At 32.3% G+C, this 288,358-nt stretch overlaps 22 protein-coding genes and 2 long non-coding RNA genes across 32 annotated transcripts in view; 12 read left to right on the top strand and 12 right to left on the bottom strand.

Annotated features, from left to right (window-relative positions):
* The window catches only part of LOC124530081 (protein yellow-like), a 33,407-nt gene extending 21,226 nt beyond the window's left edge, over window positions 1-12,181 (bottom strand). The window contains exons 1-2 of the mRNA XM_047104076.1: window positions 12,023-12,181; window positions 1,410-1,679 (exon numbers count right to left, since the gene is read on the bottom strand). Of these exons, the coding sequence (XP_046960032.1) occupies window positions 1,410-1,679 (270 nt within the window). The 5' untranslated portion in view covers window positions 12,023-12,181. The remainder of the gene's footprint in view (window positions 1-1,409; window positions 1,680-12,022) is intronic.
* Window positions 12,182-25,785: 13,604 nt separating this feature from the next.
* On the top strand, window positions 25,786-28,611 carry LOC124530092. Its single transcript, XR_006966448.1, has 2 exons — window positions 25,786-28,185; window positions 28,319-28,611. It is a non-coding gene; the product is annotated as an uncharacterized LOC124530092 (long non-coding RNA).
* Window positions 28,612-31,728: 3,117 nt separating this feature from the next.
* Window positions 31,729-43,025, bottom strand: LOC124529630 (ubiquitin carboxyl-terminal hydrolase 31). The gene is made up of 14 exons (XM_047103446.1): window positions 42,555-43,025; window positions 42,293-42,484; window positions 42,035-42,169; window positions 41,792-41,926; window positions 41,530-41,633; window positions 41,271-41,391; window positions 40,966-41,113; window positions 40,267-40,413; window positions 39,385-39,569; window positions 38,619-38,725; window positions 35,812-35,943; window positions 34,662-34,757; window positions 33,230-34,281; window positions 31,729-33,157 (listed from the first exon to the last, which is right to left on the bottom strand). Exons 1-14 carry the CDS (start codon window positions 42,888-42,890, stop codon window positions 33,117-33,119), a joined length of 2,931 nt encoding a protein of 976 aa, XP_046959402.1. The 5' UTR covers window positions 42,891-43,025; the 3' UTR covers window positions 31,729-33,116.
* Window positions 43,026-43,590: 565 nt separating this feature from the next.
* On the top strand, window positions 43,591-78,833 carry LOC124529988 (phospholipid-transporting ATPase ABCA3). The gene is made up of 31 exons (XM_047103958.1): window positions 43,591-43,750; window positions 43,986-44,208; window positions 44,640-44,899; window positions 45,084-45,257; window positions 45,987-46,231; window positions 49,565-49,675; window positions 52,818-52,959; window positions 54,554-54,733; window positions 61,234-61,446; window positions 62,060-62,163; window positions 63,454-63,586; window positions 66,179-66,408; window positions 68,424-68,589; window positions 68,871-69,104; window positions 69,209-69,350; window positions 69,440-69,546; window positions 69,630-70,018; window positions 70,087-70,296; window positions 70,651-70,755; window positions 70,834-71,005; window positions 71,428-71,553; window positions 71,630-71,753; window positions 72,265-72,386; window positions 72,718-72,842; window positions 72,929-73,106; window positions 73,793-73,954; window positions 74,545-74,702; window positions 74,777-74,873; window positions 75,550-75,741; window positions 76,363-76,465; window positions 76,832-78,833. The coding sequence occupies exons 2-31, from the start codon at window positions 43,997-43,999 to the stop codon at window positions 77,010-77,012; spliced, it is 5,097 nt and encodes a 1,698-aa protein (XP_046959914.1). The 5' UTR covers window positions 43,591-43,750; window positions 43,986-43,996; the 3' UTR covers window positions 77,013-78,833.
* Window positions 78,834-80,583: 1,750 nt separating this feature from the next.
* LOC124529987 (phospholipid-transporting ATPase ABCA3-like) lies at window positions 80,584-96,515 on the bottom strand. The gene is made up of 31 exons (XM_047103957.1): window positions 96,235-96,515; window positions 93,343-93,584; window positions 92,936-93,270; window positions 92,683-92,856; window positions 92,358-92,605; window positions 92,168-92,278; window positions 91,908-92,052; window positions 91,475-91,648; window positions 91,186-91,401; window positions 90,972-91,057; window positions 90,755-90,884; window positions 90,442-90,671; window positions 89,759-89,924; window positions 89,228-89,461; window positions 88,256-88,397; window positions 87,933-88,039; window positions 87,442-87,661; window positions 87,003-87,168; window positions 86,340-86,555; window positions 86,163-86,267; window positions 85,550-85,721; window positions 85,104-85,229; window positions 84,603-84,720; window positions 84,263-84,390; window positions 83,841-83,965; window positions 83,578-83,755; window positions 83,316-83,477; window positions 82,997-83,154; window positions 82,535-82,823; window positions 81,760-81,874; window positions 80,584-81,327 (listed from the first exon to the last, which is right to left on the bottom strand). Exons 2-31 carry the CDS (start codon window positions 93,579-93,581, stop codon window positions 81,147-81,149), a joined length of 5,196 nt encoding a protein of 1,731 aa, XP_046959913.1. The 5' UTR covers window positions 93,582-93,584; window positions 96,235-96,515; the 3' UTR covers window positions 80,584-81,146.
* A 14,034-nt stretch (window positions 96,516-110,549) lies between these two features.
* LOC124529718 (28S ribosomal protein S7, mitochondrial) lies at window positions 110,550-112,013 on the bottom strand. Of its 2 annotated transcripts, none has more exons than XM_047103600.1 (4): window positions 111,790-112,013; window positions 111,498-111,711; window positions 110,946-111,180; window positions 110,550-110,834 (listed from the first exon to the last, which is right to left on the bottom strand). In XM_047103600.1, exons 2-4 carry the CDS (start codon window positions 111,677-111,679, stop codon window positions 110,616-110,618), a joined length of 636 nt encoding a protein of 211 aa, XP_046959556.1. In that variant the 5' UTR covers window positions 111,680-111,711; window positions 111,790-112,013; the 3' UTR covers window positions 110,550-110,615. The 2 variants fall into 2 exon arrangements, with proteins under 2 accessions (XP_046959556.1, XP_046959555.1); XM_047103599.1 differs by having other exon boundaries at window positions 111,498-111,692; window positions 111,790-112,011.
* Window positions 112,014-112,486: 473 nt separating this feature from the next.
* LOC124530030 (DNA-directed RNA polymerase I subunit RPA43) lies at window positions 112,487-114,360 on the top strand. Its single transcript, XM_047104003.1, has 4 exons — window positions 112,487-112,779; window positions 113,033-113,224; window positions 113,468-113,620; window positions 113,914-114,360. The coding sequence occupies exons 1-4, from the start codon at window positions 112,601-112,603 to the stop codon at window positions 114,215-114,217; spliced, it is 828 nt and encodes a 275-aa protein (XP_046959959.1). The 5' UTR covers window positions 112,487-112,600; the 3' UTR covers window positions 114,218-114,360.
* Window positions 114,361-117,823: 3,463 nt separating this feature from the next.
* Window positions 117,824-121,979, top strand: LOC124529810 (dual specificity mitogen-activated protein kinase kinase 4-like). The gene is made up of 8 exons (XM_047103726.1): window positions 117,824-118,105; window positions 118,184-118,376; window positions 118,806-118,958; window positions 119,539-119,683; window positions 119,803-119,972; window positions 120,048-120,177; window positions 120,265-120,485; window positions 120,891-121,979. The coding sequence occupies exons 1-8, from the start codon at window positions 118,072-118,074 to the stop codon at window positions 121,072-121,074; spliced, it is 1,230 nt and encodes a 409-aa protein (XP_046959682.1). The 5' UTR covers window positions 117,824-118,071; the 3' UTR covers window positions 121,075-121,979.
* A 4-nt stretch (window positions 121,980-121,983) lies between these two features.
* LOC124529811 lies at window positions 121,984-127,928 on the bottom strand. The gene is made up of 2 exons (XM_047103728.1): window positions 127,555-127,928; window positions 121,984-122,352 (listed from the first exon to the last, which is right to left on the bottom strand). Exons 1-2 carry the CDS (start codon window positions 127,832-127,834, stop codon window positions 122,057-122,059), a joined length of 576 nt encoding a protein of 191 aa, XP_046959684.1. The 5' UTR covers window positions 127,835-127,928; the 3' UTR covers window positions 121,984-122,056.
* Window positions 122,521-125,392, top strand: LOC124529812. The gene is made up of 2 exons (XR_006966439.1): window positions 122,521-124,308; window positions 125,070-125,392. It is a non-coding gene; the product is annotated as an uncharacterized LOC124529812 (long non-coding RNA).
* A 351-nt stretch (window positions 127,929-128,279) lies between the features above and the next one.
* LOC124529808 (transducin beta-like protein 3) lies at window positions 128,280-131,093 on the top strand. Its single transcript, XM_047103723.1, has 2 exons — window positions 128,280-128,438; window positions 128,720-131,093. The coding sequence occupies exons 1-2, from the start codon at window positions 128,416-128,418 to the stop codon at window positions 131,082-131,084; spliced, it is 2,388 nt and encodes a 795-aa protein (XP_046959679.1). The 5' UTR covers window positions 128,280-128,415; the 3' UTR covers window positions 131,085-131,093.
* A 166-nt stretch (window positions 131,094-131,259) lies between these two features.
* LOC124529809 (pH-sensitive chloride channel 2-like) lies at window positions 131,260-147,160 on the top strand. Of its 2 annotated transcripts, none has more exons than XM_047103724.1 (8): window positions 131,260-131,483; window positions 142,767-142,959; window positions 143,506-143,818; window positions 143,921-144,079; window positions 144,164-144,319; window positions 144,804-144,969; window positions 145,694-145,895; window positions 146,376-147,160. In XM_047103724.1, exons 1-8 carry the CDS (start codon window positions 131,413-131,415, stop codon window positions 146,622-146,624), a joined length of 1,509 nt encoding a protein of 502 aa, XP_046959680.1. In that variant the 5' UTR covers window positions 131,260-131,412; the 3' UTR covers window positions 146,625-147,160. The 2 variants fall into 2 exon arrangements, with proteins under 2 accessions (XP_046959680.1, XP_046959681.1); XM_047103725.1 differs by having other exon boundaries at window positions 131,261-131,483; window positions 143,921-144,073; window positions 146,376-147,159.
* Window positions 147,161-147,865: 705 nt separating this feature from the next.
* Window positions 147,866-172,042, bottom strand: LOC124529623 (kinesin-like protein KIF19). The gene is made up of 15 exons (XM_047103435.1): window positions 171,569-172,042; window positions 170,568-170,636; window positions 169,580-169,690; window positions 168,872-169,057; window positions 156,288-156,413; window positions 155,041-155,156; window positions 154,606-154,779; window positions 153,911-154,076; window positions 152,583-152,698; window positions 152,218-152,499; window positions 151,709-151,901; window positions 151,028-151,241; window positions 150,301-150,430; window positions 149,085-149,207; window positions 147,866-148,243 (listed from the first exon to the last, which is right to left on the bottom strand). Exons 1-15 carry the CDS (start codon window positions 171,638-171,640, stop codon window positions 148,153-148,155), a joined length of 2,169 nt encoding a protein of 722 aa, XP_046959391.1. The 5' UTR covers window positions 171,641-172,042; the 3' UTR covers window positions 147,866-148,152.
* A 2,712-nt stretch (window positions 172,043-174,754) lies between these two features.
* On the bottom strand, window positions 174,755-176,417 carry LOC124529815. Its single transcript, XM_047103731.1, has 3 exons — window positions 176,409-176,417; window positions 175,907-175,932; window positions 174,755-175,576 (listed from the first exon to the last, which is right to left on the bottom strand). Exons 1-3 carry the CDS (start codon window positions 176,415-176,417, stop codon window positions 174,829-174,831), a joined length of 783 nt encoding a protein of 260 aa, XP_046959687.1. The 3' UTR covers window positions 174,755-174,828.
* On the top strand, window positions 175,679-180,486 carry LOC124529622 (mitochondrial dicarboxylate carrier). 2 transcript variants are annotated; one of them, XM_047103434.1, is made up of 6 exons: window positions 175,679-175,898; window positions 176,713-176,885; window positions 176,981-177,093; window positions 177,506-177,645; window positions 178,332-178,539; window positions 178,635-180,486. In XM_047103434.1, the coding sequence occupies exons 2-6, from the start codon at window positions 176,714-176,716 to the stop codon at window positions 178,878-178,880; spliced, it is 879 nt and encodes a 292-aa protein (XP_046959390.1). In that variant the 5' UTR covers window positions 175,679-175,898; window position 176,713; the 3' UTR covers window positions 178,881-180,486. The 2 variants fall into 2 exon arrangements, with proteins under 2 accessions (XP_046959390.1, XP_046959389.1); XM_047103433.1 differs by having other exon boundaries at window positions 175,679-175,902.
* A 1,512-nt stretch (window positions 180,487-181,998) lies between these two features.
* On the bottom strand, window positions 181,999-188,553 carry LOC124530016 (diacylglycerol kinase epsilon). The gene is made up of 12 exons (XM_047103989.1): window positions 188,210-188,553; window positions 187,970-188,132; window positions 187,774-187,895; window positions 187,523-187,646; window positions 187,371-187,444; window positions 186,803-186,937; window positions 186,541-186,677; window positions 185,791-185,962; window positions 184,483-184,660; window positions 183,599-183,654; window positions 182,963-183,052; window positions 181,999-182,470 (listed from the first exon to the last, which is right to left on the bottom strand). Exons 1-12 carry the CDS (start codon window positions 188,405-188,407, stop codon window positions 182,345-182,347), a joined length of 1,575 nt encoding a protein of 524 aa, XP_046959945.1. The 5' UTR covers window positions 188,408-188,553; the 3' UTR covers window positions 181,999-182,344.
* Window positions 188,554-189,418: 865 nt separating this feature from the next.
* On the top strand, window positions 189,419-190,661 carry LOC124529739 (26S proteasome non-ATPase regulatory subunit 10-like). Its single transcript, XM_047103639.1, has 4 exons — window positions 189,419-189,690; window positions 189,759-190,004; window positions 190,095-190,264; window positions 190,427-190,661. The coding sequence occupies exons 1-4, from the start codon at window positions 189,589-189,591 to the stop codon at window positions 190,575-190,577; spliced, it is 669 nt and encodes a 222-aa protein (XP_046959595.1). The 5' UTR covers window positions 189,419-189,588; the 3' UTR covers window positions 190,578-190,661.
* A 1,179-nt stretch (window positions 190,662-191,840) lies between these two features.
* LOC124529689 (lysophospholipid acyltransferase 6-like) lies at window positions 191,841-205,459 on the top strand. 2 transcript variants are annotated; one of them, XM_047103553.1, is made up of 10 exons: window positions 191,841-192,532; window positions 193,957-194,096; window positions 194,389-194,466; window positions 194,622-194,713; window positions 196,823-197,061; window positions 197,165-197,297; window positions 199,414-199,634; window positions 200,372-200,572; window positions 202,491-202,642; window positions 202,883-205,459. In XM_047103553.1, the coding sequence occupies exons 1-10, from the start codon at window positions 192,449-192,451 to the stop codon at window positions 203,055-203,057; spliced, it is 1,515 nt and encodes a 504-aa protein (XP_046959509.1). In that variant the 5' UTR covers window positions 191,841-192,448; the 3' UTR covers window positions 203,058-205,459. The 2 variants fall into 2 exon arrangements, with proteins under 2 accessions (XP_046959509.1, XP_046959510.1); XM_047103554.1 differs by lacking the exon at window positions 193,957-194,096 and having other exon boundaries at window positions 191,842-192,532.
* On the bottom strand, window positions 205,449-206,579 carry LOC124529690. Its single transcript, XM_047103555.1, has 3 exons — window positions 206,105-206,579; window positions 205,699-205,914; window positions 205,449-205,614 (listed from the first exon to the last, which is right to left on the bottom strand). Exons 1-3 carry the CDS (start codon window positions 206,391-206,393, stop codon window positions 205,481-205,483), a joined length of 639 nt encoding a protein of 212 aa, XP_046959511.1. The 5' UTR covers window positions 206,394-206,579; the 3' UTR covers window positions 205,449-205,480.
* A 1,322-nt stretch (window positions 206,580-207,901) lies between these two features.
* Window positions 207,902-210,870, top strand: LOC124529788 (DCN1-like protein 3). Of its 3 annotated transcripts, none has more exons than XM_047103698.1 (4): window positions 207,902-207,963; window positions 208,059-208,145; window positions 208,244-208,462; window positions 208,582-210,870. In XM_047103698.1, exons 3-4 carry the CDS (start codon window positions 208,390-208,392, stop codon window positions 209,490-209,492), a joined length of 984 nt encoding a protein of 327 aa, XP_046959654.1. In that variant the 5' UTR covers window positions 207,902-207,963; window positions 208,059-208,145; window positions 208,244-208,389; the 3' UTR covers window positions 209,493-210,870. The 3 variants fall into 3 exon arrangements, with proteins under 3 accessions (XP_046959654.1, XP_046959656.1, XP_046959655.1); XM_047103700.1 differs by having other exon boundaries at window positions 208,059-208,155; XM_047103699.1 differs by having other exon boundaries at window positions 207,941-207,959.
* A 1,398-nt stretch (window positions 210,871-212,268) lies between these two features.
* On the bottom strand, window positions 212,269-220,936 carry LOC124529787 (eukaryotic peptide chain release factor GTP-binding subunit ERF3A). Of its 2 annotated transcripts, none has more exons than XM_047103696.1 (12): window positions 220,576-220,936; window positions 219,781-220,061; window positions 219,272-219,377; window positions 219,041-219,187; window positions 218,171-218,316; window positions 217,534-217,688; window positions 216,908-217,025; window positions 216,595-216,798; window positions 216,341-216,499; window positions 215,420-215,524; window positions 214,967-215,135; window positions 212,269-214,639 (listed from the first exon to the last, which is right to left on the bottom strand). In XM_047103696.1, the coding sequence occupies exons 1-12, from the start codon at window positions 220,805-220,807 to the stop codon at window positions 214,596-214,598; spliced, it is 1,866 nt and encodes a 621-aa protein (XP_046959652.1). In that variant the 5' UTR covers window positions 220,808-220,936; the 3' UTR covers window positions 212,269-214,595. The 2 variants fall into 2 exon arrangements, with proteins under 2 accessions (XP_046959652.1, XP_046959653.1); XM_047103697.1 differs by lacking the exon at window positions 220,576-220,936 and adding an exon at window positions 220,246-220,367.
* Window positions 220,937-221,483: 547 nt separating this feature from the next.
* On the top strand, window positions 221,484-247,451 carry LOC124530120 (E3 ubiquitin-protein ligase RBBP6). Of its 2 annotated transcripts, XM_047104122.1 has the most exons (18): window positions 221,484-221,955; window positions 222,186-222,420; window positions 223,848-223,959; window positions 224,372-224,499; window positions 224,584-224,750; window positions 225,025-225,115; window positions 225,679-225,770; window positions 225,982-226,047; window positions 226,328-226,612; window positions 226,999-227,048; window positions 227,171-227,242; window positions 227,788-227,852; window positions 228,308-228,397; window positions 228,515-228,802; window positions 228,961-229,050; window positions 229,442-229,642; window positions 230,195-230,263; window positions 244,470-247,451. In XM_047104122.1, the coding sequence occupies exons 1-18, from the start codon at window positions 221,790-221,792 to the stop codon at window positions 247,258-247,260; spliced, it is 5,058 nt and encodes a 1,685-aa protein (XP_046960078.1). In that variant the 5' UTR covers window positions 221,484-221,789; the 3' UTR covers window positions 247,261-247,451. The 2 variants fall into 2 exon arrangements, with proteins under 2 accessions (XP_046960078.1, XP_046960079.1); XM_047104123.1 differs by lacking the exon at window positions 226,328-226,612 and having other exon boundaries at window positions 221,485-221,955.
* Window positions 247,452-250,842: 3,391 nt separating this feature from the next.
* LOC124530073 (sodium-dependent nutrient amino acid transporter 1-like) lies at window positions 250,843-258,373 on the bottom strand. The gene is made up of 14 exons (XM_047104061.1): window positions 258,271-258,373; window positions 258,081-258,191; window positions 255,541-255,802; window positions 255,122-255,338; window positions 254,916-254,959; window positions 254,675-254,822; window positions 254,071-254,149; window positions 253,215-253,318; window positions 252,793-252,985; window positions 252,212-252,388; window positions 251,929-252,028; window positions 251,386-251,565; window positions 251,152-251,246; window positions 250,843-251,076 (listed from the first exon to the last, which is right to left on the bottom strand). Exons 1-14 carry the CDS (start codon window positions 258,271-258,273, stop codon window positions 250,909-250,911), a joined length of 1,881 nt encoding a protein of 626 aa, XP_046960017.1. The 5' UTR covers window positions 258,274-258,373; the 3' UTR covers window positions 250,843-250,908.
* Window positions 258,374-275,435: 17,062 nt separating this feature from the next.
* LOC124529938 (sodium-dependent nutrient amino acid transporter 1-like) lies at window positions 275,436-284,291 on the bottom strand. The gene is made up of 14 exons (XM_047103888.1): window positions 284,184-284,291; window positions 281,538-281,720; window positions 281,154-281,421; window positions 280,748-280,961; window positions 280,625-280,668; window positions 280,155-280,302; window positions 279,023-279,101; window positions 278,354-278,457; window positions 277,691-277,877; window positions 277,430-277,606; window positions 277,036-277,135; window positions 276,550-276,729; window positions 276,376-276,473; window positions 275,436-276,010 (listed from the first exon to the last, which is right to left on the bottom strand). Exons 1-14 carry the CDS (start codon window positions 284,184-284,186, stop codon window positions 275,837-275,839), a joined length of 1,959 nt encoding a protein of 652 aa, XP_046959844.1. The 5' UTR covers window positions 284,187-284,291; the 3' UTR covers window positions 275,436-275,836.
* Window positions 284,292-288,358: the final 4,067 nt, after the last annotated feature.

The raw sequence follows: 288,358 nt of genomic DNA, 5'->3' as shown, positions 1-288,358 counted from the left end.
TACGAAGAGCGTTTGTAACATATCGGCCTCATTAACACCGTAAGAGTTTTATCAATTTCAACTCAAAACAATTTATTTCAACGTAAAATAATGATAATAACTTAAATCACTAACAATGTAAATGCCTCCGAGTGGCCGCATTATTGAAAGTAAAGTGGTGCAATATTGATCCTGTTTACTTCTAGCTATAGACATTTTACTTAAGGATTATTTTCACAGCTTATACCTAAACGCTGCCACGAAGTTCGTGTTTTCGCTGTTCGTTCAATGATTGTTGTGATAAAAGATTAGAAACCAGTCATATTTGTCACGTCAATAACGTTCTACATTCCTCATTTTAGGCGTGCATTACAAAAACTAGAATCTTGATGAAATAAATATAACAAAAAATATAAATATAATATTATCATTATTACATGTATATAACAATATTGCTTTCCTACGCACGTTTTCTGATCATATATATACATAAATAACGAAACTTCGGTGACATAACGCAATCCTCAATGAGAAGCAACTTTCGAATCTTTCTCAATTTACATAATCCTTACGACTTAATAAAATTACTTTTAAAAGGCCAAAGGAACAAAATCCGTACAAGTTTTGTGAGTAAGAAACGAAACATCGATAATTATTAAACCTTGTTCTAGAACAATAATTTAGTGCGCTGAGTATTCGGTATAGGTGTTTATCTAGAAACTAAACAATTATCGTTTTTAAGACAATACTTTATGTAATAAGCTCCTCGGCTGGATAAACTTTACCATTACAGTACTTTTGTTATTATTTTTTCATAATATTACAATTCTTATATAATTATGTTTTATTGGTAAATATAATGTGATACTTGTACCAAGTTACATTATACCGACAAATGTCAAATTCTTAAATAATTGTATGAAATACTAGCTGTGTCCGCGACCTAGTACGCGGTTTAATTTAACAAAAAATATATATTATTGTAGTCTAAGTAACTCCCTATTATATCAGTTATCTGCCAGTGAATGTCCCGTCAAAATCAGTCCAGCCGTTCCAGAGACTAACCGGAACAAACAGACAGACAGACAGACCGACAATAATTGTAAAAAATGTTATTTTAGTATATGTACTATGTATACATACATATGTATTGAATAAAAAAGAGCTATTTTCATATTAAAAACAGACACACAAATTTTATTATATGTTATCATCATCATCATCATCATCTACGACGTAATTTAAGTATATTTTAAAATTGTATTTTAAGAGCATTTAAATACTTTTTTTAATAGTGCATGTATAATAGTAATCTCCTATAATTTAAGGAGCCCACACAACCCTTATATTGTTTTATTTTTACGAATATTCATTTAACGTGTTATCTTTTGTTAGTAATTTTTTTTTTTTTTTTTAAATACTAAATTTACCTGAAGAACCGGACTGACACCGGGTGGTAGAGAACGGGGCACCCAAGCCAGTGTCGCCGGTACTCCTGCACGAAGACGTGGTATTCCCAAGTATATCCTGTCCCATCCAACTTCTAATCCCGTCGGGACAGTGTTTTCAGGTTGGAATTTTTCAAGCAAGACCGGATCTGGTGGAAAGTCGAACTGCAGCAAACTCCATTGATTCACCACTTCTAAAGACGCACTTGCCGCTGCGAGGCAGCTGCACAGTATGAGTGTTCTTAGCCCCATCTAAAGAAAAGAGTCTCATTATTACATTTGTAGTTACCACTTACATATTTATATATAATTTAAATATTGTTGCAAACTTTTACAAAAACCGGTTATTTATATGTAAAGTTTTCAAAGAATAGAATGTAGAAACTATATATACTAGTTATGTTTAAAATAATTATATACAATTTTTAATACATTTTCCAGAAGTTATGTATTTATATATTTAGTTATATGATAATGTTATATTACTATCGAACACTTGCCGTACAACTTTATATACAATTTAAATAATGTAATTATCGTTTAATTCCTCTGTCATTTCTCAGAACAGTTTCATTAACTATCGTTAAAACGTGACAATTTTCCCCTATCATAAACAGATATAAGTACGAAAATACAAAAATAATATATTCAAGAGAGATGTTTAACTTTATAAGGATTCAATGTTGGCATTTTAACTTCGAAGTTATTCTATAAAACATTTCGCCACCCTGAAAATATAATGGAGGTCAGATAGCAATCGCTTCGTAATAACTATAAAAACCGTTCTACAATAATAAGCAGATTGCTAGTTCCATAACATGAGTGGAATATATTTAATGATATCTCAAAAAAAATATCTAAATTAGTTACTTAGAAACAACTGATAACTATTAATCAAAGTCAAACAAATCTATCTTTAGTATTTTTATACTGCTTTATTTAGCGATCCGTTTTTAATTTTATGGCTGTATAGTTTTAAATTTAATTAACAATGACAATGACCAAATTATGACAATAATTTGATTGATACGAGGTCGGTTACCAAGTGCCATTATTCATTTTATGACATGTGAGGGTATGTTACTCGAATCACACTGACCTACAAGGGGCCTTTGAAATACCAAAAAAAAAAAACAAACAAAATCTCTAAAATCTACTCAACCGATATATATTTATTGTTGTTTGCATACAACTTAGCGTTAAATATTATAAAGAGATATATACAAAATTTAATCAACGTCGTTATTTCCTTAAAATTACGACACCAGACGCCGATAAAAAAACAATTGAAAGTGCTTTTGCAAATTTCTTATTAAATTTATATTTCAATACACATATGCGCCGTACTTAGCAACCAAATTATATTACATTGTCAAATAATTTATCCAAAATGCACATTATTTATGAATTGTTCTATACTGCTGCAATTTACCTGACTGTAATTTCATTATAAACAATGCCGCTGCTGTAGTTGAGAACAATTTGAACGATTTATATGTCACCAAGCCATTCAAGCCGTCAGTCATCTTGAGCAACTTCCAGTTGCGGACTCGTTTTAATATAACCTCTAAATAATTTACGAAGATCGTTTCAAGAAGGACCGAAAACAAATTCTTTCACAGTTATAGTTTAGATAATTGGTTTCATGTAAGTGTTGGTTGGAATGAATAAATTAATAGAGAATTTTAATCGTTATACTGCATTGCGCTGCGCTAGAATATTGATATGGATATGGATAAGCTGTTTCACGGTTCATTTGTAACGTTATGAGCTGATTACTTTCGCATTACGCGTTAATAACGTTTCAATTAAAATTTTAAATCTTTCGTACCAACTTTAGGTTATAATTCAAGCCGGATATATATGTTTTAATGAGTGTTATTATTACGTTTCCTTTTTTCGTATGTTTCGTCTGTATGATTTTTAAAATATTATACGAATTGTCTTGTTACACTTTTATTATAATAGGATTAAATTATCTTATGCCCCTTTAATAAATGATTTTTGTACACCAAATATTATGAATCGATGTTTTCAAAAAAGATGTTAAATTGATGGTTGTAATTTATTTTTAAGTAATAAGTCTTATTCTATTGTTCTTATATAGAAAGCTGTAAAATTATATAAGGAATTATAAATTGATGTGCTTATTTAAATATAATTTATTGAATAATAGAAGGTATAGCAAAGACAGTGGGCTCAGATACAAGGCCAAGTACCAATCACCGATTGCTTCGGGAACTTGATTAAGCAAAATTTAATTTAAACATTATCTAGTCGTAAATTTTCAGATTATAATTTTATTTAAATATATTAACACAAATACATAAAAAGGTACATTCAAAATGAACTAATAGGAAATGAAAAAGTTACTTATATTCAATACATACATAATAAATTTGTTTAATTAAAATGGAACATTTTATTTTTGCTATATTAAAATAACATTTTAATTACCTTCATTAATATACCATGTCCATATTTTCTTTCTAAAACGTATTCACATTCCATTATTTGTGTATTACCTAAACTAATGTCCTTAGTGAAATAATTACTCGTAGAGGATACGTTAAATCTAGGTTACCAAGATAAGAATGCTTAAAAAAAAATTATACTCTTTTATGCATAATTGTATACAAATATTATGCATCTTATATGTAAACATCTCACATTATCCTCTATTTTCCGAATTGATTTAATAATAATAACAACACAAACCGGAAAACGAAAATATATGCTAGGTAGCTGTAGCTATATAGGGCATTAGTGTATTTGGTTTCAGTGGTACCTACCCACTACTCAGACGGGCGTGCAAAAAACTATACCACCCATTGCAGAAACAAAAACAGTTATTTAAAACACTATTTAATATAATAAATTGTTAATTTATCTAAATAAAAACAGTTATTTAAAAAAACACTATTTAATATAATACATTGTTAATTTATCTCAAGTGACAATATTGCGTGCGTCTCTGTATTAAAGAAACTCCATTTAATAACAATTGTAGTTTGTATCAAAATATATTAAAAGCAGATTTCAATCTATATATGTGTGACAGTGTTCTTAATAATAATTTAAGCGTTAACACTGTAATGCTCATTTACAAAACTGTAATCTATTTTATAATAATACGTACCAAAACAAACAGGTAACAATTAAAAAAGAACAACGATGCATAAACATCACATCCTATTAACTCTGTAAAATGCTGTACAACTCACGCTACCGCTATTAGATATTCTTGAAATACAAACAAAATTACCGAATATTTAATGGGTTCTTATTAGGAAATGTTCTAAATGCAATTCTTAAGTTCGAACGGGAAATCTATATCAGTATAAAAACGTTACGCAAAGAGAAAAGTGCAACACGACAGGTTTTCCTGACCCAGGCAAAGGCAGAATAAATGAATGCGTTGACGCTGGTTTCATAATATGTGGAATTTCTTAAAGCATGTCTTTAATTACGGTGATATATACATGAAATGAAACTTTCCTCTAACCTAAAAATTATAAAAATGATGTTTAATTTTCTTGGCGAACTGTACAGTATAAATTGAAGATTCTGATGAAGACAAGTAACCTAGATGATATATGTATACTTTTTTAATGAACAATTTCTCCGAAATATTCTAATTAAATTAAATGATAACTTATATGCGCTACATCATTCTTAAAAATAATACCAATGATAAATGCCTTTTGATCCAATATTTATTTTAGTACTAGACATATTAGTTTACTAAACAATATTTATTACAAGTAAACAAACTTTAAAGAGAAATCAAAGACGTAAAATATAAATAAAAATTTATATTCATTATTTATCAGTTAATACTAGAGTACACTAAAGTGTCAACAGCACCAAAATTACTTGGATTTTTTTAAAATATTACGAGAACGTATAATTATCGCATTACGAAACACACGTCGTTTTGATACATAACAGTATTAAAATATTTATTGCATGTAATTTTTGTAAATAGTTGTTAATGTCATGCATTTTTCGAAGTCAGTTTAATTTAATGTCATGTAAATGTCTGTCACAGGAGGTAAGTGATTATATCTTAAGACCTATGTAGTTGTTGAAATTTTTCTGTATCTAGGCTGTACAAAGTGTTTCGATTTGTTGAATAAAAATATAATCAGTTACGTTTAACGAGAGGTTTGTTTATTATTTGGTTTAATACAGAAGATGTTTAAAGTTATTAATTACACATTTATACCAATATTTGACGTCCACGGTCGAGTAGTGTGTACACCGGTTTTCATTGGTACGCCACTTCGAAATCCCGGGTTCGATTCCCGGCCGAGTCGATGAAGAAACAATTTCATTAGTTTTCTATGATGCCTTCGGTCTGGGTGTTTGTGGTACCGTCGTTACTTCTGATTTTCCATAACACAAGTGCTTTAGCTACTTACATTGGGATCAGAGTAATGTATGTGATATTGTCCAATATTTATTTACAAAAAGAAATAATTTGGAAATCACTTTATTTACCGCGGTATCTCAATTTCTATTTCAATATTGTTACTGTTAATAAGCTTTCGTCAGAGGTGATATTCGAAGAACTGTCAGTCGCAATTATCCACAACAGACGATTGAGGGGTGCATGTCACTAATAATCTACTCAACTATGACCATGTCTCCTGGATTTAATAGCACGAGTGTTAAACCTAAGCGAACGATGTGTCACAAGATTAATTATAATGGAGCAGGTACAAATTTACCTTTAAAATATTTAATATAAACTGCTTTCTATTCCAGAATCTAGATAGCCTGTCGCAGAATTAATGACTTTGTTTTTCATTTTATTAAGTCTAGTTTTAACAGTCTAATGATAGTATTTCAAAATCATATTACGACTTATAATCCAGATAGCATCGTACTATTAGACAGATACAAATAGCTTGATTACGAACAAAAAGGTAAAAAAAACTAAATATTTCAATATTTAGATTATGTCATTTCATTAACATTCAAATACTTTTAAATATGATATTAAGTAATAGTTTTTATGTACGGGTATATATGAGATTATAGGTTTTGTAACAATAAAAAATAATATATGTACAGTCAGAGTAAAAAAACCTTCGTCAATTTTCATATTCATTCCTTTATCAAGTCTTTAACTCTTAGTACCTTTTGAATCTAAACATCAAATCAATGCAATGCAATATGTCATTCTCAGTCGGTAAAACAGATTATTGCTCAAACTGAGTACAAGAAAATAGATCTTAAGGTGACGAACCTTTTCTTACCCCCTACATCAAATTGGTCGTCATAGTCTCAATTTAAGGGTTATATCTATGTCATTTAAGGCTCCGTAATATCATTTGCAAGCGACGTGCTACAAAAATACTTAAATACCTAGAAACATCTCAAGCAATGTCATGTACACGTGTTTATGCGTATATATAAATTAATTTGTTGTTGTGTTAATAATTCGCGTGTAGTTAATGCACGAAACCATTATCCTGACTGAAAACATTTTAAGTAATTATTTGGTGCTAAGTAATTATGTTATGAAACGCGATCAATTTTGATATAGATATATGTATTATTATTTAATATTATATATGTCAAAGTAACTCTGTCTGTCTGTATGTTATTATTTCACAACCAAACCAATGAACCGAATTTGATGAAATTAGGTGTGAAGTAAACTTGAACTTCAAGAAAGGATATACGCTATATTTTTGCCTATTTTTTTTTTTTTTTTTTTTTTTTTTTTTTTTTTTTTTTTTTTTTTTTTTTTTTTTTTTTTTTTTTTTTTTTTTTTTTTTTTTTTTGTAATAATACTGAAAAACAACACCGTACACGAGTACGCGAGCGAAGCTGCAGGCGACAACTAGAATTCAATAAAACAATGCAAGATTCATTAAAATAAAATTTACGAGAAATCATCTATTTATTTTTATGTAATAATATATTTATTATCGATTCCGGGAACTCGGAGTGGCTTATCCATGAAAACCGGTGCACACACTACTCGACCATGGACGTCAAATATTGATATAAATGTGTACTTAATAAGTTTAAACATCTTCTGTATTAAACCGATTAATAAACAAAGCTCTTGTTAAACGTCACTGATTATATTTTTATTGAACAAATCGAAACACATTGTACAGTCTGGATACAGAAAAATGTCAACAACTACATAGGTCTTGATAATCACTTACGTCCTGTGACAGACATTTACATGACATTAAATTAAACTGACTTCGAAAAATGCATGATATTAACAACTATTTAAAAAAATTACATGCAATAAATATTTTAAATAAACACTTGTATATATAATATAAAGGATATTATTCATATTACCAACATAGCACAGTATTTCAAACTCTCCTATGTAAATTCAAAACAATAGATATCTAACGTTAGTATTCAGTATGTTGCTAATAGGCCATTCCAAACAATAGACAATAAGTCAACACAATGTGTTGAGACTATCGATCACGGTAAACTACAACAACGATTTGTCTTCATTAAAGCCTTGTTGTAACCATTTATTATGATAAGACATGCATGCTACATGTATAACATCATAATCGATGTCAAAATTATACCCAAGACTATAAATAACTATTACATTAAATGTACGAAAAAAAAACTACGATGTAATTTAATTTTTCATTTAAAACTCCAATGGAATTTTCATTTATTGCGCGCTTAAGAAAATTTGACAAAAAAACAGCACAGATATTGTTAGTTTGGGCGTTATTGTCGTGGTATCATCATATGGTATATTATGCCTTGCTGCCTTATTAAGTGGCTGTGTCAGAGAAATGTTATTCTCTTTTAAAATCAGGAACAATATATTTGCAATAAAGCATATTCATAACATCGATGATTCTGATTGAAATAGACATTGTAAAAAAACGAGAATTATAGAAAAAATTAACAAATTGTTATTAAAAAAAAATGTTAAATTAACACAAGTTTTCGATTTCACTAAGGTTCGATTCAATTTCATAATAAAAATATGCATATCTTATACTAAATACTATAACTACTAATACCATATATTCTAATGTTAATTAAATTATTAATATTCCCGTTTAATAAATTTATGAAATTTAATTAGACTATGCTAATTTATTGCACATAGATTTTTTTTTAAATTGCAACGATCATTTCCTCTTTTTTTTGTAGTGATAATGGTTGACTGTGCTCATGCAACAGTAACTCGTTTACGGGTAGTTTGTATGAAACTGAAAGTGATTCCGTTCCGCGGTAATAGTGTTATACTTGAACTACACCATAACACATAAGTCAATCGTGAAAAGACCGATATATGTATAGACTCGTATTGTCTTCGTATTAAAGTTTACAATGCAAAATCTGTGACGCAATTGACGAATACGAATATTTTAACACGACTAGATATACATATTCGTAAGCATGTCACTTGCAACTTTCAACTTTTCACCGTAAACATTCTAGAAAATTTGTTTTTTATTATTTTACATTTGATACGAAAACTAACTGTATGATTTAAAAAAAAGTAGGTTGTAATTTCAAATGTTATTTTTTCATCAAAAATTCGTAATTTATGTTACCTACTAATTTAGAAAATATTTTATTGTTTGAAATTCAAATGAAACCAAACGCGAGATATACCTTCCTCGTAGATCTCATTAAATTTGGAGATAAACATTTCAAGCAAATTATTGCCTTTTTTTAATTTTATTATATTAGGCGTTCACGCATCGACTACCCGATTGAATTTATATATGCACTTGTTGTTAGTACTTGCGTGTCTGTCATTGTACCAGTAGCGAACAATAGGTGGCGCGGGAGTGTTATCGGATAATTGTTTACAAACTTTAGAGGCATTGCAACATAGTATATTATGAAATAATTAGGTCATATAAAGTAATAAGCTGAGTGTAAAGAGCATAATGTCCTTCATATCATGTATATTCATGTACATGTAGGTAAATAAAACTTCCGACACAGCTATATCTCTTAATAACTAATACGACATATAATCTGTTCTAAACATAACAGGAGAATAGCTAAATGAATAACATTTGACAGCAAATTGCTGCTATATGCGGTAGAGAACCTGATTATTCTATGATCACACTGAATCTATCATATCATATATTTACTGGCGAAAAAGGGCATTTTAAATGTCAACGAAAACATTATCAGAATTTTGGAAGTCTAATTTAAATAGAATTAAAAAGTTAATTGTAATAGTGTTGTGTTATACCTGAATAAAGATATTAATCATGAACTGTAGAGCACGATATAGCCGAATTATTAGCAAATCGTAAATACGTAAATCTAAGGCTTGTTAATCTTTATTCCTATTTCTATTGGAGGATGTTATATATAAGAAATTGCTATGTAAGACCAAGCAAAGCCCTGCAAATATATAATTTCGGGTCTCTTCCATCCTTATGCGGGTCTTTATTTAGACACATACATATAGAGTTCAAGTTTATAGCCTTTTTAATTCTAAAGAATTACCCAAGAAACAAGTATTCATTTTTCTTAATCAACGACTAATAATTCGGCGCTTTTTTATCATCTTTGCAATCAAATTTTGTTCTTGTAGGATGTACATGCGGAGTCGGAAACGTATTATTATTAGTTAATTTATTAAGGTTTTTAATAAATATACCTAATTAATATATTTTTTAAATATATGAGTTTATTGTGACGCAATTGCGAACTCGAGTATTGCTACTTTCTTGTAAACAGTTTAAGAAACTTCAACTCACGACATCTAATTTGGGAAATGCAATTAGTAATAACTAAATTCATCAAGCAATATCACAATCAACTGATACAACAATCTACTTCAATAACCTATCTAAGCGTATGCTACAGACCTAATTATTGCCTGTCTGAATCAGTTAATACCGCAGTATCGGTAACATTAAGATCAATATTAATTAAGATAATGCAGAAATTGCGATTCTATTAAATAAGGTTGTCACTGTCGCTGGCAAAGTCTTGCCTTTTTGCGTTCAACCCATATTCATCAAAATATTCATTATTTAGGTACAAAATAGTCTTAAATTTAAACCTAACTCTGGATCGGAATGTAGATTCTACTACGACCGGCAAGAAACTTTTGTCAGTTATGTAACAGTGCAAAAATTACTTAATGTACGTATACAAGTGCATTATATTTATCCTGCATGGAAATCAACCAATACGAGCTACTTACTTTTTTATCATGTGTATAATCATATAATAATTTATCAAGTTTATTAATTACGATTTCTCAACGTAATATTTATATTTTCGTTTATAAATTGGCAAAGCTTAAATTCGGTATAATTTTATTATGATTGCCGCGCGGTAATAATTTAAATTATTGCGTCCTAATCGTATCGTTTATCGCTGTCACTTTTTTTAATTTCATTTAATAACTGATAATTATTTAGCAATTTTAAAATAAAATATATAAAAAATACATCAAGAATTAAAAATTGTTACAGAAAGATTATATGCATTACTAAAGACCGCCTTATCGCTTACTGGAGTTCGTTTTTTTTTTTCAAAAACTCTTATTTTTGTGTTTTAATTTTTTATGCTCGTCGTAAATAGAGCCTCATACTAAAAAAAAATTAATTTATTTTAAATATTTTATATAGTGTTCCATTGTTATAGAGATCAAACAAATTTATTTACAGTTTCCGTTTACAATCATCAATCATCTGTGTATTTGTGTAATAATATAAAATTATTCCAGATACATAACTACTATCTTTAATAAGTATTTATAAGAAATTCTAGCAAATTATATACTTGTTTATTTTTACGTATTAGAATATATTTGATTCCGCTTTTCTCGACACTTACAAAAATAAAAGTAAAAACCGGGACGGACGTGGTCAACAATCTCTTTGTTTAAAATACTATGCCTGTCCGCCGCATTATTATTCCGTAACAGCAACACTAAAACTATCTAGCCGACTATTTTACGATCTCGAACAAGAATTAAAATCTTATCGATGTCTTTTATTTACTTAAGAAATGTTGGAGAGTTTTTTTACATGACAATATGTTTGATTTTTAATGCCATGCAAATTGTTCACTACAAAATAAATTTTCCTTATAGAAATTATCTCACAAATTTATCATTAAATTTTGTAAATAAAATTGAGCTTTGAAATTACTTCCTCCCGTATGATTATTTGTTGTTATATATATGTAAATATAGAGCTGAAAATTCCACTAGGTAATGCTTAACTAGCTGCTAATAATTGTATTTTTACTAGTAAATAATCGTTGTTTTTGTCTTATTTAAGTCAAAAAAATAAAATAAAAGAAATTGTTATTATAACATTTCCGATAAATATTATATGAGGACTGTTTATTATTATTTTTTTATTTAAATAGTAAGCCTCATTTATCCATATCAATAAACACGTAGCTATATACTCTTTAGACCTTTGTATATTGGTTAAATTATTTCTAATTTACAATTTCGTGACGAATTTTAGATTAGTACATTTTCACAATAGCTATAATAAAATATACATAGAGAAATATTAATGTAAGTATATATAGTATGTAAGTATAAAAACAAACATAAAACTTATATTATAAATATTTACCTCTATAAAACAATATCCAAGCCGATCGACGAGCCGGGCGCACTTCAAATCGACGCACGTGTTAACCGAGAAAATGCTCAAAGAGGCGCGAGTTTGCGTTGCGCCCGAACACAACACTAAAGAAACAGCACTATACGCACACTGAATTCATTCGCCCCTCTACGAAAAAATTAAAAAGTAAAAGTGGTCCTGAAGGCGCGGCCGACAGCCCTGACTCGCTGCCTCCGATACCAACGACATCTTATCATTATATCATTGTTCTTACATGAAGTGTGACACGTTTATTTCGTTACGGTCTCATAAAATCAAGGTCATCATAATAAGTATGGTAAAAATTTCTTAACACCCATTTTAAACCTATTATTTGATCTGTTTAGTTTTTATAAACAATTACATCATATGGGCACCTAATTTTATAATAATTATGATTTCCTGTAAAGATTTTAAGTAAAGCAGCTGTTTTTTTAATTACAATTTATAGTTCATACAGTAATTTGTATCCATATCAATTTATTAGTATAAAATAAAACTTTAGTTTCAACTTTACATATAAAAAGTTATTTATTTAGGGTGGCTTAAAATACAAACTTTTATCGAAATAATATAGTAGGTATTATTATGAATTGGTTAATTATATATAATTAATAATTATATATAATTAACATTAAAAAAATTAAATAAAAAATTGAACTTAAATATACAATATTAATTTTGTAATATAAATAGCCTTTTTACTTTTACTTTCCGAACGTACTCATGAAATATGCAAATAAAGAGATAATACATTTAAATAAGGAGTTGTGAATTTATCAGCAACTAAAAACCTCAATCACTTGACAGTTATGAATTTTAAAAAAAACTAGATGCTTTAAATCAATATAGTAGCAATATCGAAAAACGATAAGGTAATCCTTCTTTAATTTAGTCTTGCTTACTTCCGTGCGTACAAAAAAATACAGACTGTGAAACTTATGATTAGCATGAAACAAAATTACTTTTCAGTCTAATAAAAAAGAGCAAGGTATCCCTGTTAATGTCTCCCTAGTGGGTAAAGGTATCTCGTCTTGACCTAAGTATTCCATGATATGGTTTGTATATAAATTAATTACCTTTTTGTCGACATCTCCCTATAGTCTTAAGTGAACACGGAACAAATGTAAATACTTAAACATTGCAAGAACAGATAACTCTGCACAAATAAAACGCTGTAACTTTGATCAGCGTTCCCAGGCTCTGAATTGTGATTTTTTGTCCTCAATTGATATAATAGCTTGGTAATGTGTCTGTGAGAGCAACAGGAAATATAAGCCCTACCCTGATGTCGGAAGAGGCTAAAGTTTCTATTACATCAATTAGAGCAAAACGTATTTCGGCTGATATCAGCTTACAAATCTGATCCAAAGCGGTATTTTTATTAACGTTTCGTAATTAATATATTAATCTAGGCAATCTATTTTTGGAATAACATGTTACACGTTAGAATAATTTCGTTACGTGTTTAGCATCCTTGACGGCTATTTTTAAAATGAAAGGCAAGTTTCATAATTAGAATAATATGTTAACAATATTATTTGTTTCCTGTTAATTTAATGATTAGATTATACATGAAACTTTGGTGAGCTGTATAATATATTCTCACTTTTTTAACAACTTTGTAGGTAATAATTTTAATATTTATTGCACTAAGTTTCCGCCTTTTTGGAGCAGTTGCCTTTGTGTCGTATATGTAAGCGTATCCTAGGTATCAGGTAATAGTTACAATTATAATTAATCATAAAAAGAGTTGAATATAAATTAAATCGGACTTATATGACATACATATATTACAATAAAAATATTAAATAAATTAAAAAAACGTGAATAGAAAATCCAGTACGAGAAAGATACTAATAAAATACATATATGATCAATGTGTTTGTTTATATTCCACGCTAGAGAAATATTCCCATGATATCCAAAGTATCCTGGGCGAGTCGAATTATGCCAGATTTTTATAATTAAATACCTAATTTAGTGTGGTCGTCTTCGAAACGAAAGGAAGAATCTGCGGATTCGACTCAAAATCTCTCATTCACTGTCCTCTCGTACCGTCCTCTGCTCGTGTCTCGGTGTTCATCTGTTCTAGGGGAAAAAATGATCTCGCTCCTCTCACTCTTCGCTTGTGGCAGGGCAACGCGATCCTTTACCAGCTATCGTCTCGATCAAAGCCTCCTGAAACATGAGATGCGAATCCTCCACCTCATGTATCTACGTTTTTTTATTATGTTATAGGTTGGCGGACGAGCATATGGGCCACCTGATGGTAAGTGGTCACCATCACCCATAGACAATGAAATATTAACTATTACTTACATCGTCAATGTGCCACCAACCTTGGGAACTAAGATGTTATGTCCCTTGTGCCTGTAGTTACACTGGCTCACTCACCCTTCAAACCGGAACACAACAATACTGAGTACTGTTATTTGGCGGTAGAATAACTGATAAGTGGGTGGTACCTACCCAGATGAGCTTGCACAAAGCCCTACCACCAAGAAACTACGTACCTCAGGATCTTAGGCGTCTTTATTGCAAAAGGCCTGAGACAATACCTTCGTCGTATCTTATAAGCGAGATACTAGTCCCTCTCCGCCGTTTCATTAGAAACATTAATGGTGTCACAGAAGGAGATTACGGCTACTAAAAACTATCAACCCTATCAACCTTTACGTGTTATAAAACATTAAAAGAAACAAAACAACATCTTTAAACTTCACATCTGTAATTTCAAAAATCGGTGGGTAATCAAACTAGTAGCAAAATTTCCATTGCTATAATGTAATATTATTCTTAATACGAGTATTTTATAGTGTATTACTTTATATCTTATTATAAATAAAAAGTAAAAGTAGTGTCAGCGATGCAAGAGGTTAAATATTTATGTTCGATTATTAAGTAGATGTTCGATGTTTATTATGTTCATATTATTGGATGCATAATTTAAATATAAGGTAAAACGGTCAACAATTTGGTAAAAGCGATTAACTTAGACCTTATGTTACCAGGTTGACTCCGGTTTATGCAATCTCGAAACTTGATCATGAATTTACATAAAGTGGAATTCAATAGTGACGTATATGATCAGGGATGGATTTAAGTAATCCGAAGAAGGCTTATCTTAAACAAAAAAGCAACCCAATTCCAATAAGTAAGTAGATATTGAACGTAGTAGGGATATATCTATATAAATAAAATACAAGTTTAATTCTTATAATTAATGCTATTAAAGGGAATAATAAAATATATAAGATTTTAGACTTATTAATTAAGAAATAATATTTATTCGCATTTATTATTCAAACATCTAATATATTTAAGGAACACATGTATCCATGTAATGGTCAAAGATGTGTAATAAGTCTTAAATTTTCGCGATTACACATTGAAATAAGACTAGTTACAACGGATTTGAATCGCATATATTAGTATTTTTTGGCATCCCGACGTTTCGAGCACTTTACAGCTATAATATAATATACGCGATTCAAATCCGTTATAACTAAGCCTTTGATAATCATATCAAATATAGAGTTTGTATGTTGTTGGTGGACTTATGTGTTTTCAGAATAGATTTTTGTTGTTCCAAGTGTTAGCTGGACTTCATGTCAAATGAACGATTTAAATGGAACTGCTTAAGAATACTTTCATTAACTTCGTAAGAATACTTTCATTAAATGTGCATAACCTTCCCAATAAAAACAACTCAGTAACTTTTAAGGATTTCAGATGTTATGATGGAAAATTACATTTTTACTTGACCTCAACGGCCTGTTTTACTTTCTTACTCCGGTGGATATAAAAAATTAAAAGACAAGCAATCTTAATTGTACTATTGGGTCGTTAAATATATCTTACTGATAGCAAAACGATAATATATGATTAAATATTTTACATAATATCTACAAGGCTTTTACATTTTATTAAAGATAACTAGAACGTTTTATAATGTTATTGTTACGAAAACTTTGTTACGTATTTCATGTGTTTTAGTGAAATGTGCTTTACATTATATATTAAAAAGACGCGTTAAGGGGACTACAGGAGCTAATTGCCCTTGAGAATCACGCGCACACACTTACACTAACGACAAAAACGGCATGCCCCCCCGCGCACTACGCTTAGCGAGGCGGCGAGGTTACGCCTGAATATTCCAATAGATGGCGCCGAACCGCCGCGCGCCGCGCCGAGCGAAAGCGAAGCGAAGTCAATTCTATCAATTCTATCAATCATAGATTTCATAAAAATAGACAGGACAACAGAATTATTTTAATTTCTTTGTGTCATTTAAAAAATTATGATAAAATTAAACTGAATTAATTAAACTTAAATTATTATTATTTTATGTACAAAAAATAGTTAATTTAAACATTTTTTTCTTTAATTTTTACTGTATCAATTCAATTAGTTGTAATACTAAATATTAAATCGTACCTATTTTTAAATTTTGTAAGTTTGTTAAGCGATTTATTAAATAAAATTGGAACTGTTCGTAATTTGTACACTGACAAAAAGCGTAGAGTTTGTTCGTTTTACTAATATCGGTACACAAAGAAAAAAAATTAAGTTAAAAAAGTCAGCATCAAAAAGTTACTATAAAAATAATATCGTCAAGTCGGTTTAGTAGAATTATTGGTTAACTCGGTCAATCACAGTGGGTTTAGTCATAAATCTCATAAAAATAGTTTGGATATTAGAATTATTTGTATTGTTTTTGACTGATATTTGAAATAAAACTGATTCAATTAAATTCAAATATTTTTATTTATTTTTGGTTTAACAAAAAAACAAATAAATTTCGTTTCAATTTTTTTATTAAAATATTTTTTTTAATTATTCGTTCGTCGTCGTTCGTTATTAAAATATCTTGGATACTTGCAATCAATATTTCACCCACTTTCACTGAAGCTACGAGCTAAAATTTTTCAATTGATACTATTTCCAATCTTTAAAAAATATTTAATTACGTATATGACACTTCTAAATATTTTAGTTCTTTGGTTCACAACAATTACATATTTCAAGATGGCCCAGTGGGTAGAACGCGGGCATCTTATTGCGGGTTCAAACCCAGGCAAGCACCACTAAATATTCATGTGATGTGCTAATTTGTATTTATTTATTTTTTTTATTATTAAATTTCATCCATACATAACTATATTTCCTATTATAAACAAAAGTGATAAAATTAAACTCTAACGTAATAGAAATAGCTTCCGTGTTATTTTTTTTCGATTTTCTTAATTCTGAAAAAATAAATGCATAGTTGTTAGGAATTAAATTTTAATAATTAAAATATATATATATATATATATATATATATAAATATATATATATATATATATATATATAAATATATATATATATATATATATATATATATATATATATATATATATATATATATATATATATATATATATATATATATATATTTAAATATAGTCCTTTAAAAATAATAAAACTTTAGTTCAGAGTGCGGGGATCGAACCCGCACATTCTTCTTGGGCTTGCAAATGCAATCAAGTCCAAGTTTGGTCAATACCAAATACTCCATGGTGACTGTAAGAAATCTGTCGAAAAATCTGATTCTATGCGAACTAATTGCATTGTTTTTAATAAATGTTTCCAATAATCATTATTTATAAAATATATATATATATGTTTACTAATTAAATACTCTTACCTTTTCATATTATCTTTCATATGTTCGGCTTTTTAATTTATATGAACGTTTTTTAGTTTTCTTCACAGATTGTACTTTATTTCCCATGTTTACAAAATTAAACTTTATAAAAAATAACTTAACAAAAAAATAAATGGCTAACTACAACTAGACTATTTTAACTTAATATATTTATTTACATAAAAGAATAATATTCGACAATTAATTTACAATTAAAATTACACAAAAATAAAATCTACGAGATTTTATTCGCAACGATGCGGTGAAAAGAGCGACACGTCTGTATAGCAAAAGGCCTCGGCCGGCAGTGTCTGTACGAGGCGCTCACGCACACATGCTTACGCATTTTGGTCGAAAATAAGAAAATCTGATTTAAAAAAAATCTATTGATTTTACTAAATAATTAGGATAATAAATTTTTAGTATATTGTTTGTAGAATAATCTGATAAAAGACCAAAATTATTGAAGGTATATAAGTGTAGTTAAAAAACAAAAAAAGACTTTTTTAGAGGTAACTTTGCGATTTTTTTCTATCGTACCAAATTAATTACATCATGTTTTCAACACAATGTATAACTAGCATCTATCCTGAAGATTAACATATATTTTTTTCATTTGGTTTATTGCATTGGATTATATACTTTTTGGCATTTTAAAACTTGCATTTAGCTCATGTAGTCCCCTTAACAAATGTTTGTTAAAGCTTGAATGATTATGCATGTGCATGGTGCATGCTCAGGACAATCTCAATACCTATAATCATAATCATTTCTAAGTATATATATTCACAATTTTTTTAGATTATTCCACTACTTTTTTTAAATAGGTACATGGTTATGCGTGTTCTTTCATTCGTATTTCTGAAGTCGTTTACAAAAACTTGTTTCACTTAATACAAAAATGTATTAAAAATCATATCGGAAAATTTAAAAGCCAAAAATATTTTTTTAAAAATAACAGACTTATGAAATATTACTTTTACTTTTTCTGCTCAGTATGATCCAATTACATTTAGCACCATATGAATCAAAATATACAAAGCCTATTTAATTGTAAGTGTTGACTAAGGCAATATTTTATTAGGCGTATCCATCAATCAAGCAACAACATCGTTAGCGGGGAACCAATTTACCAGCAAATCTAAAAAAAAGATTGCTATCAGTCTACTCCGCCGTCTTCGAGTACATTTTGTATGGACGATTTTTTTAGGATTTTTGTTTACGGATGAACAAATGAGCCACCTGATAGTAACTGTTGTCTGGTGGTAGAATATCTGATGAGTGGGCGGTACTTACTCAAAATCAGGGGATGCACTAAGCTTACCCACCAACAATTATCTACAAATAGATATATATCTATTGACTCTTCAGCTTATAATATTATAAGCTGAAGAGTTTCCCTGTACGTATGACCGAACATATTAAATTTATTTTTTTAAAATTATACTACGCATTTCAATTACAAATTAAGAAGGATTATAATTTTGATACGTATCAAAATTTTATTAAAATTAATTAAAATTCCTAATTTAAACTAGGAAAATAAACAAAACCAATTACTGCTTACATTACTTCTTTAATATAAAACTTAAATAAAAAAATGAGACTCCGCTGCTGGAGGTTACGAAATTGAATTACTTCAAAATTTTATATAATTCGTATATTGTGTATTACAGAATACATACTGGCTTACAAGCTTTAAATTTTTGAGCATTCAAAATTTTATCCTTTCAAGAGCATTCGAAAGAGTGAATGTTATTTGGTAAAGGCACATTAATTAAAATTCAGGTACTAATAAACGTAATTATATTCTTACCTTTAAAATATCGAAGATAAGTTTTATCTGTATATCAAAACTACCCTTGATGTATTTTGGAATTTCTTCGATAAGTTATAATTACTTGCGACGATTAAGAAAAAGTCCAGGGTAATTATGAAAATCCATAATAACTGTCCATGATTTGTTTGTGCCTTAATAACAATTTTATTTCTCTACAATTCAACAACGCTTGTCATAAAAACATGTACACTAAAATGAGTAGATTGCGAAATTGTATGAAATTTGTCCAGATTCCCTTAGACGAGGAACAGAGTAAGACTCTCGTTTGACGAACTTACTTAGTATATTTGTTGTACACATGTACATTTGCCATCTATTGGAACAGCATTCTTATATTTTAAAAGATATATATACATCGTTGACCTTGCTCGGAAACAACGCATAAACTGTATTTCGCAGCGAATTGTATCAATGATCTTTTCAGTACAACTCCTCGTCACGCTCCAATTTATTAGGTGACATAGAGATATACCGCAAAAATAGTTTGAAAGTAGTTAAACTGATCATTTTCAAGATAACTTGGTGGTAGGGCTTTGAAATCTGTCCGTCTGGGTAGGTACCACCCACTTATCAGTTACTCTACCGCCAAATAACAGTACTCAGTATTGTTGTGTTCCGGTTTGAAGGGTGAGTGAGCCAGTGTAACTACAGGCACAAGGGACATAACATCTTAGTTCCCAAGGTTGGTGGCACATTGACGATGTAAGGAATAGTTAATATTTCTTACAGCGTCATTGTCTATAGGTGATAGTGACTTACCATTAGGTGGCCCATATGCTCGTCCGCCAACTTATACCATAAAGAAAACAAAAGCTTATTAAAAAATTCAAAAGTAACAAATTTAGAGGTTACTTTACATCCATTATATTTAAATCTATTTCTTCTTATTGATTTTATTATTATTATTTTTTAATCAAGTATTATCTAAGTTATCCACGGCAATTCTGATTAACATTTTTTTTAAATATAAAATAATATATGATACTTTGTTGCATGAAAATTTCACTCGGGTTCATTTCTGGTAAACATCTTTTGTTCTCTTGCCGGTTGCCGGCTCGGCTCATCTATTGTATTCGTCTTCACTGTTTCAACGTAAACAAATCTTTTATAATTCCTCTCTGTTTTTCAATCATATCGCAAGTGATTTGTACGATCACGATTTATAAGGATTTCAAATGAACGATAACGTGTTCACTGAATAATTATTTAATCGCAAATAATTTGTTGGATTTTTATAGTAATTACTCACACAGTAACTGCACACATAAATTCACACATTATACAGATCTATTATCTAGTATTATATAGTAAACAACAATAAACTTTTTTTTGGGTTTATCAGGATTTCGGTTGTTCACACTTAGTTTAATAAAAAAAATGAAATATATTTTTTAATAAAAAAAATTTACTGTTGAAAATCGGGAAGTACTTATCGTTAACAATTTCCTCACTTTATTAAGCTTTAGAAAAGCAATAACAAATAAAACCACTATATTATTGCAAAAAAATAGTATAACATTGTTTACAGTCAAAGTACCTATATAGTCAGTATTAAAATTATATTTTAAGCATTTAACATTTCTATTAACATAAGACATTACAAGACACTCGTACAGTTTAAATTTTACATGTTTGTTCAGTAACGATGTATTACAGATTCGTATCTTTTTGGTGATCATGACCCGATTTACGCAGGATTGGCTCAACAGTATAGAAATAAAATTTTCAGAAGAGATTGAATAAATTAATACTAATCATGCTTTTTTACTGTTCATTTATCATATCTAGACTTCAATCAGTTTTGTGCAATTCTATAAATATCGCTAAACTTACCAATGTTGCAATGACCTTAAGTTTGTCGCTTAATAATCTAAATTCTAAGATAAATTAATTTTGTCATTTACGATGTTAACGTGTCTTGTTCAATTAATGTAAATTAGGTAAATTAAATTAAAAATAACTACCAATTAGGGAAATTCTTCTGTTACCATAAACCGATTTATCGATAGTTCACCTGCTAATAAAATAATACTAAATAGGAAACTCAAAATAAGCTGAAAATGTGTTTCTGAAACATGGGCTTTCCTAATTTAAGGGTTTTTATTTTTATATATATAATAGTTTACTATTTTTGTTGGACCAAATTCGATTTTCTTTTTACTTTGCTGCAAAGGTAAGTTTGTAATCTTTTTGGGTCCCTTTTTCAATATTTACGGGTACCTCGTATGGGTGAAACATTATGGAAATTGTTAAGTATTTTGTCAACTCAAGGTATGTTGACAACAATCGAAATGTTGGATTTTAGATATTTTTTGGCCAATGTGCAATGCGTCTTCGATATTGGTAAATAACGTAAGGACCATGTCCTTGTGCCTGAGTCACAGTCACTCTTCAAATTCAAATATACGCATTCATACCTTTAAGGCGATACAAAATTTTATATTTTGGTTTATTATTGTTATCGAAAAAAAATTGCATGCTGCATTCTACATAGTATTTTAAACAATACACAATGGTATTTAGATTATTGAGCTTATTTTCGTTTTATTTTACCTCTAAATAACGTTCTAGTTTTATGCGAAATGTCATGGCTTCAAAGGTATCGGAAGTGACCCTATTGAGTTCATAACATCTGAATAAGATCGAAATACTGCTTTTGCTATTTTATGAAGACACGTGTAATGTCAGAGAATTTTGTTTTAAGTGTGGTTAGTATTTCAGGTACTATATACAATAGCTATTATGTTTGCGAAATCTTTTGCCCCTTGTATTGTTAAAATGAGAGGGGGTCTCTAAGAAGAGGGGGCCACTCAAGAATAACTTTAACATTTTCAAGAAGTTATTTTTAAACTATTACCGAACAAAATAGTAATGTAACACAGTCTCAAATGATTTAATCGATGAGATTGTTATAATTAATCTATAATTTAATTTTCATCACTAGCAAATTTTATATTGTAGGTACGTATGCCAGCTGGACTACGAAAACACACGTAGCAACTGTAATAAAGTATTCGCATAAATATTACATTCAATTTTTAAATTTATTCATGTTTATGTAATGTTAACTTCTTTTTTAAAAACAGCTCAAAATGTATATTAATAATCATTAACGTTGACTCGTTTATTAATATGGCTACTGCAGGTACCAAAGTAGCGTTTATATTTACCCTCTTGAATAAAAAAAATGGCGGAAAAATATTTTTAGTCAAACGTTGTATATCAATAGCAATAAACCAAGTTCTATGTGAGAACACTGAAGTTTCATTTTCTATGTTGAATTATTATTTATATTCCAACGTAAAATTATTCATAGCATCTCATTCTAGGCTGAATTTATGACCAGGCTCGCCGACCATGAAACTATTAAATTTAGATAAGTTTATAATAAAACACCATTCCTTGTCATAGCAAACTGATGCAAAACGTAAAGTATATCCATATTATACCTAATATGGATATACTTTACTCTTTAAAATTGATATATTTTTTTAATTAGTGAGTTGTTCCAGACGCACTGAGCGATAAAAACTCGGTATTGGGATCGATCGGGAACATACCCTATATGTATTAATAAACAAAACTGTTACTGTAAACAAACTAAACAATATGGTTATTTTAGTGTCAAAAGTGATTGAATTATTTATTGTGGGTTAAATTTTGTAACAACAATAACAAGGTTTCAAAATTAAATCCGTATAAGGATTTAAGCCTTCAACAGCTATGCCAAAATGAAAGCAAAGCATATGCGAAATCTACTTGTGTAATTAATTATAAAAATTAAATTACAAAAAAGTAAACGGTTACAACGTTACTTAACAATAACTTTTTTCATTATGTAATTTCGAGTTATTTATCTCTTATACAAAATAATTGCACAGTCAGTACAAGGTCTATAATATTTCGACTATCAATGACAAAAATATATTATTACCTACTTACTTACGATATCATTTTGTTTTTGGCTTTTTCCGTCAAGCTACCTAAATATACCTATTATGTTGTAGAGAAAGGCCTCGTAATAAATATCCTGAGAATAAGTTTTGAAGAATAATATATATATGAGACAACATCAAATACATCACTCTGATCCCAAAGTAAGTAGCCAAAGCACTTGTGTTATGGAAATCGAAGTAACGACGGTACCACAAATACCCAGACCCAAGACAGCATAGAAAATTAATGATAATCTACATCGACTAGGCCGGGAATCGAACCCGGGACCTCGGAGTGGGGTACGCATTAAAACCGGTGTACACGCCACTCGACCACGGAGGTCGTCAAAAGAATAATTCGTGTTGCAACACATGAAGCTGATTTTCATCGAAGCCCCTTTGTAATTAAAAACTTTGGTTTAGAGTAACCTGTTCTAGCCATTGGCCCATCTAGGCTGTTATACTTACATAAAATTCTTCATTGAAATAGGCTCTAAAAACAACTATTGAATAGTCATGCTCCAGTGCTGAATTAAATATAAAGCTACCATATAATCTAATCGGAAAGTAAGTTCTGCCAAAAATAACCAGCAAGAAAATCAGTAGCTAGTTTTTTTTCACTATTTTAGTGCCTAGAAAACAACAAACGGCAAGTCCACGCTTTTTGCATCTAGTATTGAATAATGTACCTTGTTTAACAATATATTTTATATAAGCTTAAGTTTTTTCACTAGACCAACATAATAGCTGTGGAATCTTATTATAAAAACGAACACCGTGCCCCCAAAAGTTTGTATTAAATTTGAGAAATCGGAAATTAGGTGTTATTAAGTAGTTTATTTTTCATAAATACATGCACGGCCCCAATGAGAATTTCGGAATGTATCCTTAGCTTTCCCTCGACCCTTTGTCTATTCCCAAAGTCTTCCTCGACGGAACTCGACAGTGGCATCTCCCTCCTGCTTCTGCTCCATAGCACCAAGCATGGCATATTGGCAATATACCTAATATTTGTAAAAGAATACCACATACCTTAGGTCTCGTATTACTATATTCGGTAACGAAGGTCTCTGAAATTTATGGCCGCTGGTGCACGAATACTCGAACCATTAAAATCAGTTCACTGTGAGCGTTATTCCGACTTCGGATAGGCAGTCTGCTTTCCGGAAGTAACTGTGTTGGTGTAAATTTATTTTTGTTATAATCTTTTTTCAGTACGTATAATTTAATGTAATGTAAAACACATTATACATAATAAGTAAATGCAGAAAAGTGTTAGTTATTAATGTAGTTCGAAGGTGTGGTAGCACAAACAGTACCTTATATTGAAAATATTTGTGAGTAATAAGCATTTCTGTTTTTGATGCATAAATATTAACGTATTTATTATTATCGGACAGATGTTATGATTTTTATTGAAAATTCGTCATGTCAAAAATCATAAATTAAATATCTACTCTCCCATGTAGGCTTTAGTATTTTAGAATAACTATTGTTTACAGAAACTTAATCAAATTTAATTAACAAATGTTCACACCGTTTATTGAAACATCTTAAAGTAAATCCAATTGAAAACTAATTAAGAATATTACACCTTAACATTTCTTAATTTTACTTGGTGGTAGCGCTTTGTGCAAGCTCGCCTGGGTAGGTATGAATGAATGAATGAAATATACTTTATTGTACACCAAGCAAAGTACATAAAATTTTAAAACAGAAAAAAAAAAACAATGTTATAGAGTATACAATCGGCGGCCTTATCGCTAGAAGAGCGATCTCTTCCAGGCAACCGGTTGGCATAGGACATTATAATAAATAAATAAATTTAGGGTGGAGGTGTACTATAATACAAACATAATAAAGTAGTAAAAATAATACATACATATATAATGAGAAAATACACACATAACTAGTAAGAAAAACATACACACAATTTTAAAATAAATGAGGATTGGAGGAGGAGAAAGGTAAGGGATGAAAATACGATTTCAAGTATCAATATAATATTCGAAAATGCGGCGTTTAAATATTTCAAGGGATTTAGCTCGACGTACCGCTAAGGGCAAGGAGTTCCATAAGCGTGCTGCGTTAATTGTAAAAGATTTTGAGTAACAAGTTGAAGAGTGAGAAGGGATACTCAAAATTAAATTATCCTCGGAGCGCAGAGAGCGACAATGAGAAGCGCCAAGGAACTTAAATCTCTCTTTTAAATAAAGAGGAACTTTTGGATTGAATAGGATACAGTAAAGAAATGATAGAATACGAGTATTCCTGCGAAGGCGGACTGGAAGCCACTTGAGCTTTTTGCGAAATTCAGAAACATGGTCATATTTGCGAAGCCCAAATATGAACCGTATACAGAGATTTTGAATGCGCTCAAGTTTATTTAGTTGCTCCTCGTTTAAATCGAGATAACATACGTCGGCATAGTCTAAGATTGGTAATAGGAGAGTTTGTGCTAACGTAATTTTGGTAGGTATGGGCAAAAAGTTTTGTAACCTACGCAGAGAACCAATCGCCGAAAACATCTTTCTACTCACTTCGGTAACCTGCGGAATCCATGATAACGTTTTATCAAAGATTATGCCCAAGTTTTTGACCTTGTCTTCAAAAGGAATAAGAACTCCATCAAATTTCACAGGCGGTAGATTAGTCCAATCAATTTTCGGTAATAACTTTTGACTACCAATTATAATGGCCTGCGACTTAGTTGGATTAACTGTTAGACCATGGGTTTTACTCCAATGAGAAATGTGTGCTAAGTCATTGTTGATTATGCTTATTGAGTTTGGTAAGTCATTTACATGCGACGTTAGGTATAGCTGAAGATCATCAGCATACAGGTGGTAGAGAGAAGATAGATGTTTAGTTATGGAGTTAATAAATATTGAAAATAAAAGAGGGGACAACACGCCACCTTGGGGGACGCCAGCATTTAGTACACACCAGTTGGAATAATTATCGTTAACACGTATACGTTGCCGACGCCCGTCCAAGTAACAATGAAACCAGTCAATTACTTTAGGAGATATGTTAAGAGACCTTAAGAAAGCCAGCAGAATATCATAGTCAACACTGTTAAACGCATTGCTGAAGTCCAACAATGTCAACACAGTCACCCGCTGCTTATCCATACCAAAACGAATGTCATCGGTAATTTTGACTAATGCAGTAGTCGTGCTGTGACCATGACGAAAGCCGGATTGGAAAGGATTTAAAAGATTATTTTTGGAAAGGTATAAGCTTAACTGTTGATGTACCAGTCGCTCCAGGACTTTAGAGAGGAAAGGGAGAATAGATATTGGACGATAATCAGTAACACAGGAAGGGTTGGGTTTTTTAGGTATAGGAATCACTTGAGCATCTTTCCATGCAGAGGGAAATTTACCCGTGGTTATAGAGTGATTAAGAATGGACGTGATTATAGGTGTCAAAAGGTCGAGGATAGGAATGATCATCTTGCGACTAATGCAGTCAGAACCAACAGCATTAGAGTTGATACTTAAGATGTTTCTCTTAACATCACTTTCAGTAATTAGACTAAAAACAAAAGGAGAGAAATCTGGAGTGGATGAAGCAAGAATTTGATTTATTGTACTTAATTTCGTGGCTCCATCTATAACAGCCGAGGATGAGAAATGCTGATTAAGCTGATCGAGGTCACAGTATTGAGAGTAATTTTCTTGACTAGCTTTCCCAACTCCAAGTGATTTAAGGAATTTCCAGACTTTACTTGAGTCATCTTCCTCTAAAATAGATTTATGAATGTGGCGTCGTTGTTCGTCTCTACAAATCCTGTTGCAATGATTTCTAGCTTTCTTATATTTTTCCAGATTTACGTCGCTCGCATTACACTTATATTTAGCTTTAGCGGCGTTCTTTTTATTTTGCAAGGATTTTACGTCATCTGTAAGCCAAGGAGCAGGAAGATGCTTAATTCGGACTGGTCTAATAGGCGCGTGTACGTCGTACAATTGGTTCAAAAAGGAATTGAAAATTGCAACCCGATCATCAAGAGATGGTGCAAGCAAAACTTCTTGCCAGTCAATTTTAGCTGCATCCTCTTTCAGACGCTCTAAGTCCATACCAGCAAAATTACGTTGCAGAAGAATTTTAGGTTTCATTTTAGGAGGTTTAATCTTGTAAGATAGGAAAATAAGGTCGTGATAAGAGAAAGCTGCAGCAGTGCATTGACCATGCTTTTGAACATAATCAAGAGAAGAAACAAGAATAATATCTAGAAGGGAAGGAGTACAATTTGGAAAGAAGTGAGTCGCGGAGAGTGGGAGAATATTTAAATTAGATGCTTCAACCATGGAGCTAAAACGAGTAGAGCGGACGTCATTTCTTAATAAACACGTGTTAAAGTCGCCCATAATAATTGCGTGCTTATATAGGGGTACGTATTTATGTAAAAGATCATCGAGAGAAGAGAAATACTCGATCGATGAACTAGGATTGTAGTATACCCCTAGCAAAACTTTAGTATGAGCGAAAACTACTTCTATCAAAAGGTGCTCAGCATGGGGATTAGCTTGACACAGCGACTGGTCAATAATATTAAATGGTAGGTGCGAGCGGAGATATATTGCTACACCACCTCCAGTGCGTCCAATACGATCGTTTCGTACGAGGTGAAAACCTGGAAGGGCGTATGAGGTAGAAGGTAAGCAAGGCTTCAACCATGATTCTGACACTAAGATTGCATGTATGTTCTTATTTTCAAAGGACGATACTAAGTCGGGATAATGTGCAGGAATACTCTGGGTGTTAATATGTACGATATTAAAATTTTTCAGTACGTCTGAGAAGTGAGAATCGAGGGTTTCGCTTAAAGTAGGAATACTAAGAAGACTGTCGTCACTATTCAATCCATGGGAAGAAGAAGACATAGAAAAAAATGTGTCGTCGTTGTCATCATTAATCATAATATTAAAAATACTATCAATTATGTATGTATACAGATATATTAAAATTTATGTATATGTAAATATTTAAGTTAATAAATAAAATAAATATAGATATATATATACAATTACAATACTAAGTCCATAAGCCCACCAGCTACTTGAAGAATCAATTTACAGTATAATATAATTTTTTTTTAAAAACACTTAAAACAATAATTAAGACTAAAGTAAAAAAAAAAAAAAAAAAAAAAACTAAATTAACAAGACATAAATGGAACATTACTATAATTAAAATTATTCTACAGTTATACAAAAAAAAGTAAAAAAGTAAAGTTCTATAATTATCTATCTTTATATCTACTACGAAGTGTGCAAAATTACTTGCATCCAAATCATAACTGTCATTGTCATTGTAGTGCAGGTTGTCATAATCTACATTTGACTTGCGTGAATAATAAAAAAGATAATACATAATAAAAAATAAAAAAAAGGGTACTTTACGCTAAAAATAGTTGAAAAAAGGGTATTACGAAAACTAGTCCTGTTTATTTACATCGAAAACTATTTCTTGATTACCCTTTTCGTTCGAGCAACAGGAATTTTAGCCACAGGACTTTTACTCGTTTCTACTGTCGCCGGTGATTTCGGTGTTTGTTGAGAAATAGCGTCAAGTTCCGCCAAAGACTCCACACGATGCTGAGACTCATCAGATGCAATAATATGTATCCAGCCATCCCGGGTCCAGCACTTACCAATGCCAAAACGCTGTCTGGCCGCAAGGAAAACCTCGTGACGGGACTTGGTTAAGAACTCAGATTGAGTAATTCCAGAGCCCTTGAGCTTCGTTTTGGCATACCAAACCTGGTTACGTATAGATTGTTCCGCGAATTTCACAACAATAGGTCTGGGCTTCTTAACAGATGAGCGACCTAGGCGATACGATGTTGTGATACTTGAGCTGGCAAAGTTAGTTAAGTCCAAATGCTCAGCAACCAGACTAGTAATTCGCGCTTTCAAGTCTTCAGACTTCACTTCAGGAACCCCATGGAAAAGAAGCATCTTACGCCTTCTCCTCATCTCCTGGCGCTCTATTTCCTTACCGAGATACTCAACCTGCCTTTGTAAGGTGGTCAAAGCAGAGAGTATAAAACTTTGGAATACATTGAAGTCCGCAGCCAGAGAAGCAGTTGTCAATGGAGTGGATGTTTTTTGCAGATCATTTTGAAACGCTGCCATCTTAGTGTTAAACATCTCTGCCATCGATGCAAGTGAATCTTTGATAGCCTCCATAGTGTACTTGTGTCAAGTGTTTAATAAGTGGTACTAAGTGATTAATTGTAGGAATTAAGTCTGCTGGTAGGTTATATTAATCACATACACATAATATTACACTAGAGTATGAAAAAAATGTAAGTTTTTATATTTTATTTTAATATTATATTAGCACTATTGCAAAACACGTAGTTACGTTTTTTTGTCTCCTACCCGAATCAGTAGGTACCACCCACTCATCAGTTATTCTACCGCCAAATAACAGTACTCAGTATTGTTATGTTCCGGTTGAAAGCGTGAGTGAGCCAGTGTAACTACAGGCACAAGGGACATACCATCTTAGTTCCCAAGGTTGGCGGCACATTTACGATGTAAGGAATAGTTAATATTTCTTACAGCGTCATTGTTTATGGGTGATGGTGACCACTTACCGTCAGGTGGCCCATAAGATAGTCCGCCAACCTATATAAAATAAAAATATCGTCTTAGAAAAAGGGAATACGGGTCTTATATAATTATAGCCTATGTAAGTTACAAGAGAACAAAGGCCAAATAAACAATATTCGACATCAAATTGACGCAATATTGTTCGGACCTTGAGTAGGCTGTGATATTTATTATGGATTTGCGAAAATATTACGTTTTGCACTTCGAAGCTGTTATTGATTCGTTTTGGTTATGTTATTTATATCCAATTTAATTTTACTTTTAAAGTAAAATTAAAGTGGATATAAGTAGTTAAGTGGAACAGTGCTGTATCTTTATTAATAAAATAAAGATATATTAATTAAGAACTGTTAATAGCGCATATTATACCCACATACTTATACATAGCATGGAATACGTATATGTAATGTTTGTTTTTCTTCATTAGTTTTGGATTGGAACACCCTATAGGAAGTTTCTATGTGGGAACGCATATAATGAATTTATAACGACAGGCATATCGCAATTTGTGCGTATCGATTACGTTAAAAATATTGAAAAAGCTATTGTGAAAAAATACTCTAGAGGATCCCTTTGTATTGTGTTACTTAATGTTCCAATGTAAATCATAAGATTGTCTAACTGCCTTCTGATACGTTAAAAAGGTAAAAACAACAAATTCAAAGGATACTTGTTATATTTATTTCTGTTACCTGCAATAGGCTATTTGACAATGCGAAAAATAAATTGTGAATTATTGTAATCAGTGTATATTATGAGTTTAAAAATGGTTATTTACGAACGAAAGTTGAAAATAATACTTAATTTATTCAAAAATCCATCAATAAAAATGCATTTTTTCAAACGCAACGTTCTTGATTGGCCGGGCTTATGATGAATTCACTTTCTTGTAAACTTTGCTTTTCTACTATATGTACAACAGATTAAAATAAAAGTGTGAAGTGACGTCACCGAACCCATTGCAGCGCCATATTGTCCAAGTAGCGTTTTTGCGCGGTATTTAAATATGGAATTTTTAATATGATATTTTTCGGCAAATATGTACTAGAAATAAAAAAATCTACTTTTACTGGATTCCTTAACATCTACTAAATAATATAAAATGGATTTTAAAAACCAGTCAAATAGCCTATACAAACAAATGTTAAACTTTGGGAATGTCTCTTTTGCGATGAGTTCGACAAACTTTTTTTATGCGAAAAGTTTCAGCGCTGCTTTTCGAATGATCGATTCCTGGAATTGTCGATAAGTACTATGTAGATACGTCACTATGACTCTCCGTAAATAAAACTTCGCATCTAACTAAAAAGGGGATAAATAAAATAATCAAACATCAGGTGCACATAACACTTATATTTTAACATAACGTGATTAAGTAAAATAAAATAAACATTTTTAAATTAAAACAACGAATGTAATACAATATAATAATTAAAGGATAAAAAAACGACCAATTATATACTCCGTAGCAATTAACATTAATAAATGTAGAAAACAAACTATTTTCGAGATCTTATATTATTATCGCAATGGAGGTACTTTTGTGTTACCAATAAAGACTTCATGGTAGCCTGGTTTTATTTATTCATTGGCCGCTTATATCCACTAAAACAAATGAGAGCCAGTCACTTAAACCTAAATTAAGACTTCTTTCGATTGCCAGTGTTGTAGACACGATATTCCTTTAACGATTCAAGTTATAAGTATCGAAAATAAGAAGTTTAAAGTTGCCTTTAATAAATTATAAAAAAATAATTATACATCATTAATGCTGCAAACCTACTTATTATTAATAAAAAATAAGATACATATTATTAACATTTTTCTGAACTTCATTTATACACTAAAGTATATCTACAACATAAGTTTAGCAATTCGCGTTGTTTTTACACTTTTATCTTTTAAATATTTTCTTAGTTAATAATGAAATAACATTATTACACTTACTATAATTGTCTTTTACAAAAATTAATTTATAAAATCACATTGTGGCATTGTGCATTAAAATGTCACGAATATTTACATAAATTTATGTTTTACTCGAGAAACAATATCATTTGGTATAAAAAGTTTTTATATGTCTATATAATTTAATCAATTTAAATTACATAGTCAGATACAGTAACATATATACAATATTTCACAAACGATTCTATAATCCTATGTAGTTTGCATAATAATTTATGGTTAGCATTTGTCTATGGTCATCTATTTGTCTCTAGACGTTGAGAGGTCGTAAGACGCTGCAGATAATACCATAGAGAAATATATTATTTTCTTTTTGTCGATACAAGTATAAAATTAATCGTATCTGGTATAATAAACATACCTTTATAATCTCAGTGACATAATTTAACTTACAAATATTACACACTTTATTTGCATACGTCGGAAAATCGTATCGTACAATGTAAAAGTCGTAATAAATTAACACCCTAGAGCCAAGGCACAAGTGTGATATTGTAATGACAAAATCCTTCATTTAAGCATTTAACTACAGACTATTAATGCTACAATATACACAACAAGGTACTCACATGCTAAAACTAGCTTTACAACTAAATTTCGAGTAAAGTGTACGCCAACTACGGGGTTGTTCTAAATTAGGAGTCTCTAGCACTTTGAAAAAATAATATTCGCCGTAATATATAAAATTAAAACTTTCCTTATCGACGACTGAACAGACAAAAATCTCGATACGCCGTAAAAAGATCGTATCGCAATAATTTTTTTTACAAATTCGTTTCGAAGAGCGCTTTTCTTAATTAATAACATTTATAAAAATTCTTGTTTCGAATTTTTATATGAATTAATATTTTCTATTATTTTCAACGAAATATTCGTAGCTATAAATATATAGATATTTAAAACATAACGGTCAACTACAGGGAATCCTCAGATCTAGGAATACATTTAAAATAAATAAGGGAAAGGGCTCTTTATACATTATAAGGAATCTAAGCTGCTCTCATGTGGATATTCGAGTTTTCCATACGGAAGACTTCTCACCTGTAACATTGAAACTTTTAATGTCTGCGGTTCCAGACGCTTTATACTTTTGTTAATTATGAAGGCACAAACCTGTCCTATGAGGTTCCCCGGCGATGTGATGCCTGGGCACTATAAACTTAGACTCTTGGAACATCGACAACATCAAGTCTTCTGTAGTAGGGTGATATTCGACTCCATTAATACTGGCGACCAAAGGTGAACTTTCATAATTTCTGTTGGAATCCCTTGAAGCCGGCGACGTGCTAGGCCTGGTCGGGTAATCGACTGATCGCGGTCTCCTCGTATCGACGGGGGTCATCTTTGGATTGACATGAACATCTTTGTGGATATAAGGCTCAATCGGCATGCTAGATTCGTTTTCATAGTCGCTTAAATCGTCGTTGGCAGTATCGGCGCTCACTTCAACTATAAGCGGCCGCTGGAGGGTGGGCGACTGGACAATTGAGGTTGTACTATGGATGACGTTCACTTGCTTTGACGGACTAGTTTCTACTTTATCTTCTGGGAGACTCGAAATACTCCTAGAGGGCGATGCATTAGGTTTCGGTGCGTTATCAACTTGAGACTTACTATCATTATTCGATTTCTCTTTCGTATCCTCAACTACCTCCTCAATGAGTTCGGTTAACTCATTTAAATTATCAGAGAGTTTAACGAACTTTGGCATCCTCAGGGCCCAGTGGCCGCCCTCCTCGGTAGAGCACGAATGGATGACGTTTGGTTTTTTGCGTTTATAAAATAACATGTAGGCCGAATTGTTAACGAGCTCGCTGTAAACGTTCTCATCGTCGACAGGAGTGACTCTCGAATCGTCGAATTTGTACCAGCGACCGTCGTAGGGGTTCTTGCAGGCTGCCGTGTAGTGGCCCGTCTCCAGGTCGTCGCCGTGGTGGTAGCACACGGCGTACAGGTCGTACACGTGGTCGTACACGTGGTCGTGCACGTGGTCGTACACGTGGTCGTGCGCGGCCCGTGAGGCGCGACGGCGCGGCGACCGCGAATGGCTCGGCGACTCCACGTTCGCTGGACTTCTCCTCACGAGGTGAGGACTCATGTCGAAGTCGTCGACTGGGAACTCTACCATCGTCGTCAGTTTTGTACTCGTCCGGCCTTTCGCTTGTCTGAAAAGTGCATTGTTCGATTAGAATAATCTTGTAATCCGACCTCCCATTCCACCAAAGAAGACTAAAGAGGAGGCATCGGCGTTACCTTCTCGTATACCGTGAATCTTCTAATGGTGAAAGCTGTATTAAAATCTGTTAAATAGTTTAAATGAATTTTTGAAATAACAACTTTGATTTTTACTTCTATCTGTTTCTACAGTTTAAGCATGGAGTTAATATCTGTCCAAGCAGGATATATTAATTTAAATAATTGTATTTAACTAACATGACTTTGTATTTTATAAATGTGAATAGAGTTTATTTTGATTTCATTTGATACAGATGGAGGTAAAAAGCGACGTTGTTCATATTTATAGATATAAAAAAACGATACTTACTGTCGGAATCTCTTTAGATGTATCACTAAGATGTCTGGAAGAGACCATAAACCAAGAGTTTTCACAACAGGCATATATCTCTGACACTGCGGACACCTATAACAATATATTTGCATTAGTATCATATCGTGACTATATCTATTCCAAGTTAATACGATATACATTCTTAAATATTATGGCAAGCAAAAACGATGTTGAAAGACGAGAGTTGTATTTGTATGAAGCAATCAAACTCTGGTAAATTGGTAAGCACTATGTAGGAAAGGCCAAGAGTGGTAGAAACAATTTATTATTGTAGTAAATATTATCATTACCTCGAGGCCTCTGGTACGTGGTCGTGAAACATAATTATAGCAATCGTAGGTTATGACTACATTAAAGCTCAGCTATGTCTAGCATACGGTAGCAACATCGTACAGAGTAGAAATAAATAAACCGTCGCAAAAAGGAGAATCAGTGTTATTTTCAAAACCAAATCATCGATACTATCATGTATGTATATCATGTATATTGTGAATTGTGATAATCGATGTTTTCGACCTATCTCATCGCCAATAGCAATAAGATATAACAATATCAGCATGCTGCTGCTAGACTTTCATGTAAACCACCCAGTCAAATGAAAAATTTAACATATTGAAATAAAACTAGTTATAACGGATTTGAATCGCGTATTCTTACATAGCACTTTACAACGTTCGTGGTCACCGGTAGACTGTAAAGTGCTCGAAACAACAACAACAACAACAGCCTGTAAATTCCCACTGCTGGGCTAAAGGCCTCCTCTCCCTTTGAGGAGAAGGTTTTGGAACATATTCCACCACGCTTTTCCAATGCGGGTTGGTGGAATGCACATGTGGCAGAATTTCTATGAAATTTGTCACATGCAGGTTTCCTCACGATGTTTTCCTTCGCCGCTGAGCACGAGATGAATTATAAAGACAAATTAAGCGTATGAAACAGCGGTGCTTGCCTGGGTTTGAACCCGCAATCATCGGTTAAGATGCACGCGTTCTAACCACTGGGCCATCTCGACTCATCCGTTATAACTAGTTTTATTTCAATGTGTAATAATCGCGATAATTTAAGACACCATTGTAATTTAACATATTTATATTCGAGAAGGCTTTTGTGACGTCACTAGTGTTACCTCCAGGCGTCTTCTTGCGCGAGGTGCTCGGCGCGCGTGTAGTGCGCGAGGCACGCGTGCAGAGTGAGAGGCGCCGCCGCGCCCGCCGCCGACACATGCACCTCGCACGCCTCGCCCGACTCGCGGATGATACTGCGACACACACACACACACACACACATATAGAAGCTCTTTCTTGGTGCTAGGGCTATGTGCAAGCCCGTCTGGGTACGTACCACCCACTCATCAATTATTCTACCGCCAAATAACAGCACACACTGTACATAGTATATTATAATTTTTGATAAAAATATTTTTTTAGGACATTTTTGACATTTTTTTCTGTAATTTTTTCTCTAATATTTTTTGGTAACTCATTTATAAACATAGGTAGGACATAGTTAAGAGATTTTTTCCCGTATAGATTTTTGGTTCTTGGAAAGGTTAAGTTTTTATAAGTAACTATAAATAAGTAAGTATAAATAACAGTACTCAGTATTGTTGTGTTGCGGTCTGAAGGGTGAGTGAGCCAGTGTAACTACAGGCACAAGGGACATAACATCTTAGTTCCTAAGGTTGGTACATTGACGATATAAGGAATAGTTATATTTCTTACAGCGTCATTGTCTATGGGCGATGGTGACCACTTACCATCAGGTGGCCCATATGCTCGTCCGCCAACCTATACCATAAAAAAAAAGCTGGGACTGACGAGGCGCCCGTGCGACGCTGCTTTATAGATAAATTGCAGTATCGCTTTTTGATTTTATTCTAAAATTAAAAATGCTCCGACCGGATTCGGTTGATGACTGGGAAACAAATATATCAATGAAAGACTCATCATCATCCTCCTGCCTTTATATCGATTTTATTTGAGGTCGGCGCAGCATTTCTTCTTCCATACTTCTCTGTCGGACGTCATCTCACAAGCATCCTTCTTTCTAACCATATCTTCTTTCACACAATCAATTTATCGTTTTTTCAGTCGTCCTCTATCTCTATATTCAAACCGTCAAGAGAGATCTTATATTATTTACTGAGATTAATTTTCGTTTATCTATTTATTGAATTTAGAATAGGAAAATTGCGATATTTTTATTTTTGTGTTTATTTTAAAGTACTAAAGAATATAGAATAGGCTAGAATAGACAAGTATATTAAAAATCTGAAACAATCTAATTTACTGCAAAAATGCAGTTTCAAAATATCAATTTAAATTTCGCGCGAAAACGAATCTATATTTTATATGACGTCACTCCTGTCTATCACTGGTCCATTGATCGTACTTTTTTTCATACTTATGAATTTATTCTCAACCTTTGAGAGACTTTTTTTTAAAAATCAAAAAAACGAACTATCGATGGTCCGAAAAAAAGCTTTGTTGACGCATGTTTTGTGCCAATGTTTTGATCTACTTCAAGAAAGTTCTTATATCAAATAAATGATTTTTGAGTAGGTCTGACACAAAACTTAAAAAAAAGTGGTTTCAAGTTGAGAAGAGAATTCTGGAGTCTTTGAAAAACACAACTTAAATTTTTATTCGAAGTACGCAATTAATAATCATAATAGTCAAAACAGGAGTTACGTCACTGGTCGCTAATTACCGTTTTGAAATACGTTTTAATTCCTAATTGTTGTTAAAAAGCAACACTATATCAACTATAAACCTTGCAGGGACCCTTATTTTCTTTTTTTAACATTTTAATAGCAAAATTTTCATAAATGTTATATTTGCATGCTCCTATTAAAGTCAATAATTTTTAATTTAATTTACAAACTACTACAAACGATAAGTAACGTTATTATTATCAGAACCGACCCATGAAATATATGTTTAACAAAAAATATTGATTATGACTTGTTGCAGTTGAGCACATTATTATAAATAAATGTATAAATCATAATGTAAATACTGCCTATATATACACGCGGAAACATTTCAGAATGCATGTGCCGCAGCGATTACTGCACATTATGGGCTTCACCTACACACCACACACTAACAATCTTCAATGACAAATTTTACAATTTATACTCCCAATGGCGTATAGTCTTTAAAAATAAATTCAAAAAGGTACAAGTAGATTTAAATATATAATACAAACAAAGAACGGCCTACATTTATTTCCACATTCGAGGAAACTCCTTGAAATTAAGGCTTGGAGTTTATCCCATACCAAAAAAAAATGGTTTCATATTAAAATATAAGTCTCCATACCATATGGATAATCAATATCAACCACAACTATATTTAACACTGGTATTTTTTTCACACTGTAAAACACAAAACTCTGTATATTGTACTTTCCAACATTTTTGGGTTTTCACTTATCATCCGTCGCACTCTTCACGCATATCACGATGACTGTGTAATTATTAACCGCCACAATAAAAACAACTGCTAGTTAGTCGTTACTCATCAGTCATCTTATATGCAAGTCACGCAGATCCATATTAGAGTATGTAATTTACATTTTCGCGCAAAAAATACTTCCATTCTTAATACAAAAATAAACTTTACTTGGTGGTAGGGCTTTGTGCAAGCCCGTCTGGGTAGGTACCACCCACTCATCAATTATTCTACCGCCAAATAACAGTACTCAGTATTGTTGTGTTCCGGTTTGAAGGGTGAGTGAGCCAGTGTAACTCCTGTAGTTACAAGGGACATAACATCTTAGTTCCCGATGTTGGTGGCACATTGACGATGTAAGGAATAGTTAATATTTCTTACAGCGTCATTGTCTATGGGTGATAGTGACCACTCACTATCAGGTGGCCCATATGATCGTCCGACAACCTATACCATAAAAAACAAAAAAAAAACCAACCTGTCCCGATGAGCTGGATCCCAGAGTAATTCGAGACGTAGGTGGGGATACTTGTCGTGGGCACACAATGCTTGCTCTACATCCAGAGCGAACAAAGGGTGCGGTAACTGCAACATATGTTTCATAATGAGCAACAAACATCCATACATTTTTAAATATTTAATATTTCATAATCAATCAACAAGCAGCGATGAATGCAAAAAAACATGTCTCTTTGGAACCTTATAAAAAAATTTGATTATTTAAATGCAATATTGTCAACAGTGTCTTGGTTACATTTTAGGGGTTCCAGCTGATAGGCATAAAAATAGTGCGTTCTAGCTTGGAGTTCCGTGGTAACATTCGCATTTATAATAGATAACTTAAGAAGTAATTGAACATTAACGCTATATATTATTAAGTCGAGATGGCCCAGTGGTTAGAACGCGTGCATCTTAACCGATGATAGCGGGTTCAAACCCAGGCAAGCACCGCTGTTTCATGTGCCTAATTTGTCTTTATAATTCATCTCTTGCTCAGCGGTGAAGGAAAACATCGTGAGGAAACCTGCATGTGACAAATTTCATAGAAATTCTGCCACATGTGTATTCCACAAACCCGCATTGGAACAGCGTGGTGGATTATGTTCCAAACCTTCTCCTCAAAGGGAGAGGAGGCCTTTAGCCCAGCAGTGGGAAATTTACAGGCTGTTACTTTTATTATTATTTTTTACCGTATAAGTTACAGTACATAGTAGATGTTGTAATAATTAATATGAGTTGCGTACCTCGGGTTGCAAGTATGCGGGGTCGCGGGGTCGATGCGCTTCGGCGATTCTCGCTTTGAATATATCCGCTCCCTGCGCGTTCTCGAGCACTCGCTCCGCTACCACTTGGCACATTTCCTTCAGCATCAGTTTCTGTAGATCTTCGTATGAAATCTCTCGAGGCACTTGCATTGCGTATGGAGAGCCTGGCGTACAATATAAAAAACATAATTACATATCATTTCACTGAAGCTAGCGTGATGATTGAGCTAAGATGGCCCAGTGGTTAGAACGCGTGCATCTTGATCGATGATTGCGGGTTCAAACCCAGGCAAGCACCACTATATATATGTGCTTAATTTGTGTTTATAATTCATCTCGTGCTAGGCGGTGAAGGAAAACATCGTGAAGAAACCTGCATGTGTCTAATTTCAACGAAATTCTGCCACATGTGCATTCCACCAACCCGCATTGGAACAGCGTGGTGGAATATGTTCCAAACCCTCTCCTTAATGGAAGAGGAGGCCTTATCTCAGCAGTGGTAAATGTACAGGCTGTTACTTTACTTTACTTAACTTTACTAGCGTGATTATTGATAAGAAAAAACGCATACATTCATCATAATAAAACATTTCACAAATTTTTTGAACATTCGTTTACAATTCTTTGGAGTGCAGTTGCTCACGGTCAAGGTCACCTAAAAAGCGTTATGACTTATGCCTCCTTCATGCAAAGTTATATACTTTTTTCTATTGTATATGGTTTAATATAAGATTTTTAATAACAATTTCTTTATTGTTCATTTATGTCCTTGTATCTATATAATATGTAACTCTTTTTTAAACATATAATTGCAAATGTTAATGCAATCTTTACTCTTTCAGAATAAAAAAAGAAGTATACCGAATCTCTCTCCGTCGAGCATGTTAACCCACAGTAGCAGGAGGTAGGGCGTGGTGGGGGGCTGCAGTATGGGCGGCGCCTCCACGCAGTACAGCGAGCCCAACTCGATGCCGGCCGGCTCCCAGCCCGCGCGACCCGTGCTCCAGCCTGCGTCAGAATAACATGTCATATATTATGATATCTTACAAGAACTGTTTATACAATTATTACTTGAGTTTAATATTAAATTACAATTATCATACTAAATACAAAGAATCTATTACATACTAAACTTCTATTGAAAAAGTATAATATATTTATATGATACGCCCCACATAAACAATGGAGCTGAGATGGTCCAGTGGTTAGAACGCGTGCATCTTAACCGATGATTGCGGGTTCAAACCCAGGCAAGCACCACTATATATATGTGCTTAATTGTGTTTATAATTCATCTCGTGCTCGGCGGTGAAGGAAAACATCGTGAGGAAACCTGCATGTGTCTAATTTCATCGAAATTCTGCCACATGTGCATTCCACCAACCCGCATTGGAACAGCGTGGTGGAATATGTTCCAATCTCTCTCCTTAATGGAAGAGGAGGCCTTATCTCAGCAGTGGGAAATTTACAGGCTGTTACTTTACTTTTTACACATAAACAAAGTAAATTCATAGAATTAAATGCAACTATTCAATAAAATTGATATTGTGATTGACAAACCATTTTCATTGATCTCAGCTAGTATAATATGGTCTCTATCAATGCCAGTATCTGTGTGCAATGCTGTTCGAAGGTCATCCATTGTTGAGTTTGGAGGTAACTCCACACCAATACGCACTTGTCGAGGTTGCTGATTTACATACACTACCTAAAAATAATCAATACCTTGATATCACATTTAAATTTAGTTAGTTAATATAAAGACATACTCATTGATTTTAGTGATATAAAAGTTATGTTTAAAATTTTAAAAATGCTAGTTTAAAAAAATAATTGGCTTTGAAAAAAGTAATCATAAAACTTACATTAACAGGCAGAGGAGATGGCTGGGCCGCTACCGGCCTAGTAGGCAATTGTACGCTTACACAGTGAAATGGATCAAATGTGCAGGATGTTCGCTCACACTTTGCACATGTTAGCGCCGACCTTGAATAATTAAAAGACATAATAATTCATAACTTTGCTATGAATTGTGGTATTTAAGCAAATGAATACTATTTTCAATTCAAATTTTGAAACTTTATTACTTTTTTAGAAACATACAGATTATATATTCAAACATACCTGTACTGAGCTTGAAACACTGCTTGCACAAAAGAACTGTTTCTTCGAGCATGATTTGCCAAAGTTTCTGCGGCAACAACTTCATCTGATTTGCCCACGGTATTCTTAAATAAACAAATATTGATTTGAATGCAGCTTCATTTTAAGCAAGTTGTATTGTTTAGAGTTCATAATTTGGGATATAGATAGTATTGATAATGTAACATTTCTCTATCAAGTAATAGGAAAAGGTAAAATATATAACTATTGTAGTAATATTTACTTTAATTGTTTTATATTTCTTCTTTGTAGCTGTATTGAGATCTTCATGAACTTTATCGAGTAACCAAAACAAAAATTCCTGTGCATCATGTTGACTATTTCCTCTATACTGAGTTCCATGCCTTTCAACTGCTGCCTGCAATGTTACAAGCAATTTTTAAAACAAAAGACTTCATATTACGCAAAATTGATTAGATTTACTTCATACATTACACAAATTTTATGATGTAACAATATGACAAACCTTAAAAGCTGTACTCATGTCTGGTGTATAGCGACAAGACCATAATGCTTTTAACAAAGCTGCCAACTGCTCTGTAACTTCACCTTTAGTACCATACTTTTTTGAATTTATTTTATTCCTCTTCTGTAAATCAATCTGAAAATTTGTGCATAATTCATACAATTGACATTGTAAAATGAAAGTAATGGACAAAACTAAAAAGGATTATATTTTTAAAGTTAAAGTTAAATAAATATAAAAACTATATTTTAGACTCACCTTATAATGTTCTAAAACAAAATATTCAGCAATAACATCTGTATGTGAAAGACACTGCAGTACAGCATTCATATAGCAAGTGTTTCCATGATTTTTGATGCCAGTAGCTGCGGGAATGGTGCCCGGAGGCCATGGTGGCTCGCCACTACATGGTACTCTATCACTGTTGATAGCAACTGGCCCAGATTTAACCTGCAAAGTACTTTAAACATTACTTATTACTCATTATTTTTTTTTAATAATAGTTCAAAGTAATACCTACACCAGAAACATTCACTGTGCTCATATGTTGAGCGATTTTGTTGAGGAATATCTTCCATGACGGCCTTCTAAACAATTTCCTTTCCAAGCCACCCTCATCCTTTTGCGTAATGCTAATCACAGAATTTGCACTCGTTGGCTTGTTATCATTATCGGTAGTCTTATTTTTACTTGAACTAGGTTTGGATGTCCCAAAGGGATTACGAGGCAAGGTAAAAGTCCGCTTTAATCGTGATCCTTCTACCTGTTTTGGTGTCATATTCGCTTCCGCTACTTCACTTATTAGCTCACTTTCTGAACATGATTTTAAAACTGACGATAAATTATTTGTAGACATAATAAATAAAAGTTGATACTATCTTTTAAATAATAAATTTCTAAAATCTAAGAAAAACCAATTAGAAAACATTGATATGTTAAGCTACCAGCTACTGACATAAGCGCCATATTGATGTCTATGAGTATTTGCTCTATTAACTTTATATAATTGAATTAGATTCTTGTCTTTATCAAAATATTCAATGAAAACTTATAATTTACTCCTTAGTGTTGGAAATGCGGTATAAATGTAATTGATAAATTATTGAAGTCAAATTTGTAACAAAATTAATAAAAATAATTTATGAAATAGGACAAGTGTATAGTTAGAAATTATACAGTATATAAATAAAATTTTTACGAAGATATCGTAGTATTTTCTTTATACTAAACTAAAATTTGTCGTGTCATAAAATTTTCATTATAGAGGCAAAGTACATTCAATTGTATTTCAAATAAATAGAAAAATATTTTTTTTAATTTATAGACATATAATAAAAAAAATTACTGATTGCAACGTTACTAAAAAAAGTCCAATCTATTTCACTCTCTTACTGAAACTCGAATAATTGTTCCCTTTTTAAAATGATTTTAGTAGTTTTTAAATGTTATTATAAATTTTATGCATTAAGACAAAACAATTATATTTTGAAGAATGTAATAAACAATAAAAAGTTATAGAGTATTGGCAGTCAAATATGACATTTGACAATGACATATGCATATCATTAAAATAATTAAATGCTAACATTGAGCTATTGGCTCATTACTTAATAAATGTTAATCTATGATTACGACAAATATATTTGAATTGTGTGTGGCTAGTGTTTACTAAAACCGAATGCTGAATTAAAAGTGTGTTAAATCTGCAATGTTTGGGTAAGCTATTTTTGTTCTTTATTAAAAGCCTTATTAAATTTGCTATTTTTAATTTTTCTGCGAAAGCGATATATCGATATTATTTTGAGTTTTGTATGCTACCGAAATAGATTTCGTCGTACTAAAAAACGGAAAGCTATTATTGTATTGGTTTTATTGTAATTTGAAATTGTGCTTTGTTTGTCGATTTCGTTAGGTTCGTAATTATAATAGTAAAATTATTATTTTATTTCAGCGACATAGAAAATGTCTTCTTTTGAAAAATTAAAGCTCTTGATTTGGAAAAATTTTCTTTTGCAAAGAAGGCACAAGTGGCAAACACTCTTTGAAATAGCATCTCCTGTGATATTTTCTTTATTTTTAATATTAATAAGATGCCTCGTCGATCCACAATCCAAGCCAGATGTTTCGTACTCACCTTTTCTCCCAACATATTTCAATATCAGTGGAAGACAGCTGTGAGTATTTTTATTTAAGTTAGGATTTTATTAGATTTAAAAAATTATGTATACACCTTAGAAAATAATTTATTATTTATGGTATTTAAACTCATCTAAACTATTAATAATAATGTACCTTTAATACATAATAGAATGCCTAGAAATTTTATAAGCTTAAATAGATTCCAAGCAGCTTTCTGATATAGTGATGCCTTAGATTCAGTTAACTTCCTCACAACTATTATCATAGAAATAAAAATTGGTTTACAAAATTGCACCTTTTTTAACTATTAATTTTTAAAGTAAAGTTTATTTTTAAATTAGCAAAATAATATTTATTTTTTTATAATTAATAATGTGGACTATAGTATCAGATTAACTTATTTTTTAAAAGCTTAAAAAGCTTTTATTACAATTTATTATTTTAATATATCCAAAATTTTATTCAGTGGAAATCTCACATCAGCAAAACGAGAAGGAACAATAGCATTTTCTCCAGAAAATCCACTTACAAGGAAAGTGACAGAGGATGCCATGGCCATGGTAGCTTTAGATAATCTGAATGGATTCATTGCACTATTCTTTGACACTAAAATGCTCCCTCAACCTAAGGGGTACAATGACTCATTAGCACTGGAAGCTGCACTCACACAACCAAATGTTATGAATCACATCCTTGTTGGCATTCAATTTGACGATAGTATGACTAGTGAGTAACTAACAATATTGTTTTCAACCAAATTGCATAACTAAACAACTGATTTAACTAAATTACCTTAGTTGTTTACAATGTTTCATTCATTTCATTCAATCTTCATTAAACAGAACATACATTCTGATTAAAAAATAATATTTTTCTTAATGTATTTCTTCCAACTTCTTATCACTTTTAGATGCTACCGAGTGGCCAGATGATATAAAAGTGACATTAAGATTTCCAGCGGTCATGAGAACTCCAATGTTAGAACATCCCCTACGAATAAGTTGGAGAACAAATCTGCTTTTCCCTTTGTTCCCTCAACCTGGTCCTCGTGAGCCAGATGACATGTATGGAGGCAAAATGCCAGGTTTGAAATAATATTTACTTATAAATTTATTCAACAAATAATAAGGACTGCAATTTATCATATTTTTTTTTTTTAATTAATCTTAATTCAAATGATGATTTGGTCTTTAATTTTTTTTAATAATAAGTTACCAAAATATCCAGTTTTTAAATTAATTTTCTAATATTTTAAGGCATTGCGTAGGGATAAGTGCAATACGGTAGGAACAATACTTTCCACCTTAGAGAAATTCTGGCTTGCCGAGACCGGAACGCGGCAAGGCAGGGCCGACCTATGTTAAAACGCTCTAGCGGCCACTCCTTCCGGTTTCGTGAATTCGGGTATAATAAATGTTTTTCGTGCAGTATACCACGGCCCAATTACATTTCGAAGATTTTTCTATTCGCGAGTTAAAATCTAGATTCAGGACGAGCCCTACTAAATTATGACGAAACTAATACAAAATTCGTGTTAATAAAATTTATCTCGCATGGTGGAGCAAAACATTGTTTGATTTGGGATGTTTCGCCTATGAATTCATTTTATGAAATAAATCCGTCTTTCCGCGCACACTTATGGACTATAATGGACTATATATATCCTGCTCAAATCAGTTCTTGCTATGAGACTGTCTGTTAAGTTGCGTAGTTTTGAATCCTGCGTCCATCAAAAATAGAAAAGCATAATATTAGTACCGTAAAAATAATTAATAGATTGTGTACAAAAACTGACGCAATAAATTCTTTTTAGGATATTCACCGGAAATGTTTCTTGCTGTCCAACATGCCGTGTCCCAAGAGATTATAAAGCAAAAAACAGGCAAGCCCATAAATACGAAGATATATCTCCAGCGTCTACCTCAGCTGTCGTACAGGCGAGACGATCTACTCGTTGCTATGGAGAGATTTATATCGATGATAATAATGATGTGTTTCGCTTACACCTTCGTGAATACCGTACGAGTTGTCACCGCTGAAAAGGAAATGCAATTAAAAGTAAGTTTTAATAATTAATTAATTTAGAAAACATTATCTTGGTTCACGGTTGTACGCACAAGCGATCTCATAGCGCTCTCTCTCTCTAGCGCTCGAAGGAACCGCGTAAATGTTTTTTTCCAGCGAATAAAAAAAAGAAGGAAGCAATTATTTTTTAATTATGAAAAATATACGCCTTATGCTTTCACTACTCACTAATACTATTATTAAAACACGTAAAAAGACACTAATCATTATTAAATGATTTGTGAGAGTTTTTCCTTTTATGACTACGGAAGTTTTTTTTTTATATCTAAATTTTAATTAACGTTTAACTAATATGTAGGTAGTTCTTTAGAACGTGGACGCATACATTTTAATGTATGCGTCCACGATATCAACTACTATAAATTTCTTATGTACTATATAGATATGGTCTATATTTACGCTTAGATTAGTCCTCTGTATTTTGAATAATCTAGATTTTGTAATAATAGTTTCCGTCGAGAGTTTTGCCCGCATTTGAGGTGTTAACTATCCTATGTATCCTTTTCTGTTCCCCTGAAAACGTGTATGCGAAATTTCATGTCGATTGTCGTTAAATAGATAGACGTAAAATCGTAACAAACAAACAAATAAATAAATTCACTTTCGGGTACATTGTATGTATGTCCTCAAATTTTACTCTCCAAGACTCAGTACTCCAATTTTATTATATGTGTCTGTTTGTAACAATTAAAATAGCAATTTTTTACTCAATGCATTTGTATTTATACACGGTACATATTCCAAAATATTATTTTATACAATTTTTGTCTGTCTGTCTGACTCTCTGTCTGTTTGTTCCGGCTAATCTCTGTAACGGCTGGACCGATTTTGACGGGACTTTCACTGGCAGATGACTGATATAATAGGGAGTAACTTAGGCTACAATATTTTTTTCATGTTAAATTAAGGTCGCGGGAACAGCTAGTCCTACATATAGCCCGTATGATAACGGCGTTAGTAGGTAGTTATTATAAATTCTTATTATTGTTTTTTTTTGATATTATGATACATAGAAATGTCACCAATATTCGTTATTGGTATATATTATTGTATTTGGTGCACGTGATTAATAGTACGCAGTAAACTTATTGCTTAAAATACGCGCAAATAACTGAAATTGCGTCAGTTTCTATGACAAATCATGATGAATTTTATGAGTATGTAGTGAATGAAAACAAGTCTATGAGCATCGTGCTTCTTCTATTCTCATAAACGTTATATTTAAAATTAATGCAGTCATAAGCATCATGATTAGCAATTTTTATGTATGTAAATTGTGAATTTATATTGTACATATTTACATTTCTAATATTTGTATGGTGCATACATTAGAACATATTATATCTTTCGCCAGAATTTACAATATATCTTACAATACCGCGCCTTGATCATGAGCGCGGTCGAATAATACAAAAACACACACACAGACACAGTCATTCGTGTCATCGCTTTTATTGTCCTTAATATTTCTTTTATGAATGACAACATGATATATCGTTTTGTCAAAAATTGAAAACAGCTATGTATGTTTTAAATTTTTGACAAAACGATAGATAGAGTCGAGATGGCCCAGTGGTTAGAACGCGTGCATCTTAACCGATGATTGCGGGTTCAAACCCAGGCAAGCACCGCTGATTCATGTGCTTAATTTGTCTTTATAATTCAACTCGTGCTCAGCGGTGAAGGAAAACATCGTGAGGAAACCTGCATGTGACAAATTTCATAGAAAATCTGCCACATGTGTATACCACCAACCCGCATTGGAACAGCGTGGTGGAGTAAGTTCCAAACCTTCTCCTCAAAAGGAGAGGAGGCCTTTAGCCCAGCAGTGTATGTTTTTGTCTATTTGGACATTATAACGCTGATATAATAAATTATAATTTCATTACGTATTAACAATACCGTGAAAACTCGATATTATCGGATATTTTATTTATTTCATCCAGCCGAGGCTTCTAGTAACGCCATAAGGGATCATACGTTTCTCAGAATCATCGAATAGATATCGTGGTTTTCGAGGAAACTGAATGTTGTGTTACTATATAGCCGAAGGCTGTCAATACATAGACGCAAAATCTTCCTAGTACATTAAACAATCTAACTTATGTTAGAAATGTGGACGATTGGATTGATGTTTGTTACGTAATCATGCTTGAGCGGCTGAATTGATTCGATTGAAAATTGGCAAAGATAGATTGTAGCCTAGGCGAGCATTTAGGCTTTTAACCTGCAACCCCCCCCCCCACCTCTCCCCCGCAAAGCGAAAGCTACTATAGTTGTATATAAAAATGTATGTATTTTTGCTGGCTAACAAAGATTTATCTTTAAGAATTCAGTTATCCGTTATCTTTAAAGAAAAATCTACGTCTTGATGTATCATATCTTGAACCACTCGATAACTTATAAGGTCGTTTCCGGCATTAAATAACGTTTTAATCTTATTAAATAGATTCGAAAGAGATTCAAATTTTAGTTACACAAACTTTACTTTCTTGACTTTCTAGAAAGGCCAAAATGTTTTTCGCAAAATAGTTATAAAAATCATTGATATCAATGTAAAAAGTAAAGTAACAGCCTGTAAATTTCCCACTGCTGGGTTGAGCCCTCCTCTTCCATTAAGAAGAGGGTTTGGAACATATTCTACCACGCTGTTCCAATGCGGGTTGGTGGAATGCACATGTGGCCAAATTTGGATGAAATTAGACACATGCAGGTTTCCTCACGATGTTTTCCTTCACCGCCGAGCACGAGATGAATTATAAACACAAATTAAGCACATATATATAGTGGCGCTTCCCTGGATTTGAACCCGCAATCATCGATTAAGATGCACGCATTCTTACCACTGGGCCATCTCAGCTCATGCATAATATCAATGACTTTTTTTTTATAGTTAATCTAATATGTCTTAAACAATATTATAATTTTTTGTTACGCAAAATACTGTGTGAGAAACAATAAAAATTTCCTAAACAATTTTTACTTTGACTTGTCTATTATAGATAAATTGTCTTGAAGTTTTCTGTAAATATTATACTTGTTAATTGGTTCAAAATTTTCTTAACGTGACTAAAAATATAATTAATAATATTTATCATACACTTTTATTAAAAATGTATGTACGTCTATTGTATAACTGTTACTGAAATAAATTGTTCTAAATTGTCTACTTAGGAAATACTTAAAAAATATTTCTGAAGTATAGGATAGGTTTCATTTCAAACATTTTAATTTTGTTTAGAAATGTATATAATTATATTTACATTTACATAAAGTTTGTGTGTACAAGAGTCGTTTTTTCCACAGGAAACTATGACAATAATGGGACTGCCGTCGTGGTTGCATTGGCTGGCTTGGTTCATTAAGCAATTCTCGTTTCTTCTTATATCCGTAACACTCATGGTGATACTGTTTAAGGTAAGGATATACTTAATTCACTTACGTTTTTAATTATATTAAAATTTACTGATATCAAAAGAAACGTCTTCTACTTCTATTGCATGGAGATCACCAGGGTGCTTCAGTGTGGTTTGATGTCTACATGTAGCAGAATTATCGTTTTAAGATTTTTCCTGTACGTCGATCATAATCTGAAAGATCAGAATTGGCAAAATCAGTAATCTTATTCGTAATCCGAGACCTATTAAATTTACAATAATGGTGAAGTTTTCTGATAGCCAGTCTGGGTAGATCCCACCCACACATCATATATTCTACAATGAACAATATTCAGTATTGTAGTGTGTCTTGAAGGCTCGGTAGGCGTTTTACAAGCACACGGTTCATGCATCTTAGTTTTCAAGGTTGATGGCGTTTTGGCTATGTAAGGGATGGTTAATATTTCCCATATTGCCAATATTTACGGGCGATGTTATGGGCTTGTGCAGTCGGGCTTATTTAAAAAAAAAGTTTTCATTTCACATAGTATGAGTATACAGTTATTAATTAGAAAATAAATTGTCAATACTTATTTACGTTCTTACGTATTTCATATGATATTGTACAGCGACCTGAAACAACCGTGCATTGAATATTTCTTATCGACAAATAAATGAAGGTCCAAGGAGAACATAGATTATTTATGTCAGGGCATATCAATTTTAAAATATAACCTACATTATACATCAGCTAAAGCTGAAGGTCTTGCTAGCAATAATTGTAATTGATCGCAAATTGGTGGTAATTATATTCGAAAGGCGAGGTACATACTTTTTAAATTTAATCCAATTTATATTTTTTTCAATCTTTTGGAAATTTCACGATCACGACCTTATACTCATCTATTAAATGTACAAAATAAAAAAAAAACGCAATCATTTTTTGGGAACTGTTGCGACAAAGATCAATAACTTGACATAGCCTCTACACGTGTACGAGGTGACTGTAAGTTATTTGTTTAGGTACCTACTTACGTTTCTCTGAATCGTATATCAGATATTTGTCAATATGTTACCAAAACTTTGACTATCAAATTTCGTTTCATTATCATAACTCGCAAATGTTAAGATGTTGCATTTAGTATGTTTTTACCAAGCGGGATGTATTGTTTTGAAACAAGTGAACTCAATTATAATAACTATTTTTTTTTTTACAACGGTTATCTTATCTGACTAGACAAATATAAATCAAGCGAGTCGTCACTTGTTTTTCATTAATGTACGAAGTAAGATTGTTGGTATTCTCCTAAATGATTTTGGTGATGGCGACCATTCAGAAGCATATTTTCCAATATCGCAAAAGAACTTCTTTCTATAAAAGACGATATTCAAAAGCGTGTATTGACACCAATGCAATCTATATTATCATAAATCATCATCGTGACCAAATTAGAAGATAATCCAAATCGACGGGAAAGACCTAAGGACCAAGTGTTACGCGCTTTACGTACCATGGGAATATAGGACTATGTTAGAAACTGTAAGTTTACAAACGTGCGCGTATTGAACAGGTATCCTAATACTTTTTCTTACGCACCTGATTCTTAATCCGATGGGACAGAAATCTGCGTCGACTTGAAACGTTTCCAAGCTCAGAAAAAACATGACCAATTTAAAAGACTGCTACTGAGGATTTATTTACGAAAGCCATTTTTCTTAATTGACCAGGAAATTATATCTAGTAATTAATTTACAGCTTTATATGATAATATAGTTTCAACTACAAACGTAAGCGTCAACACTGCAAAAATTTCGGGTTTTGCGATTTATAAAGTAGCAGGATCGATCCTGACTCCTTGGGCTTTTTTCGTCCCCATTCCCAATGCAAGTGATAAGCTTAAAAGTAGGCGTAAATAGTTATTTCTTAAATAATTTGGAGCATTGTTACTATTCTTGTTTTAAGATATACACGACAGTAATAAAAAATACCTAATTTACATACATATAACAAAATTATATGTTAAATTATATGCATTATGAAAATTAGATTAATATTTAAGTTTCATTACTGTGTCGAAGTCGGCTTATAAAATATATTGATAATGAATCGACTGATATTGGCAGAACAAAAATGTCTAATATGCATAGCAACATCTAGTTTCTAGAAATTTATAATTATTACGCAACCATTCGCATACCAGATTTTCTATATTGCATTGAGAATGAGATTTTTTGATCCGACAGCTCTTAAAAACAATAACGCCTTCAGTGACGATATCCGGGTTATTTAATAATAAATTGTAAACTAATAAATTACACGTAAAAAATAATTAATATGCAAAGCCGTTGTATAGTTACGTACCTATAAAATATTACGATTATTATTTAATAGGTTGAGGAAAATCGTGGAGCTGACAATTTGATGGAGAATATTTTATGTTCGTTTTATTGATTGATGTTATTGATTCATTATTATTCTTTAAAATAAACCTTTTTGTCAATTTTTCTCGCTCATAAAATGACTTATATTAAAATTAGGTTAGAAATAAATAAAATAATAAAACAATGATATAAGAATCATTGGTAATGGTTAAATCTATCACAAAGAAACAGCGGTTGTACTTCGACGTATCACTAGATAGACCGTGACCCTATTTGTAAGGTCATGGTGAGAACTCGTGACGGTTTCATGGTGCGTTTCCACTGAAATATTTGACAATTTATCTATGTACTCTTCGGAATTACAAACAATTACATATTTATTTAACAGTCTTTACTGTCTTTATTACTATTTTTCGCCTGAGGTTGGGACGTGTATTCGATATTATGCACTCTATGTCTCGTACCTGTAATCTTAACAAAGAGTTACATATATACTAGCGACATGACCCGGCTTCGCACGGATGCAATACTGATGTACGATAAATATAATACAGAATTTGTTTATTTACGACCACATTGGAAACTTCTAAAATAGTCTGTGTTTCTTTATTTTATTGTGCATGTATTATAAAAACAAAAATACCTCTCGAATCACTCTATCTTTTAAGTAAAAACCGCATCTAAATCCGTTGCATAATTTTAAAGATCTAAGCATACATAGGAACAGACAACTTAAGCGACTTTTTTATACTATGTAACGGTGATTAAGATATCGTCTCATAATGGCTAAATTATTTTAGATTCCTTTCAACTCGACGGAAGACGGAGAAGGATATGCTGTGCTGACTTTCACGCCGTGGTCCGTTCTATTTTTCTTTCTAACGCTCTTCGTCATAGCATCCCTGTCGTTCTGTTTCATGGTCAGCGTGTTCTTCACTAGAGGTGAGAATTATTCATAAGCAACACTTATTGAACTAACTTAAATATTTATACTCAGTAATATTTTATTCGATTGTAAGCGACGAATGAAAATAAAATGCTACAAATGCAACAACAGCCTGTAAATTCCCACTGCTGGGCTAAAGGCCTCCTCTCCTTTAGTGGAGAAGATTTGGAACATATTCCACCAATCTGTTCCAATGCCGGTTGGTGGAATACACATGTGGCAGAATTTCTATGAAATTTGTCACATGCAGGTTTCCTCACGATGTTTTCCGTCACCGCCGAGTACGAGATGAATTATAAAGACAAATTAAGCACATGAATCAGCGCTGCTTGCCTGGGTTTGAACCCGCAATCATCGGTTAAGATGCACGCGTTCTAACCACTGGGCCATCTCGACTCAAATGCTACAAATGATGACCTATTATTGGTTATGCTTTATTTGCTAGTGATGTTAAAAACGGGGGTACAATTCTACTTATTAATAACACTAACACATTACAATTCGATTCTAAACCGATCCAGTTTCGGCGATACTGCAACTATTTCGTTTTGTTAGTAGGTTTAACTGCAACGATTACGTTTCAATTGGTTTGCGATAAATTACGAGTTGTAGTAGAATTACCCCCTAGATGGTGTAACATATAGTTACATGTGTAACCTCGGCTGGAATTGCCAATGTGTCGATACAACTATCTCGTTTAGATTTCATATATTTTATTGACATTGAAAGATTAGGTATTACTAGTTTTGTTTTTATAGATAAACGTAACACCGAAATATGTTTCCTACATATTAATCTAATAGGAACAAAAAAAAGATATTTCTTAAGCTGATCGTTTACTAACTTGTCACAGACAATTTGTCATTTTTTTTCATGTGTATTATTGTACCCATTATGTACGTTCACGTTAATGATAAACATATTTATTTCATAATATATTTTAATACTTATTATAAATAATCTAAAAAAATGTACATAATATAAAGTACTATTTAATTATTCAACTGAGTTTTTTATATAAACAAAAAGCAAATATATATTTATAATTCTACTGCTTTGTGTATATATGTACTTTTCAAGTGTGCGTGATGGCTAAATCCGAGGCTTAAAAGTAAAACGGTGTTATTAGGTTATTTGAAAAATCGATTAAGTACTGAGGCCAGGAATCGCACCCGTTGTTTTGAACGGTTTGTGACAAAATGACACGCTACATATTATGAAAATGGAATAAAGACAAAAATGAACATACAGTTTCTTAATAATAAATATAGAAATATTAGACATGTCGCAATTCTACTTTATTAAACATTAATCGAAATAGGTACTAATAATTACTTTGAAACAAATATAGACCTGCTGTACCCATTTTTTCAGCATCGCAATATCAATCCATATTATTAATGTATTGGCTATAGTTATGATATATATTAGGTACAGTAATAATTGTAATAAAAATTAATAAAAGTTGATTTATAAGTACACTAATTTAAAAATCGAATTAATTTAAAAGCTTAGAAGTTTTTATTTGTGAATCCAATAGTCAAGGATGTTAGGGTTTGAAACGAGAATAACGTAATAATGGTTTTCCAGCAAATACTGCGGCGTCATTCATGGGCCTCGCGTGGTTTTCTACGTACGCCGCGTTCATGCTGACTCAAATGTTATACGAGGACATCAGCCTGACTACTAAATTGTTGCTAAGCTTGATATCGAACACGGCCGTGGGATACGCTCTGCAAATGCTTATCATTTGCGAAGGTACATCTAGAGGTAAGTTATATATTACTGTATGAGTACAAACTGCCTTCTTATATTGTTACAAAGATTGATGTTTTCAGGGTAGTCATTTATGTTTCTTGATTATACAACTAGCTGTGCCCGCGATCTATTAGACGTTTGAATTTAACAAAAAATATATTAATATTGTAGCCTAAGTTACTCCTTATTATATCAGTTATCTGCCAGTGAAAGTCCCTTCAAAATCGGTCCAGCCATTCCAGAGATTAAGCGAACAAACAGTCAGACAGACAAAATTTGTAAAAAATGTCATTTTAGTATATGTACTGTGTATATATACATATGCATTGAGTAAAAAGGGCGATTTTAATATTATAAACAGATACTCCAATTTTATAATATGTATAGATAACCTTTAAAAACCCGAATAGATTTGGATGTACAAATATCGACAGATTCCTTACACCATATCGAGTTACTCACCTACAAATATTTTGAAGAATTAAAGTAACATTATTGCAGTGCATTCGTGATTATTTTTAATTATGATTGCCTGCGGTGATAAAATTAATCTCATGGAATTTAGTCGTTTGGTCTGCTCATATAATTTAATGCTTACGAGACAATTATTATTCTTTAAGAATCTTGTCTGCAGATGTTTTAATGCACTGAATTTTATTCTATGATTATATGTACACAATCTTTGATTTGGAGTCAATAATTTATGCTTGAGATAATCGAAACAAAGAATAATATATTATACCCTTGCATAATATATTATTACGCACGCACACATACACATATCTCCTAATAGTTAAAAATTGAACTACACTATACCTTATGAGTAATATAAAGAGGATACTTGTTAATTGTTTCTTATAACGGGACACACGCAAAAACTATATATAATAAAAATCTAAATTTATCTCAGCAAAACAGAGTCAACAACGATCTCACGCGTCTAGAATGTTTTTGTATTAACTGTATATGCTTGGATGAGCAAGGACGAGTGCTAATCTCAAATGTTCAACTGTGCCGTGCTCTGCATAAACGTAGAAGTCTTAATAAAAACTGATAAGATTTCAAGAGAAAACCAATTTTATGAAATAGCAAAAAACATATTATGCAATAAACATCATTAAAATAATATACATAACATTATGATTATAGTTATATAATTAAATATCTAATTAATTTAAAAGATTTACTTTCACTATAAAAATAGAATTCTTTTTTTAAATCTTAATAGCACAATACGATCAAATTTATATTCACATTTGGTTTGATTATTTTAAAATATTATGAAATATCTTATATAACAAAGCGTTCGTTGTAATTAATCAAGAACTCGGTATATTATAGTGAATCAATTAGGATATCAATTCATCATTCCAGATTCAGATAGCGATGTTCAATAAATGAACCAATTGAAGTGCGTGTATACAACAAAGTTGTAGCCTTACTACAATGTTGCACGACATTAATAACTACCAGATATCATTGCCGATAGCCGATAAAAATATGTGTATCACAATATTTAGTGAAATATTTAAGTAGACGCTAATTGTGCCCTGCGGTTATACCCTCGTTAAATTTTAATTTTAAAAATGATTGTTAGTGATTATTATTATTAACTTATATGTCTGAACTAAAATGTAGATTTTATGTTCTTATTGCACTTGATAGCTTTCGACGAAATGGTGAAATGATGCTTAGTAATAACTATTTACTAATATACTAGTATGCTGAGGCAATTATTTAAATTTGTAATTTTTAATACTTTTGAAACATGGACATACAGACAGACAGAGGTAAAATAAACATTGAAATAATATAGTTATCGTGACATGACATACAGACACGAGTTTGCACTCCTTTGTTCATTCAATATCAACGTTTATTATTTATTAAATAGATTAATAATGCAATGGTCGGAACCATTGCATTATCCTACATAGACACAGCATCCGGTGACCTAAATAGAAACTAGTTTCAGATTACTTTAATTAATTAGCCAACGAATACAAGTTGGAAAACTTAAAATTACAAACAAACGTGTGCTATTTAAGATAAAGTACCTATCAGCGTGGCTTTCACTCGCGTTCAATGTATGTATCTGCTTCGGTGGTGGTATGCTTATACAATATATAAATATAATCTGTCACAATAAATGAGATATCTAACGCAAAAACCTTTTCGATGAAGTTGGATTGGTAGATCTTGAGATTTGTGTAGTAAATTTGATCATTGTTAAGTGTAATTATTTTTAGGCAGTATTGGGTCAAACTACGAATGTTTTTACTTTTCTTTTGGTAGCATCGCTTTCTCTTCGTACAAAAAATTTGATTGCTCAATTCCATCACGCTCCAATTGCAAGTTCAATTATTTGTAATCACATATATACTAAATATGATACCCCAGTTTTGTTATTTTCAAAATCTTTAAAAATATTCCGATTATATCTACTGGTCGGGAATAGTGTCAGATCTCAATAAACAATTACTCACGAGCTACTAACTAATTACTATCGAGAATATTAAAATAAATTTTATGTTTAAAAGTAGTCAGGGCGAAAAATATAGAAGTCTTAATATGCTCCCCAACATTATGATTATTATGCTTATGACGGTTTTTGAATAATCAACACCTAATCTACTTAAATCCATCACGAAATTTGATACACCTACTTATCACAGAATCGAGTTATCGATAACTTTATATGTCTTGGAACATATATCTACTTTGTTGTTAAGTAAAACTTACGGTTTATAAAATGTATATTTATTTATCAGTAGTAGTCGCCCACCGCCTGTGTCCTTTCTCAGAGTGTAAGTTTGCTTCAGCACACGTGTTCCCCTCCTTTTATAATCTGGGTGCTTTCGGACGAGGCGTGAAAAGGTATCTTGCGGGCCGGCATGGCAAAGGTGACTAGTGCATAATACTAGTCGTCTTCGCGCTTGGACTCCACTTCCACTTGCCATCAGGTGGAGTGGAGTCATGTGCCTAACCGGATAATATATAAAAAAATACCAAATTTCATCAAATTTGGTTCAGCAGTTTGTTCGTGTACCACTAAGACAGACAGACGGATAGACAGACAGATTTACTTTCACATTTATAATATTAAAATATAGGTCACTTATATGTTGTTTTGCTATGACGTTTTACTTAGAAGTATAAAAAAAGATAGATATATGTTTGCATAGAGTAAGTGTACTAGTTAAATTGAAAATACGCGAGATGTATGGGAAGTTTATATTACCGCTTGGATATTCCAATTGATGTTTAGGTAACCATACAGTCATTTTCGTATCTTCATAAAATCATATCACACATGTTTCTCTGAAATTTAAAATATCTGTGAGATAATGTAAATCTGATGATATTTTGATATAAAAACAATAAATATATTTTCAATTTTTGAATTTGAATCTCCAACCTAGGTGAATAAAAAACAACGATCCAAAACATTAGTGTGCCTAAAGTCCAGTTGTAACAGTCAAATGATGATGAATTATTTCGAAACACATTTTTTAGTATATTCTCTTTCAAGTGTGATTACTTCTGTTCTAAGTCAATCGACATCTGTCGTAACGCATGCCATTATAATCGACAAATACGTATTGCCTAACTTTTGTTTCTATGGCTCAATAGCGATCCTTAAAGGTTTGCAAACAATGTCGCACTGAACTAGACATGAGTCTACTTACTGATGTGGTCTGCATGATAATACACAGTAAGTAATTATATCTTCGAAAATGATTTCTTCAGTGTAATCTTTTCTTCAATCAGCTTTAATTATAAAATAAAAAACAGTGTTTCTTTTTTAAATTTAAAATTATATATATTGCGTCTGGACCAGTAATTGCGTCAGACCAAGTTACTTTTTACGTTATTTAAATAAACGCAAAAAATACCTGACCTGACAGGTAAATATATTACCATAAATGCTGTATGAATATAGATAACTTAGCTCAATCCAAAAAAAACATTGGTTTTATAATAATAATTTCGTACAGGTCTACGATAGTCTATTATAGACCGTTTAATAATGTTTTTTAATCGATTAAATAATATATCCGCTAAAATCGTACACTCGAGATATATCGATATTAAATCGATAAAATTATATGACACTAAGTTTTACGGTCATGTGCATTCCGAAAGTGTTTAAAATGATAATTTTGAGCATTTATTAAATATGAATAAAGGTTATATGAAAAGTAAATGATAAACCGTATTTGTTGAGTTTTACTTATTTTACCCGATTTATGCGGGTTTTTTACGAAGTATATCAACAATTTTATCCGTGTATAGTCATCATGTTATAAAAAGCCTTGTAATTTATTTGAAAAGAATCCCAATTTAATTTATCATCTCTTTCTTTTGAATGAACTGATCTATGCTACTTTATTCATATATTATCTTAATGTATGTAGGTACAGTTCGATACAACGACGTTTATTTGAAATCATCCTTGAGTTAATTGCCTAAATTGTTATTAATTACAGAATTTACAATTTCGTTCCAACAGAGCTCGCAAGTTCTAATCAATGTGTTCATAGCAACTGACACGCGACCAAATCACTCATTTTTATTTATGTCATCCGCGTATGGATAACATGAAGGCTATTCGTACTTTACAAAAGGGTCAATTGAATATGTTTTCGTTGCATTTTGATCTTTACAATAATATAATAAGCAATAAATTTGCTTGATAAATATTTCGTGACGCAACTATTGACTGAGTTCATGTAAATCTGTTATGTTTGAATACTTTAAAGTATTTTAAAATACCGACGTAATGTATGTATTAATAAAAAATTCTTAGTCTAGTCTAGTCTTACTCATCTAAAGTAAACTCTATACTAAAAACTAGCGACCCGCACCGACTTCGCACGGGTGCAGTTAATTAATAAAGAGAATGAAAATTGCACTCAGCAAAAAAGTACCTAATAATTTATGCTTTAGGTTTCGAGTCGTAATTTTATTGTAAGAGTAATTGATTAAATTTGTCCACGGTTTCGGAATTCCAATTTGGGTTAATTTAACTGACAAGGTATTTTTTTTTCTTGCTAGAGCCGGTTATCCGACGAGCGAAAACAGTTTTTTTTGGATAAAACGTTGTCATAGTTCAGTTTTTTTTTTATACAAATATATACATGATGTATTTATTTGTATAAAAACAAGAGATATTTTTTATAAGCTAGCTGTCTGCCTGTTACTTATATATAAGACAATAGAAAAAAATGAGTCGGCAGCTGCATTCTTAGGAGGTATAATATACTCACAAATAGTTGTCGCCTACGGCTTCGCTTGCATTTTATGAGTTGATTGTCAGATGTCTTTTCTTGGGTTCAATCTTATTTTTACTTATAAAATTTTATTGAATTCGGTTCAGTGGTTTCGCTGAGAAAGAACAAATGAGTTATAATATAGAAATGTATGAATCGAAATGGACGCCTCTTTTGGATACTACGTGATGTCATCGTAGTTTTTTTTATGTAAAACTTTGTTTATATGTCTGCTTTATTATATTTATGAATATAGTATTTGAGTAATTTGCATAATTATGACGAAATAATTGTACAGATCCAATCATATATCATATGCTAGACAATGTTGGCTCTTTGTTTATACGCTTTATAATTTATGTTTAACATAACGAAAGAGTTTTTATGTAGTGTTAATTGAAGTACATAAAAACTCTCAATGGAAATGAACAAATTATTAATGGTGCTGATTAAATAAACGTTGTATTTTTATAACTTACGTATCTTTTAAATTGTAAATCTTAAACTAATCGTATTTTCGGCGAATACCTATATCTAATAGTTCTGCGTAACACACGCCGTAATATAGCATTCCAAATGAATTTGTTATAGCGTTTAAAATCAATATCCTAAGTTATAATAACACTGTCGATACTTAATAGTTACAATGATTGTATACTTTTGAATATACTATAGAAACATGTAAGTTTTTAGAAAATATTGGCCCAAAATCAATAAATACGGTTAAAAAAATTAAATCTCTGCAAATGTCTAGACTTTTCTTAATATGTTGTTAATCTGTGAGAGATCGCTATAACCGATTAGACCGTATTTCCGGTCTAATCGATTAAAAGTGCTATTTACCTAATATTTTATAGTTCTCTTATGTTTTGTGCATTAAAATATCTTCAATAAATATGTTTACAATTAGGCAGCAAGGTCGCAAATTATAGCAGAAAAACGCCAGTAAAATGGACCAAATAAAATTAGTCTTATCAGCCCTTTAGCCATTGGCAGTGTACTTACAAAGTTATTAAATTAAAGAAAAACGTTAAAGTTTTTAGTAATACCTTACAACGTCAATGCGCCATTGGCATTGGGGTCTAAGAATAACGTTTTACTCACCCTTCAAACCGGAACACATTACATTGTATAGATGTTTAGCTATAGAATAATTGATGTGTGGGCACCACCTACCGTGCACAACGATCTTCAGAGAATGTTAATTTTTTTTTCTTATTAATTTTTGTTTTATTTCAGGCTTACAATGGAACGAATTCTTTACCCCGGTGTCCTATCATGACCAATTTCAGCCGGGTCATGTGGCTTTAATGCTAATTTTAGATTCAATATTATACATGTTAGTTGCTATGTACGTGGAAAAAATACGTCCAGGATTGTACGGCGTACCTTTGCCTTGGTACTTTCCTTTTACCAAAAGTTTTTGGTGCCCCAACAGCAAGAAAGTTGCAGGTGATTTTTATTAACTATTTATTTATTTATAAGAACATAGCCTGGTGCTAAATGGTACCTAAACTAATGTGAGTAGTATTACCTTTTTGCGTAATATTGTTAGGAGTATTGTTAAGCTTATGACGTTTAAGGATAAATGTTTTTTATATTTTTTTATAAGTGTTAGTTTTGCTTAAGGTGACGGAACGTTAGCAATCAGCCGAAGAATCGTACGTCAGTAGTTACGTCAATACCTTCGTAGTTTATTGATTCGTTTTAATTTTATCATTTGAAAGTCCTTCTACTTGAAGGTTCAAGGTCGCGTTTTAAATTTGTAGTTCCTTTGTTATGTTTGATAAAAAAGAGTATGAAGGTTTGTTTTGTTTTTAAAATGTTTCCTTTGTGATATTATTTTATGCTTCTAATAAGAGTTTTATAAAATCAATTCAATAGGAATGTATAGTTATGTTTAATCTTTAATTGTTAAGATTTTGAAATTAACATTTGAACTTGTCCATAAATGCTCATTAATAGTATTCTGTATTTGAAATCGATAAAGTTATAAATAATGATACGATAAATAATGTTGATGTGATAAAACCTCATTCATATTTTAAGGACGCATTTTTTTCAGCTTTAACGAATAAAGACGGCGTTGACCAGGAATATAAAAACGCTTTGCTGAAGGTCATACATGATGAAGAACCTAAAGGAGTGCCCATGGGCATCAATATTGAAGTGAGTATAGCTACATCATTATAATTTAGAATTTGTATTGGAAACATCTAAAGAGAGTACACACACACACCTTTAACTAGATTTGTACTCTATTGTCAACAGAAAAAAAGCATTACACTCAGCTTAAAATAATATATTTTTGATGTAATAACAGAACATATTTCCGGACAGTGTAATGATACGAAATTATCTTTAGTAATAAGAATAACAAACCCATAATTATACTTAAATTGATGTTTAAAAAAATGTACAAAGGAAAATTTGAATTTGATTGAAGCGTTTTAAAGTTTGAATCATGCTTCTCGTGTGTCGTTAATTTGTTTTTTATTACGTAATACTCCTGCTGTGATTATCTAAGACTGTATTAGTACGTTTTCACTTGAACACGCTGTAAAATAAGTAGTCGTATAGCTTAACTTGAGTCATAGATTATCGTATTTAGCTATCGTTAGGTAGTAAGTAAATGGGATTAAAGAAAAACAGAATATTTATATACGACGAAGACGGTTTTCCGTGTCACGAGTCCGTTTTTATACGTTATATGGTGCCGGGTATGGTATATCTGCGGCGTCAATGTTAACAACACCAATCACAATTAAATACTCATGATATATTTTGGATAGTACCTAATAATAATACTTCTTTTTTTTTCAATGCAATTGAGACTACAATTATTCATAGACTTGTAAAGTTTTTGATTGTGTTTTATGTGAGCAAAGACTACTTAGTGTGTTGTGGTACTTCTTGGTTCCTTACCGACTACGTTCTGAGCCGAGGTGCGATCTCATGGGAGACTACCTCCAGTCGAACGTCACTCTTGACTCCGAAAGGGCACAAACTTCAAGACTCTAGTACACACCCCAACGCCCGGAAAAGCCAGTAGGGACAACAGCACAAATACACACATACACAAAAAAAAGTCTCGGTACAATGTATATTATGTATTGGAAGTGGCTACTTTCAATCGCAACCTGTAAAATGATTCTTGATAATTAAAAAATTGATTTCAAAACTAACATCTATTTTTTGTTTCGAAATCCATTTTTTTTTAATTAAACAAACATCTTTCCACAAACCCGCATTGGAACAGCGTGGTGGAATATGTTCCAAGCCCTCTTCTTAATGGAAGAGGAGGCCTTAGCTCAGCAGTGGTAATTTACAGGCTTTTACTAAAACAAACATCTCATTAAAAAGTATTAACATTAGTTCCAGGAGATACACAAAACGTAGTTCTTCCTCTCGATTAAACAGAGGTTTATTTTTGTAACACAAAACATTTATTAATTTCAGAACCTCACCAAAGTTTATCGAGGTCGCAAGAGAGCCGTTGATAATTTAAATCTTAGGATGTACGAAAACGAAATAACAGTGTTACTGGGTCACAACGGTGCCGGGAAAACGACTACGATATCTATGCTGACGGGTGAGAATCGATTAATTACATTTCTTTATATTGATTTTTGATTTAATCTATCTATTTTTATATGAATGTTGACTGAAGTATCGCCTTCGAGCCAAAACAGCTACATCTAGGAACATTATGTTATTAAGAGAGGAGATTTTTATTCATATATTGTACATTAGGTAAGAATATACTTTTAGACATCTGATCTTTGAGAAGGGAAATTGTATTAGTAAACCTAAACGATTTGTATGGTAATGTTTTCAACCGCCTTCAAAAAGGAGGAGGTTATCAATTCGTCTGTATTTTTTGTATGTCATATTTTGGAAGCTAGCAAAATAAAAGTTATATTAAAAAAACTCAATTTTTCAGATTGTATAGACATCCGTTGTATAAATTATTATAACTACGAAGGTTCTTATTTGTCTTAAAAATAAAAACTTAGTAATATTAAAATACAAATTCATAAATCTAAAATTTGCTACTTGTAATTTTGAAGTAATTAATTTCGTAATTTTATTTTACTGGTACATCTCTTTATAACACGGACCAATTAGAAACAACTAAACAAAAGAAAATTCAGTATTGCATCGGCGTAAACCTGCAACTTTTGACGCCTCGGCTCACGACAAGCTAGTTTGGTACAAATTACATCATGACGTACGAACAAGGCCGTATTTAGGGGAGGGCAACCGGGGCAACTGCCCTCGGGCCTCCACATGAGAGGGGGCCACAGTTTTCAGCAAGTTAACAAATACTGAGATATAGTCAAATTATAATAATGCTACTATTTAATATTTTAAAAGTTACCGATACAAATACAAAACAAATCATAGCTTACTGATTGAAATAAAAAAAAAACTATTTAATTCAAAATAGGTTTGTCTAGGGCCCTCACTGCTTTGTGGCCCCGCGGCCTCCAGACCTTTAAATCCAACTCTGCGTACGAACTGAATAAAAAAACTCTCGTTCAAAATAATTTATACTTACCTAAGATGTATTTACATATAAGGGAACTAGTTTTTAATGCAATTAAGTCGAATAATCACAAACAAAGTTGCAATAAAGACTTAATATGAACTAATGAATAGTGATTACTTTATACGTAATGTCACGCAATTCGATTTCTTAGAAATATTGAAACGGTTACAATTATTTAAATATAATGATCCGTATAGCACGTTGACAGTTGATTAATTACATTTCATGCAAATTTTGTGTCGAATTAATTGAAAATTACTATACCGCAGGGCCGTATTTAACCTATTGGAGGCCTTGATCATATTAGGGTAATGAGGCCCCTATGACTTTAACAGAACACTATTTTTTTAGAATAGACTAGGAAACTGTCATTGTTCTCCAATTTTCCAATAATTAAGGCTCTTTTGAAATACCTAGTTACTGATATATATTGGTAGGTTCTGGATTTATCGAAAGAGTCAGTATCTTTATTTTGAAAATACGCTGATCTTTTTATATATGGGGGTGGTAGTGGGGTATTTTATATATCGATGGTGGGGCCCTGGGCATTTGATCAAAGTGCCCACTACGATTTAGGGGTCTGTATCGCAGCGTGGTTAAATAATATCCAAACCGTCTCAAGAGAAGAGACGTTATCCCAGCAATAGGATATTAACAAACTGTCACTTTATTAACTTAATTTTCTTAGAAAATACATAAAACAAGCTAGTAATTATGTATACACGAAAATTTGAATAAGATTTGCATTTAAAATTGACTTTTTTCATCGAATTTATCAACGTATTCACACGGTTATTTTGAAGAGTCTGACACAATGAAATAACTTTGTTATTTGTTATAAACAATAAATAATGTTAGTAAAAATAATTACTTATAATTATTTTTACTCCTGGATCAATCATTGTTTTTGGACTGTAAATGTTTATAATAACCTGATTTTCTTTCTTTGAATGGTGTTCTTAAATTCTTAGTCACTTGCTACTTCACATTTAAATAGATAACAATACGAAAATTTAATGAAACGTAATATATATTATTTCTCATTTGAATAAAGGGGTCAATTCTACTAGTTTATGAAGGAAACGATATATTTTCTATTCTAATACGATATTTCAATCATTAGCGTTTGGATGATTATGTTTGTAGAATAATAGAATGCTTAAACGATACGATTCTATCGCGATGAAGTGATAATTTGTTAGTCGAATTGGCACCCTGGCTATAAATAATACGTAATGTTTTTTATAAATAACTCCAAATTATTGAGACAAAAATTGAATTTCCTCAATGTTATTTTCGATTACTTCTTATTTTATATTGTAATTTATATCTTGAGCTGTTTTATAAATAATGTTTGTTTTTTTTTTCTATATATATTAAAGCAAAAAGCTCACTGACGAAATCTCAGACACTATAACGTCCACAAACTTAAATTTGGAAAGTAGGTTCCTTGTGGTTTGGAGACATCCACATCCTCTAAGAACGGATTTTCCAAAACTCAACTAGATGGATAAAACGAAAGTTGAAAGTTTTGTTTTATAAATTTCGCGCGGGTAAAGCCGCAGGTCCAGTTGTATGAAATTTGATTATGAAAATTTACTGTTACTTTAAGTATTAAATTTTTCAATACAGGTATGGTTCCACCATCGTCCGGCTCGGCGACGATAAACGGATACGACATTGTGACCGAGACGGAGCAAGCTCGCAAGTCAATTGGCATCTGTCCGCAGCACAACGTGCTCTTCCCCGATCTCACGGTCGCTGAACACATCATCTTCTATTCGAGATTAAAGGGTGTCCACAAATCAAAGATTAACGAGGAAGTCGACCATTTCGTTAAACTATTAGAGCTGGAAGAAAAGGTACGTATTCATTAAAATAATCATCTCCTACTAAATAAACAATCTCAAAGGAGTAATTAAAACTAATGCATTAAGTCCGTCAAGACTGTCTCTTGAGTGACTTTACTGTTTTGACTGTAGCTTGTATGTATATAATCAATTAGAATATCCTCTACTCTGAAAAATCATTCAAATAAAAGAGTAATCATTTCAATAAGGTCAAAATCGATTTCATATATAATGTGTCATATGACCAAATGTTTATAATATATTATCGTTATGTATCCTCCAATCTTATTACAGTTTTGGTACTCGTTTAGTGATGCTAGGTAGTGATGATAAACGTCCAGTAATTGTCTATAATGGAGAATGTTCACAAATTTTGATTATTAGCAATCTATATTGTGTGTCAAAAATAATAAATAATAGTGAAATAATTAATTCGATACGTCAATTAGTTTCCGAGTTATAAGTAAAACAAGTTGTATCGTACGACGCGGGCTGCCGGTGACGGTGTGACGTCATTGTACAACACGCTCAGTCTGGCTCACTCGGTCCGCCCGCGATTGCGCGCCCGCGCCGTCGAAATTATACCTAAATACTTTTAACAATGTCCAATCCAAATACTAGGAAATCACGTGTTGTGCCTAAATGTAAAAGTACAACTACCTATTCGCAATAAAAGTTGTTTTTTATAGTTCCAAAAGATTTAAAAAAAACTGAAAAAAGCTATGAAGCGATTAGATCGATTACAATAGAGCTCGATACCATCGAAGATCTCATCTATATGCACTGCCTGATGCATGCACTACCTGACTAGGGGAATAAGAAATGACGTTGAAAAACATTTGCAAGAGAAGTGTGGAGACGACATTCTCATAATAGAAAATAAAGGGCGTAATTGCATAGTGTGCTTTCGAAAAACCGGTTTCAAAATACTCTTTGCGAAATGGTACGAAGAAAAAAAAAAGGATATTCACGAAGAAAAATTAAGAGTTATTCGCGAAGGTGCTGCGATAATCTGTGAAAAAGAAGAAAAATGTTTGACAAAAATGACCACGTGTAATTATTATTTTTTGTAATTATTACGAATTTGTAGGTCGGAACAAACTCTATATGTTTCATTACAGTAATTTTATATATCTTTCACGAGAAAAAACGAAACTTTGCCGTTTCGTAAATTCAAATCGTTTATAAAAAATACATATTATTCGATACAAGATTTTGTACATGATAAAAATACTTGAAATTAATACCTGTTGACTTCCAGGCAGGAAACATTACATACATATATAATTGTATTTAACTAATATGATTGTTTTTTTTAACTGTTGAAAAAGAGTAACTACTGAGTTTCTTGCCGGTTCTTCCCGGTAGAATCTACTTTCCGAACCGGTGGTAGCTTCAATTAATTGTTAAATGACGATTCAAAAGTGCTTGTAAAAGCCCACTTGAATAAAGTTTATTTTGAATTTGATTTTAATAGCGAAAAAATATTTTTTCTCCCAAAATTCGTGTATTTTTTATCGAAATCTCGATAACGATGATCGATACATGAAAAATGTAAAGGACCTTAATTGTAGATAGTACAAAAAGCAAAAAAAAGTATTCCATAAAAAAAATCGTATCTCGATAGGGAACCGAGTTATGATAAAAAGTGATACTAAGCGGTACGCTTCCCGCGCGGCGTGTTGTGAAATGACGTCACGGCACTCGCGCGGCTGTTAGCGGGACTCGATATTTTTCGAAACTTTGAATGCCTATAAAATCAAAACTACTAGGAATTTTTGACTAAAACAAAAACTAGTGTATTTGTATACATACAGGCTTTACTAAGAAAAATAATCAAGTGATTTGGCATACTTAGTAACATTCTCCATTGTAACAAGTTTTGCACTTGCGTGCGACGGGAGGTCTTGGTCTTATGTACCCCACGTCCTTCTTTTCTGTATCCCTGACAAGCAACATTTGAATAATCGGTCGTGTAGTTATAGCATGTATAATTGAGCAAACATGTTGGTGTTGGGTGTGTCCAGCGGGACGTGATATCGAAGCACCTGTCGGGCGGTCAGAAGCGTCGGCTGTCGGTGGGCGCGGCCATGTGCGGCTCGTCGCGCGTGGTGCTGCTGGACGAGCCCACGTCCGGCCTCGACCCCGCCGCGCGACGCTCGCTCTGGGACTTGCTGCAGAAGGAAAAGAAAGGTAGATTTCTTTTTAAGAACTCATATACAGGGTTATTGGTAACTCGACGTATATCCGTTAGGAGGTGATAGGGGTGACTATTTGCAATAATTTAAACCCCCATATGCATAATCCAAAAGTGAACCATTTTTGAGTACCTTATTGACTAAAATAAAATATTCATATTAATTCATAATATAATTATTAGAGGCTCCACTCCTTTGTGGCTCCAGATCTTCTAGACTCCCAAATCCGACCCTGCGAACGGAACCTCTGATTTGATTTATTTTCACGCCTCACAGGCAGGACAATGATACTCACAACCCACTTTATGGATGAAGCAGACGTGCTGGGAGATCGAATAGCGATAATGTCAGGAGGCCGACTGCAGTGCGTTGGGACTCCATATTTCTTAAAGAAACACTACGGTATCGGCTACAAAATGACCATTGTCAAATCGGATCACTGCGTTGTAGAAGACGTTACTCGGTTCTTCAAATCATACGTTCCGGATGTTAAAGAGAATACTAACATTGGTAAGCAAATGCTACTTGATCTTGTAATTGTTAGTTTTGTTTTAATTAGCTTATTAATATTTTTTATATGTGATACTCTTATAAAAGAAATACTACCGTTTCAGGCTCGGAACTAACTTACATCTTACCAAATGATCAAGTCAGTAAATTCCCGGATATGCTTAAAAAGTTCGAAGAGGAAAAAGAAAACCTGAAAGTAGCGAGTTACGGTTTATCTGTAACGAGTCTAGAAGAGGTATTCATGAAGTAAGTCAAGATTATCAAAATTCGGTTTTTGAAATGTATCGTTATATATTCTGAAAATAAATATTAATATTGTATCACTTTCTCCAAAGAGCTGGCGCAGAAGACAATGGATTGACATCAACGAAGAAACACATTTACAACAATTCATACAGCGACGCTGCCGTCGTCCCCATGGATATGCCCCGCAACAACATACGTATATTCCGTTTTAAAAACAATCTTTTGCGTTAACTTTTCTTTCGATTATATTTATATTAATGTAAATATCTCACCTTTCAGTGGACAACGAGCCTATACAAAAAGTGCGAGGCTGGAAATTACAGAGAAACCACATAAAAGCAATGTTCCTAAAGCTAGCATACAATACGATAAGAAATAAACTCGGCGCGTTCATACAAATAATAACGCCGATCATAAATATATCGATATCGGTGTGGATCGCTAGATCCTGGAAGTTCATGTCACATCTACCGCCCCTGGAGCTAAGTCTGGCGAGCGGCTTCAGGAAAACGCAAACCCTCCTATCCGAGGGGGCGAATTTGACCGAAAACAGCATAGAGAGGAGAGCGATGATCGCGTTCAAGGACTACTTCAAAAACTCGTCGGACCCGACGATGACGTTGACGGACGTGGGGAGGATGGACCTGGCTAAGTTTTACTTAAAGTTGGTACGTTAGCGCTTCGAATCCGTGGCCAGGGGTTCGTCCGCTCGCGCTGACCGTGCGTCCGTCCGCAGAGCGCGGGCGAGCCGGCGCGCGCGCGCTACGAGGCGCTGGCGGGCGCCACGTTCGCGCCGCAGCGCGTCACGGCGTGGTTCAGCAACTACGGCTACCACGACTCCGCCATCTCGCTGGCGCTGGCCAACAACGCGCTGCTGGGCGCGCTGGCGCCCGGCGCCTCGCTGCGCGTCGTCAACCACCCGCTGCCCTACTCCATCGAGAACCTGGTGATTCTGATGTCCTTTACCTTTCACTCGGTGCCTCTCCGACCGCGATCGAGGAGTCATTTTACAACATTCCGTTTTAGAGAAGCCAAATCTATGTTTTACATTTTAAATTCAATCCATCCGTCTTATTTATATTTTTCGAATATACGGTCGGGTTAAGAAAACGTTCGCCACCTTAAGATCTATTTTCGTGTGCTCAGTATCAGAGATAATCTACTTTACCGATCGAGAATGACATATTGCGTCGCAATGATTTGATGTTTAGTTTCAAACGAATGAATTTGAAAAGTGACGAAGGTTTTCTTACTCTGACTGTACAAGGGAATATGAGTTTTAATTGGCATTGTATTATAGGTAAAAGTAATGGCGAGCGGTAGCAGTATGGGCTTTCAATTCGCATTCAATATCGGATTCTGCATGGCGTTTGTTACATCCTTTCTCGTACTCTTTGTTATTAAGGTAACAAAATATTTTTGTAGTGTAAATTGATACACCGTGCTCGAATATCAAATAAGTGACATGTACCTCGTGTACCAGGAGCGCACAAGCGGCGCGAAGCTCTTGCAACGCGTGTCGGGCGTTCGTCCGGCGGTACTTTGGACCACGGCGCTCATATGGGACTGGCTCTGGCTGTTACTGGTGTTCTTTGCAATTATCTCAACACTTGCCTTTTTCCAAGAGAACACATTGGCGACGCCTCAGGAATTAGGTGAACTATCACATCACTTTGTGAAATGTAACATATTGATCGACAATAGACTATTTGACAATGCGAAAAATAAATTGTGAATTATTGTAGTCAGTGTATATTATGAGTTTAAAAATGGTTATTTACTAACGAAACTTGAAAATAATACTTAATTTATTCAAAAATCAATAAATAAAAATGCAAATTTTCAAACGTTTGTCACGTGACATAAAACGCTCCTGATTGGCCGGGCTTATGATGAAGTCACTTTCTTGTAAACCTTGCTTTTCTACTATATGTACCACAGATTAAAATACAGCAAAGTGACGTCACCGACCCCATTGCAGCGCCATATTGTCAAAATAATATAAAATGGATTTTAAAAACCAGTCAAATAGCCTATAATTATTATTAATCGAACACAATACGTTCTCGTTTTACAGGGAGAGTTCTGCTAGTGCTGATTATTTTCGCTTTCGCTATGATACCTCTACACTATTTGGCTTCGTTCTATTTCGAAGCTGCCGCTACTGGTTTCTCGAAGATGTGCTTTATAAATATATTTTCTGGTAAGATTATAAAATACATAAATTTGTTTGTTACAGTAGCTTATGTTTACTAAACTGTAAAACTCTGTGTTTATAGGTTGCATGCCGTTTTTAATAACAGAAGTTCTGAGATTACCTGAAGTTGGCAACCCCTATTATGCACACATCTTTGATTGGCTGTTCTCGCCGTTACCCATCTACTGTATCAGCAGAAGTTTTAGGTATGAAAAAGTATTGTGCAATTAGATTATTTGAGTAATGTTATAAACATGGAATACATTTAAGGTTATGCTAAGAGGTTTTTTTTTATCTAATAACTTTACGTGACCGTCTCACGCGTCATAGAAAGTGTTCAGTTTCAATAATACTTTTAAAAATATTTTCCAAAATCTACGTGTATTCTACACTTATAGACGAATTTGTACTGTGATTCTGGTCTTTTCCCTCGTGTGCTTATTTCATACAAATAACTTTTAATATTTTGAAAAACACTGAATCACTGAATTTAGCTACATTGCGGAAATGAAGAACATCATTTTTTTCCGAACTCGGTATATCCTTAACTCTCATATATAGTTTTAACTGTAATTATAATAATAATGAGATTTAAATATTTTGTGGTAGCCCATGTCATTGTAATTTCACAATTTTAGCAGGCCGAACCACTTCCTAGATAGTAATCTAGGAAGTGGTTCTTAAATATTTTAATAATACAAAGCGTGTCCCCACCAGGGACATGAGCGTGTCCGCGTTCTCGCTGCTGGCGTGCGACGCGCTGTGCGCGCAGTTCGAGACCATCGACAACTGCACGCGCCACACCGTCTGCAACAAGCTCAACGTGTCTGTTTGCTGTCGTAAGTGAGTTTTGTATCTTTCAATCATTACACTTACATATATATTGTATATCGATCTTTTAAAGGTGCTAAAAGGACTGCCCTGATTTCAGTTAATAATTGTATTTTTCAAAAATCGAATTTTGTAATCGAGTATAATTTGTATGAATCTTTATTATGAGTTGATTCTGAAATCAAATTTACCAGATCATAAATATCACGTTGATCGGTAATTCTAAAAATGAACTAACGGACAGTTTTTGTAATATTAATATGAGATTAAGCTTTTGCTACCGATGTTTATGTTAAAGTATGTCATATAAAAGATTTTATTTTTTGTTTTTTTTTTTAGTCGACGACGACCCGTTTTTGAGATGGAGTGAACCCGGGATCGGTCGATATTTGTTCACGATGAGCCTCGTGGGTGTGATCGGGTTTGCTGTTTTATTAATAAAGGAGTACGAAGTCTTGAATAAGGTGAGTGCGTGGCGATAGGGCGGTGGGGAGCGCGCGGGGAGTGTGCGGGGAGTGCGCGGGCGAGTCTGAGCGCGGCGCGTGCGCAGGTGCGGTACGCGGGGCGGGCGGCGCGCGCGGCGGGCGCGGACGAGGACGCGGACGTGGCGGCGGAGCGGCGCCGCGTGCAGGAGCTGCCGCGCGAGCGCCTGGCCGCGCACAGCCTCGTGTGCCGCGACCTCACCAAGTACTACGGCGACTTCTGCGCCGTCGACAACCTCACCTTCGGTAAGTTTTCTATGTCGTATTTTGAATCGTAGTAGTGAAAAATTATTTTTGAGTGCCGTACTTCTTAATTACGTTTTTCATATTCTTGTCTCGCTTTAAAATTTATTTTTAAAATTATTTTTACTTAGATCGAAGACAAAATGTGATTGTTAGGATGTTTTAAATTTTAGCAATTGTGAATTTTGTCTTAAAGTATATGGCACTCGCCGGAGCCTAACTCTAGTACATTAGAGTACCGACAAAATCAACGGTACATTTTCCGTCTCTTCGGCGGGTGCCACGGAATCGCTATAGTATGCTACCATATGCCCTACAGGTCTAGTCCCTAGGGTCTAGGGCCTAGACCATCGAGGCAGTTACAATATAATTGAGTTCAGTATAATAAGTAATGAAAGTGTTGCTGGGCTTGTGTTGAGGATTGAAAATCACTAACTGGTTCACGATTTATTAACGAGACGGTACAATTATACGGATTGTGACGCACTTGATACACACTCTGTTTTACATATTCAATGCTTCGACTTTTATACATGATATATGCCAAAGAATATGAGATACACAGATGGGAAATATTTTAGTCATAGAATATGTAACTTTACTGTTTACTTTAATACCTATATGCATATACGGCACAAAAGAATAAGTGACATTAAATGTCAATGAACACGTGCGCTCGGTGCCGGCAGCGGTGCGTAAGGGCGAGTGTTTCGGGCTGCTGGGCATCAACGGCGCCGGCAAGACGAGCACGTTCCGCATGCTGACGGGCGACGCGCGCATCAGCTGCGGCGACGCCTACGTGCACGGCCTCTCCATCAAGACGCACATCCAGGACGTGCATCGACACATCGGTAAGCACCTATAACCAACCAACTATATATACTGCGTTTTTCTGAGACGAATCGGCCGGGAATCGAACCCGGGACGGGTTCGATTCCCGGCCGAGCCCATGTAGATTACCATTAGTTTTCTATGTTGTCTTTGGTCTGGGTGTTTGTGGTACCGTCGTTACTTCTGATTCCCATAACACAAGTGCATCAGCTACTTACATTGGGACCAGAGTAATGTATGTGATGTTGTCTCATATTATATTATTATATTATACTGTCTTAAACAAACTTCTTGGTTGGGTTGGTACATAAAATTGTCTGGAATTTGTTAGGCTTTTGAAAAGGTCATCTGACTGTTCGCATTTTCCATTGTATAGCACTTTTAACGACTTTATAGAAAGAATGTTGGTGTATCATAATATTTATTTTTAGTTATCCATATATACGATACTCGCTACTGATATTTGAGAATCCGAAGATAGAGCAATAACTCGTTGCGCTATCGACGTTCACGTATACAAATGTTTTCTTACTTACGACTGCATGGATTTTTGTTTAGCGGAAACACATCATTCATTTTAGCTGTATACTAAATGTCATTTTATTTTTAGGGTACTGTCCACAATTCGATGCGCTAATAGAAAATTTAACCGCCCGAGAGACACTAAAAATCTTTTGTCTACTACGCGGAATCCCCGTGCGAGTTGGATCAGCGCGGGCCATACAATTAGCTGAAATACTTGGATTTATAAAACACTACGATAAAAAGGTAAACGAAATAGACATAAACATTATTGTTTGCTCATATTATATCGTTATTATAATAATTTTTTTTATTTAAAGGTACACGAATGTAGTGGAGGAACTAAGAGGAAAATAAGTACAGCACTTGCGCTTCTAGGGGATTCGCCCTTAGTATTTCTCGATGAACCAACGACAGGTAACTATGGTGAAATTTTTTTTTTTTATGTTATAGGTTGGCGGACGAGCATATGGGCCATCTGATGGTAAGTGGTCACTATAACCCATAGACAATGACGCTGTAAGAAATATTAACTATTCCTTACATCGTCAATGTGCCACCAAGCTTGGGAACTAAGATGTTATGTCCCTTGAGCCTGTAGTTACTGTTATTTGGCGGTAGAATAACTGATGAGTGGGTGGTATCTATTCAGACGGGCTTGCACAAAGCTCTACCACCAAGTAAAGTAGTTTGATTGTGTTTTTCGTCCGTATTTCAATCTTTTAAACGTGTCAGAGGGTATCGTAATTTACTTAGAATTTGAAACGTGCTCGATTGTAAAGAGACACCATTATCCAGCATGCATCAATACTTTGTATAGCTACATTTCGAAGAGTGTTTGAACCAGTGATATCACTAACAAACAGAATAAAATGTCTATTTCTATCAGAATAAAATCCTAAGCATAACAAAATGAACAACATTTGACACCGAATTGACGCGATATCATTGGTCCTAAGATTTCGTTAAATTTATGTTTGTTTTATGGTGTACAATGAAGTATATTAAAATTGCCAATAATATATGATATAGTAGTATAATGAATACGAATCAAGGAGTATGAGTGTGTGTAGTGTGAATGTGGCGTTCGCAGGCATGGACCCGGCGTCGAAGCGTCTGGTGTGGCGCAGCGTGAGCGAGGCGGCGGCGGGCGGGCGCAGCGTGGTGCTGACGTCACACAGCATGGAGGAGTGCGAGGCGCTGTGCTCGCGCCTCACCGTCATGGTCAACGGCCGCCTCTACTGCCTCGGCCCGCTGCAGCACCTCAAGAACAAGTTCTCGCAAGGTGCCGCCTCGCTACCGCTTTATATTCGACTTCGATTTTCGAAATTGTGCCTTTAGTGTGCTAAGTAACATATGTGTTTTTTACATTTCATATTTTTGAATTGCATAGGTTTTGGTTGTGCATCAAATTTAATGAGCTGAGATGGCCCAGTGGTTAGAACGCTTGCATCTTAACCGATGGTAGCGGGTTCAAACTCAGGCAAGCACCACTGAATATTCATGTGCTTTCATGTGTTTATAATTCATCTCGTGCTCGGCGGTGAAGGAAAACATCGTGAGGAAACCTGCATGTGTCTAATTTCATCGAGATTCTGCCACATGTGCATTCCACCAACACGCATTGGAACAGCGTGGTAGAATATATTCCAAACCCTCTCCAAACCCTCTCTGTAATGGAAGAGGAGGCCTTATCTCAGCAGTGGGAAATGTACAGGCTGTTACTTTACTTTACTTTACTTTAATATCAAATTTAATTTTTTTATATAAATTTAAAAATATTCAATAATAATAATATATATGTCAAATCACAAGGGCTAGATTACCGGGATTCCACTGTATATTTTATAAACACAAACATAACTGACATTGACAAAAATAATATTTTTATTTTAATTCGTTTCAGGTTATACTTTAATAATTAAATGTAAAGCGGGACCAGATAGAGATTCAAATGTTGCAAGAATAAACCAGTACGTCCTCGATAACTTTAGAGACGCTAAGCTCATGTGAGTGTTACGCCATTTTAAACATATCTAAATAGATTACTGATAGAAAAACATTTAAATTTCATTTAAATAAAACTAATTATAACGGATGAATCGCGTATATTAATTATTTTAATAATTTTTAAACATCCCGACGTTTCGAGCACTTTGCAGTGTTCGTGGTCACGGGTAGACTAAGATGACATTTGTCTATTTGAAGAACGAACGTGACCACGAACACTGCAAAGTGCTCGAAACGTCGGGATGTTTAAAAATTATTAAAATAATTAATATACGCGATTCATCCGTTATAATTAGTTTTATTTAAATGTGTAATAATCGCGAAAATTTAAGACAACATTATTTAAATTTCATTTCGCCTTGCAGAGAATCTTACTTGGGTATAAGTACATACTACCTCGACGATCGGGACCTTCCGTGGTGGAGTGTATTCCATCTAATGGAGGCGGCCCGCAGTCTGTACTCTATGGAAGATTATTCGGTATCGCAGACCACACTCGAGCAAGTGTTCCTGCGCTTCACCAGGATTCAAGGTCAAGTTGATTAAAACTGCCACCACTGACCAACTCTCAGACTTGCTATGTCACCTGTATAAGCAGTAAGTTCTCAACATGTAACCGAGACAGTATTCCTATACTTGCCTTTCAAACTTCAATATTGAAACTCAAAAGTAATCCGTGTGACGTATTTGTACTTAGCGATTGATAAAATGAATTGGAATGTTCAGTATTTTATACGTGTATTAAATTTTTAGATGTGTATACGTAAGTGTTAACGTGTTGTTTATACCGTGTACTGTAATGTATTGTAACGTAACATTGTAAGTGCGTGGACTAGCGTCGTTGCCAGCTAGTATATTTTTATCATATTTTAGTACTTAAAGCATTTCACTCAAGTATAAAAACAATATAAACAAATGTCTAGAAGACAATTCATAGAATACTCATGGTGTTCAAAGTATTGCAGCTTATACGAACGTTTCGAAATAGCGAGCTGCTTACTTTCTAAGACTGAAAGTGTAGAGTACCAATAGATCGATATGGATATGAACGAACTCTATTTTATTCAAATATGTACATATATTTAATTCAAATATTTATTCTATGTCTGTAACTTCTCGCTAAGCTAGCTTATTATTGCGTATTTATAAACAGTGACAACCCTTTAAGTTGTGAAGGTCAATGACCTCGTGACTAGAAGATAGGATAATTTACCCCCCACTACTCTACTGCCTGTTGTATTGCCGTATTTATACAATCGCTACAATTAAATCATACATTGATATAGTACGATACAACTTAGATGTAGCATCGGAATATGCAATGAAACCGATTACTGCCGATTCACACAACCAATAGAAACAGCTTCCTAACGCGCCATTCGACGCTATTCGTCGCTATAGATTCTCGCGTCAGTTTAACCCGACAAAGCAAGTGCATATAAATGGACGTGTCAAATTGACGAATGTATTAGGTGATATGATATTACAAGTTATTACGTTTGTGCAAAGATCATATTCGCGTAAGAAATAAATATTGATAATTTGTGATAGCGTTCTTAATTCGGACGTGACCGGTTTTACGAATTTTGCCGATGCTACATCTAAGTTGTGTCGTACTGTACTTGACAACGTTTTTCGGCCGGTGTTAAGGACGGTTTAAAGTAATGTAAAATATATTTTTTTTATTTCTACCTGATTTTCTTGATCACTTTTTATTGTTATGCGTTACCTTCAAATACCCTTATAATGCTTAAAGCGATTGGAGTTAGTTGATTAAAAAGAAGTGTGTAAGGACAAAAATTTAGTCTACTTAAATGAATTACTTATATTTTTTGAAATCATTAATAGTATTCTATAAATTAATGCAAAATAGCTTTGATAATTATATATGTAACAAAAAAATATTTGTCCAATGTTAAAAAAAAATTCTGCCTAAAAGTTGCCAGGAGAGAAAACCTTCAGATATTTAGACCGTCTGTTGCTCTAACTGTATAATTTTGAAAATGAAAACACGATGTATCTTGAATAATATTTTTTTGTTAAATGAAATAAAATATGAAAATGTAATACTTCATGTTTAACTAGGTATGTAAGTTTTAAGTAAAACTGAGTTGTGACCTTTCTTTAAATAATATCGTCTGCTTTTACTTTCGATATGTCTAAATTATTTAGTTCGATTGTTAATTTATTTATTCGTTATTTAATATGCATCTCTTCACTCAAGAATACTTGCCCGCATTCACGTTAAATTTTATGGGCGTGGCTTAGACGAGTGACGTTCGTGCCTCAAATATGTCTTGATGATGATTTCTGAGTTATGTACGTCAAATAATAAATACAGAAAAAGAAACAAATTAGATTATATTGGATAAAACACGCAGATATTTTAACGTGAAAGGCGCACTTTCGTGAGTGAAGTGACATATACCTTTTAGCGTTAGACACGTTAAGTGCAAAACGAACGAAAAATGACATTGTTCGTAATATATCTGCATAATATTTTTTGTCATATAAGAGAGAGAAAAAGAAGAAGAAAGAGACCAATTATTATGTATGTATTTTGTAGGTCCACATATGAAAGCGAGTGTATTGCCTATATTATAGTAGGAAACAAATTAGATGTAGTATCGGAAAATGCAATGGAATGAAAATAAAACCGATCACTGCCGGTTTACACGACCAATATAAATAGCTCCCTATCGCGCCATTCGACGCTATTCGTCGCTATAGATTCACGCGTCAGAGAAAGCAAGTGCATGTAAATCGACGCGTCAAATTGACGAATTTATTAGGTCATATGATATTACAAGTTATTACGTTTGTGTAAAGATCATATTCGCATCAGAAATAAATTTTGATAATTTGGGATAGCGTATTCAATTCGGATGTGATCGGTTTTACGAAATTTGCCGATGCGACATCTAAGTTGTGTCGTACTATACGTGTCTAATGGTAAAAGAAGTGGCATTGATTAAAATACTAAAATTGAGTTGTTCTTGTTCTCGTTACTACTGTCAAGCTTTTAATTAATATTTATTTTTTTACTCCTCATTTTTCTACTATTTTTTGCTTTGAGCAATATTTTCCTTACCAAAGTTATGCGTAAACTATTCAAAATTTTTACGAACTTTTTATTGTTAATATATGTCGCTATAATATTAAATTGTAAAATATGTATGTTGTTTAGACGTATTTACATAAATGTACAAAACAAAACACGGCGTTCTGTAGTCATTGTAACTGTGTAAGCATTGAAGATGCTGTTTGTGATATCGTTTTGTGATCCACTATTTACATTTATACCGATAAAATAATTTTGAAAAATACACTCCTATTATAAGCTGAAATTTATGTTCCTACGACTATCAGTTCGGTCGAATATGTTGTTTTCAACAGCCATATAATTTATTAGACAATTATTTACATAAATTCATTTTCTCAAAATTTTAATTCATATTTGTATCAAATTTACTAAAAAGCTATTTATTGATAATAATAAGAAAAACTTTATTAAGGCTTTGAATGTGTCGTCTAATCTGTCACGTTCTGTCGCGATATTTTGTAATGAGTGTTCGCATGTATTACTTACGTAGGTTTACAAATTTATTTAAATAAATTTAATATCTTTTATCAAAAGTGGTGTTTTTATTTCATAAATGTAATTCAACAATTGTATATTTCATTTAATTTATATTTATCTATTTATATAAAAAGAGCTTATACATTTCGTACAAGTTTCTTTTTTCGTTCGTGTAAAAAATCTTAATATTATTTTCTTAACTAGTATCTAATCCAGCCCCAATATTGTCATGTTTAACAGTAAGAACTCTTGATACTTATACAATTATTTAACTAACTAAGACTAAATTTAAGTTTTAATATGACCTAAGTAAATTAACTATTTAATGAACTTAGGCCACATTAAAGTTGATATTTACATTTTGCTCATTTTATAACTGTAACGCTGTATAGTAAAATAATTCATACGTCATCAGAGTCGAGTTAATATTTATAGAGTTAATGGACATTTACATGAAACAGCACATTTACAAAGATAGAGAATATTGATAAAAAGTAGCTAATTGCCCGGCATCCGTTACAATAACTCTTTTTTTTATTTGCAACTATCCAATACTAACGGTAAGTATACATTAATTCAGCCAAATCGGATTAAATGCCTTTAACACAATATGAACACAAATAGCAACTTATATAATTATATTACAATTATTTATTACTTTATTAATATTAAAAAATATAATTATTAAATAAATAAGATTTAAACATATTTTGTCATATGAATTGAATTATATATTAGGTAACAAAGTTACTCATATTCTAAACCTACTTAGATTAATGCTCTCTTTTTATCGTTATCAAAAACGCGACGTATTTGTTTAACAAAGGACAGTCATGCATGTCTAAATCAATTCAAATATTGTTATCTAGAACAAATATACCGCGCGTTACAAATACAATTTTGTGTTATGATTCTGCTTATTGAATTTTCGTGCCAAGTTATATTTATAATTCTTAACATATATTTTTTTATAATAATATGTGTGCAACACTGATTTAATAAATCACATGCCATGCGTTTTTTTTAATAAATTAAGATCAATATGATAGCACTTGACCATAATAGCTTTATACATAAAAAATTTAGTCATATTATAAATACTATTGTTCTTCACGTTGATATTTGGTAAATTGAAGGAAAATTTGTTCTAAAGTTGTTTGTAATATGCTGTAATCTTCGACGTCTAATTCTCTCTTTGCTTGCTCCATGATGCCAAACATTCTAGACCAAGGCATGCTGCGGTCTGGCAAGTAATATGTAATGATACCCTGGTATTCCTCCCTGAAAAATGAATAATTATTTAGTTTACGAGCCGAGATGGCCCAGTGGTTAGAACTCGTGCATCTTAACCGATGATTGCAGATTCAAACCCAGGCAAGCACCGCTGATTCATGTGCTTAATTTGTCTTTATAATTCATCTCGTGTATGTGTATTCCGCCAACCCACATTGGAACATCGTGGTGGAATATGTTCCAAACCTTCTCCTCAAAGGGAGAGGAGGCCTTTAGCCCAGCAGTGGGAATTTACAGGCTTTTGTTGTTGTTGTTATTTAGTTTACAAACAAGGACTAATTATAACGATAAGGATACTACATTTCCATCTTTTGTAGAGTGTAATATTTAAAGAATTATTTACTTATTGTACGGTCAAACAAATAGTAGTGTACAGGGCTGATATTTTTTAAGCTTATTAATGATCATAAAATGTCTTACATCAGTTTGACATTATTATACTGAGCGCTGACATAATTCTTTACAGCTTCAGTTCTCTCAGCTGCAGTACGTCTTGAATCACTATCCATTTTTATTTTTATCGTCAAAGTAAAACCTGTAACAAAACAGTTTAGTTATTAAATAAAATAGGTAATTACTATTTCAGTAATCGTTTTGTATATTTTTCCTGGTTTTTATTCAGATTTTCCTTTAATAATGTTATAATACATTTAGTATTGTGGTAGGCATAATTTACTGTTTGTGTTAAGAATGATGATGATTAACACCTCATATCATGCAAATCTTTTTATAACAAGTTATATAAACAATATTATATATGATAATGAAATAAGTATAATAATCTTAATTCTTTACCATATCACATAAATAAATATAAATAATAAATAAATATGAGACAACATCACATACATTACTCTGATCCCATTGTAAGTAGCTGAAGCACTTGTGTTATGGAAAATCAGAAGTAACGACGGTACCACAAACACCCAGACCCAAGACAACATAGAAAACTAATAGTAATCTACATCGACTCGGCCGGGAATTGAACCCGGGACCTCAGACTGGCGTAGCCATGAAAACCGGTGTACACACCACTCGACCACGGAGGTCGTCGTATATAAGATATAAGTATTACTTTCATTATTATTTTCACCATAAAATAAAAAGAAGATATGGGCACAATTTTCCGTTGCCCTCGACTTATTATGTCGAGAGAGGCACATCGAAGAACAAGAGTAGTAAAGATAATAAATACCTTCAGAGTATTTATTCTTAAGATGCTGCGGCGAGCCGAGGCACTGGAAGCGTCCGTTGACCATGATGGTGAGCCTGGAGCAGAGCGCCTCGCACTCCTCCATGCTGTGTGACGTCAGCACGAACGCGCGTCCGGCGCGGCGGGCGGCCCTAATGGCGCGCCACACCTGGCGCTTGGCGGCCGGGTCCACGCCCGTCGTCGGCTCGTCCACGAAAATGAGCCGCGTCCGACCGAGCATCGACACCGCTGTGCTCAGTTTGCGTTTGTTTCCTCCCGAGTATTGATAAACCTTAACATTGTGGCAAAATACTCCTGGTTAATTAACAATAGTGACCGAAATAATAGAATACTCTATAGTCTATAGCAACAAGCACCCTGGTGCATGCTCTGTGTTAATGACATAGTTCTTATCGATTGAAGCAATTCGTAATTTGTGTGCAATTAAATGAATGCTTTTTTTACCTGTTTGTCAAGATGTTTGGTAAATCCTAAAGCGTGGGCGAGTGTCTCTATGTATAGTATCGAGTTGCAATCTTTTAGCCCACGAAACCGTGAGAACAATTTTAAGGTTTCTCGACCCGTCAATTCGCCGAATACTGCATCAAATTGTGGACAGTAACCTATAAAGAGCACATCATTTTACAGTCTTTCAATTTATAGACAAATTTGCGAAATATTTGCATATGAAAAATAAAATACATATATTTTATAATGATAAAATGACATTCGATAAAAAATATATAGTATTGCGTTTAACTTATGATTAATTTAAAATAATTACCTATATTTTCGTAAACTTTCGTAATATTCTGTTTAACGGAGTAACCACTGACAAAAGCGTCTCCATTAGAAATGGTTTCGTCTCCCATAAGCATCTTGAAAGTTGTAGTTTTTCCGGCACCGTTAACTCCTAATAGACCAAAGCATTCAGCTTCGCTGACGGCTGCAAAAATTTTTTTTATGAATGACAGACTACCCGATTTTCATCTAAAACAAGATAAAAGACGGTGATCGATTTAATATATAAATGAATACACTCTTACTGAAAGAAATTTGATCCACAGCGAGATTGTCCTTATAATATTTAGTTAAACCGCGAGCGACGAGCGCAATATCTGAAGATTTGTGGTCAACGAGCTGTGCGTGTTTCATTTCTTCCACAACGTCTGCATCTATTGAAGACTCTTCCATTGGCGGTGACTTCTTTGTACGTTGCATTAACTAAAAAGAGTTTATAATAAATAAACGTTTCCTTTTTGTTACATTATACATAGACACGCGATGTTTATAGTAGTTTTAAACTTACCCTTTGAATCCAATTATATTCAAAAATCATTAATATCAACCATAAGACAGCACCGGATATTAGCGAGCAGATGATATAGCGTAGTATGCCCGGACTCTCCCATTGAAAGTATGGATTTTCAGGAACTGAAAACATATTTAATTTACATGAATATTGTAATTTGTAACTAACTTCGTCGCTATTTTAACTCGGTGTTAAACAACTGTTTCGCGATTTCTGTATAAAAAAACAGACGAATATATACTTCAGATTTACATAACAATACTTATATAACATATTTTACTAATTTGGTATTTTTTTATTATCTATGAAATAAAAATTTTGTCTAATCTATGCGACTGTGATAAATAATTCAGCTCATATAATAGTAGCAATACCTAAATAATATAATCTTGTACGTATATATATAATATCTAACTTACTGCAACATATCTTTGAAAAGTTTTCACACAATGTCTCCAAGGTACACTCGCTGTCCGGCGCAATTAAACTCAAGTAATCACAGGATTGCAGGCAGGTGTGCTTCGTAAGTCCTACTTTATTTAACAACCTACCAAGAAAATAATTAAATTAATGTATAGTTTCCCTTTTTAATTACAGAATAAATTTTATTATTTGATAAATATGAATGAATGCTTTTTCCGAATTTGCAAATGTGAAATATTTCTGATGGCAAATAAAACTGCATTGGATTTGCAATAACGAAGCAATCATAAGTATATAATAATTATGCGTTAACGGAGTGAAAGCTGATCGAAATACCTTGCAGATGATACTACACTGTAAAGTGGGAAGAAGGGTAGAATGATGTCTAGTACATCTGCTGCAATCCCATTGTTTAGCATAGACAGTGATTCAACTATTTGACTACCAATTAAACCTGAAAAAAAACAGTCATTTTGGTTAAATAATCACAATTTATAACATTTTTATTCAAAAAATGCATGATCGTGAAATGATACATAAAATGGTAGATTTGTAATATTTATTATTTAATAAAATTTATAAAAAAAATGATATTTTCCTAAGACAAATTTACAGTTGTTGTGGAGAAAGGGTGCTGTTTCACAACAGAAGACACTGTTATCACAATTAAATGGAGATATTTTTATCTAAAGCATAATCGTAGAAGGAAACCAACAGTTGGTAGGTAAACACTTTTTTATATAAACTTTCTTATAGTAAGTTGGGAGGTTGTGAATGGTGAGAAGGTAATCAATTGAATTTTATTAATTATTAAGCTAATTAAATTTGACAACATACCAAATATAACATTGATGAAAAATGTTATAACAAATCCAAGAGCAGGTCCGTTGAAAGAAAGTGAAAACAAATATTGCAGTGGCAACATCGCTGCTCCGTAAATCATCAAACACAAAAACAGACGCCCTGCAAATTAAAAAGTATACATTCAATCGAAAATTAAATATCCGTACTTATACAGTTAAAGAGATGTTCATTTTAAAAGGCTAATTTGCTAATTCTGTATTCTGAAATGTAATGTTAAATCTCACTGAATAGGCTATTTTTTGTGATTTTATTATTTATTCGGTCAACAAGATTCTCCTTAATAATTGTAGCGGATAACAACGAAAGATTATTATGCTAAAATCGTAAAACGCCAAATCGTGTAAATTAAATGTAACCCAACCTAACAATTACGATTACATTTAAATTGAAAGCAAAATTGATAAAACCTTATTAAGTACCTAGTTCGATGACATTAGATAATCCTATGACGTTGAAAGCTGCGCAGGAGATGATGATGGTCACAGAAACTATTTGGAACCAGAACCAGTCGAAGATGAATGCCGACGCCCACATAACCGCCGGCTGTATACCCGCCGCTCGCTGTAGCAATTTTGCACGCGAAACTCGCTCCTAAGAAACAAAGATCATATTTTATGAATACTTTTTAAAAATAATATTTGTTTTATATAAAACAACTAGTGTATATATGTAGGTAGATAATAAGGTTCAATACTGATGGTAATGGGTCGTCCTCACCCACAGTTTTTAGTATCGTAGGTAAGCATCAGTGCGTCGCAAGCCTTTAGAACTAAGATATTAAGATTCTTGGAGTTCTACTGGTTCACTCACCCTTCAAACCTCAAAGGAACGTCGCATATCATACACCTTCATATTGCTTTAAGCGATACTTACACCTATATCGATTGGGGAAATTTTTGTTTCTTTATCATATAAATATAACGTATCGTCCACTTTAAGGTATTTTTTTTTCATCAATTTCTCAAGAAAAAGAATTGTACTTTTAGCAGATTTAAAACTTTTGTGATCATTTAATGAGAAGTATTTAATTACCTTTATATAAAACATGACGTAAACTGCACTGATGATAGCAAGACTATTACCAATACTAACAGCAATTTGCATGGACACCAAAGACATCATTAATTGCATATTGCTCTGAAAAAAGATAATATCTTAGGAATGCGTCGTTTCGTGGAAAATAACAGTTCTACTGATAAAAAATATTACATTATCACTGTAAGTAGCTTCTAGTGGGTAATTGGAAACATTCAGATTGGCTTCGGGGTCGAGACCTTTAAGTAATGCTGAATGCAAGGTAGCCAAAGAGGTAGCCACGTCGTGAAAACCGAAGTTACTAAACCAAGCTACGGCCTTATCTTCATCAATTGTGGCGCCAATTAAAAGTTGGTTACGTAGCGTGCCCAATTCATCTGTATCTGTCGTCTGTAAAATAAAATACTTATATGCAGTGCCGTTTGCATGAAGAGCTGCAATAATGAACATCATCACTTATCGTATTAGTATAAGGTCTTGTGACATTAAAAGTTTCCTCTTATTTATTTATTTTTTTTCAAAGTCATTCGTTGGTCTAGTGGCTAGCTCATTACATTGAGTTGTCGTTTGAGCCAATAAATACTAAGAAGGGTTTTCCTCGAGAACTCAATAGCTTGAAATCCACTATTGGCTATCCTGGGTTTCGGAAAGCATGAAAGTTGGATTACCAACTCATCTGGTTACAAGAGTGAACCTTTGTGTGTGAGACCGATCAAATAAAAGTACATTATCATTGAATGTTATTATTATATATTTGTAATAAAAAAAGTTGGAAAACTAATAATAATCAATAATTAAAAAAAATATTCATTAGAAAAATGTATTAAAATCACCAACCCTTTCCAGATAGTAGTCATCAATGCTCGTGTCATTCACTATGTTAAGAGCCATAGAATCCATATTAAAACTATTAAACAATTGCTCATATCCTGCTTTTGCTATGGCACCTATTGAGGACCAGCTACTTCCATTAAAACTTAATAAAGTTTCCGTCGCAAAAAATCTGAAGAATTAATATTTACAAAAATTAAAAAAAATATTTATTGCTAAGTTGCTTAGTAATTATTATCATATATGTATAATGTTTCTAAAAACAAAACTAATTTAAGTTTAAATACCTTGACATTAATAGGTTTAATAAATATAATAAATTAGTTTATTTATATGTTATATTTCATATAAACTTTTTCTTTGATATAAGTGACAGTGAAACAATACTTAATTTGATTAACTTTTAAACATTAGAATCATATAAGAAATAGGAAAATATGCTTACCCCTGTGAAAGAGTCAGCGGCCTTTTGATCACTGATCCCTGAAGTGACACTAAATATTCTAATATGCCCAAACTTATGTTTATTTGAATCACGGGTACGAGAATTTGTAACAACAGAATTCCCCATGAACGAGTCCATACCAAGAACAACTTGAACCATACAGCACTGACATGCATCCACAGCAACAGAAAGCCGGTTGCATTATCATCACTTTTGTCTACTGCAATACAATTCAACTATAAATTAATAAGTTTATCATAAAAGAAGGCTGCTATTGTATTCTTATCTATAATCTTCTTTTTAATTTAAGTCGGATTACGGGAAAAAAAAACGTGGTGAAAATTTGCATAATATGTCCTTAATATGTTGATAAAAATTACAGTATCAATAGTCTATACCCGTCGAAATATAGAGTTGGCCACGTACAATAAAGTTGCATTGTAATAAGTATTTACTAAATATTATAGTATTATAATACAAGTACAACTTACAATGGTGTAGGGATAAGTCATCTGCACTGCTAGCTCTCCCGTCAGATGCATCTGCAGTTATAGTCGTGTCTTCGGATATCGAGTGAGTTTCTACGTCAGAGCCAACGCTGTTAACATAATCGAAACAAATACGATAAGTATTTAAGTATCATAAAGAAAACTTATCCGTTATCAGTAACGTCATTGAACTTGATTTAAAAAATAATTATTGAAAAAAAATTAACAGAAATATAATAATTATAGCATATATAAGTAGTATACATATGTTCCCAATTCAATAGAATTTCATAAAAACACGTTTGTTAGGTAAACATTTTACTTACGACATGAAAACATCTTCCAATGTCGTAGCAACTAAGCCGTAATCCTGGAAATTTATGATATCTGCTTTCCTTTCAAGATCATTGAGCATGTCTTCAAACACATGCGAATAATCATTTGGTAAATTATAAGTGACCTCAATGCCTAAAAAATATTATAATATAAGTTAATTATGGATATTTTTATTTATTTCACATAAATAGACAGCTTGGAAAATAGTACATCTGAGTACAGGTTTTACTGCCCATCGACATTTACGAAGAAGACATAAGAAATTTTATCTGTATTATAATTTGCATCGTCAATGCAGTACCAATTTTGGGGACTAAAATGGTATGTCCTTGTACCTATAATTACCCTGACAAAAACAAAACAAATTGAAAATGATTGAATGAAACAAATTGATCTAATATCAATACTAAGACTACTCAGTTCAAGTACTATGAGTATTCAGAGTAGAATTTTCAAATTCAAATCTAAATGATGATTCATTCTCACTTGATTGTGTTATGTTTGAAGTGCTTGATTTTGATTACAACGTTATCACACTTTGTCATATCTAAAAAATAGGATTAGTGATTCAGATCAATGATGATGACTAATTATTATATTATTAGAATATCTTTAGGCTGGGATAAATTTTATGGGCTTAATTATATCTACAAATACACGACGACCTCCGTGGTCGAGTGGGGTGTATACCGGTTTTCATGCGTACGCCACTCTGAGGTCCCGGGTTCGATTCCCGGCCGAGTTGATGTAGAAGGTTTATTTGCTTTCTATGTCGCCTTGGGTCTGGGTGTTGGTTACCACCAACACCCAGACCCAAGGCGACCTTCGTTACTTCTGATTTTCCATAACACAAGTGCTTTAGCTACTTACATTGGGATCATCAAAGTAATGTATGTGATGTTGTCCAATATTTATTTTTATATTTATTTATTATTATACTAAGCTATAGAAAAGAAACATACCGCGATCTTCTTTTATCACCGTCCCTGGTATGTATTTGCTAATGAGAGCAGTACAATGTTCAATTTGGAATTGTTCTTTCTTAATAATCACAAGAGTATAACCGACACCATAATGTTGCTTCAGGAAGTAAGGAGAGCCAACGCATTGCAGACTACCACTGGACATTATCGCTACTCGGTCACCGAGGAAGTCAGCCTCGTCCATGAAATGTGTTGTGAGAATCAAAGAACGACCTTAAAATATATAATTTCATAAAGACAAAAGTACATACAATCGTACGAGTATATGTTATTATATGCAGTAACCATAGAATATCATGATAGTATCAAATATATACAAGCATTATTCTATCCAATATGTCCAGGTTATCACATAGATAGTGCTTAGCCGGATTTGTTCTCGGAACTCGTTTAAGCTTTACGTTTTTGGGCTCCTAGACCGTGTTGAGTTGATTTAACTAAATGTTTTATTGTCGTAATAAATATATCCACAAAAAGAGGAACGTAATAGAGATATTTATGAATCATTACCTTTTTTTTCTTTTTGTAGCAGATCCCAAAGGGCGCGCCTAGAGGCGGGATCCATACCAGAGGTCGGTTCATCGAGAAGTACGACTCGCGCGCCACCACTTAGCGCTATTCCCACGCACAGACGTCGCTTTTGACCACCAGATAACCCTTCCGCAAGGTAATGTCTCTATATATAATAAAAAAAGTCTAAGTCGCAGTCATCAAAAAAAAGGATATCATATTCGCATGCAGCAATATATTATGTTCTTATCCCTTATCATCGCTCAGATTGCTATCTACTATTTTCCATTTGTTATTGCTCATTACAAACATACTACACGGTACGTCTTCAGTTATTTCTTATATATTTATGTTAATATATTTTATTATTAGATCTCCACAATTTGCTTTACTTTTTATATAATTTAAAATATATTTAATTCAACAAACTACCTAAGTACTATGCATATAAAAATACAAATAAGCACCAAAGTTTTGAATATATTTGTTTGCTATTAGCTTCTGATTTATATTTTATTTCAAAGAGGACGAAAAATATCAAACTTAAAATAACTATTTAACAAACCACGACAATCTATAATGGCGGCAAAGAGTCATTGTTTCCTTAATGAATTGCAATTCCAATTCTCTGAGTGAAAACCAACCAATCGTAATGTCACTGATAATCATCATCATTGACCTACCTTTTCCTGCATCTCTAATCTATCGATGAGATTATCTATTTCCTCGTCAAGTTCTTGGCCAGAATATCCTTTTAGTTTTGAGAAGAACTCTAAATGTTCTCGGACTGTAAGTTCATTGAATAGGACATTGTGTTGTGGACAAAGACCTATGTGACTGCGAGCTTGGGGCGCTTGCGTGGACATGTTGAAACCCGCCACCCATATATTCCCTCTTGTTATTTCCACGTTACCTAAAAATTGCAAGTATTATATTCATTTTTTTTATATTTTATACCAAATTTACGTATTTAGTTAAAATTTCATATATCTTTACCCGTTAACATTGCGATCGTTGTAGATTTGCCAGCCCCATTGTGTCCCAACAAGACAGTAATTTGATTATCATAAATGTTTAAACTGACATTATTGACTGCAATATTTTTTCCATAAACTTTCGTCAGATTCTAAAATAAATACTTGTGTTATTTTAGAAATTTCGTATAAGCGGCAAACAATATAGTCAAATGCATTGAAGTAAATATTGAACTTACCGACATTTTAACTCCAATTTCTAAACCTTTAGGATCCTTCTCTTTGATAGTATCAGCATCATTAGTAACGTTACCAATTTTGTACACTAAAATACAAAGATAAAATTAAAAGTTCAATGAAACAAAATTTATTACGTATCTTTATAACATTACTGCAAAACTATTACGTCATAATTATGCCGAGATTTTAGTGGATCACAATACTTAAACTAACCATCTGATTCATGCGCTGGCGAACACCAGAAGGACTTTTGAATTAGGAAATACCAAGGTTTCGGCGTTCCTAACGGGCCTGGCAGAACTTGTTCCAAATAAAGTGCTATCATCATGTACATTATTGCGTCCACCAAAAGAAATATACAAACATGACCAAATAACAATCTGTTTGAATCCACCGAATGTGTTGTAAAAAATTCTCCCCATTGCATACCTGTACCAAAAAATACATGTATCAGATTTTCATTATATTTGTACCAGTAAGCCACATATTTAAAAACACATACCTCCTGTATTTTCTTTGCTTAACATGATTTGAAAGCCGAGCGACATAGCAGAGTTTATACTAAAACACGAAAGAGCTTGGACAGCAAATGGTATTTCTATGTCCAATCCTAACAGAACAGCCGGGATAAACGACATAAACCAAATAATGCCTCCAAATAACGCTGCGGTACTACCTAAAAGTAAAAAATGTTTAGTCTCTACTAAAATTAACAAATAAACGTTGCATAGACAACGAACAATTAACATTACTTCTAGATAGAAGATAACAGGATATTTATTAGTCTTAAAATTGCATATAAAAGTTAGTAATATAAAGATTTGATTACAATGATTAAGTTATAGTTTAACGAGTTAATGTTAAAATATATATTGTATTCCTATTAATTATAAAAAGCAGCTGATATTAGTATATATTTATAGTTAGTACTATACCTTTTGAGAATAAACCACTTATCATAAAGCAAAAACATATGGTGCAAGATAAATACAAAAGAATGTAGAAATATAGGACGGTCCAGGGTGTGTTAGTAAAAACGGCATAGTCACTGAAGCCTTGCTCACTCGTGAACCAATTTACCTGAAAAAATAAAATGACTCAGTAGAATATCAAATATTTTCCCTCAACGTACAAAATTTTCGAAACAAACATAGTAAAATAAATTTTAATTTATTTATTTCATGTATCAACTAACCTTTAGTATAACCATGAGAAAGGCGGATGTTATAAACAAAAATATGAACTGTTTACAAAACCAGGCTGTCCAGTGTAACCAGGTAGGAAGGCCCATTATTTTCATAGTTTCCTAAAAAAAATTTTTATTTATTTTACAACTATGAAGGCATAGATGAGATAGTTCCATATTAAGAAATTTAGTTTGTTACCTTGAGTTGAAGTTCTTTCTCTAAGGTAATAACGCGTATAATGTTAACAGCTGTGTAGCTGAAACTCAACATGAAGAACATTGGGAATATCAAACTCAGTGCTTGCACAGCAACGTCATTGATGTAAGGCGCATGAGGATATCTTTGGATATGAACTTTGAAATTTTCCAAATTTATGCTAGTCAAACGAGAAATTAACTCCATTGATATAGCGTTCTGTATTGCAATAAACATCTCGTTGACGTAACCTAGAAAGATAGCAAAGATTCGAATAAAACACTAAATAAAGAATGTAAAACTAATATATGTATCATCAAATTTATACCTGGCTCATTGCCTCCCTCCCAAGAATAAGGAAATCTTGGTCCAGATAATTCCATATATGGAAACACGACGTCTGTGTACCAGCTTCGCGATCCCAAACGATGAAATGAATTTAAACGGGGTCTTTCTGGAAATCTAAGCGCATACGACAAGTTTTTCGGTAAAAAATTCGTGCCTAAAATATAAAATGGATTATTTTTACAACGTTATGTTAAAATTATTTACACTTAAGCATGACGGAATTTGTTACAAACCTAATAAGCTATCATCAAATTCTACCGCCGCTATGACCTCTCGAGTTACTTGTTCGGTCTTGTAAATACCTCTCAACTCTGAGGCCTTTTCGTATCCCTTTACTCTCACAAGCCTTTTTGCAATCTCATTAATAAGTGTACTATTTATATTTTCTAATATGTCAGGAGGTATATCTATAGGTATATCAGGAAAGTCAGGTGCTTGTTGAATTATTGAGATAAATTGTTTTATATTGTAAGTCAAAAGATTTGCCATTGCATTTCGAATTACGTCATCTAAAACTGGACTTTGCGGTGAATATGCTATAGACAGTTCACTAAAATTAAAACCCGACCTAAAAAAATAAAATAGAATAAAGCATAATGTTAACATTAAATTAAAAGAGAAAGAAAACTAAAAAACTTACATTACAGGCACTGAGAAATTCAACGTATAAGCGTTTAAAGGCGGATATCGGATTGTTGAGTGTTTTACTGGTTCTACTTGTTGACGTAAAATAAGTATTAGAGTCATCGTTAATACAGGTAGAAACAATTCTAGAAAAGTCTGAATTCGATGCCGCCATTGTTGTAAGAAATTCTTCCACATCAACAAACGAAACTTCGTCCAAGCCTCCGCTGTTTTAGCATTTTTTCTCACCTTCATTATCTGATGAGAAACGGAATTAAATTTCATCTAGGTTTTCTATTTAACTTTTACTAATGCTGAGAAATGAGATTTTTTAATTCTACGTTTGCTCGCTGGCTGTAATGAAACCTATGCAGATTATCTCCTTCAATATCTGCATAGGTAGATGTTTCTATATATATAAATCTTATAATGATACCCGTAAGTACTCGTATGAAGTAACAGCGGGTTACATTTAGTAGTTAAATTTCGATATATTGTTTTCTATTAGATCTATTTATATGTTAGATTACAATCTATCTCATCAGATTGTAAACTGTCGAAATATTGTGAACCGTAAAATATGATTGCAATTTAACGCATTATTTTTCGCTATATTGTAATCTATCGATGGGAAGCAGTCACATTGTGAGCTGGCATGCATCTCGCACGCTGATTGGTTGAACGTTATTTATATGTATTAATGTAGTAACATTTCACCGTGAAATTGCAACTACCATTAGATTATAAATTATAAACTGTCAATAGAGTGAACTCCTATTAAATTTGCAATAATAAATTACAAACATATTTCACGATTTACAATGTTTTAACAGCTTACAATCTGACGAGATATATTGTAATGCAACGATGTTTATAATATATATATAGTCAAGGTTTATTTAGACTATATATAATATATATATAGTCTAAATAAACCTTGATAGATCTACGATGAGGACAAATACACATATCAATTTACCATATAAAAATGTCCGACCATTTCATGATTTTGTCAGACTAAATTCAGTAATTTTAAGCATAGCAACTATTGTGTAGGTCGTCAGAAATCGCGTGGGCGACGCATCTAACAAGTAGCTCTGTTAATTTGCTTATTAACCTAGACACGGCGTCGGAAATGTTCTAGACTGACTTTGATCTACATTAAAATACAGAATGCAACCTAAACTATTTGATCCGGGAACAATGTCCTATTAATAATAATTAAAAAGAAAGTTATGAATATTGTGATGGAAATTGTTATAGATGGTCTATTACAATTTTGCCTAATAGAGTAAAATAATTATTAACAGTCAGCCTTCCGATGCCTTTTTTTTTGTTGTTAATTTTAAAATACTACAGAACTGAGAAATGTTATGCAAGAGATAAAGAAAATTTTCTTTCGATATGAGGTAGTGCGTTCCAAAGATTCTTTTTAAAAGTCTGGTCTGGACTTTCCTTCTATCTGTCCGACTTTAAAAATAAAAATCTTCTTTAGAATCTTATGCTATGCCTAACTTCTCTGTCTTAAGTCTTTAAGCCTGCCTAAGTACTTTAGGCAACAACAAGTAGTATGCGTCATTTTAGCGTACAAAAAACTCCTGTGAAATCTAAATGATGGATCGATAAAGTAGGGATTAAACTCTTTTTATCTCGTAAAATCCATAAAGCAATATCATAGTCATAATTAGATTTTTAAGGATTATAAATTAGTTTCATAAACAATCCAATCAAATAAAGGTTTTACCTAATACTGTTTTAAAGCTTATCTTTTTGGTAAATAGTTCCACCACACGTTATTTTCAACCGACTTCAAAAAGGAGGAGGTTATCAATTCGTCTGCATTTTTTTTATATAATCGATTCGAACAGTGCAAACTATGAATGATGGAATGTCTCAAGGTCCTAGTCAAGCGAATATATTGATATTATCTACACAGGTATTGACATTTGTAGGTATAAGTTATTTATGTCTTCATTATATATCTACACCAACATTTGGTGTTGACGCCATATACACGCCTGTCTGGGTACCCACCCAAGGAAAATATTTTCAAAATTATGGTTTATAATTAGCTGTAGCTGCCATGACGTCGAACAATGATACAGATATTTAAGAAATATAAGATTGTCAGGATAAATAATTAACATCTGGTGATTAAAGAAAATATAATCCACTACTATTATTGATTAAAAGTGATAATTTCAAGATAATGGAATTTAATTACGATGATTGATAGTAAAATTTCAGACTAAACACCGTTCGTGTTGTGATAAAATTTGTACTCCTTTTGTAATAATAATAATATATTTTCCTCTATTTGTTTAATATTCTTGTACTCATTCATTCAAAACTCGTAAACATAGGTACATATTGTTATGGCAAGGTGGTATTATGATAGGTACTTTTGATGTAAACGTACCTTTTTTGATGTTAATCTACTGTGTTAATAAGTCTTAAAAATTGACAAAATTCCTTATCGGACAAATAGGTATATATTGCAAATAAATATTGGTAACAGTAAATAGTAGCTACAAAAACAGTAGCTACGTACATTCCAGCTTAAAATAATTCACTTCAGTTCTCTTCAGGAGAATATTTGAAGCTCTCCATGCTGTCTCAACATGAGTAGCATTTCATCAAACACAGGGAAGTTTGTTTAGAATGTGTATCAAATTGTAAATATAGATTAAACACTTGGATAGTGATTCCTTGGGAATGAAATCAAACCGAATCCTACGTCGCTTTTTTAATAACGTATTACAAGACTACCAAGTTTTATTTATTTAATAGTTGGTATACAAAATACCTATATTACTTTATATATGCTTACTAATTGAAGCAGTATAATATTGTGTTTTTATTTGGTAATCAATTTAAAATTAAAACTTATAAAATTTTGAATACTCACCGCTGAAAAATATCACCTGGAACTGATTCGTATAGGTATTTAAGCGATAATTGATATTCGACTTTTGTTCGTAAACAATAAGTAAACAATTTTTTTTTAATGAACCATGTTCTAAATAATACTGCTATAACGCCTTGCACTTGAAAAGCAAAACTAAGCACTGTCAAACTACCACTTATATTTTAAATAGGATTCAAAACACTTCACAGTGTTACGTGGGCTTTGCACTGAAAATGTACTGTCGACTTCATGCACACTTGTCGAATAAGCGAACTCCGTAATAGCACTCAGTCTGTTATCATAGAGATATTAATTTTGTTCAGTACGTAGGCAGAATCACACACATATATTTTTTCAAATAGATAGTATTAGATAAATTACTAACAATCTAAAAATCAAAATATGAGTAACTACATATATCATAGATCCATAGCATGTAAGAAACTTATCATAAACTAAAATTATGTTATAAAAACAACCGTTCACTTAAAATTCTTTTGTTTAATAATACATAATTTCCTAAAATCTCATAATGCTCACTCTTCAAGTTAAAATCTGTAATGTATTCGGAGAACTTCAATATCTCATGAAATACACAACGAACAGGGCGTTTTAACATTACAAATTTCTATATATTATCATAATTTGTGAAACAATATTTTAGTTATTATTTCATTACATACTTTACATATATACTTTTATATAGCATGTCACAGAATTTTATCGTAGCAATATTCTTAGCATATTTCAAAACGGATTTTAAGATAGTAAAAATGGAGGTTTAAATATCAGTTAAATTTTTCTATAATAGTGTTGTAACTAGATAAATGATATTACTTTCAGAAATATTACATATTAGTAAAAAGTATAAAATTGTCTTTGTCTAAATCTCATTGTCTTTGGTTATGATTAGTACGCAAATGTAATATTTGACAGAATGCATGTTAGATTAGGGTCTATGTAAATAATAAATGAACAAGGCTAAGAACTGGATAGTGATAATTATACAATCGTAATAATTTTTCTCCTTTAATTACAATTTTATGATATTAACAACCGTGAAACATTTTTTACATGTTCAGAATCGAACACAGTTTAAAAAAAAAGCAGTCATTTTCAATAGAAAGAATTGACGCACTATGGCACTGCGATAAAGCGAAACATTTTTCGTTTATCTATCCAGTAATCATTATAAATATTGATTTATCGATACCACTTAAACATAAAACAAAAATTGAAAAGTAATAATATATTTAGCGTACAATAGTAATAATAAGGTCTTATTTTGCTATTCATTGAATACATTTCATTGACGACAACTGCTGCCACATAAAATTAGAGAAAACATAGTACCTAGTAATGTTAAATTATAATGGGGAAACGAATTTGCTTGTAAAAAAGTAACTACGCTACGTTATTAAGCTATTGTTAGTCAAATTTGTGGCCGTACTTTATGTTATGTTTTTTATAATTACAGACAATTTACTTTAAATAAATATGAAATAAAGTAATTTATCACAATAATACGTGTCCTGCTAATCGTTGATCTAGGGGCCGGCTTATGAGGCGCGAGTTCGATAAATATGAAGCGTTATTGTTTTTTTTTATCGAGGAAATCTCAGGATCAATGTGGAGTCCAAAAGTTGGTAGTGGTTGCTGTAATCTTTATCACTGTTGAATATTGAATATTATTTAACATTTTATTTACTATATACTAATGAATATTACAAATGGAATCCTTGAGAGGATTGGTTGGATGTGGGTTATGTATGATTTTACCCAAACTACTAGGACCATCTTCTGCACGGATCGAGAGTTTGCGGAATAGTTTCGACCTAAACTGTTCTCGGCAGTGATCTTTTCAGGTGGCAAAGGTAATTTTGCCAAACCCCAGAGATACCCCAGTTGCCTTCCTCAGGGCCGTTTGAAACAGACCAGGGAGACCCTGCCACATGCGTTCATAGCTCCAGAGTCACGCTGGCATCCCTCAATTATAATAGATGCTAATCCAAGACAATGAGATTTACACATGGACAATTTTGCTACATTTTACTATTTCGATGTTATATTCCTAACAGTTAAACGCCATTAAAATGTACATTGTTGTTACGAGATTTGCAATTCTTTTAGACATCTAGGATACCTAACTAGCTAGTACGTACATTGTCAAAGAGGCGATTTTAAATTAAGTTTTAAAAAAGGCCTTGACATATTGGGATATGTTGTTATATGATTCATAATATTTGTGGTCTTTGGCCTTTGAATCGAGTTCCTAGCCTAGACTACGGTCAGTTCTTAAATATATTGTTATTAAAACAAAGAACAACATATGTGGTAGTAGGTCCACGCTCTTTTTATTTGTTTTTTAATAGTCAATCGGCCTCTAACATTTTGTGCTCCATACTATTGATTATTTGTTCGTTAAATCGTTTACAATTTAGTAAATTGCAATCAAGAATCCTCTTTAATTTTCTATACGTCTACGGCTGGAGCTCTTCAAAATGAGAAAAAAAACCGACATTTTATCGATCAGCTAAATAATTTCAGTATCAAATAATCACTGTAAGAAAAATCAGCTTACGCATTAATATATAAAAATACTAGCTTTTGCCCGCGACTTCGTTCGCGTGGACTTCAGGTTCGTCCCGTCTAGTCTAGTAATCGCTTAAAATCGCTTCGTAAATAAGTCATTATTTCTCGTACAAAGTAAAGGATAAAAAATGGTTATTGTGGGTTATTCCTAAAAGATAAACATATACTATCACAGACTTTTTCAACCGACTTCCAAAAGGAGGAGGTTATCAATTCGTCTGTATTTTTTTGTTTTTTTTTTTATGTTTGTTACCTCATAACTTTTCACTGGGTGGACCGATTTTGATATTTTTTTTCTTGTTTGAAAGGTAGTGCTTCCCGTGGGGTCCCATTTTTTTTTTATTTTTTTCCGATGATGGTATCCATATGAAAACGACATAAGTCTTAAATTTGCATTATGTATATAAGCGACAAATTGGTGAATAACTGAAAATCACGTTAACCAATTTTGATAATTCTTTTTTTATTATAAAATATATACTTCAAGGGTAATTTGGTAAAAGTTTGGTAAGGTTCTGAGCACAGGATCCATGACAAAGTAACGGAACGGAAGGGAACGGAACAATTCTGAGGAGCACGTTAGCGATACTCAGTCGAATCTTTTATTTATAGGTTATTTGGATATTTGAGTCACCTTCCGTAATGTGGTTATGTTTATGTAATTATCATAGTCGAATATTATAATCAACTAGCTACCCACCCCGGCTTCGCACGGGTGCAATACTGATACTAAATATACTACAGAATTTGTTTATTTACGACATCACATCGCAAACTTCTAAAATTATCAGTGTTTCTTTACTATTTTGTTCATGTATTATATACACAAACCTTCCCCTTGAATCACACTATCTTTTAAAAAAACCCGCATCAAAATCCGTTGCGTAGATTTAAAGATATAGGGACAGAGAAAGCGACTTTGTTTTATACTATGTAGTGATGGAACTCCTATACGGCTCGCAGTTAGGGTACGATATGGGGCAGAATTTCTTACTATCTTTAATCAAATTTCGTGTATGTGATGTGATGTCATATGATGTCCGAAATATAGTTAGTCTTTTTCAAAGGTTTTTTGCTGAGTTCGATTACAGCTCTTTCGAGGGATCCTTGTAGTTTACGCCGCGTGACGTATTAAATCCGCATTTTCGAAAGTCTATTTTTGCTTTATTCGCAAGTTTCCTTTGAAATTGTCCTCGAAGTAGTTTCTGACTCATATAAACGGAAAGCTTAATCTATCCATATTAAAAAAAATAGTTAGTCAACATCAGCTTCACTTAAAATCAAAAAATAAATAAAAATTTTAACAAAAAGAAAAACCGACTTCAAACAAAACACTATTTTAAAACAAATGGATATGCACGAAAAAGTAATAAAAATAATTGCGTATTCAACATATTTTTTAGAGTCTTCCTAAGTTAAATGAAATGAAAAATATTAGACTACTTAAAAGTCGATTAACGATTATATAATGTAGTTATAATTATTGTTATATTTGGAGTCGGTGTCAGCAAATAAAACCCTACAGTATATCTATCAAAAAACAATACGAGAATACTTTAACAAATATGTTTTTTACAAATTACCTTTTATACAATAATATACTGGATCAATCAAGGGGCTCGTATCGCTTCTTTCTTTTGATTGTTGGGGCAAGGGCACCGTGGCTGACACCGGCTCCAAATATACCAATAACTATAACTACATTATATAATCGTTAATCGACTTTTAAGTAGTCTAATATTTTTCATTTCATTTAACTTAGGAAGACTCTAAAAAATATGTTGAATACGCAATTATTTTTATTACTTTTTCGTGCATATTCATTTGTTTTACAATAGTGTTTTGTTTGAAGTCGGTTTTTCTTTTTGTTAAAATTTTTATTTATTGTAGACCTTTTTAAGTTGTACAATACTGTGTACTATGTACTAACATTGTTTTGATCTATCTTGTAGGATTCAGTCAGCGTTTGCAATGTAAGCGCAAAAAATGTGTTTTTTTACGACCTCACATTAGAAACCTCAAAAATTGTAGCCTATGTGTTATTCTGATGTATAAGCGATATTGTGGTAAAGTTTCATTCAAATCCATTCAGTAGTTTTTACGTGAAAGAGTAACAAACATCCATACATCCATAGATACAAACTTTCGCCTTTATAATAGTAGTAGGATTAATATTAACAAGAACTTTACCAATTAAAACCACTTATTCTAATTGTCGCTTTTCAGTTTCTGTCATTTTTCAACTTATAGTCCGGGAGGTAGCGTTGCATTTTCGGCAGTGATTTTACGCCGACTGTTCACCTTATTTTTCTATTTATCTCGAAATATCTATAACTGAACCAAGCGTCAGCTGGCGCACCCACGGTAGGGGTCGAATTGAATTTTTCAATTGTATAGAAAAAAAAACATGACAAAAAAAATTATACCTAATAAATTAACAAAATAATTATAATATATTAGATATACACAGAGTGTATAAATATAACAAAAAAAAATCTTAAGTGATTTTACAATCAAAATATGCAAACTTTTGTGTGATACACATTTAGATCAGCAATACCATTGTCTTATCTATGGTAGTCTAATTATGAATAGATACTAAATTTTTAGTTCATATTGTCTGGTTCCGAACTTTCCAAACTGCTCATTTCTATGGGAAAATCAGTTTGTAAGATGTCACTAATGCATATTTAGGGTGCCTCAAATATATTTTATTCAAAAGAGACAAGACTTTCGTTTTAGTAACGGCTAAATAAATATTTTGCTCATAATTCCCTAAAAAAATCAAATTAAACGGCTAATCCTGCATAAATGATTTTAATGCTGTAAAGTTTGAGCTCATACAAAATGTTATGTGCTCTTCACAATCAAATACTTCGGATAAATCACAAAACACTATCAATTATATTCGTATTAGTTAAGTATTAGTCGTTGAATGACCCATAATGATAAATTGTTTACCATAAAAAATATAATTTATACCAGAGTGAACTAGAAGTTGATTTGATATACTCGTAGTTGTTTCAATTATTTTGTACAACGACAGAAGTATAGAAATAGCCTTATAATTACAAGGACGCAGTTCACTCCACTTTTAACAATTGATAATTTGTAGTAAATTATCAATTAAATTATATTAAATTTTAATAAATCAGGAAATGCCATCGTAACCAAACGTTTATTGGATACTAAATTATATACGGAGCGATATCATAAATAACGCTATTGATTAGGTGCAAAGATAGTACATTCATATAGTCATTAAATTAATACATTAGAACCAACCGTATTACATATTTTTACACACAGTTCCAACGAAAATTAAGTATGTGCGTGTTTTGAACTTATTATTATCAATTGATGTATTTCAAAACGAGACAAGGTAAGTACGATTCTGTCAATCGTAATAAATGTCGTAGTTGTCTCTTTTTATTAAGTACATCGTATTATAAAAAAAGCCACGGTTTTTATCAATAAAATTTTATCATAAAACAATTATAAAACAATTTTATCTATTTCCTTTTTTTACTAGTCTTCTTAGTGTGCGATATAATATATTATAATCCGTATAGTGAATCTTTTCTTAGTAACAGATACGTATATTATCGCACTATCTTAAATAAATAATCTGTCCCGATGTAAATGATACCTTCAGGAAGGCACCCAGAGCCTTGGGGGGGGAACGGGTTAATGTGGTCCTACCCACATAAAACAATACCAACAATAAAAATCTGATTGAAGAGCTGCGGAATTGCGTTGATATAAGATTAGTTAGCGATAATCAATATTTAAACAAGATGTTAATGCTATTTAAAAGAATTACTTTTGTAGATTCATATTTTTCGTGTAGAGGATTAATTTAAAAGTGAAAGGTTTGTTAAAAGTACCCATAATAAATATATGTAATGTGGATATTGTAAATTCTAAAGCAATTTATTATACTTAGAAAGAGGCAGTATGTGCGTTTTAGTTTTATTTATTGACGATTCATCATGACCATCAATTAATAAATAAAAATAGCCTTCTTTAGAATTGTAATCATGTTTTATCTAGTAAGTACATAAATTAATATTTTAATTGATAAAACAAGTAATCAACATGTAATTTTGATATAGGTTATTATTGACATATTGTCTCATCAAAAAACTTTTTAAAAATACAATGGAAAATTTGGTTACATATGTTCGACTATTTTAAAATAATTGTGCTTGGATTTAACCAATCCAAGAAATCCGTGTCGGTGCCACGACCAAGAATATATGTTATACATAATTAGCATTTTAGACAACTTAATATTTATCGTTTTATTAGTTTTTGTTAGTTGAAATGTAGGCGTCTTCTTTGGAAATTGTAAATATATAGAGTAATTTTATCATTGAGTAATTCTATTTTACATTTTAAAATAAATTAACTCCGATCCGACAAGCAAACGAATGTCATTTTATTACCAAGAAGAGTTACAAGTGAGCTAGGAACAATACCCCTACAATTTGAAATAAAACTAGTTTTACCCGTGACCACGAACGCTGTAAAGTGCTCGAAACGTCGGGATGATAAAAATAATTAATATACGCGATTTAAATCCGTTAAAACTAGTTTTATACCAATGTGTAATAATCGCGAAAATCTAAGAACCCTACAACTTCCTTAATCATTTATTAATTGTTTCGTTGATGGTCTATTCTCTCCACAAACCGCGTATTCTCAAACCCGAATATAAACTTCGGCTCGGCTTATATACTATCTATATAATTAAACTAAATTCATCATCACCATAAACAGCCTATATTAGACTACTGTTGGACATAGGCCTCAAGGCGCGTCACTAAGCCCGATCTTCGACCCTTCTCATTCACTTCCTAGTAGCCACCGTATATCATCGTTCCGCCATACCACATGGCGTCCTACTCTATGCTTATTGATTATCTGACCCCACTCTAGAGCCTTCTTGTCCTAACAGCTGTTTCTACCTAGTTTTGCCTGATCTATAAGTACTCTCGAACAACTTCTAAAGGTTTAGTACATAGAGATCCGGACTAACGAGATCGGTAATCATGACCTTGTTCTTATCCAATAGGGAACATGCAAATATAATATTTATGAAAATGTTGCTATTAAAATGTTAAAAAAAATATAAAAGAAGGCCCATTGCAAGGTTTATATTTGATATAATTCTGTTTTTTAACAATAATTACGAGCTAAAGTAATGTGAAATCCGTTTCATATATACGTATCTCAAATACACTATTTAGCGTTTAGTGACGTCACTCCTGTTATGACCACTTGTTTGTGGCTATAGTTGTAAAAGAGTGAACATTGAAACAAAAATTAATTGCGTTTTTCGAATTAAAAAGGAAATTGGGTTTGTCAAAGCAGACTCCAGATTGCGCTTTTCATCTTGAAACCACTTTTATTTCAGTTTTGAGTCAGAAGTCATTTATTTAAAAACTTTCTTTAAATAGATGATCGCATTAACACAAAATATATGCCAGCACGGTGTTTTTTCGGAGTATCGATAGTCCTTTTAAAATGTTTACAAAAAAGTATCTGAAAGGACGAGAAAAAATGCACAAGTATGAAAGCCAGTGAGGACAAGTACAATGAGTGGGCCAGTGACAGACAACAGTGTCGTCAGACAAGGCGTTTTCGAGCGAAAAACTAAATTGTCATTTTGAAACCTCATTTTGCAGTAACTTACAGAGTTTTTGATATTTTAATATACTTGTGGTCTAGGCTATAAGGTAAGCTATAAGTTCTTTAAAATAAATACAAAAAGAAAAATGTCGCATCTTCCCGATTGCATCCGGAGAAACGTCAATCAAGCTATGCAGCATCAGTTGTAAATTCTGCAACGATTCTGCTGTAATAACGACATCATCTGCAAAACTCAAGTGTAAGATGTCTTAGCCGTTAATATTTTAGCTTAATAATGAGGTATGCAACCCTTGTCGACACACTGGAGATTTCGACAACGTTGTTAATGAGGTTCTTATGAACCAGAAACTCTTAAACCTTAGGATTGCTGGTCTCCGTCCCTGAAGTACATATGGTGGTCAGTATGTAAGGTGATCTTGTCCTCGCCCTCCCTTTGAACTACACATAGACCTACAAGATACCATCTAATGTACTTTAGTTCCTCTTCCAGCTGCACCACGAATTCATCTCATCTAATCGTTCGTCTTCAGTACGTCACCAATGGCAGTGGGTGTATTGGACTTACCATGATAATACCCATAATAGTGACCATACTGGGCATGCGGATTGGCGAGCGCAACTTCTGGCACCAGTGACGCAGTGGCCCGTTACTACTCTGAGTCACTAAGTTGCGCCGTTTTGGATGGTTATACCGCCATTAATCGATGCATGTGAGGATGATTCGATGCACGTGCCGTGCAATAAAGACTCCCTGCACTTTGGACTGGTTTTTATCTAATCTATGTGAAAATGTTTGAAAAAATAAGCAATTAATCAGGGCTGGTTCGTTTTTTGCACAGAGGATCGGAATTGCGATTCAACGGGGAAATGCTGCTAGCATTCTTGCCACCATTCCACGTCAAGATTTAAGCATTTAATGTTGTTAATTCTTATGTTAATAAATATTTTCAAATAGTATTAATCGCACAAAAGAAATATCTCAAGAGAAATAGCGTCGTCGCCCAAAGCTCTACATCTCATCGGGTAGAAAATAATTTATCAATATTACAAGCGTAAAGACAAATTAAATGTCTTCCTGGTCATGATGGCATATTTTTTATGAGTACTTTGAGAATAGCCATTACCACCCGGGTATAAAATTTATTATTTATAAAATGTATTACAGTCAGAGCCCCATATATTACCTGAATGTATGTACCATGTGTGTATAATTATCATTACGAGTACCTGGCCTGATTAGTTATTAATTACTATTTACTGATTATTAATACTGAATCACCCGTTATATATGCTATAACATAGATTACACATTCTAAGAGTAAAATTAGTTTCAGAAATTGATTGCATTCATTATTAAGTAGTTAATAGTCTCAAGATTCATTACGATGGGATTACAAGCCTTAGTCGGTCTCTATGTTCAAAGTATTTAATTTAATACGTAAATATTTAAAACCAACCAAATAACAAACCTCTAGGAGTATTGATTGTATGTTTTGTCTTTGAGGAACTATAATACGACGAAAAAACATTCACTTTTTTAAGGCAAAGAATTTTGACCTTTTTTAGGGAAGAAATGCTCTAACGCACTTCGCTCAGTCAGAGTTATTTCTCTAAGATTGCCTTATTGAATATGATCTTTACGCAAACGTTACTTGTAATATCATAAGACTTAATATATAAGTCAACTTGACACGTCGATTTACATGAACTTGATGGCAAAATGAATGGTCACATAATTAAATAACTTTACTAATACCTATTTTTTGATTTGATAATTATCTTATTTGATTTGAGCGATTGATAATAATAAAAAAATCAATATTTAAAAATTTAAAAGAAGAAGAAATAAATTGGTAGCATTTATACAACTAATGATAATATAAAAACCAACAACTTTTTATATTATTATGAGGCTTTTTAAATTTCTATACAAACATATATATCCTCATTTTCAATAACTCCACTAAAATCGTTGAAAGATTCATCGCTATGGAGCTATTTCTATTGGTTGGGTGAATCAGCATTACTCGGTTTATTGAATTTGCAGATACATCTAAGTTGTGTCGTATTATACAGGTATTCCGTCCCTAAGATGTTAGTTAATATGTTAACTAGCGACCCGCCCCGGCTTCACACGGGTGCAATACTGATACCAAATATTCTACAAAATTTGTTTATTTACGACATCACATTAGAAACATATAAAATTGTGTTTCATTACTATACTATCCGTGTATTATAAAAAAACTTCCTCTCGAATCACTCTATCTATTAAAAAAGACCGTATCAAAATCCGTTGTGTATCTTTAAGACCTAAGCATACATAGGGAATGTCAACTATAAGCGACTTTGTTTTATACATAGTATGTACTGATGATTAATTTAATTGGAAATTAACCTTTTTCAATTATATATAAAAATAATATTTTTCTGACCACAACATATTATAACTGACTTCCAAAAAGGAGGAAATTATGTTAAATATGTCGAGTCGAGATGGCCCAGTGGTTAGAACGCGTGCATCTTAACCGATGATTGCGGGTTCAAACCTGCACTGATTACATTATACACATTATATTTCTGTGTGAAATCTAATATTTTATAATTATTTCAATGATTTCAAAATAAATCCCATGGAAAATATATATACGAATATAAAATATATTAAAATAACTTTACGATGCTTTATATCGATTAGCTTGATTATAATAGTTGTACTTATATACACATAAGCAAGCAAGCTTAAAAATTACAGAAACTAGTAAGTGTCATTTAGATGGTCCGGAAGAACTGGCACGAAACACAGTAGTTACTCTTGTCTACAATTTTAATTAGAGACTATGTCAGTAGACTACAATCAGGGCCGCCGTAAGCGGGTGTGCATCGAGTGCACCGCACGCGGGCGGTACGCCCAGGGGGCGGCAAATTGAGCAATACATCACGTACCTAATTCAAGTAATTATTATAATTCCCACAAATCCTTAAGTAGAATAAATTATTCAAAGCATCGAAAAATATCACACTGAGTAAAGACCGTTGTCTGTTATTCTATGAAAAACACTTAGTTAACACAACTACTGTCGAAGTTAGGAGAATCCCCTTTAAGCTTCCTTATCAATGGGTAGATTAGGTATCCGTTACTTGTAGTAGGGCGTAGGGCGGCTTGAAGGGTATCGCGCGCCTTAAGGTATATTGGTGGTCGCTCGAAATAGCAGGTTTACGGGCACCGTCAAACCGGGCGCGGAGGGCATACGTTCGCTGTCGCAGGCGCAACGTGCTCAACACAAACTTAAAGGAACAGCTGTAGGCCGCACATCGCCTGTTGACAAAGGACTTAGAAAAGGCGTTAAGTAAGCAGAGAGCTAAGCTCGCAAACCACCAAAGGGGCGCCTTTGGTGGTTTGCGAGGGAAGCTCCGGACACACGGCGCTCCTGTTACCGAATAACTACCGACAGATCTCTTGCGACTGGTTAGGGAGCTATTTCCGGGAAACAGGGCCAGGGATAGACGACGCCCTCATCACGGTGACGGGGCGAACCTTTCAGATGGCGGCCCTAAGGTCGGAGTGTCACTCACTGTGGATCGAATCGAGATGCTGGTCTTAAAGGTTTCTCTAACTAAGCTCGCAAACCACCAAAGGGGCGCCTTTGGTGGTTTGCGAGGGAAGCTCCGGACACACGGCGCTCCTGTTACCGAATAACTACCGACAGATCTCTTGCGACTGGTTAGGGAGCTATTTCCGGGAAACAGGGCCAGGGATAGACGACGCCCTCATCACGGTGACGGGGCGAACCTTTCAGATGGCGGCCCTAAGGTCGGAGTGTCACTCACTGTGGATCGAATCGAGATGCTGGTCTTAAAGGTTTCTCTAACTAAAACGGAGGTCCTCCTAATACACGGTCAAGGTCTCCTCGAGGAGCGTCTACCGCCCTCCAAGGGACGGTAATTAAGGCGCAGACACATATGAGGGATCAGGGCCTTATCCTGGATGGTAGATGGAGCTTCAGGAAACATTTTGTCCAACTCAACTTGAAGCTCATCAATGCCAACGTAGGTGGACCTTAAACACCTTGCCTGCGTGCGCTCTATGGCATTGTATTTTTTTATTTATTGTAAATAATTAAATCCAATCCAATCCATCAGCTCATTTCCGTCCACTGCTGGACGGACTTTACTTGGTGGTAGGGCTTTGTGCAAGCCCGTCTGGGTAGGTACCACCCACTCATCAGTTATTCTACCGCCAAACAACAGTACTCAGTATTGTTGTGTTCCGGTCTGAAGGGTGAGTGAGCCAGTGTAACTACAGGCACAAGGGACATAACATCTTAGTTCCCAAGGTTAGTGGCACATTGACGATGTAAGGAATAGTTAATAATTCTTACAGCGTTAATGTCAACATATCCATAAAGAAGAAAAAAAAGACGTAAGCTATAACTTTTTTAATAAGTTAAAAAGAACTGTGGAACTTATTACAACGAATAAGTAAACGAATACCGGATCCCAGGAAGGGTGAATTAACGTTGCAAATCTCGAAACTAGGTGTTCATCTATCCTCCTTGTTGTCTATACCATCACTGTCTTTCAAAAAGTTCATATTATTGTTAATATAAATAAAGGTTATCAATACACTGGACAGCTCTTTTTTGTAGAATGAAAACAGTTTCAATATATGTATCTGTAGTATTATCCCAAAACAAAATACCGTATGACGCAATTCCAGCTCCAGTGGTAATGAAGGCCAAACTTGATTAGTAAGTGCTTCCCAAATAGAGTTGTGCGATATAGATTCAAAAGCTTTTGAGAAGTCAATAAAAGCGACGTAAATGGGAAGATTATGTTCAGTGTATTTTTCGATGATTATTTTTATGTTGAATATATTTTCATAAAACTATCTACTATGACGACCTCCGTGGTCGAGTGGTGTATACACCGGTTTTCAAGGGTACGCCACTCCGAGGTCCCGGGTTCGATTCCCGGCCGAGTCGATATAGATTATCGTTAGTTTTCTATGTTGTCTTGGGTCTGGGTGTTTGTGGTACCTTCGTTACTTCTGATTTTCCATAACACAAGTGCTTTAGCTACTTACATTGGGATCAGAGTAATGTATGTGATGTTGTCTCAAATTTATTTATTTATTTATTTATCTTTTTCAATTGGTTGCTTTTAGTCCATAGGTTTAGTAATGCGTATTTGTAGAGTTAATGGCAATACTTTGAAAATTCAAGATATCAAACTAATGGGTCTTTAGTTGGTAACTAATTTTGGATCTCAATTTTTATATATGACTATTTTTATCATGTACTATCTCTGAAAGTATCCACGATTTCGGATCTTTTTAGCATATAGAACTAATGTAAATCATTCATTTATATTAAGCATTGTTTATATTGCCTTATATGGTTAATGAGGTATTATCGGACCCAAAATTAATCCTTGTGGGACGCCAATTTTTAGTATAGATCCAAAAGACTTAATTCTATTAATAGAAACATGTCGACCTCTTTGCTTCAAATTTGAAACAATGAAATAAAGGGCTTTACCTTTAATCGTAATGTTTAAGTTTGCACTTGCAATATATCACAAAACACGTCAATCGCATTCTGTGATTTCTCCTTAACCCAAGCCCCATGCCTTAGGCTCGCTAGAGACTTGAGTTAGTCTCAAATCAACAATGACTTGGTTTATTCTGCAAATCATGTAGATTTCCAGAAGACTGATTCGAAGTACACATCAAAAGTAGTAAATAACTGGCTAAATAAGATAGAGTTACAAAAAGAAAGAGACTTAAAAATTTGGTGTGATGCAAACTAAGGTAGATTTAAATATATAAAATTAACATAAACTACTATATAAATGATACAATGATATAGGTACAACCTTTTCTGTTAATTATAGCTTATATTTAAAAACAAATATTTTTCAAAAGTATCATACAGAATATTATGTTGACATGGCTTACTTGCATCACAGCAATTATGAAAAGGACCCACTCCTCCGGGTATCATTGTAGATTGAACTAGTATAGATACTAAATTTGCTTAATACTAAGATAATAAATTAAATTCCAATTTAATGTTTACTTAATTTATATTATTAATCTACAATTTAATTACAACACTTAACAATATCATAAATCACTGCCATCTGTAATGTGCATATGCTCTGTTAGCTTCACACTGACGATGTATGTCTTGTTTTCTCTTTACAACTTTGCCAGTGTTATTAGCAGCGTCCAGAAGTTCCCACGCAAATTGCTCAGGGAAATGTATTGTTCTCTCCTTATCATTTGTAGCTTCTAAAAGCCATTTTATTGCTAAGAAAAGTGATCTCTTTTCTGTTATGGGACCAGGCACCTACAAAATAAATATATAGTAATGCAAACAAATCAAATAAATTAATAAGTTACATTAACATAAAAGTATCTATGAAAAAGAAACATATTTTTAAGGAGTTTAATTATTTACCTGATAAGTGATACCTCCTCTTTTTATTGGTAGAAGTTGTAGTAATGGTTTTGAATTTTCAACAGCTTTGTGTAGAATATCTTTGGGATTAAGTATGACTTTTGCCTTCTCTTCGGGTGTTGTTGCTAGATGATACCTCTCTATTTGTATTCTTTTAATATTTTCAAATGCTTTTTCAACCAGATTACGGGCCAATTTTTTATTGCCCATTTTCATGACATGATTTATAAGTTTACTGAAAACACAGAATTATCTTTGTTAGTTACAATTTTTAAGTATGCATAGAAATACTTAAGAGTATACATTAATGTAAATTTAAACTATATCCATTTATACTTGGTAGAAATCCAGCCACAGAAATTTTTAACAATTCTTTATAAATAAATATATGTTATGACATTTCAAATTAAATTTAAATACGAATAATAAGTAGATATTACTATAGTAATACAGAAGAATAACTTAAGTGTAAATAAACTACATTTCATAGAAATTATCTATATATAATCTTTATTAAGAATAGTGTGCATCAAAAATAGTATATCAACTCACCTAACAAGGGGATCGTGGTAGACTGAAGAAGTCTCATAAGCCGCAGGGGGTTTAACAGGTAAAGCAGCTAGTTTCTTTAATTCATTACTCTCAATCAGTTTAGCTTGGTCCTCTTTTCTAAATATTGGATTTTGAAAGTAATCAGGAAAACTGGTCGGCCTAGGATAAAATCTGTACTGCATTAGAGTAGACCATCTGTAAAAAATTAGAAGACCTATCAGTATAAAAAAATATTAAAAGATGTAAATATTTAAATGTAATCTTTTTAGGTTACTAATTATGGAATACTTACATATTAGATCTTGTACTATGATTTTGAAAAACACATTTTGCTAATGGCCCTACTTTATATCTGAAATTACTCATCTTGCAATTTCTAAAGTGAGTGCTTTTATTTAGAAGTTATTTTGAATACGAATTAAAAACAAAACTACGGTATACAGATTATCTCATCCAATCGTGGTTAATGGTTATATTTATAAACGTCAATTTCTTTTAATCTGTTGTTTACGATACGAACAGGAACCTCGTCAATAAATTTAACATTATATAACTTTATATTTTTGTGTGCACAATTATAATTACTTATTATTGCTATATTTTAATTTGAAAGTTTTACAAGGCTCAAGGGTCCTGGAACATATGGGTATTTCCATAGGAATAAAAAAGTATATCAACATTAAAATATGAAACTAAATATTCTACCGAGCAATCATTAAATTATTTTTTAATTAATTGTGTTTTTTTGTACTTGTGATCCCCAAGGAACAAATCATAATTATTTGTTTTTTTTTTTTTGTTTAATATGTTTATCAACAATAAATAGAAAAAATATTAGCGTATATTATAATCATAGAATGTTTATTAGTCTTAAATTATATATATAGTCTTAAATTGCACGGTCACATTATTTCGCAGTTATATTTAAATTTATTTAACTCGTTAGACTATAAATGCTAGCATCCAGAGCCGTAAGATAAATTAAAAACAAAAAAAAACAAAATCACATTATTTTCGATCTGTCATATGTAATTCTAAATGTTATTTACTTTTATTGAATTTCTAAATAAAATGAAATTAAATTTGATAATGCGATTTTAAAAATGTCAACCATAATAAAGTTTGATCTAAAAGAACTTCGAAAGTTAGCCAGTGATAAAAATTCTTGTATTATTGAGAAAAAAGTGACGCAAAACCTAGCATTACAACCATGGTGTCTCGGAAATCTTACAGATTCTATTAAAAATTTATTAGATTATAAAATAGGAAAATTTGATAAAGAGTAAGTAAATATCCCTAGAGATTTTTACTTTTTAAGCATTTGCCACCACATTGGTAATGGTGTAAACATATCTATTAATTAATTATTGGTAATATAGAATCATTGCTTTAAGTTTTACTAAATATATTTTAAGAAATCTTTTCGAACGTGACCATTCATCCAGTAAGATAAATATATCGATCGGTACCATTTTCTAGTTAATACTATTATTTCTATAGTATATTGGATGTGGATTTTTGTGTTGTATTTACAGATTTGATGGGATTCTTTTGAGTTACAAGAATCTTCGAGTTTTACAAAATGTAGGTGCAATACATAATGATAATGCTGACATCCATTTTCAAGTACAGGCTGATTATTTTATATTTCGTCCGTATGTGGGTGCAACTCTAAAAGGCATTGTTAATAAAAAGAGTACAACACACCTTGGTATACTCATCCATAGGTAAAAAGTACTTCTTTTCACATCAAGAATTTCTATTCCAGCTACTCTGATTTACATTGTTATTTTATGCATGACAAATAGTCATAGTTAATATGTTATTAATTGTAATGTATTTCACTATACTTTGAGTTCCAAAAACAACTTTTCTGAAATTCAAAATGCAATGCAAAGAGTATAAATTCAAATCCTAATATGTCAATTCTTGCTTACATTCAATGTAAAAAAACGTTATCTATCTTTTAGAGTTTTTAATGTAGTTATTCCAAGACCTACAGAAGAACCTGGATACAACTGGATTGGTAATAATATTAATGAAGGGCAAGAAGTACTGTTTCAAATAGTTGTATTAGATCTCTATGGAGCTTTACCATATATTCGAGGCAAATTGGATGAAAGGTAATATTGAAATATGTAGTATGCTGTTAGAAATAACCATTGATGTCTTAAATTTTCGTGATTACACATTGAAATAAAACTAGCTATAATGTATTTGAATTGCGTAAATTAATTATTTTTAACATCCCGACATCCGTGGTAGTCTACCCGTGACCACAAACACTGTAAAGTGCTCGACACGTCGGGATGTTAAAAATAATTAATATACGCGATTCAAATCCGTTATAGCTAGTTTTATTTCAATAACCATTGAGTTCAGTGTTAATTTAATCATAATTAAAATGTTATTTTAGGTGGATCAAAGAAGTTTTGGATGGAGAGGATGAAGCGATCGAAGCGAAATCTGCCAACTCAATAAATGTTTCGTATATTAATTTTGACAAAACAAAACCAAATCAAAAACAAGATGGAGACAAAAAAAATACCTCATCATCAAAAAAGAAATCAAGAACTAGCAATATAACGAAAGACTGCAATGAACAAGTCAATGATGAAATTTTAAATCATATATCTGAAAAGAACAAAAGTAAAAGACATAAAGCACATGATACGGAAGTTAAACAATCAATTACAAAAAAAATTAAAAAGATTGGGTAGAAAATTTAATATCTTGTCACATCATTTGCCTTAAAAATATTTTATAATTGTGTTTTTTACTTATATTATCTACCATAATAGAATGTTGACTATGAATCTTAACATAGGATTTCATTTTTATAATATACACATAGCAGACTATATACAGAACTTTTTTATTTATTTTATATATCATTCATGTACATAAAATAAAAGTAGGATACATAAATACTTCACAAAACCATAACACTTTATTATAATGAAGTGTTCTTCCTTTCCTGCAGTTGGATTATTTCCCACTATTACTACTTCATTATGCCGAAAATTGGCCATAAGTGATTAAAAGGGAAGCCTTTATTGGTATACTATATATAGCCTTTGGGTTATGTAAACAATAACGTTAAAAATTGACGCTGTATTACTTCAATTGAAAAAAAAAACTTGTTAAGGCCTAAGGATAAAGATTACCATTTACCATGTTAATTATATGTTTATAATTATTATTAATTTATTCGGCGAATTGCAAAATCCGTCAACTTTGATTAGTTATATTACTAGATAGGCTGTCAAAACGGAGAGGACGTCACTTCTTTTTTGTTGTAGTTTCTCTTTCATCAGACCACAATTGTGAGAATAATTAAGATTTGTTGTTTTCCACATCTTTGACAAACGGTTGATGTTGAATACATGCCTTGAAGCTCTTAACTAACAAAAAGCAGAACTAAATTTATGTAAAACTTATGTCGTTTTTATTATAATTCATCTTGTGCTCGGCGGTGAAAGGAAACAACGTGAGAAAACCGACATTATGGATGAGCATCTGCCACGTATAACATATCGCTAAGTAACCATCTCAAAACAGAGAGGAGGCATTTGACCAGCTGTGGGAAGTAAATAGACTATATTAATTTTTAGTCCACTTTAGAAAAACGCTTTTTACTACATTTTCAGTTTAATAGATATTGAACTGATGGCAACTAACTTCAACTATCTCCAGAGACAGTATGATTAAAAGCGTCTTCGAATGATAAATCCAAATATAGAATTAGATTTTTTAGATTGAATCCCAGGATGAAATAATTCGCATGTACTATAATTTTTAAACGTTTTTGCATAAATATTTTTAAAATAAAAGTATAGTGCTAATTATTTTAAAACATATACCTAATTATCTTATAAATTCTTCATCTAGCTATTTTCTTGTTGCTAGAGCGTGTCTGGCAAAAATCATATTTTTGGTTCTACAAGCAAGATATCTTCTTTTTTATACATACAATCAGAGTCGGATTCAAAGGTGTGGAGACCCTAGGGCAGGGCCGCCGTAAGCGGGGGTGCGACGCGTGCAGCGCACGCGGGCGGCACGTCCAGGGGGCGGCAAATTGAGCAATACAATACATGTACCTAATTCAAGTCATTATAATTCCCACAAATCCTTAAGTAAAATAAATTATTCAAAGCATCGAAAAATATCGCCATCAGTAAAGTTGAAAGTCCGTCGTCTGTTATCCTATGAAAAACTACACTGTCGAAGTTAGGACAATCCCCTTTAGCTTCCTTATCAATCCGTTACTTGTAGTAGAGCGTTGTCGTAGGGCGGCTTGAAGGGTATCACGCCGTAAGTTATACTGGTGGTCGCTCGAAATAGCAGAGCTACGGGCACCGTTAAACCGGGCGCGGAGGGCATACGTTCGCTGTCGCAGGCGCAACGTGCTCAACGCAAACTTAGAGGTACACCTGTGGGCTGCACATCGTCAGTTGAAAAAACCCTGAAGACCCGGACAATGGAGGCGGTGGTCCAAGGGAACGTAGTCCTAACGGTATCACCGGACGTGGCGAACGACTTCAATAGTCTTCCTTTCTTTTTTTCTTAATTACGGCATCCACGGGGTCATGAGCCAATGCCTTTTTTATATTTTACATTTATACACTTTGGCGTTTTATACTTTATATTTTTACTTAACATCAGCAGATATTCGTTAGACTTCAAGCTCGCCGTCTTCCTTTCGAGACCATAGGACCATTTCGATATCACGAGTTGCCTTCCTATCTCAGAAGGCCGTTGGGGCATACCTCCAGGATCAGGTGATCCTTTGGGAGGGGGCGATGGACGACTTGTCCGGCGTTTGAAGTTGGTTTGACTGGCTCCTGCGGGCACCGACCTCGCCCGGGATGGGTGTGTTGTGTCACGGTGACGGGACGAACCTTTCAGATGGCGCCCCTAAAGTCGGAGTGTCGCTCACGGTGGATCAAATCGAGATGCTGGTCTTGATGGTTTCTCTAACTAAAACGGAGGGCCTCCTAATCCACGGTCCTTGCTGAGGTCTCCTCGAGGAGCGTCTACCGCCCTCCAAGAGACGGCATTTAAGGCGCACATATGAAGGATCAGGGCCTCATCCTGGATGGAGCTTCGTGCAACATTTTGTCCAACTCAGCTTAAAGCTCATCAATGCCAACGTAGGAGGACCTCCTAAAGCATAAGCAAAACATGTTCATTCAACATGACCTTGGTTTTATCCAATTTCATCCGTAGGCCGATACGCATAGAAGAATCAGCAAGCGTCTGCAAATCTTAAGTGAGAGATGTATTCGCCATTGATGTTGATGCATGTCCTTTCCAGTTCAGCGTCTTGAACATATCCTCCATTGAATTATTAAACTATTTGGGGGAAATAACGTCTCACACCTTGATGCAATGGTATGGGATTTGTTTACTGATTCTGTACTTGAACGGAAAATACACCTATTTGGTTGGACTCCCTTAATGCTCGTAACAAGGTTCTATCGGGACCGTGGGTACAGTGCTGCTGACCCGCTTCGCCGAAGAAGACCAGTAGAAGGGGTCTTCGCTATGGATGTCTTCTCCTCCCACCATAAGTGTCCCGGGGTTAAGGGTTTCTGTACCCTGAGAACTCCCTAGGAAGTGGAACTCCGCAGAGGTGAGCCTACCGTTAGGACGTCACGGTAGTATGCACAAAAGATTTCGTAACATCCTCCAAAAAGACAGAGTGGGTCGCTAACGTTGGTTTTTTAGCAGGTATACACCCCGCCCCCCACCTCATGTGGAGGAATAGTGGTATGCGTTTTTGCGAAAAAAAGGGCGGCATAATAGTTATTGCACGCGGGCGACAAAACAGCTAGCGGCGGGCCTGCCCTAGGGCCACAAAGAAGTTGTGTCCCTAGAGCAACAGAGGTTTATTTATGTGAATATTTGAAATCAAGGTTTATGAGGATTTATTTGAAAGTAGTGAGGACATTTTCGGATATGTGAGAAAAATTATAAAACCGATAGAAAGCTTTCGAATGTCCTTCTTCAGCGGAACGAATATAAAACTTCAAAGTTTTGTATCAAAATCCTTCTAGCGGTGAAACAAACATAAGCATGATACAGACAGAAACAGAAAACGACTTTGTATTATATTATGTCAAAATATAGTATAAAATGTAAAAGGATTACTAATCATTATACGAATATCAATATTTTTTATCTTCCATCTTTCTCCACTCATATAGTAATTAAAATACGAATAGTAATTCATGTGTGAACTTTCAAAATATAAGACCAAATATAATGTTAGAGCCTATCTTTTTAACGTAAAATGTATTCTATAATAATTGATAATTATTAGCCAATGGCAAATGGCAACACTGCTTGCAAATTGTCAAATCCTACCGTGTGTTGTGCTGTTGTGTACTGTGTGTGATTATGTTATTGAAAATCCTTAGCATCTACGATGCATAATTTGAACGAGACATCTTATCGTTTCTTGTTATGAAAACATATTTTTGTTGTTATTTTCTAATGGAGAATTTAGAACTAAATACTTAAATAAAAGGAGCGAATACACTTGCTGATTACTTCGCCTTAATCGTTAAAAATGTCGAAGAATGGCGAAGTGTCGTCAAATCAAGGTAAAAACCAAATGATAAAACATTGTTGATGAATACAAACGTCAAATAATTACTAAGATTTATCTAATTATGTTTCAGGTCCAAGTAGGCCAAATATGCCGAAACCTGATCTGAGCTTATTTGGTACAGAGAAACGAAAAATATTAAATCTTCAGCTCGGTGGGCCATCAAGTGATACTGCTGCATTTATGCCTTTTACTTCTAATGCGTCGACGCAAAAAGCACGTATACCATCACGAACAATTCGAGATGTGTTACCAGAAAATACCAGGTATGTGGATTTTGACTCAAATACACGAATTAAAGATACGACCTTTCTTATTAATGATAAAATAATAAAAATCTTATTATGCTTTTTATTTATGGATTGTATAGGATTTTTTTACCATTTAATAAAAATAGTTTACTTACAAGACTTAAAAATTATCTGCAGTATATTATTATCAACCTTAATCTTTTAATATTTTTATAGATTAAAAGCTTTAAAATGAAAAAAATATATTTTCATTTGGATTTAATTATATTGATTATGTATAAATCAATTTCACATAAAGATTTTGGATTAAATATGTATGAGCTGGGGGACTAAGTACTAACATTGCTAACTAAATTGAGTTAAGCTGGAGATTTATTATCTTAAATCATTAATAAAATATTTTGTAGCTTATCAGATTACTTAAATAATAATATTTTGTTTCAGAGATAGATGTAGGATTTATCCATCAATGCAATCATCAGGAAAGTTACAATTATCTGCTACTGACATATATGACTTTACATCAGATGATTTGCAAGATCTTGGTGAGATTGGCAGGGGTGCATTTGGAGCAGTCAACAAAATGGTACACAGAAAGTAAGTTATATGAAGTTAATGTATACAATTAAAACAAATAATATTGTTTAAAAACTAACAGTAGCAAAGGTAAATAAAGACTGAAAATTTTATAACATAACATCTTGAAAGAGCAAGAATAAATAAAACTTAGAATTTATCCATTAATTATTTATGTTTATTTGAGCACAACTTCTACTATAACCAACTTAAAAAGGCATATTTTTCACATTTATTTATTTAGATCTGAACATATTTGTTACTCAATTAAGATAATATAATATTAACCTATTTTATATTATTACTCTTCTGTGATTGAAATCTATACTAATTTTAGAAATGCAAAGTAACTTCTGTTTGTTACCTCTTCACACTTAAAAAGTGGAAAGGCATAGTCTCTTTTAATTTACCCTTCTAGGGAGCAAAATGTGCCTCATAATTTATGTGTTATAGGCAAAGTTTTATAAATTATAATATAATATAAGTAAAGCCTGTTCAAGTTCAAATTCAGCTACTAAGCTGCAAATTATTGGTGTATTAAAAAAACATATTTTTGGCACTGATATTTTAAGTGTTTACTATTATTGTTAAATTATTTTAGGACCAATAAAGTAATGGCTGTTAAACGCATTCGTTCAACGGTAGATGAAAAGGAACAGAAGCAATTACTAATGGATCTGGAAGTAGTGATGAAGAGTAATGAGTGTCTTTATATTGTACAGTTTTATGGAGCACTGTTTAAGGAGGTACATCAAACTATTATCATCATAAGTTTATGTTATAGTAATATTAATTTATATTACTTATTGTAATTAATATGTTCATCAACATAACAAGAATTGCTATATAACTCGTCTTATTACAGGGTGATTGCTGGATTTGTATGGAGTTAATGGATACCTCATTAGACAAATTTTATAAATTCATTTGTGAAAGGATGCAAACACGAATACCTGAAAACATAATGGCTAAAATAACTTTAGCAACTGTCAAAGCTTTAAATTATTTGAAGGAAAAATTAAAAATAATTCATAGGTATGTATTATATTAAGATACAGATGTCATTCACATAAAATTATATATAAAATATTAATATTTTTAAATGAACAGGGATGTCAAACCATCAAATATATTGTTGGACAGAAGAGGCAATATAAAGCTCTGTGACTTTGGTATATCTGGTAAGCTTGTTGATTCAATAGCGCGAACACGAGATGCAGGCTGTAGACCTTACATGGCAGTGAGTTACTAATTTTTTTCTTTTGTGATAGATGATTATCAAAAATATTTGAAACAGTATTGTAATTCTTACAATTGAACTTTTTAGCCTGAAAGAATTGATCCGGGACGTGCTAGAGGTTATGATGTCAGATCAGATGTTTGGTCACTCGGTATTACCTTGATGGAGGTGGCTACGGGGTCATTTCCCTATCCTCGATGGGGATCAGTTTTTGAACAGCTACAACAAGTGGTTCAAGGAGACCCACCTCGTCTCACTAACAAAAATAACATATTTTCAAACAATTTTGTCAACTTTGTTAATACTTGGTATGTTGAATATACCTTTATAATTATGTTAGAAACATGTTTATATAACAAAATATTACACTTTGAGCAAACTTTTACAAAAATAGGCTATTAAAGAGGAAATTGACCTTGGTTGGACTTTAAACCACATACAGAATAACAATTCTATGAAATTTATTAATTTCAAATAATCTGAGACTTAATCAGTGTAAACATTGTGTTATGTCACTAAGTTAAACACCACAATCAAATATATTTACTTTTCTTATTCCAAGTTCAATATGGATATTGGAATTCTTTCTTTAAATCTAGATTTGTTTTTTTTACTGTGGCACAGTGATTTTTGTTTGTGTGTGTGTAAAATGGCCTTTTCTCTTTAATATCACTCATCATTTTACTTTCAATTAATAATCACCTTTTTTACAGCCTCATTAAAGAAGAAACACAAAGACCGAAATACAATAGATTATTAGAGCATCCATTTATTAAAGGTATTGACCAGAGCAGAGTTGATGTTGCTGCATATGTGTGTGAAATTCTGGATGCTATGGAACGTAATGGTGTCAGTCCTTTTACTACAGACCAACCAGCTCAGGCATGGATAGACTAATATTAAGTTACACCAGTTTCATGTAGAAGTACTTGCAAGTGTAACTTATCAACACCTGGTTTTATGCACTTTCCAATTTCAATCATCACATTTATTACCCACAATTGTTTCTTTTTTAATGAAAACTTTTTCAAATTAGCTTGCCTAATAAATGGTATATAAACCATTATGATAGATGCGAAGTTCAAATTATTGTATATTTTATATAATTTTAAATAATAGTTTATAAATACTATTAGGAAAAGTAGAAAAATTCTCATAGTATCTGTCTGATAACTTAATTGCACTTATATGAAATATTTCATGTTTAAAGTTTGCAATTTATTATATGGTCTTACACTTAAAATTCTGGGTTCCCATTTTATAAAGTGATATTTATTGATTATTTTATAACAATATGAGTTTATTGCTTAGTGATTATTTATTGTGATGTAATTTTTGTTTGACTCCAAAGTGTAAAATGTGTTAATATTAGTTTACAGCAAATTTCAAGGAATGTTTTATTATAATTGTAAAAAAAAAGGGGAAAAAAATATGTAAAGAAAGTAATAACTTTTTCTGTTAAAATATATGTGTATTAATAATAAGAAGAAACTAAATTGTAAATTGCTTAAAAGGGGACCTAGCATTGTTTTGTGACTGTAAATTATTTTTAGATTGTGTTTGTGAATTGCTTGTAGCTAATAAACAAGATATGTATAGATGTAATTTTGTAATAAATTTGTATATACAGACAGATAATAATTAAACATAAGTAATTAAATTCATAGCAACCATTTTTATATGGCAGCAACACACATTAAAAATTGTTTGATAATACATGCAATTGATAATTTCAATTTTCATGTAATTTGGCTCACTATAATGAATACTGTTTGGTTAAGAAATAGAATGACTAAAAACAATATGCAGTTTTTTTAAATATATATTTGTTCAACACCTATTTTAGACTATTATATTAAATATTATAAGTATACATTAGTTACTCCAGTACTTGACCCATTCTCTTTGAATCTCTAACAATACCAAACTTGACAAATAATTTGTATTTAGTTCCATCAGTGAGTTCTGGTCTGAGATAAATAGCATCCATTGTTCTTGGTTTCAAGTCTAATATTGGGATCCAGTCATTTACATCCACAACTCTATCTATTCTCTTTCCTGAAAATCCCACTGAAGATATTTTGACGAATTTATTGTCTTCACTTAAATACAGTTGACCAATTACATTTTTAAAAGGAAGTGTACTTAATGATAACACTGCTCCTCCTGTTATACCTGAAAATTGTAATATTTCAGTTAAGTTACCACAGCACTTACATCCCAGAAAAGCCTCTTTTCTCGCTTCTGTTTTGTTTTGAGCCAGTTCTTATTGAGTAACAATCATAATCAGTTGGATTGGATATATACAATGAGTAAATTAAAATATACAGGGTTATTTGTAAAACATTAACAACCTCGCAGGGCTAGATTAAGAACATCATAAATAACAACTTTTGTTTTATGACCTTGAACAAAACTAAATATTTTTTCCAAAAAAACATTTCCAAGTTTTTGTTGCACTCTCTAACATTTCAATATCCTTCCGTGTTGCGTCATTCATATTTAATAATAATAGTAAAAACCCTCAACGTAATCACGTGACTGGCTCGCTATTGGCCAGCGGTTTTCGGAAAGCGCGTAGAAGGGTTTCGCGCCGCCCACACGCTTCGCTATACGTCTTCGTATTATCAGTTTAACTGACACAGCGACGCGCAAATGTTTGCAGGATGTAACAGATTTTGTTCCTCTCGTGGCTACGATGACGAATGTTTATCATAGTGTGAATGTTTGTATTTTATGTTTACGTCCGGAATTAGGATTCCCGGAAATTTTTACTCTGAAGTGCCGAGCAAAAAGTGATGTTCAGTCTCATGTTCCAATTTAAACACTTGACTAATTAATTTGCAAAAGATTATTTAGTTATTTGGTATTCGTATAACGTAGTAAAGTTAATTATTATTTTATACCTTTTCTTAAACTATGTACCTAATCTCCCGGATCCTATCTGATAATAGGATCCTCGACTCCTGATAATGAGACCGACTGTTAAGTATACTTTGAAATAAAAAAGAATTTTCATAATCGGTCAAACCGTCTTTGAGATTCCGTAACATACCTACCTACATAAAAAAGTCCCGACAAATTAAAAACCGCAATTTTAAGTCGTTTAAAAAAAGCTATAAAGCTAAATGAAAGTTAATTACGAACAAGAAAAAAAATATTTCTCAATTTTAACAATCTAAGTTAAAATAAGGTACCTATTTAATTATTTATGAACAAAAGACAATATGATTATTATCAATACCTAATCTTTTTTTTAGTAAAACTGCTTGTACTACTATTACTTTACTTTAATTTATCTTATTCAAGGTAAACTAATGAGTTATTTAATCGAACAATAACTAAAATCCGATAATCACAATAAATTAAAAACTTGTCAACATTTGATCTGGCCGGCCTATCCATCAAAAGCCGTAATAATATTAATCGTGACTCATTATGTAGGTACATAGGTAAACCACAACGCCTTCATACTCCTACTTATCAAAGCATAAAACTGACCGTATTAAAATGATAAAAGGTTAAATCGTTTTGTTTAGGCACACGGCATGTTTAGATGCCTAGGTACGTAATTTACGTGTATGACTAATGTATTCAACATTTAACTATTTCTATAAAGTAATATGACACACGAATCTATTAAACATTAAAAACAGGCCATCAACTTGAAATTCCGGCTACCAGAACCAAGAATTAGAAGTGCATTTTAAAATTTTTTTTTTGAGAAGAAAGGAGTCAGTGTTATTAATTTACATTCAACAATAGAATAAAAACAAATAAGTTTTATCAAAACAAATTATTTTTCAGTTTCAAAATAGTAGGTATCTTTTCTATCCATCTATCAGAATCTTACTGTAAAGACAAGGCTGTATGGTCTAGTATCATTGCCTATATCCAATCAAGATAAATTAAAATTAAACCCTGCAATGTGACATTTATGTATTTGTTTACATTTTTTTGCAACTTTTCGGTCTTGTTTTACGAGTTTGTTGTATGAATCATTAGTTTTAGATTTAACAGTTTTTGCAACTTACTTTTAGTTGGACTACTATTTTGCGACATTGCTACTGACCATTGCAAATTGAAAGTTTAGTTCTTTCCACCATAAGACAATTAAAAGGAAATTAAATAGTAAGTATGTTTATTTCTCTGCTATGTTTTACATTTTTTAATGTAATCTTTTGTTGGGATATTTTTTAATATTAAAGTGTGGAAAATTTAATTCATTCTTTATACCTAAGTTACCTATGTAAAATTTTGCGTATTTTGTGATACAAGATTAAATGTTGTCTGTTACTTTGCACCTCTGTACAGATGTGTACAAGACCTTGTTGATCTCCCTTAAACAATTTTAAATAAACCAATCTATTTAAAATTTTATAAATGTCATACAATTTCTATTCTCTTGACAAAAATATTGAAGAGAAAGCTCATCTTTGTGCTCAACAGCTTTCTTTATTGTTATTTCCTATGGTTGTTATTGGTATTCCTTTCTTTTAGTAAAATAAGTTTACATTACTAATACAAAGTAAAATTAAATTCTTAGAGGAAGCATAAATTAATAATGTTATTTTTGAATTGATAAGACAAAAAAATTAACTAAATTATTAAGCATGTAATTTAACTATTTTTATTTTCTTTTAGTTTGGAATTGAATAGCAGCAGATGTATTTGCTTAGATTTAAAATGTGAAAGTAAAGTCCTCATTTAAATAAAACTATTTTTATTTTGCATATGTAACTTTTTGGTATTGCTAATATTGCAATTAGAATTCAATCCAACGCCTCTGATGAAATGTTTGTTTTATGAATTCCACAATACATATTTCAGAATGGATTGTATTTTCTATCCAGTAAACTTCTGTTCTTTAATAAGTCTCATAATCTCTACAGGTAGACAACTTATCAAAAGTTGTATATCAACCATGCTGGCAAAGAGCTGATCAGACCAGCTGGGATTGGGTACCTCAAGCGAGCTAGACCAGGAAACTATCAACCTTCCTGCAAATTTTCAGAGGAAAATCTCAATTGAACATCAATCATAAGAATAATAAAATTATTTTATTATACACAAAAGGCCTTGTTTTTTATTAATCTTGGTATTGTATGTCCCTATGGTATTTAGTAACTGTATTAATATGACTCAATATCTTTTATTCCTTTCTTCATCTAATTTGTTATAATAATATTTTTGTATAATAAATTAAGAACTGAAATAATTTTTTTTTAAACAAAAAACAGACCTTAATTTAATAAGCTTTAATTTTTATGCTTAATATTATTACATTCTTGTTAAATTTTACATTCAATTGTTTTTTTTTACAATTTATTATGAACAAACTTTATACAAAAAAACCTAAGGGCAATATTTTTATTATTCTGACTGCCTCATTTACAAAAAAAAATGCAAATATGAATTATACAATTAACTTAAAAAATATGATCTTAACTCTGTTAAACTGATTTCACGATGGAATTAGGATCTGGGTATAAAGATTCTTCTCAAGTTAAAAGACAAACTTAAGTTTTAGCTCATTGATTTTGTTTTAACAAATTAAAAATAAAACAAAAACATAATAAAATGATAGTATGGGTTTGGAACCACACACCATTTAGAATTGATAGTTTTATGGAGACCAGCTAGTTTGTGAGTATCGCGTTTAGGTAATGAGAATGACTTGTCTGTTTGAACGCTTAATTGATACTGACTTGCTTGCTTTTATATTTGCTTAGGAATGTGAAACATACAATGAAATTATGTTAATGTATTGGTGAACCTATACAATGATGCTTATTTTAAATTAAATTTTATTCTATTGTACCTCTAAGGGTTAAATCCCGGGGATGTCTGTGTGTATTCCGCACATATTGTTCTATGTAGTCACCTTCACAACCTACACATAATCCACACCTAAAAATTAATTGTTCATTCACTCTCGATAGCACTTGTGAGTTTGACTTAACCTGGTCGAAAGCCCAAGTGATTTTCTCCACTAACATTTCACGGCTTGTGACACGTCCACTATACACCAATGTTTTGACGTGTCCCCATAAATAAAAATCTAATGGCGTGATATCCGGCGACCTAGCGGGCCAGGCACGAGGTCCGCCGCGCCCAATCCAACGACCAGGAAAATTGTTATTTAAAAAATTCCGGACTTCGCGAGCATTATGCGCTGGCGCTCCGTCATGTTGATAATACATAACACGTAAATCAGCAAGGGGTATATCTTCCTCTAAATCTGGTAGTGTTTCAGTGAGGAAACGTAGGTATGTTTCTCCATTGAGTCGCTCCAAAAAGACAGGGCCTAGTAAAGTTGAATTTACAATTCCTGCCCACACATTGACGCTAAATCGGTGTTGAAAATGATGTGGTCTAGTTTTGTGTGGATTTTCATGGCACCACAAATGCTCATTGCGAGAATTGAACAAACCGACTCTGCCAAATGTTGCTTCGTCAGTCCATAAAATAGTTGGCCTCTCGTTTAGCACCCAGTTACAAAACGCAACTCGCGCGGGTTTATCGGGTTCGTTTAATTCTTGGACGCGAAGAAGGTGAAAGGGATATTTCCCTTCATTGTGTACAACACTCCATGCGAAGTATTGCGATACATTAAACCGCCGGGCTGCATCGTTGGTGCTCGCTGCTGGATTGGCTTCGAAGAACTCCAGGATGTCTTCTTCTTCTTGAACTGTGCGCCTTGGCGGACGACCACTATCTCTTAAAGGAGAACGGAATTGGCCGTAATCGCGTAATCGCTGTGTGGCAGCTAGCATTGTCACGCGGCTTGGAGTAGGCACATTTGGAAATTTAATCGCATATTGACGACATGCTTCTGAAACGTTGTCATCGCATTTCGCTAAAATGCGAACCATTTCAGTATATTCGATATTGGAATATGGCATAGTGAACTTATTAACTGAAATCAACGGACTGTAAACTGAAATTAGCAATAAGAGCACGTTGCGCGGGCACATCAAAGCGTAAGACTGCGACGGCGCATCAAAGCGTTAATTACGTCAAGTCAAGCGTGTTAACTCCGCCCATTTTGTGGGTGGAGCTAAAATCAGACTATTTTAACTGTTTTTTTTTTCATTGCCGTATAGAGTTTTTAACATTAGAGAAATCAATTTTAATATTTTTAATTTTGTATGAAAGTAAAAATTAATGAGTTATGAAAAGTCATAAAACAAAAGTTGTTGTTTATGATGTTCTCAATCTAGCCCTGCGAGGTTGTTAATGTTTTACAAATAACCCTGTATATATATTACTGAGAAGAAAAAAATTAGTCGTTGTCACTTAGATAAACATAATTTACTTTGATACTTGATTGACTAAAAGATCGAAATTATACAACAAATTGTATAATAGTCTTACCGATATATGAAGCAATAAGAAATGTATTTTCTGAGGCAAAATTCAAAAGTTCCATTAAGCCACTGCTAGGTATAACAACACACGATCCATATAAATGATATACTTTGAGCCTACTTACTAAAGCAATATATTTTACAAAAGGAAAACTAAAAACCGGATCAAACTTTATAGGTTTTGATTCATTTTTTACTGTAGATGTAAACTTTCTGTATAAACAGGGCAATCTGGTAAGCGACATAGTGAAATTCCTCGTCGATCTGAAATGTAGTCTTCCAAACATGACTCACTTAAGGCTTTTAAAATCACAATTATTATTGTTTTATAAAATAACCTTTTATCTTAGTTATTTATGTCATAATAATACTATGTTCAGAAACAATTCTTTTCAAACGTATATTATTTTAATAAAATATTACTATGAATACTAGTGAAAGAAATATATATGTAAAATATATTTTAATATTTTTTTAATAATAATGCGATATGAAATCCAATGATCTTTAAAATTGTCTATTTATAAATCGGGACAAGCTGTTGTATTTTTTAAATAAATTTATTAAACACGTTGATAATGAATAAAAAAACGTTAAAATCGATCAGTGGAAAAAGCCTTATCAAGTTATACTTTTAAATTTTATTTTTATTTTCTTTTGTGCAACGAAGACACATTATTTTACCAATTATTCATTTAATGTTTAAATGTCAATTTCAATTGTCATTGGTAGTGCTCGAGTTCCAATTTTCGTTGTCACAATGACAGTTATAAAATACACAGGCAACATGTTATATATTTACATCTGACCCACGTGCTATTAATATTACAATATTATATTAAAATACGATAATTGAGGGGCTATAAATATGAATAGTACATTAAAAGAAATGTAAGTACTAAACCAATAATTTTATTTTCCTGTCAGTATTATACAATGTTTAGAAATACAATGTTTTGTGTGTTGTGTGATTTTAATTTCTTCGGTTTCCTATTCAGAGTTATTAAATTATGATATGCAATTATTTTCAGAGTAGATTAAATTATAATATAGAAGCACTCTCAAATATAATAACAAAGAAAATCGTATGATTATTTTACTGAGCAGGTGTACATAAAAAGGAAATAATACAATTTCTAACCTAAATGATTGAGTATTTTATTACATTGCAGATACGAGAAAACAGGCGAATATGAAGCTTTCTACACCGGCGGTGATATTCAGTGGACAACTGATGGTGGGCATTTTCTATGCCAGTGTGATGACATTATAAAAGTTATTGATGTAAACACACTCTGTAATACTCTTACAATTGGAGAAACAGCAGATGAAAAAGATGACAGTGATCAAATATATACTTTCCAAATGTCTCATGACAATAAAACTGTAGTTACTGTCCATAAAAGTGGATTGTTAAAACTCTGGGATAGAGAAACAGGACAACAACAAAAAGTGTGGCGGTCTGGTCACAAAGGAGCAGTTGCAAGGCTAGCATTTGATTCTAATGATGCTAATATTGCATCAGGTGGTACTGACGGTAATATAAGACTATGGGATATTAACTATCATACTTGTACAAGTAGTTTAAAAGGAGCAATGGGTGTATTCACTGTTCTCAAATATCACCCAGACTCTTCCAAACAACTAATTTTTGGAGCTGCTGATGATACAAAAATAAGATCATGGGACTCTAAATCTGGTAAAGATGATGTAATTTACACAGGTCATTTTAGCAAAGTAACCTCATTACAATTTACTCTAGATAATGAGTATATGATAAGTTCTGGAAGGGATAGAGTTTTGATACTTTGGAAACTTGGTGAAAGTAAGCCCATCAGAGTTTTACCTGTTTATGAAAGTATAGAAGCAACAATACTTATGCCACCATCTTTTAGAATACCTAATTTTAAAAAGAAATTAGAGACTGAAGGAATTTATGTCGCTTGTGCTGGTGAGAAAGGTATTATAAAAATATGGAATATACAAATGAGCTGCCTTATGTTCGAGCAATCCAACAGTCTTGTATCTTCATCCACTGAAGAAGGTGGACTAGCAATCACTAATTTGTTATTCAATACAGCAAAAAATATGATATCAGTGGTTACAGCTGACCATAATATCATAGTTCACGACTTGGAAACATTCACATGTATGAAACAGATAATTGGATTTACAGATGAAATATTAGACATAATATTTGTGGGGAAAGATGAATCACATATTGTTGTAGCTACTAATAGTAGAGATTTGAAGTATTATGAACTAGGAAGCATGGATTGCAAATTATTAAAAGGTCATACAGATATTGTTTTAGCCCTAGCAAACTTTCCTACTAAACCTGAGATGTTTGTGTCTTCTAGTAAAGATAATACAGTTAGAATATGGTGTCAAGTGACTAACCAAGAAATAAAATGTTTTGGTGTTGGAGCAAGGCATACTGCCTCTGTAGGCTCTGTTTTCACTTCACAATTATCTGATACATTTTTTACTTCTGTAAGCCAAGATAACTGCTTAAAGATTTGGACCGTTCCAAAAGACACAGTGGATCAAAAACTTATACCAAGTCATACTGAATTAGCTCATAGCATGGATATAAATTGTGTTGCTGTGTCACCCAATGATAAAATAATAGCTACAGGGTCACAAGATAAAACAGCTAAACTATGGAACGATGAATTGTCATTATTAGGAGTATTGAAAGGACATAGGAGAGGCATATGGTGTGTGAGATTTTCACCTGTAGATCAAGTAATTTTAACATCTTCAGCTGACAGTACATTAAAATTATGGTCAATTGCAGATTTAAGTTGTTTAAAAACTTTTGAAGGTCATGAAAGCTCTGTTCTTAAAGTAGATTTTTTGAGTAAAGGACAGCAAATTGTGTCAAGTGGAGCAGATGGTCTTCTTAAACTATGGAATATAAAATCTTCTGAATGTAAAATGTCTCTTGATAACCATGATGGGAAGGTCTGGTCAATGGTAGTTAGTAAAAGTGAGGACCAAATAATAACGGGAGGATCAGATTCAAAATTGGTCACTTTAAAAGATGTATCTGCAGAACGAAGAGAAAAGTTAGCTAAAGAAAGGGAAGAACAAATTATACAAGAACAAGAATTAATGAATTTACTACATGACAAAAAATTAGTTAAAGCTCTGAAATTAGCCTTGCGTATGGAAAGACCTTTTCATGTTTTAAAAATTGTAAATGAAGTTTTAAAATTCGGTCATGATAAATTGACAGAGACCCTGAAAGAAATTAATAATACGCAAAAAGAAATTTTGTTAAAATTTGCAGCAGAATGGAATACCAACAATAAAAACTGTCATGCAGCCCAACTTGTGTTTAATATATTAGCACCAGAAATTATTTCGGGTAATTTGAAAGTACCATCATTATCCAACTTTATTGAAGGTGCATTGCCTTACACTGAGAGACATTTTGAAAGATTAACTAATTTGTTACAAGACCTCAATTTTATTTCATACACTGTTAATTGTATGCAACCTCATCCTGTCAAAAGTATAGACCAAAATTAAAAGTTAAAATTATTACGTAGTTTTATTGAATTATAATTTATAATTTTAATCTCTATAATTAACAATGTCAATAAACCACTTATCTATGGCGCACGTTTGCTCTGACGCACAAAAAACTGTGTCATTTAACTTATACTTGCGAAATGCAAATTTACGTGGTGTGTGTAAAAGCTCATAAACGATAGATGTTTCCGTCGCCTGCGCAACCTTTATACGCTTTCCGTGAAAACTGCTTCCTAATATGCAGTAGTGGTGAATCGATAACGCGAAGCAGACGCGTCGATTTTCGTGCGCGCTGTAATTGTCGTATTATGTAAACAGATTCATCATGAGCTCAAAAACTGTATTATTTAGTGTTATAATCTTTATTATAAATAGTGCAAGAGGACAAAAATCATCGTAAGTATATTTTAATTGTAAATAATTTAATATATATTATGTGATATGTTTTAAGAAAATTATTAAGTTAAAAACATAAATAAATGGGCTATTATGAAAGAATTGAAAACATTCCAAGAAAATAACTAAAGAAGTTGTGCTTATCTCATGTATATAACAGCAATAAAAATGAACCTGTGGGTACACACTACACACATGTTTTAAACAAGTATCAAGAGGTCTTAAGTGATGTACTAAAATTTTATGAAAATCAATTTATCTGATTGTATATTTCTATTTTTTTATTTAGAATATAGTTTTTACAAAGTACATAATTTCTGGATATATAATATGAGCACGTATTTATTACTTTACGTATTTTTTACTTTCATCACAATTATTATGTTACGTAGTCGATGAAAACTTGGGCGTATTTAATTTATCTTTTATTAAAATTTGCGAACGCTATTTTAATGTCAATTATTTTGTGTACCCAATACAGATTATTTACAACACGTACTTAGGTGTTATTAAACAATAGGTTGTAGAGCGACGCAAATGTACGATTGATGGGTGTAGGACCTAACACAAGACGTAATACAAAATATTAATAGATATCACGATCACTTTTAATAATTTGATGTATCTATCCATCGGTAGCTATATAGATATATAGATTGACATTTCTTTAAGTAAAAATAAATGTAAATAACATTTACCTTACATTAAATTTTGTAACGAGATCTTAAAGAATACGAAAATGTAACAAATTTTGCTTCAAAGGCTTTACTCAATGGCGTAACTAAAATCATTATTTATCATAATTAGAGCGATAGCTACCTACTTATGCAAAATCACCATATGTTTCTCAAATGCTTTAAAGGCGAGAAGTTTCTTGTATACCTAATGTTAAATAGTATATAAAAGTATAAGTATTTTAATATAAAATACATATATTATTAATTTTATTATTAGTACTCTATCCCTATCTAGCCACTACCTTGTCTTTGGTAGAGTCGAGCATACCCACTGTACGACTATAGGTCATGTTGTGCTGAGTTGAAAAAATAGATCAATGTGAAGAAATATCAAGTAACACCCAGTAACCAGTCAGGACTGGCAGATAACACTTCTATCTTCACAATTATCCTATACCTAAGACTGTTTTTGATTTTATCCGTACAGATAAGAGTAAAATAATTTATTCCCTAGATGCACTTCAGATCTAGAACATTTCTCGAGCGCATTCGTGTTGGCTGTTTGCTATATGCCTTCGCAGTTAACTATTCTTGATTGAGAAGCCTCCCCTCTACCTAAGCCGTAATTTCGTCCCATTTGATAAAAAAAACACCTTGTTGTTATTATTTTTTTCAATCAAAAATACTTATTAATGTATACTAAAACGTAATTTATGCCTTAAGCAGTCAGATTTTTTATTAAATTATTAAAATCATGTTACAAAAATATATTAATTAAATTATTATCAAGGAATTTTTAGATATCAATTTTTTGATTGATTCAAAATTATCAAAAATCTTTAATTAACTAATTAATCCATGTCATTTCAGTTCCAATACTGTCTTCTTCATAATCTTTTGCAAAATCTTTTTTTAATAAATTTATATTTAATATTATTGACCAGCCTTCAGGCTGTTTAATTTTTTGTTTTGTTTTGCATAAAATAAAAGAGGTGCACGTCTTCCGTCACGCTGTTTTAAGTATCATTGATGCTATTGTGACAATAATGAGGTATGGTCACGAGCTAACTCATTAACAGGTTCATAATTAACGATTGTTAAAGCTAAAAATCAATATTAAGTTTCTTAAACAAACGGAATAATTGCTTTATCATGAAAACGATGTTGATATTATTTTAAACTAATAATAAGTTAGTTAGTTTTCATTTAACAATGATTAAAATTATAAGAAATAATATGTATCAATCATTCACTAGCAAAAGTATGACTTCACATGTCTTGAAATATTTAAAAACGCTTTATTTTTTTAAATAATATACTGAACAATTTTTCTATAATAAAAAAACACAGTTAAATATATGAAATTTAATTTAGATGGAAATAGAACACTAAAGTGCCCCTAAATAATATTTCGTATACTAAATTTTTACAGCAAACCCAAGGATTAAGATCATCAAATGCTTATCAGATTATCTTACGTGAGATACTAATCTGTTAATTAGGTTGATAAGGCCAGTGGCGTCTGGCATTTAAATTTATCATAAAATTATTTTCTCATGTACACTAAAATAATCAACTGCAATTAAAAATAGTAAGAACAACCAAGACCAGCTAATTTATTATTAATTATTTTATTAAGATGTAAGTGGAAGTAAGTAGGTACTTAAGATTATTTAATCAATATAGATAAACTAGGAGCTATCTAGTTCTGGCTAATATAAAGATGACACATTGATAATGGTTTAAGTAGTTTTAGGTTAAAAGCGAAATAGTTCATTAGCTACGTGAAACTTAATTGAAAATTGTCAGTTTAATTCCTGGTCAGTATCATTTGGTGCCAAGAATAGAAGTACGGTGTAATGTCATCTTTCCGCCTTCAAAACAGCAGCATTTTCGGATACGCTATAAACTTGATTTGTACAAACTATGATTACTTTACTTTCAAGCGATTTTATTATTTAGCACCTAATTTGTATTTCAAGTGAAGACAGTATAATTTATTAAAAATATTTTTTTTTTTTTAATGTTTAAGTAAATATTACAATTTGATTAAATTTTTATATTTATATCGATTAGATAATTTGTTCCTCCAAAAGCCAACTTCCGTCCGTGCATTTTCAAGTTTTCTTTTTTTTATTATACATTAATATTATATGTCAATTGTCGACCTACAATATATAACTAAATGAGTCACACACAATTGTCTGCTCAAACACTGCGGTATTTACGTTAATATGGAAATCTGCAAGTTATATATGGCTACCATCATCTCACCCCGGTGATTTAAAATATTTTGGCAGTAGTAGATATTAATATAACTTGCTGCGCGTATCACTGTTCCGGTTGAAAGTTACTTTAATATTTATCCTGTGTGTAATACCAAGATTAAGTTATGTATTTTGAATAAATAAACTTTCGGATTATCAAAAATCTGCCAATGGTTTGGGATATGCTCTTCAAAAGTGAGAAGAGCTGAAAATTTATAAGGCACTGTATCTAAACAATGGTTTAACACTTCAACTATCTACTAACTATCTCATATATGTGTTGCCTCAAACAAAATACATATTATAGCGTAATTTGTTTTTAAATGTTTGTTATTTACACTAATTATTTTATTTATTGAAAGGATATTATTGTAATGATGAACCATAAATCAAATACGTGTAGAGACGGAGTGTTTTGACGTCAGATGTACGAATACTATCCCAGTTGTAAATTATCTATGTTATGTTACATACCATAGGCGGTGTCGAAACATTAACGAAGGTAGATTTTTAAGATTTTGGTAATAGCAAGCTTCGTTGGTTCAGTGGCCGCAGATTCCGAGATCTTGGTTCCAAATCTATAAGAAGTTATTGCGCTACTCTACCAATTTTTTTTCAATAACATCCCAGAAGTCTGAACGTTGGAAGTGTGTACACTGCCGTGCTTCGTAAAGTATGTAAGACTTTTGCGCGTGTACTCTTTTCGATATTATCGGATTTACCGTTTCATCGGATTATAATAGTGAGGGAACAGAAAGTCTTTCTTGAGATTAGCTGCCGTGGCCATATTCGGTCGAGATGACATCATCGCCAGTTATTGAACATAGCGAAAAAAGATTTTCACGACGTCATTAAAACAAAAAGTAATAGAAATGGTATTTTTATGAATTTCATCTCCATTTAAGAATATTACCCTAAAATGGATACCCTATACTAACGGTTGTGAGCGCTCTTATCAAATATTTATTTCGACTTCGCTGATGTCCTTTTCTATTAACGCTACATCTATAACATGTAAAACTAATAACTTACTCTAATTTTTCTAACATGATAATTCATCATTATATTTATGTCTATAGGCCTGCCTAAAATATTATCGAAAGTAATGATTTTTTCATTTAATAAAATCACTGTAATTTATTTAAGTTTAAACAATAAAATTTTAATAAATTTTGAAATTATTTGCGATTGGAAATCAAATTACGTATATCAAAATGGACACGTAGATGGCTCTATCTACTTTTATATAACAATTCTTGTGAGTTCCAAATGCAAATTCCAATTACTATTTGTAATTTAAATTTGTAATATAATTTACCTTTTAAACTAGGATTAAAGCGAAAGCGGAAATCCTTGTAAAATACCGGAAAATGTTTGGAATTAAAAGAAGACTCTTTTTGCTATTTATAACATTATATTACCCACAACAGTGAGCTCTCATAAAGTAATGTTGGAATGAACGATAAACCATAAATCAGAATCCTAATTGTAATTATAGGACTGTTACTAAAAAGTCACAAGAACGTCTTAAGACACGGTCCGATAAATCTCTGTAATTGTTAGACACAACATTCCGTAATTTACGTCAATGTTAAGTCTCAAAAAAATTTTGAACTGTATCATACAAGGAATTATTGTTCAGTTTTATTTAAATGAATATTAAAAGAAATTATTGTCATTTACCAGATTATTTTTTAAAACTGTCGTTAACTTTTAAAACACATATCTATATCATTGGGTTCTAACATGTAAAAAGTTGTTAACTTATTAAATATAGGATCCATGTAGGTACTTTATAAAATAAACAAATAATTACTTACAAAAAATGTTCTTTTGTTAATTAAAACGTTGCAGTAAGGAAGCTTGTTTGACCTTATTGTTACTTTTTCACAAAAGACATTTCTAGGTGGTGGAATTGGTCCATGTTTATTTGTAATGAGTAGCTATTTATCTCTTTGTAGGTATAGGTTCAAGTCTCCAATAAAATTCTAATGAACGAAGAACGATCACTAACCATGAATGGAAATTTCTGATTCGATAAGGTAAATTAAATTAAATTTATAGATCATTTTTAAATGTTACAAATAATTTTCGTAAACGATAACAGGTGCGGAGGGTTAAATTAAGTATTACCAGGAAATTTGTAGAATATCGAAAACAAATTCAATCTGGTGTGAAGGTTTAAGTTATTTGTAAAACACATTATTTCGAAGGTGCAAAATCATCGATAGTCTGTCATTGTCGTTTATTTGAGATTCTCTCTCTCCGAAATTTCAGATGCATGATAAAAATCTCTTCACATATTGTATGTAAATATTTTTTTATAATTAATTTAAGTGCAAGTAATGATAGGTTATTAGGCCTAACCTCAACCCATTAATGCATTAAATGCATAATAGATTATAACGACCAAGGTGTTTTTATTGCAATTCAGTTACGTTTAGGTCACAAAATGATACCTACAGCATAAATTATGGCTAATATAAAGGCAAGGATTAAACTTAAAGACTTTTCATGTTTATATTTTTGAACAGTGTAAAACTTTTTACATAGTATGTATGTATTTGTGTCATTAACCATCATAGTTATCTACCTGACATAAACAAAAGTACAAAATAATCGAAATGTTAGTTGTTAAATAAATCAATTTATTTTATTCGATACAATACATTAAATAAAATAAAAGAAGTAGTAAAAAAAGACTAATTAAACTTTTATTCACGAAATTAGTTAAGATCAGATTGATAGTGAGGAGAAAATTGTTATTAAAGCCGTTCTTTGGCCTCTCGATTGGTTAGATTAATTGAGAATCTGCGACGTCGTCGATCACATGACTGAGGTGCGCCGTAGTCACAACACAACCAGGGTCAAGGTAGACCGACCATCGCCTCTTGCTAATAGTGTTTCGATTAGTGGTGGTAGGTAGGTAATCGAATTTTTTACAATGTAGTTGAACTTGAAATACTTATATCTAGACAGTAAGTTAATTCAAATACTTTTTTTTGTCAATTTCGTTAAAAAATTCCTTAGTATTTATGTTATAAAAATATCTTCTTTCTATTTATATTTGAATTTATAGTTATTACGTCCTCATCTATCTAGGTAGCCTCATCATCGAAACTTAATTAATGGTTATAAAATAATTTGAGTTTATTTAATAAGTAGGTAATACTCTCCAAGACTTTTATATTTAAAATGTTTAAATATAATCTGTATTTGGTTAATTTTTCATTCGTTTAATGTTTTATTTTTCCTTAGACTTATCTACTCTTGATTAGTAGTCGTTACGTTATGTGATATATGTCGTGTATCCTTGCCAAAGTATCACGAAATAAAAAGTAGCCATGAAGCTAAGTAGATGTTAAAGTACCTACTTGTATTTATCGCAGTTTAACTGTGTCGTTTTGTTCCCAGAACCAGTAACTTGATGAAAATGTGAACTAAATGGATTCCATAAAAATAAATACACTGCTATTATTATTATTATTTTAAATAACCCAAAACAAAGGTGCTTAAAAATACTAGTTATAATATTCAAAGTGAATAAATATATTTAACATAGTACATAGTTAACTAACTTGATTTTAATTTAATTCCACTTCCAAAAACATACAAAGATGCCTTTGCTACGTCTTAATTCAATGGCGTCTTTTTATTATAACGGTAGATAGGTACTATATTTATATTAATGACAAAAAGCAAGGACGATGTCTTTGTTTTAAATGCTATAAGACAATAGTTTATGCATATCAGGCAAGTCATATTACAAGTGAATAGTGTCAGCGTAACAATATCTTTTCAAAGAAAAGAGCGTTAATCTATTTTGATGCAGATGGCTGCGCGTGCTTCGTCAAGTGATCTCGACCTTATTTAACATGAAGGATGATCGATTGAAATCAAAAATCACTATACCCAAATTCGATTTCCTGAATCAATGACCTAGTGATTAAGGTAAAGGCTTCGATATTTCGCGATCGGAATACTAAACAGATAGGACCCTCGGCACAACGATGTGGGTTGGATTCTAATACCTTACGCATACTCATATGATTTTTAGGAAAAACATCTCTAATATATAAAAATCAATATTATAAATACAAATGTATGAAAAAAATATTAGTCCCAATCAGTCGGGCACGCTTCACCGACGATACAATGAAATGTGGCACTAACATTTAAATTTTTTATACAAACTACTTAAAGCAGCATGATTCGTTATTAACTTAGGTATGTATATTGTTAGGTATATTTTTAAATTAAGATGAAATCGGTATTACAATATTGAAAATTCCTTACCTACTTTATTTGAGACGTTTACTTTACAGATACAGCCTATTACAATGTGTACCTAATGAAATATATTAAACTAATAATGATCTTCAATTAGTCTCTGTTCGCAATACTTTAAGTAAGTCTTGATAATTATTTGCATTTTATAACTTTATTTACGCGAAGTTTGATTACAGAAATATAACTTAATAGTCAGGTTACACTATTTTTATGTTATTACTACTATATTAATATCGCTGAATAAAATATTGCACACATACTATTACATATTTACTGTTTTTACCCAGAAGAATCTATAGACAACCTATTCCAAAGAAATTTCTTGAAATATGTCAAACGAAAAAACCTACAAATTTTATATACAATTAATTAACTTTTTAGGTGTATGAAAAAAACTCGAAAATAGCATATACTAATAAAGTGTAATTTGCTTAATTTAAAGGTCGAAACAAAATTGTTTGAAAAATTATATTTTAACGGTTAGTTATTAATTTAACGGCTTATCATACTTTAATTATAATATGTGATGACAAAGTTTATAGTATCCTTTTTCATAAGATAAACTGAAGCAAATTTGCGTGTGCGTGTGGAATGAAGATAGATCGGCAATCATAAATATATGTCATCTATTAAAATAAACCTATCAGCGATGTTTTTTTTAACCACACATCTTAAAGTAAGGTTACCTACTTAAAACTACGTAAGAATAAAATAGATAACAAATTAAGGGTTAACTATGTTTATATAATTAAAATAGAAATTAAATTGGCTTTCGTTATTTATTATTGAGACAGAACAATTCCGTAATAGATATTTTTATAATGCAAAAAATTGGGTCTCTTTCCCCACTTTGTAAGACTAAGGGATCAGATACAGGACTAATGACTTTAACAAGTTTTTCGAAGCAGTGTGAGACAATCTCGACTTCGGACCGTAATTTCTTATTACAGTCCGAATCTGTATTCAAACCCAAAATGTTCGGTCCTGCAGTAGTACAAGCTTGCCACTAGACCGACGTAGCAGTTGCAAAATTTTTACTCAGTTCTTTAGTCACATGCACTTGAAGATAATTCATATCAGGTTCTACATTTTATGATTATCTTACTAGGTACTTTAATCGTGTTAGTAAATATAGGGTAAGTCAATAAATGCTTAACAGTAACAGAACTAACAATCAATTTATACACTACACTTAAGATATTTTATACAATTTGAAAAATAAAAAATGCAAAGCTGTTACCGCTGCGAAATATAGAATATAACGGGAAAATTCGGTATAAAAATCTTAACTCATTCGTTAAATGAACATATATATTCAATTAGAACTAATGACTACGCTTTACAACGATAAATATGTATATTAATAATATGACATTTTTATCCATATTGTAAAACGTCTTGAGTCAACATCTAAATAAACCGAAGCCCAAATCAATTCATTTTTAATTACATTTCTATTTATAGGTGCACAACATTCAGGTTTTAATTATGTATCATTATCTACATTATATCTCTACCTATTATCATTTCAGTAAAACTAATTCATAATAAAGATTGAATTGCAAAAATGTTCTTTATATAATCGAAAAGTCGTTATTAAAAACAGTCCACAATTTTAAAGTATATCTTGATAATAAAAATAGTTAAGGCTTACCTACAACAAATACTGTACAGTGATTCATTAGAACAATTTATGATAATGAGTCAACTTCATGTATTTATTTAAAAAAAGATACTATCTTCTGCAAGTTTAAATTTATACGTGTGTTTGGATTAAATATTGTGTATCTATGATTTAAATATGATACCATGTTATCAGAAACAATGAGGTAGGTAGATTCAAAGTGTTTAAATATAAACACGGTTACAGTAGTGCAGTAACGAACTCCGTTTAAACAATACCTACATTATATGTATCATATTAAACCCATAATGACAAAATCTACAATTCATATCGTCCTATATTTACAATTGTCTCGATAATATAATTTAAATTTTAATTGAAACTTCGATAATTGATCTTCATCAATGAGCAACATCATCTTAATCAATGGAAATTAATACAATCGATGCGTACCTAATGCAAACCACCAGTTAACATGATTTTCAAAGCTTAATCTCTAACTCGTAATGTTTATAAAGTGATTTTGGATAAATATGTAGATACAATTGTCTTGTTCATCCAAACATTAATGATAAAAAAGGAAAACAGCACCTATGACATTAAACCAACGATATAAAAGTTAGTTTCACTTTTCCTCACTAAAAATAATGTTTTTGTCGAAATTCTGTAGTGTGTAAAACTCTCGTAGAGAAAGTGTGTTGATCCTACAGCTGAGTCGCCAGTAATGTAGGGTTTGCTATAACATTGGATTATGAGACTGGTAGAATAGAGTATGAATGCAGCTGTGCACTATAATATCTCCTGCGTAGTTGGCTCATCTTACATGACATTGACCACCGTGAATAAAATTGTTCAAGAGGTTGACACTATTTAACTTTTGTGTACCAATGAAGATAAGTATGTTGCGTTAATCTATACATATAATAAAATTTGAGTGTCTCTTTGCAATATTAAATTAACATCTTTTTACTAAATACATATTAATTTATTCGTTAAGTTAAAATATGTCTGTCTGTATACAATTTTAAATTAACATGGTTATTTTTATAATTAAAGTTATTAATTACGGGATATTTACCAGGTTTTTTTATTTTTGTTGTCTGTCTGTTTGTTCCGGTTACGGCTGAACTGATTTAGACGGGACTTCCACTGGCATATAATGTAACTAAGGCTACAACAACAATTTTTGTTAAATTCAAACGATGTTGCGGGCACACCTAGTTGATTATAGATTCGAAATTATAATAGTTTTTTTTGCAAGAGAAATATTCGACTTTACATTCCTACTACATCTCAATTATCATACAGTTAAGGTTCATAGATCAGTAGAATCCATCTTTCCTAAGATAAACCAATAATGAAGAATTATTAAAAACTTCTCCCTACATCCGTGGCTGTTTTATTTATTTTTTAATTAATTTCAATAATTACAGTGACGTTATAGCTTGTAAGGGTTTCAATATTTACAAGTTTTGTAAACTGGTAAAAGCGGATACTGGTTAATGTCTACTTTGCGCCAACATAAATACGTAAGAAGATAGTACACATGTAGCAAGCAGCTTAACGATTAATCTTAGAGCAAATCTCGTTGATATCTCAGTTAATTCGTTCACAGTGTTATCTAGAACGACAAATATTAGCATAGTTGCCGTTAGTAGTTGGTTCCCTCGACCTTGCAGCTCCATGAATCCATATATTCACTTAGAATAACATCTTTCTCTAAACACTGAGTTATTTTATTGGAATAAGTACTTAATAACCGAATAGCTACCGAGATACAACATATTATGTCAATATTAAAATATAACGTCATAAATATTTGCTTTCTGCTCGTGAATTATGTTATTTCCGTACAGCTTATTATTACTATGCAGTAAAAATAGTTAAGGTTTGATACTGTTTAGTAGCTAATGAATCCGATACGATTTACGCGCCATCTATTCTTCGTTGAAGGCACGATGCCAGAACCCTTCTAGCATGTGTCGACAACGGTATAGAAAATATTCTCTACAAGTATTTTATGGAAAATGATATAAAACACTTATTGGAGAAGCAAAGAAATATTATTTTTTTACTTAATTATTATTCTTATAATCACAGTCATAGCAATCCTCAACCCGCTGTGGTGTTTCAATATATTGCGTAATTTGTGCTCATATAAAAACAGAATGAAAATACAATATTCTTATTGGTACTTTTAAAGGATTTTGTCAAAATCCATCTGGCTAGATATAAACCATTCATATTCGAAAGGTTAGTGAGCCAATGTCACAAGGGACATTATACCTAATTTCCCAGGGTATGTAGCACACACACCATGGGACGTATAATTAATATCTCTTGTAGTTGTAATACTTATGGGTACTGTTAGTTTTTTTATTATATATAAAATAAAAGTACTATTATTGTTATTTGTACATTTCAGACAGAATGCTTTGTTGGAATGTCCATCTCTCGACAAGGGCGATAGCTACACGCAGTCGGAGTTCCTATCACGCCTGGCCCACGAGTGTCGCTACGACCGTCTGCTCCTCCCTACTTATCAGACAGGAGAAGTGGTGTATGTACATGCCAGCGCTTATGTATACTTTATACAACCCGCTGAAGCACACGATTTGGTAAGGGAAATAATCATATGTATAATAATTAATTAAAACAAAAAATTTAATCAGTAATTAGAAAGTACTTAGTTAGTACTAGTTAATGTATAGAATTAATTTATTGATGCCGAATCAGGTTAATTTATAAAGCAAATATTTTTGTAATAAGATTTTTTTTTTATATTTAAAAAAGTAAAAGTCACAAAAACGCGTTAGATTTGTAGATCCTGTTAATATCTACGAAGAAGTTATCTTCAAATTTTTGAAGTTTTTCAAACTTCTCAAAATCGAAGAATGCAATAAGTTTTATTATTGTTTTTTGTCACACTATATTAATTCTTATCAAGAGAAATAGCATTAACTGCGAATATTCTATTAATATAAATGACCGCACCGTACCGCTTTGTAATTTTAATTAATACTGACAATATATATAAAATAAAATACTTCACTTTTTAAGCACAATCATAATAATTAAATTATTCTAATTTTCACTTTAAATATATTTGTAAACATATTTCAAAATTTCAATTTAATTTAATCCATTACGATGTATTTTTACAGAATTTCAAATTGCATTTCCTTCTACAATTAAGATGGACGGACGCGCGGCTTGCCTACACCTTATATTCACCTGAACGCACGAAAATTATCGGAGAGAGCGATCTCCGGCAGCGAATTTGGGTTCCCCATTTGTACATGTCAAACGAACAATCGTCAAGTCTCATGGGAACCGACAGTAAGGATGTGCTGATCTCAATAGCACCTGATGGAGAGGTTTTGTTCAGTCGTCGAATGCAAGCAGTTCTATACTGTTGGATGAATCTCCAGAAATTTCCGTTTGACGACCAAAAGTGTTCAATGAATCTAGAGAGTTGTGAGTTTTAATTACATACAATATTTACATTAAGAAAACTTCAAATTCAATTTTGAAATTCAATATTTTTTTTTGAAATAAATATAAATTAACTATTTTCAGGGAAGTACAACGCTTCTATTTTACGTTTAATGTGGGAAAAAGAAAATCCAGTCCGACTTTCTTCTGAGTTACATTTGACTGAATACTCTCTCCTAGACTTTTGGACGAACGAGTCCGTTGTCAGAGGCGATATAGTCAATATGCGCCTAGGAGGTAGATGTAATGTCATTTTATATGTTTGTGAATGTAATTTAATAATCTAATTTTTATTAGGGAATTCTTAAAAAATATTTTTATTTTCAGCTGGTAACTACAGTGCATTGAAATTTACCTTTAAATTGGGCCGAGAAGTTGGTTACTACCTCATGGATTATTTCATCCCTTCAATGATGATAGTTGCTATGTCATGGGTTACGTTTTGGTTACAAGCTGATGCTTCTGCACCAAGAATAACGTTAGGTAAGTCAAAACTAAATGATACGAGATGAACCTTTATTAATCTTTTTCGAAAAATAAGACTTTAAACGTCTTAAAATAAGACGAAGAAGATGATTGAAGTGAAATGTTTGTATGTAGGTGATAACTTCAGGAACTAATGAACCAGTTCCAATGTTTTTTGCACTTTTGAGGGATGTAGTGTTTGAATTACATTTAGGTATATCATATAATTTTTGTAATAATGCCGTGCATTGCCGGCGCTTCATATTCTTGTATTTTCTACATGTATGTCATTTAAAACATTATTTTAATGTTATAAAAATATCAAAAATAAATTTATCGACACTGGATTAAAATAAGGATTAATTAATAATATATAATTGAACCGAAGACATTGACTCATTTGTATCAAAATAGTGAGAAGTGTTTTATTCGGAGAACTTCATCCTGTCGGTCCCATACAATTTCCTATAATATTTTCCAATAAACAATTATTACGTTATAGGAACGAGTACGATGCTGTCATTTATCACGCTTGCGTCATCACAAGCGAAGACTTTGCCTAAAGTTTCCTACATCAAAGCCAGTGAGATCTGGTTCCTTGGTTGCATTGGCTTCATCTTCTCAGCCTTGGTGGAGTTCGCGTTCGTTAACACTATTTGGCGCAGAAAGTAAGTCGGCATTCATTTTATTAAGATGCTTCTATATGTAAAACATAAAGCAGGAATAGACCATTTAAAAATATGAACAAATACAGAAAAATATAATTGAAATACAGAAGAATATATATTCGTCATACAAGTTATATATACATAAAACTTAGCACTTAAATATTGTCAGTGTAATATCTGAAGATTATGTATTGGCCTTATATAACATATTTGCACAGATACGAAAATTGTATTTGCTATTTTGATAAAAAACATTAGTATTTGTTATAATTATTAAACAAATATATGGCATCTCATATAGCTGGCTGGTTAGTAACTTATTAACTCGAGTGCGTTAAAATTGTCAACGAAATTCGCTTTTGTATTTGTTTTTATGACATGGATGGGCGGATCTTCAAATGGGCCACTTGTTACATTAACAATGAACCATCAAGCTTGAGAACTGAAATGATATCTCTTTTTTACCTGTGGTTATGTATGTGTATGTTTTACACACCCTTTAACGCGAATCTCTAAACGTAGGTCTGGAAATTGCAAATAAGAGTTTTTTTGCGTTTCAAAGACCTAGTGCCAGAAATCATCAGGCAGGTGACTGGCTCTGCAATAACCGAGGCTAAGGGCACGGCAATGACGAGAAAATTTTGCGGTTACGTACCGAAATAAAAAAAAATTATCATAACCTTATAAAATAACGTATAGTAAATTTTATTTTTATTTCTTATAGGAAAGTTGTTAATTTGAAGAAAGTGAACAGCAAGTACATTCTTAAGAGCACGCTTACGCCCCGACTGGCGCGCAAGGAGCTGCAGAAGGAGCTGCGGGAGTCGTCTCCGCAGCTCAGCAAGTCGCGCTCGTGCTCCTCGCTGCAGCAGGAGACCAGCAGCGACCCTGCCGGGCCCGGATACAACAATTACCTTACTGTACATGTGAGTTATATGAAAAACCATATACCATTCTTCTTACTTCAAAAAAAATCAACCTGAACGAATAAGTCATCAATAAGAAATAATAAAATTCCTTAAAAGTTTAAATCAATACGCAAAATTAAAAGTTTGCACACTACTATCTAGTATTGACTGGCTATTATAATGTTTTTCTTAAGTATTTTAATGAATGACGATTAATATTCTTAAGTATTACACGGCAAACCAGAACATTGGCTATGAAACACACTTAATGTTGAAAATAGTTTTTCCGTAACATTAATAAAATACTTGTGTTTATATCAATTTTCTTGAATACTTACCTTAAACATTTTACTTGTTTATTGCATACACTGCACTGGAAGAGGTAAATAATGACAATAACTATATTTACTTATAGCTGAAAAACAAATCAAATATAAATTATTTATCACTATTTTATGACATCAGGTAATTATATATAAATTTTGTTTAATAAAACAGAGCTTCCCATCTGCCCTCAACTTGCCAACAATTACAACACAGAGCTACGACGATCTCATAGCTTCGGGCGGCAGGCAGCCTCGCAACAACGGCAGCGAGGGATCTGACGAGCCTCCCCAACACCACACTTGGACTCAGATGACCCCGCAAGAGATCGCAACTTGGATAGACAAGCGATCTCGCCTCCTGTTTCCTCTCCTTTTTATATTCTTTAACATTGTTTACTGGACTTTCGTCTATTGTCTATGATTCATTAACGATTTTGTCTTGACTAAAGTAGTAATAACGACGATGGAATTTTGTTCCTATAATGTATTTTCATTATAAATTATATTCATCTATTAGACATGTTTAATTTATTCATGTTTAAAAGATATCACTGTTGTTTTTTATGTCTAGTTTTAGTCTTATAGAATCTACTCTCGAATCTTTTAGAAAGTTTTTCGTAAATAGGCATGTTTTTTTTATTTAACTTTTTATCGTCTTCGAAGGTCTAGTAACTGGTTGAATTTAAGTAGAAAAAGTCATTTTTTTTATTTTATTTATTGCTAGCTGTTGTTTTTTTATTATCTTGTAAAGTAATCTGAGGGCTGAGTAGCTCGAGTGTAAAAAGTGTAAGTTCAAGGAGGAACAATAAAAACGGTAACATTCTCTGAACACATTTTTAACTATCCAGTTCTGATAATATAATTAGAATATATCTAGTTTTACAAATAATATTCAGAATCTTGTTTTAAATGTGGTTCAACATTATATTATTTTATACATTAAAGTTAATAATTTCGGGATATTTACCATGTATTTTATTTTTGTTCACGAGACTCGTGAACAAGACATTCATAGATAATGTCGAAATATCGAGCTGCACCGAACAAAAATAAAAAATATGGTAAATATCCCGAAATTAATAACTTTAATAATAAAATTAACCATGTTAATTAAAAATCTTATTTTATACAGTTGTTGAGTTTATTGAAACTCTTCGAGTAAAAGATAGTCATCTTACTTAGAATAGGTATTTATTATATTTATATTAAAAATATGTATATGTTGTAAAAGTTGCATTTGATAAAGAGTGTATTTAATTAAATTGTATTGAATTATTACATACAGTGCTTAGAAATATAATTTAACATTTGTTTTATGTTAGATTAGATGTTAAATATGTATATTGAAAGATTAGTTAGATTTGAAAGAGATTATTTGAAATTAAGTTACCAGTTTAGTGGTTAATAAATAATATTTATACCTAAACAATGTTACAATTACAGTAAAATAAAAGTGATCTAAATCTCAGTTTTTATTTTCCTTTTTATTTAAATATAAAATAAAACAAATACTTTTCTCGCAGTATTTTTATTAACGTAACAGAAACAAGCTTTAACACCACAACACAATCATTTATTACAATAAACTATTATTCTTCTATATAACATTTGATTTAATTTATGTAAGTTAATTTAAAGTTTCTAAAGTTTGATCAAAAGTCGCCTTTCTGTACAGCAATATGCAAACTCAAGTAGGTGAAGACTCAAAACTCTACATGCATGGTCTCTAATTGTCACAAACAACACTTTCCTAAACTAGGAAAAATACGATGCAATTTAGGGCTAATTCGGTTATATCATTTACCGGTTTATAGAAAACAATGGATTTCATCGTTCATACACAAGGATGAGAAAATCCAGCTTCAAACCGTGGCCTATTTGAACATTACAAGTCTTAGTTGCCACACCAATGATACGAGAAGCCTTAGTTAGATTTACGTGCTTGCAGTTCAAGGCGCGGCGCGGTCGCTCGCGCGCGGGGCGGTGATCACCAAACTGTCGTCGCTCGAGTAACGCTTGAGGGTGGTTGCGCTTGCTTGACTACATGTAGAAGAGATACAAGCCAGTACATAAGTTGTATACAAACACAAGGACCACTTTCTATCCCAACAACAACAACAACACAACCCCTTTTTATTATTAACATACAACATACTCTTCGAAATCAAGCGCTGGATCAATTATTTTTAATAGTACGATTTGGGATTCACTGCACCCAGAATCTAGTCAACTTCTAGTGCAGTAGTTGACAAAATTCATAAGTATAAAACTTTAGAATTAGTAGTCTTTGCATCCTAATTTTCAGTTTAACAAGTAATTGCCGATTATGCTGCATTTATTCATTAATATCATTATAACATTAGTTCCTTCCGAATACATTTTCTGTTAAGAACATTTGGAAAATGACCTACACTTATAATTTATTATTATTATTATTGTCATCATGTATTCAGAAGTATCTATGTATAGTATACAGTAGGACACAAATTAGATGTAGCATCGGAAAATGCAATGGAATGAAATTAAAACCGATTACTGCCGATTTACACAACCAATAGAAATAGTTTCCTATCGCGCCATTCGACGCTATTCGTCGCTATAGATTCAAGCGTCAGAGAAAGCAAGTGCATTTAAATCGACGCGTCAAATTGACGAATATATCAGGTCATATGATATAACAAGTTATTACGTTTGTGCAAAGATCATATTCGCATGAGAAATAAATATTGATAATTTGGTACAGTGTACTCAATTCGGATGTAATCGGTTTTACGAATTTTGCCGATGCGACATCTAAGTTGTGTCGTACTATATATATTTATTATGTTCTCTTCTCAACTAGTGTTGGATTGTAAGAGGTTTGTTTGTTAAAATAACTGACCTATATCTCGTCCGCGGGCGCGGCGTGGGCGCGAGTTGGGGCAGCCGGCGGTCGCCCCCTGAGCCCGAGCTGGAGCCGCGGCCGGACCCGCTCGAGCTCTCCGACCACGCCAACTCGGACATGCTACACGATACAACAACAGCCTGTAAATTCCCACTGCTGGGCTAAAGGCCTCCTCTCCCTTTGAGGAGAAGGTATGGAACATATTCCACCACGCTGTTCCAATGCGGGTTAGTGAAATACACATGTGGCAGAATTTCTATGAAATTTGTCACATGCAGGTTTCCTCACGATGTTTTCCTTCACCGCTGAGCACGAGATGAATTATAAAGACAAATTAAGCACATGAATCAGCGGTGCTTGCCTGGGTTTGAACCCGCAATCATCGGTTAAGATGCTCGCGTTCTAACCACTGGCCCATCTCGACTCATGATACATGATAATGTACACAATTTCGTTATTAGAAATATGCACCATCCATTCCAATGTACGCTACAAGATAATGTATGCATGCAATTGTTATATCACTACTCCTGCCTGATGAAAAAGATCTTTCTGTTACTTTTCAGTTGTTTTGTAGCTTAGCCGGATTTCTGAATTAAACACTAATAAATAACACTTATTATATAGTATGTCACTGAGCTCGCTGAATGTTAAAAATAAATGATAATATACATAGAGCCCGAGACCTGTTTGAGGTCTTACTCCATCCAAATCACTGATGTAAATTCTTTTCAGTAATTAGTATTATGTTTAAGTTTTGAAATTCTTTCAAAACAATATAAGCGCTATAATCAACCTTAAAAAATAGATATAGTCTAGAATATATAGTATACAGGATATATAGTATGTACACAATAAATATAATACCATATTATAAAGTGAAAGCTAATTACATTTTTAAAGGGGAATTTAAGTTTCCGAGAAAGACCATTCCATAAATTTATGGCCCGTACAATAACTTTTTGCATAAGGTATCGGGAAAATCTTAATATTTCTATAACCTCTCCTAATAGGAAAGGTCCCCAAGAAAATCATTTTTTTCCTTAAAAGAACTATCCCATTCTCTTCGCATGTAATCTTGCTATTTCCTTAAAAACATATTGAATTTCTTGGAAACTCAGTTGATAAACTAACGTTAAATAGATCACAACATGTTATTTGTATTGTGTTTGCGTTAAAAATATACATATTTTTTTATTTTTCATAAATTTACCTCAATGAAATAGGTGGTAAACGATATGGAGTGTAATAATCATTACTGTCGGTGTAAGTAGACGCATGAATTTCTTGTTGATATAATTCGTAGAGTTGAGCTAAGTCTTGCTGGACACCGATGCCATATTCTGTAAATAATAATAACTATGTTAATCTAATTCCAATTAAAAATATAAAGTATTAAAATATAATCAGAACGTAACGGTATCATAAAACGCCAACAAAAAGACATGAACGAGAAAATGGATGGGGAGAAATAAATAAAATAATAATAATAATCTCGACCAATATAAATGCGAAAGTAACTGTGTTGTCGGTCGGTCAAGGCTTCACTACTGGATCGATTTTGATAAAATTTGTTACGTTAAGACTATGCTACGTATTTCATCCTATGAGGAGTAATTTTGAATCAAGGATTTAAAAAACGAAGCGTTTAAGCATTCCAAACGGGAGAAACCACGTATCCAGCTTGTTTATGCTATGCATGTAATAAATGCAGAATTTTAGTTACTTGAAGTTGTAATTTACTTTATATTATTTCCATGTCAAAGATAAAGTTTTAATCCTCTGGACGTAAATGTAAACTTATTTAGATGCTTTTGAAAAAAAAACAGTATACAAATATATTTGTATATGAGATTGTTATATATTTTTTTGATTTATTTGAAATCAGTTAGTGTCACGTATATCACATCCCGATGAAGTATTAAAGCGCGTTAATAGACCTTCGAGCGCGCGTCTCTGCCTCGTGATGATTTCGTCAGTGAGTCGCCGCTGCGCGTCCCGTCGCTGCAGCGCGAGGTCGCGCCTGCGCAGTTCGTGCGCCCGCGCCGCGCGCTCGCCCTGCAGCGCCAGCTTGTCCGCCTCCAGCTCGTGCACGCGACACACCAGCGACAGCACCTCCCGCTCTGGACCGCTCTCAATGTGCGCCGGCAGCTCCTGCACCAAGATTACTGACCATCGTTATGCACGGCAGAGCAGAGATGGCCCAGTGGTTAGAACGCGTGCATCTTAACCGATGATTGCGGGTTCAAACCCAGGCAAGCACCGCTGATTCATGTGCTTAATTTGTCTTTATAATTCATCTCGTGCTCAGCGGTGAAGGAAAACATCGTGAGGAAACCTGTATGTGACAAATTTCATAGAAATTCTGCCACATGTGTATTCCACCAACCCGCATTGGAACAGCGTGGTGGAATATGTTCCAAACCTTCTCCTCAAAGGGAGAGGAGGCCTTTAGCCCAGCAGTGGGAATTTACAGGCTGCTGTTGTTGTTGTTGTTGTTGTTGAAAAAATGGAGAATAATTACTTCTTATTGGTGGTATAACAGTGATCGTGTTTTATTGCAGTATTTAAAGTTTTTTTGTACCTCGAGTAGTGTGGGAATCATTCGTCGCTCGCCTCACCTGTTCGAGCTGTGCACCGCGCAGGCGCACCTGCTCCAGCTGCCGCTCGATGCGCAGCCGCTCTGAGCGTGCGGTCTCCTGCTCGCGCTCGACGGCCGCCAGCTCGGCCCACGCCTGCTCCACGGCCACCTCCGCCTCAGCGCGCTCAGAGCCGCTTCCGCCGCTAGCGGTGCTCGAAGCGCCTGTGCCTCCTCTGGGATATTGATAACGCAAAATTATAATCGGTTAACAGATCAAAACTTTATCTATTATAGGTTATTGTACAGCTAATATATAATTGTATTACTCGACTAGTCATAATAAGTTGTAAGTAAAAAGTTACCTATATTAAATTTCCAAGGTAACTAACGAATTTATTTAAATTAATAATGATTTTTTTTATAATAAATATTCTTATGTATATGTCAACAGATGCTCTTTCGAAACTAAAGATATTTTACCCAGACAGAGTTTTCTAAAATATTTTATTTTTTTATGGTTTGATACTATATAATACAACGCATAGATACCTATAACTTTGCTGCGTACTTAGTCTTGAGCCAGTGAAACTAATGGGCTTATAGAGTCTATTGAAACGAGCCTCCCAGTGTGAGATGGCTGCGTGCTGTCTCTCCGCGTCGAGCGCGAGTCCCAACAAGTGACTGTCCAGCTCCATTAACCGCCTCCTCAATCTCATCTGCTGCTTGAACGTAGACACGATCGATTCGCGAAGAGATTTTAAATGCGCTGATTTCTCTTCGGATTCTTCTTTAGATAAAACTTCGTTGATTTTCTGTTGTTCATCTCTACTTCTATCATCAAGGATTAATTTTAAATGAATAATTAAAAAAGTAATTATTTATGAAACAACTTTAATAATTGTACCAGAACCTACTTTGAACGATCATCTTTCATCTTGGTTTTAAGTCGTGCTATTTCATCCCTCAGCTCATGAATAACATTACGATATTGTGACAAATGCATCGGAGTTTCAATAAGTTCACGTTCAACCTGAAAATCATTTGTTTACAATTTATAAAATATAACATTTCTAAAGTGAATATAAGTATAGTGTTATGACTCAAATATTTACAAAAACAAAAGAAACTGCCATTCTTGTCTTAATAGCGGTATCTTGGGACAGGAGATATATGAGCAACCAAAAACCTTGCGTATTTTGAATTTCAAAGGAGGTTTTCATTACGCTACTTCATGGATACCACATTGGCAAAACTTTATTCGAATCATGCATTTTTCCGTACGACGTTTTATTTCATCGTCGAGCACGAGTATCAACTCTTAGTTATACATTGAAATTAGCACACTGAACCTACTAAAAACCACCGGACAGGACAGGACAGGAGGCAGGAGGGCTGGTTCGTTTTTTGCCCAGAGGATCGGAATTGCGATTCAACGGGGAAATGCTGCTAGCATTCTTGCCACCATTCCACGCGGTCAAGATTTATACAGTAACTAGTTTTCGTTCATATTTGTATATATGTATATTTAAGCATTTAATGTTGTTAATTCTTATGTTAATAAATTTATAAACCTAAAAAAAAACTAAAAACCATTATATACTTGTATTTTATAAAATAAAATTTTAACAAAAAGAAAAACCGACTTCAAACAAAACACTATTTTAAAACAAATAAAAATGCACTAAAAAGTAATAAAAATAATTGCATATTTAACATATTTTTGAGAGTCCTCCTAGGTAAAATGAAATGAAAAATATTAGACTACTTATAAGTCGATTTACGATTATATAATGTAGTTATAATTATTGCTATATTTGGAGCCGGTGTCAGCCACGAGCACACGCTTCAACAATCAAAAGAAAGAAGCGATACGAGCCTCTTGATTGACCCAGTAAAATATCGTATAAAAGGTAATTTGTAAGAAACATATTTCTTAAAGTATTCTCGTATTGTTTTTTGATAGATATAGTATAGGTTGGCTGATCCTATGCTCAGAACCTTACCAAACTTTCACCAAAGTACCCTTAAAGTATATCCTTTATAATAAAAAAAGAATCATCAAAATGGTGCCAACCAATTTTGAGGTATTCACCTATTTGTCGCGCACATACATAATGCAAATTATCAAAATCGGTCCACCCAGTAAAAAGTTATGAGGTAACAAACATAAAAAAAAAAAAAAAAAAATACAGACGAATTGATAACCTCTTCCTTTTTGAAGTCGGTTGAAAAGTTAATGAACCTTGTTGGTGATCGCAGAGGCGCGCTGTGCATAGTGCAGCGTGGAGCGCGTGGTGTCGCGGTGCGTTGCTGCGGGGGACACGTGCGCCACCATAGCCGTGCGACAGCGCCCGCCCAGCACTTCGCGGAGTAACCGCGTCAGCTTTGAGTCTCGGTAATTTACGTATCTAACAATGATATTAATATAACGTCACCTTGAGCTAAAGCTGAAGTTTTATTTTAAATTTAGGATTGCACGAAGCAAGATCATAAAATATATATTAATTAATGACAATGAAAAGCTTATATCTAGTTATACTCTCATCATATCTTAAAGCGCAATGAAACACAAATCCACTCCTAAGTTAATAAATATTTAGAACTAGTGTTCTACCGCGGCGTCGATCGCGTTTTAGAATGTTGCTTGTCATATGTTAGGCAAAAATGGTAGCGTATTATGTACTTTCTTAGAATTGAAGTTTGTTTCGTAACAAATTTCATCACATTCGGTTCAACGGTTTGGTCGTGAAATAGCGACAGATAGACGAGTTACTTTCACATTTATAACATTAATGTAGATTAATAAAATATGATCCAATCTCGACCTCGATGTTAACTTTATGAGAAATTAATTTCGCTTGCCTAAATCCTAAGGTGCTTAATCAAAAAACTTACAACTATACAAACCTAAAGAGTTTTCTATTTAAGTAATATTACCTGGCACCACCAGATAGCGCCATAATACAGTTGCCAAGTGCGAGCAGTGACCGATTGATGTGAGCGCCCTCAAGACGTCGCGCTCTTAAGCCAGCACGCTCGGATCCCGCTAGATCGATGAGGAACAACCGCCCACGTTGAATACCATTTGACACGGTTTTGCTCACCGATACGCTAATAAAACAAATGAATGAGAACAATTAGAGAGGCATTTATATTTTACATCATCATCTGGCTCCTATCAGGTAGAAAATATTTAAACAAAATACATAATAAGGTTGCAGACATTGAGATCTCCAACTACAACAAGATGATGCATAACAGCGATAAAGATCAACTAGTCACCTAAAGGAATAAGCCAGAATATACATAGGTACGTGCAATAGACATTAAACATTTTTATTTGAAAAGTTAGAGCTTTACTCCGATGCCTACCTAAGTAAAGCATGTCCTCTCGACGAATGCTGATTTGCGTAAGTTGGTTCCGCTGTTCTCGAACGATCACCTCTGGCCAGTAGTTCAGCAACGTGAGATGCATCAAGAGCCCGAACCTGGGTAATTCAAAGGAATTTTTTACTTTTAGATTGTTATGTATAATGTCCAAAACTGCCTTATTTCATTTTTTTAAAGTATTTAGGTATTTGTATTAGAGCACAATCAGAGTAATTGTTTTATTTTATTTTAACGTAACACATTCGAACGAACACAATTATAAACATAATATTTATCTTGGCCACAAATCCGACACAATCTACCTGTATTATAGGCAACTTGAATCTATGCTTAAATTGAGTGACTTTAGTACGCAATTTAAATTTTTTAATTTAAAGATATATTACCTACAAAATTGGATTTAAATCGTTAATATGTAATGGTGACCCCATTGATCACACATTTTAGATCTTAAATTTATCAAATTAATTTAAAACGAAAAACTGTTGACATACTTATAATACCATACTTCAATTTCTTATGGTATGAAAGAAATCCCATTTGACGCCTTATATATGAGTTTTCTTAGACTTAATGCACTTTAAAGATTGGTTATAGTTGAGGTAGCAAAAAATACTCTCTTGATACACAGAAGCCGATTCTAGGGCAGTCGGCTAAAAAGTTGTTTATCAACACACAGTAAAATTGTTTTAGAAAATAATCCAATCACTGTGTATGACGTGATCGTAATTTACACGATGCACAAATATTCTACAACACGCTATTACTCACATCACGCTATCTATCATTTATCCAATACCCAGAATCATTAGATAGCACATTTATCTATTTTTTAACATTAGTGCTTATATATCACTTTTATTTGAATGTACAAGTATTAGATTGCTTATGTCTAGACTCAAGATATGTATAAGTGTCACACTACAAAATAACTGAAACAAACAGGCCAAGTTTATTATCACTTTACTATTACTTAGTAGTCAACTCTTCTCACTACCTGGACATTTTTCTTATTGATTAGACAGTTTCTAAAAAAAACGGAAATAAATGAAAGTTTGGTAATTTGTATAAGTATTGATAAAGATAAGGCAATCAGCCTGGAATAATTTATTACTCGATTACATTGCCAGTAAAGCGTACCTTCGTGTGTATTTTAAAAAGAGGCCTATAGAGGCCCTATTACACTCACATATTAAATGAAATCTCTCATGAATTAATTCAGCTCTTACCTCGCTTAATCCTGCAACAACAGGCGGTCCGCTGCCACCTTCGTCTCGTAACTCAAGTGGTCCCGCGCTGGGATTTAATAAATCGCGAATATTTTCATTATAGATCTCGATGTAGGATAGTTTTACCTGAAAATATAATATTCGGTAACAATATTAGAATCGCAATTGCACATCTTTAAATAGCTTCACATGTATGTTTTATACGAGTGTATTTTTATTCGTAATAGATTTATATTGATTTCACATAAAGACCAAAAAATGTTCATGGCCTTGGTTCATTAAGTTATTGTTTATTATTTCACATTTATGATAAATTCGATTAAAATTAAATGCCACCGCCATTAATTATTACATCACCCGCTCTCCCTCACCCTTCTTTTCTGAAGACGGAGGTGTGCTTGCTGTTAATTTCCATACAAGAATTCATTATTTTATTGGAATGAGTACAAGGTCAAAGTGCGGTTTTTAAAAATTACTAATCAACTTGTTACGATGGTTGAACAAAGTTCATGAGGGTTATTATTGTACATTTTTAATGTTTTTGATGAAAAAAATAAAAATTGGTACTTAAAGCATCTATAAGAAAGCAGTTAAACTATCGTGCCTCAGTTTAATTAAAGTAATGTAAAATATTTAACGTATAAAATACAATATAAAAAACTAGAAGAGTAAATGTCATCAATAACTGTGTCCTGATAAACAAAGCCCTTTCAATATAAATTACATTAAAAAACTTTAACATTAAAAATATTCTATCTCGAATGAACTCATCATGTAAAAGTTCTTTGACAAAGGGATGTATAATTTGATATCCATAGAATATTTTTAATAAAAAAGATATATGTATATTGCATAGTATATGCACACACTTATAAACATACACTTTTTATATGACATGATTGTCTCTGTGTATAAAAAAATAAAAAATAAACAGAATACGTTCAAACATATTTCCTCGTAAACAAATGTGTGAATACACTTACGACAAATGTTTATAATTCAAGGAATCCCATTTTTTCTACCTTAAATTAATGTTTGCTTCAGCTACATTAAAAAAGGTAAATCAATATGTGAATGGCTTGTATGGTGGCTCGCAGGCATAAAAATGTTGACTAAAGACCGATGACTAATGATCGCACTAGCCTTGTCTTTGAAATATCAATGGAGCATGTCTGTATTGTCAGTTCAATTTTTAGCTAGAGGTCTTAAGGTCTAAGGTTTATAATAAATTTTTATTATTTTCTTTTGAAAAATATAAGTTGAGAAGAAAAGATTTTTAATTAGATTTTATATTTCAATTACTATTTAAAACATGCACATATTCATAAAAGAATTATTTATTTAATTCCAATAAACACTGAAGCATGTTATGGTTTAAATTTCTAATTATGAAATAACATTACAAAATTACTTAATACAGTTGAAGGAATCTGCAGTTGGTTATTTAATAATGCGGTGTAGTTTTGAACTGTGGCGTAAACCTGCAAAACCTTATCAGATAGAAATTATGCCGCCCACAACCACTATAAAGTAAAGTTAGCGAGTGGTATCAGAGCACGTTGACCATTTCTTTCACTCCATTATTTCTTATAAAGATAATAGCGTAATTTTTTTTGCATTGAACATTTATAAAAACTATAAATTTATATGATAAATAATACACATATTTTAGCTTCAAGATGAGATTAGAGTCGAGATGGCCCAGTGGTTAGAACGCGTGCATCTTAACCGATGATGGCGGGTTCAAACCCAGGCAAGCACCGCTGATTCATGTGCTTAATTTGTCTTTATAATTCATCTCGTGCTCAGCGGTGAAGGAAAACATCGTGAGGAAACCCGCATGTGACAAATTTCATAGAAATTCTGCCACATGTGTATTCCACCAACCCGCATTGGAACAGCGTGGTGGAATATGTTCCAAACCTTCTCCTCAAAGGGAGAGGAGACCTTTAGCCCAGCAGTGGGAATTTACAGGCTGTTGTTGTTATAGCTTAGACTATCCACACGTAAAAGTACAAAAAACTAATATCAAATAATCTAATCAAAAGCACTTCTAATATCAAGATAACATCACAACAATCAATTACTAATAGTGCTTTCAACGTCCATGTTCCATATCAAAAACTTTGTATGAATTTTTAAGCCAAAATAAAAAAGTCAGTTTAGATACCTTTTTTCAATAATTTACAAATCATTAAAATAAAAATGTACTACGAATTTTCATTTTCTCAAAATTGGAAATAAAGATACCAAATGTTGATTTCCTGCAAGAATATCCACATACATAGTATAAATAGAGTCGCTTTCTGCCGTCTCTCTCATCAAATCTTTTTAGCTACTTAATGGATTTTAATGCAAATTTCATCAAAGAACAATGTCACACAAGAGACAAAGTTATAAGTGTAGTACGTATGTATAATAAGAAAGTAATTTCAATTTTCTTAGCCGGAAGTAGACAACAAAACCTTTTAAGTTTGTTCTACAATATTTATTTGCATGGGTCTATAATTTGTTTATAGACATATGCTGTTCGTGAAAATGGGACGGATATATATCATGAAAAACTATAAATGAATAAATTTAATGAAAAATGATAGTTATCGTATAAATTCTGCCACCTTTACTTTTTTCAAAATTATGATCCTGGTAAGTAAGTAACTGTATATCACTATATTTTAAATCATAAGGAACTGTTAATTTTATTTATTTATTTTCTTTTCCTACATTACCTACATATTTCCTTTTTTACTATGTTTCCTTTTCCCAAATGTTGTCTGGAAGAGATCGATATTTTAGCCGTCGCAAGGCTGTCGGAATGTGCATAGTTGCATTAGGTGTGTTACACCTAATGCAACTATGCACTATGCAATTATGGTGTACCTCTGTAAATATTTTATTATTTCGAGTGCAATAAAGTACATTGCTATCAAACCTATACCATAAAGAGCAATCATTAATTGATTGCCATTGCGTGCAAACCCTACGACTAATTACACTTAGGGTCAACTGAAAAGAGATGACCACAAATTCGATTACTAGACGAGGGACACTGATGATCAATCGTTAAAACTAAAGTGTGAAAAAGTATTAAGGATGAAATGATATTCGTTAACAGCGTGTAAGTAATAAGATATTAACTGTACAACATGCATTAGCATTTTTATTTCTATGAGAAATAAAATTATGCTTGAAAAAATACACCATTTTTATACAGTCAACTCTATGGGAAATGATTTTATATTCATTGACCCTGTAATAACACCAGCTCACCTTTTAAACCGCAATATATTATTACAAACTATTGACATTTGTCACTAGAATAACTGATAAGTAGGTGGTTCCAACCCATGAGGGCTTGTACAATACCAACCCTTCGTGTAAAATTTAAATAAGCGTTCTGTGTTTAGAATCTATAGCCTTTATGGCTATAGAATTTGAATTATTCTCTCAATCATGTGTGACAGGTATACCTCAAATGAATGATTACTCTACTATTATATTCTTAGCCGTTGAAATATTGAAAAGCTTATATAGCCATTAGACCTGCCAAACATGTTAGATTAAATATTAACGACTTCTAACTTATAAACTACACACAATTATCGTAAAACTATAACCTTGAAAGTAAAGTAATGGGCGGTAAATGTCCTACAGCTCGTCTCTACTCTCTTAAGGCGTGGAAAAACGTGAAATGGCTTCATTACTTTGATTTCGTTTTACAAAATAAAAAAATAAAAATGCGTCACAGAATGTCTGTATAAAAATAGAAGTAATAGAAATAAATATGTAAAATATTCTTTTTTCCATTGGAATATTAAGTGAAACAATAGCAAAGAAATCGTCGGTTTATTTATGCCAAATATATTGTTAAACATATTTATACTGTTAGAGTTATTTTTGTTATAAATTGTATAATTATAATTTATTAGAATAATTTAGTTAATAATATGTCGATTGACTATTTTTAGAATATGTTGTAATGTAATATTTTAATTGTTCACGATGAATACTGGCCGATTGTCTGATACTGGCTGGTAAGAAAGAGAATTTCAAGAAATCGAATGCGACGGCAATGTTTGGTGATATTTATATTATTGATTTGGAAATAATGAGAATGAGAAGCTAAATTTAGATATAAAATACGGGATGTATTGTAAAACATGAAATAGTGGAAAAAATGAATGTGAAAATAGTGCTAATAAATGAATCTGGAAGAATATCGTTGTTCAAACTCGTGACCATCCTAAAAATACGTTCTGAATACGCGCTATTTGGTGTGCTTATTCGAGAAAAAATGCATTTACACCATCTCCATGATGTCGCTGGGGCCAGGGGATGTTTATGTGGGACTCCCCAGCAAACGAGTTCCAGAATATCCACTAAAAATAATGGTACCGTCTCTAACCCTTCAAAAGGTGAAGGATGAGATCTGCTGGATGGATGTGATTCACTTCTCCATAAATACAGGACGAACGCAGGGCCGTAGCCAGGAATTCATTTCGGGGGGGGTTTGTGCTCCAGGAAAAAAAAACAGTTTTATTCTATAATAAGCATAAATATATTAAAATTATACCTAATTTATACACATTTATTTAAAATACAACCGACGACTTATTTTAGGTTATAGGGGGCAAACGAGCATGAGGCTCACCTGATGGAAAGTGATTACCATCGCCCATGGACATCTGTGGGGCAGGTGCTGCAGGTGCGTTACCGGCCTTTAAGGAAGGAGTACGCTCTTTTTTTTAAGGTTCCGTAGTCGTATCAGTTCGGAATAAGTTTCGACGAAAGCTGGTTCAACAGAGTGGTTGTGCAAATGTCTTAAAAATCGTGTTGCTGTGGGTTTTTGAACATTAAGGTGGTACGGGTGAAACTTTGAATTTTGACAAGATGTCCGAAGGTGAAATTCAGCAGCCGGAATTATTCCGAACAATGCGTACGAACATTTTCCGTGAAATATTCGGTATAAGATGCAGAGCGTTCTAACATCTCTACGCAAAGCAGATCAAGCAGGTCGAAAAGGGCTTGATCGTCGATAATTCGAGTCGCTCTGCGTTGGGTTCGGTCAAATGGAAGGAGCTGGTACTGGGGTGCACCCGCCAAGAGGTGAGAGCAGTACTCCATGTGTGGCCGAATTTGCACCTCGTAAAGTTTTAGGCGATGTGCCGACGTGAAATACTGTCTCGCCTTGCTGAGCACGTCGAGCTTTTTGGAAGCCAATTTGGCTTTGCCTTCCTTTGACCGCGGAACTGAACGATGTTCGAAATATCAACGCCCAGTATTCCGATACTACCTGTGGCGGCTATCGAAATTTTCTCAAATCGCGGAGATACGATAAATGGTGTTTTTTTTAGCGGCTAACGAGCAAACTTGCCTCTTTTTGGGGTTGAAGTGGACTAATTTTAGCCGGGGGATCCGAAACTACTAAGTGAGCCTAAGGGACTGCTAAGGGAGAGTACTTCCCCGCCAGCAGATATTTTAAAAGCAAAATAGCAATCATATATGAACTATGTTTCGTCGGCCCCAGTTCGAGACTTTTTTTAATGAAGACTCGATTTCAGACACAGGTTTGTTCCGCTTTTCTCCGACGTTTTCCCGAGAAATATTAGCCCGGCCGGTGTATGAGTTGTCTACAGTACTGTCGTCTGTCAGCAGTGAATGTTACAGATTTGCAAAAAGTCACCGATATGCAGAAGAAACAGAGTGGGTAATAGAACGCAGCTTTATGCAACATAGGCATTAACGAATTTTAAATCAGAGCATGCACCATATAACGACTTTAATGTTCCGATCTGCCAAAAAGCTGGTGATCCAATTGCATAATTTCCAGGGAAGCCCTTAGGAAGGAAGCTTCGAAAGAAGTGCTTTGTGCCATACGCTATCGAATGCCTTCGCTATGTCCAGAATATCCGCCAATGCTTTCCGTTTGCTCTCAACTGCTTCCGCCCATCTATAACTAAGGTACTCCAGAAGACCACTGGCTGAACGATCCCAACGGAAACAAAACAAAGAGGTGATGGCTATTGGCCTATAATTTGACGGGTCTGGGCGGTTGCTCTTTTTAGGGACAGGATGCACCAAAGTAGACTTCCAGGAGTTCGGCTGCTTCCGTAGTCAGCGAGTATTCGGTAAAGAGCGCTGACTATCCGTTTTTTAATAATATAGTATGAATATTCTCAATAAAATATTCAGGGTTATTGGTAATTCGACGTATATCCGTTACGAGGTGATAGGGGTGACTATTTGCAATAATTTTAACCCCCATATGCATGGTACAAAAATTTACCATTTTTGAGTTATCACGTTTTTTTAGCTTTTTTCAAAATTTGTCAAAAATGCAACTTCAAAAATTTATTCAATAAAAAGGTATCAATTAAAATCAATTTTTTTCTTTTTTTTAAGAAAAACGATTAAACACTGGATATTTGTCAATATTTAAACAATCATTATCGGTCCAAATTAAAAATGCGAGACGAAAAACGAAATTACTTCAATATTTTTTTGATTTTTTCAAAATTTGGCTTACAGATTATTTTTAAAACATAACCGTTTTCTTAGCTTTAAAAATATGTATAAAAAGAAGGAAATGAAATAAAATGATCAGAAAGAACGCTGGTTGAAACTCGTAGTCGAACATGAACGAATTCGTATTAAAGTAGGTAGGTAGACACGAAGAAGTCCCTGTCCAAGTCAACTTTACTTAAGTTAACTTTCCTTTCAGGGTCTTCTTAGTGGGTAAAATGATTCATTTTTTTTAGATTTATTGTCGTATCTAGACCAAACGGCTTAATTTTCTGAAGAAACCGAAAAATACTTACGTTTTGTTTATTTAATTAGCGCAAAATATTTTTTGGATTATACGATAGCGGTTATCGAAAAAATTTCGGGGGGGGGTTTGAACCCCCAAAACCCCCGCCTGCCTACGGCCATGGGACGAAGAATACAACAACAACAACAGCCTGTAAATTCCCATTCCTCTCCCTTTAAGGAGAAGGTTTAGAACATATTCCACCACGCTGTTCCAATGCGGGTTGGTGGAATACATATGTGGCAGAATTTCTATGAAATTTGACACATGCAGGTTTCCTTACGATGTTTTCCTTCACCGCACGATATGAATTATAAAGACAAATTAAACACATGAATCAGCGGTGCTTGCCCGGGTTTGAACCCGCAATCATCGGTTAAGATGCACGCTTTCTAAATACTGGGCCATCTCTGCTCACTACAGGACGAAGAATATGAGTGAGTTTTCTGCGCAGTATATTTATCGGCTACAGCCAATCGAGCAAGGTCAAGGATAATTATACCCACCACTTAAGGATAAAGTTTGATTCTTTTTTTCATTGGTCGATATGGACACATTTAATCCAACACGTGCATGTTTACCTCTCGTTGTTTTCCTTCGTCAAGGAGCACGAGATGAATTATAAACACGAATTAAGCACGTAAGACTACCGTGCTTTGTTTGCCCAAATTTACAGCCGAAATAGTTTTATGTCTTATTCGGGACAATATTGGATAAAAATGTGACTTTCTTTTTTAAATTAGACACTTATTATTTAAATTATATCTAATTTTATAGGTAATCATTGACCTTGACTTTCTATGAAACAAAATCAGAGTATAAAAACGTAAGAGAAAAACGTCTATTATTAAAAGTTTGGAACATGGTATTTTAAGTAATTAACAAACGCAACAATGAATTATGAATTAAAAGAAATGCTTAAATTAAATCACAATGAATTATCAAGTTTATAAAAGCTTTTTAAAACAAGCCTTTATTAAATTAATGTTTTAAAACGATAAAAATTTAAAAATATTGTATTTTTCCAACCCTTTGGAATTTTCGAGGAACTGGTTGAAAATATTGCGCTTAATCACACTATATACTAGACAAAGTTAAAAAAAGCTAAAGTAACATAGTCAACTAAGGGCTGGAGGGTATTATCAATAAAAAATTGTACATTTAAATAAAACTAATTATAACGGATGAATCGCGTATATTAATTATTTTTAAAAATAAAAAATTGTAATTTGAAACAAATCTAAAATCAACCTTTTTGTTATTTAATCTCAAAGAAAATGTTATTCATAGTACCTACCTACTTCATCGTTCGTGTTAAACATAAATGGACTAGCTCGTGTGAAGAAAATGGCCCTGAATATTTAACGTAGCCTCCTGACTCTGTTTAGCCTTTATGACGTCAAAAATAAATAGGTAAAAATTATAAAATAATGTTTCATAAAATAAATATAATAAGAAGCATATTGTTGTTATACAAAAATAATATATTTTGCGGGCATTACAATTACATAAGTGTTAATAGTTATTATTATAGAATTAACTATAAGCGAACCGTTTAAAAGCAATGACGTATAATTTCATGAAACAGCTTATCAAATTATTACTGGAAATAACAACTCATTACTTTCTAAATTGTGACTCTGACAAAATATGGCAACTCTAGTTTTATCAACATGATTTAGTGACTAATGCTTTTATACTAATACTAGCCGTGCCCGCGACTACGTCGTACTCCTTTGTATTTATTTAATTAAACAAAAAAGTTATTGTAGTAGTCTAAGTTACGTAAATTAAATCAGCTTTCTGTCAGTGAAAGTCCCGTCATAAACGGTCCAGCCGTTCCAGACATTAACCGTAACAGACAGGCAAACAGACAGACACCGTGTATGCATACATTGGCTTTTATAAAAAGCGGTTATTTAAATGTAATAAAATAAAAACAAACACTCCAATTTTACTATATTAATAGATTTATTTTTAAACACAACAATTTATTTTTCTGTAATTGTATGGAGGTTTATGAAGAAAACAACTAAAAGTCGCTAATTCCATTGAAGTTGCTTTATAAAATACTCAATTAAAATTAAAAACTAAATGTATCCTAAAAATGGCGATGGTGGACATGGCAATGGTTAGTAGAATAGCTAAATATAGACCACGTATCAAAATTCATTATACGAATGAGCAACTAATAAAATGATTTACCATAAATATTGCTTGCCCTTATTACTATTATTAATTTTATTCTGTTTCGAAATATCGTGATTATTGGCTGGTTCTATTCATATCTGCCAGATAGAGATTTAACACAAAAACTTATTTATCCATCATTTTTAATTTCAAATCAAATCAATGATATTCTAATAAACAGATATGTTATACCCATACTAAACAACAGAAAAGCGTGTGCCACGCCGGGGACCGTTTATTTTACATTTCGTTACAAGTAAAAAGGATAGCTTGATAAAAACAATAAGTAAAAGGGATAACTAGATGTTTACTACGTAATTATGATGTATTATAACGTATTATTGGCATAATTATGATGAAAACGACTAAAGGCAAACACCCCAATTAGGACGTTTTCTAGACTTCACTTTTTGCGCATTAATGACATATCTGTTAACTAGAACATAATTGAATCAAATACTAAATTTTAATATTAATATGCTTACGGTCGTATTAGCTTTTCAACGATATACTTATGTACTGATATATATTAATTATTTGTATCTTTAAGGTTTTAATGAATATCAGTATAAGGCGTACAAGTCACGTAACGTCACGGTGTCACGCTTTAACTTATTTATGTACTTTCATGTGTCAATCACAAGGGTAACCTGTGGCAATGACCTTGAACCTGTGGATGGAACGGCTGTTAAGAGGGTTGTTACCCGAACATAGCTAACAAAACACACTAAGCGATATGAATCAGTACATCGAAGCTTATAGTTTGTATTACATGTATCGATTAACACTTTAGATGGGTTATGGAATATATATAAAATTATAATTTTATTACATTGTTTTTTTTAACAACTGTTTAAAATTATAGAATATCGAAATTAGAAAAGAGCTTAACTAACTCAATAGTAGCATTTTCATTTGAATTTCAATCAGGAATAATGTAGCTTTGTAAATTGTTCCAGTGTAAAACAAAGTAGAATTAGGAGAATTGTTCTTGAGAATTCCCACAACATACATTCATACAATACTCGTAAAGAGAAACAAGGCAGTGTTAATTTTTTTTTAAATAAACATATTTCATGAAAGAACAACCCCAGTATTAAAAATGAGGTAATATAGGGTAATATTATATCGTAAACACTTATGAAGTAGCGATGTTAGTATTTCCGGGCGTTCAAGGCTCGGCATTTTATGATTTACATAAAACGACATTAATATTGTGTAACAGACGCTTTTACAATTGATGCTATATAAGTGGTAATAATGTATCTAATCCAATCAGAAACAATAACTGCATTTTCAATGTAATTTCTTAAGTACCTATTAGATGACCTGCAATAACTATACCCTATTTTTACCTCGGTTTCTTAAAGAGAATATTTCTAATGGAAATGAACTTGCATCCTTAATTTCTGAAAATGAGTTTTAGAATTTTGTAAGAATATTTGTATGGGTTTTCAAAAGCGCATTAAGGACCTTTTGCGACCTTCTTTATTAAAAACAACTGCCTAAACACTGATTTACAAATGTCTAAAATTTTTGTCCTCAAAACTACTATTTTTACTCATTAACGTTAAGCTAATAACCGACTTCCATATTTGTATAATTAGAAATGAATTTCCATCATGAATTTGAAAATCCGTTTCTAGTTACTTATAGTATATATATATAGTATATATATACACAACTTAGATGTCGCATCGGCAAAATTCGTAAAACCGATCAAATCCGAATTAAGTACGCTATCCCAAATTATCAATATTTATTTCTCACGCGAATATGATCTTTGCACAAACGTAATAACTTGTAATATCCCATGACCTAATATATTTGTCAATTTGACGCGTCGATTTACATGCACTTGCTTTCTCTGACGCGTGAATCTATAGCGACGAATAGCGTCGAATGGCGCGATAGGGAGCTATTTCTATTTGTTGTGTAAATCGGCAGTAATCGGCAAAAATTTAAACTATAAATAATAAAATTATGTAGGTACTGTAGCTTCACTAAACATCAAAAAACTAATGAAATTCATCAAAATTTACTTTTAATATTGCATATTTGTCCGCTCTCTACAAGGACTAGGTTATATATATTTTTTTATTTATATAATTATGCAATATTTATAAAATAGATAACAAAGAAATAATTAAAAAGAAAAATCATATGTGTAGAGTTAAAAGGCCGACTCGAGGCTACCGTAGTATTAATAACAGTGGCACGGAGTAGAACGACCTCGCTTTGCAAATAATGACAACGTGCGAAAATTACGTATATTAAAAAGTGTCTCTTATGAGTTATATATTAATCGTAAGATGTGTAACTGTAAAATGTAACACAGTTGATATTTTTCGTATAGTTTTAAACTATTGGAAATCTAGAGCCTATGAAATGTTTGAAATGAGGTAGTAAACGAAATGCCTATGTAATTATAAATATGTAAAAATAATAATAAACAAAAAAAATTGTGTTTATAAGTATGTTATGTTTGTTTTGACTACATATTATAAAACAAAGTCCCCCTCGGCAGCATCTGTCTGTATGTATGTTTGCAATAAACCCCAAACTGCTACACGGATTTTCATGCGGTTTTCAATAATGGCTGGAGGGTTTTATAAGGAAGGGTTAGGTTAGGTAAGTAGGAACATTTTAACTATTTACTACTACTATTTTTAATACAATTGGGTACAACTTTATACACAAAATAGTTAGGGATATACTTTATATTTTAAAACTAGCTAAGCCCGCGACCTTGTGCACGTTTGAATTTAACAAAAAAAAATATTATTGTAGCCTAAGTTACTCCTCATAATATCAGTTATCTGCCAGTGAAAGTCCCGTCAAAATCGGTCCAACCGTTCCAAAGATTAGCCGGAACAAACAGACAGACAGACATACGGACAATAATTGTAAAAAATGTTATTTTGGTGTGTGTACCGTGTAGACATACATATGCACTACAAACAGACACTTTTTTTATTATATGTATAGATAAGCAGTAGGTATAACCGAATGTTGTAACGGAATCAATATCCAGTCAATTAATAAACTAAATATAGCTTTAGGTTATAAATGCTAAGGTACTAAATTCCCTACTACTGTAGTCCACCCTTAAATTAATTTATAAACATAATATAAAAAATTGTCATGAATCGAATTTATAAGACTATTGGTAACAATCAGGGCCGTCTTAGGAGTTCAAACAATTTGGTCGCCACGTGTAAGGGGTACCTCACCGATGATCAACCCTTGGACCATAGATGTGGTGTCCTAGAATCTTTTTGTTATGGGAGGAGGGATCGCTAAAAATTGCTTGAACTCGGTGTTGTTGTTGCTAACGATATAGCTGGAAACTATTAAACGAACGAAACAATGGGACTTCATTCATTCGATGTTAATGAATCAAATCTTTTTCCTAATATCATTTATTAATATAAAAACTGTTTGTTCTTTAGAAAAACTTTTAAATTGCATATTTCGGTAACGATATCATGAAAAGTCGCTGTTAAAACCTGTATATCTAATCTATAACAAACAAAATTGCTATTGAAAACAATCTATGTCAAAATTAAATAATAATAAAACTCACATCGTAAGAATCGGGGTCATCGCTTTCCGAAATGGACGTAAAGAGATGATTAAGGGCTCTGGACATGAGACCGCTCATCGTGTGTGTTTTCCCAGCTCCTGTTGCTCCATAGGCAAAAATTGCTCCTGCTATGCCTTTAAGGGTATCACCAACCAGAGGTGCACATATGACTTCGTAAACATCCTCCTTTTAAAAGATAGATTTAATATTAAAACACTGTTTACATAAAATAAGATTAATATACGCTTAGTGATAGTATTATAAGCGCTTTGTGTAAGCCTGTCGGGTTAGGTCCATCATCATACATTCTACCGCTAGTCCTTAGGATTGCTTTATTCCAGTTTGAAAAGTGAATCAGTCAGTGTAACAACTTTGGCACAAGAAACATTACAACATGTATTCCAATATCGGTGGCATAGTATGGATGTAAAGAATAGATACAATTTAATTCTTAAAGTGACCATGATTTTGGGCGTTGTTACCACTTACTATCAGACGGCCTAATTGACTGTCCGCTTAAATGCCACATTAAAAAATATACAAATTTAAATATTAGCATTCAGTTTCAGCGAAAGTGTTCATACAATTTCTGCGTTTGGCTATTTTTTATTTCATACTCTAATTCAGTTATTGTGCCAATTAACTGCGCGATGGGTTTTATAAAATACTAAATATATGTATATAGTAACAAATATGATATAAACATACTTGTGTACTATCCTCTCCAAAGACTCGGTCGTAAACGTAATGTTTGTCGTTGACGCGACGCTGTCGTAGCACATCACGGCGCACATCAGCCTCTTCTTCTAGTACTAGCATCTGTGTTTATCGACGAATTAAGTAAGTGAATGGCATTGTTTAGAAGGATTTCTTTACATATTTTATTAAATGAGAAAAATAAAATGAATTTCGTGTATATATAATCCCACCAAAATATTTTCATGTATAATGTTTCCAAAATGAATCAATGCCACCTGGCTCGCATTGTCAAAAAGTTATCAGTCTCGTGTAGAATCAAATTTCTAATTCTACAGGGTCTAACTTCTCAGACTCTACAATTTAATTAAAATATGTAGCTTGGTTTATTCACTACATTCACTGCGTTAGGTGAAAAATGTATCCACTTTATTATTACTTTATTGTTATTTGTTATAGAACAGTTTTGTAAAAAATGAACGGTCATGCCCCATGTTTTGACTTTGTTGAGTTTGAGATAGGCCTTGTAGAGTAATCGCGTACGTACCACATAGCATTTTTCTAGATCATTAAAAATAGCCTAAGAATTTTGGTGCTCATCAGTGAGTCAGTGACCAAATCAGGATTTTTATTTTAATAAAATCAAAATACTTATAAGGACTATGCAACTATGGTTCGAAACCCAAGTTATAAGGGTTCAAAAAACGACAAAGTGGTTCGGGACAATATTTCCTTGGCTGGATCACTACCGTGGCCCCATTTAGATAACTTCTCCTCATAAAGATAATATTTAGAGCTTATTTCACCACGCTGCTCTACTTTGGTTAAATTGACACGCATGCATTTCACCCTACATATGCATATTTCACGATGTTTTCATCTCAACGCCGACCACAAATTAAACACGTGAAAAGTTAATGTTAAATCATGTTTTACTATAAAATAATTACTAATTGCATATTATATAAATTATAAATGTTAGTATAAATAAGACGGTCACCTTATCGCTGACCACGTGGACGATACGGGGACCTTCATCACCGCGTAGCGGTCGTACTCGCACCGCCACCTAGGCATATGAGATTACTTATTAATAAATAATACTTTAATTAAAGTGCGGAAGGAAATAATATTCATTATTTAATATCTTAGCCGTGACACTACTGTAGCTAGTGATATAAAATAATTCAAAAACACAGTCAACTTCAAATTGAAAACAAACATTATTTCTTAACCAACTCTAAAAAGTTCCTCCATTTTAGAAATTATTTTTAAACTTTTTTATGTATTTTTTACAGTTTAGTATTTGTGTTTGTATTGATTTCCTAAAATATTTGGATTTGGTGTATCTACAATAACTGAACAAGTTTGATATAAATTACATTTAAATTTTAGATGAGTATTCATAATTTAAAAATTTCAGCAATATCATGTTGTTAGCTATAGCTGGATTTATATATACCTAAACCTTACATTTAAATCGAAACCAATTAAAATTTTCAACGAAAATAAATTCTTAATACGCAAAGATAATTGAACAAAGTTTTTTTAAACAAATAATTGTAATGTCAGTTCAAAATAAGAAACGCAAGCAATTACCCTTCAAATTTTATGACTTTACTGCATTTCATAAACGTTGACTGAATGCAACAAACAATGCACCGTGCATTTAAATGTCATGAATCAAGTTGAAAAAAGGTACATAAGATTAATATCCATAATGGTCACACCGCACATATGGTCATTGCTTAGGTTTGTGGCCTCTTTTGACCGACTTCAGCCACTGACCATTCTCTATGCAGATACGTACCGTCCCGACTAGGTACTTATCCAGTATTATTTATTATATAGTAATTCAATACAAAATATTAAAGCTCAAACAATCAAATTTATTTCAAGGTAATTATTTCATAGAATTATACGTGATAGTGTAAAGTACTGGCTTAAGATACATATTGTAAATTGGTACATATCCGAAAACTATTCGAAAAAAAAAATTACCATTAGTTTCTCTTCACTAACAGATCGACCACTGCTGTGAAATTTGTCCGAGTTCAAGATGCTCTGAGTCATGATCTTTAAGTTCTATTACCTCCGCACCCCTATTTTTTACACTTTTTTAGTAATATAATTGCAATACACAACACTAACCGTTATCAGATTAATATATCAGATATCAAAATACATAAGTTATAATCACAATTAGAAAGCACCGTAATTTCCAACTTATAATCATAAATTGTGACATTACATTTACAATAAAATTCAAACGCAGTATTTACTCCAGCATGCCTCCACATGGACTGAAAGCTGGTCAAAATATAGCCTTCGCTTTGAACGGTCGCTGGGGTAACAGCTAATAACCACAAATGAAATTTTTATGCGCCATTACCCCTCGTGGATTTTGAATATGGATTCAGAAGTAGTATCCAATTCATCCAATAACTTGACATAATAATTTTAACATATTTAGTAGCTTAATTAACATTACACTAGATCAGTTTCCCTATATTTTTTTTTTATTATTTCTCAATAAATTCCGATGGTGACAAAATATGTAACTAATATACGTATCAAGTAATACCTAAAACAATATTACTGCCTAATGAAAATTTTGAAGACTTTAGTTGTAATTATGCCAAAGGCAAGAAATAATTACAATAATAAAACTTACCAAAGTAGACACACTTTTTACAAACTCTACATTACGTAGAGTCATTAAAGTTATCATAAAAGTTTCTTTTTACCTAATATTTATAGTTTGAGTTGAAGTTGAAGACATTATACTTACTTATAATTTACATAATAGCAAATTTATAATAAGGGAACAAAAAAAAATACTGAGCTGAACTAGTTCATATATATAGTATACATCGAATATCAAAGTTTTGTACTCAAATAAAAGCAAGAATTAACTGTCTTTGTGACGTCACAAAATTCAATTAAAATTAAAACTACCATGATGAAATGGTAAAAAACTTAAAAATTCGTCTTTGCGATCTACGAGAAGAGGAAGTAGTGATTCTCGAAATGGGCTAATTGTTGCTTTGTCGTCATAGGTTTACGGAGATATTTAGCCACGAGTTATACTTTATTTCATTATTTAATTGATATATTACAAGAATATTTTGTAAGATTTTAATATGGATATGTTTCTTTTGTAAAAATATTATTGTAATTTTAGTTTATTTGGAATTGGCAGTGTCGTCTACTATAACTTATCATCGCCACGGTAATGAGTCGTAGGAGGCTTTGATTTCAATACATTTTGGGCTTATCCTATAGAAGTCAGGCCCCGCTTCGACAAGGATCCCACAAATATACCTCTTTATTAATAAAATTGCTGAAGGTATATTTATACCGAAATATATTTTATATTTATATTACATAGTTATGGCACGATTTCTTAACTTATTAAAAACATCGTATATGTTTTGATTAGTTCTGTAGTACCTATTATATTTAATAATAAACCAGGATATGTGTGAGTAAGGTTTTTGCCGTTTTTATTAAATTACTAGTTTAACAGTCTTATTTGTCAATAGTGACGTATTCTATTACTATATAACAATAATAATTTGTCCCGTGGCCTAAAGCATTTCAATTTATTGATTTTTAAGGTAAGAAAATTATACGATCACTCTAAGAAACAAACGTTTAGATTCACTAAAAATTCTTCAAAAACACTATATTTCTTACTGACATTTAATTACTGTTAGTTTAATAAAGTCACATCAAATCATGAGTCGAGATGGCCCAGTGGTTAGAACGCGTCTTGATCTTAACCGATGCGCAATCAGGCAAGCACCGCTGATTCATGTGCTTAATTTGTCTTTATAATTCATCTCGTACTCTGCGGTGAAGGAAAAGATCGTGAGGAAACCTGCATATGACGCACAGAAATTCTGCCACATGTGTATTCCACTAACCCGCATTGGAACAGCGTGGTGGAATATTTTCCAAACCTTCTCCTCAAAGGGAGAGAGGGCTTTAGCCCAGCAGGGAATTTTTAGGCTGTTGTTGTTGTTGTAAATCAAATCAATAAACATTATTCAAGTAGGCTTTTACAAGCACTTTTGAATCGTCATTTTACAATTAAGTGAAGCTACCACCGGTTCGGAAAGTAGATTCTACCGAGAAGAACCGGCAAGAAACTCAGTACTCTTTTTTAACATTTAAAAAATACATACATATAAGTTATGTTAGTTAACAATTACACAACAATTATTTAAATTAATATATCATGCTTGGAAGTTTTACCATCTAAAAAATCTCATATGAAAGGTACTTTTAATAAGTTTTTGAATGTTATAGCTTTAGGAGCTGGCGTGGCCTGCCCCGCTCTTATCAAAGTTTATTTTAGAGGATCCCCAGAGCTCTCTGGTCTGCACCAACTGGCCCTACGATGGCTACACCACTGTGGTTAGCCTCTACACAGCAATTAGGTACAAGTGCATACCACATCTATACTTTTACGTTTAAAACAATGAATAGTTCTAACAAAGAACTGTTTATTTTAAATAGGCTTTGAAAACAGTTGTTTGTTTTCGTCGAAAAAATTTTTTGTAAATACATTCGTAACATTTTTGTATTAAACATTCCACGGTCGTATTCGCTACAAAGCAGAAGTTGTATTATACTACGCTACGCACCTACTAAAGTGCCAAGTCCTCCTATAATTACATATTTTAAATTGACATTTATTTGGAGGAATTAAAATGGAGCTCGATTTGATTGCGCAAGCTATAAGCTTAAAAGCCGGCGAAATCGCTTGCCGCTGCTAGTAAATTCATCAAATAAAATCATGTTGTCTGAAGAATAAGCCGATTGTAATCATAAATAGGTAGTCTTTTAACCCTGACTGATTTACATAATGTCGCTGACATATAGGCACTTATAATCATATCCTATATCTAAAACTGGCTAGCTAGTAAACTAGTTGCGTGTCATCTTCACTATCGCTATTAGTATCAATATATCTACCAGTACAATACTGATTCCTTGTCTCCCCTGCTTTTACGTTCTTTAGGACCAGGTAAGCAAGCTAAGTGTAAAAAAAGCCTTAATTTTTTTAAAAGTCAACGATTTTTTGAAAATAAGCCTGTTAAAACTCTATAATATATAAAATAAAACAAAAATACAAAATAGGATTTAGGTTTAAAAGAAAAATTGCTTATAAACTTTTTGTATAAAATTTATTTATATTTTATTCTTAGCTTAATTTTATGGATATATATTTTTTCATGCAAAGTAAACAAATTTTAAACTGTGCCTGGTGCCAGTAATTTAACTCCTCTATCAAATAATTTAAACAGGTATTGCGCTGATCTTGGTTCAAAGATGTACCTGTGTTCATTTTCATACTTATTACTTAGGTACTTGATATTTAAATGACCCGATACATCTGCACTTAAGCCTGACGATAAACTTTCTACCTCAGCTAAAGTATTTGCTTTATGTGAAAGTAAATTTGCTAAAACATACGTAATATCATCATCACATGCTACATTGCATTGCAGTATTAAGTAGGAATTGCTCAAACTTCTTATAAGATCAATTAGTTCTTTGCAAATTTCATTAACTTGTCTAATATTTAATTGTAAGTCAAATAAATGAGACACTCCATCAAAAATAACATTCACAGAATTGAATTTTTTGTGCATTTCCAATAAAATTTCTTTTATTTTCAACCAAATTTCTTGTGATGTTAAACATTTATTGTCTAATATAGAGTTTGTTATAACTTCGCCAACATCATAAAAATTAATAATACCAGAGTCCACAGATTTTTGCAAATTATAGTTCATTTTAAGACCTATGTGATGATAATGTTGTAATGAGTGATGCGCTGATATAACAAATACGGCATTTTTATTTTTTACACAGTGTCCAAGAACACAACTTGTAATAAAAGAACTATCACAGCCATTTAATTCTTTAACAACAATTATTCTGCTTGAATCAAAAGTTTTCTCCAACTGCAAACTTGTCAGTATATCTGAAGTCATTCTGAAATAAAATTATGATTATATTTAGAATCTGTACATTTAATTATAACTTTTAAAAAAGTTACGCAATTTAAACAATTTTTAGTTTACGTTTTTTAGCGTAACTGTAAGTAATCTATTAATATAACGTGTACACAAAAAAAACGTAAGTGCTGACGAAATATTGTCGCTAATAGAGGAACTAATTGAATTCTGTACCCGGTAACATTGTTATATAACTAAAGACATTAATCACATAATAAATTAAAACAAGATCATTCTTATCAATAAAGCTGTGATTACAGTGAAATATATTTAATATTGTGCGAAGACAGTGATTGAAAGTAAGTACCTCTTAATAATTATCGTTCCAAGACGCTAAATGAAAACAAACGTTTAATAAATAAAAGGTATTACTTCTTGCTTATATAGAATAATTTACATTATCGATGTTAATAAAACTTTTAATCAAAATCGTGCCATCGACTTAAATATGACAGGACAGGTTTCAATTTTTAGGTTATGTTTATTTTATTACTATGAATTTAATGATAGACCAAGAGACAACATCATGAAGTATTACACAAAAAAAAGTCAACCCCATAAATATTAAATAATTTTTATGCAATCCATACAAAATACTGTCTTGTAATTATTAAATTATTTTATAACAAAGTGTAATTTGATTATATTGAGGTCATTTAAAATAATTAAATATTTTATGTTGTTAAGGATATCTAATAATTATTTAATTGAATCATTTCTTTATAGATAATATATTATACTTAATTAAGATTTGTTATTATTGAAACTGAACGCAAATTCGCAAAACGTCTTGAGCCCAACGCGCTGACATTTATCATTACGATTTGTCATTTGACAGATGAAATTAAATGACATATGACAGTTGGACTTGAAACGAATAGGGAAAGAGTAGGCATTTATAATAATGTATTCATATTTTATATGTATTATCTATTTTGGCTTAACACAGTGCTAATGACCAGTATAATGCCTTATAAATAACTACAACTGCTGAAAATGTTACATAACAAGCGACGGAAGTTAATATAAATTACTCTTCACAAAGTTCCAGATCATGAAACATTAAATTACACTGAAAAGTAGTAATTGGTAAAATTTATAAATTGTTTCTAGAATGGCAAAGGCAAAGGAAATTCGTGTATCGCAATGGTACTTTGGCGGTCTAGCTTCTGCTGGAGCCGCTTGTATCACTCACCCTCTGGACTTATTAAAGGTTCAAATGCAGACTCAAAAAGGAAAAAACATTTCGATGTTTCAGCTTACTGGAATAGTTTTAAGAAATCAAGGTACATATTTTATAGTATTCATTTATTTTTAAAAAACTTTTCTATGCATATACTAAGTTAAATCTTGAATAAATTTAAACATATCCCGGTAACAGGTGTCATGGGACTTTACAATGGTATCTCAGCCTCTCTGTTACGTCAACTCACATATTCTACAGCCAGATTTGGAATTTATGAAGTAGCAAAACAACAACTTACACCCAAAGATGTAAGTAAATATACATAAAATAATATTTTTTTTATATAAATGTTACTGTGTTATTAAAATAATTATTGACACTTATAAACCGAAACATGCTGTAAATATTATTTTCTTATTTAAGCTGATTTAAATGACACTGCTCCAACATTTGTTGTTATCTTTTACAGATCTGCATATCAAGTTCTTAACTGTACATGATGTAATTGCCATATGACCTGTATAATCTATTTCTTTTTAAGAAAATCAATGACAAACAATATTATATATTTGTGTCTTAAATAACAATTAATGAAAAATATCACAATGATATATGTAAACACATAATTCAGATTCTCTATAATCTCATTGAATAACACACTGTCATACATGTAGGTACCATGTTCTCTATTTAATATTGCAATTATTTTTTGACTCACAGGGCTCAGCAATTCCATTCTATATGTCAGCATTTTTAGCTGGCTTAGGAGGTTTCGCTGGAGGCTTTGTTGGTAACCCAGCAGACTTAGTAAATGTCCGCATGCAAAATGATGTTAAACTTCCTCCAGAGCAAAGAAGGAAGTATGTATTTTTCTTATTTAGACTTAAGTAGGAAAGTATTGTTATATAAGTATTTCAATGCTTATCTCTAGTCAGTGTTATTTTCAAATTATTATACAATATATAAACAAACCAAAAAACCTTGTAACCAAAATCTTGTTTGCAGTGGTAATCACATTGACACATTAAACTATCTATATGTAAGATGTTGTGTGCTACTAATTACAAGAACATGATTTTTAATATAAAACTTGAGCATAATAAAACTTGGTATTGATAGATCAGAAATCAATTTTTTTTTTAACATTACTGTCTTTATATGGCTCTGGATCAAAACTTAGAGCTGATCATCCATTTTATAAGACTAATTACTGCTATTAGAAGTGGAAAAATAAATATTTAATTGCTATTATATTGATATTGTTAAGAAGAGTTTTTAAATTTTTTCACTCACATGTCAGTTGTGTAATGTAATTAAAAATGTCAGTATATAAAAATAATAATGGTGCAAAAATTTTTTTGGTCTTATCCTACCTTATGTTTTTTAGTCATGATTTGAGATTGTCATTTTTAGTCATAGAAAATTGAATGAATAAACTGTATGCTATATAGTTTTTCACAAATGCATAATGAATAACATAGATTAATTATTGAAGGTGTAACTTCAAAACGAATGTTAAAGTAAAATGTATTATAATATTTTTCAGCTATAAGAATGCGATTCATGGGATATATCGTGTAGCTGCGCAAGAAGGCGTTTTGCGATTGTGGGCTGGGGCTTCAATGACGTGCAGCAGAGCAGCCTTGATGACTATTGGCCAATTGTCATTTTACGACCAAATAAAGACAATATTGCTAGCATCGCCTTATTTTGGTGATAATGTGGCGACACATGTGATGTCAAGTTTGCTAGCTGTAAGTGTTGAAAAAATAATGAATTATATATCTTAACACAAACAGTACTTACATATAATGCAAAACAAGTTTTCTTACAATTTTATTTATTTCAGGGAGCCATTGCAACGACACTCACACAGCCAGTAGATGTCTTAAAGACAAGAGCAATGAATGCGAAACCAGGTGAGGTTAAAAGCATTTTTAAACTGATTCAGAACACTGCCACTGAGGGACCTCTAGCATTTTTCAAAGGCTACATTCCAGCATTTGTAAGACTTGCCCCACACACTATCCTAACATTTGTTTTCTTAGAACAGCTAAGAATGAACTTTGGCTATATTAAGAGCATAGATCTTTAATTAAAAGTTTTACTTTCCTATTAATAAAACTTTTAATGAGTACACTAAATGGCCTTGGTATATCATGTTCATTTTGAACTGTTAAGGGTATAACCGCAACAAAGTTTTTATTGTTATATTGTGGTGATTACGATTTTTTTATAGTTTGATTGTATACAATTTTCTGATAAAGAGATAATATTATATATCTTTTAGGAAACTATAAGTAGAATTGAGTGTTCAAACACCTAATGGGTGATGCTTTATAGATTTCACTTTTGGCTGATTTTTATATTTGTAGCTGCATTTAGATGGTTTATATCTTAGGTAAATTCTAAGAGATCTGTGTTGCACTATATTTGATAATATTTATATATTATCACATTTTTATTTTTTACATGTTTTATTTATTTTTTAAATTTTGTTACTTTTTTATACAATGTAAAAGTTACCATAAATACAGAAGTTTTAATGAAAGTAATGTATGTATCATATTTATTTGGCTGTGAGCCATAAGTGTCTCAAAGAGAAAGGCGGAATATGAAGGTTACATTAGAAATTATTTTCGGTTTATTAGTACATATTTTTAATATAAACAACTAGTGAATTAATTTTTATACTTTTATTGAATTTTGAAATTAATTTTACAAGAGAATTTACAGAATCTTTTTATTTATTAGGATTTGAAAACAAATTATGTATTTAAAATTAATATATAATGTCGTTTAAATAAACATTCTACAAGATTATCATATATTTTTTGTAAGATTTATGAGTTACACGTAAATATATATATACAAAATTATTCATAACTCAAACCTGCCAAACCATGGCCTATGAGAGTAGAATGTTGGTTTATAATTGGATATCTCATAAAGAGACATGACATGTTGGTATGAATATTAGAGAATCTAATCTATTTTTTAAACTGCCAATGTAAATATTAATAAAAATATACCAATATAATTATCATGCGTTATCTTCTGAATTTATAAGATCCAGATTATGATAAATATTGGAAATAGAATATAATGATAGAAATATAATTAAAAATACATGCACGTCAGTGCCAAATTTAATAGCAAAATATGCCTACAATTTTACCATTTTCTTTTTTCAAGTAAATTTATTATCTAATATCTTGAACATATTGTGATCTTGTATTTTTGTGACAGTCATTTTACATTCCTGCATAACTTTTATAGAACATAAAGTATTATATTCATTCTATTACTAATTAATCTAAACAAGAATCAGTACAATTATATATTTATATATATAAATTATTAATTAATGCAAACATATATGTTGTCGTGTAATGTAGTGCGTAGCATGATTTTTTTATTTATTTTTGAATGCATGTATATTTGTACAAACAACAAAATATAATTATACATTATGAAATCTATGTGAATTAGCCAATAATGTGACTATGAATCAAGTTACCTTAAAATTAATCTTCCAACTTTAAATTAGAAACAGAATATGAAGTTTTTATGTCTTTATGTAAGTATATTTACAAATGTATAAACAATCATATTTGTTTTGATAGCCGTAGTATATTGTTATAGATTTTGACAAACTGTCCTTGTTATTAGTGGTTGTGCATTAAAATGTTAAACATTGACATTATTGTTTTATTACCCCCAATACCTTCCTCTGATGACGTAGAATTTTTATATCCGCACAATAAACCTCAAATAACCTAACCCCAACACAATAATAAATTTATGCCTCTTTTGCAGTTATTTAAATAACGGTAAAGTACAGTAATGTTTCGTTTCGTTTAGTTTTTAGACAACATCACATATATTACTCTGATCCAATGATATTCTAATAAACAGATATGTTATATTCATACTAAACTACAGAAAAAAGTGTGCCGCGCCGGGGACCGTTTATTTTAGTTTATTTTTACATTTCGTTAAAATTAAAAAGGGTAGCTTGATAAAAATAATAAATAAAAGGGATAACTAGATGTTTTAATTACGCAAAACGTATTACAACGTAATTATGATGTATTATAACGTATTACTACGTAAAACGACTAAAGGCAAACGTCCCAATTAGGACGTTTTCTAATCTTCACTTTTTGCGCGTTAATAACATATCTGTTTACTACAACATCATTGCTCTGATCCCAATGTAAAAATAGCTTGTTATCTTTGAAGTGTTTAAATTATGTTTTAGACAAACGATATTATGTAAAGTTTCGTAAAAAATAATAATGTTATTGTCCTACGCCATCTCGTACCTTACTCTTAATCATGCTTTCCCTTTATTGTATGTTCAATCGAACGCAATGAATATCGATATGTAAGTAATTAAATAAATTGTTACTACAATCTTTGTACGACGTTTTTTTTAGAAGTCTAGTCTAAAAACAAATATACGTCATGACAAAAGGGTGAGTGTATAATAATCTTATATAGAAAAACCGAGATAGGTGATCAGAATGTGAAACCCAGAAAAACAATAGGTATCTGATCGAACTTTCCTGTGAAAACAACCTTCCAACACATCATGAAAAAAATGGTTTTTACTTCGACTACAGAATATAGGTTACAGTTATAAGTCTCCGATCTTTTGCAAGAAATATTTAGTAATAGTAAAAAAAAATTAAGTGAGACATTCAAATTAGTCAATCTTGTCATAAAGAACATCACTGCATCATCATTTATTTATCCTAATTGTTGTGGTGTTACATTTATTTAAATTAAAGCAAAAAACGGTTTGTAAAGTAAAACAACTATAATTTAAAACATATGCTAAAGTCAAGTGTCGATATCGAAGTCGATTTCAGTCTTAAAACTTCTATCCTTATATCTTTTGCAATATTTTTTTCCTATTTTCTATTTAGACACCAGAAGCATTATATATGTGCGCAATATATTTCTTAAATTATGTTCTAAAACCTACATTCTACGTTATCCAACAATAATGAATGCAACTGATCTTAAATTTAACTAATTATATATTGTCCATTTGATCGTAAAATTCTTAAATAAACTGTATCGACTTTTAGAAGTATTTTCGAATCTTAAATATTAATCAAATATATATCTGATTAATCTAAGATAAGCCTTAAATAAAATACGGAGTTATATCATTATGATATTTTATTTTCACAAACAGTTATTATCTTTTAACAAATATCTTTGGATATAGAGTATCTTACACCACATACACAAACACCAATACAGATAAGATATTTTAAATAGTATAACACACATTAAATATCTATTGAATTATAAATGCGTCACAGACAAATTACTGGACTTCAAATATTTAAATATAGTATTGTATATTTTATCATAATATTATAAACTTCATTTAAAAATGTATTTATCAATAAAGTATTTTTTGGCATGATTTTTTTTTTAATGTATATAATTAATATGCGAAAAAATATAATTGGAATGAGTATTCGAGTATTAGATCAATAGTGTGGAATTGATCGTTTTAAAATAATTATGTTTATTTGATTATGTATTATTGGTATGTGGTCGCAGCATGGTGCTCTGGCCAGCGGGTTCTACGAATATGGTGGCAGAACCTTGCATCCATGGTTCGCCGTCCACTTGCATAGCGCAACTGCCCTCCAACTCAATCTTTAAAAAATACATTTATTAACTATACATACTTATGAAAATATCCGTGCATTTCAAAAAAATATGGAGCATACCCAACATTTCCTCTGGGTAAGAATGTTTAAAGGGACATTTTTTATAATGGGTTAAAATGTATTTCAACAACAACAACAGCCTGTAAATTCCCACTGCTGGGCTAAAGGCCTCCTCTCCCTTTGAGGAGAAGGTTTTTGGAACATATTCCACCACGCTGTTCCAATGCAGGTTGATGGAATGCACATGTGACAGAATTTCTATGAAATTTGTTACATGCAGGTTTCCTCACGATGTTTTCCTACACCGCAGAGCACGAGATGAATTATAAAGACAAATTAAACACATGAATCAGCGGTGCTTGCCTGGGTTTGAACCCGCAATCATCGGTTAAGATGCACGCGTTCTAACCACTGGGCCATCTCGACGAAAAGGTATTTAAATTTAATTAATTAATAATTTAACAGTACAAATACGTACTTGTACATGAGATGTCTGTGTAAACCGATATGGTTCGGCTAAGCCGCACTGAAGTCGAGCTATATGGAATGACGACGATACACCTACCACCTATGAAATAATAGATTATAAGGTAACTTAAAATATAATTCACGTTCCAAACATTCTATTAAAATCTTAATTTTACGCCGTGTAGCGAAGTGGTTAGTATTCCAACTTACATTAAGTGGTCTTACATATCTATTTTCTAGAAAACTACAGACTATATGCAATTACAGTTCTGTTTGTACCAGACGACTGGCGACTACTAGTAAAGTAAAAGTAACAGCCTGTAAATTACCCACTGCTAAGCTAAGGCCTCCTCTTCCATTAAGGAGAGGGTTTGGGAACATATTCCACCACGCTGTTCCAATGGTGGAATGCACATGTTGCAGAATTTCGATAAAATTAGACACATGCAGGTTTTCTCACGATGTTTTCCTTCACCGCCGAGCACGAGATAAATTATAAACACAAATTAAGCAAATATATATAGTGGTGCTTGCCTGGATTTGAATCCGAAATCATCGATTAAGACGCACACACGCTTTCTAATCTCAGCTCCACTACTACTAGTAATTTCATATAAATTCAAAATAAAACCATTAAAGCAATTACCTCCACTTTTCCATCATCTACGTATTGCTCACCAACGTCATCTTCACTGCCCAAACCTGTGAAAATAAATGTAATATAAATTATTAAAAATGAATATTCTTCTTATCGAATTTTAACTATCGATTTTTTCAAACTCAACTCAAACTCAAATAACTTTATTCAACATAGAAGCATTACACTTTCTTATTGTTGGTCATTTGAAACACCACCACCGGTTCGGAAAAGAAAATACCCTGACCTGAGAAGAACCGGCGAAAGAAACTCAGCGGGTCTTTTTTTTGTCTCATATATTATATAAATAATTTAATATGAGATGAAATAGCCAGGAGGCGATCGTTTCATTCCTAAGGTGTGCTATCGATCATAAACTCATTAATTGTATACATTTTGCACACAAGCGTTCCTTAATAAAAAAAAATTAAATTAGCAACAGAGGCATTTTGAACGCTTTCTGGGATCATGTTGTAAAACCGTATACATTGTCCCACAAAGAAGTTACTGATTCTATGTAGTCGAGTAACAGGAGTAACAAGTTTGTGTTTGTTCCTTTCACCAATGCTATGTTATCACATTTTCTCATGAAATCATTAATATTTTTTCGTACATACATAACATTGCAGAATATATATTGAGAAGCAACAGTCAATAATTCAATATATTGATTTCTTTAAATTTATTCCTTAACGATTCTTGGGTCTCATAACCTAAAGAGACTTGAATCGCGAGAGAGATCAGGCAATCTTGAGAAGAGGCAGAGCAATGTACTGCGGTGTGTGCCGGGCAAACTCCGTATTGCTACTGATAATTGAATATTGTCCGAACTAAAAACGACTCTGAGATCTATGATTAATGAGTGAAATGTCAGTCGCATAATAACGTCTCACTCCAGAGGTCGACGCCGGCGCCCCAGGAGGGTATGTTGAGCACGACCAGCGCCTGCAGCGGCGGCAGCGCCAGCGCGCGCGCGGCGTGCGGGCCCACGCGCACGCGCATGCGCCGCTCGAGCCCGCCGCAGCCGCCGTCGTCCAGCGCGCGCCCCACGCCCAGCAGCGCGTACGCCAACTACCGCGCCCGCGTTACAACTCTCAAGTTAAGTAAAGTAAAGTAACAGCCTGTACATTACCCACTGCTTAGATAAGGCCTCCTCTCCCATTAAGGAGAGGGTTTGGAAAATATTACACCACGCTGTACCAATGCGGGTTGGTGGAATGCACATGTGGCAGAATTTCTATGAAATTTGTCACATGCAGGTTTCCTCACGATGTTTTCCTTCGCCGCTGAGCACGAGATGAATTATAAAGACAAATTAAGCACATAAAACAGCGGTGCTTGCATGGGTTTGAACCCGCAATCATCGGTTAAGATGCACGCGTTCTCACCACTGGGCCATCTCAACTACAACTTAACTCTCAAGTACAACTCTCATTCAAATGGAAACTTGCTTAAATACATTACCCATCTGCGTCAGAACTAGCGGGTTATTGAGTATTATGGTCTTATTGTGGTTTTTTTTTTTAAAACACTTGTGCCAAAGTTTTAATTTGTATTTATTTGATAATAAAATTACACGATACGTGAATGTTTTGATAGATTTTTGTGAAATTGGTTACGATGAGGATGATTAAATGAAAAAATAAAATTAAATGAATTAAATCTAACATTTCCGATAGAGGCATATTTGCAAGCGATAAATATGCTGGTGATATGTATATTCCTAGATAAAAACGAAGCACACCCGTTCGGAAGCACTCAGATCCCGCCACATACCTGTACCTCGGATAGCACATCAAAAGGCAAATAAACTTAAAAAGCGTGTTTATTACTAGTTATGTTACAGCAAAATACTTTATATCTGTAATAATAGCCATATAGGCTAACGGACATTCATTTAGATTATAATTAGATGGTTAGGTCACATATCATATATTCGGAGATAGACACTTGCTTTTCACTACTTTTCTTCGACACATTTACTCTCGAAGACTAATAACGAAAGAAAGATCCCTAACACCAAATTCGTCAAGTCTGATGAGGCTTAAAATTATAATCAAACAATGCCATCACATCTTATACTTCACCGAAGCGTCAAACAGGACAACTAAACGGCGTTGAAATAAAATGATTTACAGATGACTTATCTTGTTTTATTACAGTGTATGTGAATCTCTTTATTATTAGTCAGCAGTACTCACGTAGTTCAGATAGCGGCTCGCGTATCGGTAGAGGAACTGCGAGCGCGCGCGGTGGAAGTCGAGCGCGACCTGCGCGTCCACGCCCACGCTGGCGTAGTTGTACGCGAACAGAACGCGCTCCGGCCGCAGCCGGCCCAGGCGACCGCGCTTCGGCCTTATGGTTATCTTCCATCTAAATTTGGCCACATTTCGAAAACATACCGACTAAATGAACCAGACCCCGAGCAGAAATTATTTTATTTTATTGGAATTAATAACTATGGCTATTTGACAATGCGAAAAATAAATTGTTGAATTATTGTAATCACTGTATATTATTAGTTTAAAAATGATTATTTACCCACGAAAGTTGAAAATGATACTTAATTTATTCAGAAATCAATAAACAAAAATTCATTTTTTTAAACGTTTGTCACGTGACACAAAACGCTCCTCATTGGCCGGGCTTATGATGAATGTAAACCTTGCTTTTCATGTATGTACCACATATGTACCACAGATTAAAATACAGCAAAGTGACGTCACCGACCCCTTTGCAGCGCCATATTGCCCAAGTAGCGTTTTCGCGCGTTATTTAAATATGGATTTTTTAATAAGATATTTTTCGGCAAATATGTACTAGAAATAAAAAAAAAACAACTTTTACTGGGTTCCTTAACCTCTACTAAATAATATAAAATGGATCTTAAAACCAGTCAAATAGCCTATTATTATTGCCCTGAAATATAATAATTATTATGCCATATATACCTGTCCAATATCTGAATTTTTGCTTGTTTTAATGAACTTATTATAGAATGTGCATTTAAATTTGAGCATCCAGGACCCCATCCAAGAGCTCGTGCTAGGTCATTGCCAGTACCCATGGGTAGAATTCCAACTGATGCCTGTTATTGAGAGCAAAATTGATAAACGTATATTAATAAGATATGAACACATTACAGTCCTAATAATACTCATATAAATAAATTAGTAGGGAAAAATTAATAATATGGTCCTATAAGTTACTTACCTTAATATGTGGGGCCGAATAAAGTGTATTAAGGACCCAGGCAACAGTACCATCGCCCCCTGCCACAAGGATTTTGCAGCGCTCAGGTAACCACCTTATTACTTGCTCAGGTCCCATTAAGCTGATGTCAATTATCTATGATTAGAGAATATAGTTTTCAGAAAATGCTTTAATCAAATCAAAAACTAAACTGAACTAAACTAGGAAAACCCATATCTTAGGGGCTAGTGACTTCCCAATCAATGTTTTAGTTCAACTTTAAATTGAATGCTTAAATCAATAAAAAATTTAAATTTAATGCTAAAATAAAAAGTGTACAAATAAAAAGAGAAAAAAGGTACACAAAATAAAAAAAATATGTCAACTAATCCACATTAGTATAGTATAGTAAAGCAAATTTTACTACCACTTAAACTTCTGCATTTATCCTATATCAAATTTAATCTACCTGTATGCTAAATGCACATATAATGTTATTTGGACGTAATTATGTTAAAAAATAAAAACATGAAATTTTATGATAATAATAAATGATACACAAAAATTAATTTTATAAATAATCATTGACCTGCAGAGGATTCAGAAGACCTCGAAAAATTGAAAGTACTTCATCACTTCTATTACTTCCCGATTTTCGGTTAGCTAGAAAAATTGAAAAACCTTTAAGAATTCCTTCATATAACAATTTTGACAACAACTATTTACTAACAAGATACTAACCAAAAATTATCAATGGTTCCCAATCATTATCACTTTGTGGTTTAATACTAATAATTTTTCCCTTCTCAATGCGCACACTCGTTGGAGGAATAATGATGTCTCTATATTTTAAAAAATCACATTCCTGAAACAAAATAAAATAAAAGAATCTTACAGATTAGATTTAATAATTGCTTACAAAATCACTTCTGCTTTAATTTAAAATATATGTACTTTAATAAAACTAGTTTTATATTAGTTTAAGGCATCACCTCTGTATCGCATAATATATTTTCCTGGGTTAGTTTTGTTCTCTGACACCAGGAGCAAAAGTATTTTTTTATATTCTCTCCTTCTTCATGATGATCAGCAGTACTTCTTGAAACAGAACCCACTAAAACAATTGATAATTTTTATTTTCTTTTAAAAATATAATAAATGTATACATTGTAACAAAATGAAACTTACCATTAACCCACAGATGACAAAAAGGTTTTTCACAGGGCCATGTTATTTGTTTACATCGAAACTTTTTATCTAATTCGCGATGACATTTCTTGCAGGCACTTACTGCACAACATTCACAAAAGAGACCCACCAAAGGGAGCATAAGCTTACCACATACTGTGCACTAAAATAACAACAATAACAAAATATACGTAAACAGCACACAGTCATCGTTCTACCCATTAAATGCAAGTAACTTACGTAAATATTATATGGAATAGATTTATTGCATTCTATACTTCTCCATGTATGTCCACGCACTCGATATTTTGTTTGAATAAAGAGATTATCGCTAGAGAGCGAGCAAAATATTCGATAAACCAAGTAACTAAGAAATAAACCTCCGATCAAAAAATAATAATTAAAGTTAATATGATTTATACTTGCAATTGTATTCATCGCTAACAATTTAAATACGAATTGCCAAATGGTCAAAAAATGTTTTATGTACGTACTATATTTCAAACATTTTCAAAAATAGCACGATACATATTATATTTTAATTTTAATCATTAATAAACAATAATTCAAATGAGTTTGTGGCAATAATAATCAAAACATTTAAAAAATATATTTAAAAATTGACATACCGCAGATTAAAAATATTTAAGAATTTTATTGTTACTTATATATTATTAAGTAATATACAGGAAAATGTTATCGTCGATTAATAGCTAAAAAGTAATAGCAATGGTATATTTAATATCTATTTATTTTTTACTCATATATAGTACATTTTTAAATATAAAATAGAAAATATATTTAAAAATATAAAATACAGATGCCAACCAGTTGCGGGAAGAAGGTCCAAGCCACCGGTGATTAGGGCTCCAGAGAGAGGTACTTCCTCACAATACGCGTCGTGCCGAGGAGTACTGCCTTCTGCAACAGGCCCTTGACCCAGCTGCCTAACGAGAGCCTCTTAAGGTCGAGTTGGTCGAGGCTTTTCGCTGAAACGACTATCGGCACAATAACTGCTGTATCCACTTCCCACATGTCGCCAACCTTGTGAGCTAAGTCAAGAGATTATTATTATTAAACAGCAAGCATCATCATAAAAAAATAATTTTGCCTTTCTTACTTGTATAGTTGGTGCTAACTAGAGGTAATTTTAATCAAACAATGAAGAATAATTAAGAACGGATGAAATAGTAAAAATAATTTGATCAGCTTTAGTTCTGTGCCTTATTCGTGAAATCACATAGACATATGAACAAACGGACAGACAGACAAGCAGATATAAATTGTCGGTTGATTTGCCCCAGTCACCATACGTTAAATACATTTTTCTTCTCTTCTGGCGTGTATGTACGCAAATTGAGCTCAAAATAATGGAAAGAATAATGTGGATACTATGAACAGTAATTATAATTTTATTTCTAGCATACCTAGTGTTTTAAGGACATTGACAGTCATTGTCAATTTGCAAGTCACTGTCAAGAACTCTTCACATACTCAAATCTCAAACTCATATAACAATCAAATAAGTAATAACAACAAAGTTTGTTGGTGAACAAAACTAATATTATACTTATATGACAATTCTTATTTGAAAACATTTAAAATCCTATTACATCAAAATGTCTATTGGTACCGTTTACGAAAGAGCATATAAAGGAGATTTTAATCAAGTTAAAGTCAAAATTGATGAAGATGCATCCTTAGTAACTATTCCGGATTCGGTACGAAAAGTGGAAAACAGAATTTTGTAAGTCATCACTTTACATTCTAATGTTATTTCTTTTTACAGAATAATCGTCTCCTTATACATTGGACAGCTTTAGGTGGTAATGAAAATCTATTAGATTATTTAATTGATGTAGGAAGCCCCGTTGACTGTGTTGATGACACAAATTGTACACCATTAATATTAGCAGCTTCAGCGGGAAGATTACATGTGGTTAGGCTACTAATTGGTAAAGGAGGTAATGTAAATCATAAAACAAATCGTGGACAATCATCTTTACATTATGCTTGTTCAAAGGGACACAAAGAAGTAAGTAGTATTAGTATTATATTTCAGTTATTAAATAATTAAACTTTTTATATTGTATATCACTATATTCTGTTTTGTAAAACATTTCAGGTAGCAAAATATTTGATAGAATCTGATGCAAACATTAATGAAGCTGATATTTTAGGAGCTACACCACTTCATAGAGCTGCAGCTCAAGGCAGAACAGAAATAGTAGAAATTCTTTTAAAATCTCCAGATATTAAAGTTAATTTGTGTGACTCTACTGGTTGTACTGCATTGTAAGTTCTAATTCAATTTTTTTTATTGCAGTTTGAATTTTTCAAAAGGGATTTTTTAATAAAAACGTGTCATTTCATTTTTCAAGAATATTTTGTATATTTAAAGTAGATAACCAATTTCATGGTTTTGGCATTTAAAAAAAAAAAAATAAATTGTTGCAGGCATTTATCATGTGAAGAAGATAGAGAAGGAGCAGCCTGTATGTTAGTTAAATCAGGAGCAAGTATAGATATCAAAAATAAAGAAGGAAAAACACCTTTAGATATTTGCTCTGATAAGTTAAAAAAAACTCTTATGAACTTACTGGATTAAAGAAAATTGTAAAAAAAACGATTGAATCTTTTTTTCTAATAATTAGTGCATATTTTGTAAGTCAGTTAAAACCATGAGAACCAAAAATTGTTGATTATCCTTGACCACTACCAGATTAATTTATCCTATAGCTTCTGTTATATTTTATCACTGAGGGATATATTTAATAGCCATGAAAAATATTAGATTACAGAATAAACTAAATATCTAAATAAATAAAACATATTTACTTTGAAATAAATCTGTAATATTCCTATGAAATTGTTTTATATCGTAAACTTGGCTCTATAAAACATTGAACTATTAAATAAACTCTGATTTGCACCAGCTTCAGTTGGTCTGACTAAAGCTCATTATTGTCAACTAAAAGTTAGGATATTTTAATGCTTAAAAATTTCATGAATTTTATACCTTATTAAGCCCTCATCATCGCATCGTATGTAGTAATGGCTCATCAGGTGTTTGATAATATATATTATCAAGCACCTTATTCTATGTCTTTCTATTGGTTAGGAAGTTGATTGTATTGATATTCATGTACAAATAAGCAGAAGTAACAAAGAAAGTTATATGGCCTTTATGCTAAATTGGTAAAGCTGATTTCAGATCTTCTCTGTTGGTTAAATTAGAAAATTAAAAAATGACAACTTGAAACCAGAGAAAACCTGCAAAAAAAAAAGTCAAAAAAAGTTTTGACTCCTTTCTGAAAAAAATTTTTCTAATCAACATTTCCTTCTAAGTTTAACCTATTTTTCACTCCTTTAAAAGCTTTTACATCAATCAAACTCAAAAAAGTAGTAAACTAGAGTACGGCTTCTTTAAGGTAATTCTACTGATTCTGATTACAAAGTTATAAGTGAATTTCTGCGTCAAAATTAGTCCATTCACTTCAAATTTTGTATATTATTTATGAAGATGAATGTCTCTCCCCCGAATACTTTTTGTATTTTTTTACAAACTTCACGCACGCGCTATATTAACAAATGGTTGCTATTGCTATAAGAAATAAAAGCATTAAATCAAAATCATTAATATTTTTATTGTACACTTTTATAAGCTTCAATTGTTGTCTGTGGTAATTTTGCGACAAAACTTACCGTTTTCCTAAAAATTATAAAAACCGATTTTTTGCGGGAACGTCGACCTTTGACCTCTAATAAAAAAAGTAGGTACCGGAATAATTTAGAACTACTGAATATTATTTTTAATTTTAATTAAGTTTTAAACAAATTTATGTAACTCCTCTTTTGTAGCTTAATTTGACCGGACTATCTTTCATTTAAATAAATAATTAGTTGTTTTATTACACTTGGAACAACTTACGTGGAGTTAAAGAACTTATTTCTTAAGAATATTATCTAGGCTAATAATACTTGTAGAGAAAAGTTGAACAAATACAGCCTCATCGTTCGTGATAAAATCACCGATGAAAATGTAGGTACTCACACTCAGTACTGAACTGAACTCCTGAGTGCTGACAATGGCAATGACGTTTGACAGTATTAAATTGTCTAAATAAATAAATCGTCAATTTGTCACTTGTTGGGTTGTTGGTTGTGTTGTGTGTAATAGACTAGACTTCTAGTTGTCCAAGTCTACATTGAAGATTGATCATTGAATCAGTTTAATAAATGAAGTGATGTTACGTATTGTGTGCAATTTGCGCAACATTCAATAATTGAAACCAAGTTAATATTCCGTTTATCGATGTAATATTCGCTGAAGCACAAGTGTATTTTATGTCATGTAAAATTATTTTAGCTTACAGTTTGATTAAATTGAAAGAAAAATAATTGTGCTATAAGTTCTTAAGGATAATGGTTAAATTTCTGTGACAACTAGTTTTGTATTGTTGTTCAAATTGATTTACAATGACGGCGACTTATAATGATTATTATGATGGAAGCAAATTATTTTTGTTTCTATCCAATAGAATCGGTCTCCCAATTGATCTGGTAAGTGAAAAAAACTTATTTTCATTTTATTTTTTTTGCGTTGTCCATAAAATTAACAATATATTGGTCTAGTTCATTGATGACTCTTACACACTAAGTAAGTCATCAATTAGTAATCTCTGAAACTATTTAAAACTATGATATAGTCGTAATATCTCAAAGTGATATCATCTTAAACTATTTGTAAAAAATAATATTTTTACTTTGAAAGGTAAGTAAATAATGTTATTAGGATTGTGTAGTCATTTAATATGTGTGTTGTAATTAAAATCCCATTTAAAATGCAAATATATTATTTTTTAGTTTCAAAATGAGTTATTAAAAGTTATCTTTGAAAATGTATACAATAAAGACAAAAGGTACATTAGATTAGTAAAAAAAATTATTTTCATATTAATATATTTAAGTCCTTTATATGTTTGAAATATTAAATCTAAATTAAACTCAATCTAATATAATTTTTATTTTGCACTTCATTATGCTCTAATTCATGGTTACAGAGTTGGTGCTCATTTTGGTATATGATTTGCTTGTTAAATAATTATTTATGGATTATATCTTACATTATTTAAAAATATCCTTTAAGAGGAATAAGCACATATAACATACATGTGTATTTAAGAAACACTTTAATTCACAATTCATATACAACTTACTGCCTATTTTTATGTGGTCCTTTGCAAAATTTCAATCTAACAATTCAGGTCCATCAAATGTGCACTCAATATATATTATATATATATATATATAAATATTGTGAATCACAACAAAAACAATCATTACAATGAATAAATAACTACGGTAGCTTATGCCTGCCTCTCCATTAGTTTCTGTTTATGAAAGGATACTGAACAACCGCATCAGAGGTCGAAATTAGTAAAGAACATAGTACAGTAGAACACTGATTATCTGAATTAATTAGGGCCGCAGTTGATTAGGATATCGGACAAAGACTTGTTTATTAAGTTTAACAAACACAGTTCTACAATAATGCTTTCTTGAACATCTCGATCAGAATAAGTTGCAATCCCATCAGGCCTTAAGAAAATGACAAACTTTGAAGTTTACTTGGCTTTAATTTTTTTTTATATGGTTGGTACTAATTTGGTTAATCGGTGTTCAGATAATTGACATTCTACTGTACCCTCTTATTTGTCCCACATAGCCAATCATATACATAAAAGTTTTTGATTGCCACCTCCCTTATTACATTCATAAATATCCTCACAATAATGGAATTAGAATTAAGCTTATCTCCAAACACTCAAGTAATTATTTGAGTACACCACAGCACAGCTAAGCCCTCTATAGTATTTATGATAACTTGCAAAGTTTATCAATTAGTTTATTGTTTTATTTTCATCACTGTATTATTTCTGTATAGCACTTTTTATTTTATAATGTTATCTTTTCTTTTCCATTAGGTTAATTTTTTCATTTCACAAATAGCTGCATTATGTGTGGCCCGATTTTTTCGAAAACCATTAAAGCTAGCCTCGCCAGAATTTCGACATTCATTGTGCCTTATTATAGGGTTGCTTATGGGATATTTCTGCTTTGGAAAGTAAGTTTTATTATTTTTTAATAAGATGTATTTAGTAATTTGTATCTTTTTATTTATTACATAGGTTTGTTAATATCAGACATTAATAACAGATATAATCCAATACCGTGGTCTGGATTGAATTAATTACTTTCTATACTGACCAAAATCAATCTACTCTTTTTAAACATCAGATTGGAATTTTCTAAAAAAAAAATATTTTTGCCTAATGCTAATTTCAAGTCTTTAAAGATCTTAAGATGTTGATGAAGTTAATGAAAGACTAGTATTAAATGATTTTGAACTTTTTTAGACAAGCAGTTCATTTATCAGTACTCCCTATGATGAGTTACATGTTGCTGAAGACTGTGCCACAGCATCTTACAGGAAAGTGCGTATTAAAACCTCCTTTATTACTTACTAAAACTATATTATAACATCACTTGAATACTATAATGTAATAATGTTAAAAAAACAATTCCATATATATATTTTTATATTTATAATTAATAAAATATAAAACTAATTCCTTTATTTAATTTTCAGTATAATTTTGGCTGCATCTATGATATACTTATCATGTCTTCATTTGCACCGCCAAATATATCACACAGCCAATTACAATTTAGACATTACAGGTAGATTTTACAATACAATACAGTACAATTATTTTAAAAATTCCATTAATTTTTTTATTTCATTAATATACATATTTTAATATTGTTCTTCTGCAAATGTTTATGTTTTCCTAATTGTACCTATGCTAATGCATACTAGAAAATGAGACACTTCTGTTGGTTTCCTTTTTTTTGAATTAGCCTTTAATAATATTACCAAATTCCTGTTATTTTAAAAGCAGCATGTAATTTAAGTATTAAAATGTATATTAATTATATTTTCCACATCTGCATACATAAAAATATTCGAAATACGCGTTGCAAGAAACCTCCCTCTGTTCTTTAAAGTAAAAAAAGTTTATTTTAATAGCTTTTGTTTTTATCAACATTTCAGTACTGCGCATAATGTGCATTTCAAACTGTTGTAGTACGACACAACTTAGATGTAGCGTCGGCAAACATCGTAAAACCGATCACATTCGAATTCAGTACGCTCGCCCAAAACATCAATACCTACCTATTTTATTTCTTATGTGAATATTATCTTTACACAAACGTAATAACTTGTAATGTCATAAAACCAAATATATTTGTCAAATTGACGCGTAGAGATATACATGAACTTGAAAACAATATAAATGGTCACATAATTAAATACTTTATTTATTTAATTTTAACTGACTAAAAATTTAGCTTATTTAGATTTTATTTAAAGGATTTATATTATAAAATATTATAAAAACAGTATATAATTATTCGCATGGTTACACACCCAAGGTTATATTCTCAAAATCTCAAATCATCGAACGATCCATCGCTATCTAATGACGACTTTATTAATAATATATATTTGTAATTCTTTAAATTATTTTTAGAAATAACGCGACCATTACTTGGGCCTAAATTAGCATGATGTTCTTTCTTTGTTCTGGGCTTTTTAGCTGAATTAAAAGTTGTATGAGAAGAACGACGACTTAAACAAGTAAATTTCGCACCATTATAACAAGTAGAATTACCATTTGTTCCAATCGAAGAAGAGATTTAAAACAGCGTTTGTTATTGTATGTGACATATTTGTAAAAATCATATATTAGGGCTATTATTTCATAAATAGTAATTATAAAAAAAAATTCGCTACTTTTATCATTTTACGGCCTAATACATTTCAACGAAGTCATATTGAAAACAAAATTGTAACAAATTAATAACATCCGCTTTACCATTAAATTGTCATGCAGTGCACAGAGTGATTCAGTCACGTGCATTCATCTCGGGTAGATCTGAAGCGGGAAATTATAGCGTCGAATGGCGCGATAGGGAGCTATTTCTTTTAATTCTCTTTTCTTCTATTTCTCTTATTAAATTATCGGCATTAATCGTTTTTTTTTGAATCGCTGATGCTACATTTAAATTGTGTCTTACTATAAAAAACTTCAAAATCAATTGTAACTTAGGAATAAATAATTTCAATTAATGTACATAGCCTATTCCAACAACAAGAGGACTAAAGCCAAATAAACAACAGAATCAGCGAATTTACGTAATATATAATATTTACGTAATATATCTATGATATTCATCATGAATTTGCTGAAAAAAGGCATATTTAACGTCGGCGAAAATGTCATCGGAACTTTGGAAGTAAAATTAAAGTAATTTAGCGTAATAGTACCTATTGTACTATAAAAAGGGATATTTTAATCTTGTCTTAGATTTTCGCGATTATTACACTTTGAAATAAAACTAGTTTTAACGGATTTAAATCGCGTATATTAATTATTTTTATCATCCCGACGTTTCGAGCACTTTACAGCGTTCGTGGTAACGGGTAGACTGGACTGTCTATATACGCGATTTAAATCTATTTAAATCTAGTTTTATTTCAAGATATATTTTAATCGAGAACTTATATAGTATCGCATGAAATTCGTTAATATAAATTTTATATTTATCTTTATTCCTATTTCAATTGGAATAGGCTATGTATGTACGCCATACCATTCTTATTTCTTTGTAAATATTTATTTCGGATCTGTGTTGAGTATATTTATTGGTAGAAATATACAAGAGACATTCTTGATCTTCGGTGGTAATTTACCTTTAATACATTAAATTGGATTTTAATTGCAGGTCCCTTAATGGTTATAACGCAGAGGGTTACGTCACTGGCGTATTCGCTTCAAGATAATTTAAAGAGAAAGGAAATTAATGCGAACTCTACGAAACAATCGGATAAAGAAGCGTGCAGAGTAGAAAAGATTCCTTCGCCACTCGAATACTTTGCTTATACTTTAGCATTCCAAACTTTGATGTGTGGACCAGTTGTGTTTTATTCGGATTATATAAGCTTCATTGAGGGAGATAATGGAGTTAGTTTTTTTAATATTGTCATGGCATATACACAATATTATAAATTAAATTAAATGTTTATTTTTTTATGTTCATGTAAGTCATAGTATATTAATGTTTTAGAATGACAGAAAGAAATCATTTGGAAATGAGCCTTCTCCTCGACTGGCTGTTTTATACAAGGTTGCCGGGTCTGTGGCTGCGGCGCTACTTTACTTGTCTCTGGCAGAGAAATACCCCTTGAATGTACTCGAAGGTAAAATTCTTATTCACATATGTTTAAAATATTAATCAGAATATTAACAATGGAAAAATTTTTTGTTCATTTTATTTTTCATTTTCATAAATTAATTATATGTTTACTTGTAAGTGGGACGCTTTTACATAATTATGTTTATTCATAATATATTTATCATGTTGGCAACGTTGATATATGTTAAATACAAATTGTAATATTTAATTTCAGCCATAATGAACTACGTATAAACTAGACCAAAAAGAACTTATGAAATCTGTTCAAATAACTTGAAATTAATATTATGCTAATTTCATTATTGTTTACTTATAACGGAATGAAAGTCGATGCTAATTATTATGCTCGTAAACGTGTTTTACAGGTTAGCATAACCTCAAAAACGCACGTTAAACAATTGTTTGACCTGAATGATATCTGAGCGAACGCTGAAAATAACAAAACTTGTTCAAAATATTTTGTCCAACAACAACAACGACAGCCTGTAAATTCCCACTACTGGGCTAAAGGCCTCCTCTCCCTAGGAGAAGGTTTGGAACATATTCCACCACGCTGTTCCAATGCGGGTTGGTGGAATACACATTTGGCAGAATTTCTATGAAATTTGTCACATGCAGGTTTCCTCGCGATGTTTTCCTTCACCGCTGAGTACGAGATGAATTATAAAGACAAATTAAGTACATTAATCAGCGGTGCTTGCCTGGGTTTGAACCCGCAATCATCGGTTAAGATGCACGCGTTCTCACCACTGGGCCATCTCGACTCTCTATATTTAATATTTTGGTCATTTTTTTTTTTTATTTTATTTAATTCACATTTTAAAAATAATACGCGCTAATTCACTTATCTGATATACGATATGACTTCGTTATTAAACCCCAAGAGTTTATTGATCTAAAACTTAAGACATTACATTGATATGAGTATGTACGTTTAATCTATTTATTCGCATGGTACTTTGATGCAATCATAATACGAACAACGCAATATGTATTAGTTCTTTGTCACCGAAATAACGTATTATTTATCGAATTATATTTAAAATAAACATCAGACTATTGAACTATGTAATACTATAATGTTAATTATTTGAAAATGTAGCTACATTGCTATTACTTGGTGGTAGGGCTTTGTGCAAGCCCGTCTGGGTAGGTACCACCCACTCATCAGTTATTCTACCGCCAAATAACAGTACTCAGTATTGTTGTGTTCCGGTTTGAAGGGTGAGTGAGCCAGTGTAACTACAGGCACAAGGGACATAACATCTTAGTTCCCAAGGTTGGTGGCACATTGACGATGTAAGGAATAGTTAATATTACTTAAAGCGTCATTGTCTATGGGTGATGGTGACCACTTACCATCAGGTGGCCCATATGCTCGTCCGCCAACCTATTCCATAAAAACAAAACAAAAAAACAAACAAACAAATTAAAAATAAAGCCAAGAATTCCTACGTTAAAAATATTATATTACAAAACTAGTACTGGCATTTGCAGCTACGAATCGACTTAGATAATGAGGATGAAGTTTAAAACAGGTGTATTTTAGAATTTTCAATATTTCGGTTTCAAAGATAAAGCCCATATTATATTCTAGTCAGCTGTAATTTTAATAGAGTATATCAGTTGGGTAATAACTGCGTTTAAATCATGTACATCGTTTTGCCTGATGACTAATGTGGTTATCTAGCTCATTAAGAATATGAAGCCTTTAATTGTGTCCACCATAAAACTTAAGTGGGGAAATGATCGTACTATGCAATTTGAGAAAGTTCGACATTTTAATTTATTATCTTAAAAATAGAATTTATAGAGACTGCCGAGGGATTAGGGTAAGAGATCTCCTCGGGTGTCAGATAGTATACGGCTCGCTCAAGGTTTAATAATGTGCAATTTCATTACATTTTTTATTTACATTTTCTCTTGTACATAAATGACTTGGTCTGTTATATACAAAAAAGAAAGAAAAAGAAAAGAGTTTAGACGATCAATTATGAAAAAAAATCTTCGCAGGATTCGGTCATACTTCAATCAATAATACGTAGTTATTTTCTTATATGTATGTATTATATACTCCGTTTTAAAGGTACTTACAGTAAATAAACTTTTTATGTTCACAGAGTTAAAAGATCCTACTTCTGAGGTATCACGCTCGTGGTCCGCGTTATATCTCCTGTGGTACGCGTATCTCTCCACTCTCGTAGTGAGATGCAAGTACTACCACGCGTGGTTGTTGTCTGAAGCCATATGCAACAATTCAGGAATGGGCTTCAACGGCTACGACAACAACGGCAGCCCTAAATGGGATAAAATGTCTAATATCGACGTTTTCGGATTCGAGGTAAAATTTTCTAATATTTTTTTTTTTTTTAAATACTGGCTTTACAATGTTACCCTTCAATTTCAATAATGAGATATTGTTATTTATGACTTGTCTTAATATTCCTTTTGGGGGTTTTTTTGTTAAAATGTACCAATACTATCTACTAAATATGAGCAGAGATCTTATAAGAGAAATGATCCCGTGATTTTTTTAAAAAACTTGTACTGGCTTATCTAACATTGATTAATAAAATAACTAATTTTATAAGACACTTTTATGCATACATATTTTTGTTAAACATTTTCTTTTCTTCATGTCTATTTTTGTAATTAAGTTTTAGTTTATCTATATTTTGTGTTAAATGAATTTGCTGTAGCTACTTTTTACTTTTTATGTGTCGTTACAAGCGGTGTTTACCTATAATTAGTTGTTACGCTATTCTAATATCGACCTCCGTGGTCGAGTGGTGTGTACACCGGTTTTCATGGGTACGCCACTCTGAGGTCCCGGGTTCGATTCCCGGCCGAGTATGTTGTCTTAGGTCTGGGTGTTTGTGGTACCGTCGTTACTTCTGATTTCCATAACACAAGTGCTTCAGCTACTTACATTGGGAGTAAGAGTCAGAGTAATGTATGTGATGTTGTCTCATAGTTATAAAAAAAAAAAAAAAATATTTATAATTACGCTAGATTTGTTTAGCATATAGAAGGCGACATTAGTCCCGGCGGCCGCTGACCGCGTGTGTGTGGTTGCAGTTCGCGCAGAACTTCCGCGCGGCGGTGTCGAGCTGGAACAGGAACACGAACGCGTGGCTGCGCGTGGCGGCGTACGAGCGCGGCGGCGCGGCGTGGCGCACGGCGCGCGTGTACGCGCTGTCGGCGCTGTGGCACGGCTTCCACCCCGGATACTACCTCACATTCTTCGCGGGCGGACTCTTCACCGTCGCCGCTAAGAAGGTACTGCCTCGCTACGGTGTATATATAATGCTATATATAAAAAATAGTCTTTATATGAGCTACTGCTAGACTAAGACAACGTCTACTATTGAGAACGTTTGAACTTATTTCACCACGCTACCCAAAGCGTGTAAGTGATTGTCTTTAATCATTGTGATCATCTGAGTAATTGGTTATTTGGGGCCGTTCAAGTATTACGTAAACACTATTGGGTGGTGGGGGGGTCTTTGTTTTGCTTATTTTGGATGACATAGGGGGTAGGGGAGTCTAGATAATGATTACGTCATCAGTAGTTATTTACTTTTTTTACACGAATTTTCGAGGATTCCCATAGGCACTCGCTTTAGAACCGATTAGGGGAATTACCGCGCGCTATTTACTTGTCTAAATTTTCTCTGTCAGTGTATCGTTTCGTTTCTTATTTAAACAAACTGGCTAATACAATATTAGCCAGTTTATTTAAATAAGATGTCGTTTCAAATAGACAAATCCATGTTGTATCAAAAAATGTTTGAAAGTTTTAAAAAATCACATAAAATTACGAAAAATAGAATATACACCTGGAATATAGAATCAAATTGCCTGACCACGATTGGGTAATCGCTGAAAGTCATAAATTAATACCATCTGTTTATGCTGGTATCAAAATCACTTTCAGTATGCTAGGACAACCGCAAGCCGTTGGATATCCTGGACCAACATACATCGCTATTCCAAATAGAAAGTATAGTTCATCTACTGCTCATACTCATGCTCAGGATTTCGAGACGCTTCTCGAACTTGAAGAGTTCCGAACATTAGCTAAAACTGACCATGGAGTAGTAAAACCAGTGGTAATCATGACGGTTGACGGAGGGCCTGATGAAAATCCGCGCTATCAAAAAGTCATAGAGTTTGTTATACAACACTTTAAGCGACATGATCTCGATGCATTGTTTTTAGCTACCAATGCTCCTGGAAGAAGTGCGTATAACAGAGTAGAGCGCAGAATGGCTCTTCGTAGTCGGGAACTGGCTGGTTTAATATTGCCTCATGACCATTTTGGGTCTCATTTAGATGAAGGTGGCGTTACAATTTCTGAACATTTAGAAAGATCTATTGAGTCGAGATGGCCCAGTGGTTAGAACACGTGCATCTTAACCGATGATTGCGGGTTTAAATCCAGGCAAGCACCGCTGATTCATGTGCTTAATTTGTCTTTATAATTCATCTCGTGTTCAGTGGTGAAGGAAAACATCGTGAGGAAACCTGCATGTGACAAATTTCTTAAAAATTCTGCCACATGTGTATTCCACCAACCCACATTGAAACAGCGTAATGGAATATGTTACAACCTTTCTCCTCAAAGGGAGAGGAGACCTTTAGCCCAGCAGTGGGAATTTATAGGTTGTTGTTGTAGAAAGATCTAATTTTGAATATGCAGGAAATGTATTAGCTGAAGTATGGAACTTAATGGAAATTGATGGCTATAATGTTACTGCAAAATATGTTTGTATATTTTCTTATTTTTAAAATTATAAATATAACATTTTAATTATAATTAAAAAAAAATACATTTATAATTGAAAATGTTTACGTAAGCAAAGGGGGAGGGGAGTAAGAGCTTTGCTTACTTTTGCTGACAAGGGGGATGGGGGGGGTAAAAAATTGTAATAAATCTGCTTACGTTATTATTTATATTTGAACGACCCCTTTGAGTGATTGAAAAAAATTAAATATTGTTACTTTATTTCAATACCTAATTAATATGTAAAATTGACGCATCTTATTATGTATTCCAAATACACTCCTCATTTTACATATTGAAATTAAATAAATGCAATGTCACGTAACTGCAACAAAAATGTTTCTGAAATAGTATGGGGTTATTACGAGGGAAACACGTTCAGTTAGATTTCACATAATATTTATTTTTCAGATCCGCGCGTTCGCTCGTCCGATGTTTTTGGAGAGTCGTCCGAAAAAACTCTTGTATGATGCCCTGACGTTCGTGACGACCCGCGTCGCTATGACGTACGCGACCGTACCGTTCGTGCTGTTACACCTCTCACCGAGCCTCGCATTTTATGGGTTAGTATATTTTCTCAAAGTTTCAACGGTTTTCATACGATTTCTAGATTCGTCTAGATTAGTTTGGGTACATTTCATCATATTTAAAGGTAATTTTGACTATACTTTAAGTCAATCTTACAGTCAATTTATTTTGCTTTCAAATGTTAATAATATTTTTATGTGTTAATGTCAATTTCTTCAAAAAATACCAATTTACCATAAATTAATTATATCTAAAATAAAAAAAAATTGTTGCAGGAAATTTTACTACTCCTTGCATTTTATTGCTTTAGGGGCAATGTTTTTACCGTCTAAATCTAAGTTGCATGGACTTGCTCAAAATTCGGATGTATCAATCACTTCTACATTTACAAAAGATGTAACAGCAAACGAGAACAAAGGAGAAGCGAATGGAAAACTCAAATCATCTTAACAAAAATAAACCAGCATATTTTAATTAAATTTGCACCAAACAAGGGTTTTTCAAACAACTTGTAAAATAACATTGAAGATATAAAACGAAATAAGCATTTATTTATGACACACAAGAAAATGTAATATTAATAATTATTTTTCTACAGTATACATAACTATTTACAATGTTATTATTATACAAACTTACTTTTAATGTAGCAATGGTAAGACATTAAATTCTTTTTATTTTTTTAACACTATAATTATATTTTTATGTTACAGAATTATATATAACATATAAAAGTACATTTATGTGGTAGAATTTTATTAACATATTTTTAATTTATCTCATGTTATTATTACTTCTTAAATATAAATGGAGTTGATTTTTTTTATGCATTAATTTGTTATGTTCTGTGACATGGATGCACACTCACTAGATGTAATTTTTTAATATATTTAAGTTCAAAATGTTCCATTTACATATAATAAAAAAATACATTATATGCCATTGAGGTTTAAAATGTTATCTTTAAAAAAAATATCTGAAAAAAAATCTGCATTTTTATTATTATATAAATATAAGTATTTTAAATGAATGATAACATTACAGTATTATTTTTAAGTTATTTATATTTTTCATAAGTAATTATAGTATTCTATAAATCTCAAGAAACTGTATCATTTGACATTTTGTCAAGACGAAAGTAAGTAAATAAATTGCAGTTTTGGAATTGAAATAAAAGGAGGTATCCATTTATTTTGCTAATTCAAGCTCTAAACAAATAATCTTCATTTAAAACAACTCTTAGCCCTTATTACAGTTAGTGCAATCTATGTCTGTATACATTGTTTACATTTGGTATTACTATTGTTATTCATAATTTATTATTCAATAAAATGTAAACAGCTTGCTTTAAAGCTTAATATGTTTCATGTTAGTCGTTGTCGTTTAGTTATACATGCGTGTACCTTAAAATTATACATATTTTAAATTGGAAGTCAATAGGTACCTAGTTTATAAGTTCTGACAATAGAAGATTATCCGAATAAATTTTGTTGATCATAAAAATAATTTATTCAAGTATTTGTTTGTATAATTTATAAAAAAATAGATATGGTATTATATGCAAAGCCAAAACATCAATAATCCAATCTTGGAGAAATTTCTATAATATTCTGAAATAGTTGTGTTCATTATAATTATCTATTTACATACATGTATTTTTGTTGTTGTTAAAAATTACTTTAATGGAATAAGGATAAAAATAGCTTGAAATACATGGCGAATTCCACAATAATCAAATTATGAATATTTGCAATTTTTACTTATTATGAAAATAACTCAAAACAAGCAGACAAAAATATTGACTACAATGTTCTTTTTTTGTAATTTACAAATATTCTTAATATGGCAGCTACTTTATATGGAACACTTCATTATTGTTACAAACAAATTACAATAATAATGAGTCAATATATTGATTACTTTTCACATCTAAAAAATCTGCTATAATAATGGTCAACATTTAAAAAATCATGTATGTATAGAAAACATGCTTCATCTTACACAACACCAGGTCAATACAATTTCTAATTATTGTCAAGAGTTTTTTTTTCAACACAATGTTTGGATATATGCTGTTATAAAATTTTGAGTCAAATTAATGAATCTTTTTACCTATATTAAGAAAATATTGCTAAGATAATATTTACAATGTAAGATTTTTATTAGTGTTGTTGGGAAATAAAGACCTCATATGAAAAAATAAAGATGTCATATTTAATAATAGAAATTTCTGGCACTCTCTCGCCTATGGGTGATACCATAGTTTTTATAGAAGCTACTGCTTGGACCTGACCGCTTGTTATTTTTAACATCATTTGTAAATGGTTAAATTATAATGTATTATTAATTTAAAATAGTAATGACAGAAAATTTGTGAAACAGCAACAGTATTTATTTAAATAACATTTTAGATACATTTGTCTTGGTTTACAACCATAATACTGTTTGATGATTTTTAAAAGAAAATAAATAAATGGGAATATGTTGTATTGCAAAAACAAAATGGTATTATTGATTAGTTACTAAATTTTTTACATATACAATATTCAAAAAACTAATATTTCATTTTAAACACGTAAAAGAATCTGTTATACTATTTAATTAATTAAATGTGACCTTACCATTTAAAACAAATGTTATTTATTTTTATTATGCAATATTTTCACCCATTTTAACATTATATTGTTAATCATTAGAAGGAGATATTTGCATATTTTTGTATAAATATGTATTTGTTGATAAAAAGAGAGCTTTCTATTGTATCAATTTGATATCTTACATTACAGACTGTAATTTATATGCTATGGTTGCAATGTTGTGACGTTTATATAATAAAAGTATATTTTAATGAACTGCTTTTCAATTTTACATTATTATTTCTTTTTAGAATCTTTTAATAACATAAATGCTTGTCTCAAACAGCACAGCACTCCAGGAACATCGTTTGTTTCTTTTAACTTTCTTTGGAGATCCTTAAATGTTTTGAGTTTTGGGTAGATGCTCTGCACTAAAATACATAATAGTATCATTGTTATATGGACCAGATCTACTTAATTTACCAACATCATTTTATGACACATGAAATACTTACATTCATATTTTCCCGATTCCATGTTGCGTAACAATCTAACTGAATAATTTTCTGTATCTTTTTTAGCTTCAGTGAAAAATTGCACAAAAATAACCTGTGAATTGCCATTTCTAGATTCTATTGAATAATAAATCTTTAAAAACTTTTTATAGCATTTTTTTGCCATTAAGAATGCCTCATGTGTTTCCTTTATTTCTTGCGTAAGAAGTTTTTGATCTGTAACAATTGAAATAAATTCGTAGTTCATACATAAAATTAAATTCAAACAAAGTAAACAGGTAATATATTTAATGCTTAATTAATTAATTGTAATTGGAAAAAAGGATTAGTTTATTAAAATTAGTATTTTACACATAAATTTCAGTAGCAAGAAATGTGAATTTATTATTAGAAAAACGCAACTAGCCTTGCTTGTAATTCTCGTACTGGGTTTGCTGCCTTGTTATTTCATTAAGTTGTAAAGCAATTTCTTGTCTCAATTCTTTATTATTCTCAACGATTAATTTCAATTCTTCATCGTATGTTTGTGCTATATTTGCTTGGTAGTTAATACTCTCAATTAAAAAACCGTCTTCCAGAGCTTTAAGAACATTTTCGCATATATTATTCAATTGTAACTCGAAATTGCTATAAAAGCTGTCTTCAACTTCACTTAAACTAATTTTATAATTCCACTTTGCTTCAATTACGCTCATTTTAAAAATTGGGATACAATCATAACATGTAATTATTAAGATTTTTTAATGTTATTTTAGGAAATTATCCTTAATTGCCTTCTTTTCCGCAAGTTCTGTTCTTCATAAACATAAATAAAATAAAACTGCAAAAAGTAAAGCTACAGATTGAATATAACGTTTATTATTCAAACCAATTTGAAACTCAAACAAACTGACGTTACGTCGAGCCATTAATGTATTGCCACTTGCCAGTAAATATTTTGTCAATCAATTTATTAAAATACAAAGATCATTTTAAGCGTAAATATTCAGTTAGCATGGATAAAAGAGTGTTCTCAGCTCATTAAACCCAGCTCACAAATGATTAAAAATCAATTATAATAATTAATAATTTAAAATAAAACAAGGCTGGAAAAAAATTAAAAACGAAGGATATTTATTTTTATACATGGAATTAAAGACCAAATTAACTGCAATATGAAAAAAAAATAACTTACGTTTTAAGCAATTAAAGTAACAAAAAAACGTCGTTTAAGTTAACTCAAAAACAATAAGTTTACTGACTGACCTTGACCGGATATATAAATGAATGTCGACCGTCGAAAAATATTTTTATGGGTATACTGAATTTAATTTGATTTTCTTAATTTTATTTATAATTTTCAGTTTCTGCTCATAAATTACTTTTTATTGGTTTATTTTGCACTAATCTAACTATCTATTGATTGAATTTGATTGATGACACGCCAACATCATAATGTCTTGCAATTTAAATTGCTAGAGATGTCGGTAAGGTTTAACCGCTTCATAAATAACAATGTGGTCGTTAAAAAATTACAGGTCAATTATAGGTCAATTACAGGTCGTTACACGACAGAAGTGGGAACCACAAAACTTTGGCATAATATGAACATTATGTATGTGAGAAATCGAGGTATAGTAGAACGCTGATTTTCTGAATTGATTGGGACTTATAAACCAAATTATTAAAAATACTGTAATAGATGTCGAAAAGCTACAAGTTTCTTCAAAATTAGATACATACTGATGAAAAAGATTTCATAAAATAATCTTTATTTGTCTTTCTCAAACTCACTTTTGTTCAGTGTACATATTATTATAGAAAAAATATTTTTTGTATAGAATAGAATGCAAGAAAGCCAACGTCGAATTTCGTAATTAATAAATTTAATGATTTATTTATAAAAAAATGGAAAGCTATTTTAATATTTCCTCATACTTTATAACCTTTTATTGATCTCTCTCTTCACTTATGAGGCTCGCTTATTATCATGCGTGAGACGACTAAATGAAATGAAGACAACAAAAATATAAATTCTATTTTTTAACAACAACAACCTGTAAATGCTGCTGGGTTAAGGTCTTAATCCAAAAATTTTCTTATTTCTTTATTTTTTTTTATAATTAATATTTTGGAACAATTGTATATACAAAATTAAAGCGATCGGTCTATTTTTTTTAAATAATATGAACGCAGATTCTATTGTAAAATGGGCTATCTATTTGTCATAATGACAGTCTATCTATCTTTCATAGTCTGTTTTGGTTTTTTATTCTATTCTTGTAGGTAATAAAAGATTAGAGAACCACTTTAAGCTAAATGGTTTTTGTTTTATTTTTCAAACAAATTTGTTATTTATTAAGTGTACGATTTATTTTCAGGTACTTACTATGTCTATAAAGGATTTTCTGATGCGGAAATTTATGATTTACACCTGACCCCTTGTTTCTTTACGGAAGGAGAGGATGGTTCGTAAATGTTGTTGTTAACAAATTTACAGCTTCCGTAGTTTGTGTTTTATAAAAGTATTCAAAAAATCTTTAAAATATGTTTAATATTCTTCTAGGTTCTAATGAAAAAATTACAATTTAATAGAACGCTGATTTTTGGTCATTATGTTGCATAGAACAACAGTTGAAATATTGAGTAAGGCTGCTGGTGTATTAGACCAACAATTTATGTTTTGGAAACCTTTGTATTATATCTTATCAAATGGGCCATTGTCTTAGTTGCTTCAATAATCAAGCAAATGCTGATGTGGAAACATCCCAAAGACAGAAAGATGGTAAGTTCTAATGATGTTTAACTATACTACACTACAATTATATTATGATAACCATATATTCATATAAAAATATTTTTAACAGCTCAATAATTTTTATCCAGTTTTATTTTATTTTACAGAGATGACAGAAATTGTCACTAGTAATCAAGTTCCTACTGTCATGATATCAGATTATCCTCAAGAGGAACCATTACTGCATAACAATGACAACAGTATAAACTGTTACAGAAATAGCAGCCATATAACAAATGCAAATGCTTTAAATTCTCTAAATGAATATTGCTCTACTGATACAGTTCACAAAATGCATGTAAATAATGATAAAACACCTAAATCTTTTTATCAGAAATTACCTTCGATACCTCGGAGCATGTCTTCAATTGGTTCTAGTGAATCTCGGATTTCTGAATCGAAAATTAATCAATTATTTGACCAATACAAAGATTCTTTAGAAGATGCTATTCTTGCAGAGGGTATTGAAAATTTATGTAATGATCTGCAGTTAAATCCAGATGATTTTAAGGTGTTAATACTTGCATGGAAATTAAATGCTAGTCAAATGTGTAGATTTACAAAAACTGAATTTGTTCAAGGGTTAAAAAGTATGAAATCAGATTCAATAAAGAGCATACAACAAAAGTTAAATGAGATAATTCATGAATTAAAAAGAGATTCTGAACAGTTCAAAGATTTGTACCGATTTACTTTTAAGTTTGGCTTGGATGTTACATCTGGCCAAAGAATACTACCAGCAGATATAGCTGTGCTGTTATGGCGCCTAGTCTTCACAAATGATGAACCTCCTATATTAGATAGATGGCTTAGTTATCTTGAGAAAAATCCTCACATCAGAGGGATACCCAAGGATACATGGTACATGTTTCTCAACTTTTGTGAGTATGTTGGTGATGATCTAAGCAGTTATGATGACACGGAAGCATGGCCAAGTTTGTTTGATGACTTTGTGGAATTTGAAAATGATCAAATGAATCAAAATGTAACTAAGAATAACACCAAAATTCAGGATTAACCTCCTATGTTTGCCAAATTAAAGCTACTATAGGTACTTAAACATTGAGACTGATAATCTGATAATGATTGCATAGTGATGGTCATGTCCTACCTAGGAATTAAACATTAAATGATTGATGGAGAAGTTACATATTTTGCTGATGAGTGAAATGTAAATATTAGTAGTAAATATTATAATAAGTATTGTAAAACTAATAAGCCCATTTAAATTTTAATCTTATAAATAATTGACATTCCAGAAATGGAATTAGCCAAAATTTGTAAATATTTCATTCTGTAGCCTCAATTGCTTAGATTTTTAAAAGCAGAATAATTAAATATTAGGAATAAGGATGATATTCCTCTTTAATGCTTAACAGCCTAATTGAATACCACTTAACATGCCTCATGCGTAGCATAATATTAAAAAAGAAATGTTTATTTTTTCTAATCATTCAAGTTAAATTATTTGTGTAAATAGAATATTAACAAAATTTCCAATATATTTTTCTGCAAAATTCCATTTCTATTATTATGTAATAACATTTTATCATTTATTACATATTAGCTATCAATTAATTAATGGCATTGCTGATAAAAAAAATCATCAAACACAAAAGTCTGAATATTGCTGTTAATTTTGTTATATTTTCGTAATGGATGTGAATGCAAGACTGCGCTATTGTAAATATTGGTGACCAATGATGAGTTCAACGAGAGGACGAATGCAGTTGACTCATATACAATCTATGTATTAACTATGCTAATGCAATAAATACAAAACATTTTTCTTACTAAAATCATTTTATTTCAACCTTATTATGTAACCGCCCTTGCTTGAACGTTCGATTACGACAAAACCAGTGCAAAATCTGATGGAAGTGGTTAAAAAACAAGCAAGCATTTTTCACATACTACTCAAAATACAGAAACGTGGTGCCTTTTGTATCTTCAATTCCAGTTGCAATTTTTGCCGTTGTACAAAACTCACGGAATAAATTACTGTCGTTGACAACATGTGCACTTTAGGTCCAGAGATGAGCGCTTCCTAAAAGTCGCCTATACATTTTGACCTCAGAACTCTGCTGGCTAGAGTAAGTATTGAATCATCTCCACATGAAATAATGTACTTGGTTGTCAATATGTCTGTTTGTTCATCGTTATGCGAAGCTTTTTTTAAATTATTTCCCTGATCTTATGTGGAAAACCTCTGAACTTATCTAACCGTATCTCGTATAGGTATATACAGAGCATGAAAAGCATTTTGTCTTCAATAGATTCTATCAATGTGTACATTTGAGTTGAATGATTCTTAGACTATAATATCGCCAAAACAAACTAAATAGATAAATATTTTTCGGCGAAAATAGATCGGAATTGGCGCGCGTACAGTAAGTTACAAGTAGAACATTAATTGGTTTAGTCATTGTTAACATCCAGTCCTATCTTAAGCATATTAGTCGAAGCAAAATCTGTGCTCTAACCCCATAAAGATTTTTAAGAGACCTTTTTTATTTTGATGGTTTAAAACTCGCACATCGTCAGAGGGGCTACCCCTAATGCGTGTGGAGCGATATTTTTTAACATGCATCCCTGTAACTTGAATTAAGACGGACATGGTGTTATCATTGTAATATAACTAAAAACTCAGGCGAGACTTTCATAAACACGACGTTCCATACGTGGAACTGTAAATCACAATCTATTCAATGATTGCCGTATTGGCAAGATACGCCAAAAGTTAAGGTACGAAGTATTGTTGTATGAAATCAAGCGATATATAAATGTACATTAACAAAGTAGCTACACCTACCGCATTTTACCTAATATAAGACTGTTACTATAATAGTATTCCTGGAAATATTTGCAGACCACTCTGGCTACTTACCTAACCAACAACCACTCACCAGATACAATGTAGTCAACTAATATTTTGAATTGTCGTGTAATAAGATGTTACAAATATATAAAGTCTCGTGGTTAGCGCTTTGGTATGTTTTTCCTATGCATGTATATTTAATTAAGTGTATTATTACCCAAAATGTCTATATTTTTTTAGTGTTCCTTTTTAACAGGCAATAATTTATTAAAAAAATGCGAGTCATATAATTTTAATAATATATAACAGACCTGTACCTTATGTTAAGAACCGGCAGAATTCCTAACTCCAATATACAAATACTTTTATTTTCCTATTTTATAATATTATCCACGCATATAAATTAAATTAACTTTCAATATAACCGACAGGAGAACGAATTTTACATATAAATAACCCAATTACCAAATTAACTAATAGTTAGGTCTTAGTTAAGAGACTAGAAGGTTGCCGCCATCAAAAGCTCAGGTATCCATGTCAAATGTGTGGTCGAGTTTCATCGTTCATGCTATCATTTTTCGAAGAGGTGCTCAGCTCGGGCCGTTCTATGTAGCGTTCGTTACGAGTGCAAAAAAATTGACCCTAGATTTAATAATATTTAATAACCAAACCAAATAACTTACTTGTTGAAATTTTGTTAAGAGTCAAATAAAAAATAGTTATCTTGTCGTGAATATTGTTTTAATAAATATATTTAGTGACACGATTTCTCAATCTTGTCAATAAATACATTCCGCTAATAGTACACTTGACCCCATATAATTGAAATTAAGTTGCAAAAAAAAAAAAGAAGAAATTTACGATGTACAGTTTTTATATATGTAGTCTATGTTCTCATATAGCGAATCAACTTTGTTTCTGTTGTACAGTTAAAATAAAATAGTGTAATCTCGTGTGTAAGAACCAAAAACCGAAAGTTATAATAAAATTTTATTTTATTTTAAACAAAATAATATACTTGCAGACAACCGATAAGCTGTCGTTCGGCTTAAGAGGCACGTAAGACGGACGCGGCCCCCTCGCGGGAACAAAGGCACTACGACACGCGAACCGACCTCGCGTCCTACTCACCCTCACTAAAAGCATCGTCGACAAAAAATCTATAGCGTGGGAGGTGAACATGAATAGAGGACTACGTTCGTCTCACGGTCTGTCCACTGATATACACAAAATATTAATAGTAACATATATTTCGCCTCAATTGTAAAAAAAAAAACTGATTATATTAATAAGCAGATAATTTTATACTCCACCTTATACACAACGTTACGCTGGATGAGTCGATTATTTATTTTCAACATATGAACTATAACGCTTTACTAAGTACCTCATGTTCTCACAAAAAACTTGAAATAGACATTACAATATAACTAGGTTTATACAGCCAGTGCTCGATGTCTGGCATAATATCGCATTTTTGAGTGCTAATCGTGATTCAAACTAAAGTGGTGGTTAGAACTAAACAAAAGAAATAAAAAGAAGTTTTTTCGCAATAGAAACACCTCTTTAGACCTTGGCCCGTATATTGGTCATTGATCAGAGCAATAAAATTTTAATCTATCACTATAAATTTATAAAAATATTGCAAGTAATATAATTAGCGTCATTAATATATAATATTACGTGTTTTGATCTGTGTTTCATCAGTTATATGCTGAAATAAAACAGCTATATTAATATTTATAAAGTATAGCAAATTATTTAAAATAAACATAATCTAGCTTTACAATAGGTATCAGTAACATATTCATTACTAATAATTCATAATATGTGAAAATATAAGTATCAGAGATGGCAGTCGGGATGATCATACAATGTTTTAGTTGAGCGCAGCTCATGCAAGTTTGTTGAACGACAAAATATATTATTTCATAATACTTGGTTTATTCAGAGTACATACACTGTTCCATGATCATCCCGACGATTACATGAGAGCTTCATCCACCATATGAACAATCAGGTATTTAAAATACTTCTTGGTGCTTATTTTATTTCATAAATCAATTTTTTTTTAATCTTTACATTTTTTAAAATAAAATGGATGACTGTGAAATATAGAAAAAGGTCTTCAGGTCTAGCTTGTGCTCATCAAACAGAAGTACAACATATATATATATGTTAATGCAGTTAATTATCCTAAGTCATGTCATTGTGATGTTATATATATATAAATAATTTTATGTATCGTTTTTGAATTAAAATCGACAAGATATTATTTACTATGATGGTGTTTAACCCATATTTGAAATCAAAATAATGGCTCGGATTTACTATCAAAGCAATTTAAAATATTGATAAATAACATTTCAGGATGATAATAGCCTTTTGAATGTGGTTGGGGCATGAAATATGAGCACATAGAATACATAAATACTAGTGATGCATGGTTGCCAATCGATGAAACTATCATTTAAATGTCTATTTATTGATTAGATTTGAATTTTATTATAGTATATTTAATAATGAACTAAATCAAAAAATGTTATCCAAAACAAACACTGACATTGTGAAACTGTTCGCCAAAATATTGAACAAATTAATTGAATTATATGACGTCGTTCATCACTAGTTTATAAAATTAATATAAACCAAATTAAATAAAAATGGTACTAAATTTTGTCTTAGCGATAGCAACGCTCAACTTGTAGGGCCTTGTTTTAAAATAATCATCAGTCGTATTAAAACATACATATTTTATAGAATTTAAATTAAAAATACACATAAAATTAAACATAAATAATATTAAATATTGTTTCTCCGTTAATTGAAACATAACTAATTACAAAGTTTACACAAAATTAACTGTAACCAATCACAATATTTATTGTATATATATTTATATAAGAACAATTTTGAGCTCTGAACTAAAAAAATTGTTTAGGCACTACCTAGGTCCTAGACTCACAAAATGTTAAGTGAAATCCATTCAACGTTGCTAGCGAAAGTTCCCATGTGTTTCATTAACATTTCAAATTAAAATAAAGAGCATTAAACATCATTATTGCGATTGTTATGCCGTACAAATGTTTTTTCTTTTTTTTGCTCAATGGCAGTGGCTGTGAAACAGTAAATAATGTTCCGCAAGGACTAGCTTTTCTATAATTCAAAACACCGATGATAAAGCAATACACTCTAGCTCTCACATAGATCCCTCAAGTCAGAATTACATAATACATGCATTCTCTGATGATACAGGTTTTAGAAAGGCCTATCCTAACTAAATTACGAATCGTAGTGCCGTATTTACTCAATCACTTTTAGGACTTTACCGATTGCGATAGTTTTATCTGAAACAAAATAGAACAATTAAATTTAAATAAAAAAAATCTTTGGTTTTGGCGAAGTAGGCTAGGCTTCCATCTTAACCCTTGGCTTGACTTTTTTGTCAAGCGTATTGATCAAACCAACCAACACTTTTCGGTGTGGAGCCAGAAAGAAACTCGCAAAGAAAAGCATTTCTGGAGCTACTATCCGGTTCTGGTCAAATTTCTGTCAATTTCTTTATACTGATACCAGCAAAGAATGAATAGCAGCCAATTAATTGACTGCTATGTTTTATGAATATAAAAATTCGATGTTTCATCACTTTTCTAAGAATAAAATGACCGACTTACTTTCATCTCTTAATGTGAATCTGCCCATTTGAGCGAATTTCTTAAATGGTTCTAAGCAAATGATTCCCGCGCAATCTATCCTCATGATAGCCACTTGGTCCTGCTTCACGAATCGCGGTCGTGTCTTAGACTTTTCTCCAGTCTTCTTATCTACCAAGCAGATAAGTGCCTGTAAGAAAATAATATGACATCATTGTAAATGTGTTATCAGATATGATAATAATATATAATATAATTCGTTGCTACTATATAGTATTACAATAATGTAAATAACTCATTTAATTATTTTATTAAAGGAGTATGATTGTTTTTTCACTTTATATTCAATAACAAAATCATAGTCAAGACGCACAATGTTTAACACATGTTTCACATCGCGCGTCTTGAGATGTATTACACTTTTTATAACTGTGTATCTTAGCGTAAACGCATTTAGAACATACTCATATTTACCTTAACAGTTACTTCTTCAGCTGCACAATGTATGTGCATAACAGCAGAGTATCCTGCACAAATTATAGACTTGTGCTCCAAAATGACTACTTGGGCATCAAAAACCTTTAATAATAAAAAAAATTATTTAAACAAATGTTACAAAAAATTATTAAAATGTAAAACAGTTATATACAAAAATATCCTTAGAGCTTATGAAAGGTTATGGTCATGTCTTATTACATTTCAAGTATAAATAAAATTTAAGTTACTACACTCTTGTTTTAGATAATGATATAAGGTGTAATATTTCTTGTAAAGGCTTACTCACCCAACAAACTACAATTCTACCAGTAAAAGGGTACAATTTGGCTGTAGGAAATCATTCCGTAACCTGATTGCAATGATTCAATTTATCATTCTTTACAATAACTTTCCAAGTGAAAAATATAATTAAACTTATTACTACTTCAAAAATTTCAAATCTATAGCCTATTTTAACCACAAGAGGACAAAAGGAAAATAAACAATGTTTGCCATTAATTCAATATCATTGGTTGATACTTTGAGGAAAAAATTACTTTTTAAATGTTGACATAGATTGTATAGAAACTTAGGAAGTAATAAAGTAGATATAAGTGATTAATTGCAATGTTGTATTTTAAATAAAGATATATTAATCAAGGACTTTTAGTACTGTACATAATAGCTGGATTAAAAGCATGGTATACATTAATAACATAAGTTTGTTTATTGCTATTCTTTCTTCGATTGGAATAGACTATAGATGATAAATTTTGTTGTAGTTAGTGATTTTTTTTTTTAAAGTTAAGTTAATTTAATTTCATTAAAAAGCAACGTTTGTAGTGATTAAACTCACAATTGTAAGTATTGTGCCATTGAAATTAACACAATAAATATGTTGTAGAAGAATCAACTTACTTTTCCAGTAGTGATGGGTTCTGCAATATCACAAAGGACAAAGCCAGGAGAAACATCCTCTTCTTCAATACCTTTGAGTTTCACTTTTACATTTTCACCGGGACCAATAGAAGTTACTTCAATGTCATCAGACCATAATTGATCAACTGTTACTTGAACCTAAGGTTTAAAAAATCAATATGTTGTAATGACATAATCCACCATTAATTTTATCTTTGATTGTAAACTATAATATTGTTACTTAATAAACATACCCTGTTAGGCATAAGGAATAAGGTACTGCCTTTGCGAGTGGTTCCAGCTTCAACTTTGCCCATGAGCACAGTACCCATATCCTTGTATTTGTCAACAACAGGCATAATAAATGGCCCATCCATCTTGCGATTAAGAGATGGTAAATCATCGATAAGCTGGATAAATGATGGTCCCTGGTACCATGTACAGATTTCTTCCGATACCTTTAAAACAATTATAATTAACATACATTCATATACAATTACTAAATTAGCAAAAATGATTTTGTTTCTTAAAATCAAAATATCAATAATAGCAATGTTTAGAGCTCACCTTCTCCAATAATCCTTGACCTGTTTGGCCAGACACGGGTAGGAATGACAAATCCTTAGCTGGATTGAAACCGAGTTTTTTAAGATATGGCAGGATTTTGTCTCGACATTCATTGTATCTGAAAAAAATTTAACGCTGTAGGTTTTACTAATTTTTTTTTCATAAAATTTCCACTCAAAATGTTTTTTCATGTGTCAAAAATTAGCATGCATGTGACACTACAAAATGTAAGCTTTTATAAACTCAAGGTCATTGAAAATAAATGTGAATAAGTACTGAAGGTCTGTACAATTATGCTTGCAGGTATAACTCATTTATATTAATGTTGGTGTGCTATAGGTATTAGAAAAATAAAAATGATATATAGACATGCTAATTGGTTGGTGAGTTCATTCTGAAGTGCGAGAAAACATGCTGCAAAACCTAGCCTACTTCTTCTAATGAAAATGTTGTTGTTTTAAGGATGTTTAACAAAACCATTTCTTACAAAATAATTTAAATTATTTCAAACAATGCTAATTCACTTGTCAAGTTAAGACTCCTTGAGTGCCATTAACTTAGCAAATGAATTGTTTTATTGACAAATTTGGATTTGTTTATATTTTTTTAAAGTGGTTTAATATTACCTTTTCTCATCCCAGTTAACAGTTGGATCATCCATTTTATTAACAAGAGCGACTAAATGTTTAACACCAGCAGTCTTTGCCAACATAGCATGCTCTCGTGTCTGTCCCCCTCTATCAAATCCGGTTTCAAATTCACCTTTTCTCGCAGATATTACCTGAAAAATATTAATAAACAAATTACCACAAATTCAAATTTTTTTGAAAAGTCATTTTAATAATTATTATGTTATGAATTTATATTATGATGTTGTAGGCATGTTGATATGGCCTTGTCAGTTATTAATTAGGAGTTTTGAAGACGACATTTATGGTTGATAATACATTTGCAAACATCAGATGATTGATAGTACATTATAAAAATTTTATACTAGTAATCTAACTACTTTTTTAGAGTTTTATTAAGTGTTATTGTTGAAATGATAATAGGAGCAGGTAATAATAATGTTATTGTTAAAAAAAATTCACAGTATAAAATAAAGATATATTTGTTTGACCTATGATTGAAAAACTAAAAGGCACAGAATATATTGTTTTATTTAATTTGTGACCCATCTGTTGCATGGGTGATAACACCAAGGAATGTTTAAAAAACTATGTCCTGAGGTCAAATTAACAACAAAATATTAAAAATTCATACCAGCACAGCAAGGTCAGCCTGCGCCGCACCTCCAATCATATTGGGCACAAAACTCTTGTGTCCAGGCGCATCGAGAATTGTAAAATGCTTTTTTTCAGTCTCAAAATATGCTCTACCAACTTCTACAGTCTTTCCTTTGTCTCGTTCTACAAAAATAAAACTAAGGTTAATACAACAGTATTTAAATACTTCTTTCTATATGCATAAATCAGGTAGTTATTACCAGTTATCTTGTTTATTTACATATTGGTAAAGGGCAACAAAATATAAATAAGGTTTTCTAAAATAGTTCTTAGTTTAGGATTCTCATGTGGATTAGTTGACACTAAATACAGAGTAGTGAGTTAGAGATATATTTAATCTGTATTTCATTATTAATCATCTAAATACTTTATCAGTAATTAATAGAAATACTTATCTAAAATATTATATGTCACAGAAAAGTTTAGGTAATTAATAAATTTTTTACAAATCAGATTGTCTAGCTAGCTGGCTAAGTTTTGGCTGTAATATCCCAAAATGCTGTTTTAGCATCATTATTATAAGATATTATTTTAGACAAAGTGGGGTATTATTTTTAATAGTGGTTTTCAAGATGCAATGTTGTCATAGTATGGAGACAACAAAAGAAGCAACATATAAAGTGTTATTAAAAAGATAGTGTAAATAAAAAGATAAAAAGTTCCTTTACCAATCTCAATCACCTATGTTGTTTATAAAAGATGGGTTGATCAATTTAAAGCATAAAACATTGGGATTATTGTAAATAGGATCAATCATTAACATTAAAAGTGATAAAACTGTAATGATATGCAATGACAATTTTTTGCAGTAGGCTACTTTACTACTAAATATAATAAAATAGAATACCTTCTTGATTAGTGTCAAGAGCCCAGGATAAATACCATGACTCTCTTGATTTCTCTCTTGCTTCTCTTTCATATTTGTCCAATGTTCTTTTATCCACCATGCCCGTTAATGACATTATTTGTCCACCAATGGTGGATTTTCCAGCATCTTTAAATTATAAATGTATTTATTATATTTTAGAAAAGCAATTTTAACAAATTTATGAAAATATTCTGAAAAATATATACTGACCTACATGTCCAATAAATACTACATTGACATGTTCCTTCTTGCTACGTGTATCCTCAACTCGAACAGGTTTCTTTTTTGGAATTTTCTTTGCAGTTTCTTCATCCTCCTAAATTGTAATTTAAATACATTTTTGTTTACCCAAATTATATACAATAACACCGACAATTAGCTCAGTAAAAGTAGAAAAACCATATCTATTAATTCTAATAGATTACAAATTAAATAATATGTATATACATGATTAATAATTTTATAATCCTGTAATAAATGAGATATTTCATTATTTATTAAAATCTTGTTATATAGAATGTAAATAGTTATGTTTTTTTTTAAACTAGCATTCTCCAAATTAAAATGTCTATATTTGATTTGGGTGAATGATTTTGATGCCTACATTTATTTTAAGGTTAGAGGCATTTTATTGGCAGTCATTAGCCAAGAGCAATTACCATCAAATGGTGTAATCACTTAAATACCAAATATAAAAACTATTAAAGTTAGCTTCTGACCTGTTGCTCTAATTCTTCTTCATCATTGTTATCTTCAGGGGTGAGTAGTGGATCATCAGCTTCAGCTTCCCAGCTGTCGGCCGTAGGAGATACGTCAGGCGGGACGGGCAGAGGCGCGATGTCAGCAGCAGCAAGGGCTTGAGTACCGGCTTGGTCGTCTGCAGGATCGTCGGCAGGAGCGTCCGCAGGAGCAACGGCTGGCGGTACGGGAGGTGGTTCCTCAACCCGGGGTGATGCGGATGCCGCTCTACCGTCACCACTTTCAGCTCCATCACCACATCCTTCAACACCAATATGTTTATTGAAAATAAGGGAGAAAAAATTCTACAATATGCACAGCACTTAATATTTTTGTGTAATGGATATTGTTTTAATAATTTTAATGATAAATTTTAACACAAAAACTATACACAAAACGTATGTATTCACATTTAAGCGAAACGTTGCATATTGTCGGAAAAATACCTTTATTAGTGAAAGAATGATCCATCACAAATTAAAATCCAAAATAATAATCGATTCAATACTTTTTCACAGTGATAGTAACTATTTAAAGAGAAAGTTAACCCAGAATTAGTAAAGTCATGCCGCGTGTCCCGACGTAACCCGTTAGAACTGGATTCAGAAAAAAAAATAAGACCGCAAATACGCTTAGTTACCGCTAAGCAGATTATAATGGTTTTTTAAAGCTGATTTGTATTTAAATTAAAAATAAAGAGTGTTCTAAGTTATATTCAAGAGAATAATAGATATAATAGTAAGTAAAGTAAGTTACATTGACAAGACGTGACTTACCGTTTAAGACAGGACTCTCAGCGGAATTTGTAGATCTACTTTCAGATTTTTGTGGCGAATTAGGTGTATCGCTATTGTCATTATCTTGGGAAGGCTTACAAAAAGAAGGCACGAATTCCACGGCATTTACATTCAACGTGGAAAATTTTGTAGACACATCATCTTTTGCACCTTGTTCACCATTAACATCAGCTTGACTTTCCCAAGAGTCCGAAGCACCGTTATTGGACATTTTTAAAAAGGAGGCAATGTAAAATTAATAAATAAGTCTTTCCTTTCTAGATATTTTTATAATTATTCGCGTTCTTTTCTCGATAGATCCGCGTGTGTCTTTATCTTACACCGGAAGTTCATGGCAATTTGCCAAATATGTAGTCATAAGTAACTATTTCATTATAACTTTCTATGATGTTAATTATGCTACTTTTTTTATTGTATTATTTTTTATTTTTTTTTTGCTGTAATTTAATTGAAAATGTAGGAGATAATTATATCTTGATAAGATTTTATTTAATAAATGTATCATTTATGATTTCACACTTCCTGTTATTTTATATTGCCAGTTATCAATTTAAGAATAATGTAAAAAATTATATTTTATTGCTAATTATAAAAGAATTAGAGTTAAAACTGTTATCCACGAATTTAAGGCATAACAAGCATAAAGCAGTAACTTATATAACTATTGCTTGAACTTTTACCTGAATAATTGTGTCAAAAATTTATTGTGAATGAAATGTATAATTTCCTTTCAGTAAAATAAAATGCATTTTTTAAGTACGAATTAATTTTTTGATACATTTTTTGCTGTTAAAATTAACACATTAAATTTGATAGTGTAAATTACCTTTATAAAATCTTAAATATTTTTACTACAGTCAGTATTGTGTATCTGTGGTTTAGATGATAACATGCAATACTTGCAATAGCTTGTACATAAGTTTTTAAATGGCGGTGCAAGCATTTGAAAGGCTCAGCGAAATATTGATTATTTTCTGTAATTAAGTACCCGAGAATAAATGTACAAAACCAAATAATTATTATAGTAGGTCTTAGTGTTTGTATTGTATCGTATGTGAGTGATTAATAAGGGAAAATATTTACATTTTTGGGACTCTTCATTAAGCTTATAGCTTGTTAAAACAGTTCAATTTAAACACGTGAATATATATTGTCATGTTACATAAAATATTAATGTACTGCTGTTTACGGAAATGTCTGTGCACTACAAATTCAAAAGTGCACTGGATTATGACACCGTTACTTTTGATGGACTACATATTTCAGTAGGAGATTTAAAAGCTGCAATTTCACAGCAAAAGCGCATAGGAAAAACATCTGACTTTGATCTTCAGATAACTAATGCGCAGACAAAAGAAGGTTGGTAATCAAATATATGCCATAAACGAAGGATACCTAGTAATATATCTAAACGAATATATTTTTAATCCTAACCACAAAAGTTATCGTATTTTCTAATACGAATTATTGAAATATGGGTCAAGCAATTTATTTTACTTATAACTTTATGTTATAACTACTTTCACTACTTCTTTAAGTATGACAAAATCATGCGTTTTATATGTTAACAAGTCGTAATTATATTGCAGTTTATGTGGATGACAATACATTAATTCCAAAGAACACATCACTTCTAGTGGCCAGAGTACCTCTTTCTCAGCAGCCAAAGAAACAGTGGGAAGGGTCAAATAATAGTCAGTCAGCACTTCAAAAAGATGTGTCAGTTAACAAGGGATTGGCCGATTTGTCTCGCATGGAAGGTAGCGAGCAGGATAAAATTAATGCTATGATAACTCAGTCAACATTTGATTATGATCCCAGCAAGTAAGAAGATGTTCACAATATACTAATGCTGGATTATTTCCAACAGTTGCAGTGCATTAGCACTAAAAATAAATATAAACAAATGTTAAAAATGTTAGAAATTGTAGAATGAAAGCTAACTATTTAAAACATATTCAGCAACATTTCTATAAGTATAGTTTAATTTTTATGCCCTAGTTAATAATATAAAAGTTAATAACAAACTCTAAAACTCATTTTGTTCATTAAAAACTTTGTTTGTATATGATGGCAAAATCAGTCAACTTTATTTCTAATTTTTAGTCACTAACAATAATTACTATGCCAATTTTTATAGAATTACCTGTAATTGTTGTTTTTGTGTTTGTATAATATTTAATTTTTAATGGCAGCAATAATGGTGAAAAAATACTATCAGTTATTTCTAGATTTATTCTTTATTATCTAAATTATCCTATGGTCAGATCTACGTTAGCTAATGCTAGATCTATACTCCATTCCAATGACAATAAGAAAAAACCAAAACACACCATACTTTTCAATATAACAAGTCTTTTTTGATAACTACACTAAATGATTTACTACAAACAGTTCTTGATTATGTTCTTCATTTGTAATACAACATTATTTCACTTAACTACATAAATCCACTTCAATTTTACCTCTAAAGTAACGAAAACCGATTTTATGAGTATGACTTACCATTGAAAATAAAATAAAATCTATTTACAAGTTAATAAGGTTTTTTGTGAACAAAGAAGATCTAAATCAAAACTAACAAATTAATTTTTATTTAAGACTAAAAATGCTGCTTGCTAATCATTTCATTATGTGCAATATCTATAATTTATTTAAATATTACTTAAAAAATAATTTTTAAATCCAAAAAATATTACTATATCATTCCTTAGCATTCATTATCCAGTCACTCAATAATTTTCTCCACACTAGGTTAACTCAAATGACATGTCAATTCAAGGTCAAAGTTGTTTATTTATCTTTTTTCTTATTTCCATTGGAATAGACTATATATTAGCTAATGTGTGGCATGAACTTAATAAATTGTGAGCATAAAGTGAGAACACTTTACCTTCATATGCAAATAAGTTCATAATACTTCAAATTTCTATTTTTTCTTTTCCATCTTAGAATCAAAAATAATCTACTAAAAACAGTGGAAAAATACTTTGCAATAATAAAAAAAAATCCCTCCATATAGTTATTGTGCTTGAACTGTGTTAATTGAAAATTGCTTTAGTCTAGTATATTGTAAAATAAATCAATCATAAAAAAATGTTGGCTTATATAAACTCATTTGGTTTAAAGCAAACAGAATTGAATATGATTGGTTTGATATTTGAATATGAAAATTTATTAAACTTAGGTCTATTTATATTATACTAGGCAGTTAGTTTAGGTATTATAAAAATGTATTTTTTCTGTTCTAGTTATCAAAAAATTAGAGGACAGAACCAACGAGGTGCTGTTCCATCCAATTATATTTGTTATAAATGCCAGAAAAAGGGACATTGGATCAAAGATTGTCCAGCTGCCAATTCTGTAAGATTTATCTAATATTCTTATTATTTCCTTTTATATTATATTCATTCCTGAAGCACATTTTTAATGATGGTTATTGGGTCAAATTATATTAAAAGCCATAATTTATGGTATGTATATCACATGCCCTAAAACATGAGCTACCATGGTGTGGGGTTTGATAGGCAAAAACTGTTTCCAAAATCATCTAGTATTTTAATAAAAATCACTATTTTGAAGTTTTAATGGTAATATTTGTACATATATACAACAATAAAGACAATGGCTTTTGTTGGTTGTATAATAACTAATATTGGTTTTAAATTTATAATATAAATTGAACCAAAAATCCAATCTAATCCAATACATAATTATATTAAAGATATGGTTAAGAAACGAAAAAGCAACTTTTCAATTTTGATATAATTTTTAGGGTGATCCAATAGAGATAAGGAGAAGTACAGGAATACCCCGTAGTTTTATGGTACCAGTGGACGGTCCAAAAGCACCTGGAGCCATGATGACTCCAAGCGGTACTTTTGCTGTCCCAGCTGTAGATCAGTAAGTGTTATTTTACTTTATATATATATGTTTTCTATATATATATTTTCAATGTTTAATATCTTCTTATATTTTTTATTGCAGTGAGGCTTACTTGGCATCTGAAAATGCAGGTGGTGCAGACACACCTACAAATGCGCCAGTCGCTCCTGAGCCAACTATTCCAGACGAGCTTCTATGTAGCCTCTGCAGAGATCTGCTCACGGATGCTGTCATGATTCCCTGCTGTGGAAACTCTTTTTGTGACGAATGTTTGTAATATTTACTGTCACTGTTCTTAAATATTATTTATATTATCTGTGCAACAGAAATACATACACAAAAAATAGCTATAATTAAATAATTTGGTGTTTTGTTGTGATAAATGTGAATAGTAGTAGTAGCTTAATTATATGTAAATGTATTAAAAAAAAGAATATATATAATAATATAAAAAAATATATATATAAATAAAATGTATTAAAAATAGCAGCATTTTATACAATATACAAATAAATATTTGGATATTTATTATGCTCATTACAGGTATTCGTGGAGCTCTGTTAGAGTCTGAAGATCATGAATGTCCAGATTGTCGGGAAAAGGAAATTGCACCAACAACTTTAATACCTAATAGGTAACAATATTATTTACAACAACATCTTAGAAAAGATTGTTCACTCTTGTAGTTGTTAAGCATATCAAAAGGAGATAGGAGTTTTATAGCTGCCTTTTACATATCGTAAAAAATATTAAGTGTTGTATAAAATTTCAATTAAAATCATATAGACAGAAGACGAAAAACATATCCTTCATCTTCATCACTCTATGTATCTGAAGTCAACAGTCAAATCATGTAGCAAATGATGTTGAATGAAAATTAATCAATATTTCATGTATTCTATACTACTTACTGGTTACTGGTTTGTAACTAGTAATTTTATAGTAGAAAAAAAATCATCAACAATTTTTTATTTTGTTTTTGAAATACTGTCACATATAAATCTGTTTTTTTTTTCTTAATACTGTTATTTCGGTCCAAGTTGACTGATTATATTTTTTTTTCCTGGAATTGAAATTTGCTTTCCATACTTAAAATGTTAGGGAGGAGAAATACTTCTACATAATTTTAAAAACTAAAAAGTTATTTATTGAAAAATAATCATTAATTGTAGCTGTACATCTGCATTATATTTTCAGATTTCTAAGGAATTCGGTGTCGGCATTTCGCAACCAAACTGGGTACTGTCGGCGAGCGCCACACAGGCCGTCTGCCGCACCACCTGTCATAGGTAAATTATATAATAATTGTCAATAATTTTCATTTTTGAAAATACTGAAATCTATGTACAGTTGCATTCATGATATTTACTGCAACGGGTTCTCAATAACAATAAGTGGTAACAAATACCCAAGAGCAATAATATTTTATAAACATATACTTAATGTACATTAAATTATTAGCCTGAAGATTATAGTTATAGTGGTTTTTGGTACTTCCAGAACCACCGGCCCCGGTACCCGCCCAACCTGTTAATGGACCAGTGCAACCAGCTCCCGCAAATAATGGTTAGTATATAATCAAAACTGTAATTATCAGCTGCTTCTCCACCCAATCCTCATTCCTCTTTTACAGGTCAAAAATACATTGATACTTACAAAAAAAAAAAATTGAATAGTTATTTAAGTATAAGGTAAAGTACTTCAAAGCAAACAAAACAAGCGTATGTAATTAAACTCAAAACGTATCTACTGGTCACGGTAGGATTCAATAGAAAACATTCATGAAATGGGACGAAATCGTTCGGGCGTAATTCGTACGAGTCGTGTAATGCATGGCCTGTGGTAGATTCGGGCGCGTCGGGCAGTGCGGGCGACGCTCGGGAGCCGCGCGAGGGCCGAGCGCGGGCCGACGACTCGGACGGCTCGGCCGATGACAACATCACCGTGACCGTGCCGCCGGCGCACGCGCACCACGCGCCGCCCGCGCCGCCCGCCCCGCTCGGCCCGCACGCGCCGCACGCGCCCCCCGCGCCCCACGCGCCCCCCGCGCCCTACGCGGCGCTCGGCCCCCCCGCGCCCCTCGGCCCGCACCGCGATCGACACGCGACCGTACACCGCTCGTCGCGCTACGGTACTCATAGCAACCGCTACACAGCTATGCATGCTACTCATTGAATGTTGGATGTATATTACAAATAGCTCATACGTTATACGTTTTCGTTTATTAGTAGTGGCCGATTGTTTGATCGAGATGTTGCCTTGTCGGTTAAACGATGAATCGTAACCTGTTCAAATAAAAAGTGCTGTAGTTTTATGCTTTTATTATTATCACTGGCGGTAATGTACTCTGCACTCGTAAATGTTTTTAAACTATTTTATGTTATTTTTATGATAGCTTTAAGAACGACTCGATACTGGTGATGGGTTTTCTTATATTGAACATTAATTTTCTGTGTCAGCGAAATAATTGCTAGTTATTAGAAACATTTGACTGTAATTACATTTGTTTTGTTTCAGGACCACCACCTGCTATGAAGCTACCTGGTATCGATGGACCTCCTATTAATGTAAGTGTCAACGAATTTGAAGTATTACCTTAGAAGTATATCGTTAAATTTGACTTCTAGTGATCAAGATGTACTAAGATGTATGACGTTTAAGTGTTTATATAGTCATTTTCTGTTACTAGATGCCGAGAATCGATGAGCAACGTGCCAGTACACCGACTATCGATGAACGCAGAGATCCGATGTCGTCACAAGTTAGTATATAATCAATCCATAAGTTTTGAATGTTTAGTAATTATCCTGGTAATCATTGCCAAGTTATTTTTTAAAAGGCAAAATTATAGACTATAAAATGTCACGCGCCGACCCATCGAGTCAGAGAACTAATGTTCGAAATAAGTGTAATCGCCCGCAGCTTGTAAAATATGGAAATACTTCTATACGTGGTATTCGGTGTCGTAATATGTTCGATTCACTGTTAGGAAGCAGTCGTCATGTTTTGAAGATGATTTTAGTTTAGAACAGGCAAAGGGAAATAATTTCCCACCCATAAAAACATCATTATTTTCAATTTCAATAATTTATATATGTTTTTATGTATACTGGTATCTTACATGACCCAAGAACATATACTTAAGATATGAAAATCTGATTTTTGAGTTCGGCCCATTTAAGTGTTAATAAAATTGGCCCTAAGACTTTACGATATTCTTTATAGCCTTTTCGATATTCTATATAGGTATTTAAATTTAACTGTTATAGTTTATGATAAGGAATATAATTTTATTATTAATTCTAGGTGATGTATAATCGCGGTCCGCCTCCTTACATGCCAGCAGTTCCGCCGCCATCGCATTACAACAAGTAAGTTTGTAGTTACGTTAAATGGAAAAAAATAAATTAGTCATATAAGTCTGATCCTTTTCTACGCATTTTATTATATTACATCTATACATCTGCTCCTTATGCCGTTTATGTTTTAAGATGTTATTCATTCAATTTAAAAATCATTGTATGTTATTGGTAACAGAGTTCTAAAACAGCTTTTAGTAGAATTTGGTTTCCTTATCAGTAATATTTGTTGTTAACTTATTTAAATATTTTCTTATGTGTATATTTCAATTTTGTGTTTGTTATTGTATGCGTGAGAGAAAAGGAAGCCAGACAGACTGGCGTCGTAACGCGTTACGTAACAAAGCAGTTTACCCTCCTTTAAGAAGTTATCACTTCAAAGATATTTTCATTAAATCTGATTACAATGGAGTGTTTCTGTGATGGGATTTTTAATTTTTCTCACAAAAGTATTAATTAATCAACAGTCCTGCGTACGGGCGCGCAGGTGCGTACGAGCGTTTCCCGCCGGAGCCATACCAGCCGCCCCCACCCGGTATCAAGGATTCGCCCAACGGGTATGTCTTAAATTACAAAGTGAATTGCAGTTAACTTACGCGTTTTTAAGTTCTGCGTAGAAATGAAAATCGATGTGTTATTTAAACGTAAAGTATTTATAGTGTAATATTTCGTAGGCATGAGGACCCGCTGGAGGCATTCAATAGAATGATACGCGAGAAAGAGATGCGAGCCAAGAGGCGGGAAGAGCGTCGGCGCGCACACTCGGGCTCCCGCAGCCCCTCGCGCTCGCGCACTCCCCGCTCGCCGCGCTCCCCGCGCTCTCCCCGCTCGCCGCGCTCTCCTCGCTCTCAGCGCTCTCCTCGCTCTCAGCGCTCTCCGCGCTCTCAGCGTTCTCCGCGCTCTCCGCGCTCACCGCGCGCTCGCCCTCGCAGTCGGGCTACGAGCAGGCTCCGATATTCTAGGTATCTTTTTATTCGACTTTTTTTTAATAATCTTGTTTTATTTTTTAATGTATATATTTATATTGAATAATTAACAATTTAACATGATTGCAATTGACTCCTAAAAAAGTTGTGATATTTTGCTTTTTAAGACAATAAGTATTGTGATTTAATTTTAGATCGAGATCGATCTCTCGTGGACGCTTGCGTCGGTCGCCCTGGTCACCCCGACGTCGGCGCACTCGTGATAGAACTCTATCATTAACACGGTATGTTAAACATACGTATTGCATCTTTTAAAAAGACTGCACAGATTGTGGCGATGACATTACATATAGACTTGAAATGAACGTAAAAACAAAATGTAAATATTTGGAGCATCGCTATAACAATGAAAGCAAGGAATGCTTTGACGACCTCCATGGTCGAGTGGCGTGTACACCGGTTTTCATGGGTACGCCACTCTGAGGTCCCGGGTTCGATTCCCGGCCGAGTCGATGTAGATTACCATTAGTTTTCTATGTTGTCTTGGGTCTGGGTGTTTGCGGTGCCGTCGTTACTTCTGATTTCCATAACACAAGTGCTTCAGCTACTTACATTGGTATCAGAGTAATGTATGTGATGTTGTCTCATATTTATTTATTTGTCTCATTCCTTCAGGTCGCCGTCGCCGCGGCGCCGCCACCGCTCGCCGCTGCGCTACCGCACGCCGCTGCGCTCGCCGGCGCGCTCGCCGCTGCGCTCGCCGCTGCGGCCGCTGGGCGCGCTGGGCCCGCTGGCGCCGCACGCGCCGCACTCGCCGCCGCGCTCGCCGCGCCGCCCCGACTTGCGCTCGTCGCCGCGCCCACTGTCGCCGCACAGGTATGCGTACACGATATCGCCTTCTATGCTCTATTCTAACTTAGAAGATTATTAAAATAAAAAACCTCCGATTTACGTAACACACGCCAGCTATAGTACGACACAACTTAGATGTCGCATCGGCAAAATTCGTAAAACCGATCACATCCGAATTAAGTACGCTATGCCAAATTATCAATATTTATTTCTCACGCGAATATGATATTTGCACAAATGTAATAACTTGTAATATCATATGACCTAATATATTCGTCAATTTGACGCGTCGATTTACATACACTTGTTTTTTCTGACGCGTGAATCTATAGCGACGAATAGCGTCGAATGGCGCGATAGGGAGCTGTTTCTATTGGTTGTGTAAATCGGCAATAATCGGTTTTATTTTCATTACATTGCATTTTCCGATGCTACATCTAATTTGTGTCTTACTATATGTTGTGCACTACTAGCGGTTCCGGTCCTTATATACGTTTAGTTATCTTTAGCGAACTAATCCACTGAGCTACTAAAACGATAAGCAGACAGATATTTATGACTCAACATTGTTAACAGGTATGCCGGAGTATACGATGAACTTTTGTCGCCACCACGTCGAAGTGTTGAGCCGCCGTTCGGAGCCAGGTACGATTGTAAAAGATTAAATAGCGTCTCCACGTGCCTTAAATCTGCGCCTACGACAGAGCGTTTATTCTTTGAAATTAGGAATTTGCCGAACGGATTGAACCTGTGCTTGAGACCAGTGCTTTTAATGGTATAATCGCGGACTTCTATTCTTTGATACTTACGTGATTTAAAACAATAATTATAAGATTTTCGATGTTGTATTCCTCGTTATTTATATTTTTAATAAACGATGGTAAATAATATATTCACCATTAAAATTTGTGTGGTGAGTATTAACCGGTGCTGTACAGCAAGCGCATTATGCTGAAGTTTGAACATCGACATCAATCGACTCCTTGTCTTCGAGGCTGTGCTGTGGTCTTCCTGAAGTATTAATATATAAGATCTTTTTAATATATTTTTAGTATTAAAATTGTAAGACTGAATACTGTAAGATGATTGCTTTTTATAATTATAGTTATATTTTCTTTAAATTATTAGTTTTGGATTATATACGCTGTCTCTTGAATCAAGAGATGAAACATATTTTACTTAAACTGCATTAAAAGTTTTCTTAAAATCTGTTAGTTTTGGAGCTCCCGCCGCGCTTCCGCACACTGCACTACGATTTAAAGCTGCTTAGTACAGATAGCATAATTTTCAAGTTTTTAAGAACATCATTATGTCAAAATATCCACTACGTTTTATGTTACGGTACTTTATATAACTAAACTCAATTAAAAGATTTTTCTTTAAGTTAAATTCATTTTCAAAATACTTCGTACTATTCTACCTTACTAAAATAATTACAGTAAATATATATAAATAAATTATACTGTGCCACATATTGCCACATATTTACTTTCTGCACTAGATAAGGTTACAGTTCTTCTTTGACTCATAGGATAACACACCCTGACATCATGAAGCAAAACCCAGTGTATGAGCTCCTATTCAAGGTGCATGATGCCCAGTCAGCATCAACAAATCCGTGCATGTTACAATTATCTTTCATATATACTAGACCATAGCTTTTGTTTTTCTGCAAGTATTTTAATAATCTCTTTAAATGTTTCCTAGTTTCGTGTCATTTTTCAAATTAGTTTGAAATTTTTTAAATTTTTTTTGTTTTTTTTTTTACTTTTTAATTTTTTTTGGGGGTTTTTCAAATTTTTTCTTTTATGTAATAATAAACATAAACATGAAGTATGACAGATATGTAGTAAGATGAGCAGGTAAAAAGCATGCGGTGAGTTTTTGTTGACAACGACAAATTGTTGGCAATCGCTTTCAGATATTGTATTTTATCTTCGTACAGCGGTTCGTCGTACTTGTGTACGATGTCTGTCATTCGTTTATTCAAGTCTCGGTATTTCTTCGATTGCGGCGGTTGAGAAACAGCATTGCGCAGTTCTGCAATCACCAACTCGTTTTTTGATTGCTCGATCTTAAGGCATCGAATCAAGGTCCACAATGTGGGATGTTTTTGCCTCACTATTTCATTGAAACCCCGATGCCACCCTTGGACGCCGTTATTCGTTCGAGGTAGATTAGATGGGCATGCATCGTACTGGTTCCAGTACTTGATCGGAAATTGTGCCTCTTTTTGATTTCTCCTTCTGTCATATCGAATGATGAATTCTGATTCGAACGAAAAAATGAATTCTTCCATCTCCTCTGCTTCGAAGACTTCTTCGGCAATGCGATTAAATGTAGCTACATCACAAGGCTTTAAAAAAGCAAGTGCTCCCAGGAGTTTGATTTTTTGTGAAAACTCCGTGTCGGTATCATATCGAGTTTTGAAATCGAAGGCTACAACTTTGCGGTAAAGAGCCTAATTTAGATGGAAGTTGCAAAAACGTATTAGCACATTTGGGAACACTGTTGTTAAAGCCTTGACGACCGCTTGTTCCATATCCAACATCACCGATTCCGGATTCAGCTCCGGATTAGCTTCTTTCAGTTTGTTGAACATTTCTTCATACACTACTGCGCTTTTTCCGGGCAACAATGCAAACACCAATGGGACGATCTTTGTGTCCACAAGAGCATGAATAGAATAAAGATGGGAGAACAGGGACGAAAATGCTCCTATTGTGCCATCGACAAACCAATGTTTTGCGCTAGCCAATAGTCTTAGATTTTCAATGGTTCCGAAGATGAGCATTCTGTCGTCGACCGCCCCTTTGTCATAAATCAGAAAGTCATGATTTTTTTCAGTTACCCGGAATTGTGATGGATTTACAATTTCTTTTAGATTGACAGGATTCATTATATCTTCCGTTGCTGCGTGCCGAATATTCCGAATTGTTCTTTTCACACTGTCATGTATTTGAGCGGACGTAGAAGCGATTATCACGTGTGGACTTTCCGAAGTTTCCAGTGCAGTCGTTTTTATTTCGTTTCTAAGTTCAACTACCTTAACTTTTGCAGCTTCAGCGCTGTGATTGTGGCTTGATTCTTTGACAACTTCCTCATTTCTGTTTGTTATTATTCGGGCAGTGCAGTCTTTTTTATTTATACCGCGCTCAACACATTTCCAATAAACATTGCCATTTTCTTTGTTGTCGCCGTCTTTGTGGAAGAGAAATCTTTTCCATAATAATTGCGGCTTCCCTTTTTCACTCAAAACAAATTGTGTCATTGTCGCGTTTTTTAGTGTACTGTGAGTCGATTGGATGTGGAGTAATATGAAATATCGATACAAATTTTGAGCACAGAAATGATCAGCAATCTTTTACACTTTAGAACTCAGAATAGGTCAGTCAACGTTTACAACCTAGATTGCTTCGATGCAAGATGATTCAAAAGAAACTTAAAATCCTAAGTGTTGCAGTGCGGACCTTGATAGTGTGGCGAAAAAAAAAAAACAGTTTTCCGTGGACTCGACGAGTCCAAAAAGTAACGTATTTACTTATTGATTGTCGAGGAGTAAGACATAAGTACACGCACGGAGAAAAAGAAATCTTTCGGGAATGAACGAGAAAAAAATAATTACCAAATCCTGAGACTTACATCGAAACAGTCGGCTTTTGATAGAATTTACCACTTAACGTTACCAGTCTTCTATGATACAAGTCGAACGAATATGATCGGCTTCTTCGTTCTTCTCCTTTTATGGGATCGTTGTAGTATTGATACCGTGCAGCTACTTTTTGTCGTCGATCACGATTGTAAGTATTTTGTAGAGTGAACGACAAAACTTCATGGAGGAACTCATCACCAACTCCATTAACAATGGCAAAGTTTACGACGATCATACGATTATGATCGTTGAAATTACGATTCCAAAACATTTGCCGTATGAATTCTGGCCAGGTTTTGGCATCGCCAATCACATCTTGGAGGGAAAGCCATGAATTTTTTTTTATGAGTTCAATCCAAGTACTCGTTCTTGTAACCATTTTTCTTAATTTTACCCGCTTGAGTTGAAAGACAACGACTTCAGATGTAGGACAAAACTGGGTTTAGGACGTGTGAAGTGTAGGACGCTATACTTGAAAATCTATTTGACTATTTCCCGCTGACCAATCTGTGAAGAATATTTTCTGTTACGTTCGAAAACAAAACTTTAAAAATTTTCCGCTGTAGTTCGAAATATTTATTAATTTTTCCCTCTATAGTTAGTTATTTTAAAGAATATGTTCCGCTATAATTTTGAAACGGAGTATTACGCAATAGTCCAAGATCTATCCGCAATAGTTGAAAATCTCTGACTATTCCCCGCTGTAGTTGAACATTTCTAGAAATATTTTCCGCTATAGTCGAAGGTCCCTAAAATATTGCCCGCTATAGTTCGGAACAGTATTTGTAACGAAATTCCTGCAAATCTTCTATAAATTTCGATTCGGCGTTTTTCGACGAATTGTGTTTTCGGCGAATTGTTTTCGACGAATTTTCCGCAAATCAAAGTTCAGATGTAAAAAGGAATTAAAGCTTCTTATAGCTTTTTAATTTTAATTCAGCGTCTCTCAACCTATTACAATTATTACCGACAAAATAAAAACAAAAGTGATATTTTTACAAAACATTTATTTTTATATTGTTTACAAATCAAATAAATATAAAAGAAAGAAAAAAGTTGAAAAAAATAATCAGGGTCCTTATCAACACACAATGTTTTAAGACACTTTTTACATTGTCTTGCATGACATACAACACATTGTAAGTAAGGGCTTTCCAAGTTTTTGAGGATATAGTGTCTGGTACCGTCTTGAGGCAAGCCTGGGACCGATGATGACGAAGGTCGAGCCTTATTTTGTGTTTTCTGGCGTAAGTAAAATCTCGCAATGGTACGTCGGAACAGCAACTGATTTATGCGATCACTGTGACTAAGAACATGGAAACGCCACGCTTTGCGATAGCCATATCCACCATATAGGTAAATAAAACCACACCACCACCACCACTTTTTTCCATAATTGCAATCCTATAAACTGATATAGACTGAACCAACTCATCCACTCCTCCCATATTTTTATTGTAAATTTGAAAATGTTTGGGTATATTGCCATCCATTTTTTGATGCTATAACCTTATACAGCATCAAAAATCAATCAAATGTCACGGATGACCACCGTTTTACGACTCCTAACGGTTCAATGGTATCATAATTTGAGGCTATTGTGCAAACAGTATTATCCTTCCATAACAATATTTCATTTATCCTTTCACTAACAATATTTCATTTATCTTATCAAACCTATATCATATGGAGCACGGTCTTGTTTTTTCATCTCTTTACTACTTTTTATTGGACATTTCTTCGTTGTATTATTTCTTATTGTTCCAGTCGCACGATATCCTTATTTTTTAAGATCTACTAAGAGATTATAGTTAGTAAAAAAATTATCAAAAAAAACTTGATAATTAGATGGATCAGTCCCCAAGTTCCTAAGTAACATTTTGACTACTCTTGATCCTAAAGGATCACTAGAAGCTTCGAGAGCTTTTCCACAATACAAGTCAAAAACATAGCAGTATCCCGTAGAACTTGCTGCTACCCAGTTTTTATATCCAAACCGCACTGGTTTTCCTCGGATAAACTGCTTAGCAGGATGATGACCAAAATATTTCACCATCGATTCATCTATTGAAATATGTTCGTACACCACACCCCACTGAAGAAATTTATTTATTAGAATATCAGCTAATGGCCGAACTTTAAACATTTTATCCTTGGTACTACTTGCTTCGTTGTTGTTTAAGAAATGAATATTCTTTTTTATATCCCGACATCTTTGTCTGGACATGGATCTCGATACCATTTCGACGCCTACGTCTTCATCATAAGACCAATACGAATCTTCTCTGGGTAACTTATGATAACCAGATAATATCAATATGCCTAGAAACTTTTTAAAGTCAACAGAGTCCAGTTGGAAAGTGTGTCTATTGTTTTGATTAGCATATATAATTGTGTTTGTAATCATCAAGCTAATCACTTCTTCATCAAATATTTTTTCAAATATTTGTACTGGGGTGAGATCTTGAAATTTTTCTTTTACTAGTTTTTGTCTATCAATAAAATCCGTTCTTTCTTGAGTTGTGTAAGAATAAATTGGTGAACACGTACGCCATACTGGCTGATCTGGCTGTTGACGACGTGCTTTGACTTCTCAGCCAAAGGCTCATCATCGCTGCTGTCGGGGTCCCCGCATGGAATTTTATCCTTATTACTCCTAAATACCTCTATATTACCAGGCACATCCCAGGGCAAAGATGCAGTAAGTTGCTCGTCAGCACCTTCTTCATCAGGCACGACGCTATGTTCTGGTGGTGTAATCGCGAATTCATAATCAACCTCACTATCACTATCTTCTAAAACAGCAATAACTGCTTCCTCTAAGCCGTTGTAATAGTCAGAAACGTTAAGATGTCACGAATTCATTATAATAATAACCTGAAGAAAAAAGTGCAATAGTTATATGGATGCGGCCGCTGTACCCAAGTAGCTACAGTAGTGTTTCACGTACGACTGCTTTGTAAATATAAGTTGAAAAACATTAGTTTAACATTTATTTTAAAGACGGAAATACATTTTTGACATGGATATTTTTGACGTAGCTGTACCTGATGGCGGTGGTTCAGAGCTTCCCAGCTTTGACGGCAGGTTCAGAGTCTGTTTTATTTGTTTTTGATTCACTGTGTATTTTTAGTAAGTTGACATTGCCCACGGCGTGCTAATTTTCTTTTTTTCGTATCCAAATACACAGCCTTGTGGATATTATTATGTGCTAATAATAATAATAAGCATTTATTTCAGCTTATTAATCCATATACAAACAAAACAATTTAAGTGTTAGTAACAAAAATAAATGTATAAAATTAAAATAATTGTGTTACATTTAAATAATTTAGAATTAATTAAAACCAAATAATGAAAAAATACATAACAAATAACAAATATCCGGCCTCCGATAAGACACCCCTGTTCTAAAAAAGATGTTTAAAAGGGGTCATGAATCTGTACCCAGCGATAAATCAGTGGGGTCCCATCGCAGTCCCATCGGTCGGCCAACGCGCTCAGGGTGGTGTTCGATGTTCCGCACACTCGCGCCCACAACGAGGAGCACCGCTTTCTAATGATGGCGTAGAAGCAGCAGTGCTTGCCTCGCCGAACATAGATGACGCGCTACGGAATCGCGGCAGACCAAACAATATCCTAAACGTTTTTGTATTGAATGCGCAGAGCGCTGTATGCTCGCTGCGTGAAGTCGACCCACAGACTACAAGTGTTAAAAGATTGACAGTAAGCATTGAAAAGCGTCAGTTTGGCTTGTTTACTACAGCGTACGAATCTATGAATCAAAATGTTACAATCCGTGTCTGATAAGCTCTCAGAAACCCAGTGACCCAGATATTTGAATCGGTCAACTCTTTTCAAGCAGCTTTGATTTTTTGCGACAAGATTTAATACTTTTCTGACAAATTACATGACATTTTACAAGGCTTTCTTTCCTTAAATTTTTGTAAACAACTTACATACATTTTCTTTGGAGGTGCGAACTTGTTAACAAAAAAATAATAAATCTATATAAAAATTACACTTAAGAAACGTTTTGATGCAATACACGTAAGTTGTGTTTTTAAAATTTACCCGGCTGTCTGAGCCAATCTTGAAATAAATTCCGTACATATAAGGGTAAAATTTCTTCATTACTGCAATGATGACTAAATCCTAAAGCTCATAACTTCAATATTTATATTCAGCTTTACCAATTCTTTGACTTATAACTTTGTTTTAATATATTGAATCCCAGCAAGCATTTAAGGTGCCTTATAGTAGTTGGTTATAGGATGTCTTATCACTTAAATGATTTATAATGTGATCAATAACCGGGATAAATGAAGCACGTCTCTAATATTCCTCGGAATTTTCAGTAGCTACGTTACTTCTGTGTTGTTGGCGCCTCATTCGTCTTGGTATAGCTATATAGCTATAGCTAACTCATCGCCTTTTTGTTGTTTTGCTTGTTTCTCTGTTTGCTTATACGTATATTAATGAGCAATTCGCTTCAGCTTGTTGTCTTATTTCACTGAGAGCAATAATTACATTATCGACGTGATCACATGCCATTGTGAGGTCCTGCGCTTTGTTAATATTTACAAAGATTAATTGTTATAGAAAACAGTTTTTAGTAATATTAAGATTGATAAGAAAATCATCAGATTGAATCGCGACCAGCAATTGATTTGCCGCTTGCAGTCTCCCTGTTTTCCGAATGTTTTAGTTTTTCTAAAGCATGTGCTACTATTAAAATATTTTCGTCGAAACGCATCACACTGTCGTGTCTTTGAACCCATCGAGTTTCGCACATTGCTATCAATGACTTGTGTCTAGAATCGGCAAAATACTTTCAATTGTTTCTCTCAGCATGACAAAGGTTCCCAACAGAATGTATTGTACCTAAACAGTTTCGACAGGTTCCGTATTTTGCGAGTATCTGCAATGGCCAGATTTAGTGAATGTGCACTATTATGAACGTAAAGTGCTAGTGAATATTTTCTTTTTGATTGAGCACCGTTGAAACTTCCATTCATAGCTGATGCACCATCATACCCTTGACCAATAAAACCTGTAGTATCGATTCCATTGGTTTCCAATCGATCAATTTATGCATGATGCGATTTCTTCTCAGGTAACATCACAAATTGACACAAATTTAAAAAAAATCTCACGCGAAATGTTTTTAACGGCATCTATAGGTATATCTGAGACAGCACGACATTTGTTCTGTTCTAGGTATGTCTTTTGTTTCGTTAATCAATACTGGTATATTGTGCATTTTTGCTGCTACTTTTTAAATGCAACTCCAGTATTTTATCTCCAGCGGGAACTCTAATTCCCAAAAGGTCACGAAATTTACCGTCATTTACCTGTTTTTTGTCCAAAACATTTCCATAATCGGATGTGCTTCGCAAGGGTATTTCTTGACGATCGCATAAAATAATTGTTTTTATAATAGAAATTAATTTGACTCTATTCTCTTGTGACCTCTTGGAAAATTCAGAACTAGTTACTTCTTTAATGTTGCGTTGTTTCCCATCGTAAATCGACAAGAAGTTTACAGCCATTTTTATCGTTTCTATATGACAAGTTAAGGTGGTGCGATGTGTAAATATATCTTTTACCCTTTTCCAAGTACTCAATCTTTTTTTAATAAGGTATCCGGGATGTTGATGGTTACCCTTCCCTTTACTTTGCGAGCCAAAAAGAACACAAAATTTATAGCATGCACTATATATATTTTTTGGAATAAATAAGCCAATTAAATAAATCTTCTCACTCTCTTTGAAGTTTTACGTGCAGTTTATCATCTACTTTAGCAGGGAACTTAAAATCTTTGGTGGCTGTCCAGGCATGTCTTAAAAATATTCACTTTGTAAATCGGACATATTTTTGTCTAAGAATTCTGAAATATACTTATTTAATTCGGAAACACACGGCGACTCCTCTCCCTCTGCTTTTTTCCCTGCTGCGGAATGGCGTTTGGTATCAATAGATGCGATTTCTGTTTTAAATAAGTGTCACTGTGTGTTTGAATGATATAAAGAGCGCCATGAGAACCCACATCACCCTCCACTCACAGTTAAATCGGTAGTTATATTAAAGAAACTCCGAAAATATTTGAAGTTTCTAATGTGATGTCGTGTACAATAATAATAAAATCAGCATTGCACCCGTGCGAAGTCAGGGCGTCAGGTGGGTCGCTAGTATTCTTTAAAATGCATGATGTAGGTATTTGTGAATTCTTGTTCTTAAAGTGACAGACGACGAAGTGGCTGTGACAAATTTTTTTTTCATTAATTTTTAATCACAATGTTTTAGGTATTTCGTTATTTTGGGTAGAGTCGCAAATATTGTCAACATTAAACTATTTCTTGTGCCGGCAAAAGACAAGAGCTGTAGGGCTGTGGAACATAAAACATTGTCAGGACGGTATAATTTGCAACGATTGTCTCCTAATGATTTTCTTGCGTTGATGATAAATTGACGTACGAAAAAGGTGTGCTAGCATCGGTTTTTTTTAGAAATATTGTTTCCGTTTTATTTGTAATTTAGACCGAGAGATAATGACACAAAATATTAGGTCATTTGTACCAGTATGGCGGTTCTTCAGGGGTCTAATTAGGTAAAGGCAAAAAGGAAAAATGATGGTCATAGCGCTCGCACCGGCGGCCCAATCGCATGGGCGTTAATCGAACGCGTCGCATAAATAACGAGTGTCTAACGATTTGTTCCACAAAAATGCTAGTATAGTGACGTGACCTACAGACCGCCGTACCGACGCTAATACATTAATTTAAATAAAACAATTCAACCATTTGTACCAGGCTATTTTTTGCATAGCTGATCATCGTCGGAAAGTGTGTGTGGCAAGTAAATTATAAGGTTACAAAAATGTGAACACGAAAAGAAATGCTAATGCATACAGAATTAGCATTTTGGTTTGTGTTAATGTAGTTTTTATTATTCTTGTGTGGTAATGATACTGTGATTATCTAAAAGTGATGGCAACTAATCTTAAATATCGTGCTTTTGACTAAAATTGTATTTTTATAAGAAAGTATATGTGTATTTACATTATTTTATACCTACAGTTTTTTGAGTCTCGCTTTTTATTAATTTCAATCTCTTCTCTTGTATTCGAAAAAATAACTGCTGTTTGTGTAAAAGTGTGTTTTATTTTTGTTTTATTTACAGTTATGTAAACACACAAAATACTTAAAATTGTAAAAAAAACATTGATTTTTTTTAAGATTTTTATAATTTACTTTTATATAATTATGTAACAATTGTTTGTTATAACTATATTTAATGAATACGTAATTTTGCTTGATGTTTTGAATATTTTTTGATAATTTGCTTTAATTTCGACAATTTCTGTCGAAAAACGTAATGTTGTTTTACACGAATAATAACATAAATTAATTTAAAATACAATATCGCCCCCGCATTTTTTATAATATTATTATAATGTAAATGATCCGAATATGGTAATGGGTTACCACCTGGGTGGTGAACCACCTCTTACTGGTTAAAGCTGTATGTATAATAAGTTCTAATTATGTATAAATCGTTTCAAATATGCCACGACAATAATTAATAAAAAAAACCTTCTTGGGTTGGCAACACGAGTTGATTAATTATTGTCATAATGATTTGGTTATTTTTTAATTATATAAATATTTCTACATACATTAATGTGTCTTAAGTGTTTTTTAATTCTGTTAATAATAAATATTCCTGTCAATTATTAAGATATAGTAACATATCTTAATAAATATATCGAACATGTTTATAATATTCCTGAAATATTATACACAGGAAGGTTTTGTAATAATAATTTTATATGTTTACGTAACATACCCTTAACGGATTGAAGTTTTGTCACTAATTTATTTAATTAAATTCAGTTGTGAAGTTATTATTATAAATAATATTATTAAAATGTGTTTAATGCTTATTAATTAATATATACAAAATAATACTCAAACCAATTTAATCATTACTTACATAATATGTTTAATATTATTTATTTTATAAATGGTGTATTTTAATTAAAAATAGTTTGTGTTAATTGCGATGATATTTTAATGCATTGTAAAAATTGTATTATAAAAAACTTTCTAAAATTAGTTTTTTTTATTTCATATGAATTATGTATATCATGTTCATCCCGTGTAATTTGTAGTGTTAATAAATGAATTATCAGTTTTTTTAAATACTAGTTTTCTGGGAGATCAATGAAATGTATATTTAAGAATTTAATGACATTGTTTTGTTTTATTTTGAAGTATATATTAATAAAGAATCATTTATACATAATGTATTATATAGCAGATTTATTAGCAAATCACGTGAAATTAATTAAATTCAGGGTTTGTTTGACTTAAGTCCTTTTCTGCTTGGAATTGGTGATAGTGAAAATGTAACAACCTGTAATTTTCCCACTACTGGGGAAGGTCTCTTCGTCTCATTAGAAGAATATTTGGTGCTTATTCAATCGCGCTACTAAAGTCGAGGTTAGTGGATCCATGTGACATTTCCTCAGGATATTTTACTCATTGAATCCAAAGTGAATAATTAACACGGGCAAGCACGAGTAAGAAACTTATTCTTGTTTCCTCGGATTGATCACGCGATCTTTATTAACATTATAATTTTAAAACTAAGTCTGATTAATTTTACCAAGTTGCGACAAAGTGATAGACATTTCATCTAAAATAAAATTCGATCGTGAATCTTTAATAAACCATTAAACAAATCAAGAGAATAAGTAAGTGGTTGAACACTAGTCGCCTGTTTGTCTTTAACTTTGGTATTGTTAAAATGTTTACCATTGTGGGCGATAAGCTGCCTATTAAATAGAAAAATGTAGCTTTTTATTGCAATTAGTCTATTTTCTCTGAAGATTCAGTTTTAGCGGGATAAATATGTTTTAAATTTCGTATTGATTCCGTGTCGAATGATTCGCAATTTAATTTTGGAAATTATTTTTTTAATGACTCTACATTGTTGATTTATATATTCCTATAAAGAGACAAAATTTTTTGATAAAACCAGAATAATATATTTTTACGACATGAATCGATGTCGATAAAGTAATATAAATATATCTTTATACTTTTTAATCTTAGAACAAGGATCTTAAAAGGGATCTTAGGCAGAATAATATGTACTAAACATATTATTCTGCCTGACTTTCAACATCACAGTTATTTTATGTTTTTATTGTACATTTGATACTATTTGAACTGATGTTCCTCTTTTCTATAATTGTTGAACTCCGGAGTTAAAATCCACTCCAAACGCTTTTTTGTCAATTTGTGGTCTTATAATACGCACAATGTTAAGAAGGTACAATATATTTATTGTATACTTACTTACTTACTTACACTTTCTTAATTTAGTAAAATAAATTCCTATGTTTTATGTGATTATCAGTAAAGAATTAAAAAAAATGTACCCTTAATACTACAGTACCGCAAATAATGGATATGTTTGAATCGTCAGAGGAAAAATGCAAATGAATGTAAAACAAGTTATTTGTTTGTTTCTCATATCATTTAAAATTTATCTTTGTTTTATATTTAACAAAAAACATAATTTATTTTTATTGTTTCATTAATAGTTATATCAGACGACTAATAGTAAGCTTGTAAATATATTTATACTTTCATATAGTCGTCTCTACTATTTTTAAAACACATTTTACTTCTACAGGTAGCATTAATCTTAAATATTTTTTTAAAATATTTTATTCATTTATTTTTTCATATTCACTGATTACGATACGATTAGAGTCGACAACGAAAGTGACGTTGCCGATATCTTCATTTTGCTACTTATTTTTTGATTAACAGTCATATGTGGACTTTCTTTGATTATGAGAAATTAATCACAACTGCATGAAATTTTATTGGTCACAAAAATATATAAACCTCGAACATCTCGAAAATATATGTCGAAATACCTGATGGTAACTCTGGTAATCGCCTCAATCCTATCAATAGATTGAATTTCAATGACTTTTGTAAATCAATGTAAACATACTATAGTATCATTTGTATTGTACATTATCTTATAATGTTAAATTAATTGTAAGTTATTATTATTTTAAGATTTAAATTAAATTCAATAAAAGTAAATGAATAAGGATTTGTGATATACGTAAAAGGTATATATTTGAGCTTTTCCCTTTTTGTGTACCTGTTAGCTGTATTGTAAAACATGTGATATAACGCTTTATTTCGATAGTGGTATATAATATTCGCTTGTTGTTAAATAATGAAAATTCTAAATATATTTATAATTATGATTGAATTTGTTTTTTTATTTATTTTTCTTTGATAGTGAAATAGGTTGTTTAATGTTATTTGTCGTCAAATTCACAAATACTGTCTATCTAGGGTGTTGGGGGTGCGAAAAACTCCAACGCTTTGGGGGACGCCTCGCCGATGATGGGCAAGTACTAGACTATCGGTGAGACGTTCCAGAAGGCGCCTTAATAACTTGATTGTTTCTAGTAACTAAAATAAACGCATACAGTGATAATATCGTATGTATCGAAAACAAAAACCGAGCGCTTGTTTTGCTTAAGACGGCAGTTCGAGCGAAACAAAATAATCGACTACTTCATAAGTATAAATTCTGTTTTACTTACATTCGATACAGAAAATCGTTTAGAAGTTGAGAATGATTTACATAAAATATATTTATTTATTAATGTTCTACACATGTTATTGAGCAAGCAAAGAATCTGAATTTGGATTTATTTGCTCCGTAGATGATTGTATATTTTTTAGTAGATGCAGGTTCAAAACAAATCAGCATTTTCTAATATCGTATAGAATTTAGAAATAATTTGCTTAATTATTTTTTTTTAATTTTCTATATACGATTTTTATTGAGTAAAGAATCTGGTAATGATTATCATCAGGTTCCTTCCGTAAGGCAAATATTGGATTTATTTCTGTCTGTCTAATTTATGGCTTGAAATTTTTAAAATCAAACATTTTGTTTTATGACAAGTAATTGAAGATAACAGAAAATGTTTCCTGATTAGATTCATGCTAAAACAAGATTTTTCTTTCCTTTTACATACAATTTTTGTTATTTTAAACTTTTTTAAAAGGTACTTATATCGGATAAATTGTATGCTTCAATATTATAAAACTATGTATCATAATAAAAACATGTTATATCTCCATATTTCAGGTACCCTCCAAGAAATAATGCTCCACCACCCGGATACCCGCCACTAGGTAAACCACTTCCGTTGGGTAATATCCCCCCATCGAACGAACCTCCTCCAGGGTATAGGGGGCGATATGATGGCCCGCCATTTGAAGACATACCCCCAGGTGTAGAACCACCAGTTCCAGGGTTTGAACCATCACCATTCGAAAAGCCTACTTTCGGTCCGTCAGGGCTAATCGAGCGCGACAGAATACCACCACCTAATTATAGAGATCCTTACAGAGCTCCATTTGTTGAAGGTCCACCCGGTTACAGAGATGTAACAAGTCTTCCTGCAGTTTCTAATGAAATACCTGTTCATGTACCAGACCATCCGCCGCGCTATAGAGATAATTTTAGACCACCGGGTCATTCCTATCGTGATCAAAGCGCTGTCTCCTACAGAGACGGACAACCATATCGAGATCCTGGACCTCAGCCTCCATATCGAGAGGGTAATTTTAGAGGTGGACCACCACCCTTATTCAGAGATAATAACTTTAGGAATAATTTATACCGAGAAAGCAATTTTCGAGAAAATATGCCTCATAATTTCCGCGATAATTCTGTACCTTATCGACCACCTAGTGCCGATCCTAGGGAGCCGACTTCAGTCGCTTTTAATGATTCTAATTATAGAGAAAGTTACAGAGATGATAGTAATTCGAATAGAGAGTTACGATCGGGATATCGGTCTAGTAATCCCCGTAATCGAGGAAGCTCGAGACGTAACCCTAATACGGATAATGAAAGACATAGGGAAAGGGACGGCCGCGATAGGGAACGTTTTAACGATAATCGTGAACCAACAGATCGTACCGATAGAATTCGAGAAGTCGATAAAAGACCGGGGTACGAGAAAAGTAGGGAAATTCGAGATGATCGTGTACGGGATTATGAAAGAAATCGAGATAACGATAAAGAACGGGAACGAGGTCACGATAAGTCTTCCCCGGAAAAGAAAGTACGCTTGTCACCGAAGCGTAACCGAGAACCCCGTGATAGTAAACGTGGTGACTCTAGAGGACGATCTCGTGATCACGATAGTAGAAAGGAAAAGAAAGAAGAAAGAACTCGCGATAAGTCGTCTGCTGATAGAAACCGAGAACACAAAGATAAGGACAAGAAAATCAAAGATAGAAAAAAGAAAAAAAGGGAAAAAGAAAAAGACGTAGAAAAGAAAAAGAAACGTGATAAAAAAGACAAGAAAGAAAAGGATACTTCTAAAAAGGACGACGATCTAGAAAAATCCGAACAAGGTGTCAAAGAAGAGTCTAAGGAAGATTCTATTCAACAAACTGTTGAGAAAATAGAAGCAACAGATCAAGAAAAACTTAAAAGTGCTTACGACGAAAAGAAATCTGACAGTAATGAAAAAGTACCAGACGATTTATATGGCGATGAAGCTGCAGAAGCGATCGATAAAGAAATTATTGAAAATTACGTAAAAACGGAAGATGTTGAAGAACCTGTTGATTCTAAAATTGTCGATAGCAGCAATAAAGAGGAACCATTCGATGGCATAGAACTTCAAGCTGCAACAGATGAATTAGAGGTTGATATTGAAGGAACCAATAACGGTAAAGAAATGTTAGCACCTCTACCAGCCCTATCAAAGTGGGAAGTAGACGAAGAAAATGTAGAAAAATCAAAAGAACCAGGTGAAATAACATCTCCTGAGGAAGAGGAAGATGGAGGAAAAGTGACGTCAGAAGTTTTAAAACGTGCTGAAAATGCTATATTTGCGAAGGCTATCAATTCTTTAAGACCAATTGAAATTAAAAAAATTAGTAGCGATCGTCTTAAATTATATGGCGATGATGTACAAACAAAAGGTTCCTTAAATAATATTCAAATCACTGTACCTGTAACAGATCAGGAGCAAAGAGCCACAGACACGAATGAAAAGAAAAAGAGGTTTTCTAAAACGCCACCTCCTCGACTCTCCGTTAAAGAAAGGCTTGGCGGAAAAGTTGACGATATTCGTAGGTCAAGAGAACCGCGGCTTGTTCAAAGTACTGTTGAACGTGTAAAATCGCGATCAAAAACACCAAAACGAGAACAGGCACCATACCGACGAGTTACAGTGGAAAGAGATAGAGCTCGTAAACATGAACATTTAAGTAGAATCGACGTACCAAAATCTGAAAGAAGACATGTCATTGATAACTCTAAATCAGATCAAAGCTATCAAATGAATAACAGCAATGAGTTCAAAAAAAGGGATGGCGGGAAATCTAAGGACGAAAAGAAAGGTTTCATTCACGAAAGAAATAATTCTAGAAGTCAAGAAGAACGTGCTGCTTTAGAAGCAAAGAACTTACTTGAAAGAGAGATAAAAAAATCTACATTAGATGAAGCCCATTTTGAACCAGATTATGATGAAAATGTAGAATCTGATAATGATACAAAAGAAGAGTCTAATAAAAAACGTGAACGTTCAAGAGATGAGTCTCCTGTAGGAATAAGTGAATCCAAAAAGGCCAAATTAGATAATGAGACTATTAAACTCGATCTGACAAATGTTAAAAAGAAACCAGAATCTGACAGCGAGTCCTCGAGTGATTCGGAAGAATCATCATCTTCTTCATCGTCAGATGCTCGCAAGCGAAAGAAGAAGAAAAAACGTAACAAGAAAAAGAAGAAACGCGCTGCTAGTGACAGCGAAAGCGAATCGGATTCTAGTTCTGACGATCACAAAAAGAAGAAGAAGAAGCGTAAGCATAAGAAGAAGTCAAGTAAGAAGAAGAAGAAATATAAACATAAGTAGTTTGTTTTAAACTAATCTGCGTTCTTTTATTTACTTTGGTTTTCAAGTCTCTGTCAAACTATTACCTAATTATTCTTGTTATTAAATAAATAGATATCTAAAATCTAAAGTTCAGGTAATAACGTTTTAGTGCACTGCATTATTATCCTTATTATAGTCATATATTTAACAAATAAACAATAAAATTAAAACCCTTTGTTTTTTTTGCTTATACCGATTATAACTAACGATAGTTTAATTTAAATGCAGTTGACGTCATTATGTAAGAAGCAAATAGTCAGGGCTGGGCAAAATACATGATTTGCTTTAATTGAAATACAAATTAAAAAATACATAATAAGATAATGTGAATGAGTTATGTTTTTTTATGCATTCACAACGCTATATTTAGTATTTGAAAATTTTTAAAAGTATTTGAAAACATTCTACAGCCCGTCACATACATTCAATCTGTCGCAGATCCTGTATTTTTTCTGATACTGTTACAATTTTTTAAAACTAGAGTTTCCTTTCATAAAAACTAATGTATTGTCCGACAAACAACCTCTTGTGCCTCGCATTCATGATCGCTAAATGAAGATTAAATTTGTTTAAACGTATTTTGAAGCCTCAAGTATTTTAAATACTAATTAATAATTACAAAATACCTCTCTGTCAGGTATTTAAAATACAAATTACATTTTAAGAAAGTAATTGAAATATATGTACCAAATACGTATTTGTATTGTAATTACACGTAATTCAAATACTGCCCAACTCTGCAAATAGTAAATATAAAAAATTATATTGATTTAGTCTACGCAATAACATTAATAATATTTATTTAATTTAAGTCTGTCTAACCCTTTCACCGCCAGAGTCGGATTTATCCGACAAAACATTTCGGGCTCATTCCGCCTGAGTCGGATTTATTCGACACAAAACCCTGTCTATTATATATTCAATTTCTAAAGGTATTATGATGTTTTAGCCTAAAATACATATTTTTTTCGAAAGTTTATCTATTCAAATTTCAACCTTTTATTTAGTCTTATAATTTACATTTACTATATCAAGAAACAAAATAAAATGCTATTTCATTTCGGTAAATTTACTAATATTATTCAGGAGAAAATGCATTGACTTCCAACGCCTGTGTCGTATTTATCCGACCGTAGTGATGAGACATAATGTTAAAAATTTATAAGATATGGAATATTTATTAACAAAAATATTGTATTAAAGACCAACTTATTTAATAAAAAAAGCACATTAAGTTATTGTTATTTAATAACGTGTTGTTTTTACTGTGTAAATATATATTTTTCTAAGAAATTAGCGATTTAGTTATTTCTGTATGGACAACTATAAATGCAAATTCCCATCCCTAGACTGTGTCTATTTTGCTAATATAGAAAGCGCCTGTGTCGGATAAACACGACCGTTCATGACGTCACAACCGTATGGAACTTTCAGTTAGTGTTGCGCGTGTTTTTGTAATAGTTTTATGTTCCTGTTTTAATTACCATGACAACTGCTGAATAATTAATGCGGATTCTAGAAGTCAATGACGATGATGAATTTGTGTCAGACGAAGATTTTATTATTGATGAACAGTAATTATAATTTTTATTTTAGTTTTTTTAGTTTTTTTTGGTCTTATTTCAACTGAGGTAGGGTTAAAGCAGGACATATCCTCCTCGAAATATGGAGTAGCCCGACGGTGAGTAAGGTAACCAGAGCTCCTGGTGGGGTGTTCGGCAATGCGCTTGAGGTTCTTTTAGTTTTTAGTGTTACAAGCTACGGTTGTCACTTACCATCAGGTGAGCCCCACGCTTGTTTGTCGACTTAGATGTATAAAAATTATAATAATAATTGTAATCTATCATTTTTTAAATTTTCATTCAGTAGTAGTAGTAGTAGAGTATACTGTAGTAGGTAAGTATGTATGTAGTTGTTGGTTAACCAAGCTCGTAAACACAATATCATTATTATAGCGAAATATCGACATCAACATAAAAAAATGTACCCACAACCCTATTTGTTGTAGGTATTATTTTATTGTTAAATATGCCGGGCGCTGGGGGCACGCCAATCGGTAAAAAGTCTGGCGGTGAAAGGGCTAAGCTATCCTCAGTTTTATAAGTAAAATAAAACTATCATAAAATTTAGACTAGTTATAGTTACTTCTTACGAATCTGCATAAAGAAAAGGAACCTTTTTATGAAATATACTCATGAATGATATTAAACTTAGGGTTAATAACCCTAATAAAATTTAAATGGTATATTTTTATGTATTGCATTTCCTTTTCTAAATTAAACCTCCTCGCCTCCTTTCACCTAACATATATTTCGGTAAGGATCATTCCTATTTGGGGGTTAATCTTGTAACATTTTTAATCGGCAAATCATCTGCTCATGAGATATTATTTATAAACATAAAAAAAATGTACCTATAATATATTAATATTACTTTGCGCGGTTAGTACATATGCAATATAAGTTAGGGTTTTTATATAATATTTTGACGAACGGGCTATAGGACACAATAAACAGATTTAGGGTCCACTTAAAAGAGATTTAGGGTTTGTGTCTAGATATTTACAATGTTAAAATTACCACTCCAGGCATGAAGAAATATTGTCCAACGTGGAAAACTTTGCAATACAGTATCATTGATGCAAGACCTCAACATGTTTTTATAGGCACGTTAAAGAATATTATGATAACTTCTGGTCATGTAAAAGAGCTATTTCGACATACTAACTAGAATAGACAAAACCGCTCAACAGAGTTATGGAACGAGATGATTCATACTATCCAGTTGAATTTTTAGAATCTGTTCTTCTGACTTGCGAGTTCATGAGATTAAGTCAAAAGTAGCCATACATATATCTCCTAAGAAATCTAAATCCACTAAAGCTACGTAATGGTACCAGATTAAAATCGATCAATTTGCAACACGATAAGAGCAAAGATTTTAACAGGGTACGGTGCAAACGATTTTATATTTTATTCCAGAATCTTCTTAATCCAAAAAAAACTTGTTTATTTTTAAGCCTGTGTGTGGCTCTGTCGCTATTAGTAACGCTTACAGAGATGCCTTACTATAACTTAAATGATAACAATTGTGATTATAACGAAAACTAAGATTCAATTATAAATTTCCAGTAAAAAACGCTTGATTGTCATTTCTACTTTAAACCCGTAGCTTATATATTGCTGAATAGATTTTTATTGAAAGTTGCGGAGGATACTATCGAATAAGCCCTGCATCAAACAAAAAGTAATCATAATCGGTCCATCTATTCGAAGTCGACGGTGCCTTGACAGACACAGGAATACAAATATGTCAATCGTATTACCCTTATTTTTGAATTGGGGCTTAGAGTCACGCGAACGGAAACGCGGACACCAGCTTCTTAATGCTAAAGGTAATAGTTACTAACTAGTAATTATTATCTTCTACTATTGTAATTTTTATCTAATATAATACAACAATAATGTTCTTTGAGTTCACCACCATTGACCTTAGGTATACGTTGAATATAAATTAGAAATAATCAGAGTTTTATGTATTTTATTGTTAAAAGAGTAACTTATATACTAGATATTTACATAATTGTATATGGGATATGTTTTTATAATAATCATAATTAAATACTGCCTATCTTCTGTATCCTCTAAATAATATGATTAACTTGTCAAAGAACCAGTTTTTGCGCTTCATTTGACGATTCAATTTAGCTTCACGCCTGAACTGTTTCCATTCTTCTCGTTTGTCATCGTCTCTGGGACCATACGACGCCTTTTTACGGAAAGCAGTTCTAATAGTCTGTAATTTGAGAAATAAATAATTAGTAAATACGAAATATAAAAAAAATAATATTGAGTTTTGATTCTTACATACCTCAACAATGCTTTTAGATCTGTATTTCCACAAAGTGATAATAATAAATAAGGGAATAAGTGACATTCCTATATATTGTAAACAATAGCCAGCAACTGAAAAGTAAAAGATAAAACATTGACTTTTTTATATACCTAAATATGTAATAAATAGTATTTCACCTACATAGGTATATACAAATATTCGTATACATAGGTGAAGAAAATATTTTTTTAACATAAGAAAACCACTCACTATAAGCTCCCGCAGGGTATTCGTAGGTTCCACCAAAAAGTAGTCGCTCCGTAGTGATCAGTGCGTAGAAGAATACAGTTATCATAAGTAATGGTGTGACCAGACACCAACATATTCGCCAGAAGAAAGAAGTTTTCCTACCAAGCATGTATTCGATGTCGACACATAAATTTTCAAGACCTGAAATGAGCAAAATTTGAGTCGTTCAATATATATGAAAATGAATATGAGACAACATCACATACATTACTCTGATCCCAATGTAAGTAGCTAAAGCACTTGTGTTATGGAATATCAGAAGTAACGATGGTACCACAAACACTTAGACCCAAGACAACATAGAAAACTAATGATAATCTATATCGACTCGGCCGGGAATCGAACCCGGGACCTCGGAGTGGCGTACCCTTGAAAACGGGTGTACACCACACCACTCGACCACGGAGGTTGTGAATTCATCAGTTTAATGATCATAGTGTGTACATAAATAAAAAACAAGAAAAAGTCTACAGTTATGTATAGATAACACATTGAACTGCTTACCGTAAATCCAGAATATACCAATGGTTTCAGTGATGGCTGCGAATAGTCTCATAAAAGTTCCACCGTAATGGTCAACTATTTCCAGTACATATTGACCACCCTGAAATTAGTGTTGCTATAATTGATTGTATAGTACACAGTATTTTTTACTATTTTACATATTATCTCGGCAAATGTTCCACTTGTAATATGTTTAGTATAATTTAAACAGACATATTGTATTAAGTATTCATTAGTCAGTTTATTTTTACAATTTGAGTTATTATTTTAAATATTAACTCACGGGTGTAACGTAAACAAGTCCAAGGAGGAAAATTGAGATGCAAACTCCTCCAGACATGAAATGTACGGGCACGGAGGGGAATGCGTCTAGCAGCACAGTGTTAATGGTGGACAGCAGCGCCACGCCTGATCCCACGCCAAGCGTCGCCATCATCAAGAAGAACAGCACGGCAAAAAGCTGGACATAAACAACCGGTTTTATTTAACCGTAATATCTAGAAAACTTATGTAGAAGGCTCTTACTCTTATAATTGTTAAAAAAAGAATGTTTACATCAAATTATGCCTTAAGATTATATGAACTTCTTATATTTAAGGTAGTATTTAAAATTCAATATAAGGGTATTGGTATTTTTTATAAACTGAATAACTATATAAAATTAATTTATGATTTTTTTTAATCGTAGGATTTTGGGTGTTTATGGATATCAGAAGAAAAAAAAAATAAACGGTTGATACTCGAGAAAATTATTTAAGCACACTTGATTCTCAATCTTGATCTTTAAACGAATATACATGTATTCTTATGAAAAATCAATTCTATTGAATATTTACATAGCTTTATATTCAGTTACATAGATACCTGAGGGACAACTGGTGACTTTGCAATGGCATCTGGATACGATATAAATGCTAAGCTGGTACCGCCCGTGCCAACTACTTGGCTTACGTCATCATAATTCAACTCATAAGCCAGATTACCCAACACGCCGAAAATTGTTATTCCAGAAATAAGACTAGTGAAGGTGTCTAGAGTTGTAACTATCATTGAATCTCTGAAAAGTAGAAATCCTATTAATTATAACTAATATTATTGATAAAATATAATTATAAATAAAACACTTTTCGTAAACATAAATCGTTTTGATATAGGTACCACTTTAATCGAAAGTCACAGATAAACAAAATATGTATCGTTTAACGCTACATATAGTGTAAAGTCTGAAGAGAAGTATAAAAGTAAAGTACTTTACTTTACTTACTACTAACTGTTAGTATAATTACCTGTAAACGTTTTGCCTAAATCCGTTATATGATGAAAACATGATCAATGTACCCGAACACACTGATAAGGAGAAGAATACTTGGGTAATAGCGGCATACCAGACCTGAAATGATGTAAGTACAATTAATTATTTATTCAGAATAAGACTCCAATCGTCGCAGCAAATGCATTAAAACATCTTATTTTTCCTGGACAAAATGTATTATTTTAAATTTAACTTATAATGTAGTTAATCTCTACCTAAAGTTAATCTCTACATTTCTTTATAAAATTCTGGTTCACATCTTTACCGAGTGAAATTAGAATTAGAATATCCAATACAAATATATAATTTGAATAGTAATCATTATTAAGACTGGTAAAATTATTATTATGAACTATATATTTGTTAGTCATTCAGGGAAGTAAAATTTTTACGCTCGTTTATCATAATAAAGATGACTTAATTTTTTTAATCTTAAATATAAGGGATTATACGTACATATCTTATTTTGCTTGATAAAGCATATCCAACGTAATTTACCGTAAATTTGATTATCATTTTATTTAGAATATTTATCCGAAAATAGGAAAATTTGCGATTATAATAATAGCTGAATGATTTATAATATATATCATAAAATGTCTTACAGATTAGATAATAGGTAGTAAGGAAAGAAATAACTTTAAAATTTACCATTCTAATAAAAGCATTAAAGCTTGTAAGAATACATTTACTGCATTTCATTTTAATAATCTATGTTGTAATGTTTATTTTTTTCATCAAAGATTTCACCTTACCAAACTGACAAATATTGCAAGCGTAACATTAATATGCCTAACGCTTTTAATAAAACAATATTGTTATGTACTTACTCGAACTTCTAAAATTTTGCTCCAGACTGGTGTAACAAAAAATAGGATTCCATTAACTGCACCGGGTAGAGTCACAGCCCTGAAAATTTTAAGATTGATAATTAAAATTTTATTTATTTTATACTTCTTTGGTCGAATGATGGATTAGCCCACAAGTATAAGACTTATTTATGCATTCTATAAAACAAAGCCACAATATCACTTTACAATGATTGTATATTTTAAATTATTTTTTATGAAGCACCATAATAAAAATAATTGCTTTGTTTTTCAGCAAAATTGCAGTTTGCATTCGGTCTAAAATTATAATTATATTTACAAATACTTTTTATTTTATTAAAATATATTTAGAGTACCTAAGTATCTTGATGTGTAAGGGTCAAAATACAAAAAATATACTAGAATTGGTTCGACAAGAATTCGAGTAGAAGAGATGCGACGAATTAGATGTACTTATGTATAATTTTATAAATGTTAGATAATGAAAATTTTGATAACATTATAATATAATAAACCATAAAAAATATATATTTGTCTATACTCAAATACACCTTTTGTATCCAACATTACTTTACCTTGGATTTTAGTTAAAAAATAAACTTACCTAATTAGTAAGATGATCATGACAACATATGGAAAGAGAGCAAGGAAGTAAGCTGCTTTGCCGGAACTTTTAACTCCTCGAGCCACGATCAAAAATATTATGAGCCAAGACACAAAAAGACAAAGTGTCAGATCCCACAACGGTAAACCTGTAATATATAAATTTTAAATATGTTTTTATTTGAATACCTTTAGTTGTTAATTAATTTGACTATTTGAATACTATAAAAAGTAGTATTTACCAATTCCATCATGTATTCCATCTGATTGGCGAAGAACAGTTTGACTGAAATTTAAAATTATAGCATAATTGTTAGCGTGAAAATATAAACATAAATAAAAAATATATGTTATATATGAATTAAAGTTAAAGTAATTGGGAGACTTGTCCAAACATTTATTTAAATACAAATACATACAATGTTGCTAAAAATCAATTATAACTTACGAGAAATACAATTCGGCACTACTAGTTGCATTTCCTTGAATGGAAGTTATATTCACTGATTCCCCAGAAGGTACACAATTCAACCAACTTGGATCACATACTGCCCACGGTAGCGGATCTTGGAAACTCATCGCCAGGTAATACAAACATAGAGCAATGAGTGACACGTAGTATGATACTAGATAAACTGCGCCCAGCGTTTGTACATATCCCGTACCTAAACGAAAACACAGGTAGATGATATCATTTAAATTCATCAGTTTGCTCTAGATATTTAATTCTATTTTTATAAAAGTATTTGGGTAACTTTTTTTTCAGATATTTATATTTATGTGGTGTTACAGGTAAAAATTAAAATCGTATTTGATTTACTGCTTAAATTAAAAAAAAATAGCTTTCAATGATTTATCTTATCTTACCCTTCATTGCTGGTGCAAGTGCCCAAATCCTGACACAGTTGCTGCTACTGAACTGTCCCATAACAGTCTCTAGATAGTACATGGGCTTGCCTATGATTATGAGAACTATAACATATGGAATGAGGAAAGCACCACCGCCGTTTTGATACGCTACGAATGGAAAACGCCATACATTTCCCAATCCAACTGATGTGGCAATGCATGACATAAGGAACTCGATTTGATTGTCCCATTGTGGTCGTTCTTGTGCAGCTCGTTTATCCTATAACAAAAACATATCATAGAAATATTCTGCTTATACGTAAGTAAATTTAAGTCTATTTAACAAATTAAGTTTAAATTAGCAATGTTAGGTCTAAACCAACAGCCAATATTGTAGTAAATTTGAAAAATTTGTACATAACATTATTATCTATAAATATTAGGGTTTTAGATCTAAATACAACATTATCATTCACACGACTTTTAAATTTAAATATTGTTTTCTGGTAAATGATTATAAAATAAAACAATAGATAAGATAAGCAAAGCCGTCTTTGAAGGTAATTAATTCGGTACAGAATCGTTTCAATTGTATATATCGCACGTGTCTTAAGTCAATTGTATATTAGCTTAATATTCTAAATTAAAATGTGTGTTAGTCTGTATTATGAAGCTTATTACACTATCTACTCCGAGGATTTATAATCACAGCTATTTGACTATCAGTTAAACCCATTTAATTGAATTATATTTTACTATATAGTGTCGTTTCTAGTCTCTATAATTAAGATTTTTTTTTCAAATGATATGAAAACTCATGGTCAAGTCTTTATCAAAATATCTTAATTAGCTATTATAAAATAATAGAAAATATTTTATTAACGACAGTCAAATTCATGGGCGAATTATGTATAGTATATATAGTAACATATAGTATTTAGCGCATTTACATTTATAATTCGATGTGTCGGCAAATCTGTCGTAAACGGAAATGATAGTTTTAAGTGCTTACTGAGCTCATTTCCGCAGACCTACAGCACATAACCTAACTACCAGAGCAACGAAACATTTAAGCAAAAATCTAATTTTTATCAAAGTCAAACTTAAATTGCTTTATTCAATAATTAAGTATTACACTTTCTTACTGATGGTCATTTGAAACAGAACCACCGGTTCGGAAAAGAAAATACCCTGACCCGAGAAGAACCGGCGAAAGAAACTCAGCGGGTAAGAACCTTTACTGTATCATAATATCTACGTAACTACAAGAATGTAAATTATTTAAAATATAATTAATTTGTGCTTTGTCGGTATTAGTCAGATAAGCAATTCAATATTATCTTAATGCTTTTGTAATAATAACGCTTTTAGAATATATTGCATTAAAATAGTATATTTTAGTAAAATTAAGTCTATTTCTTATATACTTAGTTTCCGGGGACGATGCAAGAGTCTCGAACAAATCTATTATAATTAATATAAAGAAAAATATTAGTAAGTGTTTACATTATTTATTTAAATGTTTTCATTATTTATTTTGTTGACTGTACATAGTTCGTAATAAAATGATACCCCTTAGTTAAACGTTTTACGACAATAATAAAATACGCAAGTAATAAAGATGTACGTTTTTATAAATGTTGTAAAATAATAAATTGTGTGTTTATACCAAAAAAAATTGTTATTAGCAATAAAAATGAATGATTCCTTGATAATTAATATTAAATAATCGCGTAAATACCATACTGCTAAGCAAATACTTGTCGTTTTAAAGTAAACGGATTGTAGCTTATTTCACCCAGCGAAAGTAACACGTTTAAATTTAATTGCAAACAAGTTTGCAGGGTTTTTCACTATGCATTCCTTCAAAACCGAATACTAGAAGAATTGAAAAAAAAGGTACAATAATTAGAGTGTTTACGTGAGTGAATTTTAATTCTCCACTCACGGTCAGAATTCACGTAGGTATTCTATACTCTTAAATATTCGTTTTTATTCACTATATTAAATTAGACTGGTATTCAAGTGATATTTTTTTTTTGTAAAAAAATATTAACAATGCCCCAAATTATTTACGGAATTATTAATATTCCTATTTACCTTTCCTTTTAAGCTTATTGCAAGGGTTAGGAGTGGGTACGACAATAACCCAAGGGATCAGGATCGATCGCGCAAAATTTTCTTTAAATATAATAACCATTACACCTCAAAGTATTTATTACGATCGTAATAATATTTTTGCCTGATCCAGGTGTAAAATAATCAACAAGAATTTTAAAGATATGTGTATATATGATTTCAGTTTGATTGAAATTTATAATTATTTAGGGCAGTTTGCGAGGGTTTGTTAGGGTAACAAATTCTTATACATATTACATTTTCGATAGTAACCTGCATTTAATCTACATTCAATATTTTTTGTTTCGTAGAAATCCTGGCTAGCAAGACTGCTTTACTTTAACCAGATGTAAATCATTGTAGCTAACTAAATTTACATATAATATATTAAAAAATATCTTGACAGTTTAGTACATATAAGTATTTATGATACCACTGACCTTTTTCTTTTCATGTAACTCTACGTCGTCCGTCTTCGTCGAGGGAAAATATTCGGGACTTGGGTCAAAAGCTTTGTTAACCCGTTCCTCATTTTTTTCTGTTGTTGGGTCCTAAAAATATGTTTTTTATTTAATTTTTTAATACGAGCGAGGCTAGAATATATCAATCGTTATTATTATTATTATTTACCATCACAACTAGAATTGACTGCGCACCGCACAGCGCGCTATGAGAAAGGGTTTATGTGTTTTACAGCGTATTTATTATAACTAAGAATAATAAATTGGAAGATAAAAATATATCAGAAGATTATATTTTTGATATAAAGATACGCATTGTTTCTTTTACGGCGGCAGCTTAAATAGTTTTATCACGTGTCATAGGCAAAAAAAGATTTTTACTATTCGATGATCGAACATTCAAGCAATCTATCGATATATAATATTAAAAAAAAAAACTAATAATAGAGCGACAACTGTCAATAAGAAAAGTCATTAACTTAAGTGCTTGATTAAGTGAACTTTCCGATGTAAGTTTTTTTGTACATTTATTTTTTATAGTTATCATTAATGATTTCTATAAATAGCTTAACCTATGACATGACGACTTCATTCTTTTATAGACCTAAATAATTAATTTAAAATGTAATTTAGAATGAATACAACAATTTAATTGATAAACTCCATTGTGTTATATCCCTCTCATATCATATCCCATATCCCAAATTGAAATTAATTTTGTACCTCTAAATAAAATTTCAATCAAATCGTGGGCACAATAAACAACTCATGTAAAATAGTGAAAGGTATAACTTTCATTGAGTAATTATTATCATTCAACTTATGGTTCTTTTGTACTTATTGTATTAAATAATACTTAGAAGTAAAGACGATAAAGTGGATAACGTCATGCCTTTTAAACTGTCTATATTCGAAATAGGTGTATAAAATATTACGCTCGAATTATGGCAGTTCGATAAGCTTCAGTAGCAGAATTGTAAACATTAAAACATTATATAACTTGTAATATTGTCCTTAGGTTAATGTAGTACCCTAAATTGCGTGAAAGACAATGTAGTAAATAGCAACAAATATTTAAACACGGGATGTAAGGGGGCGTAGGGATGTAAAGGGGAGCAAACTCAAACTCAACTCAAATTCCTTTATTCAATATAAAAGCATTACACTTACTTATTGATTGTCAAATAAACACTACCACCGGTTCGGAAAAAGGAACACCCTGACCTGAGAAGAACCGGCGAAAGAAACTCAGCGGGTCTTTTTTTTCAGTTTTTTTTTTTTTTTTTGTCAAATTTATAAGGTACATAGTAGTATATGATTAGAAATAGCTAGGAGGCGATCGTTTCATTCCCAAGGTGTGCTATCAAACATAAACTCGCTAATTGTATAGTAACCTTTTGCACACAAGCGTTCCTTAACAATTTTTTTAAATTTGGCAACAGAAGCATTTTGAACGCTTTCTGGGATTCTGTTGTAGAAGCGTATACATTGCCCCACAAAAGAGTTACTGACTCTATGCAGTCGAGTAACAGGAGTAACAAGATTGTGTTTGTTCCTTGTACCAATGTTATGAGAATCACATTTTCTCATAAAAACATTAATATTTTTCCGTACATACAAAACATTACAAAATATGTATTGAGAAGCAACAGTCAATATCTTAATTTCTTTAAATCTATACCTTAATGATTCCTTGGCTCCTAGGTTATAGATTGCGCGAATAGCCCTCTTCTGCAGCACAAATATAGTTTGGATAGCGGCTGCGTTACCCCAAAGCATAATACCGTAGGACATTATACTGTGAAAGTAACTAAAATATACTAGTCGAGCCGTATCAACATCAGTAAATAATCTAATTTTTTTGACAGCAAATGCCGCAGAACTCAGTCTACCCGCCAATCCGTTTATGTGGGGGAGCCACTGTAACTTGGCATCAAGAGTAAGGCCAAGAAATTCAGTTGTTTCAACTGGATCCATCGATTCCCCATTGATAAGTACATCGGGTTTTACATTTTGCACATTTGGTGTGCTAAATTTTACAATTTTAGTTTTTTTATTATTCAGTCTAAGATTATTTACGCTAAACCAATGTACTATATCGGACATAGCATTGTTTACATCGTCATACTGAACCTGTTTCCTATTAATTTTAAAAACCAAAGAGGTATCATCAGCAAACAATACTATATCATGTTTGTTCCCAACAAGAAAGGGCAAGTCATTTATGTATATGAGGAATAGAAAAGGTCCAAGAATTGATCTTTGTGGGACCCCCATACCAACTGAGACCCCAGGAGACCTTGTCCCTTTAACGTCAACCCTCTGAATTCTATTGTTAAGATAGGAAGTCAGAGCAAATTACATCTTAGCGCCCCAAGCCAACCACACCTGTCCGTGGTACATTCTGTCGACCATCAAACCAGGCTCTCGCGACCGATTGGTGGCGGTATAATCATATAATAAATAAATAGGCGCAGCTAAATACCACAGGCCGGAGACGGGCAGCAGCGTTACCGGTGCTAAAAATCGCCGAACTGCGATCGCCAACCCGCCTGTCCAGCGTGGCGATTACGGGAAATTCCTCCATGTGCTACACACGCAAGCCACGGCCCCCAGTTCCAAGCAGCTCCACTATTCCTCGTAATGGTGGCGACGATAAGAATAAGAATAAGAATTACCGGGCTACGGGAGGCCACCGCAACCAACTGACCCTGGCGACGTACAACGGACGCACGCTACGGCTTGGCTCGCATCTAGCGAAACTTGAGGTAGAACTTAGGAAAATTAGGTGGCACACATTAGGGTTATGTGAAGTCCGTAGAGAGGCAGAGGACACCGTAACCCTCGAATTGGGTCACCTAATGTACTACCGAGAGGGTGACCAACAATCCCAAGGTGGCATTGGGTTTCTGGTTAATAAATCCCTAGCTGACAACGTTGTGGGAATCTCCAGTGTGTCGAACAGGGTAGCGTACCTTATTATAAAGCTCACCAAGAGGTACAGCCTCAAGGTGGTGTAAGCGTACGCATCGACCTCGACACACTTGGACGATGAAGTGGAGGATATGTTCGATGACATATCGAGGGCCCTCCACTTCACCACGAAAATCCATTTTAATCGGTAGTAGGACGCCATGGATTTGGAAGTAGGAATCATAGGGGACAAATGCTTGTCAACTTTCTTGAACGAGAGGGGCTCTTCTTGATGAACTCCTTCTTCAAGAAGCAGCCCTAAAGGAATTTTAAGGCCGAGCGCGTCCGTCTGATGTAGTCCACGCTCCGACCAAAGCAGCCCCAAACCATTGCGGGATCTGAAACGTTCCAGTCAAACCTGGAGAAGCGATTCGCTGCCGTGAAAACAACAACAGACGTAATCCAAAACCTCGAAAATATAGTTCGAACCCTCAGGGAAGAAGGCACGAGATATTGTGTCATGCAACGTAAGGGCAGGAAATCCAAACTTTTGGAAGAGACTTACGACGTGAACAGCCACCTATCACTTCGTCAGAGAAACGGCAACTAAACCGAGAGATCAGCAAGCACGTACGACACGACTCCAGTACTCGTACAATTAAAAGAGCGATCGAGCGGAATCGGGGGTCTAAGGTGTTCGTACAATCCCTTGGAAGTAACCACCTGACGAAGTTGACCACAGCAAGTGGAGAAGACGTTTCTCCCAAGCCGGCAGTTCTTTCGGAAGTAGAGGACGGCCGGTTATACGCATCGCATACATCTCATCTGATCTGGAAAAAGAACTGCCTGAAGTCAGTGTTCGCGAAATCGAGATTGCTCTTAAACATCCTAAAAATGGAAAAGTCCCTGTAACGGACGGTATTACTACAGAGTTATTAAAAGCCGGAGGTAAACCGGTAGTCAGGGAACTCAAGAAGCTTTTTAACGAAGGGAGAACTCCAGATGCGTGGAGTAGGAGTGTGGTCGACCTGTTTTTCAAAAAGGGAGACAAAATCTTGCTGAAGAACTATCGTCCCATACCCCTACTGAGCCACGTCTATAAGCTGTTTTCAAAAGTGATCACGAACCGTCTTGCGCGAAGATTCGACAAATTCCAAACCCCGGAACAAGCTGAGTTTCGGACCGGATACGGCACCATAGACCACATCCACACAGTGCGGCAGATTCTACAGAAGTCCTAAGAGTATAATCGGCCTCTGTGTCTTGCATTCGTGGACATAAGAAGGCCTTTGACTCGGTTGAAATCTGGGATGTCCTAGAGTCCCTTCAGCGTTGCCAAATTGATTGGCGATACATCCAAGTGATAAGATGTCTCTACAAAGCTGCTACCATGTCCGTCCAAGTACAGAATCGGCAAACAAATCCCATACCATTTCATCGAGGAGTGAGACAAGGGGGGGGGGGGTTATTTCCCCCAAATTGTTCACTAATGCAATGGAGGATATGTTCAGGACGCTGAACTGGAAATGACGTGGCAACAACATCGATGGCGAATACATCTCTCACGTGCGATTCGCAGATGACATCGTCATCGTGACAAAAACACTGTAGGACCTACAACAAATGCTGAACGAGCTGGCTGATTCTTCTATACGTATCGGCCTACGGATGAACTTGGATAAAACCAAGGTAATGTTCAATGAACATGTTCTACCGAATCGAGCCGAATATGTCTACCTGGGGCAGACTTTGCGATTAGGTAGAAACAACCTTGAGGACGAGGTGAAAAGAAGAATGCAGCTAGGTTGGGCAGCGTTTGCGAAGTTACGTCGAATCTTGACATCGTCGATCCCACATTACCTAAGACGAAAGTCTTCAACCACCCGTGCGTCCTACCCGTTATGACATATGGAGCCGAAACGTGGACACTCAAGGCAAGGCTAGTCCACCAGTTTAAAGTCGCTCAACGTGCTATGGAAAGGGCTATGCTCGACGTTTCTCTGCGAGATCGCATAGGAAATGAGGCGATCCGTCAGAGAACCAAAGTCATCGACATAGCCTACCGGATAAGTAAGCTGAAGTGGCAGTGGGCTGGCCATATTTGTCGCAGAACTGATAACCGCTGGGTTAAGCTTATTCTAGAGTGGAGACCGCGTCTCGGTAAACGTAGTGTAGGACGTCCTCGGGCACGGTGGAGTGACGATTTACGCAAGGCGGCAAAAGCTAAAGGCTGGCAGGAGCTGGATGCGAGAGCCGAAGATCGATGGCGTGCTATTGGAGAGGCCTATTTCCAGCGGTGGACGAAAAAAGGCTGTTGTTGTTGATGATGATGATGATTTAAACACGCGATTAAATTATTTTTGCGCTAATTTTTGCTACTTTCAACATTAATATTTAAATATCTCTGAGAAGTTTTCAGATCTCGTCGTGTTTTTTCAAAACCGTTTATAATTAAATTTCAGCAAAAGATGTCAAATCTACTAAGAAAACACACCACTAATTAGTTAATTACCTTCTCCTTACCTTTCTTTTTAATTATATTTATGTTGTGAAAATCATCGAATGTAGCTTTTATGGATTAATATACCATATTCATAATTTTTTAATTAATGTTTTAATCATGAACATGGATTAACAAATTATATTATTAAGACGATTACGAAAAAAAAAAAAATGTTTTTGCTCTGTCATGCTAAATGTTGTCTAAACGAATTAAAAGCATTAATTTATGATTTTAATCATTATCATGAACACGTTTTATATTAAATATTTAAATTTGAACAATCTTTTTAGTGATGATTCAATATTTCATAAGTACTTTGCTGTTTGGGTAAAAACATTTTCGTTTATACAGGCCACAACTATTGGAGCATATTTAGTTCGAGATATATCTTTTAAAACTTTGTCATCCCTTTAAGATAAATTAGGTTAATATTAGACATCGTAAGTATAGTTAAATAAGGTGAACTTCAGTATTTTAATTATGTTCTACATAGGTATCTTGTTAATTTTCCAATATATTTCAAATAAATTTTGAAGAGGTTTTTAAAAGGTACTTTCGATGTCATATTTCAAACCGTGAATATCTAATATAATATTACAAATATTTTTAATATAACAAATAATTTTTAAGAAGCTGTATATTCAAATTAAAATAAGTTACAGTTTGGAATTGAATTTGTATGATAAATAATATTAATTAATACTTGAAATATACTATACTTATAGTAAGTACAACACGAAAACGAGGAATTAATTTCTTAGTAATATAATTATAAAGAATATTTATAAATACAGTTTCGTTATCTAGAGGATTTCGTGCACAGTTATTTGTAATAAATCCAAAGAATACTAGTTAGTTAGTTTTAAGATTGGGTGCAATAAAGAATAAATAAATAAATAATAATTGGTGTTTTCATAGACAGCATATTGATCATGATATTTCATTTATTTGATAGGGTGAGATAAAATCTTTTTAACCTTTGATAAGCATTCAACATTGATTAATTAGTGTGGTATGTAAATTGCGGTATAATCTACAAATATAATATATACAAGGATATGTCTGCAATAGATTATGATTTCAAGATAATATTAACATTTTTGACCGCCTTTTGCGTTGACAATGCGGAAAATTACGCAATATATGCTATATTAAGATTTAAAACTTAATATTTTCAATATATATAATACCTATCTTAATTAATCAGCAAAAATTAAAAAAAAAGGAATTAAATTTACATCTCAGCAAAACTTCGAAATAGTTGAACTGATCGTAGCATTGGAATACATAAGTCATAAATGAAAAGAAGTTACTTAGAATGTAAAAAAAACAATAGCGATAAAAGTTAATAAACGTTAAGGTTAAGAATATTTTTATGCGTAATCTGTTAGTCATAATAAATTAAATAAAAATATAATCAGTTGACTTCATTTTTAAGTACAGCCATATTATAAATATTATGTTAAATCGAACGTTCTGTCTGTCAGTAAGACAAACCCACTCTAGCGATCCTAAAATCTATAAAATTTCACGTTGCATTATTACTTAGGACCTGGATAATGTTATATACCCCCATACTTAATAGAACAACTTATAGTTGAGTTTCTTAAAATCTTTTCAGTACTGAGGATTTTCCAAACCATTGTTAGTTTTTTATTTTGACTATAAGACAAAAGTAATGCACCGACATTAAAAAAAAAAAAACTATGGAGCAATAATTTGTGGTTCTGTGTTAGATAATCATTCCATTGTGCTTTATTATATTGGATATGTAATAATTATACATATAGAATATAATGTATTCATACATTAATCAAACATTTATTCTTAAAAGTAAAATATATAAATAAAAAATACATCTTTCATCAACCGAAGCTTAGGATTTAAAATTAGCCATCAGTAATAATAGACGATTCAATGAAAGTTCAGGATAGTAATTTAGAAAAAGATAACTGTGAATGTTATAAGCTTTACACATTTTTTATCATTCACGTTGTAAATTAAGCACACAAAAATCCTTTAAATCTCATTTGTTTGCTAATAAAATAACTTTTATTCATTTCTGAACAGTTTTTATTGTGACTCGTGAGGTTTTTGAAATGACCGGTTCAAGTAGAACCCGTGGTATTTTACTTATCAAATTAAGTAATTATTAATTAATTAATACTTACTTCTTAAAGAGCCAATAACTGTAGATGAAGATCGTTATATTAAATTTCTGAAAAATTCCAACGAATGTTAAGACTAGGCATATTTCAAACATATATACGAGTAAAACAAACCCGCTATTCTAACCTAAGAGGAGTAGGTGTTCCTCACTAGTTCTGGATGACCATTTTGGTATTAAGATTACGGCTATCTATGAGAACGTGTGAAACATATCGTTAATATACGTCAGACAGTGCGACAAAACGATGACTACTGATATCAAATTTGAAAGTTCTTAACTAAATTATCCAAATATAACAGGTAAAAAAAATATAAACAATAATGAATCAGAACAAATTTAGTCTAGACTCTTTCAGTGACAATGATAAACCTATAAATACGATTATATAATATATTAATTACAACTTAGTATATTTATATTTATTTTGTTACTATTTCTATTATTTTAGTTTCTTCTATTGTAAATTAATAGTTAATTAAATCAGGTAGTCACCAATAAATAATTAGTAGTTCCAATAATTATTATCTGCAAGATTAGAGCTCTTTTTAATAAATACTTGCGCAATTTATAACCTGGGCGAACCGCTAACAAAAAATGTCAATGAGTTTCACCGGTTTATTCCAGTGTCAGAATTTTGACTGTGAATAAGGAAGAATGGTTGTATACAGAATAAAGCGAAACGTAACATTTTTTCGATATAGACTTATAACATTGACTTTTAAACTCTTTAAGCTCAAGTTGAATTGTTAATTACTTGACGTAACGATATACGTTATAGAAAGTCATCCTGACGAAATATCTGATTATAATAATTATGATTAGCTACTACGTCTCTAGACGATAATTATATCATGAGTGTGTTGAAAATTAGAATAGTGTTAATTACCCTTCTTTTCTTCGTCTGTAAATATAATTTGTTTATTTTAATATTATTAATATTTACCTATGTTATTTCAAATACTACATATTGTTATCTCACTATAAACTAAACTTTTTTCATATTCACTACTATCTATTTATTAGGTAATATATATAAAGGTTTAAATAATAAATATGCAATAATTTAACAATATGATATTTCAAAAGTAGGTACATAAATTTGATTGATTTAACATGGTTGTTAAATCTGTAGGTATATTGACAAACAGTCATAAAAAATAATAAGTAAAATACAGAAAAATTAAAAGATAAAGAAAATCCAAACGTATATGATAAATAAAAAATCGTCAGCATGAAAGATAGATTCGAAGCTTCAATGAAACTTGATCGTCGTAATATACGATATTGAGGGTATTATCCATACCTATCTCTATATTCCTTAGTTCAAAGTGGTAATGCCATAGTATTCCTTAGTTCAAAGTAAGTGGTAGGGCAACATTGCATACCTCTCGGTTGCAGTCCAATGAAGTACCACTCTCACTTAAAATCGGCGTAAAATGGTAGCTATGCTACCGTGTTTCGTCTGGTAAGTGAGAGTTACGGAGGCCCGATAAGCCCCTGGGAACGAAAGTTGGAACATTCCTTTGTACCACGAGATTGGGTATTATTTACGTCAGACATAATATCTGCTTTCGACGCCTCGGCAGTCTTGAAGGGCAGGACTTATCTATTATCTGGTTGCGTGTAGACTGCGACCATCCGCGAATCTACGCGTACCTTTATAGGTCCCAAAGTCATAATGCTGAAACCTGGTTGAGCACGTTCAAATGGCTACAGATTTCGCGCTGCAGCAGGTTCAATCCGCAGAGACCGAGAGAGGCTTGGGTCACGTACCATTGATCATACGGATAAATCTGTTCTCGACTTCGCTTTAGCATATGATGTATTCGCGTTGGCGAGGTGACCAGTTGTGTCTGACAACTGGTCACCTCGCCAACGCGAATACCGGGCGAGGAGGATATACCTTCCCTGTTGGACCTTCTGCTGACTTCGCATCCGGATGGCTACCAGATTATCGTCAATCCCCTTCTAGGCTCGTCGAATCACTGTCTCGTCCGGAGTACAGTACCGGTTGCACGGTACTCATGACCTCGTTTCGCGGGCTGCTGCCGCGTATGGTGCTATAAGTCAGCAGATTGGGATAGGATGCGATCTTTGCATCCTACCCACGGGGGCGGGTTTGTTTCTCGATGGATAATCCGAGCGTTGTTGCTGACTCTGTTGCCGATGTGGTGCTTCAGGGTATGGAAATTATCATTCCATATTCTGGGGTCCCCTTTGGTGGCAAGTCCCAGCCCTGGTTCGGTCGTTTCTGTAAAACGGCTTCACGCCGAAAATGGGAATGCTACCAAGACTGGGCTAACGCATCGACGTCTCGTGATGCAAGCACCAGCACATTCAGAAAGGAATATAACTCTGACTAGGTCCTTCAAAAACGTCATTGCTGAGGCGAAGTCGAAGTACATTGGCAGAATTGGTGAGAGACTGCTGCGCTTCCCTTTAGGAACACGTGCGATCTGGTCTCTCGCTAAGGCTGTCCTAGGGAATTTCTGTCAGCCTTCCTTTCCATCTCTGTACAGGGACTGTCAGTGATTGGCTCATGCCGCGATGGAGAAGGACGATCTTTTTGGCTCTCTCTTCGCGTCGAACTCGACTCTGGATGACCGAGGAAAGTCACCACCATCAATCCCGAGGTGTGATACAACGATGCCGGTGTAAAAATTTCGGCAAAGTGCAGTTCGCAAAGCACTTCTTTCCTTGGACATTCACAAGTCGAGTGGACCCGATGGCATTCCTCCAATCGTGCTACGGACATATGCTCCCGAGTTGGCACCAGTCTTAACGCGTCTTTTCCGGTAATCCTAAGCGTTAGGCGTCGTCCCGAACTCCTTGAATACTGCTTTAGTGCATCGGATCCCTAAAAAAACAACCACTCCGATCCATCCAATTATAGGCCTAAAGCCATCACCTCCTTGTTCTCCAAGATAATCGAGTCCATTATTAACTGCCATCTCCTGCGGTATCTAGAGGAGAAACAGCTGATTAGCGACCGCCAGTGCGGTTTCCATCGGGGTCGGTCGGCTGGCGGTTTTCTAGTTTACCTTACTTACCTTAGATGGGCGTAAGCAGTTTAGAGCATTAGCAGCCAGCTTGGACATTTTTTTTTATGGTATAGGTAGGTGGACGAGCATATGGGCCACCTGATGGCGAGTGGTCACCATCACCCATAGACAACGACGCTGTAAGAAATATTAACTATTCCTTACATCGTCAATGCGCCACCAACCTTGGGAATTAAGATGCTATGTCCCTTGTGCCTGTAGTTACACTGGCTCACTCACCCTTCACCGGAACACAACAATACTGCGTACTGCTGTTTAGCGGTAGAATATCTAAAGAATGGGTGGTACCTACCCAGTCGGGCTTGCACAAAGCCCTACCACCAATTGTGAACCTCCTGCTCGCTTGCCACCTGTCATAAATAAAAAATCCTACATTTCATACCCAATCAGCTAAGGAGAGAGTCTGTCTTTACTTATATATAAATATGGTATTTTTAATGTATTTGATATATTAATATATTTCAAAGGAGGAAGATTTAAGATATAACAGCTTTGGAAATAAGTTTTATTCTGTACTGATAAATTCATTGATATATCTGAGAATAATACGTCATACTTAACTATCCAAAATGAACTGCGGTCTATTGTTCAAATCTGTTTACCAACAGAATTATGTAGTGATACGAAAATTGAATGAGTATTGGAATCCTTGATGTTATTTTATCATTAGAGTTGTCAATTTTCGCGCAGATAATTCAGGTTAGAAGGTCGATATCAAAATAGGAGTCCTATAATAGTTGTTTATTTGTGGTTACAAGCTCTGTCACCACTGTATACTGTTGAAGATTCTTCAATTTGGAATACATTAACTTTAGCAATTAGGCGCATTCAATCATTAGCTATTTTTAAAAGTATGATAAAGTTTTTTATCTGTCGCTTTAATAAAAAATTAAAAATTTTTTAAAAAGTCATGTTTCTTTGTCTTTTTATCTTACTATCTATGTTCCTCCTTTAAAATTTATTTTAAAAGAGAAACATCATTTATTATAAATTTATAACCAGTTCTATGCCCAAAGGTCGTCTAGAAGAGATCGCTGGGTTAAAATCGCTTTGCATTCATTGTATTAGTGCAATAAAGCATAAATAAATAAATCCAGCGAAAGAAACTCAGCGGCATATGTTATTTTTATTTTATTTATTTTACTATTTGTAGCGGCCTAGGTGTTAATTTTAATCACAAGGTGTGTCATTAGTATTATATGTATCCATAAAGAAACAATCATTCCTTGTGCACTAACCTATTAATATAAAAAAAATAAGAAAATTTGTGCTGTTTATAAGTTAAAAGCTCCATACATAAATATAATTAATAGAATATAAATAGAATATACTATTACAGATACATTTAGTACATTCGTATTTACATATTTATTTTTATTTTGAGTAATAAGTTTGATTCATTTAGTCCTCGGACGCTAAATTATTGATATGTAATATTTATCGAAAAGTATTCTCCACACTAGAAATATTGCTTGGCGTCTTTTTAATTAAAAAATAAGAATACTCATCAGCGAATTGTGGTTGTCATCATTTATTAAATAGGTTGTAGTGTACACAGATCTATAATAACATATTAATTAGAATTAGGTTTATATTTTGTAAAAAATATATTATCTGTGCAATTATGCACGTCACCTCGAGTGACACACATCGCAAAAGAGCGGGAAAAAAGGATACACATATATAAAAATTGGCGTTCGGTGAAGACGGTGTGTGTGCACTGCGAGCTGATATTTAAATATATGTTTTTAATTAAATTGGTAAATCATACTTACATGTGAACTTAAGAAGTGGCGACAAAGTAATTGTGAGTTTTTTATGTTCTCTATTATCTTATAGGAAAGGAACTTTTTAACATTTCTAACATTTTCCTAACTGTATTATATTTATTTATTTAATTATATTTGAGCTCAAATATACAAAAAAAAATATTAATATGATTAATAAAAACAATTAGTCACTTTGTAGTAAATGCATACATTAGATTCCTATTACTATTATTATTACATATTAACTGTTGGAAAACTTTTGAAGTTAATTATCCTATGGAAATATTAAACACTGCGATACATAATAACCATGGGAGTTATTTTTATTAAAAAAAAATAACACAATTAGATTCCTAAGAAGGTTCTAAGCTAAGCATAAGCAATAAATAGAACCTTGTAGTAGATGTTAGATGTTTATTTAAGATTTTATTTACATGGACTTGATTATATTACTATTTCATATTAATATAATAATTTTTGTTCATAATAACATTAATTTATTATTATTTATGAGTTAAAAATAGTTTCCGATAAATCTTAATGCTTGAAATGGTGGCAACAATGCTAGCAACATTTAAATCGAATGTTGGACAATAAAAAAAGGGAATAATATTGGTCGTGATAGTTATAAGTTATAAAAGGAATAAGGACGAGGAGAATAACTTTAATGTTTATACATTAAAGTATTTTTTTAAATTTATTATAGAGTAATAATAATTGTTAGGTAAGGTTATTCTTAATCAAGGAATATGTAAAATATTTAATTTCATGTTTCCCATATGTAATATTTGTAACACATACCTATGTGTTACTTATTCGTCCTTACTTAAGGTAAAGTATATGAGCATCATCTATTCAGCTATTAAGTTTGAACAGATATCTAGTCAAGTTAAATAAAACATCAAGCTTCTAAATGTGGATTCTCTTCAGTTTGTTTATCAAGAGGACCACTTTATCGAGCAAATTGTAAAAATGTAGATCAAACGAATTGAAAAAGAAAAAAAATAAAAGCAGGAGTCAAGATGGATGACTTTACATGAAATAGTAAAGATGGGAGCCATGAACAAACAGTTAGAAAATTTGTATAATAAGTACCTGATAACTCGTCCATTAATAGAATAACTATAGAACATGGAAAAGCTTCAAAAAGTATATGTGCCATCTTGGCAGGCGTCGAAGTACAAAACATTTTTCGCGTGATCAAATTTGTCCTGCGATCCGTATAAAATGTGGAATAATAGGTCACTTAAGGCTACAATGTTAAAAAAAGATACACTAAAAAGAGAAGGCTAGAAGAAAAAAGAGAAAAAATAAAAAATTGTAAATGAAAGGGTAAAAAGTTCTTATACGGCCGAAACAACAGGTAATACAAAGTTGATTGCATTTTTAATGTGGAAAGCAGAAGCGTAGCTATCGTAGGGCCAGGTGGTGCAGTGCACCAGGACCCCGGAGTTCAGGGGGCCCCCTAAACTAAACCTTAAGCTTCTGAAGCTAGAAAATCACGACCCTGCGCACAAGATTTCTTATTTGGCATCAAGAATTTTAAAGGGTAATTATTAGTTAAAGAGGGATGGGAAAGAGAGGCCCGATTCTTTTTCTATGCACCGGGCCCTTCCTCACCTAGCTACGCCACTGGTGGAAAGTGATATAAAGATACATGTGGCATTGGTGGAACATGTGTAAACATGCTTATAGATTCTGGCTGTAAGCATAATTTAATCACATGACATATCTGAGAAATTATGAAATGAAATAAAGCTCAAGGAACAAATATGAACGAAAATCTTAACAAGACTTTTGTAGCTTAAGGTAGTGCAGTGCAGTGTGCAGAACTATTATAATAATCTCAAGCAAGTGTGTCCCAAAATTTGCCAGGACGGCATACTGCAACTTCTTTAAGAGTACTTCATATTAATTAAACCAAATTGTTTTAAACTAATTACGGATATGTTTTCAAGCCAAAGGATAACAATAATAGTGATCAAGACGAAAGAAAAGAAATAGCAAAAGAGGGATGTGGTATGCACAGACTTTTGTAAATATATTACAAAACATACATACATACTACATAACGTACATAATAATATATTAATTAGTATTAGATTTATATATTTATATAAATATATATTATAGTACGACACAACTTAGATGTAGCATCGGCATGATCCGTAAAACTGATCACATCCGAATTAAGTACGCTATCCCAAATTATCAATATTTATTTCTTATGTGACTATGATCTTTACACAAACGTAATAACTTGTAATATCATATGACCTAATATATTCGTCAATTTGACACGTTGATTTACACGCACTCGCTGTCTCGGGTTGAATTGACGCGAGAATCTACAGCGACGAATAGCGTCGAATGGCGCGATAGGGAACTGTTTCTATTGGTCGTGTAAATCGGCAGTAATTGGTTTTATTTTCATTTCCTTGCATTTTCCGATGCTACATCTAACTTGTGTCGTACAATACCTGGGTATTTATGCGTCTGTCATCTCAAGTGACTGAAACCGCGAAAACGAGGGAAAAAATGAATATATGTAGATAAAAATTATCCTACTAATATCCCTTTGGGAGATACTCAGGAGATCCATTTGCAATTTTTTTGCTCAAATAGGATATCAAAATATTGCTGCCGCAGTGAACAGTGATTGTTTTTGCACAAAAGATACCTAAAAATCGTATCTTCCTATCTATATTTTATTTTCTATTTATTTTAATCTCTAACTTTGGTGTAATGTCTATTTTATCACTTCTATAAAATTTGATAAAATAAAACAGCAAACAACGCCTCGAACGTCGAAAAAGCTTATCACTACATAGTATAAAACAAATTCGCTTTTTCTGTACCTATGTCCCTATGTTTTCAAATCTTTATAAATACGCGACGGATTTTGATGCGGTTTTTTTTTTAGATTTTAGAGTTATTCGAGAGGAATTTTTTTGTATATAATACATGGACAATATAGTAAAGAAACACTGATGATTTTAGAAGAGTCTAATGTGATGTCGTAAATAAACAAATTTTGTAGTAGGTACATTTAGTATCAGCTTTGCGCCCGAGCGAAGCCGGGTCGAGTCGTTATAATATGTTATAAAATAAGATTATCAAGGTCGTTAACACAATAACAAATATATTTATTGATAAAATAATTATGTTTAAAACGTCCGCTGCGGCATCATTTTTTAAATTTTTTCCATTCCTGCGGTACGAGGCGTTTAAGACCTCGTATGCAATCTATCACAATACCGGTACGAGGCTTATTAGACCTCGTAACGCTTAAGAGACTAAAACCCTGGTAATTGATTGAATTTAAAATATATAAATAATTGTATGATATACTTATATTAACTATGAATTGTTTGACCTAAACCTTAAAGCGTACATCAGTGGCTTGGTGTATTTAGAATCTGTAGGTAAAAGAAAATCTATCTATCTATAAGACCCCTGGTCTTATAGACCTCGTACCGCACTCAATAAGAGAATTTTTACATCAATTTTAGTGGTGAAACAAAAATATCGGTATTTTTTACTTTCTTTTTATTTTACAAATGTTTATCATTAAAACAATTCAAACATAAAAATGATTCACATAAAACAACAACTCATTGTGTGACAATCTTATTTTTCTTTTTTTCTGCCTCAAGGCTGGACATTTAGTTTCTAAAAAAATAAAAAATAATTTCACTAGGTACATGAATCAAACAAAGTTTGATTTCTGTCTGCCTAAACGCGATGAACTAAAAAACTATACGACTATATATATATTATATACTATAAAACTAAACGATTTTCATACGGTTTTCAACAAAAGTTTTGCAATTAATAAATATACTTGTCGCCTCATCTTTGTCGCTGTTCAATTTTTTTTTTCGATAACGTCGCGCTGTTGTTATTCGAAAATTTAACACACGGTTCTCACTGTCGACTCATGCACAACACTGGTCGCGCGTAATCTCCGCTGTGAGCGGTATGAGCTCGCCGCAGTACGAGGTCTTCTAAGCCTCGTTTCGCACTGAGGTAAAATTTTATTTCTTCAGTGCGGTACGAGGTCGAAATGACCCCGTATTAAAGTAAATACAAGACTGCATTCTGTTTTTAACAGGGATCATATATATATGTTTATCTTTTTCCTACATAAAAGTTACGGCCTCCGTACGACAGGGAAGTTTATGTTTTTCTTAGCCGCACCGCAAGGAAGACGCATACAAGGCTTATTAGACCTCGTACCGCGGTGAACGTGTTAAAAAGAATGATAAAATCCTTCATTTCAATGTCGTAGATGAAATAGTTTCAGTTGTATTACTGTATAATCATGGTAATATGTCATTTGGATTTGTGTTCTTTTTTTCTGAGCCGACAGTAATGAAACGATTAAAATATTCAAATAAAATGCAAGAAAATACTTACAAACTCTAATCAAATTTTAGTAGGAAGATTGTCAAAATAAATGTTCTTTCCTGAACTTTTTGTAAATATAGTACAATTTTACAGTTTCTTTGGCTACAAATAATCATCACACCAATTAATCATAAAATCATGCACACGGCCAATTCGATTGCAGTAAAGACACATTGTTAGTAGATTTGACAAGCTGCTATTAAAAACTAGCTCTCAATTACGTATTTAAAATAAAATAAGATAAGTAAGTTTATTTCAAATCGTTTATTTACAAATTTAAAAAAAGTTTTAACAATTTTTATCTTACATTCTAGCAAATATTATTCATATAATTAAGACACAGCCATCAAAACATACGTAGAAATAATTATCACACATTACTTACTATTTTTATGATATATAATTATTTTCAATACATTCTATATTTTTATAATTTGAACAGTAACAGTAAACTTTCGTAATTTAGTACTAGATTATTAAAGACTTCCTTCAAGAATTGAATAGAACACAAGATTTTTTTTTAAATTGTCAGAAAAACATTTAAATTAAGGATTGTTTAAATGCACTACTATTGAAAATACTCTATATGAAAGGGAGATTTAAGGCTACTTACTTACTAACTAAATAAGTGTTCGATAAAAATACCATTGAAATACAATCTACATAATAAGGATGTACTATTCAAGTAATTGTGCGCCTAAGTTATGTATGTAGTAGAAAGTACAACAATAATGATGAGATTAATAAAACTACGTGTTTTGACATTTACGTAAAAGTAACCTTACATATCATAATATTAAATATTTTCATACCTATCTCCAGATCAATCTAGTACATGCTTCAATATTTCTAATCTATAATAATTTATCAATATCGAATACATAAGCTGACATACAAATCATAACAAATCACTTTCCACTTCTGTATCCACCCGTTAAACTGTACCAAATGTGTTTAAACCAAGAGGTTCTCATTAGGTCTTGCTCCATTTTAGCATTTTCTTTGAACAGCTGCCATTCTCTTCGAGTTTTCATTGAACGTGGACCCCACGATGATTTAGAACTAAAAGATTTCTTGAGTACCTGGTGAAGAAAAAAAGGATAATTTCAAAAAAAATACTTTCTTGATAGGTACCTATGAACGTTTTGTCATTTTTAATTATTTAATTTACACTATGTGGAGTAAAATATAAGACAAAATAGCTTAATGGGCAGAACTCGTTAGTTTTGTATTTATACTTTCGTGCGGAGCAAAAAAGAAAGACTCGTGAGGAAACCTACAATCGGAAGTCAGAAATAAAGTCGGAAGTCTTCTATGTTAATTTCTACAAATCCGAATACACGCAGCGCGTTGTAATACGCTTCTCCTTGCGATGAAAGACGCCTACCATAACATATTTTACTTTTTATAGCTAATACATATTTTTTTCTTAATTTGTTTTACTTACATCCATAAATCGACCAGAGCTCTTGTATTTATACAGTGTTGTAATGACGAATACAGGAACCAGTAAAATTCCCGTGAATAAAATTATATATCCGGCAACTGAAACATTAGTTAGTCAATTAATATTTTATATTTAGTGTACTACAAATAAACCTTTATATTAAAGTTTACATACCATAACCCAGTGTTGGATAATAATAATATCCTCCAAATACTAAAGCTTCAAATGATAATAGAGCGTAGATGAATACAATCGTCATCATTGCTGGCGTTATGAAACCCCAGCAGAAACGCCAATATACAGATGTCTTAAGACCCAACATGAACTCTATATCAAGACAAATATTTTCAAGACCTGAAACAATAACATTGTGCCATGTAAAATATAACAAATATAAATAATTTTATCATAAAGCGAAATTACTAAAATTTTATGATTACATAGGTAGTCGAACAAAACAAATAACAGTTAACCACTGTTATCTGTTTAATTTTGTAAAAGTATTTATATTATCTTCTAGTAATTATGATTTATGTTTTAATTAGGGTACAACTATCGATATATTATATTTATTATATTATTATATAATAATATAATTTGATCTGTGTTTGATTATTGATATAATTAGATTAGATAATTTATATAATTGTAAATATTTACCATAAATCCAAAATACGCCAATAATTTCAACGATACCACAGAAGAGCACAAAGAAAGTTCCACCGTAGTGATCAACGAGCTCTAATATGTATTGACCGCCCTGAAAACAATCAAAGAAACAATAAATTATATGTAAAAAAAGGAAATCATATACTTTATAATTACTTTAAACAGTCACCACAACATGATTTCACTTTCTGAAACATCATACGTCATCACATTTTTAAAAAATAACTAATTTGTATTAATATTAATAGTATTTGTATAATTAGACGAATGAACATTATTGATGCTAAGATGATCAAGAGTACCGAATTATAGGACCGGGTGTCATTTTGGACGGATTAATAATAATTAATTAGTCAATTAAATTATAAGGATGAACAATACTCACAGGTGTAACATATATCAGTCCGATGCCAAAACCACCAACACAAGAAAGAGCTGACATGTAAATAGTGGGTACGCGAGGAAAAGCGTCCAGCAGGATAGTATTCACGGCAGTAAGCAGAGCCACAGCAGAACCTATTCCCAAAACTGCCATCATCAAGAAGAAGAGTACTGAGAATAACTGAAAACAAAAAGAAACTTAGACAAACATGAAAAAGTCTGTACTTACATTGGAAGTAGTAATACATTGAAATAATGAGTATACCTGTGGTTGGAAAGTTTTGGCGATGGCGTCGGGATAGGAAATAAAAGCAAGACCGGTGCCTCCAGATCCGACTACATCCAGAACTTCTCTATCCAAAACATACGCTAAGTTGCCCAAGATACCGAAAATCGTGATACCAGAGAGCAAACTTGTGAATGTGTCTAGAGTTGTAACGATCATGGCGTCCCTAAAATGCAAATAATCATATTTGAATAATATTCTCGTACATATTAGTGCATTCAGTCATAGGCTAAAACTGCGTTATATTTTGTAAGTACAATAAGTGCTTACAAAATATAATATGAAGTTTATAAAATTTAATAACTACGAATGATTTTAAATAAAGTCTGAAATTCGCTGTGGTCAAATGTAAAAATAGTTAAACAAAAATTATATTGGCAATATTTATTTTGTCAACACGCAAAAAGTTATTTAAAGTTGTCAAAACAATTGTCCGGATATTGTAGCTGCTGATGAACTTTGGCAAAAGCGTACAAGTTGGAAATACAATCGTTGTCATCCAATTCAGTGGAAATGAAATAGTCATATTCACATAAAGGCTTGAATAAATTATTATAATTTAAATAATATATTATAAGAATAAATTATTATAAGTATATATTGCAATTATATATAAGAGTTTATTTGAATTGTAAATATTACCTGTAAACGTTTTGTTTGAAACCATTATATGAAGAGAACATGATGATTGGTCCTGTACACACTGTCAACGAGAAAAACACCTGCGTCACGGCTGCATACCACACCTAAAATAAAAAGCCACATTAAAATCTGTAGAACCTCACTTTTTAAAATTACTTATTTTATTGTTTACTTTATTTATTATAAAAGACGGACAGCAATTAGGTATTCTAAATGTAAGTCTGCACCTCGATTAAAAACCATCAATTCCACCATTAATGCAATGACAACTATAAGATTAATCTTGTTCTTTGATTAATCAAACACATTGTAAAATATATTTACCCTAAAATGTTATGTCCCTCGTGCCTACAATACAACAATACCACTAAGTATTGCTTTTAGGTGGTAGAATATCTGATGAGTAGGAGGTATCTACCCAGAGGGGTCTACCAAATGAAAAATATATTCAAAACATTTTATCTAAGCTTGCGTTTGAGGAAATGACACACAGATGTAATTTCACTGCTAATTAATCCCTATTTTATCAAATTTATCGTTAATAGATTTACATTAAGTAAATCAGTAGATTAATTTTATTATAAACCTTGAGATTAATTTATATTAAATAAAATAAATTCCAAACAAAGAATACATAATTATTTGTAAATAGATCGATTAGTAACTTACGCTAAGTTCAAGTAACTTGTCCCATTGTGGTGTTATGAAGAAAAGAATGCCTTGGCCAGATCCAGGTAGAATAACGGTACTATAACAGAAACAATAAATATTATTTTTAATTAATTATATAAATGAGTAATGAATATTTTATCTAAATTTATTATATTGTGTATAACACAACACAATGCAACCTGAGAAGGATCATATCCATTCAGCGATAACTGTGAATGTTGGGTAATTCCTGTAATTAATAATTTATTCGTAACTGTAATGTATTTGTAAAATATAAGTTGCATATCAACCTACTAGCAAACTCAGACAGTAATATGTGGAATTGATTATTTATATGTCTAGTTAATAATCAATCAAGTTTAATAATCAATTCGAATTCGCGAAGAACGCGTAAAATAAATAGTAACCAATAATATTATGACAGAATATCAAGCACAGCTGAAGGGAATAAAGTTGGTGTGTTTGTATTAGTTCTTTAGTTCGTTAAACACAGTTTAGATATATAAATGATCTAAGTAAAAAACTAAACCTATTTAAAGAAAGTTACTTTTTAACTTTGCGATTAAGATCAACGTGCGTCATAAAATTATTCGTTGTGCATTGTAGATTATCTCCGTCATGATTATAACATTCGAGGATTAATGCAAATAATGTATGTGGAGATTAGTAACACGTGACTCAGGGTGAGTACGGGCACTGTACGGATAATATTCTTGCTTGATATAATTCAATTATTTAATTCAATATTATTCAATACAATTCTATATTAATTAATTCAATTTAGAATGTAATTGGTATAATCGTTTTTTTTTTTATTTAACTTCACTGGCTATGTAAATATGCAACTATTATTAATTATTCGATGATAAAAATTCTCATCCCACCATTATGATAACTACCAAATTGAATTTGTTTCAAGAAGTAGTTTTAAATTTTACCTTGAAAGTTATTTTTAAGCCATTTTTTTCATGGTTAGAATATGACATTGATTTAAGTGCCTCTCGAATCCTTTAAAAGCTTAAATAATTAAACCACAACGCCCTTATACCAGTGAAGTATTTGTATATAAATTATATAGAATGAACTCTGCGAAATTAAGAAAAGAAAAAAACTGAAGAATATATTATACCTGATAAGAAGAATGATCATGATGACATAAGGAAAGATTGCGAGGAAGTAAGAAGCTTTTCCCGAACTTTTGACACCTCTGGATACGATGATGAAGATTAAAAGCCATGCAGCTAGTAGGCATACGGTTAAGTACCATATAGGCAAACCTGAATGAAAACAAACATTTGAATTCTGTTACGTTTCGAACATCAAATCATTAATTGTTTATTTTTTCTAATTCATAGCTGGTTTATCGTATCTATTTATATAGGCATTATATACAACAACGATAATAGAATTAACGATAATTCACGTGCTCAAATATTTGTTTGAAAGTTATTGAGAGATTGATTGATTGAGCCATAGTATCCGATAGAGCCGATATATGAACTGGTTTATTATAAATATTACTAAGATGTTAGTTGTATAAGTTAATCAATAGCGATGTAATACACATTACTATAATAGTAATTATTATTATTGACTTACCCAGACCTCCTTCAATTCCATCGCTTTGTTGCAGTACCGTTCGTCTATAAACAAAAATATGTTTAATTAATATTTAAAAAACATAGGAAATTTATTGAAATCAATCATGTAGTTTCAACGTACACGAAATATAGTTCGGCACTGCTAGTCGAATTTTCATTTAGGGTTATATTTTCCGTCGCTCCAGAAGGCACACAATTACTCCATTCGGGTTCGCAAACAGCCCATGGCAATGTCGCCTGGAAGCTCATAGCCAAATAGTATAGACACAAAGCTATGATAGATACGTAATAGGAAAGGATATAACCACATGCCAACGACTGTGCATAACCGGTTCCTGAAACGATGAACAGATAAAATATTAACAAGTGATAAAAGAATTAAATAATATAATCAGGATTTACACGTGCACGTTTTATTTTGCACGATTTCACTAATCATCCAATATGGAATACTTGGAAAATAGGCTTTTATGATAATTGAATTAGTAATCCAAAAAACAAAATGATTTTATAACAATATAATTTACCTTTCATCGCAGGAGCCATCGACCAAACTTTCACTGTGTTTCTACTACTGAATTGTCCAAGTACACCTTCAATATAATACATAGGTTTTCCTATCAATATAAGTACTATAAGGTACGGAATAAGAAAAGCTCCACCGCCGTTTTGATAGGCAATGAAGGGAAATCGCCACACATTGCCGAGACCCACTGATGTGGCGATACAGGACATAAGGAACTCGATTTGATTTCCCCACATAACCCTTTCAGGTTCTTCCGGGTCATCATTTTTCTAGAAAAAAATAACCTTTGAATTATTTTCACTTATATACAAAAATCAATAATTGCAAATTCGTTTAACTAGGGGTTCACGAAAATCACTAATTTCATGTATCATATTCTAATTACCAGTTTTTCTTTAGTTTCTTCTATTGGCACTTTGAGTACGGGTGGTGGAGAGCCATGTTCCTTAGAGCGCTTAGGTTCCGGAGATCCATTATTTAATTCACCAAAGTTTGGTGGACTTAAGGGTGGCGGTTCTGAGTTTACAAAACCTGGATTTATTTCACCACCCTTACTTGTAGTGTCAGCCTGAAACCAATCGGTTTATTTATTTCGGACTAAGTTTACCAAGTTAAATTCAATTCAACGTTGTTTTTGAGGAAAAAATATTTAAAAAATATATTCGAATTTCATAAAGAAGTTATTTCGAAATTAAAATTTTTAATATTAATGATTCACTAATTCTTACGACCTATCATTTAATTATTTGTAATGTCTCAAATAATAACAAAAACAACAAAAAACGATAACGATGTTATAAGTTATAGAGATAAGTGACTAATAAATTAATCCACATTTTTATTGATGGGGCATAAACATTAGGTATTGTTGTTAATGTATTGCTATATTTAAGTATTTCGCCTTTAATTATTCTGCCAATACCATTTAGTCAGTTCAATGTCAAAGTTATCCGACAAAAAACAGAGCTATCGAACGCAAACTGTGTTCCTACACTGCACCCTTTAGGATCCCGAAAGGGACACTAAGAAGCTTTTTGTGAGCCTTCAAGAGCCTTCCCACTTTATGTTATATACACCGTACTGGCAACCCAAACAAATAAGGATAAATCAATGACTATAAATTCGATTCTAATCATCATAGAAATATTGATAAACGATAAAATGCATGGCTATATTTTATATTAACGAGTTATTTCCTGATTAGGACCGATAACTATATACTATATATTAGTAATTACATAAGGTACATAATATAGTTTATTTGATAGTATAATCTTTATATCAATTTTTAATATTACAAAAACTTATTTAAAATACAATAGTAACACTATTTTAATTTGGACTTATTGTAATAGTGAGTAAAAAACTAATGTGATTTGTTTGTTTTTCTGAGTCAAAGCTTTTGCATTTCTTCCTTCCTTTCTGATGATATAATTATAAAAATGCCTGCAGCACTCTGATACTAAGAGCGAAAGCGAAGTAATAAGTAAAATATATGTTTAATAAGCGGATAATATATGTATATGTATTTCAAATATTATTGTACTTATTATTGAAGTTTTTCTAATTGCGTAAATCTCGACGCATTTATTGTCCCATAAAAGGTTCTCATGTGGCAGTTCATCGTATCTTTTGCCATTATTAAGAACAAGCCAAATTCAATTAAATTAAGAACTTCGACTAGCTCGAAATCTATTCATCATTATTGATGAAGATGATAAAATATGAATGAAATGAACTGTAAGTAACATAAGACCGTGTAAACTAAATAAGTTCCAAGCTGTCATCCAAAATCGAAGTGCCTTGAGTTAAGTTTTGTTAAAATAAGTGTATTTGTTATTCCAGAGCAATCTTTCCAAATCGAACATTATGGCAGTCCATGTAATGTAATATCATTGTATGTAACTATAATTTATATGCCAATGTCGTGATGGGCTCTATATAGAACTTGTCATAGAGCCGATATGTTTACAATTGTTATTGTTTTCACGTTACAAAGGTTTCGTAACAGTTATTTCTTATGTAAATTAGAATATTATAATTTTGTGATATTTATCGAAACTGGGTATTTATTATTATTAAATAAATAATCATTTGCAATTTGAATCTATAATTTAAAAAAAAAACGTTGTATTCCTAGAATTGTTATCCTTATTTGTATTTTTTTAAATCAATATAATAATTTATTTTAAGCATGTAGTTAATTAGGTATATAAAACTAAAACAGTTTATTATCAATAAATTTTATAACGTACATCCTTGTTTCGCTTTCAGATAAAATATATAGTCATAGGTATATAATAAATGACTAATAATTAATTAGTTACAAATAATTCAGGTGATGGTTTTTCGCTATCTGTAAAATATATTATCTAACCTTGTTATTACAATGATAAAGTATATTATTGTTATTAATTTTTCAAGGCTTATTTAGTAAATAGTTAGAAATGAGTATGTTTAAGAAAATAAAGAAATTAGCTTTAACTTATTATAAATATATTTTAAGTACGATATTGTAAATACGAAAGTGTAATATGTACTTAATAATAAAACATTAAGCGATAAAGTTGTTGAGCAAATCAACATATATATTACGATAGCTTAATTGCGTTTAACTTTTATAATCGCGTACTTGAAAATCAAATAAGCCGCTTACGTTTATGCATTGCCTTCAATTAGTTACGCTTTTTTCTCTATATTAATTGTTATTTACTTGTTTAGACAATACATGAAATACAAAACCATACTTTCTATTAATAATTATTGATAAATTTAAAATGTAATTTTTATTTCCTTGAAAGCCACTGTGGTTATTTTTGCATCACTCAAAATATAAATGATCATAATAAAAAGTTTATTTATTTATTACAAAAAAAAAAACATACAATCATACAGATTAAAAAGTAAAGGTTAAAAATGATCTGATATAAAATTAAAGGAATTAAGAAATGTACTAAAGCTCTCAACAATTACAATACCACACAATTTAAAAAACGAAAAACTATTTTTAAAATTCGAATAAAATTCTTACCATTTTAGGTAAATCCCACCGCGCGTCGAACTTCACTAGTTTTCATGCGGAGGTGTTAGCGACTCTACACAAAGCTACTAATAACATTGGAGTGGGGCGACGCGCGTTCTTTTCAATGATTTATAATAATTCCTATCACCGTCTGCGCGACTCTTTGGTTCCCATTGCAATCTATATCGAATGGCTTTAAATTCTTTGGAAATTGATTTATATTATTTTACTTGCTGAACCGCGACTTTACCCGCGCGAAATTTATACAACACAAACCCTATACGGAACCTACCTGCCAAAACGCAAGTTTGTATGTGTTATAGTTTCTGAGATTTCATTATTAATCAGTGAGTTGTATTTCGCTTATTTTTATTCAATTAGCAATTCATTTATTTCGTTTTAGTAAATAGACTTAACATAATATCCAAGTTGTCAAAGGTTATCTCATCATATTTCTTAATTATTGAATTGGTATAATCATTAAAATAAAAATTGACAAAATGTTAATTTTTTTTACGTCAAGTAATTACAATTAACTCAATCAACAAGTGTTAACTTGTAACCTTTTTACTCGATTACACAGGTTTAAGTAAAAATAATTAATCGGTGGTAGAGCTTCGCGCAAGCCTGTCTAGAGAGGTATCAGCCACGCATCATATGTATATTCGATGTAGTATCGTGTTCCAGCTTAAAGAGTAACCAGTGTAATTACAGACACAATGGAGACAACATCTTACACTACGTTGGTGGCGCATTGGCGATGAAAGGGTAATGTAATTTCTTACAGTACCAATGTTTACGGGCGTGGGTGATATACAGGGTTATTGGTAATTCGACGTATATCCTTTAAGAGGTGATAGGGGTGACTATTTGCAATAATTTTAACCCCATATGCATCATCCAAAAGTGAACCACTTTTGAGTTATCACTCATGAACAATTTTGTGGGTATATTACAAACACATACCCTATAGAAAATACTGTATGCACTGTGCTCTTACAGAGAGTTAGTTTTTTAGGGACTAACTTTAATTTAAATAATAAGACATTTTGTAATACACCCTGTATTACAAAATGTCTTACTTATAACTTAGCTGTTTGTGTATTTAAATTTTATTTTAAACTTGTATTAGGTAAGTAGGTTAAGTGAGTAAGTAAGATTTTTTACATTGAATATTATTTTGAATTAATTTTGTGGGAATTTTAAAGAGCGACCTTTAGTACAAATTCGTTCATGTTCGAATACGAATTCCCACCACCGTCCTTTCTGGTTATTTTATTACGGCTGCTTTGAAATAAATTCCTAGTTGTTATACATTTTGGAAAGCTAAGAAAACGGTTATGTTTATAAAATAATCTGCAGACCAAGTTTTATAATGATTTTTTAGTTTTTGAGGCATTTTTTAAGAATTTATTTTTTTAAATTAGGTATAATATCGTTTTCCGTCTCCTAATTTTAAATTTGAACCGAAAATGACAGTTAAAATATTTACAAATATCCAGTGTTTATTCGTTTTTATAAATCAGAAGAAAAAAATAGATTTTAATTGATATTTTTTTCTAAATATAAATTTGAAGTTGAATTTTTGACAAATTTTGAAAAAGCTAAAAAACTTGATAACTCAAAAATGGTTCACTTTTGTATGATGCATATGGGGGGGTTAAAATTATTGTATATAGTCACCCCTATCACCTCTTAAAGGATATACGTCGAATTACCAATAACCCTGTAACATATATGTGATGATATATGAGTGATAGTGAAAAGACTTTGTGTTCGAATTAGAATTTGACTCAAATATTTTTTATTGTTTTAATCTTAAAATAAAAATGACATAATTCAGAGAACTGGTAATAGATTTACGTTTTGAAAAAAGTCGTGCCTATTTGTCTTGTCATGATGACATTAATTATTATTTATCATTGCTATATGTTGTATCGTAATTTCATCAAACAATAGTCAAGGTCGATGCGGTGTCCGTATGTTGTAGCTGCGACCAATTATACAAAATACTACGATGCTCTACAAAATGAAAACAAAATTTATAGGAGCGTGCATCGTACTGTGCCACCGTCTCATATACATATTTAGATTTACAAAATTATACTTTTTATAAAATTTGATACGTAATAAACAAATTAATAGTGTATTGGTACGGAAATATTTCCGGAATACTAAAAAAATATTAAATTGAAATTATAATAAATAAACTTGGTGCATAACTGTTTCTTAAATCCAAGGCCAGATAACGACTTAATTTACTTTTTTATTATGTAAACGATGTCAAGGGTTTTTAAAGCAGTTTTGTACATACAAATACACTGCTTATTAAATAAGACGAATTTCAAGTTTTTATTCCAATATTTTGCATTAGAACAATATGGAAGCATCGTACATCATGTGGGCGTGGATAGGCGTGGAAAGGCAAAAATGTATCAAAGGAGTCTAGAATCCTGTTAGAATAAAAACGCTATCATTGGATTAAACATAGCATAAACATTTTATTTCTGGGAAATTCTGGAAAGTAGTCACACGCCCATATTAAGGAAAAAGTTGTATTGCAAACAACTGATTCATATTTTAAAGTAATGACTTTGATTCATAAATAGCTGGCTCCTTATTTAGTTCGACTTTTTTTTAAAATAATTCTTGCCACTTGTTTTATTGACAACATTATGTGCTTATTTCGAATATTTAATATTTTGTAGCAAAATAATAATATATAAAGTATCTTAACGGTTCCGTTTTTGTATATCATTTGTAATGCGGGATCTTCGTCTTAAATTATTTTTTTTGTATTGTCAATTTAAAAAAAGTAATTAACGTTTATCAACAAAAATACCAGACCCAAAAGAAGGAATATTATTTTGCATATCAAAAGTAAAAAGATCCCAAAATGTATCCTTGGTAAATATGTTTTTTATTCAGACTCAGAAGAGTTTATTCCATTAAGCGGCAAGGCCCAGGCCTTTAATTGTGTATAGTACGAATACCATACTATACACAATTAAAGGCCTGGGGTAAAACACAGAATCCGCCAATAGAATTCTATGGATTCTCCCACTCCTTGGTTTATGTCTAAGTTGCGCTTTTCTGACATCAATTGCCGACCCGCTCCTAGAAAAGCCAAATATGTGACTGTTAAACATAGTATTCATTCAAAAACAAATGAAAAGGAAACTGAGGAAGCCCGGTATTACTTAAGCTACGGAAAACCCTTGATCGTTCGATTATGAAGTAGCCACCTAAAACAGAAAATAAAATATATTTTACTTAGTGGTAGTGCTTTGTGCGAGTCCGTCTAGGTAGGATAGGTTAGGTTATAGCTAATCTATAACCCAACCCAACTGGTGAATATCAGCCATGTCGTAATGCATTCTCGGCAACAGGGACGGCTTGAGCTTGCTCGTTGGTCACGGCTTAGACTGACGCGGAGGCCACAAAGCCGATTTTGGTACGTCTCTGGTTGAGCAGAGCGGACGCTGGCTACAAGGAAAGGCTCGCTACTCGAGCCTCCTAGGTGCTTTACACCGGTGATCAGCAGCGGAGCCAACCATCCTATCCGCCGCTGGACATCAGCCGTTGACGCCCAGGCTCCAGTGGTGGACTCGTGGGGAGAGTAAAAAATGGTTAGCTACCCATTCATCATCATCAAGCAATGTTTGGTGCTGTTGCTGGTTTGAGGGCTGAGAAAGCCGGTGTAAATACTGAGGTGAAATCTTAAGTAAAAACTGAAAAATAATAACAATGTTATTAGATTTTTTAGTTGAAAAGTTCTGAGTGGCACGGAATTAGAAAGTTAACACTTTTGTGCCTCAAATCCTACAACGGTCTTTATATTTATAAGGCGCAGGGCCTTACCTCTCCCGACGAGTTGGATGATGAGACTTATAGAATAGAGAGTGCATCTACATTTAATATCTTCTCATCGTCTTTGAGTCGTCTTTAATTTTAACGACGGTTGCCAAGACTACCTTGGTCATATGTTATGTTACAATTTTTTTTAGCTTTCTAACATCGAAGCAATTTGTTACCAGTATCCCACAGCAAGACAAAGACAAGAAGTCTGATATTTTTCGAAAGTCAAGGCAAGATACCGTAATTAACTGGTTCACGGTACATTTATGGGCGAAATCTTATCTTATCAGATTATCATGATTATTATTAATGCAATTGAAAATGTT

This window comes from Vanessa cardui, chromosome 5, assembly GCF_905220365.1.
Source record: "Vanessa cardui chromosome 5, ilVanCard2.1, whole genome shotgun sequence".
In the NCBI taxonomy this organism is placed as follows: Eukaryota; Metazoa; Arthropoda; class Insecta; order Lepidoptera; family Nymphalidae; genus Vanessa; species Vanessa cardui.
This window is presented reverse-complemented; position numbering and strand designations above follow the sequence as displayed.

Excerpts from the sequence above, each read along its gene's own strand:
- LOC124529630 (XM_047103446.1), bottom strand. The coding sequence starts at position 42,890 with ATGTCTACAAATAATTTATCGTCAGTTTTAAAATCATGTTCAGAAAGT. Across the intron at positions 42,485-42,554 it reads GCACAGTGAATGTTTCTGGT|GTTAAATCTGGGCCAGTTGC; the intron begins GTAGGTATTACT and ends AGTACTTTGCAG. Across the intron at positions 34,758-35,811 it reads GCGCAAGAAGACGCCTGGAG|GTGTCCGCAGTGTCAGAGAT; the intron begins GTAACACTAGTG and ends ATATTGTTATAG.
- LOC124529988 (XM_047103958.1), top strand. The coding sequence starts at position 43,997 with ATGTCTTCTTTTGAAAAATTAAAGCTCTTGATTTGGAAAAATTTTCTT. Across the intron at positions 68,590-68,870 it reads GCTGCAGAAGGAAAAGAAAG|GCAGGACAATGATACTCACA; the intron begins GTAGATTTCTTT and ends CACGCCTCACAG. Across the intron at positions 73,955-74,544 it reads GGACGTGCATCGACACATCG|GGTACTGTCCACAATTCGAT; the intron begins GTAAGCACCTAT and ends TTTTATTTTTAG.
- LOC124529987 (XM_047103957.1), bottom strand. The coding sequence starts at position 93,581 with ATGAAGGTGAGAAAAAATGCTAAAACAGCGGAGGCTTGGACGAAGTTT. Across the intron at positions 87,169-87,441 it reads CCGCTGACTCTTTCACAGGG|ATTTTTTGCGACGGAAACTT; the intron begins GTAAGCATATTT and ends TTAATTCTTCAG. Across the intron at positions 81,328-81,759 it reads TATAATAATGTCAAACTGAT|GGAGGAATACCAGGGTATCA; the intron begins GTAAGACATTTT and ends TTCATTTTTCAG.
- LOC124529718 (XM_047103599.1), bottom strand. The coding sequence starts at position 111,863 with ATGAGTAATTTCAGATATAAAGTAGGGCCATTAGCAAAATGTGTTTTT. Across the intron at positions 111,693-111,789 it reads CATAGTACAAGATCTAATAT|ATGGTCTACTCTAATGCAGT; the intron begins GTAAGTATTCCA and ends AATTTTTTACAG. Across the intron at positions 110,835-110,945 it reads GAGGAGGTATCACTTATCAG|GTGCCTGGTCCCATAACAGA; the intron begins GTAAATAATTAA and ends TTTATTTTGTAG.
- LOC124530030 (XM_047104003.1), top strand. The coding sequence starts at position 112,601 with ATGTCAACCATAATAAAGTTTGATCTAAAAGAACTTCGAAAGTTAGCC. Across the intron at positions 112,780-113,032 it reads ATAGGAAAATTTGATAAAGA|ATTTGATGGGATTCTTTTGA; the intron begins GTAAGTAAATAT and ends TTGTATTTACAG. Across the intron at positions 113,621-113,913 it reads CGAGGCAAATTGGATGAAAG|GTGGATCAAAGAAGTTTTGG; the intron begins GTAATATTGAAA and ends ATGTTATTTTAG.
- LOC124529810 (XM_047103726.1), top strand. The coding sequence starts at position 118,072 with ATGTCGAAGAATGGCGAAGTGTCGTCAAATCAAG. Across the intron at positions 118,959-119,538 it reads AACAAAATGGTACACAGAAA|GACCAATAAAGTAATGGCTG; the intron begins GTAAGTTATATG and ends AAATTATTTTAG. Across the intron at positions 120,486-120,890 it reads GTCAACTTTGTTAATACTTG|CCTCATTAAAGAAGAAACAC; the intron begins GTATGTTGAATA and ends CCTTTTTTACAG.
- LOC124529811 (XM_047103728.1), bottom strand. The coding sequence starts at position 127,834 with ATGTTTGGAAGACTACATTTCAGATCGACGAGGAATTTCACTATGTCG. Across the intron at positions 122,353-127,554 it reads TCTTATTGCTTCATATATCG|GTATAACAGGAGGAGCAGTG; the intron begins GTAAGACTATTA and ends TACAATTTTCAG.
- LOC124529808 (XM_047103723.1), top strand. The coding sequence starts at position 128,416 with ATGAATAGTACATTAAAAGAAAT. Across the intron at positions 128,439-128,719 it reads AATAGTACATTAAAAGAAAT|ATACGAGAAAACAGGCGAAT; the intron begins GTAAGTACTAAA and ends ATTACATTGCAG.
- LOC124529809 (XM_047103724.1), top strand. The coding sequence starts at position 131,413 with ATGAGCTCAAAAACTGTATTATTTAGTGTTATAATCTTTATTATAAAT. Across the intron at positions 144,320-144,803 it reads TGCACCAAGAATAACGTTAG|GAACGAGTACGATGCTGTCA; the intron begins GTAAGTCAAAAC and ends ATTACGTTATAG. Across the intron at positions 144,970-145,693 it reads AACACTATTTGGCGCAGAAA|GAAAGTTGTTAATTTGAAGA; the intron begins GTAAGTCGGCAT and ends TATTTCTTATAG.
- LOC124529623 (XM_047103435.1), bottom strand. The coding sequence starts at position 171,640 with ATGACTCAGAGCATCTTGAACTCGGACAAATTTCACAGCAGTGGTCGA. Across the intron at positions 156,414-168,871 it reads ATGACCCCGATTCTTACGAT|GTAAAACTATCCTACATCGA; the intron begins GTGAGTTTTATT and ends TTATATTTTCAG. Across the intron at positions 149,208-150,300 it reads TTACCACCTATTTCATTGAG|CATGTCCGAGTTGGCGTGGT; the intron begins GTAAATTTATGA and ends TGTATCGTGTAG.
- LOC124529815 (XM_047103731.1), bottom strand. Across the intron at positions 175,577-175,906 it reads GGAACGATAATTATTAAGAG|AATGACTTCAGATATACTGA; the intron begins GTACTTACTTTC and ends ATTTTATTTCAG.
- LOC124529622 (XM_047103434.1), top strand. The coding sequence starts at position 176,714 with ATGGCAAAGGCAAAGGAAATTCGTGTATCGCAATGGTACTTTGGCGGT. Across the intron at positions 177,094-177,505 it reads AACAACTTACACCCAAAGAT|GGCTCAGCAATTCCATTCTA; the intron begins GTAAGTAAATAT and ends TTTGACTCACAG. Across the intron at positions 177,646-178,331 it reads CCTCCAGAGCAAAGAAGGAA|CTATAAGAATGCGATTCATG; the intron begins GTATGTATTTTT and ends AATATTTTTCAG.
- LOC124530016 (XM_047103989.1), bottom strand. The coding sequence starts at position 188,407 with ATGAATACAATTGCAAGTATAAATCATATTAACTTTAATTATTATTTT. Across the intron at positions 186,938-187,370 it reads GTCTTCTGAATCCTCTGCAG|ATAATTGACATCAGCTTAAT; the intron begins GTCAATGATTAT and ends CTCTAATCATAG. Across the intron at positions 183,053-183,598 it reads TAGATGATGGAAAAGTGGAG|GTGGTAGGTGTATCGTCGTC; the intron begins GTAATTGCTTTA and ends ATTATTTCATAG.
- LOC124529739 (XM_047103639.1), top strand. The coding sequence starts at position 189,589 with ATGTCTATTGGTACCGTTTACGAAAGAGCATATAAAGGAGATTTTAAT. Across the intron at positions 190,005-190,094 it reads GTTCAAAGGGACACAAAGAA|GTAGCAAAATATTTGATAGA; the intron begins GTAAGTAGTATT and ends AAAACATTTCAG. Across the intron at positions 190,265-190,426 it reads TCTACTGGTTGTACTGCATT|GCATTTATCATGTGAAGAAG; the intron begins GTAAGTTCTAAT and ends AAATTGTTGCAG.
- LOC124529689 (XM_047103553.1), top strand. The coding sequence starts at position 192,449 with ATGACGGCGACTTATAATGATTATTATGATGGAAGCAAATTATTTTTG. Across the intron at positions 192,533-193,956 it reads TCGGTCTCCCAATTGATCTG|GTTAATTTTTTCATTTCACA; the intron begins GTAAGTGAAAAA and ends CTTTTCCATTAG. Across the intron at positions 197,298-199,413 it reads CCCCTTGAATGTACTCGAAG|AGTTAAAAGATCCTACTTCT; the intron begins GTAAAATTCTTA and ends TTATGTTCACAG.
- LOC124529690 (XM_047103555.1), bottom strand. The coding sequence starts at position 206,393 with ATGAGCGTAATTGAAGCAAAGTGGAATTATAAAATTAGTTTAAGTGAA. Across the intron at positions 205,915-206,104 it reads GTACGAGAATTACAAGCAAG|ATCAAAAACTTCTTACGCAA; the intron begins GCTAGTTGCGTT and ends CAATTGTTACAG. Across the intron at positions 205,615-205,698 it reads GGAATCGGGAAAATATGAAT|TGCAGAGCATCTACCCAAAA; the intron begins GTAAGTATTTCA and ends TATGTATTTTAG.
- LOC124529788 (XM_047103698.1), top strand. The coding sequence starts at position 208,390 with ATGGGCCATTGTCTTAGTTGCTTCAATAATCAAGCAAATGCTGATGTG. Across the intron at positions 208,463-208,581 it reads ATCCCAAAGACAGAAAGATG|AGATGACAGAAATTGTCACT; the intron begins GTAAGTTCTAAT and ends TTTATTTTACAG.
- LOC124529787 (XM_047103696.1), bottom strand. The coding sequence starts at position 220,807 with ATGTCCAATAACGGTGCTTCGGACTCTTGGGAAAGTCAAGCTGATGTT. Across the intron at positions 219,378-219,780 it reads AAGAAGAATTAGAGCAACAG|GAGGATGAAGAAACTGCAAA; the intron begins GTCAGAAGCTAA and ends ATTACAATTTAG. Across the intron at positions 216,799-216,907 it reads GTCAAGGATTATTGGAGAAG|GTATCGGAAGAAATCTGTAC; the intron begins GTGAGCTCTAAA and ends ATTGTTTTAAAG.
- LOC124530120 (XM_047104122.1), top strand. The coding sequence starts at position 221,790 with ATGTCTGTGCACTACAAATTCAAAAGTGCACTGGATTATGACACCGTT. Across the intron at positions 226,613-226,998 it reads ACACCGCTCGTCGCGCTACG|GACCACCACCTGCTATGAAG; the intron begins GTACTCATAGCA and ends GTTTTGTTTCAG. Across the intron at positions 228,398-228,514 it reads ATCAAGGATTCGCCCAACGG|GCATGAGGACCCGCTGGAGG; the intron begins GTATGTCTTAAA and ends AATATTTCGTAG.
- LOC124530073 (XM_047104061.1), bottom strand. Across the intron at positions 254,150-254,674 it reads ATGATCATCTTACTAATTAG|GGCTGTGACTCTACCCGGTG; the intron begins GTAAGTTTATTT and ends TAAAATTTTCAG. Across the intron at positions 252,986-253,214 it reads TTTAGGCAAAACGTTTACAG|AGATTCAATGATAGTTACAA; the intron begins GTAATTATACTA and ends TCTACTTTTCAG.
- LOC124529938 (XM_047103888.1), bottom strand. Across the intron at positions 280,669-280,747 it reads AGTGCCGAACTATATTTCGT|ACGAACGGTACTGCAACAAA; the intron begins GTACGTTGAAAC and ends TTTTGTTTATAG. Across the intron at positions 277,878-278,353 it reads TTCAAACAAAACGTTTACAG|GGACGCCATGATCGTTACAA; the intron begins GTAATATTTACA and ends TTTGCATTTTAG.